Source organism: Camelus bactrianus, chromosome 29, assembly GCF_048773025.1.
Source record: "Camelus bactrianus isolate YW-2024 breed Bactrian camel chromosome 29, ASM4877302v1, whole genome shotgun sequence".
NCBI classification, from domain to species: Eukaryota; Metazoa; Chordata; class Mammalia; order Artiodactyla; family Camelidae; genus Camelus; species Camelus bactrianus.
Window position 1 is genome coordinate 23,397,764 of NC_133567.1, and position 288,358 is coordinate 23,686,121.

Here is a 288,358-nt window from a genome sequence, read left to right on the forward strand (position 1 = left end):
GATTGACAGATACCACTCTGCCATCATCTTGAAGGTGTGATGACCCTCCTCAGAATGTTCACAATCAGCAAATGTCTGTCTTTCTCTTCAGATGTCCATCTTTCCCCTTATTCAATTCATTTGGATTAAATTTGCACAAGGACTCTGATGATATTCTTTATTATGGACATCATACACTGTCTTCATTCATGTCTTTTTCCTGTCTTCTTTCTATGATGTGGGAGTTTTTGTCCAGCCAAAATCATTTACAATTTTATCAGTCGTATTTAAACAGGTGTGTAACAAATGACAAATGCTAGAGAGGCTGTGGAGAAAAGGGAACCCTCCTATAATGCTGGTGGGAATGCAGTTTGGTGCAGCCACTGTGGAAAACTGTCAAAAGACTAGGAATAGACTTACCATATGACCCAGGAATCCCGCTCCTGGGCATTTATCTAGAAGGAACCCTACTTCAAAAAGACACCTGCACCCCAATGTTCATAGCTGCACTATTTACAATAGCCAAGACATGGAAACAGCCTAAATGTCCATTGACAGATGACTAGATAAGGAAGATGTGGTGTATTTATACAATGGAATACTATTCAGCCATAAATGACAACATAATGCCATTTGCAGCAACATGGATGTCCCTGGAGAATGTCATTCTAAGTGAAGTAAGCCAGAAAGAGAAAGAAAAATACCATGAGTTCACTCATATGTGGAATCTAAAAAAAGGAAAGAAAGAAAGAAAGAAAGAAAGAAAGAAAGAAAGAAAGAAAGAAAGAAAGAAAGGAAGGAAGAAAGAAAGAAAGAGAGAAAGGAAGAAAGAAAGAGAAAGGAAGAAAGAAAGAAAGAAAGAAATGAACATAAATACAAAACAGAAACAGACTCATAGACATAGAATACAAACTTGTGGTTGCCAAGGGGGAGGGGGATGGGAAAGTACAAACTGGGAGTTCGAAATCTGTAGATACTGACAGACATATGCAGAATAAATAAACAAGATTATACTGTATAGCACAGGGAACTATATACAAGATCTTGTGGTAGCTCACAGTGAAAAAGAATGTGACAATGAATATCTGTATGTTCATGTATAACTGAAAAATTGTGCTCCACACTGGAAATTGACACAACATTGTAAAATGACTGTAACTCAATAAAAAAAATAATAAATAAACAGGAGTATAAAATGTATACAAATCACAGTTGACCCTTGAACAACACAGGCTGGAACTTGACACATATACACAGATTTCTTTCGGTAGATACATACTACAGTTCTACATGATCAGTGGTTGGTTGAGTGGAAGCTCATCTTTGACTCTAACGTTTTACAGGGATTTCTGACTACAGGGAGGGTTGGTGCCCATAATCTCTGCTTGTTCAAGGGTCAACTGTATATGAAAAAGACTGTAAGACTAATGTCAGTAAGAGTTGAAAACTTTAGTTACTAAGAGTATAGTTGAATATGGCCACTCACCTTAGGAAATAAGAAATTAAATGGGGCAGTCATTAAAGGGACAGCTATGCCAGAATTTCTCTGATTATTTGTATTTGCACTCTAAGAGTACAGGACATCTATTCTTTTAATGACGAGTACCATTGGATTGGAATAAACCCTCTGACTCGAGAGCTATGGGTATTGCTGGGGTGACTGGTTGTTTCCCCTACTCTTAAGAGTGTGTTGTGGCTCCTGCCTAGGATATGGTCATTGAGCCACGAATGTCCAGCCACAGAGAACAGATGGGGTAATCTATAGCAAGAGTTGGGGGTTGAAGCAGAAAAAAAAAATACAACACCGAATGCCACCCTGAAATGTATTAGTTGCTGGAGAAGGGTCAGTAGTTTGGCCAGATACATCGGCTTTATCTGGTTGGGTTTAACACTGTGGAATTAAGCTGTCACTCTAACCAAATGATACAGAATTATTAATGGCCCTAGCAAAAGAGGGGTTTCCTACTGGGGACGGGAGCAATAAGAAAAGAACTTTTGTGAGAAGTCATAGCGTGGTCCTTTGGGGACAAACCACCTGGGGGAGTAGCTCTCAACATCCACATTTGTCTCCAGTTTCATGTGTGCAACGTTACCCAGCATAGGTGTTTGGTGGGAATGCCCTAGTGAAGAGGCAGCTGGAAAGCCAGTTGCCCAGAGAACTAACTCTTAGAAAGACAATCTGGATCTTTGTTTAGATAGATGTTGTTACCCCAGGCGATAACAAAGATAGAGGAGATGTCAAAAGGAATGTGCTCTGGGGTTGACTGTTATGTTTAGGGGATGAGAGAGATACCAGAATTCCCCCATTTTGAAGTACAGGTACCTCTTCATTTGCCCCTGGAGCAGTGGAGCACATTTATACCAAACATCTTACAGGGTTAGGTAGAGAAAAACAACTCTGAAAATATTGCTCACTTTTTAATGAAAGGTTTCAATTTGTTCTGAAACTTAGACAACTTGTCCCAATTTGTTCTGAAATTTAGACAACCATCTTCATACAGTATTTTGCTAGAATCTTCTTTTTAAACTCAAAATCAAGAGGGAAGAATCTAATATAAAAAGTTTATTTTTTAAATTTCTGGTTAAAATAAACTTTAAAATTTTATTTACAACTCAGTTCTTTAAAAAATTAATTTTTGATACTCTTTGGCTTTTGTTATGTTGCAAAGAAGGGTATAATAGCAGGAAACTGAATGGTGTTTGATAAACAGGATTTCTGTACCTTGTGGTAGCAAATAGTCCCTTGTTTTCTTCACTCTCATTTTTCTGGAAAACATGTTGTACACTTACATCTTATGTTTTATCTGAGACTAGATTCATGTCTTGTAATTTCTTTGACTTTTTAACAAATGCCTATGTTCATTTAATGCTCTGCCTCCTTGTTTTAAATTGAAATATGTTGACATATAATATTATGATGTTAGTTTCAGGCATACCGCATAGTGATGGCATTGACATGCATTATGAAATGATCACCTTGACAAGACTAGTAACCATCTGTCTCCATACAAATTTATTACAATATGATTGGCCATATTCCTTATGGTCCTTCTATATATCACATCCCTGTGACTTATGTATTATAAACTGAAGGTCTGTAACCTCTTAATCTCCTTCACCTGTTTTGCCCACCCTCCACCCTCTTCCCCTCTGGCAACTATCCATTTGTTCTCTATATCCATAGTCTGTTTTTGTTTTGTATTGTTTTTTTGTTTTCTGAGAGTCTACATATAAATGAGATCATGTGGTATTTGTCTTTCTTTGTTTGACTTATTTCACTTACCTCTAGATATATCCATATTGCCACAAATGGCAAGATTTCATTTTTATGGGTGAGTAATATTCCATTGAAAAATGTGTATATAATATACCACATTTTCTTTATATTCATTCATCTACTGATGGACACTTAGGTTGCTTCCATATCTTGGCATTGTAAATAATGTTGCAGTGAACATAGAGGTGCATATATCTTTTCCAATTTTTGTTTTCTTTGGGAAAATACACAGAAATGAAATTGCTGGATTAAATCAAAGTTATGTTTTTAGTTTTTTAGGAAACTTCATACTGTTTTCTGCAGTGGCTGCACCAATTTACATTTTCACCAACAGCGTGTGAGGGTTTCCTTTTTCCCACATCCTCACCAACACTGATTATTTGCTGTCTTCTTGATAATAGCCACTCTGACAGGTATAAAGTGGTGTCCCACTGTGGTTTTGACTTGGAGTTCCCTGATGGCTAATGATGCTGAGCATCTTTTCACATGCCTGTTGGCTATATGTACGTCTTCTTTGGAATTCAGCTCCTCTGCCAACTTTTAAATCAGGTGTATCCTCATCGGATATACTGTTTGTAAATATCTTCTACTGCTTATTAAGCTATCTTTTTGTTTTGTTGATAGTTTTCTTCACTATGCAAAAGCTTTTTAGTTTGATGTAGTTCCATTTGTTTATTTTTTGTCTTTCTTTCTCTTGCCTGGGAAAACATCCAAAAAATACTGCTAAGACCAACGTCAGAGAGTGTACTGTCTATGTTTTCCTATAGGTATTTTATGGTTTCAGGTCTTATATTTAAGTACTTAATCCATTTTGAATTTACTTTTGTATATGATGTGAAAAAGCAGTCCAGTTTGATTCTTTTGCATGTAGCTGTCCAGTTTTCCCAGAACCACTTATTGAAGCGATTGTCTTTTTGTCATCGTGTATTCTTGCCTGCTGTGTTGTAGATTAATTGACTGTATAAGGGTAGGTTTATTTCTGGGTTCTGTATTCTGTCCCACTGTTCTGTGTGTCTGTTTTTGTGCCAGTGCCATACTATTTTGATTGCCGTAGCTTTTTAGGTAGTTTGAAATCAGGGAGTGTGATACCTCCAGGTTTATTTTTCTTCCTCAAGGCTGCTTTCATTATTTGGGGGTCTTTTGTGTTTTCATACAAATTTTAGAATTATATGTTCTTATTTCTGTAAAAATATGTCTCTGGTATTTTGATCGGAGTTGCATTGAGTGTGTCAATTGTCTTGGGTATTATGATCATTTTAACATTAACTCTTCGAATCCATGAGAACAGTGTGTCTTTTCATTTGTTTGTGTCATCTTCAATTTCTTTCATCAATGTCTTATAGTTTTCAAAGTACAAGTCTTTCCCCTATTTGTTTAATGTGTTATGGTTTTCTCTACATAGTATAGTATTATATCATCTGCAAATAGTGACAGTTTTACTTTTCTTTCTGATTTAGGCTCCTTTTATTTCTTTTTCTTGTCTGATTTCTATGGCCAGGACTGCCAATATTATGTTGAATAAATTGGCAAGAGTGGACATTCTTGTCTTGTTCCTAATCTTAGAGGAAATGCTTTCAACAGTCTGCCTCCTTTTGTTAAGTATCTTATTTGTGCTCTGCATTGTATTTGATGTTGGGCTGAAGATGTGATCTGTATTTGAGAAGAATTTGCAGGAAGTTAGATATATGCCTTTCTTTCTCAGCCAGCAGAAGAGAAAAAAGTCAACTGGATTTTTTCTAACACTGAACACCAGAGTTCTACCACAAGAGAAAAGGACTTAGATCCAAGAAATATAATTTCTAATTCTACTTCCTCTAATTACTGTAAGTCTGTTTGAAAAGTCACTCAGTCTCTCTGAGCTTCAGTTTTTCACATCAATGGAATGATAATTACAGGTACTACTTACTTTAGAATGGTTTTGAGGGTCAAATGGGATAATATTGGTGGGAGTCCTTCATGAACTATGAAGTGTTATAATCAGGTGAAACAGGATTGCTGTATTATTTAACAAAGGCCCACTGACAATTTTGAACCCATGAGAACACAGATACGTCTAATGAGCTCTTGTGTATTAAGTAACAATATTCATTGTCTACTATGTACCAGGCACCTTTCTATGGACTGGGGACATAATAAGAATTAAAATATGCTCCCCAAGAGTTGGGCTTGATGTGGCCTTAACTGCCTTTAAAGCTTTGGAAATGCTTCTCTTGCCCCATAGGGATTCTTCAGAGAAATGGATTAGTCCACTTGGATCTAGTCCTCTGAATGTACAGGTCATAGCCTGTCCTCATCATTTCAGACTGGCTATTCTCCCAGAAAACAAGTCAACATTCCACGTTTTCCTGTGACCCTTTTTGTACCTGACTTGGTTTTTTGGGGTAGTAGTGAACTTGGTTCTCTTGAATTCAGTACTAACTTTTCCCCCATGTTTTATCTGCTTTTGACTTTTTCTGATGTCACGTGGGTGCTTTTATCTACTAATTGTCTGACTTAAGTAACAGTTAGGTCAGTCATTTGTTCTAACTCATGCCACAACTCAATTTCACAGCCATGCTGCCATGCCCTTCCCCAATAATCCCAAGGACCTAGCCTGTTTCTAATTTTGAAGTAATGAGAGGATTGTACATTCACTAACTTCTTCCTTAGGGGTGTTTATTTCAGCAGTTCAATTTTTGACATAAAACATCAGATCACCTAAAGAACAACTGTAATTGTGGGGCTAACATACACTCATGCATTTAGGAAGAGGTAGTTAACGATTTCTTGAATACTCATAGTTTGATTTTCCCCATTTTTTTTTGTACAAAAGTTTATCATTATAATTTTAAAAGGCACAAATTTTAACAGGAGCCAGACTGGATTATTTTTGGGAAAGAGTGGTGTTATATCTTCTATTATATTACATTATTCTGAAAACTCAGATACTTATATTTCTCTAAGTTTATATTCACCCATGAAAACAATCATAAAGTAACTGACTTAAGAAATATTTCCCATATCAGATTCACCTAATTGTGTATGAATAATAGAATCCTTATCTTAACAAATTTATTCCCCACATTTTCTCCTATGAGAATATTGCATGGAATTGGAGGAAGTGCTCTCTGTCTTCCAAGATTAGAATTATAAGTTGCCAACACTGTCAAAGGCACAAAAGAAGAAAGAGGGTCTACGTAGTTGAAGTGATGGATGTCACTGATACTCAGAAGTGATCAGAACTATCACTCTCTTGGTGTTTCCCTTCATTCCAACAGCAGCCATAGATGGTATCATGGAGTCAAATATTTTTCAGTACTGCATTTATACAAAGGATCAGGAGTCATGTCAGTGCATAAGCCTTCCCTAGTTGGGCTGGTATTAAGTACACAGAGACGGGTGCAGACTTGGTTGTAAAAAGTTCCTCCAGAAGTCTTGAGTTCAGTTTTTGCTGCTGGTGCCTTGCACTGGTTAACAATTCTCTTTGACTTGCTTGAATCCTTGTCATGCAGTCTCTTACCTGGGCCCCCATTCCCTTGTGACTTGCCTGTCTTGCAAGCTCCAGGGTTCGTCTGCACCACCCAACAGGTAGGACTTCTAATGACGATTATTCTTACTCTGGGACTCTCATGCTGCAATGCCCCCTGGATTGAACTGAGGAGAAGAAAATGCTTTTACAGGGTTAGTGTTTTCCTGCTCCCTCATATAGTTTCTGTTCTAAGTTAAGTATATCTTAGCTACGTCTTTATTCTCAAGATACTCTAGTGCTGAAAAGCACTGTGACGGCTCTTAAATCAATTGGTCCATAAACAGTAATTCTAAAATTTTAAGTCTTACGATTTTTTTAAACTTAAAATTGTATATTAGTTGAATTCTTAGTTGTTTCAGATATCTGTTCTAACAGTTTGGACTTATTCTGAAATTTGCTTCCCTTGTAGAGAGTAATTCAGGCAGTTAGCTAAGAGGGTAAATGCTGTTAGGAAAGAAAACATACACAATGACTTCTCTTTGATGAGAACTCAAATTCAAAGGCCAAAGTTTATTGGTAGTTTTTGTTTTTTTAACTTTTCATGAATAGATGGATATGGATGGAACCTATCAGCAATTCCAGACAGATCTGACAGTTTACCAGGAGACTGCAAAGTGACTTTGATGCTCTGAAAAATACAGCTAAGAACAGACATCTTAACTGGGGTCACCATCAGTCAACTGTTCAGCTTGACAGTCTTTTTCAGTGTTTGGTCAAGACTGCACTGGAGTATTTTTTTCCCCCTTTGAAGAATCTTCATGATATTTTCCCCAGAGCACCTGCTTTTAAAACTTAAGAAGAGATATGGCATTCTAAATTTGGGGTTTAAAACAGGTCTTAAATTGGATGTCAGTATAATAGGTATAATTTAATATGAAATAAGTGAGTAAAACATTGAGAATCTTCTTAAAAGCATTTTTATTGGAGTATAGCCAGTTTATTTTTAAGGTTTTTAAATAACTCATGTACAGCTAATACAGTCTTAGCAATGATCGATGCTACTGTAATCCTACATATTTCTCCTCGCCATGAAGCTCTACCGCAATACTTTTGACCATCATTATCATCATCATCATGATCAAGAAACTTTAAGACCAAATTATATTCAATGGTATGTAGACCTTTTAAAAGCAAGTGATCTCTTTTTTTCTGAGCAGTTGACAATCTAAGAAAAATATTGCTCTAGGTTATTTCAAAATATCTTCATTGCAACATGATGAGAATGATGGATGCCAAGTTTCTTCCTCCGTTCTGTTGTGGAGCCACAGCATGGCTAAGTAGAGGCAGCAAGTTTTCAGTACATAATTCACCTTAATTGCCCAAAAAAGACACATGCTCAAATTTAAATTCCATAACCCCAATTACCAACTGAAAAGACATAATAGAAAATTATGTCTAAATAATTTTAGACACCTAAATCAGCTGAATTTGCTAAGAAACACCTGACATAAATTTAAATTGTGATGAAAGTTCTTTTAATTAAATTGCCAGTTAAGTCAAAAGTAAAATTAATTCTTATTTAATCAAGAAATGACACATTTACATAAAATCAGTAAGAACTAAAAACTTCAAAAATAAAATCTGTTCATGTGTAAGAATTTTAGAATACCAGTGTAGTATGTTCAGGACACAAAATAGTAATGCTTTGGAAAAACAGGTTTTGTCAAATGTAATGAAATACAGGAAGAGTTGCGGTGAGATTTTAGGATATTTAGGCAAATTCTTCTCAAACAACCAATCAGCTGTCTGAAATGGTCTATCAAATATCATCTCTCTCTCTCTCTCACACACACACATATGTACATACATATATCTACCAGTTATTGCACGTGAGTTCCCCTGGGAAGGGGGTACCCTTATATGAGGCAGCTTTCACTGGAGCTGAGACTAAACCTGTTGCTGGGCAACAAGTCCTCCATTGAAGAAAATTCAGGCAGTTCTCTGTGTTCATAAACATAACTCTAATAAGCTATTGGATATCCTTGGACTATGCTGGTTAAAAGGAACAAATTAGAAGTAGAGAAGTTACCACACTAACTGATGCCAGAAATAAATAATAGAAAATTTTAAACATGTTAAAATTGGGAAGAATTCTCTGAAATTAAAAAAAAAATGAGTGCATTTAATAGGCTCTGACTGCATTACACACCTAATTAGGATAATAATTGATGTTCTTAATATGATCCTGAATCAGCAAGTCAAAAAACTATTCACCAGTTTGGTTATTTTATTTATGTATTTATTAGAAAGATTTCTATCTAAAATGGTAAAAATTTTTTTTTAATGTTTTGGTGCTTTAAAGTTCAAGTTCAGTTATCTAGAAAAAATTTTATTGGTCTTCCTATCAGTTTATGATGCTGTTTTCAAATCTGGCTGTGGGCAGGGTGAGGGCGGCAAGAATGGGGCGTGTCCCAGGTGCCGGGGTGCTCCGAATCCGGGGACCACGCGGTGTGGTCTGGTCTCAAGAAAGGGAAAAAGGACAGAGTTGGGAGGGGAGAGAGTCCAGAACTGAGCTGCCTGTGAAAGGGGCCAAACTGAAGGTGGGAGCCAACTTAGGAATGGGAGAAAGAGCGAGAAAGGACGGGACCGATGAACAAGGGTTGTTAGCGAGTGCGCACGGGAGGCAAGTCTGAAAGAATCCGCAAGGCAGAGGATGGGTACCCGTGGGAGCTTTTCGTGCAGCGCACACACCAGCCTGAAGCGGGTGACCTAGGATGAAGAATACGTGAAAAAGAGCTGGCGGGGGACCAGGTTATGAAGTTTGCTCTGTGAGGAGCCATTGTTAGTGCTCCCAGGGGCTGCTCTAATGAAGTACCAAAAACTAGCTGGCTGAAAACAACAGAAATGTGTTGCCTCAGTGTTCTAGAGGCTAAAGTCTGAGACCAAGGTGCCAGCAGGGCCAGCCTCTCCCCGAAGCCTTCGGAGGAGCACCCGTCTTTGCCTCCTCTAGCTTCTGGTGCTTGCCGGCAATCCCGGCAATTCCTTGGCTTGGAGACACATCACTCCAGCCAAATGGCCATCTTCTCTCTCTGTTTCACACTGTCTTCCCTCTGCGAATGTCCAAGTTACAGCTTTTCATAAGGGCGCTTTGTTCTACTGGATTAGGGCCACCCTAATGACCTCATTTTTAACTTGATTATCTCTGTAAAGACTCTGTATACAAATAAGGCCACATTGGGAGGTACTGGAGGTTAAGACTTGTTGAAATAAGTTACTAAACTCAAGATGGAGCCATTCCTGCTGGGATGCCATATCAGCAAACCCAAACTTAGATAACTTTTAGGTCCATGAAAATACTTCCCTTGACCAGAAATGCCGTTATGTCTGGCCAACCAGTCCTCAACTGCCAAGGACAGTAATGATTTCCTTGTAACAAATAAAGGTAGATATGCAACCCCAGCCAACCGATGTATGCCAAGTTCTCTTTCCTTATTCCCTGGTTGCCTTCTTTTACAAAAGCTCACAGCCCTGTTGCTTTGTGCTTCTCTGCTTCCTGAAGTGTGAAATAAAGTTTGCTTAGATGAATGAAATTTGAGTATTTTACCAGGCTTAAACATATCATTTTTGGGGGACGCATTTCAACCTGTAACAGGGAGATTCTCATCCATCTTACTCCACATGCTTTAAAATTTCATAGAGTTCTTCCAAGTTGTCGTATCGTATTGTCTGCCACTTTTAATTTTTGCTTTTATACATTTTGTTTTCTATGGAATTTTTATGACTATTTTACCGAAAGGTTGGAGGAACTCTCCTGGAGTTGGTATCCAGATACCATTCTGAATCACGTTGTTGCTCTGTTCTCTTGAATGTATATTGCATGGAGATTTGGTAGTTTCCCTTAGTATTCTTAGGGAAGTATTCAGAGGGGGGAAAAATGGAAATCAGATAAGTTACAAGTTGAGCAATGAGCTGATGAGGTGGATTTGTATTGTGTCACTGTGTAAGCTCAAATGCCTTTAATAAATCCCTCTTCCATGTATTTCCTAGTGGTTCTGGCTTCTCTGATCAAACCCCGACTGATGCAGTTGATAGAGGAAGCAGCAGTTCAAGCTCTGAAAATCAGCTAGAGGTTTTTCTTTTTTTTTAGATCGAACCCATCAAAAAGTTGAATCATGTACAATTTTGAAGGACAATTTGATACATCACAGAAAATGGATAAAGCGTCAAAATTGATGTGATCCAAAGCTGTGTTTTGGCTGGCTTTTGCTGAGCAGTTGCTTCTCTCTTGCATTTGACCTAATAAAGTCAGGGATTTGCTTCAACTAAGCTGTTTGCCGTTGCCTGTAAATCCTATCTATGTTGTTGCGGACACCATTTCACAAAGTGACGATTAATAAAAACATTCAATTGGACATCAGTGATTTCTTAGTGACCTACGGTTTACGAATGTCTGAGCACATGCGCATGTTTTCTATTCAAAGATGTTTTCTATTCAAAGACATTGTATCTAATAAGTACTAAAGTGTAGCTTTAAATAATAGACACCAAACAACAACAACAAAAAAACCCAGAAAAATATGACTGGTACCAGGCTTTCTTTCTGAACAATAAAATGTGACTCATAGCTCTCTAGAGGGAAAATGTACAACGATGGATATTTACCTGAGTAACATTTTGTGCCAGAATAGCACAGTGATTTATAGCATTACAGGCCATTTCAGAAGTTGCTACAGGACACCTCGTGCAGATAGTGTGCTGTATTGTGCAAATTATAATGATTTGTGGAAGTGTAGAGTGGAAGACTGGAGCAATAAAGAAAGAAGAAGAATGTTCTTCCTTGAGTCACTGGGGAAAAGTGCAGCTCAGCACATGTCCCCAGGCAGCTTTAATAGTACAGTGCATTGAAGTTCAAGTCTCTGAAATGTCAAACCCTAAATGACAATGAGATTACACGAGGATGCTGTGAATGGTACCTTCATAAAAGTCCCTTATGGTGTGGTAAACTGGGAAGCGCAGTGAGTTATTAGGTGAAGAGGGAAATGATACTTATTTTTAAATAACTGAGGCAAAGGGAAGCCAACCGGGAAGCCGGCTTTCAGCTGGGCAAAGGATTTTTCATCTAGGCTTCAATCGTGACCCTTTTCCTCATTCGTTACGTGCCCTTCAGAAGGTTGAAGGTGGATGGGATGAAGTCGTGAGCCCAATTCTGTCTGCGGCACAAGGGAAAAGGAGAATCGTGTTCAGGAAGTAGGAGGTACTCAGTGGGCTCACCCCGAGAAGAAGGAAATGCCTCGTGTCCTTCCTGGGCTCTGTGAATGCTGCCCAGTTTGTGTTTTCTCCTATGGCCACATAATCCTGCAAACTAGAAAGTCAGGATGTGCAAGGGACGGGCAGAATTGGACAAGAAATCATGTGTCATGCTCACTGTGTGACCCTTCTCAACGCTTCTCTAGGCAGTTATGAATATAACCAAGTGAATCTTCAGAATATCTAAATCATACACAAGGAAATGCAAGAGAGGAAGAAAGAGAAAGGAACTTTTTTTTTCTTTTAGGTTAGAGAGACAAGGCTCACATCCTCCTGGGTTGGAAGGAGATATTGCACTTTTAAATTTAAATGAAGTTGGAGCACCCGCAGAGCAAACTGTTGTGAATTCAGAGTAATACATCTGGGGGTAAAGTCAAGAGAAAAAGTGGGTTGTGCACCTAAGGATCTCATGCCAGGCCAGTATTCACAGCACGCAGGAAAAATTGGTTAACGCGTGTCTTTGTTGAGAACACTCACTTGTTTAACTAGGGGCTCCCTTCTAAGAAGAGGCATTGACATTTAAGATAGGTTTGGAAAAATGACTGTTGAATGTGTTTTCCTTTGCTTGAATGCTGAACCAACTGGCTGTGGAGTCAGGTGGAATTTGAATCCTGGAGCCGCATTTCAGCGGCTGGAAGACCTGAGAAATTATTTACCATCATCAAGACTTTGTTTTCAAATTGTCAAAAGGGAATAGTGCCAGTTTCTGCCTCATAGATTTTGGCAAAGATTGAAGTAACTAGGAGACAATGCTTGGAAATCTCTTAGCCTGGCAGTTGGGATATACAGTCTGCCGATGTTACCTGTAATTCAATTATTACTCTCGTAAGAAGAGAAATTCAGATGGAAATGCCATGAATTAGCCCTCTCTCACCATATGACTGAGGAAAACTCTGATCAAACAAACTCAAAGAGCTTGCTAGTAAGTGGGGCACAAATGCGTTTGTGACTTTCAGAGTGAATTTTGAACAGACATTAAAATACTGATGCACTTCATCATCTAGCAGAATAAACGGCTTAACAAGCCACCCTGGTTAAAATTCTTGATAATGTAAACGTTTTGCACTCTTTCCCTGTTTTATTTAGGAGAAATCTATTTTCAATAAGGAGACTCCTTCTGTCCGTGAGTGCCTATAAAGGGAAATAATTTTAAAGTCAGCAGGAGAAGATATTTTTAAAGTTTTGTAATGTGTTGAATGAGCTTTAAATAATTTGATCTAAAAGCCATCATGGGAATTGCTAATGTCACCAAGCCTGACAAGGAATTCTGATCCCAGGAGTTTTCCACACTACATAGTTGTTATAATGTTTAATTATTTCCTTGGATAGTTGATTTCATTTAAGATGTTTTTCATTTACAATCAACAGTTGATAACATCTTGATCATCTTAAAGTCATCCTCCAGTAAAATATCCTGCAAAACATTTCTTTTTTCCTTTTCCATTATAGTTTATTTATTTCTCATAAAAAAAGGATTGGCATGAAATCTTACTTTGACCCTTTTGGTTAATACTATTAAGAGCTATTTAAGAAAGATAGTTTATTTGTGAGTTTTAAGAAAGCATTTGTCTGATATCATCATATCTTTCGAGAAATATCTTCAGTTTTAGAAATCAAATTTTATCGGATTCATGTTCACAGTGATTTCTATATTAAAATAACATCCTTACAAATGAGGTCCCAAAATTTTGTAGATATTTTCTGAAGGATATAGACAGAGGAAACAATTGTGATTTGGAGAAAATTATTTAATTTTTAATTATTGTGAAGAAGGAGAGAGGAGCACACATCCCATGTCTTATCTTTTCCTAATCCATCCATTCTTTCACGAACCCCCAAGAATCTCTTCTCGGGTTCAGATTTTCTGGTCCTTTTGCTGTAGGTTAAAAATAAGACCTGCTCTGTCTGCCCTTTATGGTCTCAAGTTAATTACCTCTACATATCTCAGTTTTCTTATCTATAAAATGGGGCTAAGGTACCTCCTAGGGTTGTGAGAGATAAGTAAGTGCGAGTGTCTAAATTGATGCTTTGCAAAAAAAGTGCTCATGACATATTGTCTATGTTGTCATCATCATCACAATCATTTTGGTCTCTGCTTTAGTCAGTGTAGCTGCATAAATCTTAGGGATGCTCATTCTTCATCCTTCTCCCTAGTCTTCATTTGTTATTAACCACTTCCTGCCCCTGTTACCCTGTTACCCTGCCCTCATCCAAACCTTCACCACCACCACCTTGGACAACTCCAGGAGCCCTTTACCTGACCCCTTTTACTTCACCTTGCCTTACAATTTATGCTCCATTAGCTCCAGAGTCCCTGCTCTGAGACAGACTTCATTAAAATTCTGAGCCTCTGTGCCACTGAGTAGTTTGGACAAATCATGTATCCTCAGTATTCCTCTGTTTCTTTATTTGAAAACAACTGTTTGCTTTTCTTATGTGGAAATGTCAGTGGTGCTAAAGTGCATTCGGAACTCTCTGATTCCATAAAGCACCATGTAACATGAGTTGTTATTAAGATGCAGACTAACAAGAAACCTAGTTTAAAAGAGTTGTAAGTAAATATTAGATACGATTGGGTTTATCTTTACATTTTCAAAATAATTTACATCATTCATTGAATAAAATTGCATATATGTAGTCTGGAATAAGATTGGGCCACACATAAAAGAGGAATGTGTCAGGATTTTGTAAATGACTCATTACATGGTTATTTTTGTATTTGCCAGAACTGGGGACACAAAGACAGGAGTTCTAAGTGTCTGTTCTGTTTTAAAATGGCACTCTCAAATTGGCACCCAAATTAGGTGGTGGATTCTACCTAAAATGACAGCAAGTTTATTAGTTGAAGAAACTGAAACTCAGCATGTGGAACACTGTTACTACTACTGTGGTCACTGCTGATATTGGAAATACCTAACCACACCCACTTATTTTGAGTACTTACATGTGCAAGTCCCCATGCTAAGTACTTAAAAACATTATCTCCTTTAATTCTGGTAACAACCCTGTAAGATTGTGTTGTTATGGTCACTAAACAGCAACATAAATATATAAACACACAGAGAAGACTAAAAAAAATGAGCTAACATTAGCTCATGAGATGGACAGCTGTGTTAAACAAACTGTATTCAGTGATCTTTATTTTTTTCTGTCCTTCAAAAAACTCTATGGGAGATAGCTTTCCATTTTACAGACATGGAAACTGAGGCCTGAAACTAACTTGCCGTATAGGGCAGAGCTAGTTAATGGCTGAGCTGGCATCTGAACCTGGGTCTACCCGAATCTTCAGATGGCAGTGATAGACATGTAAGAGTTGCCAGGCTTACTGTAATTGATTCATTCCATTCCACTGGCTATTGGTGAAGCCCTGATCTAGCAGTGGCTTGAGTATTTTCTCTGCTCTGCTTATCAGTTTTTGTTCTTGTGTTCAAGTTTCTGAGTCAAATGTTGATTCACTTTTCCAGGACATGGGAGCTATTTTCAATATGATTGTTCAGACTTTTGCTCATTGCTTCTCTAAGCTTTGCTATTTAAGAGTTACATGCCTGATCTAAGGGTTACAGAAGCACTGGGAATGTGACTAGTTAACTTTGTTCAATAAAGCTACTTGGGTGTAACGTATGTTAGTTACATTTGTGAATATCTAGACAGACAGGGAAATTGTTTGGATAAACATTTTGAGATCCTCTGTTAAATTATGCAAGTTTATCTTAAGTTGACGTATCTATCCTAATAAATAAAGTTTCATTATCAGGATGAAACTCTCAAACAGATCCTAGTTCACAGGTGCAGTTTTGGAGAAACCTTCTTAACTGCAGAGCAACAAATTATACAAATATGTGTAGCTACATCTGTTGAGAAGCTTGGTCTCCTTTTTCAGATAAATACATACATCGTTCAAATAGAAGACCGCATTTTTGTGATTTAAAATTTAATATACACTTAAGGAATATGTGTATCTGTGGAAAGTGCTGTGAATATTTGCACATGAATATACTATTGCTTAGGTCCATTTGGCAAAAGACTGACATGAATCAAAAATAAGATTTTTGATTATAGGTTGTATATTATTTATACATCATAGATCAATAGATATTCAAATGTGTTTACACCAATATATCATTGCCAATTGAGTCTATAAAATAGATTTATTTCTTTAATAACATATTTATAAATTGGAATTTAAATTGCTTATAAATTAACCTCACAATAAAAATTACCATTTTGGAGGACATAAGAATTACACCCCAGAGCAATTTAGGATAAATGAATCAACAGAATTTTTTAAATTTAGAAGCTAATGGCAATATTTTTGTATTGTGTGTTCATTTTCTGTTAGCAAATTTGACATAAATTGAAGTAGGCACACAAATTACCATATAAGTTGCATTTCCATCCATTTCCCATATATGTATAGACAGTATACTTTATTACTCAAGGTACGATTATATACAGATTATATGCATTCTAGTTAACTTGGATATTACTTTTAACTATTCACATAAAAACATGTATATATACAAATACATTTATGTATTAATAATTTACTTTGTTTTGCATTTATTATAGGCATGTGCACATGAAATTTATAGATTGTCCTTTGAAAGGACAGATTGACCAATGACATAGTATGTAACAACATTTTGTATAAATGAGTTTTGCATTTAATCGGTTTTAATTTATATAACTATTTTGATAATCCTACATTTAAATATAAATACATGTACTGGTGGAGTTCACCTGTGAAGCCGTCTGGTTCTGGACTTCTGTTTGTTGGGAATTTTTTAAATTGCTAATTCAATTTCAGTACAGGTAACTGGTCTGTTTGTATTTTCTATTTCTTCCCAGTTCAGTCTTGGGAGACTGGGCCTTTCTAAGGATTTGTCCATTTCTTCCAGGTTGTCCATTTTATTAGTGTATAGTCATTCATAGTAGTCTCTTATGGGCCTTTGTATTTCTGTGGTGTTGACTGTAACTTCTCCTGTTTCATTTCTGATCTGGTTGATCTGGGCCCTCTCCCTTCTTTTTCTTGATGAGTCTGGCTAAAGGTTTATCAATTTTGTTTACCTTTTCAAAAAACCAGCTTTTAGTTCCCTTGATCTTTTCTTTTTTTTTTTTTTTTACTATTTTATTTATTCTGCTCTGATCTTCATAATTTCTTTCTACTAACATTGGGTTTTGTTTATTCTTATTTCATGGAGAACAGTAGGAAGGCTCTTTAAAAAATTAAAAACAGAATTAACATACGATCCTGCAATCCCACTCCTGGGAATGTATCCAAAGAAAACTCTAATTTGAAAAGATATATGCACCTCAATGTTCATAGGAGCACTACTTACAATAGCCAAGATAGATGCAACCTAAATGTCTATCAACAGATGACTGGATAAAGAAGATGTGGTGTATATATATATATATCTAAACAATGGAATATTACTCAGCCATAAAAAGTAATTAATAATGCCATTTACAGCAACATGGATGGACCTAGAAATTATCATATTAAGTGCAGTAAGTCAGAGGAAGACAAATATCATATATAACTTATATGTGGAATCTAAAAAATGATACAAATGAACTTATTTACAAAACAGAAAAAGACATTAAAAAAAAATTATGGTTACCAATGGGGAAAGTCGGAGTGGGGGAGGGACAAATTAGGCGTTTGGGATTAACACAGACACAGTACTATATATAAAATAAACAACAAGGACCTACTGTATAGCACAGGGAATTATAGTCAATATCTTGTAATAACCTATAATGGAAAAGAATCTGAAAAACAATATATATACACATATGTATGTAAACTGAATCACTTTGCTGTACACCTGAAACTAACACAACATTGTAAATTAACTACACTTCAATGAAAAGAATTTAATTAAAAAAAAGAAATATATATATTGAATTGTTTGAATTGAAGCATTCTACTCTCTGGAATTAATTTATTTGAAAGGTTAATAATGTATAAAAATTATCACAGCAAATTTGGTTGTTATTATTATTATTATTACTGGTTTTTGTGATACGGAATGGATACCTGAGTTATATCTAGAAAAATAAGCCTGTGATACACTACTACTAACTATGGGGCGGGAAGAAATGAGCCTGTATGAAATGTATATTTGAGGAAATCTAAAGCATTTAAAATGTTTTTAATTTATGTGAATGTCTCAAGGGTTACCTCAGCAAAGTAACATTAGTAGTAAAGATGATCGTTGAGTGGTTACTATATCCAGAAACTGTGCTAGAGTCTCTTTACGTTCATTTTTAAATTTTATCGTCTAACATTTGTATGAGGCATTATCATTAGCTTACGTTGTAGATTGAGATATTGAAACTAAGGCAGATTAAGTGACTTGCACAAGATGATTTAACAAATATGTGTTTGAGAAGTGAGCAAACTTATGAAGGATGTCCTGGAATTGAAAATTTCATACATCTGTCTATCAAAGACATGCCAGTGATTATGTTCTTGTCCTTGGAATGAATTTTAAGGGTATCCAGAATATGTTGGGAGGATACATTTTGGGGGAGCTGAATGTGTGATTTGTTGGCATCTCTCCGGACAAACACCAGAAGATACTAGCAGAGATGCTCACACAAAACCATGGAGATCACATAGACTTGGATAAAATGAAATAAGCCTTATGAATTGCTTAATTTGCTGTTTCTTCCTTAATAGTCTTGTTTACTTGCATTGTCACTTTACACATATGTATATATTAATTGTTTTCAAGCAAGGCCCAGTTTGATGTGAAATCATTATAATGTTAATCAGCTTTTTTATGCATGAGATATAGAAAAGAAAAAAGAAAGAGGTGAAAATTTAGAAAAGAAGGGAAAAGAACTAGAAAAATAAATAAAAATAAGAGCTTATGCAACATTGTAAAATGACTATAACTCAATTAAACAAATGTTAAAAAAAGAGCTTATGAAATTGGAATCAGAGAGGAAGTTGATTAGTATAAACTTAGAACCTTAGAAAACTTCATTTCTTATATTTATATATTTCTTATATTTCTTGATCAAAACTACTTGTCAAAGGGTAAAAAAAATCTAATATAGCCCCATCTGTTTAAAATCCATGAAAACTGTAGGAGTGCTTTATAACTAACTTTTATAAAGATGTCCTTGGTTCTTTGAGTTTTAAATGTGACAATGGATCTGGGATAGTTTGTCAAGGAAGGCATAGAGAGTCCCAAGGGGCCACAGTTGGGACGGCAAAGTGCCATACTGAGATGGCAACCATGTGGGCAAAGGTGAGCTGGCTAGTGCAGAAAAAGATACAGGGTGAAAAACAATGAGACTTAACCAATTTGAGTCTACAGTGAGTCTTGAGTTTATAAAACTTGGTACAGAAAAATATACTCAACTGAAAAATTCTGGTGAAGTAAGTGTCCTGTGCAGAGGCAATATAATAGGAATTACTACCAGATAAATGTGTTCCTTTTGTAATACAGCCAAAGTTTTCAATTCTGGTTATTAATGTTTTCTCAATGAAGTTGCTCTATAAATAGTTATCACTATATCCGGCTCAGGAGTCAGTCACAGCCCTTTTGTGCATAACCCTTTTCAGTTATGGCACCAGAACAAAAATTTTTAAAAGCCTTCAAAGGTGAAACACAGAATTAAAAGATATATTGATAAGGATTCTAAACCTTGGCCATTGGAATGAGCCTTAATTGTTGTGGAGCAGCAAAAAAATAACAAACCCTATAGCATGCCCTAGCAGAATATGGTTAAGTATAAGCAGGGGTGAGTTTATTGGTGTCTGATAATTAGAAGGTATGTTTTCACCCTATGTGCGTAGCCTTGGAGAGCAGTACAAACATCCTGTTGCCACTGCTACAGAAAGGGTCTTGGATACCCAACGAAAACACTTAGTAACCAGAAGGCTCTGGCCAGTGGGAGCCCAATGGGATGGAGTCTTCCTTTATCTAACATAGACTCACATGTGCAATTATTCTGCTCTGTCTGTGGATTACAGTTTCCCTCTTCAGTCCTACTGCTCACTGCCGCTCACAAAGCCTCCTTCATAAAGTCCACTGGACAAGGATACAGTTCTTCTTGGTCTAGGTTTCGCCCTCAGAATGCTGTATCCGTGGAAGAAATGTGAACACAAAGATTCCGCAGCACTCCACCTATCAGGGAGCACCCTGAGGGTTCTGCTTTGTGACGCCTCACGGAAAAGAGCGGTCATTTGCCTCGCAAGTAGCCTCTGGGCAGCTGCCTTGGAGCCATCAAGATGCCTAAGTCTCCTCTTCCAGAAGCCATTTTATCTCGCATGGTAGCTATAAGCAATCTGCCTCCCCCTCCACCTCGCAGCATCCCAAGTGAGTGGGCAGCACACGGAGGGTCTGCATTGTTTCCAATGGTACTGACTCCAGATACAAGAAACGGGGCATTTAAGGGTTGGTAGGGACCCCAGGAATTCTTTTTTTTTTTTTTTTAGTACAGTCAATTTACAATGTTGTGTCAGTTTCTAGTGTAGGGCACAATGTTTCAGTCATACATATACATATATATATTCCTTTTCATATTCTTTTTCATTATAAGTTACTATAAGATACTGAATATAGTTCCCTGTGCTACACAGCATAAACATGCTGTTTATGTATCTTATATATAGTAGTTAGTGTCTGCAGATCTCAGACTAGGATCCTGGGAGTCTTACTGATGGTAGAGTGGAAGGGGAAAAACAGAGATGCTCTAGTACTGCTTTGTCCTCCTGAAGCCATTTCCCTTCTCTGGGTCTCCAGGATTTTACTTAGTAAAATGAGGATCTTTATAAACTCTCAGAGCTTCAGATAACAAATACTTTTAGAGAGGAGAGAAGTCAAGGGCTTAGAGAGGTCACCCAGTTCACCAGTGATCAGGCCCCTTGTTTGTGGTGGGACTTCTGGTGCCTACCGAGAGTTACTTTTACTGCCCTTTGTGAGATATTTAATACATTTTCACCAGGAGGATTTGTATGTAAAATTTTCAAGGAAACAAAAAAGATGATTCCTATTATTTTTGCTCTGAAATTCATTCCCTTTTAATTTTGCCATCTCTGATTTATAATATTTTAGGAATTATAAATATAGAGTTAAATATTTAGAAGTTTATACAATTTACATTTTCTTATTTTATATCATCAAGCTAAAGCCAGAACACTTTTCTAAAGACTTCTTGTCACAGCCATCAGATTCATAGATTATTTGATCACCAATATACCGACTAATAGTATGCAATAGTCCTAGAGATAATTGAGATTGTAAAAGTCGTTAAGGTAACAGTGGTAATAATTATGATCCAGTCAACTTCAACGAAGCATTTATTATTTTAGCATTTATTGGGTAGATCTGTGGATTTTGAAAAGCTAACCCATCTATTCTTTTACCTTCCTGTGAGAGTTGACTCTTTTAAATATGTATATTTTAAAATTAATCATAGTCTCCAGGGAAAAATTTGCCACAGCTGACAACTGATACCCTTTGAAGGGGTATACTTATGTCCTGAACAGTGTTAGACAAAGTCATTATGTTAAATTAAATGAATCCCTACCTATGTTACTTTTATATGCTTTCATTATTATTGTAAAAAACCTCTTGTGTGTAGTCAATATTATATTTCAATGCAAGTTGAAATAAGTATTAAATCTAATTTTGCCCAAAACCACAGTTTCTACTGTATAGAAAAAAAAGTCCCCTTAAGACAGTTTCTGTTTTTAGCAGCCTAGGAAGTGCAGTAGTTGGGAGTTAAAAGATCAAATTAATTTAGAATCAGTGGGATGACATGTGTGCTGCCCTCTGTAGTGCCTCCCAAGGACACTTCACTTGTGCGAAGTGATTAAAAGATGAAAAATCAGCGGCAATTTAGATCTCAGAACTGAATAGAGCATAATGGAAAGCAGGGCAGCTCTCTCGGTTTTCCCTTCAGAGGTTCCTGCTTGATGTTCTGTGTGTGACTTCTCTTTGGAGACGTGTCCTGCTTGCTCAGTAGCTGTGTCTCTGTGCTAAGTCTAGCAAGTGGACCATTTCCTTTCGCAAACTCTGATTGTCACTGCTGAAACATGATCTCATGGAAGCCTACGTGAGGGTACTTTCAATCCATCAGATGACTGAGCCTGAATTATAAAGGAGATAGAAATGAGAGTCATTCAAAATGCAATGGGAATAAATAGGAAGATTCCGTTAAGGACCTTAAAGATAATCTAGCCATTTTTATACATTCTTGTTTATTTTGGATGAGGTTAGCTAGGCTACATTTAGTGAGTCATGTCTACCTTCTCCATAAATTTTGTATGTGAATAACGTTTACTGAGGGCTTTCTATAAGTAGTTATGTTGTTATATATTTGGCATGTTATAGTTTTATTCCATTTATTTCTCACAAGAACCTGTGAGCTCTGTGGTGGGCGGAATGATGGTCCCCAACGATGTCCACGTCCCCTGAACCTGGGAATATGCTATGCTACTGGTCAAGTGTAATTAAGGTTGAAGGTGGAATTTTTTAGAAATTATTTTTATTTTTTTCTCCTTAATGGAGGCACTGGGGTTTGAACCCAGGACGTCGTGCACACCAAGCATGTGCTCTACCACTGAGCTATACCTTCCACCCCCGGAAGTTGGAATGAAGGCTGCTAATCAGCTGATCTTGAGTTGGGAGAGTGTTCTGGATTATCTAGTGGACCCTCCATAATCGTAAGCATCCTTAGAAGTGGAGGAGGGAGGCATGGGGGTTGGATGCAGGGTGAGAAAGGCTTGACTGGTCATCTCTGGCTTTGAAGATGGAAGGGAGACCTAAGCCAAGGAATTTGGGCAGTCCCGAGAAGCTGGAAAAGGTAATGAAATGTATTCTCCCCTAGAGCGTCCAGAAAGAATGCAGCCCTGGTGATGACTTAATTTTAGCCTGAGACCTGTTTCAGACTTCTGACTTCCAGATCTGTCACATACTAAATTTGTGTAGTTTTTGTGTGTGTGTGTGTGTTTTCTTTCTTTTTTTTTTTTTTTTTTAACATTTTTATTGATTTATAATCATTTTACAATGTTGTGTCAAATTCCAGTTTAGAGCACAATTTTTCAGTTATACATGAACATATATATATTCATTGTCACATTTTTTTCTCTGTGAGCTACCATAAAATCTTGTGTATATTTCCCTGTGCTATACAGTATAATCTTGTTTATCTATTCTACAATTTTGAAATCCCGTCTATCCCTCCCCACCCTCTGCCCCCTTGGCAACTGCAAGTTTGTATTCTATGTCTATGAGTCTGTTTCTGTTTTGTATTTATGCTTTGTTTGTTTTTGTTTTTGTTTTTTTTTTAGATTCCACATATGAGCAGCCTCATATGGTATTTTTCTTTCTCTTTCTGGCTTACTTCACTTAGAATGACATTCTCCAGGAGCATCCATGTTGCTGCAAATGGCGTTATGTTGTCGGTTTTTATGGCTGAGTAGTATTCCATTGTATAAATATAGCACTTCTTCTTTATCCAGTCATCCGTTGATGGACATTTAGGCTGTTTCCATGTCTTGGCTATTGTAAATAATGCTGCTATGAACATTGGGGTGCAGCTGTCATCCTGAAGTAGGGTTCCTTCTGGATATGTGCCCAGCACCGGGATTCCTGGGTCATACGCTAAGTCTATTCCTAGTCTTTTGAGGAATCTCCATACTGTTTTCCACAGTGGCTGCACCAAACTGCATCCCCACCAGCAGTGTAGGAGGGTTCCCTTTTCTCCACAGCCTCTCCAGCATTTGTCATTTGTGGATTTTTGTATGATGGCCATTCTGACTGGTGTGAGGTGATACCTCATTGTAGTTCTGATTTGTGTTTCTCTGATAATTAGTGATATTGAACATTTTTTCATGTGCCTATTGATCATTTGTATGTCTTCCTTGGAGAATTGCTTGTTTAAGTCTTTTGTCCATTTTTGGATTGGGTTGTTTGGTTGTTTCTTATTAAGTCGTATGAGCTGCTTATAAATTCTGGAGATCAAGCCTTTGTTGCTTTCATTTGCAAAAATTTTCTCCCATTCCGTAGGTTGTCTTTTTGTTTTACTTATGTTTTCCTTTGCTGTGCAGAAGCTTGTAATTTTCGTTAGGTCCTATTGGTTTATTTCTCGCTTTTATTTCTATTGCTTGAGTAGACTGTTCTAGGAGAACAGTTTTGAGATGTATGTCAGATAATGTTTTGCCTATATTTTCTTCAAGGAGGTTTATTGTATCTTGTCTTATGTTTAAGTCTTTGATCCATTTTGAGTTGATTTTTGTGTATGGTGTAAGGGAGTGTTCTAGCTTCATTGCTTTACATGCTGCTGTCCAGTTTTCCTAACACCATTTGCTGAAGAGACTGTCTTTATTCCATTGTATATTCTTGCCTCCTTTGTCGAAGATTAGTTGACCAAAAGTTTGTGGGTTCATTTCTGGGCTCTCTATTCTGTTCCATTGGCCCATATGTCTGTTTTTGTACCAATACCATGCTGTCTTGATGACTGTAGCTCTATAGTATTGTCTAAAGTCTGGGAGAGTTATTCCTCCAGCCTCTTTCTTTCTCTTCAGTAATGCTTTGGCAATTCTAGGTCTTTGATGGTTCCATATAAATTTTATTATGATTTGTTCTAGTTGTGTGAAATATGTCCTGGGTAATTTGATAGGGATTGCATTCAATCTGTAGATTGCGTTGGGCAATGTGACCATTTTAACAATGTTGATTCTTCCAATCCAGGAGCATGGGATATCTTTCCATTTTTTAAAGTCTTCTTTGATTTCCTTCATCGATGGTTTATAGTTTTTTGTGTATAATTCACTCACCTCCTTGGTTAGATTTATTCCTAGGTATTCTATTACTTTAGGTGCTATTTTAAAGGGGATTTTTTTCTTTACTTTCTTTTTCTGTTGATTCATCATTAGTGTAAATAAATGCAACTGATTTTTGAACGTTAATCTTGTAACCTGCTACCTTGCTGAATTCTTCAATCAGCTCTAGTAGTTTTTGTGTGGACCTTTTAGGGTTTTCTATATATAGTAACATGTCATTGGCATATAGTGACACTATTACTTCTTCTTTTCCAATGTGGATCCCTTTTATTTTTCTCTCTTGCCTGATTGCTGTGGCTAGGACTTCCCAGGCTATGTTGAATAGGAGTGGTGATAGTGGGCATCCTTGTCTTGTCCCAGATTTTAGTGGGAAGCTTTTGAGTTTTTCACCATTGAATACTATGCTGGCTGTAGGTTTGTAATATGTAGCTTTTATGATGTTGAGATATGTTCCCTCTATACCCACTTTGGTGAGAGTTTTTATCATAAATGGGTGTTGAATTTTATCAAATGCTTTTTCTGCATCTATTGAGATGATCATGTGGTTTTTGTCCTTTCTCTTGTTGATGTGATGTATTACATTGATTGATTTGTGTATGATGAACCACCCTTGTGTCCCTGGGATGAATCCCACTTGGTCATGATGTATAATCTTTTTTATGTGTTGTTGGATTCTATTTGCTAATATTTTGGTGAGGATTTTGGCATCTATTTTCATCAGTGATATTGGCCTATAATTCTCTTTTTTTGGTAGTGTCTTTGTCTGGTTTTGGTATCAGGGTGATGGTGGCTTCATAGAATGAGTTTGGGAGTATTCCTTCCTTTTCAATCATCTGGAAGAGTTTGAGAAGGACTGGTATGAGTTCTTCTTTGTATGTTTAGTAGAATTCCCCAGTGAAGCCGTGTGGTCCTGGACTTTTATTTGTAGGGAGGTTTTTTATTGCTATTTCAATTTCATTCCTAGTGGTCGGTTTGTTCAAGTGATCAGTTTCTTCTTGATTCAGTCTTGGTGGACAGTATGCTTTCAGAAACTTGTCCATCTCCTCTAGGTTATCCAGTTTGGTTCCATATAGTTTTTCATAATATTCTCGTATGATATTCTGTATTTCTATTTTATTTGTTGTAATTTCTCCATTTTCCTTTCTTATTTAGCTAATTTGTGCTCTTTCTTTTTTCTTTGTGAGTTTGGCCAGAGGTTTGTCGATTTTATTTTTCAAAAAAACCAGATTTTGGTTTGATTGATTTTTTTCTATGGTTTTCTTTTTTTTTTTTAAATCTCTATTTTATTTATTTCCTCCCTGATCTTTATAATTTCCTTCCTTCTGCTACCTTTTGGGGTTTTTTGTTCTTCTTTTTCTAGTTTTTTTATTTGGTGGGTTAAATTGTTTATTTGAGTTTGTTCTTCTTTTTTGAGGAAGGCCTGTATCACTATAAACTTCCCTCTTAGCACTGCCTTTCCTGTGTCCCATAAATTTTGTGTGGTTGTGCTTTCATTTTCATTTGTCTCAGGTATTTTTTAATTTCAGCTTTGATTTCCTCATTGACCCACTGGTTTTTTAAGAACATATTGTTTAATCTCCATGCTTTCCTTTTTTTCTCCTTTGTTTCTCTGTTGTTGATTTCTTGTTTCATGGCATTGTGGTCAGTAAAGATGGTTGAGATAATTTCTATCTTCTTTAAAGTGTTGAGGTTTCTTTTGTGCCCAAGTAAATGATCAATTCTAGAAAATGTTCCATGTGCACTTGAAAGAATGTATATCCTATTTTTGGGGGTGTAATGCTCTGAAAATATCCACCAAATCTAATTTTTCTATTGTATTATTTAGTTTCTCTGTTGCCTTATTTATTTTCTGTCTGGAAGATCTGTCTAGTGATGTTAATGCAGTATTAAAATCTCCAATTATGAATGTATTCCCATCAATATCCCCCTTTATCTCTGTTAGTAATTGTTCTATGTACTTAGGTGCTCCTATATTGGGTGCATATATATTAACGAGTGTAATATCCTCATCTTGTATCACTCCTTTAATCATAAATTTGTGTAGTTTTAAGCCAGTCAGTTGGTGGTAATTTGTTATAGCAGCAACCGGAAACTCACACACGGTCTGACTTACAGTTAGGGATAGTGAGGCTTAGGTTCCATACGAAAGTTCACATAGTTGCCAAGTGGTAGAGACTCTTAATAGTATCGTCTATGCGATGAATTTACTCATAAAAATAACAGCAAAGTCAGCGGCACTCTGGTTTCCTCCTGACCCATGACCCTGAAATTCCCTGCACGTTTTACCAGTTAAATGATGGTTGTGCATTTCTTGCATTTTGCTATTTTAGCTACTTAGACACTCTTGATTTAAGGCAGAGAACATATCACACATCTTCAAACACCCTTCCAGTGCTGTCTCTTTAACTCTGAAATTCAGACTCACAAATTCTCCAAGTGGTTAAACTTCTTGGAGTCACGTACATATTTTTCCCTTTGAAACTTTCAAGTTTTCTCCTTCTCCAGTCTCTTTGACTTGTGTCTCAGGATTCTTCATAGCACGCTAACGCTAGGAGAGAGATGATTGTTCTCAAAAGCAAAAAAAAAAAAAAAAAAAAAAAGTCGTGCCACATTTTTATTCTGGATGAGAATTGTTTTAAAACCTGACAGTTAGCAATGCTTGCAGGAGTTTCACCACCTACGTGAAACTGCATCTGGCTTCGGTACACACATGACCTGTTTGTTATTAGAAGCTGATTTCCTGAAGAGATAAAAGGAAGAAAAATGTCTTAATTTTTTTTTTTTTTGAGACTGGAAGCTGTCCTTTAGCATTTGTCTGGAGGAAGCCCCTTTTACATTTATGATTAGGAGTGTTAACTAGCTAGCTACCTTTGTTTGGGTCAATAAGCTATACCTTTACTTTATTCATGCTTATTAAGTTTAGCCTTCTGAGAAAGGACAATTTCAAAAATGTGCTTTTCGCCTTGACCACTGGTTTATCTAGCAGAAAGAATTTTTGTGCTTGACAAAAGGTTTTTGTGTTTTTGTTTTCCCAATAACAAAAGGCTTTCGGGGTCACAAGATATTTGTAGTTATATTTTGTTTGTTCCAACATATAAGAATGTAGAACAACAGCAAAAAAAAAACGTTGAAGAGAAAACTAGAGACACTTCAAGGCATTTAGAAACATGATGGTACTCCTAAGTGCATGTTTTCCTTTGCTCTCTCTCTCTCTCTCTTTTTTTTTTCTTCCATTTTATGGCATATATTTACAGAAAACCTTAAAAAAAAAATGGTGTCATCATTCCTAACACTTCAAGGGCATTTCCTGTAATTGGAGTGTTCTCAGTTCTTCGGCAGCTAAAGATGAAAGGAATTTCAAGATACATATTTGTCTGGAAAGGTAAATATTGCTCCATTTAAAAATTTTACACCATTCAAACCCTAGGAGTGCAAGTAAGAAGAAGGGGAGGTTGGCAGTGGAGAAGCGGACTATGTAATGTGTAAAGAAAGCAAGGTTGAGAAACAGAGCTGAAAGAGATGAGGATGAATATTCCAAGAAAGAACAGAAGATGGAAAATGTGGTTGAATGCTTGTGTATGTCTCAGTGTTTGTATAATGAATAATGGTCCCAATGGAAAATACCATCAGATAATTTAGGAAAAGAAATATTGAAAAATTATTTTCTCAACTTTATTCTTCAGTGTAAAGTCACTTTTTTTCTTTTCTGTTTTTAATCCCAAAGGAGAAAAGGTGGATATTTTATTGAAAAAGTAGTGTTTCTATTTTTTTCTTACTACTGTTACAACCATCTCAGTGGACCTTCAGTCAGAAAATCTTGAAGGGCCTTTAGAAGTTAAATTATGGCAACTTAAACTTGAGCTTGCTTAATCATGACTGGGGTGTTCAGGCCGGAAACCCTAAATTGCAATGCATTGCAAATCAGGTCTCCTGACTAGAGGTCACACGAGGTCACCCCTTGGTCTCAGTCTGTCTCAGAAGTACTTCCTGCATCAGTCCCCCGTTATCAGTACTTCAGCCATCAGGAGCGTCCATCACCTCGGACTGGGCTGATCTCTGGTCTTCCTTCCAACATATATTATGAAGCAGATTTCCTTTCTGATGCAATGATTAAAAAGGGAATTTGATCATATTAACTCTGCTTAAAAGTCGTCGGGGTCTTACTCTCCTCCAAACATTAGATTACAATCTGTTTCCCTCAATCTAGCATTTAAACTTTTCACAGTTTGGCTAAAATCTGTTTCACATCCCAGTCTTTACACTTCTATTAATAGAACGCTCCCCTACAGCTAAAATGCGTGGATGGATGTTTTTAAAACCCATCTGCAATACTGCTCAGGGGGACAAAAGGAATTCCTAGGTCCACCTAAGTAAATAATCCGACTGCCATATTTGGCACCTGTGCTCAGAAGGACATAGGACAGAATTCCCGTCTTCCAGAAGGACAGCATCAGGAATTTCCCTTTTGTGGAAGCAGTTCTCACGACAGCCTAGCCAGCAGCCCACAGAGTCCTCTTTGGCCCCTCAGGTGGAGTTCAGGTTCAAGGCAAACAGAGTCACAAAGAGCAGGTGGAAAAATAGCCCTGGCTTAAAAGCATCATTCCTGGCAGGAGCCAACATCTCCTGTGAAAATTCCATAGGCACCGTTTCCTGCATGGAACCTCTCACTGACAAGGGTCGTGTGCTGAGGGAAGCCCAATTCAGTGGCTCTCCATCAGATCATCCCTAGTTTCTCCTGGTCCTGATGCAACTCACCAATCAGGGATCATTGTTCTCTAAGCAGTGTTGCCTAGCAACTAGCTGACAAGCTCTCTCTGGTCTCCAGGGAATGGAGCTGGAGAGTTCTCATGCTGACAGATAGTTACTCCTTGAGGGACACCATCACACTCCTCACCATACTCTCTCGCCTTAGCTCGTGTTTCCTCTTGGGGTTCCCTCCTTTCTTGCTCTGTTTATTTCTACCTTCCCAGTTCTTCAAAGACTCAATGACTTTATGCTCCGCAAAGACTCTCCTGTCCTCTGCAGTTTAAAGTAATTTTTCCATTATCTCTGAAGTCCTTCAGCACTTTTCCTACACCCTTTCTATTCTTATCACCTTTAACTCACATTAGATATTCCATTTACTTGTGCCTTAGGGTTATGGTTCTGATTAGATGAGTATCTGGAGACAAGTGATCATCATTCACATGTCTTTGTTTCTCCAGAGCCTAACATTCAGGTGGTTAGTAAATGGACAGAAGAATGAGAACAAATCTCACAGTTTTTTTTTTTTGCATTTTGGTGACTGGTTCTGTTATAAAAATTATTACATAAATAACGTATGCCTTAGGCACAAGAGAATATTGAAGATTTGATTTTTTCCTCCCAACCCACACTCCTAATCCTCAGAAGAGACGATCATATTTTTTTCATGAAATTTTCTATGTATATTCTTGTATGTACAGATACTCATTTTAGTGGCTATATTATATTTCACTGTTTGAATACACCAGAATGCTACCAATGGATGTTTAAGTTACGGTGTCTCTTCTTCAAGTCCATACTTCTGTATTCTGCTTTATGAGTTTGGGGCAAACGAGTTTTTCCCAGGCAGCCAGCTGGCTTCCTACTAGGATTTTCTAATAGCAGGTTTTAGAGAAGGCTGGAAGGCAAGGAAAAGTTAAGGAAAGTGTTTATTGTTTTGAATTCAATTCTGGTTTGAGTCTCCTTGTGAGTGTCTCTCCAGCAGCAGCAGCAATTAATTCCATTTGCAGTTTCCCCAACATTCCCAGAAATAGCCCCGTTGCACCCCCCAAAAAAATCCTATGCTAGCTGCCTGTGCCTTGTCCTTAGCGGTGTGAGTTTCAGCTTTTATAAGCCATTGCTCCAAGCTTCTAAGTTTTACCAATTAAACCTCTTTCCTTTGTTTCAACAGCAAAAATAGTGGTGGTAAATGCTCCCTGCATGATGTTAGGTGTTCCCCTTTTGTCTCTTCAGTCCTCTAATTCCTAACAGTTCTTTGTGTCAGTTTTGTTTCCATTAAAATTACTGGTGTGGTTTCTGTTTCCTGGCTACTAGATCCTAACTAACATGCTGGAAATTTTTTTCTACTTTGTTTTGCTGTTAAAAATCAAATAAATATCCTGTACATACCTTTTTCCAGTTGGTAAGTAAGTGTATCAATAAAACTACTGGGCTGAATGATGCGTGCTTTTAAAATTTTGACAATTACTGACAAGTTGTCTTCCAAAGAGGTTGTACTAATTTCTAGTCCTACTATAAGTATATATAAACTTTTTTTCACAAAGTTTATACTAATATCATGTATTGTAAAACAAATGTTATGCCAGTAAATTAGTTGAAAACAGTTTTGATCAATCTTTAAGTTTGCTTTTCTTAGAGTGAGATTTAGAATCTTTTCATATGTTTGTGACCATTTGTATTTATAGCCCTTGTCCATTCACTGAGGTTTATTTTTCCTTTTATTTGAAAGAACTCTTTGTTTATAAAAGAAATTAGCCCTTTGGCATGAACTTTACATTTTTCTCAGTTTGCATTTTTCTTTTGTCTTTGTGACTTTTGTGTCCTACAAAGGTTTTCGAATGGTTGTGTAGTTTTTGTCCTTTGTCACCAGTTCTTGCTTAGAATGTCATTCTCCATACCAAGAATTAAACATAATTCCTCCATGCTTTCTTTTAGTATCGTTTTATTTTTCAATATTAAGCTTGTTAAATAGTTGGTGCATCTGGAATTTATTTTGAATACATTTACTTTGAATAGTGATGTAAGATTACAACTTAATATTTTTCCAAGTGACCAACCAACTGTTCTAATGCCATTTGTTAAGTAATTCTCATTTTCCTACTAATTTAAAATGACAGTTTTTGTGATTTTTTTGACTATGTAAATGTGTATCCTAAATTTTTGTATGTATTCTAAATCTATTTCTGGAATATATCATTTACTTTTTACACTTATCTCTTGTTTTCTATGCATTTGTGTTGAACTGTTGTAATTTTTGAAGCATTGTATTTCAATATCTGGTGAGAGTCACCTTTACTGATTACTCTTTTTAAAAAGACATCTGCTGGCTATTCTCTCATTTTTATTTTTCCATGTGAAATTTTGAACTATTTGGGCTTTTTCAACAAATAAATATTTTGATGTTTTAATTGGAAAAATGTGCTAAATTTAAAATTAATTTGTGGAGAATTGACATCTTTATGACATGGAATCTTCCTACTCAGGAACTGGTCTCTTTTTTCAAACTTTCTACTTCCAAGTTACACAAGTGTCCTTTTATGACACTCAGTAAAATGTATTCCTGAGCATTTTGTCTTTTTCCCTTGCTATTATGAATACCTTTTTTTTTCTCATATTTTCTAATGATAAAAGTCATCATATGAGAAATATATGGAATTTTAAAAAGTAAAGTTAAAAATTTTGAAACCATCGTATTACAGAATGTAAAATGTAAAGACTTTTTTTTTAAAGAATTTTGAAATTTTTTTGACACTCCATCATTCTTAAATATTTTAGTATGTGTTTCTTAAAAACAAGGACATTCGCTTACGACATAATCACAATACACTCATCAAAATCAGGATCTTAACAGAGATAAATTACTGTCATCTAATCCTGAGACCCCTTTCAAACTTAGCCACTTGTTCTGATAATGTTAAGTAGAAGGATTCGATTTAAAATCTCATGTTGTATTTCACTGTCTTGTCTCTTTGGTCTCCTTTAGTCTGGAACAGTTTCTAAGCCTTCCGTGCCTTTCATGACCTTGATGCTGGGAGATTACAAACCAGTTATTTAGTGAAATATGCTTCAGTTTGGTTTGTCTGATGTTTCTTTACGATTAGATGCAAGCTAGAGATCTTTGGCAGAAATGTCATAGAAGTGATTCTGTGTTCTTCCATTTTATCAAGTGGCACATAATTTCACTTTAATCATTTGATTAAGGTGGTGCACGGAGAGCTTCTCTGCTGCAAATTTGCTCTTACGGTTCTTAAGGGGAACTTTTGTATTTAATAAGTATTTTGTAAAAAAGCATTTTGAAGGTATGTAAATATTCCATTTCTCATTAAATATGTAATCAATCCATCAATATAAATTTATGATTTCCTACTTTATTCAAAGAGTTTTAATGACTTACTATCATTATATATTTTCATGCCCCAATTGTTTAATTGTTCACAGTCTGGCCACTGGGAGCAGCTTCAAGATGGTTTAAGCATTTCCTTGCTTTCTGGAGCAATAAGATTTTTCAGGCTTATCTTGCACTTTTCCCGATCTGAACCCTGGGACCAGCCATTTTCCCAAAGAGCCCTAGTTCATTTTAAGGAATTGTATTTTAAAATCAGGATCTGGGCGCAGTGTGTGTTCATTGATGTTAGAATGTCAGAGCTCTCAGTGGACAGATCTATGGAATAACATTTTACATTTATGTTTGTTCGCTCATCAGTTTATATCTATTGAAAACCTCAGGTTTACAACAGTTTGTCCGAGTCCAGTGCAACTACAGGGCTCATTCTGGACTTCTCTCTTTCTTTATTGTAACTCTCTTTTTTTTCACGTGAGAAATCTTGCTCCTACCTGCTGTAATACCTTTGATCGGTTCCCCTGTATGTAGCCGATCTCTCATGCTACTGGCCCTTTAATCCCACTACGGTCCCTCGCTGGGCACTGGCATGTCCCCTCCTCCTCCTCCCTCACACCATTGCTCCCCTCACCCGTCTTGGGCTCTGATTCTCTGCACGGGCCCACCCCGCACAGGGATGCCCACCACACCTGGGGCTTGTCCATGGCCACACCCCACCTCTCACCCAATACCTATGGCTGACATGGATGTCTGCCTTCCTCCCCGATCCGGGTGCTTTTAGGACTCATTTATTCAGAGAAGGGGACAAGCAATTGAATAGTAAGTTACTTTCATAATCAACTGCTTCAGTCAATACCCTAATGGATTTCCAGTCTATGAAATTCTGTTTTCTACTTACATAATTATAATATTATCTTTTATTCTCTCTTTTCCCTCATTTTTATAAAGTGTGTATTTTTTTTTATTATTATTTTTTGAGTAGGGGAGGTCAATAGGTTTCTTTCTTTCTTTCTTTCTTTCTTTCTTTCTTTCTTTCTTTCTTTCTTTCTTTCTTTCTTTCTTTCTTTCTTTCTTTCTTTCTTTCTTTCTTTCTATGGAGGAACCGGGGATCAAACCCAGGACCTCACACATGCTCAGCAGGCTCTCTATCACTGAGCTACACCCTCCCCACATAACTTATGTATTTCTTTTACAAATTGTGTTGTTAGTTACTTCCAGAAGTGTGTAACCCTAGGGGTACTTGTATCATGTTCCTGAATTTATGCCATTGCTTCTAGGGTTTTAACATTACACCTGAGGTCTTTTGGTTTGGTATAGTCATCAAGTTAAGAAAATAAGCTTTTTTTTCTACTTAAATTATTTAAAACAATATTGAATACTTTTTGTATAATATTTGTCCTCTATCTTCCCACCACAATAACCTGACTCAAAAAAATGTGATATGTGCGGGGTCCTTGTTCAGCTTTACATTACAGGTATATGATGGGTTTGGGGTTCCTCTTAATCTGTCCTAGTTTCAAGAACACCCCTTTCCAGGTAAGATTTCATTGGCTGTGTCCTTCAGGGCTATACCACCTTCCGCTGGAGAAGTCTGCTTATTTCCTCAAACAAGAGAAGTAAGTGCATCCAGGCCTCTTTTAAGTTTATTGAAATCACACCATTTGGCTGATATTCTTCAGAATGAGTGGTAAAGAAATATGCTAAATCCTCAGTTTTAACAAAGATTAAAAACATTTCTTCTTTTTATACTTTGTTACTTAGTGGGCTCTTTGCCCTGGTAAACAGGTTTTTACTGCCAAAAATGACAACCAGATCTTCAGTCTCACATAGAAGGGAGGTAAAGTCATTAAAGTGTAATACCTTCCATGGATCAGAGAGTGTCTGGCTTGTTTGCTGTCTGTCCGTTTGTTTTTATAAGTTTTTGGTGAATATTCTTTACCATCATCTTTAAACACAACTTTATATTGTTTATATTCACTTTATATTCACTTTCCTGCCTTCATTATTTTTTCCTTGATTTATTTTCCTGGCATACAACTGACCCTTGCCTGACATATTAGAGCCATGTTCTTATTTATTCATTATAATTTAACAGACAATATTTATTTAAATTCAAGCACTGTGATGAGTTCTAGTGTTTCACGTATGAATAGGAAATGGCTCCTACCCTCAGGGGATAATGATAAAGTGAAAGAAACATTAGGTATAAATGAAAAATTCATAAAGAAGGATAATGCTTGCTTCAGTGCAACTATTTTTAGGTTTTAATGCGACAACTTTTTTAAGGGAAGAGAAGTTAAATGTCACAGATAGGTTAACTTCTGAGGCGGATCTAAATGGATAGATCCTTTTTTTTTTCCTTTAAGTTGAGAAAGAACCAAAGAGAATAATATCTTGAAAGGACAAGATACATTCACAGAGGAGTCAGAAACTTCATCATTGAAAGATGGGGGGCAAGGAATTAAATAAACAAACAAATATGCCAGACCAGATCTGACATCAATTAAAACCATTACATTCTTCTCTGGTTTCAATCACCCTACTCAATTCTGCTTGTGTATCGAACAAAAACTGTTAATAGCTTACTTCCATAGTCACTGAATTCTTTTACTATGATGAATGTTTGCAATTAAACTCTATTTACAAACTTTGCCAATAAGATTAGAGAAAATTATTCACATTTTTAATTGATTTTTTTTTTTTTAATTTCGCAGGCTTGAAAATGTCTAAGCTTATTGACTACGGGCAGTTGAATGCATTATGTCACAGGAGAGGACTGCAGTTCAGGTACGTTATTGTGCACTTCTTTTCCTGTCATTCAAATGTCTACGAATATGTTTGTTTCATGGGTAAAGTACAGGAATAAACCATTGTTGACTCTCAGAGGTGCCGGATTCACCTCACAGGGAAAAACATTTGAAAACCTGGAGGTTATTTCTCCACACTGAAGGGGCAGAGGTATATGTCATATTTTAAGGAAACAATTTAGTGGGAAGCAAACTTAACTCATCCTTAGTACTGTCTAGTACTCAAAAAGCAGTCACAAGGGGGAAAAGCTTTAAATGGTTGAAAACACAAATCTTGAGTGAAATAGTACTTGAGCAGTCCATAGGAGATGCCTAGTTGAAATATACTGGAGCCAAAGAACGGAGGAACATCATGGTTCAAGGCTCAGGATTCCTAAGATATGTGACACTTGAAGGTATAATTTTAAAAAATCTGTTTTCTTGCCAAAGTCTTTTCCCAAGTTGGGTTTTTGAAATTCTGAAACTGGTTTCTTCTCCAGCCATCAGTGTCCATCTGTCCTCGGGACCTTGCCTCATCTTCAGACACATCCTCTTAAACACTTCAAATGATTTCTATATTTTCGTTGATTTTTCCCTCCATTCCTTCTTCCTCAGAGGAAGGGAGGGAGATATGCTTAAAAAACATTCCTTAGATTTCTCCAAAGAATACTTTTTTCCTTTGCACTCCTGCCTCCTCACTCCCAGCACCCTCTGGCACAGGACAAAGCATGAGGTGTATGCACTCTGGAGTTGGGTCACCTGCTTTGAATCCTGACTCAGCCATTTCCAAGCTATGAGGTCTTGGACTGGTTACTTAATTTCTTTTTGGCTCAGTTTTCTCATTTGTACATCCATTTCAAAGACTTATAAGGACAATTAAATGAACTAATATATGTAAACAGTGTCTGACACATAGGAAGAACTTCCTTAAACAGTTTATTATTATTCAGAAAAGCTCACCCAAGTTTTTAGCTATTGAACTTATTCGCTGGTCCCTTTTCCAACGCATAAGAAGCTAGTTAAGTCTTTTGCAGCAGAACACCTTCTTTCTAGCTGGGACATTTTTTTTTTAAATGTATTTCTAGATCCCCCACCCTACCCCCTGCTTTGGGGAAATCATAAGAGAGATGAAGTCACCTAGATCTGGGTATGGCAAAGAATCCATTCTGCATAGATTTTCTCAGCCTTCATCTTCCTGGTTTGAAAAATTCTTCCCAGGCAGTGTTTCCTCATCAGACAATCATTTGGTCCAGGCTCAGTCTGGCTGTCCTGCTTGAATTCCCTCTATTAAGTCTCACATTTGCTCTGCCTTCTCTGAGACACTAACTCCCCTGAATTTTTTGGCTGCTTTCTTCTGAGGCAGTGGCACACACCAGGGAGCTGGAAGGGGCCACATTTCAGGGGAAATGTGCATAGGTTTTGGGTCATTATTTTAGACAAAAAATAATAAGATTGCAAATACAAAATTAGATGTAAAAATGAGTACTTATTTAGAATGAGAAAATAAAATTATGGCAAATTAATGAGGGCTTGGTAATTCAGGCTCTTTTCCTGCCCTGAGATTTCTTTAGGCAATCAATCAGAAATGCACACACAGACATTGTTTAAGTCTTTCACCATTACAAAGCTTTCAGTTGATTTCAACAAATCAGGAAGAGATTTAAGGAAAATATGCTCCTCCATATTTATTCTTTATGTATTCCATGTTAAAAGTGGCCAATAAAATATACTGTTCATCTATAATAAATATAGAAATGCTGAGAATTAAATGACTCAAGGGTTGACATTTTTTTGGTACATGAAGCCTACCAAGAGTCTTAGCTTTGAAGCTAAAACACACACACACACACACACACACACACACACACACACATACACTAATGACCTGGAAGGAGGAAGAACTATTCAAAGAAGATGTACATGTTACCAAGGGTCTTAGTTTGCATACTAATACATGTATATGTATATATACGTATATATGTATATGCACATATACATATATGCACATCTTCTTTGGAGTGTTGTTCCTTGTCCCAGGTCTTTCCTTTGGCCAAGGGTAGGAAGATGGAGGGGAGGCTGCTACTCTCTAGCGTTTCCCATATGCCTCTACCACAGGCTCAAACCCAGCTGTTAAATCTGCTCCTGTCCCTTCTCTGGGCACATGTGAGCCCTTCTCACTAAGTCAAGCCCCACTGTTGTGCTGGCTGCTGCCCGTATGAATGTGGTCTCAGTCAGCTGGCATCTGTCTGATGTTTCTTCTATCAGAGTAAGTACAGTAGATTGACATATTATTCTGTTTTTTTTTTTTTTTTGTAATCACAAATCAAAGACAAACTGAATAACACAGGATAAATGATGTCACTTTGGATTCCTAAATTCTTGGATCTATGACTTTTCATCTCTAGCAGGCTACACATTCCATGAGGGCAGGGGATTTGTTCTGTCTTACTACTTTCGATCCCTAGATATTCAGTGTAGAGTTCAATGTTTTGAGCTGAATTATATTCTGATGTTCAATAGAAATAAATATCTACTTACTGCTTTAACAAGCATTATGGGTTTTCTACTTGTGTTGGCTGTGGGGATAGATATATATGTATAATGCAATTTAAAAGATTTTATTTTCTAGATAGCTAATAATTTTTAAACATACTTTTTAAAACAAAGAGTAGCTTCTGTTGGTTTGACATTTCAATTTTCTTCCTGGGCTGTATGCTTTAGAGATAAACTTAAATACGCTTTGAAGACTTTTTGTTTGTTTGTCAAAGTACTCTGTGACTTGATCAGCCAGCTCTTATGTTCTAAAATTCAATTTACTTAGTAAAAAACCGTAATATGGTTTAAAAGGAAATTTATGTTCTCCTAAGTTTTAGATAGAAAAAAAAATGAGTCTACGTCTTTACAACTGCTTTTTTCCTATCTGGCCAAGTACTTTTTTGTAACTTCATAGAAAACCTTTAAACATGTCTAAATGTGGAAATATAAAAGGCAAATACAGTTATGATGCAAATGCATTTGTCTGTTTGTATGAAAATTCTGCTTGTTAAGCAATTAGATCTGTGACTGGGATATAGCAAAAGCTCAACATTTATTAGTGATTAATATTACAAATATGTCACCACTTATACTCAAGTGCAGATGTAGTTATGTAGATTCTGTATTTTTATATTTTCGGAGACTAAAACTCACAAACAGGTTTTGGCCCAAAGTTTATTTCTAAGCTGACTATCTAGCATCCAGCATTTTCCCATAGACACAACACTGCAGAATTAGAGGACTGAGGAAGAGAAAGTTGACCTAGAAATCACCTAATGGGAACTCCTTAACTGACAGATGATTAAATGTGCCCAATTTTGCCAAAATGTATCTTCAAATTATATACTTTTATGATAAAAAATTTAAATAGCATTGTTTAAATGATAGTAATGAATTAAAAAAAATTGAGTAATTTTTTTTCCTCATTGTTTCAGGTTAAGGTAAAGTACATCAAATTATGAGTATTAGAGGTTGATACAGACAGTTATGATGGCTTTCAGGAGGCTTCTGGACAAAGTTAAGATTTTTCAAGTCTATTGATAATGGCTAGCTCTTTGTTGTAATTATTTTTATTTCAAAATATATTATCTTTTTTTTTTCTTAATGAGGGTGTTTGGCTAGTTCTGCTGTCTTATCAGACATGGATTTCTTTTACAAAAAATTGAAGATATGAAGAAATAGGTGATTTTTATTTTAAGGAAAATAAAGTTTAGAAGATGAAGGGGGGACAAGAAGAGCTTTAAAAAGATGGTTTATGTACACATAAAAGAAATTAACCGAACTGTGATCCCACCAGCATCACTTGGTCTGGAATAAAGTCAATTTTTATTTTGAACAGTCTCCATCGGTGGCTACCAGTTGGCACTGTCAATCCAGAACTGCTTTGTCTTCTGTGGTGCCAGAAAATGTGGGCAGAGACTGACGGAATCTTGCTTTTATTTGATAGTTGTGAACAAGTTGGATGCTTGTGATTCAAGGTGTGCACATTAATGTTATTTTACCTGAAGTTCATGCTTCTGTATCGAGTTGTCTAGACCAGCATTCTCTGCCTGAGGCAGTGCCTCCCCTTGGGAAGGGGGCATTGGGAAGCACACATTTGTGGGCTCACAGTGACTGGGAAGTAACACTTACACTAAGTGGGTGGGGGTGGGCATTGTAAACAGTTAACACTGTGCAGTAAAGTCCTGTACGCTGCTCCATCCAGAAAACCAATAGCCCTCTCTGCTATTGTGATTCATAGTAAGAAATAAATATTTGGTCTTGGTCCCCATTTCTGGCAGTGTTCCTAGAACCCTTGGAATTTTCTAAGTGATGAGAGTGATAAAGATGCCTTTGTTACGTTAATGAGGTGCCTTTGGACCCCACCCAAGCATCCAAGTTTCCAGGAGGACCTACTGTGTGACCCTCTTGAACTCTGGGTCAAAAATTTAACCAATCATGCTTATGTAATGAAGCCTCTGTCAAAACTCAGAAGGACAGGGTTCGAGGAGCTTCTGGGCTGGTGAACATGTGAGGATGCTGAGACAGAGATGCTTGGAGAGGGGATGGAAGCTCTGTGCCCATTCGCACACACCTTATCCTACGAATCTCTTCTATCTAGATGGTCATCTGTATCCTTTGTAATCCTTTTACATAATCCTTTGTGTCTTTTTATAATAAACTGGTAAACATAAGTAAGTAAACTATTTTCCTGAATTCTCTGAGCCCCTCTAGCAAATCACACCTGAGGAGGGGGTGATGGGAATCTATGTACACTTTGATAGTTTTTTGATGCTATTTCTTCGATCCATTTAAGTTACCAGATTTTAATATCATTTCGTTGCTCAAGACTATCCAATGACTTTTCACTGTATAGGAGATAAAGTCAAATACACTTAGATATCAAGCAGTCACCTCAGACTTTACAAATCTAGAACAGAACTGTTGATTTTTTTGTTCTTTTTACTTATTAACATCCTGCACCCACATATTAATGAATATGTGCAACTGTACAAATTCCAGTTGGCCAAGCCCCAAACCGTGGAGTCATCAAAGCCTGCTGCCTTCCTCTTTTGTACCTCATATCTTACCTGAGAGAGATCCTGATAGCTCTACCTTCAAAATATATCCAGAATATAGTGATTGCTCACCACCACTGCTAATAGCATCCTGGTCCAGAGCACCAGTGTTCTCTCTCACCTAGATTATTGCAGTAGCTTCGTGACTGGTCTTCTTACTCCATTCCTGACCCCTTTACCCCTTACCCCCTTACCTCTCTGGTTGGCTTAGCAGTCAGAGGAATCTGGTTAAAATACATGCCAGAACATGTCAGAACATCATTTGCTCAGAATCTTCTAATGGCTTTCATATCACTCAAGGTGAAAGCTAAGTTCTTCACCGTGGTCTGCAAGGTCACACACGATCTCATCCCAGTGCATCTCTGACCACTGCCTCTATACAAGACCCTCTTGCTTATTTTGCTCCAGCCACGGTGGTCTCCACGTTCTGTCCCTGACACACCCAGTGTGCTCCTGCCTCACACTTGTACTTTCTGTCTGGAATGCTCTTTTTTCTCCTCTCCTTTCTCCTCCACTTCCCTTGGATCTCTGCGTTTTGAGATCAGCCTATATGAAGTAGATACTCTTAGCACTTCTTTCCCCCTGGTGGTAGCTTGCATTTCTTAATAGTATATCTGACATGTAGTTACAAATTTAATCTGATTGTTTCCCCTCTCTAGATTGGAAACTTCTTGAGGACAAGACTTGTTTTATCTGCAGATGTATCCCCAGTGATTAGAACGGTACCTGACACATTGTTGATGCAAATTAAATATTTGTTGAATAAATCTCCTCTGCCTGGCATTTAAAGTCCGCTACAATATGGAAATATCCATATATTCATGTTACTACTTGCTGACATCAATATTACTCCTGGGCAAATATGCCCTAAAATCCCAACCTTTATTTATGCTTCTTTATCCTGATATGCTTGTTAATCTCTTCTATACCTACCTTAATTTTATTTATCCTTCAAGGTCCGGCTTGTCTCCCATCAAACTTCATAGGATTTTATTCTCCTATACATCTGTTCCAAAGTCTGTAGGTGGGGAGTCTGAAGGAGTGCGTCCCAGCCCTTGTACGATCATGAAGTGCAATCGAGCTTCTTGGAAGATCAGTTAAACTCAGGGCTCAATCTGCTCATTTGCAAAAGGAAGGACATAAATTTGATTTGACACAAAAAAAACCTTTTAGTCTTATTACTATATAAAGCTGAAGCTATATTTTTAAACACACTTTTATCTTAGTGAATGGCAAAATTATCTACCCAGCTGTCCAAGCCAGAAACTGGAAAATCATAGAATCTCCTCTTTCCTCTGTCTTAAATACACATTTGATAAGTCAATTGTAATCACATTACTTACAAGAGCTTCTATAATGGGATGGTTTCTACATCTCCAGTCTTGTCTCCCACTGACTCTTCCCCTCCTCCTATGACAGGACGTACAGTTTCTTGATTACACCTGCTCCGTGTTACTGAGCATACTTCTGCTCATACTGTTTTTTTTCCTATCTGAAGTACCATTCTTCCACTTATCCCATCCCCTACCAGTAAATAGATGAACTAATTTTCATATTCAATCTGAAATCTCCTTCTCCAAGAAGAGCTTTCTGATACTTCTTCCCCTGATACAATTCACTTCTCCGTTTCTACCCTACTCTGCATTTTCTATCCGAGCACTTGATAATTTCCTATGTATTTGTTTAGTCTCTTTCTCTCCATTTTGATATAGGTAAGTCCTTGAAGGCTGAATTCATTAGATTAGAGTAACTGCCTATGTGATGTAACAATAAGATTAAAAAATACATGCTTTCAATGAAAGGTTTTTCATCCTTACTCTGTAGTCTGAAGGTGGCACTCTGGCTGTGTGTAGAATCCTACCCCATGAAATCATTCAGGGACATGTGTCAGCCTCATCTTGGTGTTTTGATGTGGTGTTTGTCATTTCCTTCTCAGTGCAGGTGAAGAGGGCCATTGCTACACGTGGGTTTCACTCCACAGAAAGGAAACACATGAAGCCAAGGAAAGCAATTTACTAAATGACAAAGGAGGAAGAATTTCTACAATCACTTCTTATATTCCGTTGGCAAGAACTTTCTCTTAGGCTGAATCCAGTTGAAAGTGGGGATGGGAAATACAGTCGTTAGCTGGGCAACCATGTATTTGGGAAGAAGTGGACAGTGAATTTTGGTGGGGTCAGCTACTAGGCTGCCAGCCTAAACAGAAATCCAATCTTGTTCATCCTTCTATTACTGGAGCCTAGGATACCCTGGAGTTCAATAAATGTTTTCAATTAACAAGGGAATAAATATTTTGTGATTCTTTTTTCTATTTTTTACCTCCTTATTTCTCTATGAAGCATTTGGGAATTTCTACTAATGTATTTTCAAGTTTATTAATTCCTTATTCAGCTATCTCTGATCTTTAACCCATTCATTAAGGGTTTTTTTTTTTATTGTTTTATTATTGAAGTATAGTCAATTTACAATGTTGTGTCAATTTCTGGTGTACAGTATAATGTTTCAGTCATATATATACATATATATTCCTTTTTGTATTCTTTTTATTATAGGTTACTACAAGATATTGAATACAGTTCCCTATGCTGTACAGTAGAAACCTGTTGTTTAGTTAGTATAGTAGTTTAATAGTAGTTAGTATCTGAAAATCTCGAACTCCCAATTTATCCCTTCCCACTTGCCTTTCCCCCCGGTAACCATAAGTTTGTTCTCTGTGTCTGTGAGTCTGTTTCTGTTTTGTAAATAAATTAATTAGTGTCTTTTTTTTTATTTCACATGTAAGTAATATCACATGCTATTTTTCTTTCTGGCTTACTTCACTTAGAGTGATGATCTCCAGATCTATTTATGCTCCAGCAAATGACATTATTTTATTCTTTTTTTTATGGATGAGGAGTTTTTAATTTTAGAAATTATAATTTTTATTTTGAAGAGTTCTACTGAGTTCTTTTTTTTTCAAATCTACCTGGTCATTCCCAATAGTCCTTCGCTGTTGATCATTATTGTGATTCCATCTTTTATTTCTATAAATATTTTGTGCATATGTTAGTTAGACAAGTGGGTAGTTAGGTAGTTAGACAATTTATTTATTAATAGATATGCCTGCTGCCACCCTGAGATGTTCTCTATAATAAAGCACATGGTTTTTAAAAATTGTTGGTAAGTATGTTTGCTAATCTGCAAAATCCTAATGCATAAGACATTTCATAATTGCTTAGTTTCCACTGAAAATTATGGCTTTCAAGGGTTAAAATTACATGCAATTAAAAAAGGATAAAAGTTTTCTTAAAATATTAATCTGCTTATGATAACAAATTGTGTGTGTCTGCCTTTAAGTGATTTTTATCTGATTTTGAAACCATTGTCACTTTGATTGAATGCTTATTGTTTCTCAGTGATTTGTGATTTTATTTGACCAAGTGTTTTAAAACTTTTTGAGAAACTTCCCAAATATCAAATTGTAGAAAAGTTATTTTGACCCATCCTAACTTTGGGATGCTTCAGAGGGCCCCTGAAACATTCTAAAAAATCATATTAAACTAATTAGGTTCATTTGACATGTTAAATTACATGGGAAGTATTGTCAACTAAACAATAAATCTTCTTAGGTTATATTGTATGGGAAAGTGTTATTGATACAGATAATTAAAAATTATATAAAATTTGTAAAAATTTGGTATGTAAAAAATGTTACCAGTCATAATTCTGGTTATTGTAACCAGGCTTTTTTTTTTTTTAATCAATCACAGTGTAACCAGGTATTTAACCATTCTTTAGTCTTTTATCATTCATAAACAGTTATAGTTTTACTCTCATGCCTTTGAAAAATGCTTTCACTTTAGAAAGGTTTATAAAAAGGGACTTTTGACAAGTACAGGTTTCTGGTAACTTTTAAGTAATACTGATGAACTGGTAAAAAAAAAATGTTTAAATTCTGATAAAAACTCTGACTACATAAAACTATTAGCAAAAATGATTATTTACATGGGACCGAGGAAACTGATAAGTGGTTATAATTTTGGTTTTGTCTAAAATATTACTGGCTTTTAATCTGTGTTTTTCCAGATGTAAAGAAACCCTTTTCAAGCTAATTATGACTTATAGCAATTTGGTAAACTATACTTTTGTAAGCAAAATTAAAGGATTTATCTTTTTTCTCTAACTGATCCCTCCAGAGACCTGAAAAATCTTAGGTTCCCAATAGCTTTATAATTCACCTAAATCTGTAAAACGTGGCCCTTCTGGCCTTGAGAGACCTCTTTGGAGATTCAGTCTGTCTCCTTCTGAGAAATTCCAATACAGTGAATTAAAAACAAAAATAAAACCTATATGATCAATTAGTCTTGGTTTTGGCTACATTTGATAACCAATGTGCTGCTTTTGTAGGCAGCAGCCACTGTTTCCCTCACTATGCTCAGACACTTGAGTGCAAGCCCCCTTTGTCCCTCACAGCTGGTCACTGTCCCCAGCCTCTGCTCCCACCTGGTCCTGGAGCCATACCACATGTCAGGCAGGACCCGTGTGGACCCTCAGTGTGTGCTGGGAGGTGAGGGGCGGTGGAGCAGATCCCGGCTGCTGCCCACGTGATCCTGAGTCAATGGCTGCCTCTGCCTCCCGTGATGGGCAGGTTTTCCCCACTTGTGGCCTCCTCGGATCCAGTGCTGCACTGTGACATGGAGTGAGCAGGGCTGGCGTGCTCACTTGACTGGGGCCGGGGTGAATGCCAAGGCAGTCACAGGAAACAGCCACTAAAGCATAAAGTGTTTGTTTCATATTTTTGTCATTTGCTTCTTAAGCTAAGTAGTATGGAATTAGGTTGTATGTATTAAGTTGAAAATCTTTCCCTTGGAAACTATTTTCTTATGATGCTTATAATTTAATTTCTCTCCCCCTCCCCCCACTTTTTTTAAAGCCAGAGGAACATCTTATCAGCTCACAACATGTTTATAAAGGAATATCCTAAAATATTTCTAAAGAAAAAAACCAAACTACCTAAACTTTTCGAAGAGGAGGGGAAAAGGTAATGATACCTTCTTTTAAAGGCAAGGTTGACACGTGCATGTCTGTGTGTGTGCGTGGAAGAACAGTGCTTCTCAAATGTTGGAAGTGTCAGATAGGTCCCCAGTGCTCCATGCTAGGGACCGTCCAAGGAAATGGAGATTGGCAGGGAAGGTTGAATTCATACGCTGATTTTGGAAGAATTTTAATTATGTGGTATGATAGTTGGGAAAAATAAATATGTGTAGCTCCCTGAGTTTTACTGATAAAATAAACAACTAACATTTTATAATAAACAAGGCATTTGATATAATTTAGTATTCATGTCTCACAGTAAAAGTAAAATCATGCAGGTTAAAACCTGTACTGTGCGCAGTACTGTGACTGATAAGAAATCCTGAAGGTTGGGAGATTTAACACCTCAAAGTTTAAAACTGTGTGTGTTTAAAAAACCATACAATTAAAAGACAGATCAGAGATGGGGAAAAATATTTGTAGCACATACAGTACAGAAAGTGTTAACTATCCATGACATATAAAGTGAATAAGAAAAACCCTTGAGCAAGGAATGTAAGTGACCAGTCAGCAGAAGAAGAGAAACAGATGGGGAAAAATCATGAAAAGGTAGGTTATCAAAGCCTTGAGACGCCTCTTCTCCATCCATCAGATGGGCAGTAATTAAAAATAATATTCAGTCTTGACAAAGGTTCAAGGTGGACACTGTATACTGTCAGTAGGAGTATAATTGATAAATTGGACAAATGAGCAAGACCACTTCAAAATTTTAGCTATGTACCTCCTTTGACCCAGCATTTCCACTTCCAGGAATGCATCCTACAAATTGATTTGCTCTGTGCACAAGGTTCATATAGAAAGCTTTCCAAGGCAGCATTTTTTCTAATGGTAAAAACTGGAACAAACTCAAATTTCTATCCATAAAGGAATGATTAAGTGGATGACTGTACATCTGTACTATGTAGAAAAATTGTGTGTGTTCCTGTAGATTTATATGTATTGGCATAAGAAAAGGTCCAAGAAATAAGTGAAAAACAAACTTTAAAGCAACATGTATAGAATGATCTCAGTTAAGACCAAAAACAAAAAGCAGCTTTGTGTATTTGTGTATTATTTATAAAGGCATACAAAAGGACAGAAAGGATACACTCTAAACACTGATTTTTGCAGAGAGCAGGAGGAATTTTCACTTTTCCTCTAGGTACATCTGTTTTTAAAAATTTTTTTAAATGAGCTTGAAATTGTGGGGTTTTTTAAAAAAAAATTAAAGTTAAAATTTGTATATACTTTTCAACCTTGTAATTTCACTTCCAAAAATATTTACTAAGGAAATAATCAGAGAGGCAGTCAAAGGTTATGTATAGCATCACAATGTAGTATAGGATTATTTGTAATAGCAGAAAATTCAAGTACTGTCCTGTGTTGAAATGGTTACATTATGGAATATTCATTTTCTATAGCTACTTAAAGTCATGTGTTAAAGAATCTTTATTGACTTGAGGAAATTCTTCCAAGAGCCGTTAACATTTAGGAAATGTTTGCTCTGTACCAGGGACTGTGCTTTACATAAATTGTTTTATTTAATCTTCTGAATGGCCTTTTGCCATTCCCATTTTACAGATGGAGACATGGAGGTTGGCTTGGTGAGAGTAAATAATTTGCTTGAGGGTCAGACTCCCACCAAGTTGGTGGAACTGAAGCAAAAGGCTTTGCTGATACTCAGATGCTAGATTACTTCACTGTGTTATCTTGAGTATAAAATCAGATCACATACATACGAATGTGTGGTATGACTCATCAAAATGAATTTTCTGTGTCTTAGTTTCTCATAGCTAAGGTTTGGGGAGTGGGTAGTGCAACTGATATTCTGAAGATGATGATTTTATTTTAAAAACTGGCATGTAATTTTTTTCCCCAGATATAAAAGTATTTGGGAATACCTAAAAGTAGAGAGGAAAAATTACTGATAAATACATTATATGGAGAAAACTAGAATTCCACCCCCTGCCCCGGCCCTTTTTGCCTGGTGTGTGGGTGGGTCTGAACATCCTTGAGATACTTAATAGTTACTGCAAAATTGGTTTCAGACGAGTTTTTGCCTCTTTTACTCCAACCATTAGTGCAATAGAAAGTTTGTCTCAAACTGCCCTTGACAGGATCACACGTTATTTTTAATGATGGAATTTGATGACCAAAATTATTTCATTGGTTTGCTTTCCTGTTCTTTGTTGTTTTTAGTAAGTTGCACTGTTTTGTTTGTTTATTGGCCATTTGAACTCTTGGGTGAATTGCCTGTTCATGTACTTAGGAAATACCTATTGATAATATCTCCCCAAAGTTGACTGATAAATACATTAAGCAAGAGTGTTAGAAAGCCCTTATAAGAGGATTTCACTCTGCCAGTTGGAATGCGTTTTTCTTAGAGTGAATTAGTGGTTGGTGGTTCAAATCTGACTTCTTAACCACTTGGAATTTGACTTCAGAGTTTTACTTTGAAATTTAAGGAATGAAGGGAAATGTATACAGGACCTCTCTTACACAACTTTCTTAGAATCTACAATTGTTTCAAAATAGTTTTAAAAAATCAAGGAATAGTAAAACAAGATTTCAAATGATTTATATTTTTTCTGCCAGCAAAAAGTCTGCTCTAAAGTAACAATAAAAATATCTTAAACAGAATTAAAACAGAAGTCCATAAATATATTAAGAAATTATAAATCTCCTCTAGGCTCAGCTCAAACTGGTCCCTCATGTAAAAGTCGTGATAAAGTTGTATGTGCCCGGATGGTGGGCACAGAGCTCTGGTACCTCAGAGAAGCTTTTGGCAGAATGAAATCGATGAGGAAACATGAAGCTTAGCAGACACTAAATGCCTGCACTATTAAAATTATTCTTCAACAGCCATTACGTCTTATCATTGTCATATTCAACACTCTATAATTCATTTAACTCAAGGGTCATGTGACAGATACAATAGCAGGGCTTTGAAGTATGGCAGCTGCCTGGCTGTGGGCAGCTGGAGAGAACACCTGATGCCAGAGCATTTGCTAAACACAGAAGAAAGACAGTCATGTGCAGGGAGGATGGACGAAATGCTTCAGGCAACCATGAAATCTACTTGGCACGATGCCACACTAACGAGCATAAATGGAAGACCTGGCTGGGACGTAGGCAAACAATTCCACTTGAGCAGAAACTGAGTACATGACAAGAATGAGATCAAGGGCTGCTTGGAACTCTGATTATTATTTAAAATTTATTTTTTTGTGTGTGGATCATCCAGAGAGAAAGTAAATTTTTGGTATTTTCACAGATACAGGAAATCAAATAGACATATTGTTTTAAAAAGAGCACTGAATTTCGATCCGGAAGACCTGGGGGAGAGTCTCTGTTTCACCCAATCCAGCACCGTGGCCTTGGAACAGTCTCTGAGCATTGACTGCCCTCAGTTTTCACTCAGAAAAAGAGGATAATATCATCCTGCTTCAGAGTTACGCATTGAAGGAGATTTTAATTGTACTAACTCTTACTGTCATTATGGACTATAGACGGCAATGATGTTTTATGTAGATTTATACCATCTCTCAAGAAATTCGGCCTTATTTTAAAGCAGGTTAAACAACAACCACCCCCACACAAATTAATTAAAAAAAAAACACTGCATTACTTGCTTCAAAAAATTTTTAAAACCATACAATGTAGATTTTCAATCAGTGCATTGTTGCATCAGTTTATTTCCAGAAGAGAATTTTAAAGAAATTATAATAACTGTGGGCATACATAACATACATCTACAGAATTGTAGAAACCTATGTTAAAGATACATCTATTAAAAATGTGATTTTGAGGGGGACAAGAATTCAAGTATTCAGAAGGAAGCCTGTATTCTTGTTAATATCGTACTTTGCTTTTATAAAAATTCCTATTTGGTGTTACGGGTATTTCAGGGAGACATGTACTGAAGATAATATTTTGTATTATCTCATGATATCTTCCTTTAATAGTATGACCGTTTCCCTTCCTGCACCCCATGAACCATCATGGTGTCAGAGAAAAAGGAAGGGTAATACTGCTTTGAGAAGCAGGAGGATATAAAATGGGGGCATATGGGGAAAAGGAGTGATGGAGAGGAAGTTAGCTAAGCTCGAGGACTGTTGCTCTTCATCCACTCCCGCCCTTGGTATGAATCTCACCTTGAGGATATGAGGTCTGCAGAAACGTCCAGAGAGCTGCTGAAGAAGGTGCGTCCCTGAGGCACGTTAGAGTCACCTGGAGAGCTTTTATGGAATACAGATGCCAGGTCTCTGTCCAACCCAGACTATGTAAATAGGAATCTATGACTTGGGGCCAATGCCTAAGTATTTAAAAAATATCCCTAGGTGATTCTCGAGAATTATTGTTACAGTAGGACCTAAATTTGGCTTCGTTCAACATGAAGTGAGAATAATAGCACAGTGCTGGTGGAGGAAGGTGCTTACGGATAACCTGGAGCGAATGCCGTTTGGTTCCACTTGGCCTGTGTCTAGCATGTAAGGGATCCAGAGGTTCCCATGAACACTGGTGAGGAGATAATGAGATCCTGACAGGACTGAAGAGATGGAGGATCTGGGAGGGGGAGGAACAGGCTACTAAGGTAGAAATCTGGATGAACCAAGTGAAAAGTCGTCAGCAGGAGCAGAGGTGGTAGCCAAAAAAACCCAGTCTTCCCTCGAAAGATACTAGTCTAGGGGCCTGAGTAGACCAGCAGCCACTATGTAGCAGGAACAGGATGATGATCAGCTGGCAGCTCACAGGCAAGAGGAGCTTCTCCCTCCAACCAAGGTCATATTAGCAACCTGAACCTCCCCCAACACTCACCCAAACGAAGCTCTGAAAGGAAATGGAATGGGCAGAAAATTGGCATGGTCGAGTCTTTATTTACCTCACAAGAACAAAGTTATTTTAATCAAACTCTTTCAAATTAATGGGACAGACACCATGCAGTGATATTGGGAGAAGAGAATCTATGTGTTCATGAGAAAGTCTGAAATGCTTTATAAAAAGGAAGCAAGCTGTCATCTTTGTAAATCTTTGGGTTTAAATAAAATTTCAATCCCACTAATCCATTTAGGTATTAAAATATCAAAACTGTATTCATATAAAGAGGAGTCAGAGGAAAATATCCTTTAATAATGAGAAGCTGCAGGGGTTCCTATCTCTATAAAATATGTTATTCTAAACGATCACATCTCAGGATGGCTGGGTTATGGCTCAGCTAACACGGTATTTTTCATAAATTTTTTTAGGAGAAAAGCATTTGGAAATCTAATTAGGACATTGTAAAAAGGAAATTTCATGGAGTAATGATAGCAAAAAATAAACAACCTCATATGAATAGATGCTCTATTCATGTGTCATCAGGAAAATGCAAATTGAAACAACACTGAGACACTTACTACATACTTATTAGAATGGCCAAAATCCAGAACACTGAAAACACCAAATGCTGGCAAGGAAGTGGAGCAACAGGAACTCTCATTTATTGCTCATTAAAATGCAAAATGATACAACCACTTTGGAAGCCAGTTTGGTGGTTTCTTACAAACTCAACATACTCTTACCACATAATCATATTTCTTGGCATTTACCCCAAGTTGAAAACACGTCCACACAAAAACTTGCACATAAATATTTACAGCATCTTTATTTATGATGGTCAAAACCTGGAAGCAATCAAGATGTCCTTCAGTAGGAGAATGACTAAACCAACTGTGTTAGGTCAGATAATGAAACGTTATTCAGCGCTTAAAAAAAAATAGCCATCAAGCCATGAAAAGACATGAAACAACCTTAATGCATATTACTAAATGAAAGAAGCCGATCTAAAAGGGGCATACTGTCTAATTGCAACTGTATGACATTCTGGAAAATGCAAAACTATGGAGATGGTAAAAAGGCGAGCAGTTGTCAGGGTTTAGGGGAAAGAGAGGGACGGCTAAATGGAGCAGAGAGGAATTTTAGTGAAAGTACTCTGTATAATACTACAATGGTGGATATATATCACTGTGTATTTCTTCAATCCATAGAGCGTCCAACACCAAGAGTGAGCCTTAATGTAAACTATGGGCTTTGTTTGATGATGTTTCAATGTAGGTTCATCAATTGTAACACATGTATTAGTCTGGTGGAGGATGTTGATAATGGAAAGTTGTGCATGTGTGTGGGGCAGCAGATGTATGGGAAATCTCTGTACTTCCACTTATTTTGTATAAACAAATACAAATACATGTAGGATTCATTTGTTTTACCCAAAGAGACATACTGTAGAAGATAGTAGAATAAACTCTCCTTCATGGGCATTTTTTGTTAATAGGTAATTACTAAGCATTTACAGAGATGACATTCCTTGAGGGTCAATAACAGAAAGTTGCTGTTGCTTTCAAAATGGCTTTCAATAAACTTCAGATCAGTGCTTCTCAAATTTTAATTTGCAAACAAATCCCCAGAGGTTAAGGAGTGGGAGCTTATTAAGATGCAGATTCTTCTTCTGAAGGTCTGGGGTGGGGCTGAGACTCAGGCTACCAACTGCTGCTGCTCCTGGTCCGTGGACCACAATTTGAGTAGCAAACTTAGAGACTATTTGATTTTTGTTTTCCTTTAAGAAAATGAAAAAAAACTATTAAACTGCAACTTTTTTGGGGGGTGGGGAATTTAGCCTATACTTTAAAAAATTAATTCATTCATCTATGGATTTATTTCAGTTAGTTAAACTACAGAGCTGGGCATGGGTCTTCGCTCATAATATGCTTGTTTCATTAAATTTAGCAGCAAATCTCACGCTGCACTTAATATGCAGAGTGTGGTATTTTGGAATTTCTTTGGTAGATTTTTACTCAGGACATTTTAATGAGGTCCAATCAGTATCTATTATCTTAAAAAGTTCAATTCTGATTAAGCATAGGATCACATAAGGAAAAGAGTGAGTAGCTTGCTATTTTCAAAGAAGATTTCAGATTTAGAACTTGTAATAGGTTATGACAGGTTTATAATCAGGTAATAGTGTTCCTGTAGAGTAGATTCTTGTCTTGCATAGGAAAGAATTCAAGAGTGAGCCATAGTAGAGTGAAAGCAAGTTTATTTAGACAGAGACACACTCCACAGACAGAGTGTGGGCCATCTCAGAAGGCGAGAGAGGCAGGCCCCAAGGTTTGAAGATGGTTAGTTTTTATGGGCCGGGTAATTTCACATGCTAACAAGTGGGAAGATTATTCTAGCTATTTGGGGGAAGCAGAGAATTCCAGGAATTGGGACCCGCCCACATTTTGGTCTTTTATAGTCAGCCTGGGAGATGTCAGGCTAGTGTCTTACAGTGAGCATGTAATGAGGTTCAAGGTCTACTGGAAGTTGAATCTTCCACCATCTTGGGCTTAGTTGGTTCAAACAAGTTTATGTCATAGCCTCAACTGTAGTGCCATTGTTTTAATGGTTGTGCCCTGCTCCCTTCTCTCCTGTCTCCATGGTAATATTTTGCAAAATCATTTTCTCTCACTTTGCGTTACATTATTTGCAACGGAATAATTTGACTTGGGAAGAGCAAAAAGATTTTGGCACTGTGCGGCCATTCTCCTAGCCCCCCAGCCCCAGGGCTCCACCAGGTGTTCTCCGATGTGCCAAAGTCAGCCTGGCCAGAGGAGTCTTCTGGGGGTGTTCCTCATGGGTCCAGGAGTCTCACGCTCAGCTGGCTAAATTATCAATCTCTCTGAAAGCTCTCAAAGTATCTTTTGTGCAAAGAATTGATGCTTCATTTTAGACTTTAGATTCTAAAGACAACTAGGATATCTCAGCTGCTTGAATTGGAGCTCAGAATTTCACTTCTAGATCTAAAAGCAGTGGTAACATGCAGCTTTGATCTGGATTAAAATGATGTGGAACTTCTTTGTAACGTGTATAGTTTCCCAAACATTTTAAAACAATCATTTGGAACAGTACATATATGACCTGGATGGATTATAAGTTCTCTCTAAAAATGTGAGTGCAGAAAATGTTGGAAAATTAAGATAAACATTTGGAGAGAAAGCAACTGAAAAACCTACACAAATGGATTCTTATAGACTGACTTAAAAAAAAAATCTCTCTGCAAAATTGCTTTTTTAGCTTGTGATTTTCTTTTGAGATTTTGGACTCAATTTCATTTTCTAACATTGTCAAAATTACCCATGTGCTACAGCTACGTCTAAGTAGAGCTTATTTCATGCTAGCTTGGATCTGGCCTCAGGGTAATTAGCCATGGGCTTTTTGAAAAATATGTATTTAACATTAAAACAAATGAAACTATTCTTGTTATAATTATAAAACCCATATTTTCACTGAAGTTCTGAGATCCATTGAATGAGATATTCCTTGTATTTTCTTAACAGTCAAAACCAGAATAATTCTGTTTCACTATTTTATTCTAAAAAAGAAAAGCCAAAAAACACTATCTGGAAAGAAACTTCATGAGAAAGTCTTATTTATTTATTCTTTTAATTAATGTGTATTGAGCACTGACCATGTGCCGAGTGTAAGTTAGACGGTGTCTCTGTGTTCAGAAGGTACAGGTTGGTGGCACTGACAGGCCCTGAGTAAGAGGTGATAAATGAAGCACAGTGGGTGTCAGAGGTGATTACAGGTTCGGGGGCTGGTTGCACTGAGAGTGCTTATGTTAACCACTGATGATGCACTGGAAGATCAGGGCAAGCGTCCCTGAGGAGGGGATGTTCAAGTTCAAGGACAAGTAAGAGTTGGCCAGAATAAGAAGAGTCCCTGAGGCAAAGAGGACCACATGTGACAGTCTTCACACTGTTGATTCTCCAGATGCTGGTGAAGCTATCTTAACTGATGCTCTAATTGCCCAGTTTTGTAGTTGTGACCAGAAACCTGAAAATAATTTTTTCTAAACATTGTAGATGATCTCCCCCATGGGTATCAAGATAGAGAAAGAAAGGAGGAAAAAAAGGAAGAAAGGAAGAAAGAAAAGAGAAGGAAGGAAGGAAGGAAGGAAGAAAAGAAAGAAAGAAAGAGGAAGAAAGAGGGAGGAAGGGAGGAAAGAAAGAAGGGAGGAATGAAGAGGAGGGGGGAGAGGGGAAAGAGAAAAAGAAGAAAGAAAGGAAAGAGAAATACAAGGGAGAAATGAAGGACTGTCATGCCATTTCAGGAGCAATAATTTGACCTTCTGGAGAATTCTATGAAGGGAAAGGGAGAGAAGTTTATAGAAAATCTAACTAATTGCCTCAGCCATGCTGTGCTGTCATCCTTTGTGGCCCAAATTAAAGGCTTTACTGTGGCATAAAAATGACACTCTGGGTGGCCTAAGGCATTATTGTAGCAAAGTGACGGCCATTTGTAGAAACTGCCTACGTGCAAAGGATTTCGCTTCATTAAAGTGGACTGCTACAAGAAAGCTTCAAGTCTGAGTCTAAAAAAATGCCATTTATGCTTACAACTACCACTGAGGAATGGTAGATTATGATAGAGGGAAGGACCTTTTGCGATGCTTCTTTCCTGATGGTTTTGGTTAGAAGTGTCTGGGAGTAGGGGCTGAGGAAGGCTGAATTGCTCTGCCTGGTAGAGACATTCTAATCTGGAGTTGTGGAACCATCCAGGAGGGAGAAAAAGCAGAGAAAAACAGGGGAGAAAAGAAGTGAGAACAGCCAGGAAATAATTGAAGGAAGATGTGCACTGAGTGAGAAGAATCCGCTGGTCCTGGGCATGGTGGTGAGGACACTTAAGAAAAGAAAGATCTGTTAATGGGTTTCAAGTACATTGTGTCATATGTGATGCAAAGCTCTTTAAATACCCCCAGTATTTGATGAACTCCATCTACTATACTTACAAATGCTCTGAGCACTTGGTTTAAGTTTATTTTTGCTGAGGAAATATAGGGAAGGTTAGCCTTACTTCTGGATAAACAAGACATGGAGTAAAGTGAGCGTTTAAGGAAGAAGCATGGTGGCAGAGGTGACATCAGAATGTAATCCCCTAGGAAATAACTGAAATTTTAGGAAGAGCTTTTCACTTTTCATGAATTTTCATGGGATCTTATCTAGGTTTTAAGAGGTCAGTAGATCCCAGCTGACATCATCTGTAGTGCATGGAATTCCTGACTGATATCCCAATAATGGAAAAATGTGGTATCGTCATTTAAGAGTTAGATAGTGGACATGGTGGAATCGTTAAGTTCAGCTGAAGCAGTAATGCAAATGGTGATGTCTGCTCTTATAAATCTGATTCATCAAGGACCATACGCAGCTAAGGGAGAAAAGCCATCTTTGATTCAAAGAGAGTCACTTCTCTGGTTCGAAAGGATATACTTGAAAGTTTGGAGCATCTTTCAGGTTGTGTACTATTGGTGCCAGGAAATTGGCCTCCCTGCCTCCAAGTTGGCCCTTCTGTTCCCCCAAATGAATTCCATTCATTACTTAGATTAGCCGTATGGGGTTAGGATCTACCTGAGGAGACTAGTATAAAATCAAAAGAGAAATTCTGAAAATTCTGCATTTAATTCTTCTCTTTGATAAATTAAAATTAAATCCAGCTTGAGTGGCACTAGAGCTGAATGGTTGGAATGGTGTTTATATTCCTTTTCAAGTCGTTTAATAATCATTAATTCTTATACAGCGGTCAGTCAGGGAGCATTCGTGCTGAAGCAAGGCTGTCTGTAGAATGTGGAAATGGGGTGGAAAAGGAACTAGATGAGAGCCATTCGGGTGGCTGTGGAAGAGCTTGACAAATAGCTAATTTAAGGATGCTGAGCAGAATCAAAGATCAGTTAAAATTAGACAGTGTAGACTTGTAATCACCCAAGTGTGTGACAAATTCAGCAATGTTCTGTGGGTGGAAAAAGTGGGGTGATTAAAGTGGAAAAATGGAAATGATTCATACCTGGGAGCTGAGATAATGAACACAATGAACGCTTCTTTGCTTGGGCTGGATGTTCGGTAAATGTTTGCTGAATTGAACTGCGCCCGGAGGGAGTTTAGGTGATAAGCAGAGGCAGCACATGCTATTTGATTATCATTTAAATATATATTAATATACTGTTCTATTAAAAGTTGTCTTTCGATAGCCCAACTTTTTGATTTGAACTTTAATTTCAATTAATCCATAGGAGGTAAATCTGTGTTAATAATCGTCTCTAAACAACTTGATTTTTGTGCTTGTTTGCGCAGCTTGCCATGTATTCTGGAAAATGTACCGATGCTTTACTCTATAGAACACCAGTAAGTCCAACTGTTTGCTTTTAACCGTGGAACTTCTATTGCTTTTTGGAAGTGAAAGAGAAGACTTTGAGCTTGTCAAGGACATTAAATTTAGTAAAAACCAGGGAAATATTGCTTACCTCTGTCTAACCTTAAAATATTCTTTCTTATGTTGTAAGAGAGGACAGGATTCCAACGTTGGCTGTCAAGCGCTTATAACGGAGCTTGCCTTCAGCTGTCCTCAATTTTAACTTCGGCTGTATTGGCAATGTGTGGGGCAGAGTCAGCACTCCTGCTCAGCAAAACACAAAGCCTGCAATTTACTCACTTTCCTCGTGGGGATGGGGATTTACCTGTCCCCATTTATTTCCGTGGCTTGGCATTAGTGATAATTAGACTAACTCAACAGATAGAGTTAACTTAGTGCCCTTAAAGTGACTGGATTTAATTTGTATTTTTGAGTCAGGATGACTTCAGTTTCTAAAAAAAAAAAAAAAAGACTGAAGAATCCTACAGCAAACATCTTAAGGAAGAATCTTAGTTAGAACCATGTATTACTCTGGCTCTAACTACTACCTAGTAAAATGTATATGTATTTACAAAAAAGTGATGAAGGAGGTTAAAGAAAGGTTTTGAGGACCGATAAAAAAGTTTGTAAGAACTCGAATGCCAGGATGTATGGAGGGTAAAGTGCTGTGATGGTCTCTGGACGAATCAGATCTAGGTTTGAATTTCAGGTCTGCAATTTAGCAATTATGTTGCCTTAAAAAATTACCTCAAACTTGAATCTTAGTCTCTTCATCCAAAAGTAGGAACTATAGCACATACTTGAGAGTGATATTAGAGGACTGAATGAGATAACATATGCTGAATTTCATTTTATTTTGTTTAGCAGTAGTGCTAATCCATATCACGTGAGTTTACTGAGGCATTTGAAAAAAAATCTAGAATATAGCCAATTTAAAAGCATTACTATCTGTAAAAAGTACATTTTGAACTATGAATGGCTCTCTTCCCAATGTATGATTTTGTAATACTTACATTGGCCATTTGGAAAACATTGGTTCATTGAGCTGTGCAGATCTTGCAAACGTTGACGTTTCTTTATGCAATATTTTTTAAAAAATCACAATCGTCACAAATAATCTCATCAGAAGAGCCTTTAAGTACTGAGAAGCTGTCAAGCTCACAGAAGGACATAGATGCAAGTTTTCTAAATTCTAATTTTCACTTGGAAGTTTGCACTTTATCATTGGAAACATACACTGCATCTTCCTTGCAGTCACAATCTCACTTCACTCATGTTTGAGAAAATATATACCAAACATCCAGGTCATATCCAAGCATCTAAGTCAATTATTATAGTTTGTCTGTTGGTGGTTCTTTCAAGTAAATATGAAGCTCAGTAAAGAAAGTGGATACTTTAGCTTGCCACTCAGATAATAGTAGAAGCAATTTTACTGGAGACCAAAATTTCTTTGGAAAGCTACAAAAACGTTTATCTGCACTTCTCATTTTGTCATGCAGAATATCACAAAGAGGTGTGTACTCAAGGGTCACAGGAATAAGATTTAATAAAATTAATACTTCTCTGGCTTTTAAAAACTGCACATGCATGGCGACAAGGAATTCAGTGACTGCTAGGATAGCTTGATTCCAAGTCTTGATTCAATGCTAACGTGCAAAACAATGCCAAAAACTTTAAAAAGTCAATAGCAGAGAAAGGGATAGAATTACAAAATCACCAGTGCTCTATGGTATCTATCCAATTCTATAAATAATTTCTTGCATTAGTATCATTGACTTGGAGTAAAAATTAATTAACAAGTCAGTGGACATGCTGATGCTAAAAAAATATGAATAGATTAATAGAGGATATTTATCTGTTGGACAGTGGCTACACCTATTTGACAGGGCAAAAATATTTTTGGGTAAAATTTAGCATTTTTAGAAGTTTCTCCTCTAGAAAAATTTCCTTTAGCTTCTTAGCAGATACTCTTTGTCTCTCGTCATCTTACATGTCTCAGCTTAAATCTCTCTGAGAGACACTGCCTTTTCCTGACAAGCGCAGTATGTCCCCTGCTTTCGCACCTGTATGAGCATCTTATAATTGTTTACACAACGTGTATAAATTCTTCATGCCACTTTTAACAGCTCTCAATAACACATTTATGAGACTGATTAGTCTGTTGTTGCCTTCCTGCATTACATATTAAGGAACCTAGAGGCAGAAATAAAATTGCTGTTTTGTATGTTGAACTTTAACTCAGCAGATTTACTGAATTCTCTCACTGATTCTAGTATCTGTAGATTATTTTGCATTTTCCATGTATATAAACTATTATAAAATAAGAGCTCTACCAGTCTTTTCCAATTCTTATACTTTGTGGCTATTTTAATTTTAATGGCTAGGACCTCCACCACAGTATTAAATAGGTTAGAACAGCATACATAATTCTGATTCCAGAGGCAAAGTTTTAATGTTTCACTTTAAGTAAAACACTTGTTGTATTTTTTTTTTGCAAGTACTTTTGTCATGTTAAGAAAGTTTACTTTTGTTTTCAGTTCACTAAGATTTTGTATTAAAATGAATATTGTATCATAAGAAGTGTTTAGATACATAAATATTATTACATATATACAAATAACATGATAGCACAAATATTATGTAATAGGTAGGATTTGTATTAAAAAAACTTTATAAGCCTGAGAATAACACAATTCAATTATCAGATTAAACTCACAAGAATCAGAGATTTTACGGTATCAAACTTTACTAAAAATTAAAGGTAATTGTGAAACAGAAACAAAGAGAAGTCTGAGATTACCAGCATAGCTCCTTAGAGAAGATGTGCCCTCCTGTACTCCTGCTGGCCCTGCCAGCTTGCACAGTTGTTTATTAATCTCTCATAAAATAATTTTGACTTTTATGTGACTGAACATTTTGAACTTATATATTGAATTATTGCTAGTAAATATAGTGAGAATTACTTTCTACCATTTTCCAAAGAGCGTAAGACACAACTTAATCAATTAATCAATTAATGTATACGAACATCTATTTGTTCCTGCTGGATTTGGTGGTTTGGTATGTCCTGGTTGGCTTCAAAGGGCTTAAATATCTTTGGGGACTATTGTGAACCCTCTGGCTGGCTTGAGATTTCCAATATAAAGGTAGGAACTCCAGGAGTCTCTTGCTTTGGGCAAATATGATGAACTTGGGCCAGAAGAATCCTGGGTGTATGGGAACTCACTTTCCACATTTCCACCACAAAATCTGCCTTATCTACCTCCACCTTGTCCCCCAGTCCACAAACCTCTCTTCTCTAGAAGATCAAAACTTTATTTCATTTGCATTTGAGAATCAGGGCTGGGTGGAGGAGAGCAGCCAACTGCTTTCTATCTGAACCCTCATCATTGCTGAGTTTTATTGCACTTACTATTTAGAGAAGTAACTAGGGATAGAGTTTTAAATAGGGTTCTGGGCCTCTGTGGATAGAATGGCTGAGGGCCTGTGAAAGTGGCAGAAGGGAAAATGGATTTTGGCTTTTGATTTTATCTTTGTAACTTACGCTAGGCTTTTTTCTGTGTATGTCAGATAAGTTTTGCTATTAAGCTTTAATATTCTGTAGATTTTAGATTACCAAAAAAATCCGACTCTACTGGATGTGAATGGTTAGACAACTTATTTAAACTCTTAACAGCAACTTCTTTATCTTATAAATTAGGGATAATATATTTTTATTTCACATGGTTAGTGTTAACGTGATGTATGTGTATAATGTTTGACAGAGTAGCTCGCACATTTAAAAGGACTCAAATATATGTTAGATGTTAATGTGATGACTGCTATTATTATTCCACGTGATGTTCATCTTATATTAATTTTGGCTTTTAATCTTTTCATGTATATAATTAGAGGTACTAATCTATGATTATTTGGGTTTTTATCATCTTCTCCACTATTTTTTTTTCTTAAGGATGGACAGTGTTTGTTAGATTTCTTTTCCATAGTTTATTAGTGACCTCTTAATGGGAAAGCTTTGAGCTGGAAAAATAAATGGAAAATGGTCCTTCTCTTCGGGACTTGAGTGTATAACATACCATAGCACAAGAATAAAGTATGGCGGCTACTTCCAAGGTTTTCATAATTTACCAGTTAGAAGCAAAAGCTTAAAAAATGTGCTTTGATCTTTGGTGCAAAAAACCCAAAAAACACTGAAAAACAGCTGTTAAGAGTGTAAAAGAAGCATATTAATCATTGAAATATTTTCCTAAATACATGCACCTAATTTATTATGAAAGATGCTACAATCATTTGGGACAGTTATAATGCCTATAATCAAATTCTGTACATAGAAAATATTTTATATACACTAATTTTTATAATTAAAGTAATGTGTTTAATTGCCTTACTGATGACCAAAAAAAAAAAAAAAAGGCATTGAAAAGGAATAAATTATTAAAATGCCAAATTATCTCAGTGCATTTCTACTCTTGATAATAGAGTTCATGTCAGTAATTTCTGTACAAAATGCAACAGTATAAAATATTATGTTTCTTTGTTCAGAAAACCTGCTGAAGGCACAGAAGAAAGTCAACCCCAACAACCTGATGATTCTCACAATGTAGCTATCCATGTTAAAAAAGAACATGGTGGTCTTACTTTATATGGACCAAAAAAATCTGAAGAGCAGTTAACAGAATTCCTGGCTATCTTAAAGAAATTGTAAGTATTTTTTAATACATTACTTCTTGTAGTTGAATAATTCTTTTGAATAGCTTTTTTTTTTTAAAGTTAGTTCTATGAAATTAAGTACTTTATTTATATTTGATTCAGGAGAGCTGTTTTTAGATGAGTGTTATTTACTGATGATGTTAAATTATGTTTAAGATTTTGTTAACTTAAGATTAGTCAGTCCTTCACAGAATTTAAGCTGTCTTCCCCATCACAGAGCCTTTAAATAAGCTTACTTCAAATTCTCTTTAATTTTCTGGAGTACTTTGTGCTGTCACTGGGGTACAGCTTCTCCTGAAAGAGAAGATGGAGAAAGAGGGTAGGAATTAAATCTGGGTGGAGGCTGGTTACCAGAGATGCTATTGGATTTGTGAATGAAACTAAAGTTGAACTGAGACCATGGAACAATTTTGTGTATTGGAATTGAGATTAATGATAGAAACAAAACCAAAAATGAAAGTATCAATACTAGAATTGTGCCTAAAAGAGACCAGTAGCATGGATGAGAAATGAAAAATCTGGCATTTATGTTTGGAGGAACTAAGAGTCCTATGCTGTAAGCACTTTTCTTCAAAATTATAATTGCAAATTTGAGAAAATACAATCAGTGCTTCTCAGAAATTTGAGAATGGTCAGATTTCTGATGCTTTTACTTATAAATGATGACAAAAAAAGAAAGAGAGAAATGTCAAAAACTAGTTGCTGTATAGGAAAGTATGTGTGAGGGAATTGTAGAGAAGGAAATAACCACTGGACATACAAGGGTACAATTAAACTTGTAAGCTGTTAAAAATAGAAAATTAATTAGAATGTGTTCAGTGAGTGTGTTAAAAAATATACTTCAGTAGAAAATTACTAAAGCCCTGAAAGTTATTGGAGCTGTAGGATGCCACAGCCACTTGCATTCCATTAAGCCATAATGTTGACTAAAATTGCACTGGATTAAAAATTTTGTGTCTAGAAACCCATGAATGACTCATTGCTGATTTCAGATTGTACCGGGCTGCAGAACTTGCAGTAGGTTATCAGTCCTCATCTTTCTGAATGTAACAAGGTGGCAGTTTCTGGATAGCAAGGGTTCTTATCTTAGATGCAGGGGAGCTCACGTGGGTATGGTTCTCTGGCAAGTTGTCGAAGTACTAGAAAGTAAATCTAGGTTCAAGTCAGAATGCAAATAACCAGCCGACAAGAGCCAAGCACCGTGTCACCAACAGACTGCTGTGAAAAGCAAGAGCCACGGAAGAAGGTTGTGTAAATGCAAGGGAGTATGAGAAAAGAAGCTCCTGCTGCTTCCTTCCGTGGACCTCTGTGCCGGCTGTGTAACAACCAGTCTCCAAGCGCTGGGGATGACACATGTTGGGACAGTGACGATTTCTAGAGCCCACTCCTCACTCCCACGTGAGAGAACGGGTGGGGGAGAAGGAGGTCCTGAAGTACTACAAGCCCTCCCTTTCGGTGGCTCAGACTTGGCCGCGGGTGACTCTTCAGAATGAAGGTCTTGACTGCTGGCGATGGGCGGGGCTGTGACACCCGCTGAGTTGCAACAGAGTAAATGAGAAGGAAGCTCACTGTTGTGAGATGTTTAGTAGTCGCACAAAGCCTTCATTTCTTTACAAAAAAAAATTGTTTTTTATTTTCTCTTTTTTTAAAACATTTTTTATTGAGTTATAGTCAGTTTACAATGTTGTGTCAATTTCCAGTGTAGAGCACAATTTTTCAGTGATACATGAACATACATACATTCATTGTCACATTCTTTTTCGCTGTGAGCTACCACAAGATCTTGTATACATTTCCCTGTGCTATACAGTATAATCTTGTTTATCTATTCTGCATATGCCTGTCAGTATCTACAAATTTCAAACTCCCAGTTTGTCCGTTCCCATCCCCCTCCTCCCTGGCAACCACACGTTTGTATTCTATGTCTGTGAGTCTGTTTCTGTTTTGTATTTATGTTCTTTTTTTTTTTTTTAAGATTCCACATATGGGCGATCTCATATGGTATTTTTCTTTCTCTTTCTGGCTTACTTCACTTAGAATGACATTCTCCAGGGACATCCATGTTGCTGCAAATGGTGTTATGTTGTCATTTTTATGGCTGAATAGTATTCCATTGTATAAATATACCACATCTTCTTTATCTAGTTATCTGTTGATGGACATTTAGGCTGTTTCCATGTCTTGGCTATTGTAAATAGTGCTGCTATGAACACTGGGGGGCAGGTGTCTTTTTGAAATAGGGTTCCTTCTGGATATATGCCCAGGAGTGGGATTACTGGTTCCTATGGTAAGTCTTTTCCTAGTCTTTTGAGGAATTTCTGTACTGTTTTCCACAGTGGCTGCACCAAACTGCATTCCCACTAGCAGCGTAGGAGGGTTCTTTTTTCTCCACAGCCTCTCCAGCATTTGTCATTTGTGGATTCATTTCTGTACAAAAAATTCCTGATTTAATCCTTACATCAGTGCTTTGAAATGGCCATGAAACACCAGTAAGTATAAGAGCAATGCATATACTAAGTCCACGATCTATGTTAGTTCTTCTATAGGCATGCTTTTTATCTTCTTGTCTCCTTGCTATACTAGTGTATTTGTTTTCTATTGCTGTGTAATATATTATCATAAGTATCATAAGTGTAGTGTCTTAAAACAAAGTGCACTTATTATCTCTCTAGGCAAGGTCTAGCTGCTCATGTTTCAGAAGGCTTCAATCAAGGTGTCTGCCAGGCTGCACTCTTTTCCAGAGCATGAGCTCCTCTTCCAAGCTCACATGTGTTGTTGGCAGAATTTAGCTCCTTGTGGTTGTAGGACTGAAGTCTCTACTTTCTTCCTGGCTCTCGTTGCCTGTCCCCCCAAACCCCCAGCTCCTAGAGGCCCCATAGGTCCTTGCTGCATCATTCTCTCTCAGACCTTCTCACAAAGTGGAAGCTTAAATCTTCAAAGCCAGCAAGGGAGTCTCTCTCTCTCTGTCTCTCATTCTGATAAGATGGAGTCTTATATGACCTAATTAAGAGCATTCATATTCCATTTCCTTTGCCATATCTTCTGGTTGGAAACAAATCATTGGTTTTGCCCCCATCCCCCAAAACCCAGGTGACTGAGGGGCCCCTTGGAGTGCATTAGCCGTAGTTGGTCTGTGAATCACATTTGCAGTGGGTCTGTATGCTTTATGTACTCACTCAAGAGTAGTTCAACTAAAATCTGTTTAATTGATGGATAAGTTGTCCTGTCTTGGTCCTCTGTTTATCGCTAACTGAACTGTGATGAGATCAGGGGGTTACTCGAGTGAGGCAACTTAATTATTTATTTATTTATTTATTTATTTATTTATTTATTTATAACTTTTTTTGTTGAGATATAGTCGTTTTACAACGTTGTGTCAAATTCCAGTGTAGAGTACAATTTTTCAGTTATATGTGAACATACATACATTGTCACATTCCCTTTTGCTGTGAGCCACCACAAGATCCTGTGTATATTTCCCTGTGCTACACAGTACAATCTTGTTTATCTGCCTTAGACTATCTAAAATTCTTCACTTTGTCATCCTGAAATTTTAACAAACACATTCACTTTAAGTAACAGTAGTCTGTTTTTAAAGAAATGCAAGTACACCTGACAAGATTTAAGAAGCTATTGTTTATCGGTAACTGGGTGTATTTTGGCTTGATCATTGATTACTTCTTAATTTATACTTCAGTTCAGCAGCTCTGAGTACACAGTGCTAGAAGGGAGGAAGGAAAAATGATGTTTAAACATTAAAAGCACTGGAAAGGGCGCTTATGGGGCATGTCACCAGAAAGGGAGGGTTTGAATAGCTGGGGGACAACTACTGGATACTGGAAAGCGTGTCTGGAGCACACACAGTGGGCGGGAGAGATGAGAAGGAGACAGAAGGGCGTTAGGAGACTTTCTGTTCATTGAATATGAGCTTATCATGTGTGTTAGATTTTAGATTGTAAGGAACAGAAACTGACTCTGGTTAATCACAGCAAACCCACATGAAAAAGGTGGGCAAGAAAGGGAAAACCTATAGAAGAACATTGCATAGCTCCCAAAACGGAAGAAGACATATACTGGAATTTGACACAACATTGTAAAATGACTATAACTCAATAAAAAATGTTAAAAGAAAAAAGGAAGAAGAAATAATAAATGCTGGATATGGTATCTGCCTCTGCATATCTCTTCAAAAGACAATAATGGACTGGATCAGCTACAATTGTTTTTGATTGAGGGTTACTAGGGTCACATTCAGTCTCAGGGATAGGGAGTCAGATTGTTGCAGTTTGTTTTTGTATCCAAGTCTTGGATGAATGCTGGAGGCATTTATTTTATATTTTATAATTTATAATTTTACCAAGTTTACACTCAATTGATAAGAGCAGTTCAAAAGAGAAACTATTTCAGAAGGGGGGGATGGATCGTGGGTAAACAACATTAAAAGCTATGAACTAAACCATAAATTGGAATTTCAATTTATAAATAATTTTTGACTAATTTTATTTTTCACCTGTTCACGAATTCAACATATACTATATGTTTCTGGAGATATTCTTGGTCTTGGGACTGCAGTGATGAAGCTCTCATGGGGAGCTTATAGTCTAATGTAAGAGAGATAATCAACACATAGATGTTACGTCACTCAGTGATAAGTGCTAGAAATAAAAACGAATGCAGAAAAGGTGCATGGAACATGATGGAAATGATTAGAGAAGTCATGTCTGAAAGATGACGTTGATCAGATAATTTAATGAAATAGAGAGCTAGCTAATTAAATATTTTGGACAAGTGCATTCCAGGCAGAGGAAACACAAATGCAAGAGCCCAAGATGGTAACATGTCTTGCAAGTTGAAAAAAAAAATTAGCAAGGAGACCAGTGTTTTGAAAGTGCATGAGTGAGAGGGGGAGTTGGTGGAAGTGAGGCGTCAGAGGCAGCTGGGAACCAGGTCATTACTTAGGGTCTTGTAGGCAGGGGCAGATTTTTTGATCTTGGTGTGGCAGGCAAAATGAGAATGATGTGTTTCAATTCACATAATAATGGAGAGTCATCTGTGGGTGCCAGGAGGAGATTTGGGATGACCTGTCAGAAGACTTTACAGAACTGACCTGGGTGAGGGATGACTATGGTCTGAATTCAGTTTTAGGGAGTTCAATTTGACGTCTGAAATTTGATCTAATTTTTTTAAAAAAGACACGAGCAAAACAGTTTTCAATTGATATTCCTGGAAGCACATTAAGTTCTTGGCTCAACCTGGCCACCAGCAAGGAGAATGCTGGGCACACCACCTAATGCCCTCACGTGTTTCTGGTTGACTGCATTGCCTGTGACACTGCCAGCTTGTAAAATGCAGTTGTGGATCGCTTTGGTAACAATAATTGATTTCTTTATAAATGACTAATCTTGGAAAGAAAATTATGTGCATATGCATTTGTGAGGGTTCTGGAAAGAGCAGGCGAAGAGACAAACTTATAAATCAGCTGTGAAAAGCAGTTTAAGATCCTCTGAGAAAACTTGGCCCAAATGTTTTTTTCTCCTCCTTTCTCCAATTAAAGATGTTTCCTTTGAGGCAACTAGGCATCTGAAGATCATTATATTGCAGTGGAGCAGTGATGCAAAGCCACTGCTCAGGAATGACTCAGAGGAATTGCTCCCTGAAAGGACATGAGAGTTTCTGCTTTTTAAACTCAGGCTGCTTAAAATCCAAATGCAATATGGTTCTTACACTGTTGTTTTCCAGTGAAATGGCTTATGAACCGAGGAATCGTAATCTCAAACTGTATTTTGGGGCTATGTGCTGATGAGAGAAAAACACTTTGTGGGCTATTAATTCTATTAAAAATACAGTGTTTGGTTGAAAACTAGCTGAAGTTGGGGAGGCCCTCTCCTCTGGAAAAGAACATCTTTATTTGGTGCTAAAAGGGAGCATAGCTCAAAAAAGAGTGATGTGAATGCTAAAAGTAGTTTAGATTTCAGACAGAAACAGTGATCATTTATGACGTAAGACTGGAAACCAAAAAAAAGAGAGTTGTTTGTGTTAAGGAGATGAATTAGCAAAGGACAGAAATCAAAAACTCATCGCCAATAGATGAATAGTATAAAAGAGTAAGGCAGTGGATCTTGGCTTACCCATGACAGTGAGAATTAAAGTTACATTTGGGATACACGTATTGTAAAATGCCTGGGCTTTGGGGTCAGAAAGAAATGGGTTCTGAACTGCACTCCTCTAATTATTAGTTGTATGATCTTGGGTGAATTTCTACCTTTTGATACACAATTCACTAATCTATGAAATGGGCACAGTTAATAAACTCATAGGATCCTTGTTGTTAAGCCTAAATGACGTTGAACGTGTAAAGCCCCATGCATGTTACTTGGTCCATCATAGGCCCTCTGAGCAAGTCAGTCTTCTCTTTCCCAAAGCATCTTCCATATCTTGACAGGGTTTTTTATAAAAGCCTTCCCTATGTACTTGCCACATAAAGGGGTTCCTAGTATCATAGAGCAACAGTGTGTCTCATTTTTTAAATTCCCTTAAGAAAGAATATACACATTTCTCTTACAGTTTGAGAATAAATAATAGCTATTAATTATTTATCATATGTTTACATTAGTTTACAAAGTTGCCAGTGATATTTTTGTAGTGGAATTTCAGAAATTACTATTTGGTCACAAATTAACTAGTATTTAAGAAAATTACATCTTTATATCTTTGCTCTATTGTTTGGAAGTAAGCAAATACCCCTGATTACAGTATTTCTTGTAAAATGTTTTTTTTTCACTGTGTAGCCATGTCTTGGTCCGTTTGGGTTGCTATAACAAAAATATGATAAGACGCGGTGACTTACACAACAGAAATTTCCTTCTCACAGTTCCAGAGGCTGGGAAGTGTCAGATCAGGGCACCTGCAGGTGTCAGGTCATGTGAGGGCCCACGGCCTGGTCCAGAGATGGCCCTCTTCTTACTGGGTCCTCGTGGCAGAAGTGGTGAGCGCTCTCTGGGTCTCTCCTACAAGAACACTACACGAGGGATAGCTCATTGGTAGAGGCATTCTTAGCCTGGTTCAATCCCCAGTACCTCCATTTAAAAATTTAAACATAAATAAATAAACTAGGTATTCTGAGACTCAGTATCTGGTGTGTGGAGTGGAGGTTCCCCACACCAATGAGGAATTCAACTCAATTCTGACACTACATGCTCAGAGATAGCCTCACATTTCACAGGTTATGGGTACAGTCAACCTCCCCTTTCAGAAACCAGTTGAAAGTCTGTGCTTCTTACTGACCAGCCATGGCCTGGAGTTTCCCACAAGCCCCTCCTTGGACTTCTGATGCCAGTCACAAGTCAAAATCGCTACCTCTACTCCTGGTCAACAGGCTGTAAATCGCAGGTTCCCATGGCCCCACTGATACTGACCTTCATTTCTTTATGTGTCAATGTGTGTGGATGAGCTTTCTCTTGAGGAAATAGCAATAACATTAACAGCAATAAGAAATAAGAATATATTCCTAATAGGTAAGTTTGTTTCTTTGTTTGCATTTCACAGTACAGACATAATCCTGGTAACCTACCCTAATTTCTGTGTTTGTAAATGACACACTCTTTGTTTTAGTAATATATATTCTGATCTTAGCTCTCTATGTAACAAATAAATATCTTTTTTCAGAAAAAAGTGCCATATACCACAGCCTAGGTATATTTTGAATTTGAGTATATACACTGAACATTCCAAGTAACAAATCACTCAAACAGTATAGCTTTCTATCGACTTTTTGTTTTTTTCCACTGTGGAAATGTTGAGATTACGTCCTTGAGTCAATTCAAGTTTTGACTCAATTCAATGAGTTATTAATTCACAAAACAAAATTACAAATCAGGTCACGTTTTCCCTTTGTAGCCAACATTGTCCTTATCATTAATCACTAAAGAACAAGAGTATTTGTTTTCTTGTGTATTTGTAATGTGGACAATATATTTTTCCTTAGTTTAAATAAGAAAATGTCACAATGAAAAGTGTAATAAATAACACTGAATAGTTAATTCCAAATGATTACTCTCCTAGAAATATTTCTTAATACATAGATATTTCAGATAAATTAGCTCTTCAGTATAGAAATAGATTTTTATTTAGAAGTAACCCTCTCCTACAGGAGGTCCTATAGGGTTATGCTTCTAAGGCTGTTGTCTGAGCCAGAGGCTGTGTATCCTCTAAAACCCTCAGCTTGGACCACCTACCATTCACTTCTTAGTTTAACTGCCATTGTTTGCAGAGTAACAAGGTGACGTAAGAGCAATGTGGTGACATGTTAGACCTCCAAGGTTGCTGAAAAATATAACAATGTAAGACACTTGACAGAAAAATCCTTTTGACCGAATTACTTTACTTATAATAAATAATTGTGTTTCTACAAACATATTACTCAATTTTTGCTATTTTCAGTGATTTTGATGCTTATAATTTCTAAAAGGCAGATTTATTAATAGTTTTCAAGTATTTGCCCTAATTTTTTCTTTTAACTGCCATTTTCTGGACTAGAACTTATGACAGTTGGAAATTTATTACTTTAAAGAATGAGGCAAATCAAACAATACACCGAGCAGAATTACTTCAGTTACAGTATAGTGAGCGTCCCCTGGCCCTGAAAACGATTATTCCCCTGGCTGTGAGCAGGGTGGCTGGCTGCTGGCTCTCAGCTGCCAGCTCTGAGTGAGTGAGCCGTTCACCCCAAGCTTATGCTCCCGTTCTGGCGTTCAACGACAGGGACAAGGTTGGCGATTGCTTTATGCTATATTCACTTTGCAGATTTCTTCACTTCTTTGGTGAATGTCTAGCTCACTGTCCAACGTTTCCATCTCAGTGTGGATTTATTTTCCTATTTTAAACACATTTTGAGAAAGTATAAAAATTTCACCAATTTAGATACAACACCAAAGATATGATCCATGAAAGAAATATTTGATAAAGTAGAGTTTATTAAAATTAAAAACTTCTGAGAAAGATAACATCAAGAGAATGAGAAGGAGTTGAGATACATCAAGATACTGGGAGAAAATATTTGCATAAGACACATCTGATAAAGGACTGTTATCCGAAATATATAAAGAACTCTTAAAACTCAGCAATAAGAAGGCAAACTGATTAAAAAAAATACACCAAAGATCTTAACAGACACTTCACCAAAGAAGATATACCGATGGCAAATTAGCATCTGAAAAGATAGTCTGTGTTATGTCACCAGGGAAATGCAAATTAAAACAAAAAAGAGATGCCACTACACACCTGTCAGGATGACCAAAGTCCAGAATACTGACAACACCAAATATGTTGAGGATGTGGCAAACAGGAACTCTCATTCATTGACAGTGGGAATGCAAAATGGTAAAGACATTGTGGAATATAGTTTGGTGGTTTCTTTCAGGAGTCAACATACTCTTAAATCATATCATCCAGCAATTGTGCTCGTTGGCATTTACCCAAAGAAGTTGAAACATTTATGCCTCCACAAAATCTTCCACATGGATATTTATAGCAGCTTTATTTATAATTGCTAAAACTTGGAAGCAACCAAGATGTCTCTCTCTAGATGAAGGAATAAATAAACTGTAATACATCAAGACAATGGAATGTTATTCAGGTTAAAAAGAAACAAACCATCAGGCCATGAAAAGACATGGAAGAAACTTAATTGCATATGATGAGTAAAAAGAAGCCAATCTGAAAAGGCAACATACTGTGTGATTCCAACTACACGACATTCTAGAAAATGCAAAACTTTGGAAGCAGAAAAGAGATCATTCACTGTCAAGCTGGGGCAGTGGGGAGGGAGGAATAACAGAGCTCAGAGGAAGTTTAGGGCAGTGAAGTTTCTCTGTATGATACTGTAATGATGAATACATTTTACATTTGTCCAAACTCATGGACTGTGTACCAAGAGTGAACCCTAATGTAAATCATGGACTTTGAATGGTATAATGTGTCAATGTAGATTCATTAATTTTAATAAATGTACAATTGTGGTGGGGGATGTTGTTCATGGGGGAGGCTGTGCATGTGTAGGGGAAGGGGTTACGTGAAAAATCTCTGTACTTTCCTGTCAATGTTGCTCTGAATCTAAAACTACTATAAAATAATAAGGTCTACATAAAAAAAGTTCACTGACTCAGGCAAATACACATTTAACATGCTACAGTAATTTAAAATTAATATATGATACAGTTTATTTTAGAGATAAAATTTATTTTAATAGCTTTGAAATTTTTATTATTTATTAAGTGTTTGGTAGAATTCACTGGTGAAGACATCTGTGCATGGAATTTTCTTTTAGCATAATATTTAATTATAATTTCAGTTTCTTTAATTGATAAAAGCTTATTCAACATTTCTATTTCTTCTTTGTCAGGTTTGCTAATTTGTGATTTTCAAATACTTTGTCTCTGAAATCTATGTTATCACATTTAGGTGTAAGTGTAATATTCGCTTACTATTCTTTTAATGTCTGTGAGATTTGAAGTTGCATCCTCTCTTTCATTTCTGAATTGTTAATTTGTGTCTTTTTGTTTCTTGCTTAGCCTACTTAGAGGTTTATCTGTGTCAGAACCAGAAACTATGCTAGTGTCTGAGGTGGAATTATTAGGTCACTTGAGGATACAGGGGTGAAAAAGCCAATATATTGCTCAGTCCCGTGGAAATTACAGTGTCACAAAGTACTGAGACAAGAAGCAAGGAAAAATGTAAACAGATAGTATCACTTCTGTTAAGTGGTAAGAATTAGGTGAATCAGGTATTCTGATAGAGAATAATGATGACAGGAGTGGAGGAGGGGGTGAGGGCCCACATACGATGGTCAGGGAGGAGGCCTTTTAAAGGCTATAATAATTAAGATGAAACCGGAAGGGTGACAAGGAGCCTGTCTTGTGAATGGCAGAATGAACATCCTTCTGGACAGAGGGGACTTGTGTAAGGGTGTTCAGTTAAAAATGCTTTCAGAGTCTAAAAGTAACTGAATACAGGGCAGTAGAGATTGGAGGGGATGCAGGTAAATCAGTAAGTTTAAAGAACGAGGCAGGATTTAGCTTAAACAGGGATTTGTGGAACAGTTGCTGACTTAATTTATGTGTGATAAGCATACATAAATAAATATTTGTGAAACAGCATGGTGAGTTTTACAACACAGACATAAACCACAAACCAGGGCGGGCATTCTTTTACTTTAAATACCCATATAGTAAATATTTTAGGTTTTTTTGGACCATGCAATCCCTGTGACACCTACTCAGCTCTATATTATGGAACAGAAACAGCCATAGTAAATAAACAAGTGAGCAAGGCTGTGTTCCAAAAAGAACCTTTTTTTTTTTTTAAACAGACAATGCGCTAGATTAGCCCGTAGGCCCTAGTTTTCTGAACTTTGACATGAACAAAAAGTTTTTGCTTTTAATTCTGATTTAGAATAAAAATCACACATTTGGGAATTTAAGTGGAGTTTTCAAGAACTGAGAACTACTTGTTAAAGTAAAAACCTAGTGGGATTACAGTGCCAGATCAGGAAAAGCACAGAGATGTAAAAGGGAACGTATTACTGCTGGAGTGGCGTGAAATGGGGCGTATTAGGGCAGCAGCCTGCGTATGGCTGCTGTGTGTGTGTGTGTGTGTGTGTGTGTGTGTGTGTGATGTAGATACAGTGGAATGACCAGAAATGAGACTGGTGAGGTGCGAGGTCTGGAAAACATGCTAGAAGTAGATTCTTAAATTATTTTATAACCATACTTACGTTTGGATAACATTCATGTCAAAGATGAACTGGAGATGGACAAACACATCGATGGCTTCCTCTTTCTTGCCAAATAAGTCTAAGCCCTGTATCTGTCGAGAACCTCCATCAGCTCCCCCCATAATCTCAGTTTAATTTGATTTTTCCTTATTCCGTCAAATGGGAAGCCCATCTCTCAAGGCTGATTCCTACCTGGTAACTTGGCCTCCATTATCCAAAGGATCAACTGCCCCTGTGTTTCTTTCATTAGTATTCCTTTAAATTATTTTTTATTATTAAGAAAGTATTTCTAGAGGTTTCTGAAGCCTATTTTCACCCCACTTCACCTCTCTGTTGATTGCTGCTCATAGTTATTATGCAAGGTCATCTACGTGCTTCTGTTTCTTGTTTATTCGTTATGTCTCACCAGGATTGTAAACTTCCTGAGCAGAGAAATCATGGCTTCCTACCAAGTGCTTGTCTTAATGCTGAGAATGCTCAAAAGTAGAATAAACACATTGATTAGTTGATACAAATATCAATAACATTGCCAGCTCCACCTGAGCACAAGCTGATGCAAAAACTATAAACCACAAAAATGTTTCCATTAGGATTTCTGAAACACTCTTCTTACTGGTATTTAATATTTATGCATGAAGTATTTGTACTTTAACATACTGTAGTAGTAGACTGAATATTTATCAAGTTTTACACCTTCTGTGTTCAATTTAAAAAACTAACATTTTCTACCTTTGGGCAGAAAGACATGTTCTATATGAACTAATTGGTTATGAAATTAGACTGGGAGTGGAGAGTAAGCAGAATAGTTGAGTATCACAAAGTTGACACAATGAAAGTGTAATGTAGCGCTTAGGCAGTTATGTATTCTCTGCCTTCAAAAACCCAGTGTTTCATAAGAAAACAAAGGCACAGCTGAAATTTTGGTCCCAGGACCGTAAGTTCCTTGCTGCCTTTAATATGGATGCACAATGTAATTCAGGGCCATAAACTTTTTTTTTTTTTCCTTTTTAAGGATTACAGTGACATATTTAGAAGGAACTGATTGCTTTAACCATAAAATTATGAGAAACTCTTTTCAGAAACCATTTCAGGTGCACCTTAGAAAAATGCAGGTGACATGAAGCACGCACCCCGGGCATTGTTAATGGTGCGTTTTGTTCTTCAGTCTCCGGGAGGACGAAGCTATCTTCTGTCACCGCCTCGGCCACGTGATTAGGCTGCATTCAGTTTGTCAGTATCCACAGCTCTTTGGTTGGCCATTCCAGACTTTTAGTCCTCCTTGAAAAGAGTCCAGCCGTTGGTCATCACTGGGGCTTCATGATTCTGCAAAACGGTGGTTAGAGCAACGTTAGCTCTGAAGCTCTTGTCTGACTTGAAGTGAAGTGAGCCTGTAAAGGGCGGGGACAGTTGCTGACTCTTGGTTGTCTCTCCTCAGGCCCAGTGTGACGGGCTTGTGTGTTGTAATATGGCCCTTATTGCAACACCTCAAGGTCTCTGAGGAGTCATTGCTAGGAGGGTTTGTAGTTATTCTCTCAGCTTATTAATAACCTCCTGAGTCATGAGTTCCCCTTCAGGCCAGGGCAGCTATGCTCTTAGCAGGTCCTAGTTTTTCTTGGTGGGAAGGTTGCACATGTCTTACAACGTGGCTTCTCCACCACAAGTAGCTCCTACCTCAGCTCAGGAGCAAAACAGAGAGTAGGGTGGTTCAGTGTTCCTTGCCAAGCACCTTCCTTTTCCTCTAATGCTGAGAGTAAGCCCAGAGTGTAGTCAAGACACCTTCCCTACACACCCACAGTTCGACACAAAGGCAAGTATATTCCATAAATACTAAACAGATGTCAATTTTTGTTACCTGTGGTAATTACGGTCTATAAAACTGCTGCCAATGCCGACCGTGGCTTCCAGGGAAAATAAAGTTTAAGCCCCTGGTGAGCCCATAGGCTCACATGTCCTGATCAATACCTGTCCTTGTTTTATGTGTGGTTCTGTTCAGAGACATTTTATTTAATATATATTGCTGATCCATTAACATTGAACTCACAGCCAGCAGCCCTGTAACTCATGCCCGAAAGAAGCTTATCTAACACAGAAATTTTCTCCAGAAGGCGCACGCCAGCCCTCCCATTCCCACGGACACTAGGCAGCAAGCACTTCAGCGAGAAACTCGGTGACCATTTTACATGGTGACATCACATGTAAAAGCACAACAGTGTGAAAAAAATGGCACTAAATAGACCCTGAAAAGGACACTTGCTTACAGAACAAAAGCTGAGGGAGAAGGCAGAAGGCTGCCTCCATCCAGCCTCAGCTGGAGTCCTGTGCGTTGCAAGACTCACATTTTTCGATGCCACACCCCATGTACTCATGAATCACTGTGAAGACATCACAAGTATTGATTTTGGGGTTACAAATCAATTTTAATGAACAGACTAATTAAAAAACACAGAATCCTTGAATGATGAGAATCAACTTTATGTATCAGCAGCGCCATGCTTCATTTTATATTTTCTGTACCCTAAATGAATTGGAAGCGAACATTTCCTACTCCCATGGATGCGTATACCAAGGTCCCCCACCCAGCCCAGGTTTCACTTGAATATTATTAAAACCTTCAATTTTTTTAAGATGTCAGCCCCCTTTTTATTTTCTGTTTCTATTATTATTCTCAGTAGTCACCTACAAATGCTCTTTGTAAGAAGAAGGAAAAGAAGACATCTTTTCAGTTTGTTTACCTCACTATTTTGGGGGTAATAGAATTCTCAATATTTTGTCATTTGCTGATCTGGCTTTTGGAGGGTGGAGACAGAGGTAGGAAACTCCAATATGTGCCACTGCATTGTAATCTGCTGTAGAAAGTTTATTAATCTGATGGAGATTCACATATAAATTGTTTAGTACTCTTTTCATCTTTCATATCTTATATTTAATTCAAAATGAATCCTTCTGAGAGAACCTTAAAAATAGAGTATGTCCAGAATTCAGTCCAATCAATTTTCTCTATCTCCACTGGCACACATCTGGTCAGAGCCACCATCATCTCTCTCCTGGTTCATTTTCTCAGCCTCCTAACTTGTCTTGGCCTCTATCTTTTATCTCCCACAGTGTATTCTTAACATAGTAGCCAGAGTGGTCCTTTTAAAAAGGAAATGGTATTGTGTCTGTCCTCTGCTCCAAATCCTCAATGGTAAAAGCCAGAGTTTCTTCAATATTCCACAAGGTGGCATTTTTCCTCCTCCCTCCAATTCTTCAAACTTCATCTCTTAGTAATAATTCCAGCGTTCGTTCTATTCCAGCCACATGGTCTCCCTGCTGTCCTTCAGAAGTGCCAAATATATTCTCTCCTTTGCATTGATTCTTACTTTTCCTGAAACCCCTTCTCTCGGAGGTCCTCATGCTAACGCCTCATTCAAGTCTTTGTTCAGATGTCACCCTTTCAGTAAAGCCTGCCCTAGTCACCCAGCTGAAACTGGCAGCCCGTTCTCTCCTTCTGCTTCCCTCGTCCTCCTAACCCGAACCTATTTTTCCCTGTATCACTTATTACCATCTAACATGCTACGTAATTTATTTAATTGTGCCTACTGTTTATCTGCTCTCTCTAAAATGTAAGTTCCACAAATACAAGCATCTGTGTTCTTATCAAAAAAAAAAAAAAAAAAAGAGGAAGGGAACTTTTAGAGGTGGTGCTAAATTTATTGCATTGTATATGGTGATGGTTTCATGGACCCATAGTTATCTTCAAACTCATCAAGGGGCAGACAGAGGACATGGGGCATGCTTCCACCTCATTGGGTCCTACTTAGTTATAGGATTTACACACTAAATATTTACAGCTTTTTGTACGTCAATCATATCTCAATAAAAATAAAATTATGACTTTTAAATAGGAAGGAAAGCCTGGGGTGACTAAAGCTATATATACTTGTGACAATAAGAAGGAAGATTTGAAACATAGTAGGACCCTGGGTGATAGTATATTGACTGTTGTTACTCATGTCAGAAATGAAATGTTTCATAATTTCTACCCACATTTTTGGGACTTTAACGTGCTTATGTGTTGAGCAATAGATATGCATTTCTCTTGCCCTTGTGATTGAGTGGGACCGTGGTGTCAAAGAAAAATGCACCAGACATATTAAATAGGTAAAAGAAGACTTTATTCAAGACTACTGCAATAGGGGAGAGAGAATGGAACTTAAGCCAGTTGAGAAAAAAAGGTGGGAGAGATTTTGAGTCCTGCCGTGAGCTAGTGGGAAAGTACCAGACAACAGACAGGGGGAGGTTGGTCAATGTGATTAGGCTGTCTGTGTTTGCTAATTGCTGCTTATCAAAGTTGGACTCCTGCCCTCCTGCAGAGGCTGATAGATAGGGCCTTATATTTTTGGATAATTACATTTCAAAGGGATGGCTTCCAGGTGCTTGAGAAAGACCTCCACGGGTTGTAGAATCTTTGTGTCTCAAAGGGGTAGGGAAAGAATTTATAGTTGCAAGTGTTCTGAAGTAAATGCTCTGTGAAAGGGGGGCTTAGAGGCCTATAGTCAGGAAAAATCCTGTGTAAATTTAGTCAAGCTGAGGGGAAAGTTAAGGCCGTCTTGGTCAAGGGATCTTATAGGCACATTTGGGAACTGAGATTTCAGTTAAAGGCAAGACTGAGCAACCTGCTCCAGGCAATTCTTTTCCCTAAATTCTGTCTGGATGCTAACTGACCATTTTCACTCCATCACTCTGAATCAGGGAAAAAGAGTGACCTTCCTCATTAAATCTCCCTGTTCTCCATCTCTTCAGCTCTTACCATAGTTCTGGGTGAAGTTTCTGGAAGGAAATAGTATTTCCAGGCAGAAGGCACCACTAGTCTCATTTTCCTATAATTACAGCAAGTGTGAAATGAAGGAGCCAAGAAGAAGACAATTTTAACCTCCTTCTCTTCTTGTCTTAAATGTTTCACTCCCTGTTATAAGCTAATGTTTAGCTAGTGAAAACTAAAGATACGTAACCATTATGATTTTCTTATCTTAGCATTTAATTGAACATTGTGCAATAATAATTCATAGTATTACTGATTTTCCTAGATATATTCCCCCATTTATTTCCATCTTTTTATACTATAGAGAATGCAGAAGTATTAACTCATGGGAGACTTGATTCTCAGCAAACTGGAAAATATTTACCTAAAAATCTTTAAGCTCTTACTTTTATATTTTCAACTAACATACGCTTTTGTGTTTTGTGACTTAATTTTCCCTTGGTTTACATCTCGTATCTTTTGGATATAAAAGTATCTTTTGAGCACCAGTGCTAGGTTTCAACAACTGATGTAAGAACTTTGCTCTATCTGAAATTGTAACTTTCCATTTTTGTCCATTGAACTAGGTTATCTTTGTCTCTTTTCTCATGTTACTGACATTTAATCACATGAAGAAATGGTTCCTTCTTGATGTTAATATTCTTCTAGCCTGTGAAATTTTGTTGCCCCTGTACTTCAGTGAAATGAAAAACCTTTTATTACTGAAAAATACATTTTAGATAACATTCTTAATGTTTTCTTTAAAAATTTGCAAAATAATGGTTAAATATTCTTACCTATATATTTATGGTAAATTAATATAATTTTTACTAATTTTAAAGTTTACTTATTAAATTTTCAAGTGTCTAGATATTAAGGAAATCAATTTACTAATCTTTTTCTTTAATAAGACAGTGCTCATATAATCACTTAATGACTCTAAAATCATAATTTGTCCATGAATATTCTTAAATGATATATAAGGTGAAGGCTAAGAGAAGAACTTATCTTTATACATTAGGATTTTGGTGTGCATACTTATTGTCACATAGATTTAAAAAGCATCCATGTTTGACATATTACCTTAAGCTTTTGGAGTTTTCTCAGCATAGACTACTTTTATGAACTGGAGAAACTTGTCTCACTGCTTACAGATTTGAAATGCACATGATTCATTTCTTTGTTTTGTAAAATGTCAACTCAGGGCTAATGTAATGGGTTGCTGTAAAGTCCTATTTCAGCTCTCAGGTTCTCTCAGTTCTTTTTTATTTTTAAATGCCATCTTCATTTGAATCTATTTACGTTTATGTCTAAGCGTGTTGCTTGATGTCCTCTTAGTTTTATATATATATATTTTAAATTATATTATATATATATATATAAAATATATATATATATGTTTAAATTATGCTTACTGTAGCTTTTGAAACTGACTATAGAAACCTGGAGGTGAATTTCACTGTACTGGTGTTTCTCAGATGTTTTATATAGTAATTGCTTTCCTTACTATAAACGTTGTATTTTTTTTTTTTTCATCTTAAAAAGTGCTTCCTGAAGCATTTGTCCAGTAAGAGTTAGTCTTCAGAAATGCTGGGGTTTATTTTTAAAGTATACTTGAATGCGCAGTGTTGACAAGTCAAACGTATCCCTGCAACTAAGACCCTGCTGAGTGGCCCTGCAGCTGAAAGTCTGGAAAGAAAAGCAGAAACCATCAGGCAGTTAGCTTGGTGTATGAAAGACGCACAGGAGGCAAAACTGAGTTGACGTTAGCCAACAGTAGCAATTGAGAAAGAATGGGCTTGTGCCAAAATGTTCCTGAAAGCTTATTTGGGGAATCTGTATTTCTTTACTAAACAACCTTTATTCATCTTTTTACGAACACAACGTCCCATTCACAATTGCTAAAACTTGCTTCAAAGCAAAAAGTCTTCTGTTCACATTTTCAATAAACTTATATAGATAAAACTTTTTACTGTCTGATAATCTTTGTTTTAATTATGGCATCTGTTCTGTTTATTATTTAATGTAATTTTGATATATTTGGGTTGAAATCTGCCATTTAACTCTCAGTTTTCTATTTGAACTATCCATTATTGTGTTTTGTTTGTTTGTTTGTTTGTTTCCCTATTTCATGCTTTCTTTTCTGTACATTTACTTGGTGAGCAATGCACTCCATCATTTACTTCCCTTGTAATTATTACAGATAACCTTGACTTACTAGAGTCTGTGATAAATTAGTGCTTCTCCACTTTCAGAAAATTGAAATAATCTTAGAACAGTTTAATGCCATTTAATTTTCTTTGCCTTTTGTTCTTTTTTCCATCACTTAATTTAATCCTACTTATATTTTTTCTCACCCATCAAACATTTATTTACTATTTAGGTCAATATTCATTTCAGTTTACCCATATATTTAATTTTCCTCATAATCTTCATTCCTACCCCATTCCCACACCTTAATCTGAGATCACTTTTCTATTTTAGGAAGAATTCCTTTTAGTATTTCTTTCCAGCTTAGTTCTTCTGGTGACAAATTCTCTTGGCTTTTCTTTATTTGAAACACCTTTATTTTATCTTTATTTTTAGAAGATATTTTAACTTGTTAGATAACTTTAAGTTGCAAGTGCTTTCTTTAAGTACATTAAAGGTGTCACTCCAGTGTTTTCTGCCTTGCCCCTCCCCTCTTCTTCTCTTTGTTCTTTTTCTTTGAAATAAAGTCGACTGAGAGTCTTATTTCACTGTTTGAAGAAGATATTCTCTCATCACTCTAGCTGCTTTTAAATTTTCTTGTTTATCTTTGATTTTTGGAATTTTTTCCTGTAATGTACTTAATTTGCTGTTTATTAGTACAAATTTGTCAGGCTAAAAAAATACAGTGAATCTGTGGTCTTCCACTAGTTTTGGAAAAATTTCACAGTGAGTGTCCCAGATATTGATTCTGCCCCCATCCTTTCTTTTTCACTCTCTGGTACTTTAAATGCATGTGTTAGACCTATCATCAATGGCATATAAATTCTGAAACTATTCTGTTTTTTGTCTTTTCATTTCTACAAGCTTTAGTCTGTATTTTCTATTGATCTATTTTCCATTTCTCTAGTGCTGTTATGTATCTAATCTATTATTAAATCTCCCTACTAGGTTATTTTTTGTTGTTGTTGTATTTTCCTTTCTAGAATTACATTTTTTTCTTTTTTCTTTTTTTAATAAATTCCAGTTCTTTAGTGAAATTCTGCATATTGTCATCTATTTTCTTGAATATACTGAAAACATTTATTTGAAACCCATGTCTGAAAACTACACTATCTGGATTGCTTGTAGGTACATTTCTTTCTTTTTTCCCTCCTTTTTCTCTCTCTTGATTTTTAATCATTTGGTTTAGTCTCCTGGCAAGTCTAGTAATGTTTGTTTGTAAACCAGACGTTGAGTGTGAAACATTGTAAAGATTCTGGATAATGACATCTTTTGAGGAGAAGATTAAATTCTTTTCTGGCAGAGAGAGTAGGGACAGATCACCATTTTGCAGTCATAGTTGGAGAATTTAGGACTGAATTCAGTCTTGCCTAGGACTGATCTTCTTTGTCTTTTTTTTCCTTAAGTGTAGTTCTTCAAGGTTTTCAATTGAAAACATGAAATGTTTACTTGGGTTTTTTTCTTTTTTGGCAGTCTCCAAATTACGATATTTAATCTCCCAAGCACTGTGAGACTGTAGAAAACTCTTTAGACTTTATCTTGTTGAATTTTATATTTTGTTTGGCTTCTTAGCCTCTTGCCTTATGTAGCTTATGAATCACATTTCTTGAGGGAAAAAAACAGCAGAAACTATTGGGCTCATCTCTATGAGTTTTCCTTCCCTGCAGCATTTTTGACTCCTTGTCTACTTTGGTTTTCTTTGATACTTTCAAAATTATGTTTTTGTTTATTTGCTTTTCTTAAATTTACCCAACTTGTATTATTTTTCTCCTTTTCTTGTTGGTGGGTAGTTATCTGAGAAGAGCTACTTTTAACATAGGTAGAGCAGAGTACTTGCTTCAGTTTTCATCTAATCTTCCAGATAAATTTTAAAAATACTGTATCAAATGAGTTGTCTTTATTCTCTTTCATGCTAGTAGTAACAAAGTAATCATTTTGATTTTAAGAAAAACATTTTATTGAAAGGACATGTTTTCTTATTTTTTGTTTTCAGAGTTCATACTAGGTATTGTCAGTTTGTTCCAGGACAATAATTTCAAGAATGAGCATGAAGATCATATTGTTTTCACAGAAGACTAATTGAAACTCTGGAGAAGATAATATTAGAACACTAGCTCAGAAAATTGACATTAGGAATAACTGTACAAGAAATAATTTGTGCTTGAAGGAGGAGAACCAGTTAATTGGAATATAAAAGTTAGGAACCAATTAATTGGAAAAAAAAAGGAACTTTGTTTTTGTATTTTTCCCCCTTTCTATGAAGGAAAAGAAGTTCTAGTATAAATAAAAACATGTAGATGGACATGTCCTCTAGAGGACATCTAGATCTGTTGTAGGACAAGTTCACTGCGGTTTTTAAATTTATAAGCTATAAAGAATTAGAAAGTCACTTACTGAGCACTGAAAAATGCCACCTCTAACAGATGTGTGAGCAGGAAACTTGTCCAATTTTATAGCAGAAATCCTTGGTTGCAGAACTGTTAGTGATTTTTGTTTATTCTTCTTGTTGCTGGTTTTTGTGGGGACAAAGTTGTACACAGTAGGTGTAGCTTTTCAAACGTCTTTTATTCTTTCAAAGTACTTTTCGAAATGTTAGTTTGAGAAGTTTTCCTACAGTTGGGAAATGCTTTTGAAGTAAGTGTATTATTATTCCTATTATATTTCAGTGCATTATTGATATTGTATAGACACAAGAAGTGCATATGGATAATTAAATGTGATTGGGTAGCTGTATTTCTTACATACTTGAGGTACTCTGAATTACAGACACTCTAGTTTTTAGGATTCTGATGACTACCTTTTCTTATCAGAGGTTAAAATTTAGAGTCATTGATTGAAACCAGTGGATTTCAACTGAGGATAACTTTACCTCCCAGGTGACATTTGGCAATGTCTAGAGATATTTATTGTTGTCACAACATGGGTGGAATTCTCACTGTTATCTGGAGGGTAGAGGCCAGGAAAGGCCAACCAGGTAGAGGCCAACAAAGCAGAACCAAAATGTAAATAGTGTCAAGGCTGAGAAATCTTGATCTAAAGATAAAGTTAATATGAGTAAAATTGTAGAAAAAATACACATAAACATACTGTTATTCAACAATGAGCATGATACGTGTCTAATATTTATGTACGTTTTCAAAGGTGAATAGATGTAGCTCGTAAGTGAGAGAAAAATTAATACACAAATATACATTTCAATAAATGAAAATAAATATTTTTCCATGAAAAAGAATTTTTTGGATTAGAAATGACAGTAACAGCAAGAATATGTGCATGTCAAGGCATGTCCATGTTTTGACTTATAGATTAATTACAGCAGCACTATTTGCAAGAGCTAAGACATGGAAACAGCCCAAGTGCCTGTCAATAGACAGTTGGTTTAAGAAGATGTGGTATGTATATACAATGGAATGTTACTCAGTCATAAAAAAGAATGAAATTTTGCCATTTGCAGCAACATGGATAGACTTAGAGATTATCATACTAAGTGAAGTGAGTCAGGCAGAGAAAGACAAATATATGACATCACTTGTGTGAAATCTAAAAACTATTATAAATGAATCTGTGTACAAACCAGAAATAGACCCACAGACATAGAAAACAAATTTATGGCTATGAAAGGGGAAAGGCAGGGGGATAAATTAGGAATATGGGATTAATAGATATAAACTACTATACATGCAACAGATAAGCAACAAGGATTTACTACATAGCACAGGGAATTATATTCAATATCTTGTAATAACATGTAATGAAAATAACTGAAAAAATGTATGACTGAAGCACTTTGCTGACTGCCTGAAACTAACATAATATTGTAAATAAATTATACTTTAATTTAAAAAATATTGTGGAAAGTTTTATCTTTCTCTTGGTGAGAAGGGGTGTCACATGTTCAAATACAATTTTTACACTTTGACACTTTGCACTATTTCCTCATCTGTAAAAGCCATTAATACAACTTATTTACACAAAATAGTAGTCAGGTTATGTATTTCCTTAGTAAAATTTTAATTCAAGTATTCATTTACCATCTTAACCATCTCTTCCTTATAGTCCTAAATACCATAAGTCAGGCTTAATCATACTGAATTAGAATTCCTCACCACAATCTTAATGAATGAACATGCTTTGTCACTGTGGCTGGATGTCTTTGCTTGCCAGAAAACCTAGGCTTTATCATTTTAAATGACACTTAAAAATTTTTTGGAGTTACTTATTTTGGTCAATTGAAACAAATATAATCAGATATTTTAGCTTCAAATTACACATTTTCTTTAAGTTAAAAGATAGATTATCCCTAAATAATATTTCACAGAAAAAAAAGAGCTGTCTAGGAATTATTATAATATATAAAATAGGAAAATATCTTTTTAGAATCAAGTATTTCATTATTTACAATTTTTATAGTGTTGATAAGGCATAACATTTTAATAATTGCAAAGTCATTTTGGCTGTTTTGTTTTATAGACTTCCTCAACTAGATAACAGTGAGATAATTTTGTAACATAGATGATTCTGTAACAATTTCTATGATCTCTGAATGGCAGCTGGTTAGCCGTACCTAAGACTGTACAAGTAAGAATAGCCATGAGAAATTGTTTTATGAAGGTGAAGGAAAGGTTTATAAAAACAAAAGGTAAATCATTTGAAATATGCCAGGTTTACTTGAATGCATAGAAAATGCCCAAGAAATAGAAGTCAACATTCTTTTGAGTATATTGTGGTAAATTATTGGGTAGGATGAACGAAGTGCAGGGTAGAGAGAATGAATCGATGAGAAAGGAGGAAGGAGAGACAGTTAAAGTCTGTGATCCCAAATTATGATTAATATCTTACCTCTTGTCTTTCTAAGTCTTCCAAGAGGAACACTATTATGTTTTTAAGTAGGTTTCCGAGGTGTTAAATTTTTCCCACAAATGATCTTTTAAGACCAATTTTGCTTATGTTTTACAAGACCAGTGCTCTAACCACTGAGCTATGGAGCCCACCTCAATTTTGGTTATGTTTTAAACTAGAATGAATTGATGTTACAAAAGCATTCCTTTTGAGGAGGACCAAATTGTATCTTAAAGTGATGATCTTGCATTTAATTAATGACTCGAGATTTTCTTTTTTTCTCTTCTCTTCTCCTTTCCTTTCCTTTTTTCCTTTCCTTCCTTCCTTTCTTCCTTCCTTCTTCCTTCCTTCTTCCTTCCTTCCTTCTTCCTTCCTTCTTCCTTCCTTCCTTCATTTCTTTCTTTCTTTCTTTCTTTCTTTCTTTCTTTCTTTCTTTCTTTCTTTCTTTCTTTCTTTCTTTCTTTCTTTATCTTTTTCTTTCTTTCTTTCACTAAGACTATAGAGTACCTCTACTTGAGAAGAAAATGTAATATTTCTAATGTTTAAAATTTGTGTACATAAAAATTTTGTTTTAAAATCTGCCTAATCTTCAGATTATGGACTTACGTTTCAAAATGAAATATGGGGTCTATGGGACTATTTTATGATTTAAGAGGTTTTTGGGCCCATGCAGTCACTTTTGACTTAGAAAAAGTATCAAGAAGCAGAAGAATGATACTAAACTATTGATCTCATCAAAATGACTATTCTATGTACAAATGAGAAGACACTTATAGTTTATTTTAAATATCTATTCTAATTTAAACCTAAGTAAAATATTAGGTTTTAAGTAGAAGGTGATTTGGGGTGGGGGGAGCATTTATTTGTCCTACAAAATTTTTCTTGAAGAAGAGAAGTGTCCTTACTCTATTTCGCAGTCTCCCTCTTTTTTTCCTTCTCCATTTTGAAACCAGATTATGTTCCATTTAAAAAGAGTCTTTCAGATTTACTTATATGAAGAGTGAAACATAGGGCAGTATCATGCAGGAGAGACCAAACAAACCAATGAGCAAACAACAAAAGAGCCATAGCCATGGTACTCCTCAAAGGCACGTTAATTTAAAAGTAAACACAGACTCAAACAAAATAATTACAATTTTTGTGCAGTCATGTAATTATTGTGGGGAAGGTAAATCAATGTGAGTAAGGAAGATTAAAATAGTCAAAAGTGGTTGCCCTATGTGGGAGAGACCAGGGGAGGGGTGGCAAAGGGTCTCAAGTATTTTGTCAGAAGTTTATAAATACTATTTGGAAAAGAAAATTATACCATTGGGAAAAAAGATTTACAGAAAGTAATTTATGTATCATTACTTTGCATCTTAATTTATTTGTTAATTAGTTTATTGGCATAACTATTGTACTTAAATTGTAAGGTTACAAGATGTTGTTTTTAAGATGTATTTTTATTTTGAGGGATTTAGTTCCTGAAATACAAAGTCTGAACCTACTTATAAAATAAAATAATTATAATCTGCCATCACAGTGAAGACCTTGAGTAATTTATGTCGATCTGAGTTTTTAAAAAAATACTCTGACAGGCACCTAGATGTGTATTTAGTATTCTATATAGAAACTGGAGTCCCAAATATAAAAGTGAAATAAATTCAGACATACATTTTCTTATTGAATCTGTACATTGTTCACTGAATTTAACACATCTGCTGAGTTTTCAGAATTATTGCCATCATACAACAGAGATGATTAGTATAGTCAAGATAAACATTTCTAAAAAAAATTTTTTAAATGGTTGATGGCACTGATTGTTTTAAGCAGCTTGCTAAATATTTTATGACTGCTGGAGTTAATAGAGGTAACCATGGAAACTGTCTGACAATGCTTTGTGTTTGAATGGGGTGTAAAATATCCATTTCAAAACATAAACACTTTGACAGCTGTGAGGATATTTACATTTCCTCAAGTTTTGATTTGATGGCATTGCCTGGAAAATGGGTGAGATAAGCATTAAAACAGAAGCAGTTTTAGATATTCTTGGGATTCGTATGAAGTACTCCAGTACTTTGGTTTACCTTTATAGGTTGGCCTACTTTTGGGGAGGTAGTGAAGGACTAGGAAAAGTATGAAATTCCAGACATCCTGTCTTAGGTACACAGAAATCATCTGTTCCTTTTTATTCTCTCACCTCCATCTACTCCATTCCTTCTGCTCTTTCTTCCCGTGTCCTCTGTTCCTACCACCTGACTAAACACATTTAAAATATTTAAAAATTGTTTAAAGCGAAATTGTCAGTGTACTTTGATGATCCAGATTTATTCAGGGATCCAGTATATCATTAGCATTCTTAGTAAAAATGCACGTGTTTTCCATGCTATTTGAAGTGGGATGTGCAATGATTTGGCTGGAACTCAATATAATGGGAGGGAAACACAGCTCCAGCCATAACATCTGTGTTCAAGGCAAAAAGCAGGAAAGGTGATGATGATTTTATCTTCAGGAAAATGTAACTTTCTCAGAAGCCCTCTTGACCAAGCGTATTTTTGGTTACATTTCATAGTTGGGTCTGATGGATGCTCCCAACTTTAAAAAGTTTGAAAAAAATACAAATATACCTTTCCACCATCAACGTGTAATGAGATATGGCAAGGGAATGGGGGTTGAAAATGGCATTTTTATGATCAATCAACAGTGTCTCTCCCAGAGAATTAGAGATGGCAAAAATGGAGAAGGAAGATGTCTTAAGCACACTGAAGTTTTAGTAGAATATTACCGAATTATTGCCTTGGAGTATTCCGTGTCATGGAAATGTGTCCAAAGGTCCCTGGCTAATAAGATGTATGAGGCTTAAGTAGTCCAGTATCAGGAAGCAACAGTTAGAGGTCTAAAATCCATGGTTGCTTCAATATGACAGGTAAGGAAATTTCTTTTATAATCAAGAGGTACTGAGATCATCTGTGTTTTAAGGAAGACACTGGAAAACTAACACTTGATATATCTATTGGCCAGAACTCAGTTTTGTGACTGTACCTTGGAGCAAGAGAAGTGGGCAAATATAGTCTTTATTTTGGGCAGCTGTGTACCTCATAGCTTTCTGTTACTGCTGTGGAGAAGCATGTGTGTGGGATGGAAATTCGGAGGAAGGGACTGGTAGTCTCTGGCGTACTCTTATTTCCTGATTTTTCAAGTGTAGGCATTCTCTTTTGACTTCTTATTATGGAAATTTAGGACTGAGATCTTTTCTAACCTCAAATGCCACGTCTGGCTCTCTCTCCCTACCATTCATGCTTCTTTCCCATACATTTTGATTAAATCTCCACTTAATGTTTTCCATTAATTTTACAGAGTGAATATGAGTTGCAGCTGTTCCGTACTCTACATTGCCTTTCTCATACAACCTGTTGTTTTTCCTGGAGATAATGAAGTCTTTGATTTTTTTTTTTTTAATTTACTCACTTGTTTTTACATCTATCATTAATTTACATCCAAACTGTTTAAAAAAGAGTAAACCTCTCTCACTAAGGTCAAATATATCAAGTTATCTATCTACCTGTCTATAATTTTTTTTTCTATTGGCAAGCAGCTTGGGGACCTCTCTCCTCCTGCTTTATTCTAGAATAAATGACGCACGGCTGGCATCCTGGCGCTTTCTCCCCTTCATCCTGTGAAGTCCCTTCAACTTTCACTTATGATAGATCAACCTGGTGAACGCTGTGTCTTCTCTCTTCATTCCTCCCCTATTTGAGGGCGGCAGTTCCTCTAAGAACTTCTAAGAACGTGCACATGTTTTGAGACCTGGAATATAAAAATATGCCTTTTACTCTCCTCTCACATTTAATTACTAGCTTGGCTGGACCTATTCTGTACAGCTTGGAATAATTTAACCTCAGAATTCTGTTGCCTTGTCTTTCAGCTTCCAGGTTATTTAATGCTACTGTGATCTTCAGTTCTTTGAAAGTGCTCCCTCCCCTGCAATTTTCTCTCTGGAAGCCTTTAGTGTCTTTATTTCTAGAGTTCTGAAACTTCACAATGATGTAACTCTTGTGTGTGGGCATTTTTCACTCATTTTATTGACCATTTGATTGGCATTGTCAGTCTCTAGGTCATATACTTCTGTAGTATGAGAATTTCTCATATCATTTCTATGATAATTGGCTAACTTTTTCCATTTTATCTTTTTTTGGAAGATGAAAATCTTTCAACTTTATCTTCCAATCTTATTAAATTTGCATATCTACTTTTTTCAGTTTTTTCCCAAATACTTCTTTTTCATAGCGTCTGTTTATTATTTTAAAGATTTAGTATTCTCTTGTCTTTCTTGCGTTAGTTAAGTTTTTAAAAATATATTTCCAAATCCTTCACAGAACACCTTTTGATTCTTCTACAGGTTTATTTTTGTGTTTTTGTTCTTGCCACTGTCTTTCATGATGGAAACTTTTCCAAATTATCTGGTTATCAAGGGTTGCCCATTAATATTTAAGAGTGAGGCACGAAAATACTGAATCACAGTTGCATTTGTAGGCCTCACAGAGGATGAAACAAACTTGTTACTGAGGAATTTCAGTCTCTCTATGTCATTTTCTAGGACTGTGTTGGTTCATTAACTGGCCCCCTGCACAGAGGGAAAGGAGAGACTGAAGAAAGCGTCAGACCACTTCAGACTAATAGCAGGTCTAAGAAGCCAGAACGTACTTACAAGGCTTGTCTTCAGAAGCCTCAAGGTGAATAGATCTCTGCTTCAGCTGCTAAAGACTTAAATGTTTTTATAGGGGCCTTAACGGGGCTCAGTCTCTTGTACTGCCCAGATGGTCTCAACAACACATTGTTTTCTCAAGGCTGTGTCCTTTGAAAAAAGCTCCCACAGGGGGGCATTCCAAGGGCAAGGGAGGGAGTAAGGAGCCTCCCATTGCCCTGGTCCAGCTTGGGGGTCAGTTGATGGTCACATCCTCTTAATGACCTCCTCTGGTGGGCTGGCTAGTTTCTCCCAAGTATAATCTTTCCATCTCTGGGGGGCTGGTACTGTGAGTCATTCTCGTAACCAGTGTTCCTGGGACCTGATGATGGGGAGGTGAACGGAGAGGGTCTCACAGTTTGATATATAGACTTGTACTTAAATCTCCGTGTTTTCAGTAACCTGCCTCACTTTGTCTTCTGTAGTCCAGAGCCTACACAAATTGTAAACATTCTTGTATCACCTTCATGGTGTGAGGGAGGGAGCCTAGGGATCTTAACATCTCTATGCTCATGTTCAGTCAGTGTCTCTGTTTTTCAGCAGTCCCCATCTCCACTTTCCATAATGCCTTTAGTGAGATCAGTTACCTCTGATTCCTGAGACTTTCCTGGAGTTTGCTTGTAGTAAATCTTTTGCTTTTGTGGGCTTCCTCTCAACTATAAACCTTTAGCAGAGCCAAGAAAGTTGACAGTTAACTCAGTTACTATTGTCTTTTCATTTTCTAAAGTTTTGTGGGCTTCTCTTGTCTGCTGTTAACTTTTCTTTCATTATTTGTGTATGTTTTGATTTATATATGTTTTTAAATTCTTTTGTTACCAACCTGGGTTTTTGGACACTTTAATCAATAGAAATTGATAAGGGACCAAATGCGAAATTCAGGCATGGCTGTATTGGGACTTGTGCTGAGGGAACAAAAACAAGAAACAGGTTCCCTTACTTACTCTGGGGTGAAATGATCCCTTAAATGGGATGAGGGTAGGGGTGGACCCAAGGGTCGAGCCTGGCGGGTGGTTTAGGTGGTCTGCGCCCTCTCTTTTTGATGGTGCCGTGTGCAGGGATTATGTGCAGTGTCCTGATTTTGTTCCTGATACCTCGGAAGTGGCAGTTGGGTTTTGGTCTTTTTGTATCTTTTTGCTCATAATTTGCCCCAGCTGCACATGAATGCAGGTTATTTTCAGTCCGTTATAGTTACTTTGTATTCTGTTGCTCAAGGAGATGGTTGTCCAGGTACAAGCATAGCAGCAAATGGTCCCAGGTTCCAGACCCCAGCCTGTCTCATTTTCATTTGTATTTTAGTGATACTTCAAGAGGAGTGACGCTGTCTTCAATCTGCTATGTTCACCTGGACTTTGACTGTCTATTGCATATGCATGCTTTAATAATCTCCGGTGATTTTTATGGGTGAAGGTCTTTGAAACTGAAAAAAAATTATTTTTCTATTCAAGCTTCCTACCTCTTCCAGATTTTGCCTTTTAGTAATTTAGTTAGTGAATCACAAATTTCTTAAATATGTTTGTACTTTCAGGTTCCAATCTTTCCCTTAGTCCTTTTCTCCGTATTATTGCTGAATATTCATGAGTCCTCCCATTTTTCTTTGGGGGGGCAGATTTATCAGAGATTAATCTATTTTATTATCCTTTTCTAAGAAACTATGCTTTGTTTTATTTCTCACTTCAACTGTTTCTTTTTTTTAAAAAAGTATTATAATGGATTAACTTTTTCTTTGTCTTAATTAGTTCTTAATATGTAATTCTCTTACTACTGTTTTGTGGTTCTAATTCTTGATAATTGAGTTGAATGTTTAATTAATTAACTTATTTTTAACGTTTTTCACTTAATAATGAAACAGCAAAGCTTTTAAATCTTCTACTAAGATACGATAAAGTGTTATATGTTTTGTTTGGAAGCATTCCTCCTCTTATTAATTTCTATGTGGTACATTATTGTGGTTTCTAATTAAAACAATTTATTGTTTCAGATTACAGAGGTAATGCAAATGTTTCTGAATGCTCAAATACAGAAAAGAGATTGTATTTTTTAGGGAGGTTTCAGGCAATAAAAGGTACAAATAAAAAAAATAGCGTAGTTTGAAGTTGTGATAAACGCTGTGAAGAAAAATAAAATAAAGAAGGACAAGAGACTAGTTAGAGGGGGAGTTAGGGAAGGCCAGTGTGGGCATGGTGTTAGGGGAAGACCTCTCTAAGAAGAAGAGGTTTGAAAAGGTTACTAAATCATGCATAGAATGAGCAATGGGAGTGTTTTTTGAGGGGGAATACCTGAGAGGAAACAGCACATATAAAAGTCTGAGTCAGGAACTGGGTTATCTGCAGAAAAGCAAGAATATCAGTGTGAGGGAAATGGGGTTAGGGAGAAGGAGACTGTCATTATATGAAAGAGAAAGAGTATATTAGTCAGGGTTCTGGAGTCTATCTATCTATCTATCTATCATCTATCTATCTCTATCAATCATCAAAGGACATTTATTACGAGGAACTTGTCATGGGCTTTGGTGGGCTGATACGCGGTGGTAAAGGAATTTAACAGAGACAAAGGAGGAAGTTAGAAAGGCATTTATTGAGTCTGCCATTATAAGCAACAGCAGACCACAGACGAGAGGCGTCTCTGTGCCTGAGGGTTGGTTGCTGTGGTCTTTTATAAGGGAGGGTGACCTTTTACTGCTTGTGCCGACATGACATGGGGCACAAAGGGGTCACAGGGTGCATGATCAGCTTGTGCACCATTCTCTGATTGGTTGATGTTGAGGGAACAGGGAAGAGAGGGGGTCGTGAAAGGGTAGGGGTTTGTGACTCTGGTAGGGGGGGTCGTGACCTGTCCTGGTGGCTAGGCGTCCAGTCACTGTGAAGTTGATCAGCACCTAGAGTAGTTCGCTCAGCTAAGGCAGGCAGACATTGAGAAAGGAATGTTCTTTGTTATCATTAAAGGGCTGTGACTGGATGCTTGAGGGGCCTTGGTGTGGAAGTCTGTCAGATATCTGTGGACTCCACAGAACTGGCTCACAGGGTTAGGAGACTGAGCAGTCCCATGGCATGCCAGCTGCAAGCTGGAGATCCGGAAAGCCAGTGATGTAATTCTGTCAGAGTCTGAAGGCTCAGTCTGGGAGCCAGAGATATGCATCCCAGTCTGAGAAAGAAGAAATTAGATGAGATGTCTCACTTTACACAGTGAGACAAGAGGGAATAAAGGGGGCAAATTACTCCTTCCAGCCTTTTGATCTATTGGTTGTGTGATGGCCCCCTACAGGAGGGGACAATCTCCTTGACCAAATCCATGGATTCAAATGCTAGTCTCATCTAGAAACAGCCTCACGAACAACCCTAGAAATAATGTTTACTGTGGTCACTCTGGGCCCAGTCAAGTTGACACATAGGAGGAGCCTTCACAAAGGATGAGAAAGGCTCAGACAGTGCAAGGGGAAATGGATTTGAAAGCCCAAGGGTGTTGACCAAGCAAGGGACGTAACATAACATAACATGCCTCAGGTGTTGCAACCATTTCTGTGTGGGGAAGAGACCACACTGGAGGAATGAAGGGAGAAGGGGGTCCAGGACAAGGGTATTGCTGGAGTCTAAGAGCACAGTGATGGCAGTGACTTTATCAAGGTTGAACTAGCAAAAGAGATGGGAAGAAATGGTCAGATTTACCATATAATTTGTAACTTGATTTTTTTTTTTAGCAAAGCATTGTTTTAATTAATTAATTTCAAGTAGAGCTGATTTACACTATTATATTAGTTTTAGGTTTACAGCATTCAGTATTTTTATAGATTAAACTGCATTAAAAGTTATTACAAAGTGATGGCTGTAATTCCCTGTGTGCACAATATATCCCTGTTGCTTATCTTTTTACACATAGTAGTTTAAATTTCTTAATCTCTTACCCGTATCTTGCCTCTCCCCCATCCCTTCTCCCCACTGGTAACCACTAGCTTGTTTTCTGCATTTGTGAGTCTGTTTCTGCTTTGCTGTATGCATTTGTTCATTTTTTCAGATTCCACCTGTTAGTGATATCATACAGTATTTGTCTTTATCTGTCTGACTTGTGGGGCCTGAGGGAAAGAGAGGAATTATAGTTATTTCTTGGCGTTTGGCTTGAGATGTGGTGGTTTCTTTCACTGAGAATGTGAAGGCTTGGGAAGAGCAGAGTTTTGGGGAATAAATGAATCAAGGGATCAGTCTTCAATACATTAATTTTGATTTGCCTATCAAATATGTCTCAGTAGAGAAATTGATGTGACAATGGAATAATAAATACTTGGAGGTCAGGTGAGGGCCTAGGGCAAGAGATAAAAATGAGCGGCTAGCTCATAAATAGTATTTAAAACCATGGACCGGAATAGAATCACTGGGAATGACTTTTTTTCTTTTAGAGATGGTTATGAGAGAAAAGAAAGGAGCTAAGTAATAAACTATATCCAGTGATGCAACAAAAGTTAAATGATGGAGAAGAAATCTTGTCTGAAGTGGATTAAAGAGATATTGACAATGAGGAGCCAGGAAAACTCCTTTGGGAGATTTTTATGTGAAACAATGCTTATAAATATTCTGTTGGCAACAGAGGGTGTTATGTTAATCTGTTTTCGGAGAAAAATTTGGAACTACATAGATAGGTGGATCTATAATATGGCTAACAATTAAGTGTTGTAAATATTAATTATATGTTATATTAATATATTAATTATAATTAATGTGTACATAATATATACAATACAAAATATCACAGAACAGAATTATAAATATACGTTATATTTTTATATCTTTATAACCTTAGACATTATGTATATATAATCTGAGATTTGTTAAAATCATTTACAATAATTTTGGTTTTGCCAATTTCTCCTTATGTTTTTCTACATATAGAACTCTTGGTTCAACATATTTTGCTTATAAAAAACTTTATACATGCTACTCTGATGTTCTCTAATTTTTGACATTTGAGTTTTGTTATCCAAGTCAGCTCACGTCCTACACACATTGGCCTTTGGGCCTGGTATTAGGACCCAGGTTGGTCCCCTGGAATTGTAAGCCTTTTGGTTTTCTCAGCAGGGTGGGAAAGAACCTCTGAGTCATATGTTCACCACATGTAGGCTGTAGCTAACCTGAAATGTTGCCTCAGAGATGTCACCACCCCCTCGGTCCAGGTCTGCTGGAGACTCCTGGCCTGCAGCCTCCCCTACGCCCCTGCTTACTGTGAAATGAGTCACAATCTCCAAGGTCCTCAGACTACCTGCTGACTCTCCTGATGTTTCTAAAAAACCCTTCTGTCTTCTTGTGGGGTAACAGTGAGAAACTTGGTCGTGACTTCATTGGTATGTCCCCATCATCCTGTGGTCAGAAAGGATCTCCTCTTCCTCTTGAGCAGCAAACTCCTAGTTCTGAAGTCCTCTAGAAAGAGCCACACAGTAGGGCAGATCCCATGATCCGAGTCATGCTTGTTCTTTATTTGTTAATGCAAGGTAAACGCTTTTAAAAGGATTTTCGTTTTTCTTTCAAGATGGTTATCTTTCGTCAAAATCCAATTTTGGTTGTCTTTGGATGCATACCTTCCTTGAAGCTAATGAAAATTGAGTTCCAGGGTCATTCACTTGAAGGCCCTGGGAGGAACCCAAGAAATGTGTTCACATGGTATATGTTTTTGTAATTTTGCAAAATATATAATTCTTGAATTACTTTTATCCAACAAGGACCCAGTATCGTATAAGATATAGGCTCCAAAAAATCTGCATATGCCCTTGGGCATGGTTTTCCTTCCCGTTTTATTGACATATAATTGACATATAGCACTGCATACGTGTAAGGTGTCTGTCCAACATAATGACTCCATCCACATACCTCATGAAGTGATTACCACAATAAGTTTAGTGAACATCCATCAGCTTATATAGATACAAAAGAAAACCAAAAAAAAAAATTCCTTCTGATGAGATCTCTTAGGATTTGCTCTTAATAACTTTCATAAATAATGTACAACAGTGGTAATTATATTAATCATGCTGCACATTACATGCCTAGTACTCATTCATCTTATAACTGAAAGTTTGTACCTTTTGACTACTTTCATCCAATTCCCCTTCCCTGCCCTTGGATATTTTAAGTCAAATATTTTTTCTTCCTTCTTTTTTTTCCTCCCACCTTCCCTCCCTCCTGTTCTCCCTTTGTCCCTTTGTCCCTTCCTCCTTTTTCTCACTGCTTTGTTCCTTCTGCTTCTTCTTTTCCTCTTCTTATTAAACTCCTGCTCCTACAATCCTAAATGTCCCTGAGAAAAATGGAAGACTCTATGGAGAATCAAACAATAATAACAATGAAAACAACCGGAGCTAAAATTTACTGAGCATTTACTAAGAACCAGAAACTGTTGGTTTACACAATTAATTATCTCTGTTGTGGGTACCATTAATATCCCCACTTTACAGACCAAGAAATCAAGGCACAGAGAAGTTAAACAACTTGCCCAATATTACACAGAGTAAGTAGAGAGAACAGAAGAGGCATTATCTTATGTAGAGACCTGGGACAGTTTATAGAAAAGCACCTCCATCTCTGAGTGCAGAGATTACAAAATCACCTCCCTGAGGGGATGGAACACTTTATTTTAACAAAAGGCTCCTCTTTCCACAGCTGTGTCTCTCTACAACAGGGACACTGCTAGGCTGGCAGGGCAGGAATGGATGTGGGGCTCCTGCTGCACCTTTGCCTTATTCCTTTGGGCAGTACACAAACTGAACAACCATCCACAGTGGCCTGAGCTTTCGGTACAAGGAAATGCAGAGGAAAATGAGTGTTAACACTCTTCTATTAAAAATACTTTCCTAGAGAATCCCGCTCCTGGGCATATATCCAGAAGGAACCCTACTTCAAAATGACACCTGCACCCCAATGTTCATAGCAGCATTATTTACAATAGCCAAGACATGGAAACAGCCTAAATGTCCATCAACAGATGACTGGATAAAGAAGCTGTGGTATATTTATACAATGGAATACTATTCAGCCATAAAAACAGACAACATAATGCCATTTACAGCAACATGGATGCTCCTGGAGAATGTCATTCTAAGTGAAGTAAACCAGAAAGAGAAAGAAAAATACCATATGAGATTGCTCATATATGGAATCTCAAAAAAAAAAGAAACAAACAAAACAAAACAGAAACAGACTCATAGACATAGAATACAAAATTGTGGTTGCCAAGGGGGTGGGGGGTGGGAAGCAACAGACTGGGATTTCAAAATGTAGAATAGATCAACAAGATTATACTGTATAGCACAGGGAAATATATACAAGATCTTATGGTAGCTCACAGAGAAAAAAATGTGATAATGAATATATATATGTTCATGTATAACTGAAAAATTGTGCTCTACACTGGAATTTGACACAAAATTGTAAAATCATAAATCAACAAAAAATGTTAAAAAAATACTTTCCTAGAAATCCACAATGAGTTTATTAAAAATAAATTAGACAGGACAAAAATATTTCAGAAAGGTGTTTATATCCAATATAGATACAGTTTCTAGATGTATTTCAATACAGGAGCAATAAATAACCACAAAATTTCATGAATAAAAATCTTACTCTCACTGACCATTAACATCCAGAAATATTGTTGAACAAAAAAGTCCCTCAACCAGAATATTTATACACTATGTGAAGATAATTGTAATACTTCAAAGAGATAACATGATCATTTAAATATATGTCTATATATATACACACACACTATTTAATTTTCTGATTGAGAGCATTATATATTTTAGAAGTAGCATTTTCTTCCAAGTTAAAATATATAATGCGTTCAGGTATATATCATAACTAGAAGACTAAGTTCATAAAAAAAGCAGACACATATTTGAAAAAAATCTTAAAACTTATTTTAAAGCAACTCTGTGGCTGGAAGAATTCTGCAGTGGCCCCCATGACCTCTGCCCCTCGTGTGATGCTTGTGTCTCCGTCTGTGTGTGAATGGGACCTGCCACTTACTCCTGATCAATAGAATATGGCACAGGTGATGGGGTGTCGCTTTAATGATTTTCCTGCCTTTTATAAGACAAGTTAGCAGATTGGAGAGAAAGGCTCTCCACTTTGAAGAAGCCACCTGCTCTGTTGACTGCCTATGGAGAGAGCCACCTGCCAGGGAACTGTAGGTACCACTAGGACCTGAAGACAGGCTCCACCAGATGCCCAGTAAGACTTGGGGCCCTCCATCCCACAAATGCAAGAAAATAAATTCTGAAAACCTTGAATGAGTCTAGAAATGTGTTCTTCCCCAGTCAAGCCTCCAGATGGAAGTGCAGCCCAGCTGACACCTTGACTGCAGCCTTGTGAGACTTCGGGCAGGGGATCCAGTGAATCTGCGCACAGACTCCTGACCCACAGAAATGGTGACATAATAAATGTTTATTTTTTTTAAGCTGCTGAGTCTGTGGCATTACATTATCTAGCAACAGAAAAATTAATACAGAATACATAGGAAAATATTAAACATACTACAACAACCCTTACTGAAAGTATTGATGCATAAACAGAACAAATGAATGGAAAAGAATAGAAAATACTGACTTTAGTCTTATTATATATAAGGAGCTAATATATTATAAAGAGACATCACAAATTACATTTAAGTACGTACTCATGCCCAAATGTACTGATAGCTACCCCTTGTCTCAATTTGAGAATCACTGTCACATCTTTGAAATAAATAACAGATAGATTAAGTATATTATATTGAGATAAATCAAATCACAGTAAAACTAAAATAAAGTATTTTTCAAATCTTAGTATATTGTAAGCTTGGACTGCTAAAAATATGTCACAGGAAAAAGGATAGTCTACATGGACATTTTAAAACTTCTGATCATAACAATATTATAACTCAAATAAAATATTTTTTAATTAAAAACTCTCCATCAAATATTAAAAAGGCTAGTATGTTATATGATGAGCTAATAGAATCTAAGAGAAAATGAGTAAAGAATATCATTCACAAAAGATAAACACAACTTGTCAACTTTATGTAAAAAAACTTTACCCAGAGGAAGCTGGTCAGCTGTAGATATTTCTTCCTTTGGTTAAAGACTGGAGATGTGAGCAGTAGGTATATAGTGTGGAGTCTGAGAAAGCTTTACTCTCTTCATCCTTTGCCCTTGGATCATCACAAGAGTTAACTGGGGAGACCAGATTTCAGTGGTAGTTAAACTCAGATTCCTCTATCAATGCAAGATTTCTTTCCAAAAAGCCAAGTTTGTGACTGTCAAACTGGCAGTAAGGTCAGTGGCTGTTTGCAGTAAGTGGTGTACATGCTTCTCTGGTGCTAGTGGAAGAGGTGACCAAGTAAGATCAGTGTCCCTAATCAGGGTTAGTCAGTCACTTTAAGCGGGAAGCTCGTGTGGATTTGGCTGACCAGGACCGCACTGACAGCAGAGTGCACAATAATACTGCAAACAGCCTTGTTTTTAAGATGCTCTATGAGCCCCACAAATGGCTAATTCATTTTACCCTTCTGAACTTTTCCAATCACAAAGCTTTAATCCTCTTAACCTCCATCCTCACTGACCTCCTGGAATAGCCTCATAATTGTTTATACTCATGTTGAATTTACTGATTTTTTTTTTAAATGGAGCTTCCTGCACAATCTGAAATAACTATTTAATGTGATTTCCCCAGACCTGAATGTGTTATGTGTGTCCCATTCTGAGATTTGTTTAGGGATGTGGGAGTAGGTTGATGACATTTCTAACAGCTTAATTTGTCTTTGTTTTTTTGTGTTCCAAGCAAGTGAATTTCAGATAATCTGAAAACTGTGTAAGAAAATATGTTTTCAAAGTAAAATGTGGAAGCATGTTTCCCCCAGTAGTTATCTACATGAAGGAAGCAGCAGCTCTGACAGAGGACACACAATTCTCCTAATGGCTTCTCTGTAGGCATCTCCATAATTATTCCACCCTGTGGTATGTCCTGTCAGCACAGCTAAGTTTGACAGAGAAAATGGAACGATCAGTGTTATTCAGGATCTATTTTCGGGCTGAGCAATGATTGCTGAGCACAGAGAGTCAATTATCTGTTGGTGAGAGGAGGCCATTAGTGATACTAAGGAACGACACCAGCCAGATGAGAAGTGAGCCAAGATTGCTGCTAGCCAGCAACTCAACTCCCGGGCAAGGGGTAACAGTCATTCAAAGAATTAGCCCTTACAGAGAGCTTCAGTGGCAACAAGGGTTACTTCTAATTTCCATGTAGGTTTATGCTTTAGTAGTTATGCAAGGTGAAGTTAATTTCAATGAATAACTCTTGACAATGGCAGCTTCTTTCAACACTGTAATTTTAGGCTTGAGCAAAATGGACATGGCAATGCCTGTTTGTGTGTTTGTGTTGTGTGTTTGCATGTAAGTGAGCTTTGTCATCTTCCTCGAAGGTGCCTAAATTATTAAGGAAAGTTGACCTTTTTTTAACAGCCAGCGTTTTGATTGCTCACTGCAAACCAGGTACCGCATTAAATGCTTTATGCATTATACTTCATTTTCCCCATAAGTTTAATAGGATTTAATGTAAACCTTGGGGCTTAGGTGAAAAGTATTGTGCAGCTCTGCAATTCAAAAATGGAGAAGATGGTTCTTAATACGATATGTGAGGGGAAAAAAAGGACTTTAGGTGATTGCAATTTTAATACAAGACATCTACTGATGTGGTTGCCAAGAAAATTAATATAAAGATGTATTAATAGTATAACAACTGAAACACAGTAAGTTACAGTGCAGCTCAGACCCACTCAAAGCATGTGGCCATCACCCACTTTTTGATGTTTTATGGGCAGCCTTGAAACTGTCCTGGCACCTGTGGGAGGGCGTTTTGGCAGCTATTGTATTACAATGAGCGTACATTGAAGGTCAAGGTCTACGGGGAGTTGAATCTTCTGCCATCTTGGTGCTAACTGTTGTGTCATTCCTTTAATGGCTGTGTTCTGTCCCCTTCCCTCCTGTCTACTTCCAACCACTTTCTAAGGCTGTCAAGTATTCATAGCATTTTTGCTTTCACCCCCCCACTACTGCATATTCTTTTTCTGTATGTGACAGTGTAGCTCAACTGTGTTCACTGCTGGGATTAAGTCATTTCTGAGTGCTTAACACAGTCTTAGAATAGATCCATCTGCTACCATGCTTTGTGTGATATTCTGAAAATTTTTCTTGTAAAAAAACAAACAAACACTAATTCTAAAAGTAGAGAGGGTTACGGAAAGGCAGTCTTATGGGTATGATTAGTAAGATTTCTGAGAATGGCATGGTGAATTTTGTTTAATTTTCTTTTCTTTATAGGGTCCTTGTCTGGCTTTATATTTAAGTTTAAGCTGGCCTCATAAAGTTAACCATGAAATGTTACCCCATTTTCCATTTCCTGGAAGCATCTGTGGAAGTTTGGTTACTTTCCTTTCGGCTCTAGGGATTGAATGGCAGTATAAGTTAGTGGTTAGGAGCGTGCATCTTGGCTCTCTCAATTATTTTATCTTTTTAGGAAAAGTACATAACTTCTGTATGTCTCATTTTGCTCATCTGTGTGGGAATAATAGTTGTAACTACCTCAAGGATTTTATGAGGACTAAACTAGTTAATATGTGTTAAAACTCTTAGAACACTCTCTGACAATACAAAACATAAAAGTGCATAATACAAATTTACCTATATTTGTACTTCTAAATTATTAGTCAGGAAAAATCATATAGTATGCCCATATGTCATTTGTATTTCTTCCTTTTTGAGTTGCATATACCTGAGGGCTTTGGAATATTTTTCTGTTTATCTTGATGTTTTCGGCTTTAATAGCTCTCTGAGAGAGAGACTTGTTTAGCCCACGAGTCCACCCTCTGTCTTTCAAATTTCCACTGATCTACTAAAGAAAAATACACACATCAGTGGTGTAAATCAGTACACATTACACATGCAGCAACATTTCTGCAAGACAGTGCAGATGGGTTGAGAGAGAGGAACGCAGAGGTTTATCTCTTATGTAGGAAAAGCTGAAGTACTCCTAGCATGAAGTGAGTGGGACTTACAGAGAAGGCTGAGTGGCAGGACAGGGAGAAGCTCGTACTAAAACTCTGAGAAGTGCCCTGGTTTCTAGAGTCCACACAGAGTGGTGTCTCCATTATGGTAATTACAGCCCACATCTGGATGGTATGTTAATAGGGCCCAATACAATTTGTCCCTAAGACAGAATCACTCTCCAAATAGGACTTTTGATTGATATTATTGGTGCTTTGTATTTTTATAACTTAAATTATCAGGTATTCCTAACTGTAATAAAATATTAGATAGTGTAAGGAAATGCTAATTAGAATTGCAATCATAATTACAGCTACTCACCTAGATAAGTATGATAAAGCTCTGAGTGGATTATGTCAGGAAAATAACAGATGTATTTGAGAAATTTAGGGACAAACATTCATGGTGAAAAATACAGAGACAATACAAGTTGATTTCTTTGAGACCATGGTGAATCACTGCCCATAATCTGAGTGAGGAATTGAGCATCCTGAAGCTTCATGGTTTTGTTGCTGTCAAAAGCTGTTAAATGCTTGCTCCTTGAAAATGCCACCAAAATAGCTTATTGAAGCAGTGGCTTACCATAGAAAGGGAGGTGTCTAACTTAGTAGTGTTTAGGAGAGTCTCAGAAGTGGATGTGGCAAAGGCAAGATACTCGTGAGGCTTTGAGTAACATGGCTTAAGAAGACTCTTTTCAATGATTGAGCTTGGTTAGGACTGGTCAAGTTTCAAGATACAATATTTTATGAGTAATAGATCCAGAAAGACAAGAATATTGAGGCAAGAGTTTGTACATAAGTCTTGGAGAGTCCACAAGACTAGTGGAACTATCTGTTGTTTTTAGATGAGAACTTTCAGAAGGTTCCTGAAGGTTGAATAGATGCCCAATTTTACTTTCTTGGGAAAAAGTTTGCTGGAATAGTGTTGTTGACGTGAACAGCAAGCCGTATGAGTGTAGCTGGTTTCATTTCCCAGAGCAGTGCATTTGTAGGTGAAACACGCAACATTCAAGCAATGAGACAAAGAACAAATGCCACAGGGATGACTTTGCAGACCTAGGAGCCAATCCAGAGACCAGACCCTGGGTTTAATGTCTCCTTCGGAAAAATAAACACGGTTCGTTTGAGGAGAATCATGGCACTGGATCCACGACTTCTTCAACCAAGATACTCATATGCTTGAGTTTCTCCATTTATGGGAAGTTGGTTATAGCTGGAACCAGAAGGCTAAAAGTGACTAAGATAGGCTTGATGGCTTTAACTCTTTTGTTTGTGTTTAGGAACATCCTTATACAGAAAAAAAAAAAGAAAGAAAAATAGAAATCCTAGTATGTGAAAGAGCTGTGAATTTTCAAAAGTTATTGAGGCATGATTTGGGGTTATTCCAGAAAACTGTAAGTAGATTGGTGTCCAATTCCGTAGTCTAGAGATCTGCATAATATCTGCTCTTAGAAATTTATGAAGAATTAATTTAATATCAACTTGATATAGGCATGATTTATTTATAATACACTGCATGCATTTAAAGTATAATTTGATGAGTTGTGGCAAATATTATAGATCTGTGAAACCATCAACACAGGATAAAAAAGAATCATTTCCAAAGTTTCATTGTTCCCGTGGGCACAGAGAAGGTCCAACCCTCTTTTCTCTTTAGACCCAGGAAACCACCAATAGCTTTTTTTGTCATTATGATTTATTACCATTTCTAAGATTTTTTTTTATATAAATGGGATAATACAAGATGCACTCTGTAGTGTCTAATTTCTTTCACTCAGCATACTGATTTTGAGATCATCCATGTTTTAAAGCAATCTATTTCTTTTTAGTACTGAATTATTTTCTGTTGTCAGAATATATCACATTTTGTTTACTCATTCATTGTGTAGTTGTGTTCATTCCAATTTTGGGGCTGTGAATAAAGGTGCTGTGAAGATTTGTGTGCAAGTTTTTATAAGTAGGACAAGAATGGCTAGATTGTATGGGAGGGGCATTTTTTAATGTTTTCGGAAATGACCAACGTGACTGTACCACTTCACATGCCCAGTATCAATATGTGAGTCTCAACTGCCTTCACATCCGTGCCTACACTTGGTATTGTCACACTTTTATTTTAGCTATTCTAATGGATGTGTAGTGGCATCTGATTAAGGATTTAATTTACATTTCCCTGATGACTTTTGATGTTGAGCATCTTTTTCATGGGTTTATTGACCATTATATATCTCCTTTGGTATATTGCTCCAAAGCTTTAACCTACTTTTAAAAGAGTTTAAAATATTTTTATTGAGTTTAGAAGGAACTCCTTAAATGGATACAAATCTTTTGCCTAATAAATATATTGCAAATAGTTTCACTGGTCTGTGGCTTGCAATCTCACCTTAAAATATATTTCAAAGAACAGAATATTTTGATTTCAATATAGTCCTATTTATTATTAGGTTTATTAGGTTTTTGGTTGTGCTTTGTGATATTTGTGTCTTCTGTAAGAAATATTCAGCTAACTCAAGGATGCAAGGATTTCCTTCAATTTTTTTTCCAGTTTTAACATTTACATTTAGATTTTTGATCCATTTGGAGTTAATTTTTGTGTATGATGTGAGGTAAAAGTCAGTGTTCACTTTGTCCATATGGATATCCAATTGTTCCAATGCTGACAGAGTTGTCGAAGTTTCTAACAATAATTGTAGATTTGTTGATTCTTCCTTTCAGTTCTATCAGTTTTTGTTTCATGCATTTTAAAACTTTGCTAGTAGGAGAATACACATTTGGCATATTAATGTCTTCTTGATCCCTTTATAATCCTGTAATGTCCCTCTTAATCCTGGTAATATTCCTCCTTTCGTTGTCAGCTTTGCTTCCACAAAGCCTCTGTAGCTTGCTTTTGATTAATGTTTGAATGATGTACTTCCTCCTTCATTCTACTTTTAAATTATTTACGTCTTTATATTTAAAGTGAATGTCTTGTGTACTGCATATACTTGAATTGTGTGTGTGTGTGTATTTAATTTAATCTCTATATTTTAATTCAGGTGTCTACACCATTTACATTTCATTTAGGTATCACTGTGATTGGAATTAAATCTACCACTTTTCTGGGTTTTTTTTATATGTTCCATCTCTTTTTTTTTTTTTTTTTTCAGATTTTGCAGTTTCTTTTGGACTGAGCTTTTTTTTTTTTTAACAATTCATTTTATTTTCCCTATTGGTTTATTACTTGCAGCTCTTTTTTCCCCTCCTTTTTGAGTTTTACTAGGTAGAATTACTACAGTGTGACGGCACATACACATTATATTACTTGCAGCTCTTTTAAAAACTTCTTACTAGTTACCCAGGATTGACAATGAACAATCTTAATTTATCATATCTACCATCAAATATTACTTATACCACTTTACATGTAGCATTAAAGTATTATGGCAATATATTTCAATTTTCTATAATTCTTTATGCTCTATTTTCATATATTATATTTTATATATGTTGTAAAATCCACAGTACATTGATTCTATTTTTGCTTTAACTAATAAAAGTATCTTTTAAAGCAATTAACAATTTTAAAAAATCTTTATTTTTGCTATTTCTGGAGCTCTTCACTTGTTTATGTGAATCCAAATTTCCATCTGGTATTGTAATCCTTCTACTGGAAGAAATTGAGTTAATACGTCTGGTAGCACAGGCCTGCTGACAATAAGTTCTTTCAGCCTTTGCTTATCCCAAATATGTTTACTTTATCTTTGTTTCTTCTTTGTTTTGAGAGATGTTCTCACTGATATAGAATTCTGAGTTAACAGGTTTTTTTTTTTAATTTCATATTTTAAATATGTTACTGTACTGTCTGGTTTGCATCATTTCAGATGAAAAGATTACAATTCTTGTATGGAATGTGCCATTTTTTTTTCTGACCAATTTTAAGATTTTTGCTTTTCAAAAATTTTTCTTTACTTTGACTATAGTGTGTTAGGTATCTTTAAAAAAAAATCATTCTGCCTGTTGTTTTCTGAGCTTCTTAAATCTGTAGTTTGATGTCTTTCATTATTTTAGAAGACTTGCTAGTCATTATCTCTTTTTTAATTTTAATTTTAATTTATTTAGTTATTGAAGCATAGTCAGTTACAATGTGTCAGTCTCTGGTGTACAGCATCATGCCAGTCATTACCTCTTCTGCCTCTTTCTTCCTCTTTTAGAATTCTAATTGCATTCATATTTAGTAGTTTGACATTGTTCCACATTCTCCTGGATGCTCTGTTCTGAGTGTTTTTTAAATCCTATTTTTCTCTTTGGGTTTTAGTTTGAGTAATTTCATTGACCTGTCATATCAAGTACATCAATGCTTTCCTCAGCTAGTTTGAGTCTCTGGTGACTCAGCTGAATGCATTCTTATTGATACCATGTTTTTCTATTTCTAATCATTATTAACCACATGGGATCATTTATGACTCTGGTTCATTTGATTGCTTTATCTCCTACCAGTGTTTTGCTTTTCCTTGCTGCTTTGTTGTGTCCTTGGTAAGCTGACGTGCACTTAGGATAGCAGAGTAAACAATATTGGTGCTGGGAATAATGCTCACATTTTTCTTTGCTCAGCTTTTGCAATGGAAGACTGAGCTGAGTTTGTGTTTTCTTATCGCTGTGGTTACACTCAGTCTACGTGGTACCTCAGTTACTTCACTCTGTGCTGCGCCTGGAACCTCCTAAGGTCCTGGTGAGATCAGTGAAGAGTCTGTGAATGGACATGAACTGTCCTTGAGTCTGAGGCTCTGAAGGGCTTTACAACCGCACCATAGTCCCCACTCACACCCTTTTAGAAATTTTAAAATGATTTTTAGTTGGATTCTTCTTATCACTATGGCACCCAGCCCTCTTCTTCCTCTTGTGCTCGGCCTCAGCTTTTGCCCCTCTTTCCTTGGACACATCTGGCTTTCCTCAGATTTCAGGTGTGCTTTTTTGCCCTGCAACCTCAGTTCTCTAATTTATTTTAAAAGAGTTATATTTTTCTAGATTATTTGGCTTTTTCTGATTGCTAGAGCATGAGAGAGACATTCTTTCCAGCTTTCTACTTGCTAAGCAGAATGCAAATAGGATTTTATAAAGTAAAAAAAAAAAAAAAAAAAGAAAAGAAAAAGAAAAAAAAAGGTATGGGGCAGAGAAGAGAATATTTTTTTAACAAGTGTATGGAGATATATCCAAAGCAATGTTTATTATATTCAGATTTTCAGATGTTACTGTGTTTTGAAATATTGTCCCTGGAGCAATGAAAATATTACAAGCCTTCTTTTAAGGGCTAACCATTATTTACTTTTAGAATGATGGTTTTACAAGAAATGAAAGAACTTTTTTAAATTATAGAATTATATTTACTGATATACAAATTATAGAGTTGATGTTAAACCATAAAACGAAGGAAAATCTTGGAATAATGTATTTTGTACTGTCAGTGTTCAGCTTTGAGAGACCCCTGAGGTGTTGCTGATCAGTGCCTTTGCAAGTTCATTAATTGCCTGCATTTGAATACTTCAGTTGCAAGTGAAAGAAAATCCAATTTAAACTGCCTTAAACTGAAAAGTAAAAGCACTTTCTCATTAAACAAACAAAAAAATCCAAAGGCAGTAAGAAATTTATGCACAGGCTGAACAAGAGATTCATAACTTTTAACTGCGGTCCAGTGATGTTACTCTGCAGTTGCTCCCCTTGGTCTTCCTTTGAGTGTTATCTTAATCCTTTATCCAGACAAGCTCTTCCAGCCTCACATTTAGACCCCATGCTATCAAAGGAAGGAGGAGCGCCCAGTATTCAAGGCAAAAACTCAAAAATCATTCTGCTTAAATCAGGGTTGGTCACACGCCTACTCCTGACCCAATCATTGTCCCTAAGGGGATGTGATATGCTTCCTGGTTGGGTCTAAATTACAGGATTCTTTCCTGGAACTGACAGTGAATTCAGCTCCTTTAGAATAAAATTAAATGCAAATGAGTATCAGGAGTACTTGGGAGTTAAAAAAGTGGTTTCTAGTGGAACACTTCTTAGCATCCATTCTACATGGTTTTTGAGTGCCCAGTGGGGATAAAGTACCAAAGTAGACACTTTGGAGATTTAGAGTGCATGGAGAAAATCCACTCTCTACATTCAAAAATAGAGCAAAATATGAAAATACATAGCAAAATATCAGAAAGCACGTTGTTGAAGGATGTTATAAGAGAGAACTCTTGTAGATTCTTCTACTGAAATATATTCCTGACAGACTTAGGGTTTTAGAGCTTGGAATTACCTGAGGTATCACTGAGTTAACCTTTCTCATTTTACAGATGAGGTAGCAGAGACCAGAGATGCTAAATGATTTGACAAAGGTCATGTGGGCAGCAGGGCAGCAGGTGGTGAGACCTGGGAGGGGACACAATTGCTTTGGCTTTGAATCTGTAGCTCTTTCCATTACCCTGTGTTTATTCTGAAACAGAAAAAAAAAAAATTGTGATTGCTTTATGTGCACATAAAGTGATTTGTCACTATGTAATAGCCTTTTTTCCAAATGATAAATTGATTGCGAAAGTTCTATCCTCCTTTCCAGAAGCCAGGTTGCATGCATGCCTGCTTGTGAATGTAACTTTCAGACTGAAAGGCTTTTTTTTTCCCCCTCAGTTTCAAAGACATTTTTCAAATGTTTCATCTTTGACATTGCCCCCTACTGACACTTATGAATATTAAGTAAGGTTAGAGGTTAATGCACTACTAATGATAGGTTGTTGTAACTCAGTTGGCCCTTTTGGCATGAAGTGCCCAATAAAATGTTGTTTTTATAGCAAAACTAAGTAGTCTTAGTTATATTGTGCCTGACTGAGGACAATGGGATGTTTCGTATATCCATACGGCATAGCTGTCTTTCAGGATAATAAGAAAAGAGCACTCATGACTTTTATAAACCATTTTGTAAATTACTGATGAATTTATCACTTTTTCTGTACTGTGCCATTCATAGTTCTGACTCTTTTCAGTAGCATTTTGTTTTTAAAACATCACGCCAATTTAACTTTTAATAATATTAGTTGAGAAGATTTTAAATCACACTCGAAGGAAATGACTTATATATTAACAGCAGCAGTAGTAGCAGGCTGATTACGTTTATTAAGAGAGAGTAAATTTGACATTGGTTTTACTAGCATTTTGTTATCAAAAGCCTTCATTAACCCCATGTCTCTTTATGTTAATGATAAAGAGGATTTTTTTAAATGAGTCTATAAGCCAAGTATTCTTAAAAACAAGTTGAAATGTGTAATGTAATATAACAAAAAATAATTAAAAAATGATTAAGTAGTTATACTCTTGTAGGTATTTTGATGGACAGAAGTATGACCCAAAGAGAACTTCTGTCTTAACAAAAAGGACAATCTTGTAGAAGAAATATGGCGTGAACATAATAAATAAATGTATACAGCCAAATGTGGTATGGGCAGCATGAGTAATACATAGTAATTTGAGAACACAGGGGAGGGGATGACTTTGATGGAGAACACTTGGGGAAGACTCCATAGAGGAAAAAGAAGTTGAACTCAGCTTTAAAAAGGCTTAGTAGAATAGCTCAGTGGTAGAGTGCGTGCTTAGCACGCATGAGGTCCTGGGTTCAATCCCTAGTACCTCTGTTAAAATAAGTAAATAAATAAGCCTAATTATTCCACCCTCCCACCCCCCCCCCAAAAAAAACAAAAAAGAAAGAATACTTAAAAAGGCTTAGTAGAAATTAGACAACAGAAACACAAAGGCATGGAAGCAGGAAGGATTATAGGATTTTCAGGGAAGAGCAGGGAGTCTTGTTTGATGGGAAAGATGGGTCCATGAAGTGGAGTAGATGGAATCACAAATGAAAAAGCAGGTTGAGCATGGTGGAACCAGACCTAACAGTGCTGTAAGGAGACAGACAACAGATGTGATTCTGTAGTCTGCAGTAGTTGTTAAAAGTACGATATTGGGAGTCACATGGTCAAAGTTATCTAAGTATAAATTAAAAGTGTTATTTTGCAACTGTATTGGATCTACTCAAATGTGTGTGTGTGTGCATGTGTGCGTGCGTGTATGTGTGTGTGTGTGTGTGTGTGTGTGTGTGTGTGTGTGTGTGTGTGTGTGAAGAGATGGGGCCATGGAAAAAAGTCAAGTGATATTATTGCATATTCCTAACCAGAGGTATTAAGTTCCATTCTGGCAGTGGGAAGTGGAAAGAGGTCAAATATAATTAGCATTCTAGAAACTGACTTGACAGGGCACAGTGACTAAGTAAAGGTATGTCTGGATTTGTCAGGGATTAAGAAATATATTTGAGAAGAATAAAGAGTGTCAAATAATTTATGGAAAGTTGGAAGAATGAAGTCTGAAAGCAGCTATTAAATTTGATAATTGAAGACACCTCTTTCTTTAAAGATTAGTTTTATAGAACCATAGGAGTAAGACCATATTGCAAAATTTAAGACTAAGTGAGAGGTGAGAAAGTGCGTTTGGAGTTATAATTTATTCGTGCTTTTTCCCAAAGAAATTTTTCTTCCCTTCTATTTAAAAATATTTGTATAGTATTAGACTTTGATAGTGTTGAAAATGTCACTTGATCATATAGAATGTCTTTCATTAGTAACATGTAGATACTTGATAGTACAGCTAATCAATTCCTCAGATTGGATATTCAGATAAAATTTAATTCACAGATATCATTAGGAAAGTCAAGTTGGACAAATTTCTTTTTCTTTTCATTTTATTTGTCCCATTCTGCTATTTTATTGTTTTTCTAAAAATACAAAAATAAAATGAATATACCTGTGTAATATTTTCATTTTTAATCCCATGGTTCTTCTGGTACATGCTTTCAAAGAGTGTCAAATGTCTGTTTCGTTTAATTACTGTTTAATTAGTGTACAGTTTGCCAGTGAGAGGAATAAATAATTCATAGAAGATAAGCAAGCAATGATTTGAGAATCTGCAAGACAGGGCATGTTTTATAAGGAGAGCTTCAGATAAGATGATTTCCCTTCTGTGAGTCTCTAACATGTACCCTGGAGAATGCTAATTTGTCGTGAGCGACTGCCTTGTGTGGAAGTTAATAACCTTCTAAGATAGTTGACTGATGGCAATGCAGTGTTCACCAATATCTGCCCAAGATGGGGAAGCGATTGGAAATGTATTAATTCATCAGAATATATCAGTTTCCATTCTTCTACTGAATTAATAGCTGAAGTACTTTTTAAAGTAACGTATTTATAGTTAAGTGCAATTGATTTAAAATGTCTACAACAGAATTCTTAATTTCTTTATCTTCAAAGTTAATTTTTTTTAATTTAAAATATTTTTCAACCTGATTGAGGAATCATTGACAAATATTACTGTATATATTTAAAACATACAATGTAGTGATTTGATTGATACATACACACAATGGAATGATTACCACTTTTCAATATACTATATTGTTATTATATATTAATTTAATTCTTACATCTAACATTGCAGGTAGATATATTAATTTAATTTTCCTGAAGGCAAAACTGAGACACAGAGAAATTAAAATATGCAGAAGCAAAGACATAGCAAGATAAATGGTCAGGGCAGGGATTTAGATCTGCTGATTCCACCTCTAACTCCAGTCAGTCTTCTATCCTAGAGGAATAATTTGGCTTTATCTATTCTCAGTAATAGGAAAGTTCTTGCCTGTCCCACATTTTCACCAGTTATAGAGGAATTTCACCAGTTATAGAATTAGTATTTCTGGACTATATATGCAGTTATAATTTATAACTGCAAATTAGATTCTACAATGTATCATATATATATATATGGACATATAATTTCCGTCCCTCCCACCTATTTTGCTGTTCATTTTTATCTCCTGTACTGTCTCCTCTTCCTGTAACTGACTACTATTGTTTTTTTTTCTGACTCTGCTTATTTTTTTTGGGGGGGGTCACTATGACTTAGATAAGAGTCGATAATTCATCACCTCTTAGATTTGTATCCCCAGACATCACCTCCCTGCAGATCTCCAGACCCATCTATCAGTTCTGCAATCGGTTGTCTCATGGCCACCCGTATTCAGCATTCTCAACAGTCAACATATCATCTCTCCAAAGCCCTGTGACTTTAAATCTGTTCCTCCCCTAGGAAAATGAAGGGCCTTTTTTTCAGTAATACAATTTTGTAAGACAGAAACCTGGGAGTCACCTCTGTTTCTCCTCTCTCCCTCATTCCTGTCTGCCACTTTGAGTTTGTCATTTTCCCTCCTAAGTGTCTGCAATAGGGACTAAGGATTATTACCGGATGAATGAGAAAGATACTTTTACCTTCTGACTTCTAGGATAAATGTATGCCATTCTCTTTGTGAACTCTTGGCAATGCCTTTCCTGTACAGAATTTGGTAAAAGGGCCCATTCTTGTGGGACATGCATTAAATGGGGCTTCCCATTGGTGGGGAACTTGAGGTTTTGTTGGGGATGATAACAGCTGCTAATTTTCCAGCCACCTGTCCAGCAGCAAAAGGCAGATGGGCTTAGAAAGCCTGATGGCCCTTTGCGGCTGGGAGACTAAGTCAGTAGCCTGGCACTGTGCAGTAGTTCGGGAGTTGGCAGAAGGAGATGGATGGAGATGCTCTGTGGCTGGGAGAAAGCAGCATTTTGGCAGGAAAAGCTAATTGCCATGAGTAGAAAAGACAGTGTATTAGTCATGGTTCTCCAGAGAAACAGAGCCAGTTAGATATATACATATATATATATATATATATATATGTATATATGGGGGGGGTATTTTAAAAAAGTGGCTCATATGATTGTGGGGGCTGGCAAGGCCAAAATCGGAAGGGAAGATAGAGACCAGGGGAGACTTGATGTTCCAGGTTTGGGTCCCAAGGCAGAATTCCATCTTATACGAGGTACCTCAGTCTTTTTTCTTCGGATTGTCAGTCAGTTGGATGAGGTCTAATCACATTATGTAGGATAATGTGTTTTATTCAAAGCCTACTGATTTAAATGTTAATCACACCTAAGGCATATCTTCGCAGCAACATCAAAACTGCTGCTTGACCAAACGGTACCATCGCTTAGCCAGTGGCCACATGAAATTAGCCATCACAGAGAGGGAGCGGGTCCGGAGGGAGCTCTGAAGGAGTGTTCTGTGAGAAGCAGTGTGCAGAACTCTCAAGCTGCTCCTTTATAAAATGCAGTGAAATGCAGTGCGGAACGCCATGATTTTCAAAGCCTCGATGAAGGTTCAGTGCAGTACTAGGCCACGTGGGGCATCAATTTCATTTAAACCACGTGTTTAATACACCCACCTCTTTCCACCCCATGGCTGCCTCACTTCTATTTGGGGGGTTGCTTCTTGCCTGAAGGATTGTAACGGCCACCCCCTCAGTCTCTGTGTCATCACTCTTGTCATCTCCCCCATCTTTTCTCCGTGTAGCAGTTTATGAAGTTTATGTGACGTCCAAAGTCACAGATTTCAGCATTTCGCTCTCAGCATGAAGAGCCTAATGAGCACTAAACGCAAGCTTCTTGACTGCATTTCCAGCTTCATCTTACACCGTTTTCTCCTCCTGTCCGTCTGTGCGTTAACTGTTCTGGGTCTATTCCATGGTGGCCCTGTTCACTTTAGTAATTCACTTAAAAATTATTATGTCCAGGGACCTCTCACTGTTTCTCCTTTCAACCCCCAATTTTCTTCTTCTGCCTCATCTGTGAGAAGAAACCGCTTCCATTTCCTTCGTTTGCAATTTGAATATTGCTTTATCAGAGGAGCCCAGACTAATTCCAAGGACTAGGCCAGTTCCTCTTTAAATGCCTTCTGAAAGCCCCATAATCATTTGTGTAAGAATCTCTATCTCTTTCTGGGCATATTAGCACACACCAGGCGGGCAGTGACTATTGAATTCCGGGCTGGATCCACTCCAGAACACACTTCCAGGCAGCGTCTGCCGCAACTTTCTGCTTTTCTGAGAGCGGCGTCTGTGACAAGCCCTCTCCACCTGTCGAGAGGAGAGGGAGACCATCAGGTACAAGGGGAAGGATGCTTTGTGGATTGGGCAGGTTCGCTGATGACTGTGCTAGGAGTTTGGATAAGCAAATATATTAAAGGCTCAGGCCTCCCAGAAGAAGGTGCCTGTGGATTCACTTTTTAGTTTTTCTTTTCTCTTCACGAGGTGCTGTGACAGTTAGATGGGCTGGAGGTTACTTACAGGTAGGGAGGGTCCGAACTTCGGAAATACTAACCATAAGCTCTTAGGTAAAGCTCTGCTCAGATCTTAAAGCAAATATTTCCTTTTCCTGTTACTTGCCTTGATGTTTGATCCTTCTCCAGTGCTTTTTAAAATTTAAATTCATTTTCAAAATTTAAATTAATTAAAAAATTGACTAGTCAGGTTCAGTCGCAGAGTAGTTAAAAAAATTTAAAAAGAAGGAGGAAACATCATGTTTATGGATTTATTTATTTCATAACGAGAATGCTAATTTTTAAAATTTTAAAATTATGCCCGGACCTCTGAGATGCTGGATGACCTGGCCCCATGGTGATGCTGATGAAATGTTTGGGTCTGTTCACCTTGTGGGCACAGAGGCTGCAGGACCCTAAGATTTTAATCCAGAAGTCAAATTATCAGGGAATTTTTGCTAAGTGCAGTCCTGTTAAACGCACAAAAATAATTCATGCATCGTGAGAGTATATATCTGTAACCTACTAAAACAGCATACTCACAGCAGTGCACCTTCTTCACCTAAACTGTGAAGCTTCAGATGAAATGAAAGTTAATTACTGTTCCTACTGTGTTTTGTTTTTACAAAGTGAAATAAGCGGGGCAAAATACCCTAGAAGCTACGAGTTAGAATTACCTTTTACTCTCTTTTGGGGGCTGAGAGACTGTTCAGTTTGGATCTGGGTTCCTGGAAAGCTTAGTTCTTGCTCCAGATAACACACTTGATGGTCTGTGTGGAAAACACTGAACTGGCTCAGAGGCAAGTCTGTGCTTTTTTGGATAGATTCCTATTTGAATATTGTCTTTTTTTTCTTATTTTCCTTTATTCTGACTAGATTAGCTGTCTCTCCCCTCTCTGCTATTACAACAACCAATAAATAGCTTTCATTTTTAATTTGTGGTTTTTCCATCGTAATTACTAGATTTTGTGCCTGTGGCTTCTACTAAATTGCCTGTTGGCAGGTAGTCATCTGCCAACTATTTGTAACTAGGCTTGGGCAACCCCTCGGTTACTACCTTCTGGGTGAAAGAATGAATGAATGAATGAATTTGTACTTGCTTTTGTGTTTGAAGCATCCCTTGCTTTTTTGTCTTACTGAAAGCAGCCCCAGAGGATGTCAGGGGACCGTTGTTAAGCTGTTGGTCATTTTCTGCTCCCAGACTCATCCTTATGCTCTGAGGCAGTTGGTCCTTTCAGGTGCTTTTAAATACCACAGAAAGGAACTGTTTTGTGGGAAGTCAAACAGGGGCTGTTGTGGTCACTTGGACTGCCACGACAAATACTGTATAGACTTGCGGGGCTTAAAGCAGAAATTTATATTCTGACAGTTATGGAGGCTGGGAAGTCCAAGATCAAAGTCCTGGCTAATTCAGTTGCTAGTAAGAGCTCTCCTCTTGACTTATGGATGGTCGCCTTCTTGCTGTGTCCTTATATGGCAGAGAGAGAGAGAGAGAGAGAGAGGGAGAGAGGGAGAGGGAGAGAGAGAGGTTGAGAAATACACTGTATTGTCTCTTCTTATAAGGACACTAATACCATCAAATTAAAGCCCTCACCCTATGACCTCATTTAACCTTAATTACTAACTCCAAAGACAGTCACATAGGGGTTAGGGTTTAACATACGAATTTTGGGAGCACATACAGCAGTTTGTAGCAGGGACACTGAACAATTTTTAATGTAAAAGTCTGTTTCTGATGCTGAAAGACATGATTAAATATGAAGAATTTGAGAGAGAATTCAGCAAAACTACAAATGTGCATGAGGGCACTTTCCTTCCACAAATTTCCTGCCCTTCAGATGGGAAAAGAATAGGAAAATCATGCATCTTACTTCCAGTACACGAAATTAGATTCTGAGTTCCAGACTGCAGGCCAGAAAACTAAGTCACTGTGGTAGAAAAGTTCACAGAGCAGAGCACGATGCCGGAGCTTGGTCTCTTCTGACTCTGCCCCTACTTTTAAAAAAAATTTTAACTCTACTTTCTCTAAGCCTTTGGTTGACAAAGCTGTGCATGGTAATAATAAAAGATTAAAAGGAAACTTGAGAGAAGGCAAATTTAAGTGCCAAAAAGTAGTGCATGAAGCCCTGGATGAAGTGGAAGTCAATGGAAGAAGAAGAGAAAGATCGAGGTGTACCAGGAAGCGGACATGCTCCTCGACTCGCATCGCTTTCTCCTCATCGCACTCTGTCCTTGCCAGCGCACGTCCTGAGCATCAGCAGTTAACTGTTAGTGAGGGGATGCATTTATAGGCTGTGCTAAACTTTGGGGAATAAAGGAAGGTGTTGGATTTTCTGAGCGTTTCCTTATGCAATGAACTTTTCCTATATAAAACACTTTGCTTTTCCATTCTTATTCTGATTTTGATATCACGTGATCTGTTTTCCCTTTAATTCTGTACTTGCACTGTTTAAAGCTAATTTTTAATGTATTTGTTGGACCTAAAAATGAGTGTCAGAAGTAAATTTTTTTTTAACCTGTAATTTGCAAAAGAAGAAACTGAGGCTCACAGTTTATGCAAGAGGAATGAACTCACTTAGCTCCCACTGGGTAAAGCTGATTCCTACCCCAGAGTGACTGACACAACTCCAAAGACTGCTGTCTTTTCCTATAAAATTCTTCAGTGTGTACCAAGAAAAACATTAATGTGTCTTCACTTGACAAGCACAAGCCCTGCCTTTATAAACCATTAGATGTAATTACAGTCCTCACAGTGGGGCAGGAAGCAGTGTTCTGCTTTGACGTATGTCTGGTAGGGAAGAATGACATGTTAACTCTGATTGTTTTTTTCACTTTGTCCTTCATCAGCTTACACCATGTTGAGCTTTTTGTCTTCCTGTTTTCCCGTGAAGAATCTTAGTGCCGTGTGTGGCACCACAGATTTGATTAGATTAACTGGCGTTTGATTGTGTTTTGCCTCAAACCTTCCTCCGTGTTGCCTCAGGTGCTTTTTCGTTTCCCTGCAATGATCAGCAAATAAGGAGGTTTGCACTGTTGACACCTTAACAGGTAAATTAATCTCATGACCTGCCAAATTCCGCTGGAGTCGCCATCATTCTGACTGTGCTCTGACATGCCGTCCTTGTCATGTGTTTTAAGTGGTTTGAAGACTGATGATACATGAATATATCTGTTTAAGACAGATGTAACATCCTTTACGCCATCCTTTGCGTATTGCTGTAGGAAAAAACTCTCATTTTGTCAATGAGAAATTCCCAGGGATGACTAATAATTTTCACTGGGGGAAAAAAAAAGCATAATATGTTATGACAAATTGTTATTTCAGCACTCTTATCAGAAGACTATATAACTCATGAGTATTTTGTGTGGAATGAGTGTCTTGTTAGAAAGACTTGGGATCAAACACTGATTTATTCACATCATGGTTTTAGAACCATTGGCAAGCCAGAGTTCACTCACTTCTAAAAACTTCAGGTTAACAACGAAAATACCTTTCAAGTTTTATTTTTGACAAATATTATGTTTCACCAACTATTTGGAATAAAACAGTGCGCTAAAGAGAGGTGGTCTTGCTATGAATAACTTACAGTTTTAAGTTTCAGTTGAATAAACAAATATTACAATGAGTAATAGGTATTCTGGGAACAGGATCAAAGTAATTCAGGCTGGGGTAAGATGGTTCTGAAAAATTGAGAAGACTTTCTGAAAGATGAAACTTAAACCATGACTATCGGGGGAGAAAGACTATTTGAGAGACGTGAAGCTCTTTGGTGGTAGATTGAGGCAATATTGTGCAGAAGGTCTTAAAATATATTGGGATTTTGGATTGCTTCCAAAGATCAAAGAGAAGTCATGTAGGGTTTGGCTCATTCATTTAGTTATTCATTCAACTACTATTCATTACCAAACTTGTGTTAGGCACTATTCTGGGTTCTAGGAACATAGCAGTAAACAAACAAACAACAAAAGTAAATATTATTGCCTTCATGCTTACATTCCAGTGAGGGAAGACAACTTAAATATTATAAACAAATGGATCGTGTTTGAACCAAGGATATCAGTGCTATTGGGGAAAGCCAGATTTAAAATATGAGGTGAAGCTCAGGGTCTACATTCTTAGAAATAAGAATCCTGAATGGCAGTCGCATACTGAGTGGGTAGGAGAGAAGGAGAAGTGGTCAGAGAGGGGCCAGACCGTATGGGACCCTCTGGGTCATTGTCAAGATGCCAGCTTTCACTATAAATGAATTGGAAAGTCGTTGAACAGAGAAGTAATATTTCTGTTTTATATTTAAAAAACTTTTTTTGGCAGAGAAATAATATTATGTTTTATATTTTGAAGGAATGACTTACCTACAGATTTGGGAAGAATAGTCGGGGGGCAATGGTAGAAGTTGAAAAATCAATCAGGAGGCAGTTGCAATGTCAAAACAAAGGATAATCCAGGATGGATTTGACCAGCCTCAAAGGCAAGTTGTAGACATATTCTTGGATACATTTGGGGGTTTGAGCATTTAATATTTTCTGACATTTTGAATGCGAATATGAGAAAATAAAACATTCAAGGGAGACGTTAACATTTCTGTTTGAGCAACTGGAAATTGGAAATAACCAATAATGATATATCGCAGAATGAAGCTTAAACATGTAAATCATGTAATATTAAGAGTTCAGGTTTTACAAATATATGTGTGTGCTTGACTGGGACATTATGCTTTACACTAGAAACTGACACATTGCAACTGACTACTTCAATAAAAAAATTTTAATAAGAGTTCAAGTATTAACATAACCATATTTGAGATATCTAAGAGACTTTCGAGTGGAGATGGTAAGCAGTGAGTTAGATGTTGTGTATCTGGAATTCAGAGAGACTAGTTATATTTGGTCATTTTTAAAGCCACTGGGTTAGATGACATCACCAAGCAAATGCTTTTAGATACAAAATAGAAGCTGCAAAATTGATTCATGACATACTTCTAGAGTTGAGGTCTGGAAGAAGATGAAGAACCAGGAAAGCAACCTAAGAAGAGGCCAGTTAGGTAGAAGGAAAACAGGACAACATGTTTGCTTGGAAAGCAAGTGACGAAAGTAACCCTAAGAGGAGGGTATGTCAAATTCTGGTGAACGTTTGCGTTAAGCTGAAGGCTGAGAGTTAACCATTAGACCTCGTAATGTGGGGCTGTTGGTGATGCCAGCAAAAGTAGTTTCCATGGAGTTGGGGCCATGGCTTTTGGTACTAGGGGCTCTTTGTCATTCTAACCAACCTGCAGATAACAACAATAATATCCAGATAAGCTATTTTAAGATGTCTTAAAAGAAAACGTCTTTTTGAAGGAGCTGGAGAACAAACAAAACCAGGCAGAAACGAGAGGGAATTTTTTGACCTATGAAAAATGGAAACAATATCAGATGAGATTTGTGTATTTGCAACTTTTTTTTTTTTTTGTCCTGATGGAATTCTCAATCCAAGGTTAGGTAACAGAAATCCAAGTCTTAATGGAGTAAGTTGCAAAGGAGAGCCAGCAAAGAAGCTGGAAAATGTCAGTGGAAAACTACAGTGGATGATCAGCCTCAAAATATTCACAGTAACTGTACCAAAATCTTGTTTTTCCCACTGAACTACGCATGTAGGAAGTTTCCAGTTCAGCTAAGATCATCAGCTGGAAGAAAGAAACAAACAGAAATTTTAGTATCTGCCTATTTCAGGAAATAGATTTTTCTGCTTGAATCTGACTGCCTATTAGAGCAAAACCTCCACACCTTTCAGAGAAAAGTAAATCCAAAGTATCTACAATATATAAAATACAACGCCAAGCACACAATAAAATATTACTAGGCCTAAGTAGCAGGAAAATGTTACTCAATAAAAGCATCAACTCTCTAAGATGATCCAGATGTTGGAAATAAGAGACGAGGTCTTTCAAGCAATTATTATTAATGTGTTCAGGAATTAAAAGAAAAACAGAATCCTATTGAATAAACAGATGGGGAATATAAACAGAATGTACAAAAAAGAACCAAATGAAAATTCTAGAATTAAAAACAATAATATTGTGACGTCAGCATCACGGAAGCATGAGAAACTCCCTTCATCTCTCCCTTTTTGTCTGCAACTGGTTAAAATACCCATAACTCAATAAACATTCCTCTGCACTAAAGACCGGGAAGTTGGGTAGATCTACACATACGCACAGCTGAAGGTCGGTGGAGGGGAACTCAGAGCGAAGGTGGAATTGGGGGCAGTAGTGGCGGTTCCCACGATCTCAGCCCCGGGCGATGGGGGCTCAGACCGCAGTCCCAGAGAACCCGGCAGCAGCAGAAAAGGCGGCGCAGGTGACTCCAACCTCCTGGCTGCTGCGGTGCCTGCAGCCACAGGGAACTGGGAGGTAATGGCGGTAGGGCTGTGATCCAGGTCCTTCCAGCATTGCGGGCCCAGGACTCTAACCCTCTGCCCTGGCAGCAGTGCCTGTAAACCTGACGACCCCCGAAGGGCAGAGGTGCCCACAACCCTGGCTCCCTCCTTCAACCTCCTTCTCTCCAAAATACAATGGCAACGCTCAATGCAGCCAACGTGCTTACCATCCTGGTGCCTCTGGTAGCAGTGCCAGTGACAACAGTGACCAGTGTTATAGCAAAGTAGCGGTGACCCCCGAGGCACACCTGCTTCCAGCAAAATCACCAGCGACATCTTTGGCTGAAGTGGTGGAAGGTTAAAAGCACAGACTCTCAAGTACAGCCAGAGGCAGCGCAGGTAAGGGAAACCAAAAACTTGTGCTACAGCGCCACCTACTGAGGAAGAAGAGAAAGGCCTCTAATTACAAATGTTGAAATGCTAGAATTGGGACTGACTCAGGTTTAATCTCCAGAATATATAAACAGCTCATGCAACTTAATAACAACAACAAAAAACAAACAAACAGTCCAATCCAAAGATAAGCAGAAGACCTAAACAAGCAATTCTCCAGTGAAGACATACAAATGGGCAATAAGATATGAAAAAATACTCAATATCGCTAATTATCAAAGAAATGCAAATCAAAACTACAGTGAGGTGTCACCTCACACGAGTCAGAATGACCATCATTAAAAAGTCCATGAATGATAAATGCTGAAAAGAGTGTGGAGAAAAGGGAATCCTCCTACACTGCTGGTGGGAATGCAGTTTAGTGCAGCCATTATGGGAAAACAGGATGGAGATTCCTCAAAAAACTCAGAATAGACCTACCATTTGATCCAGCAATCCCACTCCTGGGCATATATCCAGAGGGAACTCTAATTCAAAAAGGTACATGCACCCCAATGTTCATAGCAGCACTATATACAATAGCCAAGACATGGAAGCAACCTAAATGTCCATCAACAGATGACTGGATAAAGAAATTGTGATATATTTACATAATGGAATGCTACTCAGCCATAAAAAAGAAGAAAATAATGCCATTTGCAGCAACATGGATGGACCTGGAGATCATTATTCTAAGTCAAGTAAGCCAGAAAGAGAAAGAAAAATACCATATGATATCACTTGTATGTGGAATCTTAAAAAAAAAAAAAAAAAGAGGACACTAATGAACTCATCTACAAGACAGACACAGACTCACAGACATAGTAAACAATGTCATGGTTACCAAGGGAAAGAGGCGAGGGAAGGGGTAAATTTGGGAGTTTTAGACTTGCAGTTTTAACCACTATATATAAAAATAGAAAAAAAAGTTTCTTCTGTAGAGCACAGGGAACTATATTCAATGTCTTATACTGGCCTTTAATGAAAAATAATATGAAAACGAGTATATGTATGTATATTCATGAATGGAACGTTTTGCTGTATACCTGAAATTAACAGGTACAGGTAACTGTACTTCAATTAAAAAAAATCTATATCTACATCTATATCTATCTGTCTGTCTGTCTGTCTATCTATCTATACTATTGGGTGACTTTCTTCCATGGATTAGAAATACCAAGAATGCTGGCAGAACTTGGAGTCAAATATCCAGAGACTGAGATGGAGTCACAGTGAATTGGTTGATGAGACCAACAAGATGGAATAAGATCTGTGCCCAGTTTCCAAGGAAAAGGTCCTTTTGCAGGAGAGTGGAAAAGTGAAGGGGCAAGTGTGTTAGTGTGGGCTGAGGAGGACACCAGCCCCGCTCCTAACTTGGATATCCATCTGGTCTATAGCCAGGACTCAAGACAAGAGCATTCGTGTTCTGGTTAATTTTTTTTGTATATATTTGTGTGCCTTTCCATTTATGTTTTTATTAATGTAAATGCTGTCATTGGCCATGAAATGAAGCATAATTTTCCCCCAAGGGAAACGTAAAAAATGAATACTATGTCCTTGGTTTATGAAATATAAATTATTGTAGACTTTATGCTTTACTAACTAGTTCTGTAATTTCATGTCATAAAACAATTTAAAAAGCCTTATGCAGGGAAAGAATTGTAATTCAGTAGATTTAGTTTAATAATTTTTATTCCATTGTATGAAATTATTTTATACTTGATACTACTTTTGTTTGTCCTTTTTAGGTACTGCAAAAATTATGATTTTAATTGATTTTAAAAAGCAAAACAATTTTCTTATGCAATAAAATGTTTCAGACACAATCATTTTCAAATGCTTTTTGTACAAGTCACACCAGATACTGATTATTTCAGTTTTGTATAGGTTAGCAATTTAGCTTTGTTTTAGTCCTCCTCACAAAAATTGATTAATAAATATTAGTGAGTTTGAGTATTTAAGACTTAACAGTTCATTTAAATTATGACAAAATGGTTGTTTTTAAATGTAAAGGCAAGTGCACAGGTTTTTGGCCAAATCAAAATTGTGAAATATCAGTTTATTAACTCAGGATTACATCGTTTTTGACAATGATGAAAGGAATTGAAAAACCGTTCTTTTAAAAGGACACATTTTTGATAATAGATAAATATCCAAAATCTTTATGTTAAATTTAGTCTAAAATTAATATGGACATTAGTAAAAGGATCACAAATTCAAGTGTGCAGCTATTGGGTACAAGATACAGAACAGATGAAGACTGATTCGCGTATAATGTATGTGATGTAGCCAGGATGCCATAGACGTGGAATTACCCCATATTTTTGTCAGGAACTTGGTGTTCTTCCTTCGATATCCTGGATGCTAAACTCTTTCACTGGGACCTTCCTTCACATCTTGTTCAGCCCTTTAAAGGACATGTTCCGTTTCAATCTGGTGAGAAAGCATGACTGTTTAACCCAACAACGAGTGTGACTGCTACGCCTTCATCCTGCACAGTCTGCGTTTAGGCTGAGCCCTTTATGAGATTCGATCTTGGACACTGAAGATGAAATTTCTGGTCACATACTTCGGGTGCTCGCTCAGCTCTAACCCTAATGAGTCTTCCTGACTCAGATGAAACCCCGGGATCTTCACAGCAGCAGCGTCACTGTCAGTGCACACGTTATTTTGTCATTTGGGAAATTGCTTTGCTTTGTCTTATAGTCACATTACGTGATCTACCAGTTGGGACTAGAGGCAAAGTGTAGCTTTAACAGAACTAGCACTTGACAGCTCCTCGCCCTATAAAATCAGTGATGTTCCCTCATTACACCCTGCATTCGAGTGAAATGTGAGTGGTCTCTACTGTTAGCATCGAGACAAACAGTAGATGCTTCTGTGGGAAATATATTTAGGTTATAATCAAGTAACAGCTGTTATTTGATAACAACTGTTAATTTTTTAAGGGTCATCTCGAACTCTGCAACATTTTCATTAAGGTTCCACATGTTTGTTTCTCTACCCTCTTTCCGTTCCCTCCTTCCTAACTTCCACCTTCTGTGACAAGAACTCAGACCACACTCAGCTGTGTTTTTTTCCAACTTCCCTGGATGTTTTGCTGGTTTTCATTATCCTATACCCATACTCTGAAGATAGATGTTCTTCTATCCTGAGATGCTCTTGTTTTTATGTATTTATTGAACGTCTCACTGATATCTTAAATGAAGTATGTGCAAAACTAAACCCTTGGCTTTATCCCCCAAATCTGAATTCTGATTGTACTTAGAGTAGATCTCCTAACCACAGTGTACAAGGTGTGTTACCTCTCTACTTCCACCCCTCCCATCATTTCCTTCCAAGCATCCCCTTGCCCCGTTGGTTCTAGCAACATTAATTTTTGTTCTTGCATGTAGGAAGCACATGCACACTGCAGGATGCTGTCCATCCCGGCCTCTCAGCCTGGCATGCTCTTCTTTTACATCTCAGCTTAAATACTTCATCTCCAGGGAGCCCATTTCCAACTGCTTATCATCTCCCACATCCAACTGCTTATCATCTCCCATGTCTATTATTCTCTATCTTGGAATCCTGGGTTTTTTTTTAAATTGTTTTTAATAGTGCTGTTGACTCTAGTTTGAAGGTGTTTTATTTGTTTTATCTGTAAGAATATAAGTTTCAGGAAGGCAGAAATCACATCGATATGTATATCCTTGTATCCCTATTACCTAATTTAGTACCTGGTGAATATGCTGTAGATATTCGATGAATGGCTGTGTCTTAAGAATTTATTTTGTTGGGGCACTTCCTTCTAGTTGTCTTTCAACACTATCGTGTTGGTGTCACTGGAACGTGCTCCCAGTGGAACTGGTCTGGACTTGGAGCTGACCTCCTGGGAAGCACAAACTTCGCTTGCGTAGGGATGGCTCCCTCTGCCCCGTACTGTGCACCTGCCCACAGGACCTGCTCAACCTTGATATCTCTGCTGTCAACTCACTTTTTGGCTGTTTGTGTATCTCTTTAAATAACCTGCTTATTTAACCCTGTATTTATTTGTTTCATTTAGAAATGAAAGCGTGTCGTAAAATTTATATAACTATGTAAGAATAATAAATAATTTTAAATTGGCAGAAAAGCTCTCTTCTTTCCATTAATGACATAACAGTCTGGAGTATAGGCAGCTCCCCCTAGCTGCATTCCGAGAGTTTGTGGGTAAACTGACATTACAGTCATACTTTCCCACAAAGTTCTATCATATATGTGGTTATATCATACATTAAGCTCCCTGCCTAGTCTTCAAGCTAGTATGTAAAGCACATTGAAAATGCCTTATGTAAAATCCTAATGCCATGACGTCAAACAAGCTATTCCTGGAAGTGTTTTGTGTGATATGAAAAGTAGGTCAGATTTGGGTGGACAAGTTCACATTAGTTCAATTAGTCAGTAATCCTCAGGTAAGGGGGTCACAGAGTCAATCACGGGGCTTTTTTGTTTTGTGGTTATTGAGGTATAATTGACAAACATTATAATATATTTAAAGTGTACAACCCGATGGCTTCATAGAGGTATGCATTGTGAAAGGATTCTTGTGGGGCTTTTAAATTACAGAAACGCCTAGGTGCAATCTGGAACATTATAAATTAGTGGGTTTGGATCATGGTTGTTGGTGTTTGTGCATTTTTTAAAAAGCTTCACAGATGATTCTGATACATTATGTCTCAAGAACCAGCGCTCCAGGCAACTTACTATCCCAGTTTCCCCAATCCACGAACTAAAGGAGCTCTTTGGGAGAGCGCGGGGGAGGAAAAAAGGTTAAGAGTTGTCACTGTGTGAATATTAAAGCAGTCCTAATTCGGGGTCTCAGATCATTTTTATTTTCTTAATCTCCTTCCTATATTTGGAATTTCGGCACTCTCTCCATCAATATGAGACTACCTGGCTCTTCTTTACCGTAATCTATTCCTATATTATGATAATAATGGACGTTCCTGCTTGTATGAGGATGCCTTAGAGCTTACCTGGGTTTACAGTAAGATTCTCTTCTTGGATTTCCTTGCCTTCAATCCCTTGGACTATATTACAGCCAAACAACTCTTAGTGACTCTCCTAGGAACAAAATGCAGGCCTTCACATGTAGCAAGAAAGCATCTGATAAAAGTTTTCTATGCTGCTGGCAAAATGTTATTTTAATTTGCACTCCACTCTATCTGCTTGTGTATTATTAACTGACTGAGAGCTAATGTAGTCAGCTTATCTAAGTGCATAATCAAAACTAGATTGAACTGGAGCAAAATCTGGAATATATGAAGACGGCAAAAAAAAGATTCAGGATGAAATTTATGACCTGACTTCCTGTACATTATTTGCTATTGTTTGCTGTTGAGTGGGAAATAAATAAAGGCTGAGATAAGATCCTAAGTGTATCCAGCTGTAGAAGGTGGTACTTCCAGTCTCTGGGATTACTTCTCGAGACCCTGAAGGGCAATCAGACTGTCATGCAGCAGTGACAAGACAGTCCCTTTGGTTGACCTTTAACTTCAATATATTTATGCACGGAGATTGGAGTATATTTTTGTGTGAGGCAGATTTGGTACACGATGATAAAGAACTAGGAGCATTGTATGGCTTCTGATTAATACCTGATGTAATAAAGATACCATAATTCAACTCCCATAAATCTCATTAGAATATAGAGCTGGGTTGGTGCACCTGAGCTGGGAAGGAAATATAAAAGTCAGAGTTTGTTCTATACAGAATCCTGAGCGAGATTGGCTTGAAGATAACGGGTAATGGAAAAGAACAAAAGATAATACTGTCTTGTTCTTTGTTGACAATATGCCTCTTCCTCCAGCCTCATTGTCCATAATATTCCAGTTTTACATCCTCCAGCCATCCGACCAAACAGCAGGTCATTTGTCACTGCTAATAAATCTGTTTATATTCTCAGCAACATCTTCACACAAAAAGAGCGGATGATCTGACACTGAAGTGCTGCCCATTGGGAGGGTCTCTCCTCACCGCTTGTCTTCAGGGCCACCCCTGAGTGGGGCTATGCTACTGCTTTCCAAAGATGTGTGTTGCAGGCATGTGCTTCCTGTGTGATGTCAGGTACTGCCCTGTGGGTGTCCTGTTGGGGCTTGCCAGGGAAGCCACACAGACCTTTTCTCTATCACTGATACCTCTGTACATAGAATCTGCTGGAATATGACCCAAGCAAATGGGCAGCCTGAACCATACCCCTTCTTGCCTTGGGCCCCACACAGACGTGACCTTCCGCAACACCTGAAAAACAGATCAGAAGACGCTTGCCAAATATTTCTCTGTGATGGGCGATACGAGGTGTAATAACTTGTGTTTTTTACATTGGAAGAACTGTCTCAGCACGCCCCAGATGAAGGAACTCCTGAAACTTTTACTCATAGAGCAGACATCTGTCCTCTGGGTCATGTCTCTGACCAGGGCGTCCGGAGTGTATGTGACGTCCTGCTCATCAGCACCGTTTTCGTGGTTCCATTAATACAATCAGTGGCGTATCTGATACTTTGCAGAGTATCCAGATGGTTCAGGTCCTTTTATACCAACTTGTGACGGAAGGTTAAACTTAGCCCTTGGGCAAAGCAACACATGCGAGTGTTACTTTTTCTGATCGTCCTAATGGATATAAAAAAAGGACTCGTTTGCTGGATCAGAAGTTTCACACCTCCTACCAGGGCAAGATGAGTCCATCCTCATTCCCATCATCTAGCTCTTTTATTTTTCATTGTTATACTTGCATGGGACAGACTGATTGATGAATTACATGATATGCGATGAGGACCACCACCTAAGGGGTAAACTGAGCTAACCCCCCAATTTGATACATCCATCTATCTCTCCTGATTTACTAGCTTGGTCTGTTTCAGGGGCTTCCACTGTCTTCTCTTAACAATGATAATCCTTATACCACTGGCCAAGGAATCAGTATGAAGGTTCTGACAGCTTTTAAGTATGTTCATTTCCAACATACATTCAGGGACTTGGGAAACGACCACCGCGTGGGTCTATGGAAAACTGTGAGATAGACCTTGGCCAGGACTCTCTTATCCTATGCCCAACTGCCCTTTAAAAACAAAGGTAATCTCCTTAACCCAGGGTACACGTCCCTGGTTGCATGGCCTCTCAGGCGATGGACCGGGGGAGATCACTTCTGCGTACATTTGCCAAGGTTTTGCTGAGTATCCTTCAGAAACATCTGGCCTGTCTTGCAGCCAGTGCAGTCTTAGTCTGAGAACTGGTTCAGATTTGAGAACTGGGCAAGGGACTGACTTTCTATTGGGAAGCTGGTCACCTTCTGTTCATCCATTCTTCTGTTTTGTTTTTTTTTTTAAATATACTTTTATTGAATTATAGTCAGTTTACAATGTCGTGTCAATTTCTGGTGAACAGCACAATGCCTCAGTCATACATGAATATACATATATTCGTTTTCATATTCTTTTTCAAGTAAGCAACTACAAGATATTGAATGTATTTCCCTGTGCTATACAGTATAAACTTGTTCATTTAGTTTATATATAACGGTTACTATCTGCAAATCTCGAACTTTCAGTTTATCCCTTCCCACCTTCTTCCCCGCTGGTAACCACCATAAGTTTGTTTTCTATGTCTGTGAGTCTGTTTCTGTTTTGTAAATAAATTCATTTGTCTTTTTTTTGGATTCCACATATGAATGATATCATATGGTATTTTTCTTTCTCATTATGGCTTACTTCACTTAGAATGACGATCTCCAGGTCCATTCCTTTTTGCTGTAAATGGCATGTTCATCCGTTCATGGTCTCTGTTGATTATATATTAAGCAGTGTTCTTGGTGGCTGCTCATCTGTCCTTCCTCCAGGAACATCATATTCTACAAACCATCTCCACAGACCTGTGAGTCAGGTCCGGCCCTAGCTGTCATTAAGACCGTTTTGCCTATAACAGTGATTCCTCTCACCTTGTCTAGGACAATTAAGTGATGCCACGTGGCTGCTGATATCCTGGGAAGCCGTTGTCCCTGTTAATAGCAGGGAGACCAGTTCTACATCTTTGTCTCTACACTACAGAATTCTCAAAAATGTCGGCGCTTCCCTCCCCAAGGCATTCCTTACTGCCTTGATAAACAATGTGTCTTCTAGACACTCCTGAGTACAGGGTCAGGGGAGGGGTCTTTCTGTCTTATATCATGGATCTGCTCTAACATGTCCACTTCTCTGTGCCTTTTAAGTCTTTCTTCCACAGTTCCGAACTCTCTTCTGCATTTAATGTAGGCCTTGCCTTCTCTGATCTTCTATGGGGCTTGGGTATTAAAATGCCTCTAAGGGCCATTGCCAGGGAATTAAGTTCTCAGTCATGGGAGAATGACCTATTTTCGACAGGATTTATTCTATACGGTTTAAGACTATTCAGCACTCTCAGGATCCACTTCCTGGCTAAGCTCCTGCTTCCTACAGCAAAGCTGGCTAGATCTTACAACTCCTTCATTATAAAGTCGCTCTCTCCTTGAGTGGGCTCCACACTTCGTCTACGGTCAGGCTATTAGACCCTCAGGGGATTTGACCCTCGTGGTCGGTCTGATAGACAGAAGGAAATGTGGGCAGCACTCAAGAGGGCAAGCTCTGTGTTATGGCACCTGCTCTGAGGACTGTTCAGAGTCTTTAGGCAAGAGAAGCTGCTCTTAACTGCTGGCTCAGAAGACTCAGGAGAACATGAAGGTCTGCGTTTCTTCCCTGCACCTCCACAAACACCCACATTTCAGATTTCAAGCCTCAGCCTGACTTTGGCATGTGAGCCTTGCCTGGGTGAAAATTCAGCTTTCTCTGATGTTCTGTTACTTTTAAAATTAAGCCGTATAATTTATTAGCTCTCCAACTGTGGTAGATGGCAGTGCCTTTACACCCTGCCAAGGAGGCTCCCAACTCCCAGACTTTGCTTTAAACTGTGGTGAATGGGTTGGAGCCTGTCATCTCTCTTAATGCGTTAGTGCCTCTCAGCAATACCCACTCCATTGCACACTAATTTTAGAGTGACTTCTCCCCCTGTACCTATCAAATGCCAAAGACGGTGAATAAGCTAGTGCATCCGCAAGCTATATCCTGCCCTAGATCACCCCCGTGAAAGTCTCAGCAGTCGTTTTCTGCTTCATCACTCTGGGGACTGTCATATGCCACCTGGGATCATAATGGAGTCCTCCTTGCTACGTGGCCAACGAGAAATCAGATTTTAAAATCCTACCCTTAGCATCTACTCCCTAGACACTCCTGGCATCAACTGTCTTAGGGCAGGTTTCCTACCAGCAAAGCTTGAAAAAGAGACTCCTGGGTGAGGCAGGGTTCTCAGAAAAAGCCTGTGAGGGAAGGAGGGAAGGAGGGAAGGAGGGAAGGGCGGAGGAAGAAGGTGGGCAATGATACGATTTCAAGTCCAGTTCAGCCTGACTTCACAGGGCATTCTGAAGCATGATTTGCACTAAGGAGACTGTTCTCTCCAGGAACAGAGGGAGATGGGCACCGGCTGAGGGTGGTCCCAGGCAGAGAGTAGACATAGGGCCACCTGGGCGTCCTTGGGCAAGCTGCATGCCTGGCAAGGACAGTGCTTCAGGGAAGAGTTCCAGCGTGAGCCACTGGCAGTAGCTAGGGATGGGTGCAGCAGCCTGGCCGGGGGAGTCTAGTGGGGCACCTACTATGTCTGCAATGTTGACGACACCCCATGATAGAATATTGAGAGGCGATGTAATGTTCATAGCTTGACTTTTTGAGTTTTATGGATCTGCATTCATTTGGGCAAGATGATTAACCTTTCTGATTGTGTTTCCTCTACTGTAAAACAGGAACAATAACTCACCTTAAACTACAAAGGATTAAGTGAAGGTGAGTTTGTAAAGTAGCCGGTGGAGCATTTGGCTTATAAGTGCTAAATTAACGTTGTGATGACTATGCAAGTAGAGCTTGGCTATTCTACAAGGAAAAAAATATGTAGATTTATCTAATTCTACTTAACACAGAACGTTCATCTTTAACTCTTAATTGCCTCAAAAACAAAATGTGGCACTGTGCCTCTTAATTTAGTGGAAAGTAAAGTAAAAAAAAATCAGAAAAGCGCAACAGTGACATCACATATAGGAATAAGAGTGTAATATTTCACCAAGATAAAGAAGCAGATATTACATATGCATTAATCACCATGATTTATGTTTAGAGAAAGTGAGCTACTATTAGAATTTCTTTTCAGCATACCCCTCAGTACATTTATTGGTGGAAACGGTTATTGGTGGAAAGGTTTGTCTGCGGTAACACTCTTCATGCACGCATGAGTCTCTCTGCAAAGCTCAGGATGCCACTTTGCTTCACTGACTGCTCTCTGGGCACCTTAGTTTGAGTGCCTTCATTCAGGATCAGGTTTCCAGTCAAGAGATGTGATCTTTTTTATCGAGCAACTAAGTTTTGTCTCCTATGGCTGTTGGCGCAGCCTTCACTGTACGTAAGTGATGCATTGAATTGCAAGGCAGTGGTTGTGCACAATGACTGTATCTTGACATTTTTCTCTCACCTCTTCTGCTTAATTCAATTTCATTTCATCTCTCAAAGACTGCTTTTCATCAGCTAATTCTCATTTTCTAGTTCCCTTTGGTAGGAAGACCTTTGCAAGCACTCTCTGTACTTGAATTTCTTCGTCTGATTGTGAGTTTTTGTATATAATGAATGACACCAATTCACCCAAGAGTTTTTGGGCATTCTTTGTAACTGCCACTTACGCCCCTCTGACACAATAACACACATGCACACATTCACTGTGAATACAATGCGTACTGCTAACCACTCCTCTTTGGGTGGCTGTCCTCTAGGTGAGCATATTTATTTCATATTTGACCAACATTTAATATAAAGTTATAGCATAATATCGTATAATCAAACAGAGCATTCATAAAATTAAGCTTCAGCATGAAATTATTTTTGAAAGGCATTTGTCCTTAATTATAATTTAATCCAGTTAACCTGTACCACTGGAGGTGACATGGAATGACTAATATATTGAATCCATCAGCAAATGTGGATAAGAACTGTATTTATAGACATTGGCTTTACAAAAACACATCTCTCTCAGGCATACAATTCTTTCCTTCACGTTACACAATGCTTTAGACAATAGCAATAATTAAAACTACGAGATATATGTGTGCTGTATACAGCATAATTAATTCACCATTATTTATATCAGTTTCTAAAAGCATTTAGAATTATAATGTGTATTATATATAAATGCATATATATACATATACATATATGCATATATCTAACCTTGTCTCTGGTACCCAATGCATTTAATGTTAATATCAACCACTTTGAAATTATTTGCATTATGTTTGGTAGTAATTAATAAATATGAAAGGAAATGAGCAGATTTTTAAATTGTTCCCAGTTCCTAAGGCTTTCTTTTGAAAAGAGTAGTGGAATGATGAGTCGTTACTATAAATGTAAGAAAATTAGCTGCACGTGTTTACAGAACAGTATTAAGTGGAAAGGCAGAAATAATACACGGTATTTAAGCATGTGAAATAGTTCTTAAGGTAGGGGTTCCCGCTAGAGAGCTTAGGATGTTAAGTACCCAGGATTTGGGGTCCAGTAAATATGAAATAAGAGTAGGTTTTACTTACTAACGATTATCTTTTCTCATTTTGCTCAAGGCTAAAGACATTGCTGAAGTCCTAGGGAGGCTGCCTCTCTGTAATTGTCCATGTCTCACATTACCCTCGATGAACTGATTTCTTTTCTTTCTCACTGTCCACCAGCCCCTCCTGCCATTGTCTCTCTCCATACCCAGCTCATCGTTACAAACTCTTTTCTTGTCCAGTCCCACAAAACTTAGGTCCTCTTTGCCTGTCAAAAGTCCAGCTCTGGGTGAATCTAAAACCTCCCTTCTTGGAACACTATCCCTGCTTCTCTTCTGCGACATTTTCCTAAAACGCAGCCCATTTTTATTACCTTTTTTGCTTCCTTTCTCAGCTGAAGGATACATTTTTGTCCTGGGTCTCTGTCTCTTCTCTGTCTATATTGCTTTGCTGCTTCACTCCCATAATCTCATACAACCTTTTAAAAATTTTAGGCACCAAAATGATGTATTTCATTGCCTTTTGGACATGACGTCATATGTTTAGACGTAAATGTCTCACCGACCTCAGAATTAACAGGCTCAGTTTTACTTCCTGCCACCCAAATCTGTGCTCCCTGCCTCCTGTCACGTACACTATCTCTCCTTCCCATTTAGTCCTCCAATTTCAGTAAACGACATTCATCTGGGGCCTGAAATAGAAAACCGTCATATTTGATATTTACTTCATGCCCATATCAATCTGTCAAGCAAGCCGTATTCTTTCCATACCTGAATATACCTCTGATCATGTTCTTCCCATGTCAGACTATCTCAGATCTGTTCCTGTCTACCTGCCCTGCCTCCTCTCCAGGCCAGAAGTCTTAGCGGGACCAATGCACTAGCTCTTACCTTTACTCTTTACAGCCCCTCTTGTTCCCTTCACTCTGCACATGGTGCCAAGAATGTTCACTCCTGCTGTTATCTCTTTTCCAACTTCCCAACAAATGGAAAAAAAAAAAAGAAATGTCCCACCATGACCTTATAAGCCTTTGCAACTTCGGTCCTTGCTCACCTCTCCAGCCTTTACTGACTTTTCGCTTTTACTCAGTGCACCCCATCAAACAGTCTGTTTTTCAACTTCTCAAACATTCAAAGCTTTTGTATACTTAATAATATAATAATTAGTCATATGGTTAGATTTTTGCCAACCATTTTATTACCTGTTTTCTATTTTCCCCATTTTTTTCGTTTCTCTTATCTTCCTTGTTTCCTGACTTCTTTTGGGTTAATTGATTTTTGAAAATAAATTTAACTTGTATAGGAGATTTACAATTCTATTTCTTTGCAATATTTTAAATGGTTTCTCCAATGGATACAATACACATAAAATTTTTTTTTAACTGAAGTACAGTCAGTTATAATGTGTCAATTTTTGGTGTACAGCACAATGTCCCAGTCATGCATATACATACATATATTTGTTTTCATATTCTTTTTCATTAAAAGTTATTACAAGATATTGAACATAGTTCCCTGTGCTATACAGAAGAAACTTTTGTTAAAATCTATTTTTATATATAGTGGCTAATATTTGTAAATCTCAAATGCCCAAATTTATTCCTTCCCATCCCCTTTCCCTAGTAACTATAAAATTGTTTACTAAGTCTGCAAAGTATCTGTTTCTGTTTTGTAGATGAGTTCATAGTGTCCTTTTTTTCTTTTTTCTTTTTCTTCTTAGATTCCACATGTGAGTGATACCATAAGATATTTTTCTTTCTCTTTTGGGCTTACTTCACTTTGAATGACAATCTCTAGGACCATCCATGTTGCTGCAAATGGCGTTATTTTATTCTTTTTTATGGCCGAGTAGTATTCCATTGCATAAATATACAACAACTTTATCCAGTCATCTGTTGATGGACATTTAGATTGCTTCCATGTCTTGGCTATTTATATTGCTGCTATGAACATTGGGGTGCATGTATCTTTTTGAATTAGAGTTCCCTATGGACGAACACTCAGAAGTGGGATTGCTGGGTCATTTGGTAAGTCTATGTTTAGTCTTTTGAGGAATTTCCATAATGTTTTCCATAATGGCACCAAATTACATTCCCATCAGCATTGTAGGAGGGTTCCCTTTTCTCCACACCCTTCCAGCACTTATTATTCAAAGACTTTTGAATGATGGCCATTCTGAGCTGTTTATATATTCTGGAAATTAAGCCTTTGTCAGTCACATCATTTGCGAATATTTTCTCCTGTTCTTCTTAGAGTTAAATATTATACCATTCCATGCAAAATGTAAAACTTTGCAGTCAATATTAGCCCATTTTTCTCACTCAAATTTGTCTATAGTTGTCAGATATACCACATTTAAATGTGTTTTAAGTATGTATACTGGGCTTACACTCTTTAACTTTTCTCATTTAGCATTTAAAGTTATTTATCTCTAAGCATTGTTTTAGTAATTCCTCATAATTTGTTATTTTTATGTCAATTTAAAATATTTTAAAATTCCTCGAGTTTTTCTTTGATCTGTAGATTATTTTTTATTTTTATTTTAAAATATTAGAACACACAAGTATACACATGTACATATTATAAAGCCCACTGTACAGTGCTATGTTTTGCCTTAGTCATAAGTGTTATTATTAAGTTAAGAGAAAAAATATTTGTGTTTAGTAACTTAAATTCCATTTCTGATGCTCTTGATTCCCTCTCTAGGGTGAGATTTTGTTTGGTATCATCTTCCTTCATCATTTCTCGTAGTGACATTTTGCTAAGGATGAATGCTCTTATTTTTTTATTCATTTTCTTTTCTTTCATTCTTGCAGAATATTTTCATTGTATTTGTAAAACTGGGGTTGTCAGTTTTTCTTTTAGTACCTTAAATATTTGGTCCAGTGTCTTCTGGCCTCAAATTTTATGATGTGAAGGGAAGGTTTGTATTGTTTTTATCTGTAGGTAATGTGTCTATTTGGGGAATTGCTTTTAAGATTTTCTTGTCATTTTGGAATTTCAGCTGTTTGGCCTTGATATGTTTGGCAATAATTTTCTTTATATTTATCCAGCTTTGGGTTTGCTGAACTTATTGAAACTGTAAATTTATATATTTTACAATATTTTGGAAGCTTCTTGCCAATTTTCCTTCAAATATTTTTTTTCTGCCTCATTTTCTCCTGTCTATTTAAGATTCATTACATGAACATAGTCTACAAATCACTGAGGTTCTGTTCAGTGTTCTCAGTCTTTTTTCTTTGCTTTCTTCAAATTGGATAACATTGATCTATCTTCAAGTCTACTGACTGAATTTTTACAGATCCAACTGAGTTTTTTCCTCTAGGACTTTTAGAGTTTTCCATTTAGGTCTTCAATCCATTTTGAGTTTATTTTTGTATATGGTGTTAGAGAATTTTCTAATTTCATTCTTTTTCACATAGCTGTCCAGTTTTCCCAGCACCACTTAATGAAGAGACTGTCTTTTCTCCATTGTATATTCTTGCCTCCTCTGTCATAGGTTAACTGACCATATGTCTGTAGGTTTGTTTCTGGGCTCTCTATTCTGTTCCATTGATCTTTGTGTCTGGTTTTTCTCCCAGAACTATATTGTTTTGATTACTGTCACTTTGTAATATGGTCTTAAGTCAAGAACATGATTCCTCAAGCTCCATTCTTCTTCCTCAAGATTGTTTTGGTTATTCAGAGTCCTTTGTGTTTCTGCACAAATTCTGAAATTATTTATCTGTTTTGTGAAAAATACCATTGGTATTTTCATAGAGATTGCATTGAATCTGCAGATTGCCTTGGGTAGTATGGTCATTTAAACAATATTGGTTCTTCCAATACAAGAACACAGTATACCTTTCCATCTGTTTGCATTGTCTTCAGTTTCTTTCTTCAGTGTGTTATCATTTGCTGAGTACAGGCATTTAACCTCCTTAGGTAGGTTTATTCTTTGGTATTTCGTTCTTTTTGATGCAATGATAAATAGGATTGTTTCCTTAATATGTTTTTCTGATAGTTTATTGTTAGTGTGTAGAAATGCAATAGATTTCTGTATATTAATTTTGTATCCTGCAACTTTACCAAATTCATGATGAGCTTTGGTAATTTTCTGGTGGCGTCTTTAAGATACATGCGATATGTAATCTTTTGTATTTCTGTGGTGTTAGTTGTAACTTCTCCTTTTTATTTCTGATTTTATTGACTTTGGCCCTCTCTTTTTTTCTTCAAGAGTCTGGCTAAAGGTTTATCAATTTTGTTTGTCTTTTCAAAGAACCAGCTTTTAGTTTCATTGCTCTTTTCTGATTTTTTAGTCTCTATTTCACTTATTTCTACTATGATCTTGTGATTTCTTTCCTTGTGCTAACTTTGAATTTGTTTGTTTCTCTTTATCAAGTTGCTTTAGGTGTAAGGTCAGGTTGCTTATTTGAGATTTTCCCTGTTCCCTGAGGTAAACTTGTATTGCTATAAACTTCCCTCTTAGAACTGCTTTTGCTGCATTGTGTAGGTTTTAGATAATTGTGTTTTGTCTTCATTTACCTCTAGGTATGTTTTGATTTTCCCTTTGATTTCTTCAGTGATCCTTTTGTTGTTTAGTGGCATATTGTTTAACCTGCACAAGTTTGTGGGTTTTTTTTTTTTTTTTTTTTTTTTTTTTTGTATTTTTTCTTGTGGTTGATCTCTAGTCTCACAGTGTTGTGGTCAGAAATTATGTTTGATATGATTTCAGTTTTCTTAAATTTGCTGAGGCTTATTTTGTGGCCTAGCATATGATCTATCCTGGAGAATGTTCCATGTGCACTTTAAAAGAATGTGTATTCTGCTGCTTTCAAATGGAATATTCTAACTACACCAATTAAGTCCATTGGTCTAATGTGTTATATAAAGCCTGTGTTTCCTTATTGATTTTATATCTGGATGATCTATTCATTGATATAAGTGAGGTGTTAAAGTCCTTTATTTTTATTGTGTTTCATCAATTTCTCCTTTAATGTCTATTTAATGCCTTGTATATTTATGTGTGCCTATGTGGGGTGTATATATATTTATAATTGTTATGTTTTCTTCTGGATTTACCCCTTGATTTTTGTATGGTGTCTTTCCTTGTCTCTTTTAAGCCTCTATTTTAAAGTCTATTTTGTCTGGTGCAAGTACTGCTACTCCAGTGGCTTTCTTCTGATTTCCGTTTGGGTGGAATAACTTCTTTTTTAATTAGACTTTTATTTTGAAATAATTGTAGATTCACATGCAGTTGTAAGAAATAAAAGAGATAGCTTATATCTGTACCCTTTACTAGCTTCCTCTAGTTACGACATCTTCGAAAATATAGTACAGTGTCACGGCCAGGATAACACTGATTCAGTCAAGTAGAATATTTCCATCACTACAAGGGTCCTTCATGTTGCCCTTCTATAGCCATTTCTACTTGCCTGTCCTTCCAACCTTCTCCTTAATCACAGGCGAACGCTAATCTGTTCTCCATTTCTGTTATTTCATCATTTCAAGGATGTTATGTAAATGGAGTCATAGAATATAGAACTTTTGGAGTTGGTTCTTGTCACTCAGCATGGCTCTCTGGAGCTTCATCCAGGTTCTTGCGTGTACCAATTGGTTGTTCTTTTTTTTTTTTTTTTTTTCTCAGTAGTGTTTCATGTATGGTTATTTTACAATTTAAGTATTCACGTGTTAAAAGACATCTGGGTTATTTTCAGTTTTGGGCTTTTGTAAGTAGAGTTGCTATAAACATTGGTGTACGGGTTTCGGTGTGGACATCATTTTCATTTCTCTGGGATAAATGACGAGGAGTGCAGTTGCAGGTCATATGGTAGTTGCATGTTTACTTTTTTTGTGAGAAACTGCCAAACTGTTTTCCAGAGCAGCGGTGCCACTTTACATTCTCACTACCATCGCTTGAGTGAACCAGTCTGTGTATTCTAAGCAGAACTTGGTATTTCACTAGTATATTTTACCCCGTACATAAAATCAACTTGGAATGGATTAAATAATGAAACATAAGACCTTAACTGTAAAACTTCTGTAATAAGAGATAGTAGAAATGCTGCTTTTGCATGGTCTTAGGAATGATTTTTTGGCTATGACACGAAGGAACAAAAGGAAAAGTAGAGAAATGGGACTACATGAAACTAAAAACTTCTGTACAGCAAAAGAAGCAATCAACAAAATGAAAAGATGACCTATGGCATGGGAGAAAATATTTTCAAACCATACATTCAACATGGGGTTGCAATCCAATTTATATAGCCTATATGTATATATGATACAGTATACCATACAACTCAATATAGGAAAAAAACCCAAATAAGAAATGTGCAAAGAACCAGAACTGACATTTTTTCCACAGAAGACGTACAAATGGCCAACAAGTATATGAAATATGCTTAACATCATTTTTCCTACTAAGATGGCTTTGTTAAATAGCAAACAAACAAACAAAAAACAAACCAAAAGTGTTGATGAAGACACTGAGAAAAGGGAACTCTTGGACACTGTTGGTAGGAATGTAAACTGGCACAGTGTTTATGGAAAACAGTATGGAAGTTCCTCAAAAATTAAAATAGAACTGCAGTATGATCCAGCAATCCCATACTGGGTATATATTCATAGGAAATAAAACCAGTATCTTGAAGAGATATCTGCAATTCCCACATTCTTTGCAGCAGTATTCATAGTATTCAGTAGCAGTATTCATAGTAGCCAAGATATAGAAACAACCTAAGTGTTCATTCATCAACAGGTAAATGGATAAAAAGAATGTAGTCTGTATATCCAATGAAATATTATTCAGCCTTCAAAAAGAGAATGAACCTAGAGAATATTATGCTAAGTGAAATAGCCAAACACAGAAATATAAATACTGCATGATCTCCTTTATGTGTGGAACCTAAAATAGTTGAACTCAAAACAAAGAGTAGAATGATGTTTAACAGGAGTGGTCAGGGATAGTGGAAATGGGGTTATGTTGGTCAGAGGGTACAAATTTTAGTTATGAGATAAACATATTCTGGAGATCCAAAGTACAACATAGTGACTATAGTCAGTAATTTATCACATACTTAAAATTTACTGAAGGTTAGGTCTCAAGTTTTCTCACAACCTACACTAAGTATGGAAACTAAGTATGCCTCAATATGGGGCAAATCTGGAGTGAAGTAATGGGTACATTAATTAGCTTGATTGTGGAAATCATTTCACACTTTATACATATATCCAAATGTCCCACGTATGCCTTAAATATGTACAATTTTCATTTTTAATCATACTTCAATAAAGCTGCAAAAAAAGTGTAGTATGTCTCCACCCTCATGACTTAAGCACCTCCTAAAGGCCTCATCTTCTAACACCATCATATTGAGAGTAAGAATTCCAATATGTGAATTTTGGGGGGACACAAACACTGAGACCATAGCAATGATGTTGAGTGCCATAAAAAATTAGAACAAAGGAAAGGGAATATACTATCTCTGCTATCACACATGCCCAGTACATGGTCCCCTAGTCATATCAGGGTCCCTTATACATTCTCTGGGCAATTACCAAGTATGAGGAATCCATTATGAGATGGAAGGATACCCAAATTAGTGTTTATCATGCCCTTTTCATATATATTTCTGCGCCATGCACTCTCATTATTTAAACTATCATAAGTGTGTTTCTGCCCCTTTTAATTTAAATATCTTTGTTAATTTAGACTATGCAAGTACATATATATATATAAAAGATTGTGAAAGGCTGTACTGCAACATATAGTGGTTAACTGTGGTTGGGAGATTATGGATCATATTTTCATCTTGATCCTTTTTTGTATTTTATACATTTTCATCAAAGGCCATACTACTTTCAATTTAATAATTAGAAAATGAAAAAAATTAGTTCCTATATAACATCATTATGATAATAATATTTATTATTATAATAATTATTTCTAGTACTAAGTGAGTTCATTTTCTTTGTCTTTTTTAAACCCTGAAAAATGAGGTCAGAGAAGTCAAGGTTAGAATATGAAAGACCTAATAATATGTACACTTTAAATAGAGGATTTAAATGTGTTTAATATTAAGACTGACACCATCATATTTATTTTGAAAAAAAGAAATCTGTGAATTATATGCTGAGTGGACCAATATGGGGCAAATCTGGAGTTGGCCACAGCATGGATGGGCAGAGATATGAGTGCAATTATAGAAGGAAGGAACCAAGAGGGCTTAGCTAAAGAAGAAGGCTAAGGAAACATTTTGGAAATTGGGGTAACCACAATTTCACTTAATTCACAATTTTGTATAGGACTAACCCTATATTCCTTGCCCAGAAGGCTGTAGGTTGATAACTCTGAATCACTTTGCCATACTAAACTGCCTGTTCTCTATATATTGTGAATGGCTATGTACGGTTCTAGCATTTATATATATATATTAATACTGTATATATTATAATATATATTTAACATACAAAGTATGTAATAGCTATATGTTATATATATACTTATATAATTCATATTTATATATATCTTCAGCCTCACATGGTTCTTGCGTTTCCATAGTGTGTTTTCAGATTATTTTTATTTTCCAAATTTTCAATACCAAACATACATTAGTTTTTAAAACAGAGGAAAATAATTTTTTAAAAAAGATCTCAAGACTAAATACAGAAGTCTATTTTTGTTTTGTGGGAACCATTATGGTTTCTGGAAATTGTATCCTATTAGTTTCACCTCTTTTAAGGTTTTTAACCAAACTATGTTTCTCATTTAAAATAATATCAGAACAATTTCCAATAAACACCAGATGCAAGGAAAATGAACACATTAATATGATGTCCTTCACATTTGTTGAGAAAGATATTCCACAGCATTCCTGTATGTGGTCGGGTTTGAAAATCCGTGGTTTAGGATTACATGCTCACATATTTTTAACCTGACTGGTTAGCTCTTTGCTTTTCAGCTTCTTGAAGTCCTCTCTAATTGGATAGAAAAGGTGGACTGACTCCTCACAGCATCAAGTATTGGACGGTGACAATAAAACATTTGACTAGTCTCTTGGGAAAGAACATTGCATATCTGCAATTGTTTTGCTCTCTGAAGAAATATGTCAGACTGCTATTTCCACATGGATTTTCTGGATATAGTGTCACCTACTATTTTAATGTCAGTGGAGACAAGCCCCTGCAGACTTTCTCAGCCTTTTGTATGCTCCAGTTAACCAGAGAGATCTTTAAGCTATAATTTGTAGAGAAAGACCGCGGCATGACATCACGGAGGTAGGGGTTGACTTGTAAGTCATGTCCCAGGATGCAGGTGACAAATTTTGGACAGAAGCATTGGGAATAGGAAGGAAAAAAAAAAAAAAAAGAAAAGTAAAAGTAAAGTATGCACCTGTCACCTTACCTAAAAGCAGACAGTGTAGTGGGACATTGAATGAATGTCACACAATTCCAAACAGTACCTGGAGCAGGGGTGAGAAGCATAACTCACTGTTCATTAAGTTAATGACTGCTTGTTGCTCACCTATAGCATATCAGGCACTGTGCCAGGCAATGCAGACATAGTAGTGAGCAAGGTAGACGTGGTCCTTGCATTTACATAGAACATACAATTAAATAAGCAATTGCAATAACATGTTGGAGAGAGAGAAGCTGTAAGTAGAGACCTGTACTAGGTCTCTTACTTCATTACAAGAGCTCCTAGAAGGACTCAAATGCATGAAAAACAAGTAAGGGGTTCAGTAGACAGCAGTTTTAGGGGGCTCTAGAAAGAGGGAACAGTATGCGGGAAGGCCAGAGAGACAAGAACCAGGGCTGAACTGGATGAAGTTCAGGATGACTAGAATTTGGCACAGGGTGGGGTGAGTTAAGACAAAAGTCAGAAGCCAAGAAGGTCTCAGGCACAGCACATCATGTTAAAAAAAAAAAGATATTTTCTGAACTCTAGTGTCTTCAATTTGGTAAGATGGACAATCAAATAAAACCAACAGTAGTACAGAGTGGAAAGTGATGTGATCGTAAGAGTCTGAAGCTCTGAAGAAACTCAGAAGTAGGAAAATGGGGAGGAAAGTCTAAGAACTGAGAGAGCTTTAAGAGATGATTCTTGGATAGAGGCTGAAAGGGCGTGGGGAGTTGGTTAAGGAGAGGAGGGAAATACATATATGTAGTGAGGCGAGCATGTCCAGTGGTTCACAGACAAGAGGACAAGATGGATTCAGAATGGTGAGTGGAATGTGTTTATCACAGTAGCATTTTCCAAGCTGTGCCTCAGGAAACACCCTGTAAGATGATTTAGAAATACATGCATGGTCTGTCCCCTTCTTGGAAAGTCACAGTGCCCATTAGCATATTAAAGGATCTGAAAACACCTCCAGTGAGGACAACTGTTTATTTGATCCAGCATTTTTCAAAATTGCTTGATCATATTTCCTCTATTACCATCTTTTTTTTTTTTTTTTGTAAGTTTAAAGCCTATTAACAGTCTATGAAACACACTTTGAAATTGATAGCAGGACCTAGCCTGGGTGAGGGAGTGTCAGGGGATGAGGCTACAGGAGTAGCTTCTGGAGGTCAGATCACAAAGGCCTTGGCCAGCCAGGCTGGCCATTAGGGAATAACATGCGTGGTGTCTCCTTCCTGGTAAAAGGAGGTGTATCATTACTGTGATCCACCCAGCCTCACTCACTCACTCCGCTCTAAGGGTGGAAACACCTTGTTGAGAGGAAATTTAGGTACATTTAAATGGATGTATTGGCATAGCTTCCCCATTCCTCCTCTTTTTAAACTTAATTTTGGTTTTTTTTTTTCCCCTGTGGTAAGAACACTTAACATGAGATCTATTCTCTTTATAAATTTTTAAATGCACAATATAGAATTGTCAACTATAGGAATAATGCTACACAACAGACACCTGGAAGCTAATTATCTTGCATAACCAGAACTTTATTGAAAAGCAACTCCCCTTTCCCCCTCCCCCAGCCCTACGAAATCACCATTTTACTCTGTTTCTATGTGTTTGACTATTGTAGACACCTCATATAAGTGACATCATGCAATATTTGTACTTAGTGAGTGGTTTGGCAGAGTTTTCTTCCTTTATTTTAGGGCTAAATGGTATTTCGTTGAATATGTACATAGCATTTTCTTTGTCCATCCCTCTGTTGACGGATAACAGGTTATTTCCACATCTTGGCTATTGTGAATAGTGCTGCGACGATCATGGGGCTGCAGATACCTCTCTGAGACAGTGATTTCATTTATTTTGGGGAAACACCCGGAAGCGAGAATGCTGGATCATATGATATTACTGTTTGTAGTCTTCAAGGGAAACTCCACACTGTTTTCCATAGTGGCTGCACCATTTTACATAATTGTGAACAATTTCTCTACATCCTCATCAGCACTTGTCATTTCTTCTTCTTGTTGTTTTGATAACAGCCGTTCTAACAAATGTAAGGTGATATCTCACTGCAGTTTTGATTTGCATTTCTCTGATGATTAGTGATGTTGTATATCTTTTCACGTGTCTTCTGGCCATTTGTATATTTTCTTTGAGAAGTGTCTATTCAAGTCCTCTGCACATTAAAAAAAAAAAGTGGGCCATTTGGTTTTTTGCTGTTGGATGAAGGAGTTCCTCATGTATCTTAGATTTTAACCCTTTATCAGATATACAGTTTGCAAATATTTTCTCCCATTTGATAGGTTGCCTTTTCACTGTGTTCATCATTCTTTGCTGTGCAGAAGCTTTTTAGTTTGATGTAGCCCCACTTACCTATTTTTACTTTCATTGTCTATGCTTTTGGTGTCATATTCAAGAAATAATTGCAAAGACTGATGTCTGGCATAAAGACAGACGTATAGACCAATGCAACAGAGAATAAAGCCCCAAAATAACCTCAGGTGTACACAGTCAACTGTTCTTCAGCAAGGGAACCAAGAGTATACAAGTGACAGTTTCTCCAACATGTGATGTTGGGGAAACTGGACATCTACATCCAAAAGAACGAAATTGTATGCTTGTCTTAAACCATACACAAAAGTAAACTCAAAATGGATTAAAGTCTCTAACATAAGACCGGAAACTGTAAAACTCCCAGAAAAAGCCAGTCTTCTTCTTGAAGTGTGCAGCCAGCTGTGAGCACCTTCTCCGGTCGGGAAGATTTATTCCAGCTCAGGTCCACCTGGGGCTGGGCAGGTAATTTTTCTGATTATGGAATTCAAGATCGAGGCACACTTGACTGCAAGTATAAATTACATCTTCATCATAGCTTCATCAGTAATGAAGGAGATGTTTTAGTTGCCTATTTCTCATTCTTTTGTTTTTTTTTCTTATTAACGTTCAACGTTTGGCAGGTAAGAAGGTGATATTTATTGTCCTCAAGAGATTCATACATTAAAAAAGAATTTGGTCTTTTTCCTATAGGTAACTGGGAGTCACTGAAGTATTTTACTGATGAGTAACATGGTCAGATTTGCATTTGGTGGCTTTAGCGACAGTACAGAAGACGCACTGGAGGGGGAGCAAATGGGAGCTGAGAAACCAACTAAAAAGGACAGCAGGAATGCAGGCAAGAAATGATCAGATCTTGAACTGCACCAATGGCAGTGGTGATATAGATAAGGAGATGTGGACATGGAATATATTTAGAAAGTTGAATCAACAGAACTAGGAGACATTAGATGTATGATGTAAAAGAGAGAAAATCTAGGGCAGCTCACAGATTTTTGAATGGAGGTGAATTATATTTGGTTGGATGAAAATGTAAAACTCTATTTCCAGCACATTGACTTGGGCATGCTTTAGAAGCATCCAAATAAGAATGAACCGTTGTTCATTATATATATTTTTTCTGAAGTTCAGAGACACTGATAGCCTGGAAATGCACACATGGCACCTGTTCATGTTTAGTGGTGCTTGAAGTCACAGTGTCAGTCACCCTTAAGGGGAGCGTGGAGGTAATGGTCATACTCAGTTTCAGTACTTCACACGTCCTACGTGCCCAGTGTGCACTGGCAATGTGTTAAATACTGTGTACACATAGTCTCATTTAATCCTTATAACCCTTTAAGTTGAACACTATTACTATCATTTTACAAAGGAAACTGAAGAGGTTCCACTTGATTTGGCAACTAATAATGAATTTGTTTGTTTCATAATTATTCTCGTGATAATTGGAATGGATCTGATACAATACACTTGCAATCAGACACATACACAGGTGTGTCTTTGTGCTTTGCTTTCTGAGTTATTTTTTGCAGGGGATGTATAGTCAAGAACGTCGCTGTGTAATGCCTTTTGACAAACTTAATTTTAATCAGGGCTGTGGTTTCAGTCTCTTATGGCACTGAAAAACAGAAAGTCATGGTGCTGTCTTTCTCTTTTTGTTTCTCTCATCAAAGGTCTAATTTAGAAGCACACTGTCTATAGCAAAGTCAGAAACTCAGTTCCCAGCTAGAATTCCAGGTAGGAAGTAAGTTAAAAAAGGAAGGGCACACTTATTTTCTGCATGCATTTAGGGTACAGAAGTGGTCCAAGATCTAGAATTTGATGAAAACCACTCACTTTGAAGTCTAAGGCACAGAGCTAAATGAGCTTGTGGCTCCTTGCATGGGGAGGCTAGTAGGATAGTAAAGTTTAGGGCAAGCTTCTGCATCTACAAGCTTTAATGGCAGATGCACTGGCAGATGAATATGATCTTAAACAGCAGTCCTCTCCAAAAAGCAAGTTAATGTTGCAGATTTATCAGCAATTGTTTCAATACTTTATGGACCATTTGATTTCTGAGATTTAAAGTTGATTAACAATACCATTGCTTTTCTAATCAGCTTTTTTTTATCATTGGTCTGTCTGGCTGACTTTGATAATTTATGCAGTAAGAGTTGTGTGTATGTGTGCATGTATATTCCAATAAATCTGAAAATAGAAAAATTAATACGGAGCTTACCTAGTGGGAAACAACAAGGGAGAAAAGTTCTTAACCCCAATGGGTAGCTTGGTATCAGTGGGGATTACAGAGTGGAGGCCAAAAGTAACAGCAATTAGATGATGATCTTGGCACAAGTTTAGTGATGTGTTGGCACCCCACATTGTGACGGCCCTGTGACTTGGAGTCATTGGCAGCTGACTATCTAAGGAGACATATTTGGTTTTTTTTCATTCTGGAGAATGCAGCAGACTGTGCTTCAGCGGACATAAAAGGTTATTGATGTTTTTCTCTTCCCCTTCCCCATCTCCTTTTGAAGGGCCTATACATGGGGGCCTTTGATGGGAGGCTTGAATGGACTCCCAGGGCTGCTTTTTCTGCACAACAAGCTCAGGCAGGTCAAAGGGATCGCAAAATCCTGAGGGCTTGGTTATAATTTTGGAGTCTGTATAACTGACATATTTTCATTGCTAGCACAATTGTGTATTTTTCCTTTTACTGTGCAAAGCGGTCTATTTGATTTTTGGAATGCAAAGAAAAAAATGTTTGGCATGGGTAATAGCTGTGATTTCTCTATTTGACATGTCTCAAAAAGTTGGAGTAAACCGAGGAGAGCCATACATTCTCCTTGTCAATAGCACGGGCTTTTGAACTAGGCAGATGACGTCAGAATTATTTAATTATTATAATTATTGCATTATTTGACCATGAGCACATTACTAAACATCTGAGATTTTTTTGTTTTTTAAATTTTAAAACTGGGTTAATGATCTGTAATAGGTTTTTATACAAAATGTAATGAGTTATTGTGTACAGAGTGCTTAGAACAGTGTCTGATCCATAGAAAAGAGTCAATAAACAGAGTGTGCCTGAAGTATTATTCATTTGGCCTTAAGCTCGACATCTCCTGAGTCAAACTGCCTGGCATCAGATCTGGACTCCGTCCTTTTAGCACGTGATCATGTCTTGCAGCCAGTCATTCATGGGCCTCCCTGCATATCAGCGTATCTGCAGCAGTTGTGGCCGGGGAGGGGGGACAAGACCCCGCTGCTAACATTTTCACAGGTTTTGAGGCTGGGTCTTGTAGTCAGCTGGCCTGGGGGCCAAACCCACCCATCAGCATGCCTGAAGCGACCACAGCCCAACTACAGCATCCTCAGATCCAGGAAAGCCACCACCAATGTCAAGCAAATACCCGTTGAAACAAACCTCAGCTCCCATGTCACAGACACAGCAGGCATCAGAGATGGGCTGCAGGAAGGTCTCAGGATCAGCACAGATGAAGAAGCTGACACCAGTGACATCAGTATTTAGCCCTGCTGCCTATTCCAAAAGAAGCCTGCTAGTTTTGAGTGTGGCATCAAATTGAACTCCGAGGTGACGGACTGCTTTGAAATCGTCAGTGGGGGATCCACAAAACCAGCTTTGTCTCTGGATGTGCCCTGGGAACTTTCATCAACTCGACTTCACTGTTGGGAGTCATCATCATGCACTGTGACTCTGATGTCTGCACTCCGTGAATGACCAAATCCAGTTTCTGGAAAAACTGATAATGATCAACGCTTGCCATAGGAATCTGGATGATCAAATCAAGTAAATTGTTATTCTGTTCATTCCTCCTTGAATGATTAGGTCATTCAAATGAGAAGTCAGGCAGGAGGAGATGTGCATATTAATGATTAATGATTCAAGAAAAATTCAGGTGCACTCTAGATTCCAGGAAAGTCATTTTATAGCAGACTACTTGAAAATGTTAGGGGAAAACGGACAAATAAATGACATGTTGGGGGGAAAAAGTCACATTTTAAGCTGCTTTAAATAATTTTGTAACTTTCATAAATGCTGCTTTTAAAACTATTAAGGAGACCCAGGGTTATGCGTGTACGAGTCCCTTAATTAAAGTGAAATTTTAGCTGAAGTTTTCGGTCCACTAACCGGTGGTTCACAAATCATTTGATCACATGTTATATTCTTGCTAAAACCCAGGGATTTTAGCTGTGCAGTTTCTGAAAATGTTTTTGTATCCCCCAACATTAACGCCATCAAATTACAGCAAGTTTTGGGGTTCCTTGAGGAACCGTGTGGCTTGGCGCCCATGGCTAGTGCTCTAGGGACAGACAAAACCAAATGCAGCAAACTCCCTGGTATTCTGCTCCCAACTGATAATCCATAGTGTCATTTCCACCATTTTTTTTTTTTTACCTTTTTCTAAATTGTAAAGCTGAGCCAATTCCTCCACGGTCTTTGATTCAGGCTCGTAATTTTACTTTGCTCTCTGTTTCTCATTCTCATGCTTTGTAAAATTTCTACCTCTTTTCACTACAGATTCAAAGCCTTCAGTTTTTGATCTAGTTTGATTATTGCTCCTATTTTCCTATTATTTCTTTTGCTTAATGACTAGACCTTGACTCAAAGGTAGATTTACCTTGAAGGTGATAAAGCTTTTAGGCCTGTCATTCAATTTGCATAGGCTCCTTCCAAGGCCCTGGGAGAGGCCTTACGTGTGTATTCACATGCTCATAAATTTTTGTAATGTTTGCAAAAGTAAGCTATTTTAGCTTTAATCATTTGTTTCTTCTTACCCTGCTAGCTTTCTCTTCTGATACTTCCCGTTCGTGGTGTTGTTGTGGCTTCAGTCATTTTGTGGATCCAGTTTAGGGAGAGTTGAGTTAAAGATGCGTCTCATTTTGGTCTAATGGGATACAAGTTTTGGTTCTTAGTTGTTGCCATACATGTAAGTTATTATTACTTGCCGTGCTAGTGTATGAGTGGCTGTCAGGAACAGCCCCACCACTCACTGAGTGGACCCAATGGCATCTTGACATGGACCAGAGTTATCATCTCGTATACAATTATCCTATGGGAACATGGTACCAGAAATATGTGGGCAGTGGAGTGGCATATACTTTGAAATGAATGAAGAGAGAATTAAAGCCATGGAAAAGCTTTCCAAATCTTAAGGCCGATACATGAAAGAAATGTGGATTTAGATTTTCCCAACCTTGACAGGAATTCTGACATTTAAAAAAGAAACATTTCTAAATTATTAAGAATAATTTAAAAAAATTACCAACCAAACTCGAGAGAAGACTTTATTCTTTCCGTAAAACTGATACAAAAGTTGTTGTCATGCAAACAGGTAAAAATATACAAGAAAAGCTGTAAAAGTTTTAGAAAAGTAAATATAATAGAAGTACTCACGTAACTAATTAATAAAAATACAACGATATTTTTCTGGATTTTGCGATGTTTTGAAATTATCTAGCATTTAAAAGTTTATAATTTGTTGTGCTTTCTTCTCTTCTAAAGAAATGTTCACAATTGTTCCAATTTTGTACTTTATATGTTTAATTTCTTTTTATTTATCTGTCAGACTTAACAAAACCTGGAACAGCCCCTGCCCTAACTCACTTAGCCCAAATAACGCAAAAATATGGAAATCATCCTAATGAAAATTTGACTTAGTGGGATGGCTGAGTGGGCGGGAACCAAGGCTCCAGAGCGAGCCTACCTGGGGTAAAATCTTGGCTCGGTAGTCTACCCGTGTGACCACGGACAGGTTACCTAGCATGTTTAAGCCTCAACTTTCTCATTTTAAAGAGAGGAGATTGGATTAGGAAATGTAATTCCTTGCAATTGCATGATAATGCAAAGAATTAAAATATAGTGGACAATCAAATAAATAAAATAATAGAGCATCCATGCTGAAAGGAACCTTGAATATCCTGTAATTTTACTCCAGTCCTGCTCCTTCAGATGTATGTGTAGGGGGAGAAATGGGTCTAGTATGGAAACTGACCTAGCCTCCCACTCCTTCAACTAGTCTGGTTCTGCTTTTATTTATGTAAAGTCCAGGTAAGCTTTAGTTTGAACAAAGTGCTGTGTGACTGTGAGTGCGTGTGTGTGTGTGTGTGTGTGTGTGTTTGAACACCACTGCTCTTGTCCAGTCCTTGTATGAAGAATCACATGATCGCATTGGTAAAAATATTAAAAATTGAAAACAAGTAGTAATCTCTTCTCTGTCTGATCTGAATCTCATACGTTGGGAACGACACGTTGTTATTTAAAAGCAAACAGATGAAACTGACCACAGCAAATTCTACCATCCAGATGAGAGATAAAGCATTCAGTGAAAGAAAATCGGAGAACAAGAAACAACTGGGAGGAACATAAGCTTCCTCCCAATTCTCAGGTATGTTAGAGGATTATCAAGTTTCCTGCAACACGAGACTGAGCCTCCTGTTGCTTTCTGTTTGGCAGATTATTTTCAACCATTATTGAAAGAAAATACGAACTCAAACAGCAGGAGGACTTTAATAGGGAACTAACACTTGAGTGTCATATATACGTCCCCAAGGATCTGTCTTTTGTTTTTAATATTTTTGACTGTGCTTTTTAATTAGAAAAAAAAGTAATCTCTTTATAACTTCTTCTCAAATTGCTAGACAGAATAATCTTAATCCCTCTTTAATTTGACAGTTCTTCAAATATATGAATCAGCTCTATCCCCAAGTATATTCACTTCTGATTAAACATTGATTATTTTATGATAGGACCTAAAGATATTTTCTTTGATGTTTATAAGTCACTAAGAAGTAAAAATTAATCAGCATCTCTGAAGATTTCTTTCAGTTTTAGAGATCTTCATGGGCCTTCTGACAACTTTTCTTTTTTTTTAATTAATTAATTAATTAATTTTTCTGTTGGATGTGCTTAAAGCTTTTTTTTTTTAACATTTTTTATTGATTTATAATCATTTTACAATGTTGTGTCAAATTCCAGTGTTCAGCACCATTTTTCAGTCATACATGGACATATACACACTCATTGTCACATTTTTTTCTCTGTGAGCTACCATAACATTTTGTGTATATTTCCCTGTGCTACACAATATAATCTTGTTTATCTATTCTACAATTTTGAAATCCCAGTCTATCCCTTCCCACCCTCCGCCCCCCTGGCAACCACAAGTCTGTATTCTCTGTCTATGAGTCTATTTCTGTCCTGTATTTATGCTTTGTTTTTGTTTGTTTGTTTTTGTTTTTGTTTTTTAGATTCCACATATGAGCAATCTCATGTGGTATTTTTCTTTCTCTTTCTGGCTTACTTCACTTAGAATGACATTCTTCAGGAGCATCCATGTTGCTGCAAATGGTGTTATGTTGTCGGTTTTTATGGCTGAGTAGTGTTCCATTGTATAAATATACCACCTCTTCTTTATCCAGTCACCTGTGGATGGACATTTAGGCTGTCTCCATGTCTTGGCTATTGTAAATATTGCTGCTATGAACACTGGGGTGCAGGTGTCATCCTGAAGTAGGGTTCCTTCTGGATATATGCCCAGGAGTGGGATTCCTGGGTCATATGGTAAGTCTATTCCTAGTCTTTTGAGGAATCTCCACACTGTTTTCCATAGTGGCTGCACCAAACTGCATCCCCACCAGCAGTGTAGGAGGGTCCCCCTTTCTCCACAGCCTCTCCAGCATTTGTCATTTGTGGATTTTTGAATGACGGCCATTCTGACTGATGTGAGGTGATATGTCATTGTAGTTTGAGGATATTACACGCGTTAATATATATGCACCCAATATATAGGAGCACCTAAGTACATAGAACAATTACTAACAGAGATAAAGGGGGATATTGATGGGAATACAATCATAGTTGGAGATTTTAACACTGCATTAACATCACTAGATATATCTTCCAGACAGAAAATAAACAAAGCAACAGAGAAATTAAATAATACAATAGAAAAACTAGATTTGGTGGATATTTTCAGAGCATTACACCCCCCAAAAATAGGATATGCATTCTTTTCAAGTGCACATGGAACATTTTCCAGGACTGATCATGTACTTGGGCACAAAAGAAACCTCAACAATTTTAAGAAGATAGAAATTATCTTTACTGACCACAATGCCATGAAACTGGAAATCAACAACAGAGAAACAAAGGATAAAAAAAGGAAAGCATGGAGATTAAACAATATGTTATTGAAAAAACAATGGGTCAATAAGGAAATCAAAGCTGAAATTAAAAAATACCTTGAGACAAATGACAATGAAAGCACAACCACTCAAAATCTATGGGACACAGCAAACGCAGTGCTAAGAGGGAAGTTTATAGTGATACAGGCCTTCCTCAAAAAAGAAGAAAAATCTCAAATAAACAATTTAACCCACCACCTGAATGAATTAGAAAAAGAAGAACAAAAAGCCCCAAAAGGCAGCAGAAGGAAGGAAATAATAAAGATCAGGGAGGAAATAAATACAATGGAGATTAAGAAGACCATAGAGAAAATCAACCAAACCAAAAGCTGGTTTTTTGAAAAAGTAAAAAAAATCGACAAACCTCTGGCAAAACTGACAACTCTTCTTGAATTAAGTCTTTTCTTGCAATCAGAATTCCTCCTCCTGCTTTTGTGTGTGTGTGCGTGTGTGTGTGTGTGTGTGTGTGTGTGTTTGACTACAAAAAAACCCTGGAATTTCTAATACCTAGATAGTCAGATACTCCTTCAAATTAAATAGCTTAGGTATTTCAAATTGTCAATAAATAAATAATTAACATAGAGAACAGTTCACTTTTTTGCAAATATATGTTGAACAATTTAGAAGCAGAGTTTAATGGGTGAAATGAAATGAATTTGATGATTATGATTTCATGCATTGCCCAGTGTAGTTATCTTGTTCTAAAGGAAGAAGAAACTAGGAGATATGGATAAGTGAAGGGATACATTTTTTTTGTTTATATATTTTTATTGAAATGTAGTCAGTTCACAATGTTATGTCAATTTCTGGTGCACAGCACAACGCTTCAGTCATACATGAATATACATATGTTCGTTTTCATATACTTTTTCACTGTAAGTTACTACAAGATATTGACTATAGTTCCCTGAGTTAAACAGTATAAACTTGTTGTTTATCTATTTTATATATATTAGTGTCTGCAAATCTCAAACTCCCATTTGGTCCCCTCCCAACCCCTTCTCCTTCTGGTAACCAAAAGTCTGCTTTCTATGTCTGTGAGTCTGTCTTTGTTTTATGAATGAGTTTGTTTGTCTTTTTTTTTTTTTAGATTCCAGATATGAGTGATATCATATGGTATTTTTCTTTCTCTTTCTGGCTTACTTTACTTAGAATGACATTCACCAGATCCATCCATGTTGCAGCAAATGGCATTTATTATTTTATTATTTTTATGGCTGAGTAGTATTCCATTGTATAAATATACCAATGCCAGCTTCTTTATCCAATCATCAGTCAATGGATCATCGATTGATTTAGTTGTCTCCATGTTTTGACTATTGTAAATAGTGCTGCTATGAACATTGGGGTGCATCTATCTTTTTGAAATAAGGTTCCTTCTGGATATATGCCTAAGAGTAGGATTGCTGGATCATATGGTAGGTCTATTTTTAGTCTTTTGAGGAATCTCCATACTGTTTTCCATAATGCCTGCACCAGATTACCTTCCCACCAACAGTGTAGGAGGGTTCTGAAGGAATAAATTTTAAACTTTAAAAGCAGCTACTTAAAGAAAGCCATCTTTAAGAAGGTGGCAATTTCTGAATCATCAAATCATGATTCTTAAAACTGAATATTCTCCAGTGAATATTTTAATTATGGATTTTATAATTGTAAGAAAAGATCTTTAAGATTCACTTAACAATCTTGTCTCTAGAATAAGTATTTCTGATATATTTATACTTATGCAATATATACCTAATAACATCACCAATATTGTAGGTTTATGTTTTTACATAGGGTTCTGTAATAAACTAAATAATATTCTCCTGAGAAAATGTAGTCAAATACTTTAACTGTTCTTAATTACTTTCAATTTTTAGTGTTTTGACCAAACACTATCATTTGTATCTTTCTATATCTAATATTTGTCTCTGTTTTTAAATGAGAAGCTTATATGCTTTTTTCCTATTGCATTGTGTATTTATTATTTTATCCTGAAGATCTGGAATTGTTCTATTTAAATTTGGGCCCTGTGTGTGTATGTGAGTGTGTGTTTGTGTATTAACATTATTTGTTCTTCACTCAGTAGCTTTTAGTATTTCAGTTTCTTTTTAATCACTGTTAGCTGTGTCCTTGAGGAAATTAACCTCTTTGATAGTGCTTAAATATTGCTTCTTATTACATATTCCACCCCTACTCTCTCCCTTTACTTGTGCCTGTTCTGATTTACTACTGTTTTATTGGTCAAACATCCTACCCAAGCTTGATGGCTGTATTTTTGTTTTCTGTAATATAAGTTGATTATATTCCTTCAACAAAATTTTCAGCACATGAAGTCCACTGTTCCTCTAGCACTGCCACAAGGACCCAGTAAATCCCCTCATATACTTGAATTCCTTCTTGGGGAGAAGACTTGTGAGCGGAGTCACTCTGGAAGGCTAAGGACTTCAACCGAAGAGTCTAAGTCCTCTAAATAAGGCCTTGTGAATCAGCCAGTATTGGAAGCTGAACTTTGCATAATTTCAATATTTAAATTGAATAGAAACTATATCAGAAGGCGTGTAATGCTATTAAAAGAGAAGTACAAGGCTTTTTGTTTACTCTTCAATCTAGCACATTGGGGATTGTTAATTAATCTAAGAAGTCTAGATTACTTGCAGAAAAATGCAGAAGTTCCATTTCATTGGCATGTCCAAGTAGATGTGATTACATTGGCATTAGGGGTATAGAGACCTTAAGAGAGTCCTAACCAGTTTCCCATGGCTGCAACGATGTTTCCAGAAGCAATTAAGCCTGTGATTGTTAATTTTATTTTCCATTTTGGTGAGACTATTGGGCCCAGTCGTTTGGTGAAATGTTACTGTAGATGTTGCTTTGAACGTATTTTGTAGATGTGATTAACATTTGCTATCAGCTGAATTTAAATAAAGCAGATTACCTTCCATAATGTGGGTGGGCCTTGTGCAATCAGTTGACGACCTTAAAAGCAACAACCGAGGTTTCTCAGAGAAGAAGGAATTCTACCTCAAGACTGTAATACAGAAGTACTTCCTGAGTTCCCAGCCGGCCAGCCTGTCCTACAGATTTCATGCTTGCCAGTCTCCCAGTGGTTCTGTGGTTCTATTTTCTCTGGAAAGGCCTGAAGTGCCCCTCACCCCCACGAATAGGTACCAAGTTTCCTTGGCTGTTCAAACACTGGGCTCTGATCTATCCTCTTAACATTCCTCAAATCAGTTTCTCCATGTCCTGCTCCCTCTTCTTCCCAGGAGATACTCTCCAAAATGTTGAATCAGTTCTCAATAAAGAGTTAGTAACTGGTGAGCAACTTTATAGGGAGGAATTTAACAAGCATCTACTGAAATCTAATACATTGATATTTGTCTTGTCAAAACCATAAAACTTTATGTTAAGAAAAATAAATTAATAAATACTCTCATTTCTAGCAAGGAGTATGATGAATTAGCACAGAGTGAAACAGTCAACAGGTTTACAAGAAGTTTTACAAAATGTAGATCATGTGTACCTTTAACTTGAAACATTTAGAAATTCATGGATGCCAATGGCTATACATAACAGTGAGAACTAAGCAGATGCCAAAGGACAGAGGTGCTGGTGATCAGAAGCCAGATACCCACTTGTCACGACTCTATACACTCCTAGGTTTGAAATGATCACCAGGAAAGAAAGGAGTAAAAAGAAATCCTATAGCTATTTTGTTTCCAACTGTAATGCCTGAAAAATACATGGAATATATTAAGATTTTGTTTTTTGTAATCAGATTGAATTAAGGCTAGAAAATAGATATAAAGGTGAGTCAATGAAAATACAACAGGAATAACAATTTTTTCATGCAACTGTATGTGGTTTGATAATTCATAAAGATGATAATGATAAGAATGATGGTATTAAACAACTCCTTATTTACTAGTATTAGTTTGGACATTATACATTTGAGACATCTGTCACTTTATGAATTCTTTCCTTTTTGTTAATCTAGCTTCTTTCAGTGTAGCTTTTCTATATTAAGTAAGAGTAGGTCTGGAAGATGTGGTAAGAAAGCAGTGTGTATGATGTATGTAAAAGTTCCTGTCAAATATAAAACATAGAGATTGAAAGAGAAGTGAAGTCTGTTTTAAAAAGATGAAGTGAAGGACAAGCCTTCAGACATGAATGTCTTGATCTACCATTTTGAGGATGCACAGAGGTGTATGTTAGAATCCGTTGAAAGGTTCTGGGGAATTTCAAAACTGCGGATCATCTGTCAGGGTGTAGCCTGAGAAACTCTTAAGACCAGTCCCCAGATGGGGCAGCACAAACAAAGTGAAAATGGTGGTAATAGATTAGAGGGGTAAGTTACCACTTCTCTCTTCTTTAGAGCCCAAACATGGTATTCCAAATATTTGAAAATTCTTGAGTGCCCATGTAGGAAAAGCAGAAGGATACAGAAAAAATAAGAATTTATCAGGAATTAGATTTCTAGAGCAAGATTAGGCCAGTTGTAGGAAATAATGTTTTGCAGGTTTGGTCAGAATATGTAAGTTACAGTTCCAATCTTTTATCAAAATAATGAAGAGTTATAATTTTGAGTGATTTCTGGACTCTTAAACATTATTTCTTCTAATGTCTTCAGTTAGTAGTATTATTTCCCAAATATTTTTGACTGTCCCACTCAAAATGGTCATGTACACTTCCCTACGGCTTGTCATCAGTTGATTGCAGTTTATGTTGACTTTGAGCTGTGGGAGGAAATTAGGGGTGTTGCTATAGATTGGAGGATTTAAGATTCAATGTGGAGTGCAAGACTCCCACAATGGCAGAGTGAGAAACTCTGTATATCTGCTCCTTCAGCAGTGAAATGCTGGCAAAATGTGTCAAAATGATTTTTTTTTCCAGAACTCTGAAAATTAATCAGATGCATGCAACAAAATGAGCATTTATTCAAGAAAAATAGCAGAACCTTATAAGAATAGCAGGGTTTGTAGTTTTTAAACCTTGCTCTATTTTAATACTCCTTTCTCCAATTCTGTGATAGGCTTGGAAGCTAGCAGCCTTATAGCCACTGAGGGGGCAGACTGGTTAGGAGCCAAAAAGCCCTACTCCCAATACATTGCCACACTGTGATTTGTCTGGCAGTTTCCTAGAAAAGCCACATTCACAGGGTATTGATGTTATTTGACCCTCGGAAGGAGGGGAAAACTTATTTCTAGATTTGCTACATTATTTTGTCAAAAAATGTCCAATTTTAAACAAAAATGATGAAACATGCCAAGAAACAACGAAGTATGTCCCCTACAGGGAAAAAAGGAATCAAGAGAAAACAATGTCCTGAGAGGATTCAAATGTTGGATTTCATAGACAAAGATTTTTAAATCAACTATTATGAATAGATTCAAAGAAACAAAGGAAACCATATCTAAAGAATTAAAATAGAGCATGACAACTTGGCATTCCCATCAGCAAAAGTTGGAGGACCTAATGGTTCAAGCATTTAAGAAAATCTCCAAACAATTATTAGATGACTATTAAGTGAAGTGAACAGAGACAGGTTCTGCACACCATAAGGGATACAGACTTTATAAAGTCAAAGGAAAGTATGACAGTAATGTTTCACCATACTGATAATATCAATCCAAAGTAATTGAAATAAAAAAAGAGCCAAATAGAGATTCTAGAGTTAAAAAGTACAATAACTGAAATAGAAACTTCCCTAGTGGGGTTCGACAACAGATGAGGTCTGGCAGAAGGAACTTATGTCAACTTGAAGATACATCGATTAAGATTATCCAATCAGAGGAGCAGAAAGAATAAAAACGAAAACCATGAACAGAGTCTCAGGGATCTGTGGGAACACCACAAGAAAACCAGAATCAACCTAATGGGAATCTTGGAAGGAGAGGAGAAAAGGGGCAGAGAATATTGAAGAGAGAATGGCCAAACCTTCCCAATATGATGACAAACATTAATCTACTCATCCATCCTGGTAAACGTGACATTAAATTAATCTAATGACATGGCTGGTAAAAAATCATGCCCCACATTTCTGGATCCCCTCCATCTCTATTTGTTTTCATTTATGCTTGAGAACTGGTCAATTTTAGCCAGCTAATAATACGTTGCTACAAACAAGTAACAATTTAGCAAGCAAAACATAATAATTTTCTGGCTTTTTCCAATTATTTTCTGTGAAGCAGCAGGTTTCCTAGGCACTTGGTCTGTGTTCCAGATTACTGCAGGCAAATAATATAGCAAATGTTTTGCCACTAAACATGTATGCCTATTATTTAAAATCCATGATATTATTTCTTGTCACCCCGATTTGGTTGCTAAATCAGTGACATATTTTAGGGCTTTAGTTATGATACCATGACATTTCTGAATATAAATTCTTTTTTATGGCATCTGAAGTACACACTTTTAAATGATTTTAAGTAGGGAGCCAATTTTCTAAAAACTATTTCTTAAGACTACTAAGCGAGTGTTTTCCCAACTTTTTTGGGGTTTTTTTTTGCTACAACACAACAACACTAAAAAAACAATTTATATTGTCATCATGTAAACATGCACACACAAACACATGCATAACAGATGGGCCAACAGGATATCGTGTCTAAACTGAGTCTGTTTCTGGCAAACCTACATATATGTGAGTACCCTGAATTTCCTTTCTGCTGCTAAACTGATTTTTTTACAATAGATTTTTAAAAAATACTGCATATTTAGCAATGGCATGAGAACTAGGTTAGTCCCTTGAGAATTTAGAACCAACATGAATTTTGTATCTTGATTGTGGCACACTATTTATTAAATAGTAAACTTAGTGATTAAAGTAAATAAATAGCTATCATATGATAACTATGTTTTATTTAAAATTACAAATGTATATTTAACTTAAAATTTATATCCTCAAATGTTAAATTACAGCTTCATTTGATCTAATTTTAATAGTACTTAAAAGGATCGAGAATAAACAGTAGATAAAACATCAATCATTTGTCTAAAAGATGTCTTTATTATTATAATGGCTAATAACGAAGGATATAATCTTAAAACTGAAGCACTGAGTTTTCTATAAAAAGAAGGGAAAGGCACTATATAATTTCCTAAAGTTTAAAATTTCATGGAAGTACATCTTTATGATGGGAGGAGAACAAATTTTAAAGATTACTAAGACAAAAGACAACATTATCACAAGTATCCTTAAACAACCCTTAAAAAAAGGAAATACAAATCTGGAAGCTGAAAAATCAAGGATTTTTGTTTGTTTCTTTGTATTTATGCTGTGGTCTCTCAATTTGCAATTTTTTTTTTTTTTAAGGCCCATTCACAGGACACCATCTGAACACAACGCTGTGTGGAAGATGCTGAAAAAGATTCCAGATTTAACCTCTCAGCTAATCGATGAGCATCTGAAAATACTTAGTAAGAGTGTCATTTCTGAAACCTGGATAAAGGGAAGCACAGGTAACAGACGAATTTGGAGGGAAATTTGGCAAGATAAAAATGTGTGTCACTATTTTGAGATGTCTACCAGTATAGTATTCATAATTTCACTTGACATGTTAAAATAAACTGTTTGGATGTTTTTCATTTGTAGGGTTATAAATAGTGAAACAAATACCATTTCACATTTTAGTACTTATGTTTTAAAGATACACAAGGAACTATATTCAGTATCTTATGGTAACCTTTAATGGAAAAAAAATATGAAAACAAATATATGTATGTATATGCATGACTGGGACATGGTGCTGTACACCAGAAATTGACACATTGTAACTGACTATACTTCAATTAAAAAAAAGAAAGGAAAAATTAAAAAAAAAGACACATCGTGGTTTTTCTCTACTTTGAACATGCATCAGAGTCACCCAGAGGACCCAGTGAAATGTATTGTTCTGTTTAACCCGTTTGGTTTCTGATTCAGTGGGTTTGGGATGGACTTAATTTGCATTTCCAATAACATTCCAGTGGGTGCTGCTAGTCTGCGGACGACACTCTGAAAACTGCTTATTGATACACACATTTAATAACAATCTAGCATTGGTTTTCATAGTTAAGACAGCAAGTGGTCAAGGCAATTATATGACTGATCCAGATACTGAGAAGAAAACTTCTTGACGGATTTTAGTTTAGTTTCCCAATTTTAATTTTGAGTCCCTTTACCAGGGATATGTTGGATACATTAATAGAAGTATTTCATATTTTAAATTTTTTTTGGGGGGGTGGCAAACAAATAAACACACAGAGTCACACACACACACATAAACCAACAAAGTGTAACATCATTTTGTTGCATTTATTGAGTACTTATTAAAAAAGAGGAACTAAATTTATTTAATGCATTATTTATGTGAGGGGCATCCCTTATTTATTCCTCATGGTATCAAATAAAAGTAGGCATTTATTATTATTATTATTATTATTATTATTATTATTATTACACTCTACAGATGAGAACCTAAGGCATAAAATATCATGCAGAATATTCCTAATTAGAACTGAATTTCATACACACTTTAGCCTTAATGCTAAACTCATTCTCTGTCCACTATGGCAATGTTTTTATAAAGCGGTTCATCAGAAGCATGAATTTAAACTCAAACTGGAATTTTGGACAACATGTGTCTATTGGAAAGATTTTCATATTTTGAGAGTCTCCCCTCCTTATTATTGGTTTCATTTAATCTGACATTAAGCAGTGGAAAGTAATCCACAGGAGTTTTCGCAGAAGATAAATGATTTTGAAAAGGAAGAAAGAACAAACACCCAGCATTGCTTTGCTGTTAGCTTGAGGATGCTAATTAAAAATTAATTTGCTCTATCATAAATCTCTGAAATTGTATTTATTTTGGTAAAAATATGAAAGCAATCTAAATGTCCTTTAATAGAAGATCGACTACATTGTGATACATTTATTCTATGGAATTCTAGGCGGGGGTTAAAAAAACTGAGGTAGATTTATATACATTGACATAGAAACTTATGAAGGACAACCAATAAAAAAATAGCTGCAGAATTATATAAATAATATGATCATGTTTGTCCTATAAAACCTGAAATTATAAGTGCATATATACATACAAAAATACACAATAAAATCTGCATAGGAGTAGATCCAGAAGGACACTCCAAAAATACATATTTTAAAAATGATTACGTTCATGGAGGGAAGAGGCATTAAGGGACAGTGGAGAGGAACAGCTGTGTGAAATAAGGTTTTGCAACTCACATTTCGATAGGGTGTATTTTCAAACATATTAAAAAACTTTGGATTTTTCTGTGTTTACGTCTCTCTGTGCCACAACACTTCTCTTGAGTTTTTAAGACATCTAATTCTGACAGCTCAGATCTGTTTCACTATCAAAGCAGTCAACTCATTAAACATCCTACCTTTGTCAACCTCTTTGTTTATTCAACTTAAAAACAAGCTCCATCAGGAGTGTTTCTTTTTCCCTTTTCTTTACTGGTGTGTGCATTTCCCTCCCTCTGCGGTTATTTACAGTATCCCCCTAGTAACCCCTCATCACCAGGCTGCGGGTTTTCAAGCTACTGCTGTTTTTTTTTTTTTTTTTCCCCTGTAATTCCACACAGCTATTTGCACCTTCTGGCCTCTTTTCTGGCCACGGGTTCTTTAGAGCTTCATTATTTAAGGCAGCTTCCTAAATTTCCCATCACCCACTTAGCCTCTCATGTATCTGGTTTTCTTAACAAAATATTAACAAGGATAACAATGTTATGATTTCAAGTACTGAATAACACATGTATCTCTAGTTTAGGTGCCAGTGGTACTAAAACATGATTACTATATTAAGATTACTATATACAAAGATTACTTCCATGACTATAATACAAATACCATATATATTTTATATATAGTAATCTCTTTCTATATGCTACACACATATATAGATTTAGTTTACTTGTAAATTCAAATTATCTCAAGAGTTTTCCACTGAATCTCACTTTAATGGCCTGGGCAGAGGGCATTTTTATGATTAGCAACTTAAAGCTCATGAAAGCTAAAAGAATTAGCTTACTTGAGAATCCAATTTAATGGCTAACCAGTAATTGGATCCCAGATAAAAATTGTATTGATATCTACCTTTATATTAACATTAAAATATTCCTATGAAATGATTGATAAAGGTTTTTCTTTCTTTTACATCTGTATCATCTTTGCTATTTCTTGAAGTCCACTAAGTCTTATAGTGTCATTTCTCTTCTATTTCTTTCATTTTACTCTCACTTTTATGAGGTTATATCTCAAAAACACCATAGCTCCTCATTTAAATAAATCTTATATTTATTTTTTAATGCTGAAAAAATTCTAAAAATACTAAATCTTTAATATTTCTTTAGCCTGCATAGATTTATTTTCTGTCATAGTTTAAATTTTATATAACATGTAAAAACACAGTAAATAAATCTCATGAAACATTTAGTGGGCACTTTCCTCATATATAAAGAAACCATAATCCAAATATGCTCTCAGTAAAGGTAATAAAATATTTAGTCCTACCACGAAGACCATGGCTGCCTTCAAGGCAACCATGGCCTTCAAGAACATGCACTGATTCTGAAGTGGACGTATGTTTTCACTACAGCAGAGGGATTGCCTATGGTTCATGAAGATTCATCCTTGAAAGCCACCCATAAATATTTTTTGGCGTTTCCCTGCATTTTGGGGACCCTGTTCCATTTCTGCCTTCCCCTGTCCAAGAGATGATTGTGATGTTTTGAGAAAATTAATGCAACAAAACTGCTCTTCAATCTCAAGACAATTCTAGAGACCCCTGCCATGATACGTATTTCTTTAATATTGTCATTGAATCTTATTTTCTAAACAGTGAAACTTATAAGCAGAGGTGATGTTTGAACTACTTAACACCTGCTCAGGACAGACCCTACTCAATCACAACAAGCGCCTGCCCTGAGCAGGTGGAATAGATGTATTAGTAGGTGACAACAGTAATAGAAGCCCCATATGCATAATTTCCTCCATTTCTGTTACTGAAATATTTTTAATTAATAAAGACCTATTTTTCAGGTTGCTTTATATAATTGTGCTGCTCAGTGCCTAGAATTTAATAGTTTTTTTAAAAACCTAATTGATTTTATTGGAAAAATGATCAGAAAAGAACTAATATTTGTTCATCCTGTCTAGGCTACTTCTTGGGTTTCCATATTTTTAGAAAAGTTGGCAGTTTTGCCCAATCACAAGGAGTTTTTTTAAAATAATGTTTTTATTGAGTTATAGTCAGTTTACAATGTTGTGTCAATTTCTGGTGTACAGCACAATGCTTCAGTCATACAGGAATATGCATATATTCATTTTCAAATTCTTTTTCACTAAATGCTACTGTAAGATATTGAATATACTTCCCTGTGCTATACAGTATAAACTTGTTTACCTATTTTATATATACCAGTCAGTATCTGCAAATCTGAACTCCCAGTTTATCCCTTCCCACCCCCTCCCCCCTGGCAACCACACCTATATTCTATGTCTGTGAGTCTGTTTCTGTTTTATAAATTCATTTTTTTTAGATTCCACATATGAGTGATATTATATGGTATTTTTCTTTCTCTTTCTGGCTTACTTCACTTAGAATGACATTCTCCAGAACTATCCATGTTGCTGTAAATGGCATTATTTTATCATTTTTAATGGCTGAGTAGTATTCCATTGTATAAATATACCACATCTTCTTTATCCAGTCATCTGTTAATTAGACATTTAGATTGTTTCCATGTCTTGACTATTGTAAATAGTGCTGCTATGAACACTGGGATGCATGTATCTTTTTGAAGTTTTCATCTTTTCCAGATATATGCACAGGAATGGGTTTGCTAGATCATATGGTAATTCTATTTTTAGTTTTTTAAGGAACCTCCATACTGTTCTCTATAGTGGCTGCATCAATTTACATTCCCACCAACAGTGTAGGAAGGTCCCCTTTTCTCCACACCCTCTCCAGTATTTATTATTTGTAGACTTTTTGGTGATGGCCATTCTGACCAGCATGAGGTGATACTTCACTGTAGTTTTGATTTACATTTCTCTAATAATTAGCAACATTGAACATTTTTTCATATACCTTTGGCCATTTGTATGTCTTCTTTGGAGAAATGTCTAGGTCTTCTGTCCATTATTTGATTGGGTTATTCATTTTCTTTTTTGATATTAAGCTGTATGAGCTGTTTGTATGCTTTTGGAAATTAATTGCTTGTTAGTGACATCATTTGCAAATATTTTCTCCCATTTCATAGGTTGTCTTTTTGTTTTATCTATGGTTTCCTTTGCTGTGCACATGCTTTTAAGTTTAATTAGTCCCATTTGTTTATTTTTTGCTTTTATTTCCATTACTCTAGGAGCCAGTTCACAAAATATTGTTGCAATTTATGTCAAAGATTGTTCTGCCTAGGAGGATTAGAGTATCAGTCTTACATTTAGGATTTTAATCCATTTTGCGTTTATTTTTGGACATGGTGTTACAGAATGTTCTAATTTAATTCTATTACATGTAGCTGTCCAGTTTTCTCAGCATCACTTATTGAGGAGACTGTCTTTTCTCCATTGAATATTCTTGCCTCCTTTGTCATAACATTTGATGGAAAGATATACCATGTTCTTGAATTGGAAAAATCAATATTGTTAAAATAACCATACTACCCAAGGCAATCTACAGATTTATTGGAATCTCTATGAAATTACCAATGGCATTTTTCACAGAACTAGAATTAAAAACACTAAATTTGCCTGGAAACACCAAAGGCCCTGAACAGCCAAAATAATCTTGAGAATGAAGAAAGAAGCTGGAGCAATCATACTCCCTGACTTCAGACTATACTACAAAGCTCCAGCAATCAAAACAGTATGGTACTGGCACAAAAATATACACATAGATCAATTCAAACAGAAAGCCCAGAAATAATCCCACAGATATATGGTCAATTAATCTACAATGGATGCAAGAATATTTTATTTTTAAAATTTGAATGTGAATTTCTTTCCTCAAGTATTTGTATAAAGAAGTTGTCACAAAGTTCATCTCACTCTGCTGAGTTCTGAAATTTCTTAATTCTTTTATTGTCAAATCTCTACCAAGGTAGTTTTGATTTATAAATAAAACAGCTACATGAATTTTAGGAAATAATTGAGTATCAATTTCTGAACTGAACTTTATAAAAAAGTAGCAAGAATTCTTTCAATCCTTACTGATATCCTTTATGATTTATAAAACTCATATGTATATGTGCATGTATATATAAATATCTATATACATATTTATATATTTTATTTTTGATATATCAATATATATACATATACATATAACACTGCATAAATATATGTATAATATACCATACAAACACGTGCATACACATACACAGAGCACTCCTATGTGTGTATTTGTAGGTGTTTTTGTGGGTCTGTGTGTATGTGTGTAATCTTCAGATGTTGGAATATATTTGAAGGCCTCCAGAAGTTAATGTATTTTGTGACTATTGACAAGTTACTTAATCATTCTGACCCTTAATCACTTTATGTGAAAAATGGACTAATGATATATAATACTTGGGATTATTAAAGGAATTAGTTTTCCAACACCTTAACATAGTAACATGACAATTATATGATCCTTAGGATGTGATACGTACTCTCATGGCAAGTTTAGCAGATTTGGAAAACAGGAACAACTATGCTTCTCGATTTTGGAAAGCTAGGATAGAAAGGTTGTTTCCTAATTAGCTATTTTTTCCAGGAATAGCGAATCAACCCACTTATTAAGATCTAACAACATTAGACTTATGGAGAAAACCCAGGGAAAGGTACAGACGCCATTCTAATCGAGCACTATTATTTTACTCAGTAATTAGCAATGCCCTTTTTGATAAGCTCTATTTAAATTACACTACATTTTCATATGAGCAACTATACTATCAAAATCCTTTCTAGACATATTTTTGTTATATAGTTAAATATGTATTTATAGGCACACATATATTGAGTGTTTTATTAAACATTTTAAGTTAACGTATGTTACTTTGAAATGTTCAACTGTGCTTTTGTTTCCCACTTAAGATGAAACATGAAATCTGGCTAGGTCATAACATATACCTTACTTTAACATAATTGAAAACACATTCCTAGAAAATATATATGAAGAGAAAGGGAAAAAGAGAGGCAGGAGGAGAGAGGGGGAGAGAGATGGAAAGAGAGGAAGAGAGAAGAAGAGAGGGAGAAAGCTGGTACTATACTGATGCCCAAAGACTAGACTAGTCCTGGACCTGGACTTGTTAAGTGGTTGTGTTTAAATGCCGACTGTGTCATGTCGGGCTCTCCGAGGGCAAGTCAGGGCAAGATGTTTCATCTCTCAGTGCCTTCCGTTTCCACAGTTGTAATATTGGAGCCGTTGTAGTACCTGACTCTTAGGGTTGCTAAGAGGAAAAAAAGGGTTGATACATGTAATATGTTTAGAACGACGTCTGGCTCAAGATAAAGAGATTTTAAAAAGTTGTTAAAACCTTGTAGTTGCACATTTTTTTCCCTACAGCTTTCCCGTACCACATTTGCATCATATTCCATTCTATTTTACATCCCATTGTATGAGGACATTTCACCCCTAAACATTTTAGTGTTCACCTAGAATTCAACATTTAGTTCTGGTCCTTCATTTTGTTAAGGTAAAATTTACATACAGTGGTGTGCATATATACCCCTTAAATGTGTCACTTGATGAGATTTGGCAAATACTGTAACCCAAACCCCTATCAAGATACAGAACTTCACTATGACCTTGGAAAGTTCTTTCCATGTGTCTTCCCAATCTCTGGCCCACCCACCAGAGGCAACTGCTCTTCTTTCTTTTCTTTTGCCAGTATAAATCAGTTTTACATGATGTGTTTAGAACTTTATATTGAAAACAAACAATGTCTACTCTTTTAGGAAAGCCCTCTTTTAATCAGCATAATATTTTTAAGATTAATTTTTGTCACATGAATCAATAGTTTGTTCATTTTTATGGCTGAGTAGTATTCCATTGTATGTATATACCGGAGATTGTTTGTACATTTTCTTCTGAATGGACACCTAAGCCATTTACAGCTTTTAGCTACTCAGGTACAGATGCTGGTAACATTCTTGTATGAGTTCTTTTTTGGACTTTTGCTTTCATTGCTTCTGAGTAAATACCTTGGAGCTGAATTACTGAGGCATAGGTTAGATATGTGTGCCACTTTATAAGAAACTTCCAAACAGTTTTACAAAGCAATTGTATAATTTTACACTTCCATCAAAAATGTATGAAAATTCCACTTGTTTCACATTCTTGCCAGTATTTTTTCCTGTCTTTTTAATTTTGACAATTCTAGTTTCTCTCTTTCTCTCTCTCTCTGTTTCAAGATAAATGCACTTATTAAAAATTCTGGTTTGTAAAATATGGACTGTTCTTATTTTTTTCCTTGCATTCTTTCTGTACTCTTACATTTTGGATAAATTATTTTTAGTAATAAGGTTTATTATGTTTAAAATAAACTTAGCTAAAAAACACTTGTCAATGTTATGCAAGTAATTATAGTCCTTGAAGCTTGTGATAAAATTTCCAGGAATTTCATTACATAAAGATGTTAATGATGATAATATACTATATCCCAAAGCAATTAAAGTAAAGATAATGTTTTCTGAAAATTGTGTTAAATACCTGAAGAAACGATCCAAGGGATGATGAAGAAACTAAAAACAAAGAGTTATGTGAGATTTTTTTTAACATTTTTTATTGATTTATAATCATTTTACAATGTTGTGTCAAATTCCAGTGTAGAGCACAATTTTTCAGTTATATATGAACATATATATTCATTGTCACATTTTTTTCTCTGTGAGCTACCATAAGATCTTGTATATATTTCCCTGTGCTATACAGTACAATCTTGTTTACCTATTCTATAATTTTGAAATCCCAGAGATGTTTAAATAAAATATTTTGCACATTTTATATTAGAAGTATTTCCATTTTAATATAATTTAATATGATTTAAGTATTACTAACTGATTTAAATATTGTATCTGTATTTCTAAAAGTTTATGAATTCAAGTTAGCCAAAATGTTTAAAAATAATCTTTCATTGGTAAAATTTGGTTATATATTAGCTTTGAAATTTATAATTTATTTAAACTCGTTAGTAGTAATTCCAACAAAAAAATTATATTCACTGAATAGTTGATAAGATAAAAAAATACATGTAGATAATTTGATTTAGCATGATAAGTTTTGAATTGAAAGTTGAGCCTAGAAATATGTGACTCTTCCAAGATAATGAATGCAACACTGAGACCAAATCCAGGCCTTACTTCTCCTCTTAAACCTACATTTGGCCCATTTATAGTACCTTATTTTGAAAAGAAAGAATAATCAATATGTAGTAAACTATTTAAAATGATACCTACCTAAAAACCTAAATGTACGCCCAGAAACCATAAAACTCCTACAAAAGAACAAGGGCAGAACCCTCTTTGACAAAAATTGTAGCAATATTTTTCTGGATCTGTTTCCTAAAACAAAGGAAACAAAAGCAAAAAACAAATAGGATCTAATTAAACTTAAAAGCCTTTGCAGTAAATGAAACCATCAACAAAACAAAAAGACAACCTACTGAATGGGAGAAAATATTTGCAAATGATATAACTTTTATATAAATGAATTCAATATCCAAAATACATAAGTAGCTCATACAACTCAACACCAAGAAAACAAACAACCCAGTTAAAAAGTTGGGTAGAAGAACTGAATAGACATTTCTCCAAAGAAGACATACAGGCAGCCAACAGGTACAGGAAACAATGCTCGACATTGCTAATCTTCAAAAAAATGCCAATTAAAACCACAGCGAGCTACTACTTCACATTGGTTAGAATGGCTATCATCAAAAAGATCAGAAGTAACAAATGCTGGCAAAGATGTGGAGAAAAGGGAACCTTTGTACACTGTTGGTAAGAATGTAAAACAGAGCAGCCAGTATGGAAAACAGTATGGCAGTTTCTCAAAAAACTAAAAATATAAAAACTAGTATATGACCCAGCAATTCCACTTCTGGGTATTTATCTGAAAAAAACAAAACACTAATTTGAAAAGATACATGCACCCCAGTGTTTATAACACCATTATTTACAATAACCAAGATATGAGAGCAAGCTAAATGTCTAACTAAAAATGAATTGATAAAGATGTCATTCAAACACACACACACACATGCGTGCATGTGCGTGTGCGTGCGCACACACACGCTAGAATACTATTCAGGCATTAAAAAGGAATATTTTTCCCATTTGCAGCAACATGGATAGACTTGGAGGGTATTATGTTAAGTCAGAGAAAGTCAAATATTATATGATTATCACTTGTATGTGGAATCTAAAAAATAAAACAAACTAATGAATATAACAAAAAAGAAACAGACTCACATATAGAGAACAAACAAGTGGTTACCAGTGGGGAAAGGGAAAGGGGGGCAAAATATGGGTAGGGGATTAAGAATTACAAACTACTATGTGTAAAATAAATAAACTACAGGGATATATAGTGTGACACAGGGAATGTAGCCAAAATTTTATAGTAACTAGAAATGGAATATAACCTTTAATGACTATGTTGTATACCTGAAACATATAATATTGTACAGCAGCTATACCTCAATAAAATGATGTATCTACCTAATAGTAATAAAAACATTTTCTTTTAAAATATAGCCTCCCCCCTTTGCCTTTCAAAGAGTTATCTTTTTGTGTGTGTGTTTGTGTGTGTGTATATATATATATATATACACACATATATATATAAAATTCAAGTATAGTCAGTTTACAATGTTGTGGCCATCTCTGGTGTACAGCACAATGCTTCAGTCATACATGAACATACATATATTCATTTCCATATTCGTTTTCACCATGTTACTACAAGATGCTGAATATAGTTCCGTGTACTATATAGCATAAACTTATTGTTTATTTATTTTATATATATTAGCTAGTATCTGCCAATCTCAAACTCCCAATTTATCCCTTCCCAGCCCCTTTCCCCTTGCTAACCATACATTTTTTTTCCTATGTCTGTGTCTGTCTCTCCTTTGTAAATTTATATTTTTTAAGATTCCACATATAAGTGATATCATATGGTATTTTTCTTTCTCTTTCTGGCTTACCAGCTATCATCTTTTATATAAATGGAGTTAGCAGCTCCCAGTATAGCTTAATTTGACTGTTTTTTTTTTTTGTAAGTGTAATTTGAAGATTGATAAAATATTATGACCCAAAATATTTTCCATGGATCTCAAATTCCCTTTATTATTTAAATTCCTTAGTGCCTCCTTAATAGAGTAGATATTTTCATATGTAAATGTGAAAATTAATGCATTGTAAGAAGAGATTATTTAGTCAAATTCACTGTTACTGGGCAAAGCCTGAAGGAAAAGGAAGATGTTCCCCAGAGGAACAGAGGAGTTATATTCATCAGTAAGGCGAACATATTTTCTGGGTAAAGTTAAGTGAAATTCCAACAATATTCACACAGAAATGTGTTCAGCTGTTAGTAAGACTGAAATAGAGGACCCTAGTGTACAAAATAATTCAGGTTTATTTGTGTTATGTAATGAGAAGTCACAAGACAACAAGACAGGCGGTTTAAAGGTGTGGGGTGAGGTCTCTGAGATTCTACGTGTCTCTTCCTTTTAGTTATAAGATGCTTGCCCGAGCTCCAGTATCATTTCTCTGTTCTAGGTAGCAAGGAAAAGGGGTGGTGTGCACATGCATAAAGCACAAACCCTCCCAATGATTTATTAATCAAAATGATGTCACGTGGCCATACGAGAGAGTGTCTGGGAAATGCAATTTTTAAACCGGCACATGCAACATCCAGTAAAATTGTGGGGAAGGAAAAAGAGAGGGTTTATATGGAGTAGGCAGATAAGAGCCCTGACAATAAAGTTATTTCACACAGTGGATTTCTTTTCATAGCTTTTATTCTATACTAAGAAGTGGCAGTTGCTCTATTAAAAAACAGAATATAAATGTATATTTTGGAACATGCCTTTCCCCCAAATGCATTCTTCCTCTGTGTAATTGGTCAAAACCATTACTAGTTTTACAAAATGTTAATTCCCTTCTAACTTTACAGTGTACACACTACAATATAGTTCTCATACAGCTCATATGATAGCCATTAAAAAGCAATGTTTCTGCTATGCCCTTGCTGCACAGATTAGATGTTCAATAAGAAATGATATTGCACTACCCAGGAAGAATCTATTTTAAGCTCAGTCTAAGCTGAGAAAATATTTTTATAAAAATCACTCTCCTGTAGTCACCATGTACAGATGGTGACCAAAAGTGCCCCACTAATAAGGACTCATTTTAGGAAAAAAAGCAGGGAAAGCAAGCAATCAGTATGTCGTAGGGCATAAAAAGAAACACAACTGTCCATTAAAATCAGTTCACAAAGTTTCTATTCACAGCGAGTTAATAAGCAAAGTGTAAGAAAAGATCTTCTCATAGCATCTGAATAATTAGCTCCAATCCTATGAAATGATGTAGAAGATTGAGAAATGGAGAGACTCTATCCAGTTCTCATGCCCTGCGTCTTCAAAACGCCAGGCTTCAGAACTAAAACGGACGCATTCAAACTAAAACGTTGTATTCAAAATGCTCACAAGTGTGTAAACCTGCCAGACCTACAGGCACAGAGGTGAACTTTAGGAATTGGGATTAGATGACCAATTGTGGAGAGTTATAATATGCAGGAGGAGAAATACTGAAAAAAAAAAAACAAAACCCTTTTTCCTAGTAATGATCAATTTCCCTTTCCATACTATATTCTTTACTCAGTTCTATGAGTGATCGTCATCCTGTCCAGAGTAAAGCTAAGTGACAATTAATAGTAGGGTATATATTGCTACTTATATAAAACAGGCAGAATGGCATTTTTGAGGGGGAGGTAAACATTTTGAAAAGCTCGAGGACTATTCTGGTCCTGTTTTTCTAATGATGTCTTAAATCTATTAATCATGATATGCCACCATGGTTCTTTTCTAGAATTTATTGGAGGATTGATTACTGTAAATAATTGTCAGAAAACGTAGTTGAAATGTGCAGATATGTCTTTATCGTTTTTGTTATTTGAGTAAATTATCTATAAATTATTTGTGATGCCTAAATGTTGCATTAAAGTCCCTGTCATTGTATCAACTAAAAGAAATTTGGTAAAAGCGAGGCAATTGTATACGCATTGTAGTCATATTTATATCAAAGGGTCTGGGAAATAAATATACAGTGTACCCACTACAGTTTATCTCGTTTGGCTTCATTTTGTCTCAGTGGTTGGAAATGATGGATTTTATGTAATCCTGAAAGGCGTAGCTCGACCTCGAACACAGATGTATAAAAATCTGATTGAAGAAAATGAGCCAACAGCTTCTTTCATACCTCAAAATTTCCACAGCTTCGCTTTCAGTGAAGAGCTCAGAGACTCTGTAGTGTCTGCGATGCACATACCTTCTTGTGACCCCGTGGTAAGAAATGAATATTTGCTTTTTCCATAAGCAACAAGGTATTGTTATTATAACAAAGAATTATATCTCTTCCAGGTATTTAAATCTAAATATCTTAGGTGACTTCTGAAATATTCAAGATAATACATCTTTTAAAAATAAAAGTTATACTGTTAACATTGAACTTGAAGTGTGTTTAAACAGATATAATGAGGGATGTCTTCCACAACATACTGCCTACTGGCTGGTGTTGTGTCGTATATTTAATTCCTGAGACTAAGCCAGTGTGATTGGATCACTTAATGAGGAAGGAGGGTAATTTTCAGATAATGGAAAGGGAGCACAGAGGATAGATCATGAAGGGCTTTTAAGATCAAGTGAAGAATGTGTGCTTATGCTGTTTATCTCATGGGTAATGCTAAGGTCATCAAGGGGTTAATTCCATTACAATCAGCAAGTCTCACTTAAAGTCTTTTGCTTATGTGTAATATTTCAACTATCAGATGGTGAAAATTAAAGTTCAATATCTTTCTGGATCTCTGGATACTCCCCATGAGAATCAGATCTGGTTGATTAGAATTGTGGCTAAAAAGTCAGTTTTAGATTTAGGATGGTCAAGATGTTTAAAGGAGAAAAATTCCAAAGGAACCAGCTAAAACCGAATTATGTAGCACTGTGGATTGAAGTCAGGAAAACCTAGAATATTCTCAGATTCTGGAAAAATGAGTATGGATAAAACCAATGAAGACAGACAAGGATAAAAAATGAGATAAGAACACAAAAAGTATATATGTATATATATATATATAGAGAGAGAGAGAGAGAGAGAGTTGTTGATTACACATGAATGGGTCATGTTTCTAATCTGTCTTGATAGGAATGGAAAATGCATTCACCACTCAGTGGCCACATACCATGTACATAATACCTTTTTGATCTGCTTTAGGAAAAAAAAATACTACATTTGGAACAGCAGCTATAATTAAGGCTACTTCTTGGTTGACTTTGTAGTAGTCAACTCCAATCCTCCAGGATCTATTTGTTTTTGTTTGTTTGTTTTGTTTTTTTAAACAATTTTTATTGAGTTATAGTCATTTTACAATGTTGTGTCAAATTCCAGTGTAGAGCACAATTCTTCAGTTATACATAACATACATATATTCATTGTTACATTTTTTTTCGCTGTGAGCTACCACAAGATCTTGTATATGTTTCCCCATGCTATAAGGATCTATTTGTTTTTTTGAAGACAAAACTCAAGAATTAAATAAGGATAAAATGGGGCTACCATCTCTGAATCCTGTATTAGGTCTATGAGGGCAATATAATTTCTGTTATCCCACATGGACTGTTGTATTAGGGGTTTTTTTTAGCTTTATTGAGGTGTAATTGACAAGTGAAATCTGTGTATGTTGAAAGTGTACATCTTGATGTTTTGATGTATGTATATATTGTGAAATGATCACAGTGAAGCTAATAAGCATATCCATTATCTCACTAGCTTTGTGTGTTTGTTGTGAGAACACTTAGTATCTATTTTCCTAGCAAAGTTCAAGTGTGCAATACATTACGATTGACTACAGTCACCATGCTGTACATTACATCTCCAAGACTTACTCATCTGTTTTCATTTCTTTAGATGTCTACAAAGAATGGGATTGCAGGATTGCATGGTTTCTGTTTTTAATTTTTTTGTAGGGGGAACTCCATACTGTTTTTATAATGGCTATACCAATTTACGTGACGACCAGCAGTGTACAAGGATTTGCTTACCACCACATCTTCTCCAACATTAACCTTTTTGTCTTTTTGATAATAGCCATTCTAACAGGTGTGAGGTGATGTCTCATTGTGCTTTTGATTTTAATTTCCTTGATGATTAGTGATGCTGAGCATCTTTTCAAGCACTTGTTTGCTATTTTTATGTCTTCTTTTCAGAAATGTCTTTTTAGGTCCTTTTCCCATTTTTTAGATTGAGTTGTTTCTTTGCTATTGAATTGTGTGGGTTCCTTGTATATTTTGGATATTAACCCCTTATCTGATATATAGTTTGAAAATATTTTCTCTCATTATATGGGTTGCCTTTTCATTTTGTTTGTTGTTTCCTTTTCTGTGAAGTAGCGTCTGAGTTTAATATAGTTCCACTTGGTGTTTATTACTTTTGTTGCTTGTACTTTGGGCATTGTGTCTAAAATTATGGACTTTGGGTAAATATCATGTATCAATTTGGATTCACTTTTGCTTAAAACAAAACATTTTGGTGAGTGATGTTGATCATGAGGGATATGCATGTGTGAGGGTAGCGGGTATTTGGTAAATCTTTGTACCTTTCTCTCAATGGCATCTAAAATTGCTCTAAATATACAGTCTCAAGAAACAGTACTGGGGCATAGCAGTTGAGACTCAAGGAGCCAAGGGACAGTCTGAAGTCAGTGAAGGGGTCAGGGAGGGAAAGGGATGAGGCATGGAAGGTGAAGAAAAGGCCACAGGAAATAAGTCTTAGAAGGTATAGGAAATAAATGCTGTACATGTCAACAATCGATTGAGTAGTTATAATTTTATTTTCTGTTAATGACCAGATCTAATTATGCCATGCATGAAATTAGAGCTATCCTGTAAAGAGAGAAGACGTGATTACAGTTATTGAGGGAAAAGGGTCAGAGAAATAAAGATAAAGTCATTTGGAATAACTTGTTTCTGTCATTTGATACGTAGATTTGAGACTTAAATTTTTCAAGAATCTGTAAGTGCAATCAGTTTTTTAAAAAAATAATGAGTGTCAAAGTGAATGCCCGAGATGATCATTTTTCAACATCCATGAACTGTGTTTTGCTCACCTATCCTGTGCCTGGCTCTGAGCATACACGGGTAGCATGAAGGAGGATTAGGCTCGAAACCAAACTGCCCGAATCCCAGTACTGACTCCTGCCACTTACGAGCTGTGTGGCCTTGGGCAACTTACATAGCCCTCTGAATCTCACTTTTGTCCTTTTGAAAATGAGGATCCTAACAAACTCATATTGTAGGGATGTTCTGAGGACTCAGTGAGCTCATATTTGTGAAGTCCTGAGTCTGCCTAATATCAGGAAACAGTTCATGCCTTTATTAAATAGGAAAAAACACAACAGACTGATGCTGCAAGATTAATGTATAGAAACAGTGTCTATTTTTCTCATAATACAATACAAAAATACAAAGTACTTAGTCCGCAGTTAACTATAAAAGCATCATGTAGCATTTTGAACCCAAGCCTTCAGGGTGGCTCTCCCCTTGGCCAGCTCTGGGAAACTGTAATTGACTAATCTCGCCAGTCCCAGACTGTTGTGCAGGTGAAGTGTCTCACCGCTGCCAATGTCCCACATCTCCTGATAGCGTATTTCCTTTTCAACAAATCCATCACTTCTTGCCCTCTTGGAGCCAAGAATTTGAGTACTAACGTTCTTCCTTCCCATGTCTAAAAATCAGTCATTTTGAAAAAAAAAAAAGAAACCCAAAACAACACAAATGATTTTTATTTGGTTGGATATAGCAAATTTCTCTCCACTAGCACCATACATATTTAAAGTGTTCTTTTGAGATTCTTGACAGCTTGGGAAAACACATAGTAATAAATTCTTTGAAGTTCGCTGTATGTTTGGCTTAGAAGTTCCTCCAGCAGGTTGCCTTCCGTAGCATGCTGTTTTCCCCCAGAGTTGTTTGATTCCCCCCGTTTGTTCAAGCAAGAAACAATCTTAATGTTTTATTCAAGTGTACATTGAGATTTCAATTTTCCCTGCGTTCTTTGTAATATTGCTTTCTTACTATACTATTTCTTACTATACCATTTGAAATTAAACCACCAATTGTTTTGAGATGTATGTGAGTATAGACATACTATGAAAATTAAGCACCATTTTTTGGGGGGGGATGGTTTGTTTATTTATGGGACTAGGTTTGACCATGAAAATATTTCCTTGGTGATTGGTGTATTCCTCATAGATTCATTACTGCCACAGGTTTGAGGATTCCAGTGGAAGTATCACAGGCCTGAAGTGTGTGCTTCAGTCTAACTCACTGATGGCAAAAATCCAAGTACATTTAGGTATAGTTCAAGAACCATGCTTAGTCCCTAATAAATTCTTTATTAGGTGCAGGAGGGAGAATGGCCCTTCCCCTTTAATAACATTGTTTTTCAATTATAGATTTTATTCTTCTACTTTTTATCTCTGCTTTTAAGAATCTCATTAATATATGCTCTAGTCAAAGGCAGAAATATAAACTTTCAGTTTGGTCCAGCCAGTTGAGGTAGATCATCATGAAATTTACCACTTTTTACCAATTTACCACTAGATGAAATAAATAAATATACAGCTAACTGATTATACTATTCAAAATCTTTAAATGCTTTAAAAGTTCCTTAACTGTTCTGATAAATGACTATATTTTGGCATTTTCCTATGGTCAGTTCAGTTCCACAGACATTTTTGGGTACCTCCTATGTATTTGGTAGTGAGATAAATAAAAAGTGGTCTTGATCCTGGAGGAGACGATGATGTGGTAGGGATGGCGGGAAATGCAGCTGATCACTTGAGTTTAATCCTATGGTCAGGATAACTATTTTAGTAAGTAGTAAGCACAGCTCACCGTGGGAGCAAAATGTTGGAGCACCAGACCCTGACTTGAGAATAAGGAATGAACTTCCTTGGTTTAAGTGGAACTACTTTGATCCATTGTATGATATCACTTGAAAAGAATGATCAAAATCATAGTGGCATATAGTGGTCTCAACCCTGACTGTCTCTCTTCAGTTAAAAATAATGTTTGTATTTACTTTAGTGTCTTTGTTAGCTGTGATCACCATAATTCACTTCTCTTTTGTAAGGTTATCATTTGTGTGGAGACTTTGTGTGTGTATGTGTAATAATACTGAAAATTAAGTTTGGAAATTGGTTTTTTTTTTCCCAAATAACTTTTTAAGAAAATGCTCTAACCCATCTTTGAAAATCTGTTTGATTAAGTCAAACTGAATGAAATAAATACATAACTAATTGATGATACTAACCAAAATCAGCAAGAAAATATTTAATAAAGGTTTTAGTAAACCTTCCTTGTAATAGATTCTAGTTGGTGACAGTTCCTTAAAAATGTAACTAAAACTTCATAAGTGTTATGTTTAAATATGTTTATAAACATATAAATAAATACACAATCATTTTCAGATAAACTCTGTAATAATTTTCCTAAAGAATTCGCTTTGTATCCACATAGAGTAATCTCTCATCTAGAGAATAGGTTTGTCAGTTTCTTCTATTATTAACAGAGTGATAGACCCAAAGGCCTTTATAGCAGGCCCAATAAATTTTACTAAGGCAAGCTATTCTCAAGCTTTATCTTTTACTCCTAAATAAGTATTTACTCCTAAATAAGATGTTTACATAACATAGTTTATTTATAGTTAACATATAAATAAAGTAAGTCTGGAAATTAGATTTCCAAGACCATAGAAAACTAGATGTAAAACATTGACAGGGAATAGAGGAAGCTACTATAGAAGAAAACATATCAATTAAAAAAAACTGATACTGCAATTTTTAAAATTTAACTTATATGAATATCATATCTTTGTAATACTCTTATATCCTGTAACATATCATATAAAATAATACTATTATTATATGTTAAATATTAAAAATCACCTTCACATATATTGTAGCATATAATTATGCTACATATTCTTAAAATTAAAAATAGATAATAATAAAGACTATGGGGATTTAATAATATGAGTGAAGCTCTATATTTGAGGTGGCAAAGCCAGGACCTTAGGCCAAATCTGGACTACAGTAGATGTTTTTTGTGAATAAGGTTTTATTAGGACACAATCACACCCATTTGTTTTATATATATTTATGTGTATATATATATATATATATATACATACACATATATGGCACACAAATCACATTTTCTATGTATGTATCTTAGAGAAATAGCTATATATGAAATGAGGATGTGTGTACAATAATGCTTATATCATCACTGTGTCATAGCCAAACACTGGTAACGATACAAATGTTCATCTGCAAAACAGTGAATAAATAATTTGAGAATAGTCATACAGCAGTGAGAAAGAAATGGGCTACAGGAACATAATTACATTTCAAAAGGTTTATATTTGGCAAAATACAAAAAACTGTTTATTCTAACAATATTTTAAATAATGTGAAGAAATAGATAAAACCATAGTTAATTTTTTAGGGCTGTATACAATTGTACTAAGAAAAAGTTTAAAATTTAATATCCTAAAAGTTAGTATAATGGCTACCTCTCTATCTAAATAGGAAAGTTTGGTTTTCATAGCTAGATAGTAGGCACACAGAGGTTCATTTAGTCATTAATTTAAATTAATTTGATTTTTATTGAAGTAGAGTTGTTTTACAATATTATATTAGTTTCAAGTGTACAACATAGTGATTCAGTATTTTTATAGATCATACTCCATTTAAGTTATTATAAAACAATGGCTATATTTTCCTGTACTGTACAATATATCCTTGTTACTTAATGATTTTATTCATAGCAGTTTGTATCTCTTCACTCTATACCCCTATCTTGCCCCTTCCCATTTCCCTCTCCCCACTGAACCATTAGTTTGTTCTCTGTGTATCTGAGTCTGTTTCTATTTTGTTATATACATTAATTTATTTTTTAGATTCCACACGTAAATGATAACCTAGAGTATTTGTCTTTGTCTGACTTATTTAACTAAATGTAATAATCTTTAGGTCCGTCCACATTGTTGCAAATTGCAGAATATCATTATTTTATGTGGCTAAGTAATATTCCACTGTATATATGTACCATATATTCCTTATTTATTTATATGTTGATGGTACGTAGGTTGCTTCCATATCTTGGCTATTGTAAACAACATTGCTGTGATCATTGGGGTTTATGTATCTTTTCAAACTTGTGTTTTGATTTTCTTCAGATATACACCCAGGGTGGAAATGCTGGATCATACGGTAGTTCTATTTTTAGTTTTTTGAGGAACTTTCATACTGTTTTCCACAGTGGCTGCACCAATTTACATTCCCTCCGATAGTGTACAAGGGTTCCTTTTTCTCTACATCCTTGTTAACATTTGTTATTTGTAGACTTTTTGATGATAGCCATTCTAACAGGTATGAGGTGCTAGCTCATAGTGACTGTGATTTGCACTTTTCTGTTGATAAGCAATGTTGAGCATCTTTTCATGTGGCTGTTGTCCATCTGTATGTCTTCCTTGGAAAAACGTCTATTCAGATCTTCTGCCCATTTTTAAATAAGGTTGTTTGGGGGCTTTCTGATATTGGGTTGAATGAGCTGTTTATTTATTTTAGATATGAACTCCTAATTGGTTATGGTATTCGCAAATATTTTCTCCCATTCAGTAGGCTGTCTTTTTGGTTTGTTGATGGTTTCCTTTACTGTGCAAAAGCTTGTAAGTCTAATTAGGTCCCACTTGTTTAATTTTGCTTTTGTTTTCATTACTGTGGGAGACAGGTACAAAAAAATATTGCTGCAAGTTATGTCAAAGAGTGTAGTGTTCTGCCTATGTTTTTCTCTAGGAGTTTTACATTTAGCATCAGTTTTTACATTTAGGTCTTCAATCTATTTTGAGTTTATTTTTGTATTTGGTATGAGGAAATGTTCTGATCTTATTTTTTACGTGTATGTGTCTGGCTTTACCAACAACTACTTATTAAAAAGATTATCTTCTTTTCAATGTATACCCTTGCCTCCTTTGTTATAGATTAATTGACTTTAGATAGATGCATGACTCTATTTCTGAGTACTCTTTTTTGTTCATTGATCTATGTGTCTATTTTGGTGCTAGTACCATGCTGTTTTGGTTACTGTAGCTTTGTAGTATAGCCTGAAGTCTTCAGAGGGTGATACTTCCTGCTTTGTTCTTTTTCCTCAAAATTGCTTTGGTAATTTGAGTCTTCTGTGAGTCCATATACATTTTATGATTATTCTAGTTCTGTGAAAAATATCATGGGTATTTTGATAGGGATTGCATTAAATCTGTAGATTGCTTTAGGTAATGTGGTCTTTTTAATATTAATAAATAAGTTCAGTAAAGTTGCAGGAGACAAGACTAATTTTTTCTTAATTTTTTGATACTTCTAGGCTACACAGTTTGTGAGTTTTTCAAGTTGTTACAAATCTCTAAAATTTTTTCCAATATATTTATTTTTAAAATTCTGTACATATATGGACCCATGCAGTACAAACCCATGTTGTTCCAGGGTCAACTGTACATTGCAAAGCTTAAAAAAAATAGGCTATATGGTTATAAAAGTAGAGAGTATATTTTTAAAAAAAAATATTGTTTGGTGAATATGGAAAAGCCCCAAATGCAATTTAAAGTACTTATTTTTACTACGAGCAAAAATGTAAATACTAAATCATTTTCACATTCAGATTAGGATGACACAGTTATTTTACTTCACACCTAAGCTTATTCAACTGAATCTTCTTTGTAAGAACACATTAAATTCAGAATAAATGGATACATGAACCATTGTATTCAGTGTTATGTGGAGGAAATGCTCTATTTTGAATATAAAATCAGGAAACACTGTTTCTGGTCTATCAGAAAAGGAGAAAGTCTGCTCTATAAAGCTACCAAAATAACTCATCTTTTATATAAGGTTCAAATCACATCAAAGCAATTAATTTAAAAATTAATAAACCATACAACACATGAATGATGCTAACTCGTTAAGGCAGTCTGTATTTTATAACCGCAATAGCTTCTGGCCATGTGATGAGCATTTATGTATGAATACACATAAAGTATGCATTTCAACATATGCTCTATTAATTTTTTACTGAATGTTATATGCTAATTTTTTTAAAGTTTATGACTATTTAAATTAGAAGCTAACATTTTCTTTAGCTGACATTGAATTTCATTGTATAATTCAGAGATATTTTTAGTTCTTAGTGCTTCTCTTAAATTCTTGTGACTATAACACTCATATTTTTTGCAATATAACATCTCCGTATGGAAGAGCAGTTTTACTAAACAGGATGTTAAAATGATTATTTCTTGTGATTAAATGGTGCACTGCTACATATCAGATAGGTTAACTTCTCCCTTATAAAATCTCAAATAATAGAGGTATAAAGATTATTTTTCTCATCTATAACTAGTCAGCATTACAAATTAAGCATCAAAAATGTTTAGAAAATTATGAAATGTATTTTGTCTAAATGTTATTTTTCAATTAGTTGGTCAAATTTTTGAAAAATTATTCTGATTTCATTGAACATTCAATATTTCCAAATTAGATTTATGAAACTGCAGAATCATGCTGGGAAAATCCTTTGGAATTCAGTTCAGTCAGTTACGACTTTCTAACTACATAGAAAAAAAGTTATATCTCCTAAGTATTAAGTTAAAACTCCAAATCTAACAAGACAGAAAAAAGGAGACTGTTTTTCCTTTTGGTGCTGATGGTAATGTATGAAGTTGGTCTCTCTGAAACATAAAAAATTAATGCTGAAGGAAATACCTGGAATCCACTGGAGATTCTGTTTATGGTTATCAGTTGAGCTGTGCTTATGTGCTAATAAGATGCAGTCTGGGCTGTTCAGAAGAATTTACATTGTAAATGATGTGACATTTATATCAGGAACACATTTCCCAAGAGTTCTTCAGGTACTTTTTTTCTTCACTTTTCCACCCCTTTTCTGAACTCCTAGATATATCTGTTATATGAACTAAAAAAGTATATAGTTCTTTAAAAGCCTTTGAAAATAAATTTAATTCACAAATAAACAACACATACACATATATGACATATAAAACCTGCAAAATAGCAATCAGTACTAAGTACTCACAGACTCTCATTACTATCTGATGTGTACAAATAGATGGAGAGTTCTGAAGGCATTTGAGAGCAACCAAAGGAACCAGGATTTAAAGGGCCATGATTCAAGAAAGAAGAGAAATGCATTGCTTTGAACCAGACATTTCCTCTTTCTTTTCTTTTGGGGAATCTGCCAATTTGTAAGCATCATAGGAATGAGCAACTAAGGAAAGAGCAATGAATCAGAACTTTCAGGAGTCTTAGAGTACCAGAGTGACAAAATTTGAATTTAGTTTACCTAGGCAGTCAAGGCTTGAGAGGCCAAGATACCGGACAAAGAAAATCAGAGGAAAGGGAGCTTGGTACCCTGTCATCCTTTAGGCATTTGCCTAATCCTGTTTCACAAAATAAGAAGCCAAACACTGTAAATCTCTGTATATCAGAGCCAATAGGAGGTAGATAGATGATAGATAGATGATAAATAGATAGATGATAGGTAGGTAGATGATAGGTAGATAGATGATAGATAGATAGATACATGATAGATAGACAGATGATAGATACATGATAGATAGATGATAGAAAGATAATAGATATATAGATGATAGAGAGATAGACAGATGATAGGTAGATAGATGATAGATAGATAGAAGATAGATATAAGAAATTGGCTCAAGCAGTTATGGAGGCTGGCAAGTTCAAAATCTATGACCAATATCCACTTTGAGTCTGAAGGCTGGCTACTGCTGTAGAACCAGGAATTGCTGATGTTTATTTAGGATAATCAGTTTAAGGGTCAATGGGCAGGAAAATTCTCCCTGATTTGGAAGTGGGTCAGCCTTTTGTAGTTTTTCTGAAATAATATTTTTTTTCTACCTGAAGTCTTTCACCTTGGGACTCCTTTTAGTGCAGGTCTCCTGGCAATGAGAGCTCTCTCTACTATTTGTCTGAACACATCTTTATTTTGCCTTTATTTAAAAATTATTTTTCCACTGGTTTTAGAAGTCTAGGTTGCCAGTTATTTTTATCTCGATACTTTAAGAAATGTCATTCCATGTTTTCTGACACAATCATCTGTTGAGAAAGCATTAAAATTTCCCCTTTAGCATATTGCGTCTTTTCTATCTACTTCAACTTTAAGATTTTCGCTGACTTTGGTTTTCATTAGTTTTTAACGTGTCCAGGTGTGATTACCTAGCTTGTAATTCATACAGAAACTAGAACCTGTTGTTTGATGTCTTTCCACTCTCAGGAAAAAAAATTTAAACGAATGCTACTTCAGGAAATACCAAATATTGTTTCTGGCCAATTCTTATTCCTCTTTCTTAAACTTTTTATTACAAACTTGTCAGCCTTTTATTCTATTCAGGCCTTCAACTGAATAGTTGAGGCCACTGCATTATGGACAGCAATCTGCTTTACTCGGTCTACTAATTTAAAGGTTCATCTCCTCCAAAACCACCCTTCTAGAAATAGCCAGAATAATGTTTTGCTCAAAGATCTGGGAACTCCATGGTCCAGTCAAATTAATGATTACATAAAATTAATGATCACAGAACCCAAGTAAAAATATGCAGCTACAAATCTAGCAAGAAGAATTGTCATCAGTTTCACAGCATGACAGATTGAGTTGTGTGTCTGCCAAGAATAAGAGGTTCTGATAAACATGTTAGTCTATCAATAGAAACCCAGGACAAAAATCAGCCTCAAAACATCTCAATTCTTCATTGTATTATATTAATCTGCTATATACTAATTGACTGTCAGTACAAAAACAAAACATCTCAGAGAATGATATCATCTAGAGTCCTAACAGTTTTTTGTACTCATTGAATAAAAAATTACCAAGAAGGGCAGTATGTAAGACAAAATAACAAAAACTCAGGAGAAAAAAGCAATACAGCTAACTCATGGGTAATATAGTTATGGGAGTTATAGGTTTAAAATAATTGTGATTGTATTTTGAAGAAAACAGATGAAAGGAGAATTTTACTATAAAACTGAAATTGTTAAAAAAAAATTGAGACTTCGTAATTTAACAATATAATAACAAATTAATAACTCAATAAATGTCTTTATCAGCAGATTAGATACAACAGAAGAGATTTACTGAATTGGAAAACAGATTCATAGAAAATATTACAAGTAACTTTGAAGAGAAAAAAGATAAATGATACAGAAAAGAGTATAAAATAGATAATGAGGTGATAAAAAATTCTGACAAGTTTATAATAAAAATTTTAAGAAAGAGAGGAATAAGAATCTGCTGGAAACAATATTTGGTATTTCCTGAAGTAGCATTCGTTTAAATTTTTTTTTTCTTGAGAGTGGAAAGACATCAAACAACAGGTTCCAGTTTCTGTATGAATTACAAGCTAGGTAATTACACCTGGACACGTTAAAAACTAATGAAAACCAAAGTCAGCGAAAATCTTAAAGTTGAAGTAGATAGAAAAGACGCAATATGCTAAAGGGGAAATTTTAATGCTTTCTCAACAGATGATTGTGTCAGAAAACATGGAATGACATTTCTTAAAGTATCGAGATAAAAATAACTGGCAACCTAGACTTCTAAAACCAGTGGAAAAATAATTTTTAAATAAAGGCAAAATAAAGATGTGTTCAGACAAATAGTAGAGAGAGCTCTCATTGCCAGGAGACCTGCACTAAAAGGAGTCCCAAGGTGAAGGACTTCAGTAGAAAAAAAATATTATTTCAGATAAACTACAAAAATGTAGAAAGGACAGAAGAACAAAGAAACCGGGTGAATATGTGGCTAATCTAAATATTCCTTGACTGTACAAAACAGTGTTACCTGTAGAGTTTTACATGCATATAGAAATCAAATATATCAACAGTGGTAAAACCAACAAGAGGATAAGGTGAATGAATTTGAAGATTTGTTGAGTCTATGCCTTTCTGGAAAGTGAAAAAAGTAATACTTTAGAGTACATTCTACATTCTAGTAAGAAAAAATGTATTTTGTTATTGCTAGAGTAATCACCAAAAGAAAAATTAAAGAACATATACTAAGTTAAAAAGCTAATAAAATAATAGAACAATATTTGATTAATTAAAGATGAAGCAACGGAAAAAAAATGACACAAAAACAGATCATAAAATAGAAAGCTAATATTAAGATGTCAGATTTAAACCCAAACATGTCAATAATTACATTAAATGTAAACAGACTAAATATTTCAATTAATAAAAAAAATTGTCAGACTAGATAAAATAGCACCTATATGCTACCACACCTTATTACAAAGAAACAGAAATTTGCAAAGTAAAATAATGGAAGATAATAAATTAGATTCCACTAACTAAAAGAAGGCTACTATAATAGTAGGCAAAATAGTCTTTATTACAAGAGCATCATTAAAGATAAAAAGGAATATTTATGATGATTGTGAAATTTAAATGCACTAAAATTATTACCTCAAAATATATAAAGTGAAAATTGATGGAGAAAAGAAAGAAATAAATTTATAACTATAGTGGGGGATTTTAATAGATATTGCTGAGTAACTGATAAAGAACTAGACCAAAAAAAAAGACATCAGTTAAGATATAGAAATTCTGAACAACATAATTAACAAACTTGATCTAATAGACCTGTATTCAACATGGCAAACAATAATTGCAGAATGTACATTTTTTTAAGTGCATATGAAACATTAAAAAAATTGATTTTGTGCTAAGGCCTAAGTTGAGTCTCAACAAATTTCAAAAGATCGATTCAAATGATTCAAACGATTCAAATTTAAACCACTGTGGAATTAAGCAAGGCATCAGATAAACCTGACACCAAGTTTCAAGATTTACCTAAAGAGCAATGCATATTTTACAAACGGACTTTCTAAACTTAAAGACACTTGATTAGAACACTGGTCTTAAAATGACACCACGTGATGATCATACAACCCAGGTTCCTTTGCTCCCGAGTATCTTCTGTGTTACAGGGAAAGAAACACATTTTTTTATCCTCAAAGTTTAAAGATAGTGATTTAATGTTCTATTACTTTTCTTTAGAGTGTCCTTACTTACAAAAGCATTGCATGCTATATAACAAAACAATAGCAGACATACTTTATTATAAATCAGAAGCGTGACTGGGATGAACCAGGTGACTTTGTGGAACAGATGAAATTTAAACTGGATCTTGAAGCTGGGTAGAATTCAGACAAGCAGTCACAGTGCTAGATTATTTCAGACAAGTGTTTCATGTGAACAGTTGAAGAGGTAGAAAACCCCTGAGGGTGTTTGAAAGAATGACTCTGTTTTAGAAAAAATATAAAGAACTTCTACTTGTCTTATTCATTATGACATCTAGACAATTCTTGCTAAAATGTGTGAGGGACATAAAAGGATGTCTTGTTTAGCCAACTTTTAAAAAGGAATTTATTGACTATATCTAAAAATCGACTTGATTTGTAGGTTTAATTTACATAGTTAATTATATAATCTTAAAAGATCAGTTCTTTTCCTATAATGAAAAACACCTTCTTTGACTCAGCATACCGGTTTGGAATGCATGTACCCAGGGACTTCCTATAGAGTCACATAATCCAATCTCTCAGCCAATGGAGTGATTAGGTCCCAAGCAGCTTGTCCTCACATTAAGTTTGTTCCTACTTCTTCTACCTTCTAGATATCAAAATACAGCCCCAATATGGCCCAAATCCTCCGTAAATACATGAAAGATTATAAAATGCAATACCTTAGTATCCCTCTCTTACTGTACAACGTTGTTTGGATGTGAGAATGTACTTTCTATATAAGCCATTTAAATCACAGCAGAAAGTAATATTTTTCTATCTGGAGCAATGCTTCTTAACATTCTTTGGGGACAGAGACAACTTTGCAAATGTAATGAAAGCTATAGGCACTCAACAAAAATGGAAGTTTACAAATAATTGCATACTGTGGCATTATATATTAAGATTTTAAGAATCTTTAAGTCCATCCTTAGACCTCAGTCACAAACCCCTGATCTGTAGAGGTTTTGTATTTTCTCTGTCTGCTGCTTTAGCCCCTTAGGAAAAAAAAAAAGAAACTATGTTTCGTAGTGTTAAGAACAAGACCTTCCTTGGTTTAAAAATAGCAGCTGTAATTTTAGTTATTGATCTTGTTTAATGTGCCTGGAAGCTAGAAGCAATGGAAAAATAATACAAGAACAAAGGTTACACCTATAAAAAGTCTTCTGTTTTTTAGAAAAGTTTATGTTTTGCAAAATGCAGTTTAAAACAAATCCCAACATGGTGCTTTTATTCAAAAGAAATATTAATGGATTTACCAGTTCATTATTCAGATGCAAATTGAGTTATGCATTATTAGAGAAGTTAATTTTCATATCATGGGAATATATTATTTCCCAATAAAGTCATCTATCAATTTATTTTTTTAGTAAAATAACTTGAGAATTTAGAAGTAAAACTTCTTTTTATGCATCTCCACTAACTATCCCCACCAAAATAGGACTGTCTACATAAACTTAAGAAACATTTACCAAAAAACTGAGAAAGGTTGAGTTGTAAGTCATTTAAATAGCTTTATAATGTTGTCTACTTTTTAATTATATTTACTGAAAAATTCAGAAAATGCAGAGGCACAAAATAATAAAGATAATTATCACAATTCTATCATCTAGAGATAACAATTGTAAACATTTGATATATATCAGTTAAGGTATTTAATGTATCAATATAAAGATATTAAGAGAGATAACACAAGTATGGAAAATAATGCAGAATGTTGTTTTGAACCTGAATTTTAAAGTTCTTTAAAAATGTCCAAAATTTAATACACACTCACTTTTATCATTGAAAATCTACAGGGAAGTTTGAAAAAAAGTTAATACATCTTTTATCATTTTTATTCCACCTCTTCTCTGAACAGCCTTGTGTTCACACTTGTACGTCTTTCTCTGAACTGACGCCAGCAGTAAAACAATTGAACACACTTAAAAAATTGTTTTCACTTTATAAAAATTGATTTTAACATACATTTTTCACCTCCTACTTTTCTTTTCATCTTAAGAATTCTTACAGGTTAAGATATGTAGATATTACTAATTTTTTAACAATATGTTAAAACTTAGAGTTGGTTGAATATATATATATAATATATGCACAAGCATATGTACACATACATAGACACATACACTACATACATATACACACACACACACATATATTGATCTAAAGTTGGTGACCATGAAAGGAGATTCCAGTTAGGAGTTACTAAAAAGCGCTGCATTAAACTTCTTTAAATATATCCTTAAGAAAATATTTATTTAAAGTAGATTTCTAGGAAATGGGTTTCTGGATAAAGTATTTCATGCATTCTTTGTTTATTTTACCAAATAAATATTGCCAGATTACTTATTTCCCATTTTTAAAGGTTTTACATTTCCTCGAGTTATGAATTAAAGTATCTCCCAGTCCCACAGGTTAGAGTACTTTAATATTTGCAATCTGATGGATGAATAAACATGTGTGCCATGTACACCTCTGTGTCTTCTAGAGTGGGTGAGCATTTTTCTTCTGTGTGTGGTTCATTTAGTTCATCTCTTCTGGAAATTTTCAAAAATATGTTTGTCATTTTTTAATAATCATTTACTTTTGTTGTTTTTATTTTTTAGGTCAAATTATTGGTGTTTATGAGATATTTTAGATACAGAGAAAATTTTATCACTTATTTTTATATCATTGTGTTTATTTTCTTTTTTCCATTTATCAAGTTCTCATTTCTATAATATTACATTTATAATTTGAACTAAGAAAAGCTACATAAATCTTTTTTCTTTCCTAGTTTTAGAGCATAAACATTTCCAAATATTTTAATTCTATCTTCCTGCTTCTCTCTTTGTAGTTACTGTTGTAAAATTATTTTAAATTTGGTGAGGAGGCTGCCTCTCTTGCTCCCTCATCTTTGGAGATGGCCAGCACTCTATCTACTTTTACTTTAATTTGAGCACCCAGTGCCCACACTTTGTGGCCTTTCTCTTGCCTTTTGAAACAGCCTACACTCTATGCACTATGTATCTGTAAATAAATCTACCTTTACTCAAAAAAAAAAAATTGGTGGAGAGGGTATAGCTCAGTGGTAGAGCACATGCTTTGCATGCGAGAGGTCCTGGGTTCAATCCCCTGTACCTCCATTAAAAGTAAATTAAAAAATAAGCCTAATTACCTGCCCTGCAAAATATTTTGAATTTATCTTGTCTTAAAGGCATTCTATATTAGCCATGAAAAATTACTATATATCAATAAATGTTATTTATATTTACTAATCTTCTTTATCAACTTCTATGCATATCTTCCCTTTGGATTCAATATTATTCTAGCTTAAATTCATCTTTTAGTAATTTGTTTCACATGATGCCTAAAATTATCATGTGTTCCATCCTCACTCTATATTGTTATTTTAAGTAAATATACAATTCTAGTTTGAAAGTTATTTTCCTGAGCATTTTGAAGACAACCATAGTTACAGAACAGAATGGAAATGTTATAAACATTAATAATTTTTAAATTAATTCAACTAAAATAAGTGGGTGTATAAAGAGTATTGGAAATTGAATAGTTTCTTAAAAATATTAAGGAATCTCATGAGATCAATTAATGAAAGAAAGCCTTAAGAATATTAAAGTCATGGAGGATTTGTGCTTTCATAATTTATTAGGTAACTCAGATTAAGTCTTATACTTAAAAAACAATTAGAAAATCTGGAAAAAATACATAGGAAACATCTGCTTGGAATCACCAATAGCTAATAAGATGATGAAGAAGGATTTGGAGGAGAAAGTTTAAGGAAGTACACCAAATTTTGAGAAGTGATATAAAATATAAATATGTATCTAGACGTGTGTGCTCCTTCAGTTTTAAGACTCATCTCTTCTCTCAATTCTGAAAATTTGCAGCCATTGTCACTTATGTGTCACCTCACTCCCATTCTCTTTGGTTTCTTCTAAAAATCCTAGTACATATATGATGAATGATCTCCATTCATCTTCAATATCTTTTAAAATCTCCCACTTATTTCCATTCCTTCTATATTTTATGTATTTCACTCTGAATGATTTTCTCATATTTTGTCCATGTCATGAATTCTTTCTTTAGTTTTAATCTGCTAATTAGTGTGTTCATTGTGTTTTTCTATCAATAACTTTATTTTTTACTTACAGAAGTTTAATTAATTTTTTCTTCTACAGACTGTCTCTTTTTGCTTCCATAATGTTATGCTCTGGTTTTATGGTCTAAATATATTAAATTTGTACTTCTTTTAGGGTGTTCAGCTTTTTTCTAGTTGACTTTCCTTCATAGGGGTTTGCTCACTTGTGTGGTTTGCAACTTCTTATTGTGATTGTTATCAGCCGGGATTGTCTTCTGTGGAAGTTCCTTTTCTCCTAAATTCATACATAAAGTTTTAAATTTGAACTTTCCTGGATCCTAGTTTTTTGTTTTGTTTTGTTTTGTTTTCAGTTGTGTACCAGGCTTTCCATTAGCTTTAGGTCCTGCACTATGTGTGAATGTACACTCTGCACCCACACAAGTTGTAGACCTAGAATCCTGACTTTATGACAAGTCTACCCAGTTCCACAGTTAGATTAGTGGGTGGGGCTTTTGTTGTCTCCATTTCACGTGTGGGGCGACCCTCCAAGGTCCTAGGCTTTTGGCAAAAGGGCTCAATTCCAGTTCTTCAACTTGTATGGACCTGAGTCGCATCTTCTTTTCCCATATGCATGAGAAGACCCTGAACTCAACCTCCTCAGGCCTTCATCCTCGTTTGATATCCCTGTGGACCACTTTGACTTCAGCAATAACTGTTTAAATTCTCTATTTATTTCTGAACTTCCAGATTCAATCTCAGCTATATAGTTAACCAAAAAGAAAACTATTCAGTCTTTCTATGGATTTGAAGTAGAAGATGGAGGTCCTCCCATATTATCATTAGATGGCCGTAGTAACCTGATGTTTTCTCTAAGCTTCTCAATCCTATATATATTTCTAAACTTTTGTTGTTGTTGTTGTTACATTTCCTCTAGTTTTTTCCAGGCAAACATGAATATAGATCTTCTATGTCAGTATACACATTCTCACTACATCCTAATAAACTTACAATATGTAGTCTAGTGGTACTATTTTTGCCATGCTTAATATTTACTTGTAATATAATAAACTAGGAGATCCTATGTGAATACATACATATGCCAGTGATTTTTACATTAACACTATACTGACTTTCATTATTACTAATATCATATGAGTATCATAAAATACAAAGAAGACAGACCATGGATATAAGTGCACCATTATCCTCATTCCTTCAACAAATCTTTATTGAATGGCTACTCTGTACCAAGCATTATTTCATGTCTTAGAATGAATCAGTCAATAAAACAGAAGATCTACTCTTATAACTTATTTTCTTCATGCTAGTGAAAGAAATTTTTTTTCTTGCTTTGGAAAAGTGACATTTGGGAGAAGTATGACATCCATGCAAGACTGCTCAGGGATCAAAGACCTGGAGTAGGACCTACAATTCTGCCTTTTGCAGACTCTCCTAGATTGACTATCACTGGTATTTTTATGTTAATGATATGAATGACAATGACATGTAAGCTGCCTTTGGTGCTTTTACAGCTTGGACAATGGAGTACCTTTGGAACCCTGGAAGTTACAGCTAAGATTGAATCAGAAACAAAGGCTTACTCAGTGGTGACAGAAGAAGATTGTGAAATTCTTAAAATCCCTGCAAAGAATTGTGCAAAGTTAAAATCGGTATGACCATATTTAATTTATATACTAACACAGTATGGATGTAAATTAACACAGTTTTGCCTCTGTAGAAAGATGTCCATATCACTTTTATGCTTTAATTTGGCTTGAACTGGAGACCATTAATATATGGTTTATTTGATGAACATCACTTAAGCCTCTCATGAGTAGTTGAAGTGGAGAGAAAAGTCTCTGTGAATATAATTTATTAAATGTTTGAGTGCTTTGGTTTTTCATGAATTAAAGATTCACTCAATCATTTATTTGTTCATTCAACAAATACATGTTTTGGTTGTCAGCAGTATATCATGTGTTAGGGATACTGAACAATCAGAGAGGCAGATCTCTAGCCTCTACAGTCTACCTTTGGGAAAAAATACTTGGTAGTTATTGGCATACTGTTAAATTGTTATAATACACATCAAAACCCTGAATAGGTGAGCACAGCTTAATTCCCATCCCCTAATTCTGCTGCATTAGGATAACTTATTTTCTTCAAGCCTAACAATTTATTCTCTTTCAATCAAATCCCAAAATTCCCCTCTCTCCTGTTTCTCCTCCTCCGGATGGCAGAGGAAGTTTTGGGCGGCCCCATAGTCATGCTGTATGCAAGCTCCTCGTCACAGGGTTTAACCCTGGTTCAGGTACCACAGGGCACTAGTGTCAGTCACAGGGAGGTGCTCACGTTGGAGGGAAATGAGACATTGGTCTTCCTTATTGAGATCTCTGATAGTTCGAGTTTTGTTCAATACAGTGGTCTCAGGGTCAGTGATACAGAAGACTTTTCCAGCATTCAGCTTCCTTCCAAATTCCTGGTTTCAGAGTGGCTGGCTAAAAAATGATGTTTTTTATGTTTGTTTTTACTTTCAAAATATCCATATCACTTATTTGATATTATTAAACACAACTTTGAATGTAGGCTTGAATATGATAGGGTGTTTACAAAATGCTAAAACATTTATAGAAGTCTAAAAATATTTTGAAAGGGGAGAAAATATTTTGGTAGCAGATCTGAAGATTAAACTTTCAGTATGATTATATGGTCATGCTCCTATAAAATTCAAGTGCATTTTATAGTAACCTACATTCATATAACCTTTATTTTACTTTTACTGCCATTTATCTGTTAACTTTCTCTCTCCTCTTTTTAAAAATTATCTTACATAAAAATTTTGACAATGAGTTTTTTTCAGGAAAAGACAAAACTGGAAAATAAACGTAAGGTGAAATTAATTCTTAAGTGTCCATATTATAAGGAGTGGCCAACTTTATCCATCTATGAGCTAGTTGCACTCATTAAATGGAAAACATTTCCTCCAGGTCATGGTGAGTTTAATGCAATTTTGGATAATTTTCTTTACATTACATTGTTGGAATTTATAATTTTTCATAGTTTTAATATTTTATATACTATTTCTTTATGAGTGCTTCTCTAAAACATTTAACCTTACCTTTGAGTTGGACATTTAGATTATTCCTATATATCTACTGTAGGAACCTGGTAGAGATCCAGGAGGTAAAACTCATAAAAGTATGGGGATTCCCTGATGTCTGGGTCCCTTTGGAATTTTTAATCCTCAGATTTGTCCACAGTGAACCTTCAGCAATTTGTCAGTTACAGTTTTTTTTTTTCTACTTCAATCCTGGTTTCTATGGAAGTTTCTGCTTTAGTAAGTTGTGATTCTGTGTATTTACCTGTCAGTTCCTCCAATTTTGCGGGCAGCAATTTGACCTGTAACCTCATTTCTAGTATGAAAAAATTCTTGGTTTTTCAGCTTTCTACTTGTTATAATGTAGTGGTGACCTCCAAGCTCCTTACATATTGGAGCAGAAAAACGAATTTTTTACTATATTTGTTATTTTTCTAATACGTGCTCTCAGGCTAACCATATACACCTAAATTTATGAGAATCTACTTCAAATTTTTATTAACTTATTTCCAGTTAGATATAGACATGCTGCAATGCATACCTCTATTTCCTTTTGCCCTTTGTGTGTTATTAATTGTTATACATATTGAATTTATATGTTACAAACCCAACAATAAGTTATCATTATTATTTTAATAGTTTTATGTCTTTTAAAAAACATGAGAAAAAGAGTGAATAAGTGTATATTTATAGTATTTGCTACATTAAGCACCTTATTTACCATTTCAAGTTATCTTCATTTATTCCTATAAATTCGAGTGACCATCTGATATCCTTTCCTTAGTCCAGTATAAGTTTGCTCCCATCTGCCTCCTTGTGCTGTTATCGGCAAGTATATTACATTTTTATATCATAGACTCAAATCAGAATTATGAGCTTATTATTTCACACAATCATTCTCTAAGACAAGTAAGAGAAGGATAAGAAATATACATTTATGTCACCTTCTATAATTACATATTTACCTTTAGGGTTACTTTCTGATTTTTTAAGCAGATCTGAATTATTGTTTGGTGTTATTTCCTTTCAGCCTGAAAACTTCCTGTAGTATTTCTTTTAATGAGTAAGTGCTAGCGATGATAATCTCAGGTTTTGTTTAACTGGGAGTGCTTTTATTTGTTTTTGAAAAAATATTTTTGGATTCTTTGTTGACAATGTTTATTTTTTTATTTTATTTTTTGGGCACACTTTGAATATATTATCCCATTGTCTTCTGGCTTCAAATAGTTTCCGATGAGAAGTTAGCTGTTAACCTTATGGCTCACGTATAAGTGATGAGCCACTTTTCTTCTGCTGCCTTCAAGTTATTTTCTTTTTCTTTGTCTTTTAGCATTTGTACTGTGATGTGTCTGTGTGCTTCTTCCATCTTACCCAGCACCAGAATTCTCTGTCAGCACTTTAACTTTTATTTTTCCCTCTCCTCTGCTCCCACTCTCTTTTCCCTCAGTTATGCTATACCCTAGACCTTCAGCTGTACTAACTGGTAATAAAGTGAACTTTATTTTATCATTCACCTCCTTCCCAATATTTTTTCTCTTATTGTCATTCGGTTAAAATTCAAAATCCTTAATATTGTTTAAAAGCCTGGTTGCATCTGGGCCATGCCTATGTCTCCAAGTTCTACATCGACTCATTCTTCTCCCTTCTGCTCATGTTTCAGACATTCCGGACTTCCGTTAGTTCTAGTGGTACCCTTCCACATCTAGGAGTTTGCATGTGCTGTTCCCACTTTCTGGAGAAGTCCCTTAACTTTCACCTCACTAAATTTATTTATTGTTTAGATAATTTTTCCAAGATCAATTTAGGTTCTAATTCTGTCTCTTTGCTTCCAGAAATCTCTGTATATCCCATACCTGAGGGTTCAGCAGACTTTTTCTGTAAAAGACGATGTAGTAAATATAGGTTTTGCAGGTCATGTACAGTGTCTGTTGCTTCTGCTTCTGCTTCTTCTTCTTTACCATCTCCCTCTTCTTCTCCTTTATTTTTATTCCTCCTTCTCCTTTTCTTTCCTTGTTTCTCCTCCTCCTTCCCTTAAAAATGTAAAATATATTCCTAGCTGGAGATCTGTAAAAAAATAGGCCTCAGGCCAGAGTTAGCTCATGGGCCAGCATTTACTAACCCCCTGTCTTATCTCAACACTCATCACGCTATGTTACAGTTAATAACTTAAGAATCAGTTTTCCCAGTAGACTTAAAATTCCTCTGGAACATGTTCACCTTATTTTTCAGTACCCAAAAGAGTGCTTAAAATTTGTAAGTCCTTGAAATATATGTTGAATAAAAAAAAATGAATGAATGTTTTGGTGTTGGTGTGTCTTTAGACCAAAGTTATGGTATATTTCTCCCAGAAGTAAATAATGTAACTGTGCTGCTCAGTACAGATGGGTTGTGTTAATACGTAGCATATATTTTCTTTATTTGACAGAAATGGTATTCACTGATTTCATCTTAATATACTTAAACACACTTTTGTTGTTAAATTTTGATTGAAACATAATTAGTTGCTTTACTATCTTTGAGTAGAAACTTGAGGAAATTGTATCATTGTGGTCAGTCAACCATTAAGAATGCTGTGAGGCACAGTGTTTTTAACTCATAATCCAGGGAAAATGAAGGCTGGTTGGTACTTGATATACTGTTAAAGATGAAGATTAGGATGATATTAAAAATAACACTAGTTAAAAGGCAGTTTGAAAGTCTGTTCTCTTCAAAAATCACCAGGAGGAAAAAATTTTGAATCTATCAACTAATCATTTTTATTTTTAGCCATTTTGTTCAACTTAAACTATACACGTAATTGTACAGCTCTTGAGAGAAATTTATCCTGGATTATCCAGGTGGGCCCTATGTGCCAGCAGATGCATCCTTATAAGAAGGATGCAGAGGGAGATTTGATAGAGACAACAACAGAGGAGAAGGTGATGTGAATAGATTGGAGTGATGCTTTCAGAAGGCGGGGATGCCAAGCCATGCCAGCAACGACCAGAAGCTGAGAAAGGGAAGGAATGGGTTCTCCCCAGAGGGGACCTCCAGAGGGAGCACAGCCCTGTTGACACCTTGATTTCAGACATCTGGCCTCCAGAACTGCCAGTGAATATGTTGCTATAGTTTTAAGTCACCTAGTTTATGACAGTTTGTTACAGCAGCCACAGGAAACGAATACAGCGATACACTATAAAATCATTGATTTTGTTCTCAAGTGATTTTGCAATTTGTTAAAGGTATATTAATATCCAAAGAATGCATCCAAACAAGCTTTGTAGGAAGGATGCAGTTTAATTTTTTTTCCTCAAAATTAATTTAATTATAGTAAGATAAAGATGAACAACATCTTAAACAATTAGGTAAAGTAAAAGACAATTACTGCTGATGGAAATAATTATCTGGCTGCTAGATAGTAATCAAAATAAATTAAGCATTTATTTAATTAATTCAAATCCTTGGAAATAGATAGGATACCATTAAATATCTTTTAATAGTAGAACATTCATTAATTCAGATTCCCCAAAGGACTCCTCATGAGCAAGCCAGGCAATGCTGAAGCCCTCTGTGGAGCACTCTTTTTCCTACCTCTTTCTACTTCCTCCATATGACCATCGCTTCTTTCATTTTGTCATTGCAAAAATTATACTCTTTCTTATGAATGCAATTAACTTTTGGCATTCTATCTTCTGACATTTAGAGGTAAATTTGCATTTTCTTCCATTTAAAAAATAAAACAACCCAACTGCATTTTCTCACATTTTAAGCAAACCAAACAGATGAATATAATTTTTATTTTCTCTTAGCAACAAATATGTGGGCAGTTAAATCTATAGACATGCTGAGTTATAAATGCCATTCACTTTCATCAAAATTATCTCTAAAAATTTCAGAGCAGAACTTCTTTAAACACTAACTCTTGTACTGCAATACAAATACTATCTATAACCAGACTGTTAACAAGGATTATTGTTTCTTGATAGTACTGATTGCTTTCTTCTAAGTTTCTGTATGTCAAAGATATTATATAATAACTATTTTTTATAAATAAGTAAATATAATTATAATTGGTTTTCTAAAAACCCAAAGCAACCTATTGAATGAAAAGCAAACTCTATTGAAAGTTGTGATGCCACATCCAATTTTGCAACTTTAGAAGTTCATTAACATAAGTCCTTACCAGTTTTCATCATATTTGAAGATACATGCTTTTTGGAATGTCTTCTGCTTGGAAATTTCTTTCACATTTGGAGAGATAAGATGAACAAAGACAGAAACCAGAATAATGGAAGTAGTTCAATATATACTGTGTTACAGATTTTAAGTAGGGAAGAGAAGTGAAAATAGAAAAGAGATTATTTTATTTACTTCCAAATTCTATGGCCCAGCTCACTACTGTATGAAAGCTAACCAGAATTCTACTGCAAGTCTGTCCAGCAGAAGAACATGCATTAGACCAAAGGGTTCCTGTTGGGTATGGTGAGATCCTGAATATGTTTAAAAAGATGAAATAAAGAAGTAGAAATTGGAAGCAGTGTCTGTGTACTTTGATAAGACTGTACTGGCCAGTGATGACTGAATTCTTTTCCACTGTATTCCTGATGGCTATATAAAGAGCAATAAGATTTAAGAACCACAAAACTGAGCATATAATTCATAAAGGATTATAATGTAACTATATATGATTTTGAAGAAGTGTAAAAATTTTAGAACAATGCTTTCCAATAGAAATACAACAGAAGGCACATAAAAATTTAAATTTTCTTATAGCTACATTTAAAAAAGTAAAAAGAAACAAATGAAATTTATATACAGTGGTCCCTTCTTATCCATGGGGGATACATTCCAAGGTCTACAGACCAAACCTTATCTATACTGTGCTTTTTCTTATACATACATACCTATTATAAAGTTTAACATCAATTACTTACAGTAAGAAATTAATAATAACCAATAATAACATAATTACAATAATATACTGTAATAAAAGTTACATGAGTGTGACCTTTCTCCCTCAAAATATCTTACTGTACAAATTTAACTTGTTTTCTATCTTTACTAAGCACTTATCAAGCACTGTGGCTGTAACTTTTGCAGTTTGAGATGTGACAGCAAAACTAGCACAAATTTCTTTTTCCTTCTCCACGGTTTCATAGGTGAAGATTCATTCTTACCATAGATCTTAGCAACCTCAGCATATTATTTTGTTTTATTCCTTATTAATTCAAGAAATTTCACCCATTCACTTAAAGGAAGCACTTACAGCTTCTCTTTGGCGTATCTGAATTGTTAACATCACCACTCTTGCACTTTGGGGCCATTATTAAGTAAAACAAGGGTTACTTGAACACAAGCACTCTGATGGCACAACAGTGGATCTGATAACCAAGGTGGCTACTAAGTGACTAATGGGCAGGTTATGTGAAACAAAGGAGTGATTCATATCCTGGGCTGGACAGAGCAGGGCAGTGTGAGATTTCATCACTACTGTTCTGGGTGTTCACAACACTCAGAACAAAATGCAATTTAAAACTTATGAATTGATTATTTCTGTAATTTTCCATTTAATATTTTTAGACCATAGTTGACCACAAGTCACTGAAACCATGGAGAGCAAAACCATGAATACTGCATTTTAAACTCAATATATCTAATTTCAGTAGGCAACCAACATAAAATTATTAGATATGTTGCATCATTTTATTTGTAATAAATGTTCATCTTAAATCTTCAACATCCATCATGCATTTTATACTTCCAGCATATCTCTGTTTGACGTAGCTGCATTCCAGTTCTCAGCAGGTGCACATGACTAGTGGCTCCCTATTGGACAGCACAGATTTAGAACATGCAACACTTTTCCTGATATTGCAAAACATAAAAAAAGAGGCAAAAATATTGATGTCACAGCTTTACAGAACTGCATTTTTAAAACTACTGACAGTAAAGATGAACTATATGACTTATTTTTTGAAGATCTTATAAATCATTATAATGACTATCTCCTAAAAAGTGACTATAGCTAAGAACATAAACCATGTTTAAGTTTGTTTTCCTTACTCTGACATTTGGAAGTCCTAAATTCTTTCTCTGGAATCACACCTTACAGATGAATGAGAGAGAGAGAGAGAGAGAAAGAGAGAGAGAGAGAGAGTGTGTGTGTGTGTGTGTGTGCACGCATGTGTGTGGAGGAGCTAAGAATATCTCAGGAAAATGAAAACAGATTTACATGTAATACTTGTATTTCATTTTAAAATGGACTATATTATACTAATAAACAGATCTATTGAGATTCCACAAAACTTTATCTCTGTAGATGTTAATGGACCTGATAAAATGATATTTATAATAATTCTAAAATTATTAATGCAAAATTTGTACAAGTGAAATTGTATTCTTTATGCATCAGGGAACTTATTACTGAAAGGCATCCTATAACAATTTATTTGAGAAAAGAATATTCAAATAACTTTATAAATCTGAATTTTACTATTGAGATTATAACTGCATTGCTATACTTTTTGTGATAAAATTAATATGATATTCCACAAAGCTAGTATATAGACATATATATTTGCAATTAAGACCTAGCTTTCCCTTCCACACCACCAAGAAAGCAGTATTAGCTACTTAGGTTCCTAGGACAATACACAAAACGTTATTAAATCATGTTACTCCATAGTATGATGGAGGACTTGAAAAATATTCGTTTCTTCTGAAAATGAGGATAGCCCGCACTCCACCACCACTTCCATCCTGACCCATTGAACAACATAAACGATTATTCCGTTAGTTTCAAATTTAATTTGGTTACTTCACTCTGCTGAGACAGGGAATCCAACTGACTAAGGAAAAATGAACATTTATTGGACTTGATGTCAGCAACTTTGTAGTTACTTTTACACATATTGTCTCATTTACTTCTCAAAACCCTTTATCAGTCAGGTATATTCATTTTATATTAATAAAGGGATACTATACTAAGGGAAACTAATATTAAGGAAAACTAAAGTTCAAAAATTTATTTTTCCACGGCCAGACTTTTAGTAAACATCATATTTGAAATCCAAATGGACAAATGAGAAAATTAATCCTTTTTCTATTGTATTATGTTATTTCTCCAAAAGGTGTTCTGGTATTTGAAGAAGTCAAAGCAACTGTCTATGCATTAAGCAGAGGTAGGCATGTCAAGACTCCAGGCAATGCAAAATCTGGAGTTTAATTTTTTTTTGTCATAAAGTCTCTATCAATCCACTTATTTGCCATTGTGCACTTTGGGGATTAACCTTCCTTCATCAATTTCCATATTTACAACTCTGCATCTGCTCCCGGCCAGACTTTCCTAGTCCCTGTGCTCTTCATAGATCACACACAATTCATAGAATGTACCCTGTTTTCTCTTTCAGAAGGAAACACCAAACTGTTTGATGTTCTAAGAAATTTTATTGCTATAATAAACAGTGGGAAATAGACATATGGTTAAAAAGGTCCTCATAGCATTCTATCCCCTTCGTTTTTTCACTTAGATGTTACAGAGTAGTGTAAAGACAACTATTAAGTCTTTGAGTGCACATGATCCTGAATTAGACTCAAATATTTTACCCAGAAAACCATGAACTGAGTTTAGAGTGTACATTTGGTAAAGATTATTGGGTGCCTGGCTTGTTTGAGAACAGAATGAGGACACAAGACTCAGTCTAAATATAAGACAGAGTGAGGAGTAGTTACGGAAATTGCACCAGACCATATGTCACCTCTGTGTAAACTAGAAACAGGCACATCTTTCTCTTGGCAGATGCAGCCCTGTGCCAGGGCATGCAGCATGGTGATGGGGATAGTGAGCTGGATTTCAGCCACACCAACCCCTGTAGCCAAGTGCCAGTAGCCTTCCAGCCCTCCCACCTTTTCTCCTTGTACATGTGACATCCCAGCACCATAGTCCTGGTCTTGGGTTGGCATTGCAACGAGGGCTGGAAATATGGAGAAAAAAGTGAGAAAAAAAATAGTTGAAGAAATAGGTGAGGGAGATTAAAAGTTACAAAATTCTTGTTGCAAAATAAATATCTTGTGTGTGAAATGTACAGTGTAGAGGATATAGTGAATAACTATGTCATATCTTTATGTGGTGACATATCGTAACTAGACATCATGGTGATCGTTTTGAAATGTATGGAAATATCGAATCACTATGTTGTGTAACAGGAACTAATAGTGTTGTAGGCCAATTATAACTCTACAACAAACAGAGAAATAAGCTAATTGAAAAAGACGTAAGATCTGTGGTTACCAGAGGTGGGGGTTGGGGGAGGGAGACCTGGATGAAGGCAATCAAAATGTACAAACTTCCAGGTGTAAGAAATAAGTACTAGGGATGTGATGTACTATCTGACACATAAATATAATTAACACTAAAAGTTGTTAAGTGTGAATCCTAAAAATCTCATTACAAGAAAATTTTTTTTTTGTTTCTATTTCTTTAATATTGTATCCACATGAGATGAAGGAGGTTCACTAAACTTACTGTGATAATCACTTCATGATGTAGGCAAGTCAAATCATTATGCTGTAACCTGAAACTTACACAGTGCTGTGTGTCAATTATACATCTCGATAAAACTAGAAGAAAACAAATGGAAGTGAAACAAGTTTTCTTAGCCCCTTGGACACCTAATTTAACTAGATGAATGTTGCTACGTGGAGAGCGAATGTAAATCAGTCATCCACACATCAGCATAATTTGCAGTTAAAAAACTACAGGCGTGCATCAAAAGATCAGTATAATTATACTTTTTATGTTATAAAATATTTTAAGATATTTATGGATTAATTTTATTAATACTACTCTCAAGAATGGAAACATTTTTATAAAACATTTATTTCTGTGTGCATGAATATATACATGACTAGACATAAAGAATATTGTAATGAAAATGAATCATATCTCAATCAGTAAGTATGTCTAAAACCCAGAACTCTGTAGAGTCATCAGAAGTAGTACCTGTCTTCACTGAGTTTAGAATCCACATTAAAGAACTAAAGAAATATCTACAGTTACATATTCTTCAACTGAAAGCTAGGCACATTAACTTCTAAGAGGCTAAAAATTTACAGATGTCCTGGTATGTCAGGATCAGTGAGTGATAATTTGACTGAAACAAAATCAGAGAATCATATAAAATAACTTATTGGTAGCTTAAGCCTTTTATTTTATTTAAAATATTTAACACATATTGTGTATTTCTCATGTTTTGATGGAGGGAGAAGTCCCTTTTGAGTATGGATCCACATTAGAGATCTGTATTTTTTGTACTCCCTTTGCTAAAACATATGCTCTGTACCCCACTTACTGAATTAGACTCAAGGACAGTTTTGGATGAAGCAGAAGAGGCAGCTTTATTTCTTTTCCAGGCAAAGGAGGTCATGGTGGGCTAATGCCTCTAAGACTGCAAGCCTTCCAGGGAGAGAAGGCATGGGGTTGTGTAGTAAAAATTCAAGAGTTCAAGGGGTGGGGCGAGTTTACATAGAGATCACATAGAGGGTAACGAATTGCTGCAATGATGTCCTTGTTTCTGCAGATGCAATGGTTCCCTTCCCTCTACTGGGTACGAAGTTCACCTCCAGCTTTAGGACTCTCTTAATATTCTTGTACCTAGAACAAAGGATGCATAAGAAGGGTCTCTGTGGAAAGAGCTCCATAGGAAAACTTGTGCAGTTTAAAGTCGGGTTGATAAATGCTTTTAGCCTTTTAAGCAGGCTGAGGCCTGGGATCTCCTGCTGCAGGCTTAGAACAACAGGATACAAGGAAACCATTAAGAGGTCAAAAACAACTGCAGATATGCTCAACTGGGGCAAGCTATGCACAAAACACCCAACTGCTGTTTCTTAGTGTCAAGTTCAAGAGGAGGGCACTGGGGGCTAAAGCAGGGCAAAGAGCAAGATCCCTGCATGCAGCACCATGGGAGAGGGGGTTGGGTGGACCACCCAAGCTACCCTCCTCTCCAGCCTAATCCTGGTCAGCAAAAACATGAGAAAAACACTTTAAACCATTAGACAATTAGACAGATACAAACACCATTGCAGATATCAGATGGCCACTGATGACAGTAGGGTCCTGCTCAGTTACACACCCATAAATTCTACTATTAATTCATTTAAGGAGAAGAAGAAATAAAATCATTTGCAGAGATTAAATTTTGTTTTGCTTTACCCAGGCTCTTACCTATATCCAGTTGGGATATTTTCTTTTGCAGCTGACAACTGTTAGGTCTTTCCGATGGAGCCATTGTTAGCTTTCACAGAAACACGCACTCTCTCACATGCATAATATTTGTTGGTTCAGTATTTGATTAATTACTTTTAATTACACTTTTAATTACAGTGAAAAATGCAAAGGACATGAGCAGGATTTGGAACAAACACAATCGACTATTGTCAAGAATAAAACTTATTGAAAATAGCACATTAGGCTATTAAAGTGCAATTTGCAGGTAGTCAATGAGACAAGGGCATGTGCCATGTTTTATGGAGTCATTTAGCTTGGCACACATGTTAAATGGAGTCTGGTTAAGAAAACTTCTGCTGAAAATTTACGTGATAAGAGCCTAGCAAGGATATTCCAGGAAGACTTCATGGATTCTAACTTTAATACGTTTCATTAGAAATCTTTGCATTTTAATTCCAGAAGTCAAACTTAATGAACCAAGAGTGAAAAAAAATATATAATAAACAAAAAATAGTTTATTGGTATATAAAACTGGGAAGTTCAAAAATGGCTGGATCTAAGATCTGAGCTAATTTTACTAGGATTATTTGTTTTAGTCCTTCATTCTGTTTTGTTTTATGTTCTTTTCTTCTCTAGCAAGTTCCCCAAATTATGGCAAAAATAGCTACAGTATACATTTTTGTCACAGCCAATGATCCCTGTGAAAACGTTTCTTTTCCTGATTGTTCCAGGAAAAATCTGGTATGACTCATTGGCTGGGCTTGAGTCTCATGTACACTCTGAACAATTCACTCTGGCCAGGGGATGGAATTTGTTGTTCAGCTGGAGCTGGATCACAGCCCAGCCCCTGGAAAATGGTGAAGTCTGCCTCGAACCACTTGGACTGCCAAAGGGGATGAGTGTGTTTCTACAGAGATGCTGAGACAACAAAAATACATGCTTCAACCATATGGGACTGTGGTATTACATAACCTTCTTTAAAGTGTTTGGGCAGAATTAGTGAGAAGGCTGCCTCCTTTTGAGCTCAGCTGTGCTTTGTCTTCTTTGTGATTCTATCTCTTCACGACCCCAAATATTTCTGCTTTTGCGTCCCACTGTAACTCCAACAAGAACTGTCATTTCCTGGTACCTACAGAGAGTTATCTGCTCTTAGGTTTGGTCTTTGAATTACAAATTTTCCTCCAAATTTCTCGAGGCAGTGTTTCTAGTGATATTGCTTCATATATTTGCAGCTGCCTTCATATGACTTCACAAAATGTAATCCCCTGCAGGAATTTTCTGGAATCTCTAGAATGACTCTTGCACTGTAAGCTCCCATAGTTTCAACAAAGCAAAAATCTCTATCTCTGTCTCTCTCATCTATATCATCTCTTGGACTAAGCAGTACCTGGAAGACATTCCTTGTTTTTGAAATGCAAGTTACTCTCATACTTTGTCTCCTCAAGGCACTATATTAATACTATGAGATAATAATAAATTTTTTAACAAATTGGTACCTTGCTCCAATGCCGCAGTCCTTTTGTTTTAACTGTTTCTCACTACTCCATGTGAGTTACATATGCACAACGTTCTGTATTCTCTTACGACAGTAACCACATGATTAGTTTTAGCTCTTTAAATATTGGCACTACTGAATTTATATCAGTGGTATTGTTGTACATTTTAGATGGTCAAAAAATGTCTTTTCAAGGTTTCCCAAACTATTAGTTAATGACAGAATGAGCAGATCTTCATGTCCTATGAACTATAGTTGACATTTACATGGCTTGTAAAAAGAGAGAAAAATGAGACTCTGCTAGGGGCAGTCTGCCTATGACTATTGTGTTATTATTTCCTATTTCATTTTTTTTTTTGCATTTCTACATGCAGTGACAGCTACATGGATAGTTAATTACCTCTAAGCCCATATGTTGATTTTCTGACTTTAATAAAAAGAGTGTTATTTGCTTGTGTTTATTACATCTAACATTTTAGAAGACTTAGACGTTTTAAATAATAAAACTCCACAGAAGTCCTTTGTTGAAACAATGCAAATCTTAGATCAGTAGGGGGCAGCCATGTCAAAGGCCTGTATTTCTCTCCTGGTCTCTTTAGGCTTGCAAATTTTACAGGAGATTTTAGGAGACAGTTACAGCTATGAAATTAATATTTGCTTAAGAAAATTGTGGGCACTCAAATGAATTTAGGCTTAAATGTGATACTAGTTCTGCTTAAACTTCTCAAATGACATTTTATGTTTTTTGAATTATTTTTATTATTTAAAATTTCACCATGTTTACAAAGAAAGTGCCATTTTTATTTTGACATAAAGTCAATTCTTCACTCAGAAAGGTTGGAAAGGCTTTATATTAAAATACCATGTAACTGGACTCTATTTTAGACACAACAAAGTGTTCTTGAACTGCAGAGGCTTGCTTCTTTTTTGCACATTGTATGTTAGTATTTATCCACTTACATTTGCTTGACAAATGTTATTTCAGAAACTATTGCTGGAACTTATCTGGAGATATCACTTGCCATAGAATGTAAAATATAAATCTAATTTGGGTTGTTATTCAAAAACAAATGACATGTGTTGGGAAAATGTGACAAAAATTATTCAGGCATTTTACAGAGAACAATTTTATGTGCTTAAGTAATCATTCTTGAGAAGTACTTTGGCCCTTTATATATGCATGTTATTTGTCAAATATGTAAGACAGTTTTAAAGAGAGGAAATATAACATACATTACTTGAACAAAACCTTTCAATCATGAAGCTGCTATAAATAGTTTTTCACACATGGGTACCACAAGAGCATCACTTAACAAACTACCTCAGCCACTCATTCAGTGTCATGCATAACCTGGATATCTTTGAGAAGAAAACGATATTTTGGTTTATCACAGGGAGCTCTGATACCTCCTATTTTGTCCTGCTGTTCTCTACTAGATTAAAAAAGTTTTAAAAATTATTTATTGTTAAATAAATGGAAAGGTATGAAAAAAGATTAGTTACATACATTTAACATTTTAGCAGTTTAGTCACTTTTCTTATACAATGACATTTGAGAAAATACGTCAGCAATAGAAATAATTTGAGTAATATACGTGAGGAGAAAAACGAAGTGTTAACTTCCATTTTGTGTCTTGTATTTTCTAGTATAAACCCTTGTTTTTGCTTTGTCTGTTTTTCTTTGGAGACTGACCATAGCAACCTCTTCTAGAATATTGGAGAGATCCTTGCTGAGTACCAGAAACACACTGTAATAATAGCATGAATATTTTAATATGCCTAAAATTAGTTAATTTGATTAAATTTTCAAGGAGCTGGTGATGAATGCTTTCTTTGAAATTCAGTATTAAGTGGCAACTAAGACTGACAAAGATAATATAAAAAAACATTTAGGGATATCAAACATGAATATAAATGTAAAAACTGAAAATTATATTGGAAAACATAATCTAGCAGTTCTTTAAAGAATAATACGCCAAAACAAAGTTGGTTCATTCTGAGAATTCAGTGAGAACTAACTCAACATTTTTTTAAAATGATATTAGCATATTTCACTAAAATATAAAGGGAGAAAAACCATAATCTCATCTTCATGGCAGCTAAAAACCACTTGAGAAAATTTTGACACACATTACTAATAAAATAAGACTAGATGAATACTTCCATAACATTATAAAAAGTTTTGACTCAAAAAAGAAGTTTGCTACATTCTTGACAGTAAATATTAAAAGCATTCTCATTAAACTGATGAGCTTACTAACGTCTTAAGTAAAGTAAATAAGTATGAATTTGAAAAATAAGTTGAAATCATTAATTACTCATTGTATTATTATATGTATAGTTGAATATTTGTGGAGAGTCAATGAGAAAATCATTAGAAAACATGGAGTTAAGTGAGGTGGTTAGTTGCAAGATTAATATTTAAAATATATTTTATGTTACTTACAAAATTTAAATGAAGAAGAGGTTACATACATAATAGCAACCAAAAATATCAACTATATAGAAATAGACTTAAGAAATAGGAAGGTATTTTTATAAAACAATAAAATGCAACTAAGATACATAAAATAAAACAATAATTGAGTCATAACTTATTCTTGGATAGGAAAACATATCACTGCAAAAATGTCTTTTTCACTAAATTTATTATCATAATGTGAGCTTAATAAAAAAAGGCAGTAAGATTTTTTTTTGTAAGTTGATTATGTGGATACTAATGGCTACAAAAAATAAATAAGCAAAAATCTTAGATACTTTTAAAATACTCAGAAGGTAATATAAATCAAATATTTTATTTGGTAAGCAGATTAGTTGAAAAACTAAGAAAGTAGAAAAATATGGCAGTTTAGTACAGTGTAGAGGTATTATTTCAAAAGAGTAGGGAAAAGATAGTTTATTAAATATGTGATCGTTGGACAAGTGGTGAACAGAGACAAATAGTGGATTAAAAGCCTCTGTGTAAACTATGATATAACATTGCTATAAGAAAAGATTGATGAATTCATTTTCTAACCATTGGTGGGGGAAATCCTTTTTTTTTTTTTTAACATTTTTTAATTGAGTTATAGTCATTTTACAATGTTGTGTCAAATTGGGGGAAGGCCTTTTAAACATGACAAAAGAAAAATGTATAATACTTTTTTGAAATTTTTAAATTGAAACATTAGTCTCAGAGTAATAAAAACTGAGGATTCTTCAGGGCAAAATATTCTGTATAGTATTGATATATAGACCGCTGGCTGATAAAATGTTGAGAAATAATTTTAAAAATAAAATGGCTCTTACCAATCAATTCTAAAATCTCAAGAGAGCATAGAGATGGAGAGAGAGAGAAAGAAGAAAAGAGAGTGGAAAGACTGTTCTCAATAAAGGAACAAATCCCCTGTATAATTCAGCTTCACTCATCATTTTGAATATTCAATTTTATTTAATTAACATTTTCCACCTAATCACATTGACAAACATTTGAAATTTCATTAATAAAAAGGAATCTCTAGGAAGTTAGAAAACAATCATGCACTTTAAGTAGGCATATCAGTGGATAAAACATATTTCAAGACTAATTTGGAAAAATCTATTAAAAATCAATCTCTATACAATCAAACTTTTATTTCTAAAAATATACACTACCAGTAAACAAGCACTTGTTTATTCAAAGACATATGTACAATAATTTTTATTGCACTTTTTCTGCAACTGGCAACAAATATCCATCAAGAAATGGTTGGTTAATAAATTATGGGACGTTTATAGAGTGGGAGCCTTCCACCCATATAAATAATGAGGCGTATCATATATGCAAATGTATAAAGATATCCAAGATAGTTAGCCAAAAACTTATAAAGTGCCAGAGTCTGGGTACAGGTTTATTTTAGTTGTGTGTAATTCTTTACTGTATCATATCCATACCTAAGTATACAATATATATTTCACAGCATGGCTGGAGGAGAGAGATCGTTTGAGTTTGAAGTCTGATGGTACAACTTTCTATTTGTAAAGCCTTGAGCAAATCACGTGACTTCTCTGTGCCTTATTTTTTTCCTTCGTAAAATAGGGATAATAATTACACTTATATCACAGGGCTGTTTTGAGAATTTTTGTGTGTGTGATCTGTCTAGCTAGATAGAGCTGTCTCAGTTTTATTGATCTCAAAGAACTAGCTTAGGTTTTCACTGATTTTTCTCTGTTGCTTTTCTGTTTTCTCTTTCAATGATTTTTACTCCCATCTTTATTAGTTCCTTTCTTGTGGGCATTTTGGGTTTAATTCACTGTTTTAGTATCTTCATGCCAGAAGCTGAGGTTGTTGATTTGAAATATTTCTTCTTTTTTAATGTCATCATTTAATGCTATCCCCTCTAGGTACTGCTTTAGACGTAGATGCAAATTTTGGTGACTTGCTTTCTTTGTTTTCATCCCATTCACAATACTTTCTAATTTTCCTTTTGATTTCTCCATTACCTGTTGTCTATCTGGAAATGTATTATTAAGTTTCAAGGTTTTTTGTTGGGATTTTGCCACTTAATGATTTTAAATTTAATTCTGTTTTTGTTCCAAGAACACATTTGGTATGACTTGAATCCCTTTAAGTTTATTGAGACTTTTTTATGGCCAAGAATATTGTCTATATGGTAAGTGTTCCATGTGCACTTGTGAAAAATGTGTATTTTCCTATTATTGGGTGGAATATCAGTTTTAATTAAATATGAAATATTTTTGGATATTGTTTTTTCAAATGCTCACTCCCTCCCTTTTGGATATGCAAATCACATGTGTTTTAGACCAATTAAACTTACCCCATGTCTCCGTATGTTCTGTTCTTGTGTATGTGTCTGTTTTATTTTTGTTTTTTCTGTGTTTCATTTTGGATAATTTTCTATTGTCATGTCTTCAAAGTCACTAATCATTTTGTTAGCAATGTCTAACCTATAAATTATATCTACTATATTTTTTTATATCAGACATCTTAGTTCTCACCTCTAGAAATTTGATCCTTTTTATATTGTCCATATTTCTACTTAAAATGCTCATTCTTTTCATTAGCTTATAGGATGTATATATAATAAGAGTTTTAATGTCATTGTCTTCTTATTCTGTCATGCACATCATTTCTGATATGCTTTCAATTAATTTTTTTCTTTTTATTATGAGTTATATACTCATTTTTTACACACATGCTTTGTAATTTTACATTGAATTCCAAGCATTCTAAATTTTACTTTGTTGGGTGAAGGATATCTTTTTATTTCTCTTAATTTCCTTGAGCTTTTGTTCAGGGACCCTCTTCAGTACTTGACAACAATTTGACATTTTCATATCTTGCTTTTAATCTTCTTAAGTTTTAGCTTAGGTCTAATTTCCCCCTCACTACTGAGGAAAAACCCTTCTGCATATTCTACTTGATGCCCCATCAAGGGTTTATACTTTAGTCGATAGGAAGAGAAAATATTCGCATCCCTTCATCCATATCAGAGATTGCTCCCTCTAATTATTTTCCCAGGCTTGGGTGGTTTTCTCACATTTGAGGATCCTCATTATTCTTTCCCTCAGAGACTGGAGATACTCTCTGAGGAGTGTGGAAGAAGAGGGCAGAGCAAGAAAGAGAGAGAGAGAGGCTTAGAAACCTGAAATCAATCATCTAAAATTGAGACAATCCCAGAAATATGTGTTTTGCCAGCTTGATGTCAGAGACTTAGTCAACTTTCAGGGAAACAAAGGCAGATGGTCATGCTAAGTGGCTCAACCACACCTTAGCATACCCCTGCTCTTTTGAAAGTAGCATCGTTGCCCTTCATTTCATAAAAGACTGACAACCAAACTTGTGAGTGTTCTGAGAGGGCCAAGGTTTATAGTTTAGGAAGAGAAGAACACAGGTAATGAAAGAATCTTGGAGCAAAGCATTTTTAAAAAATTAAAAGAGTAAACCAAATTCTAAGGCCATAAAGGTAAGACAAATATGTGTACAATAGTATGTATATGATTCAGGGCTAGTATATATCAAGGGAGGAGAGGCTATCAGGAAAGAGTTGACCCCCCCCACCCCGCAATACATGAGGAACATGAAGGATATTGATGGATAAAAGTAGCATTTATATCCCATTTACAACATCACTAATTACCTCCAAGAGAGTAGTGTCAGGGCTGTGGGGGCAGAGGAGGATGGACAATAGCAGTAATAAATGAATGTCTGATGTGGAAGTAGAGATGGCCATTGTTGTTGGAGGAGGCAAGCAAGAGGGTGTGACCATCAGTTTACCCTGGAGCTGCACCTGGGCAGTTGGAGGTTCCTCACCCTCTCACTTGTCCTTGCAACGTACACTCTGCCTACCATTCCCTCAGTGGGTGCTGTTTCAAGGATATAGCTTTGAGAGAATAAGATGCTGTTAAGATTACCTGGACGTAGGACATGAGTAAAGCCAGTTAAAGCATCTAAACTTTGAAGATTCTGGTGGATGGGTGAAGAGATTTGCCTATCTTGTGGCCACCCAAGACAAGCCTTGTAAGTAAGACCCCTTGCTTGTTTAAACTGTAGCCTGTCAATCTGGAGTGGCCTGACTCTCTTCTTTGGTCACTTCCTGCCCTCCATGTAAGGGAGCCAGTTTGAAAATCAACAAGTGTGAACCACAAAACCAGGGCTCAATAAAAAGTGATGGATCTCATGTTCCTATGAGGTGTCTTTCACATTGTTCTAAATGTCTTGCTTATTGTAGTAATGAAATCAAAAGGCAATGAATGCAGAACTCTTCTCCATTGACAATATGTGTAGAATTTTATCTCAAGTATGTAGAGATCAGCAGGGTGTACTTATAAATAAAATAATCTCTATATACTTCATATGTGGAATAATACATGAACAAACATGAAATAATTTTATATCATTGGAAAACCCCTACCGAACAAAAAGATAAGAACAAAACCATTACTAGAATTTGTAATTCAGGATTTTTGTAACTCAGAAAGGGAAAGTGTATTTTCTCTTAATAGATAAATAATATATTGAGCTATAGAGAATTTACATAATTATATCTTAATTTAATTCTTTCTACTTTAATTAACAAGTATTAATTACAAAATAACATTGCTCTGTGGGAAAGAAATTAACAGTGAAAACTGAAAATAATAGACTCTGAATCAGCCAAACAGGAAAAAGAGATTCTGTGTAGATTATACATGTTTGCATTATATACTGAAATAGGTGAAAAAGGTAATTTGTATGACTCTGTGTAATTTATTTTGATATCCTTTCAGTTTTTTTAAAATTTCCTTTCTGTTTTTGAGTACCTGCAAAATTTAAAAATGATCTGAATAAAATTAAAAAAATTATGTCCTCCAGCTTGAAATTTTCTTAGAATAATGACACATTCCAAATCAAGTCCAGATTCACATGAGGTGAACAAAAATATTGAATGCTGCTTGCATTTTGCATATGTGACACCATATAGATGTTCTTTTAACTCCAAAAGAGAAAAACAAAAGTAAAATTGATTTGGAATCCAGTAACATTTAACTCTCTTATATTTGCTTTACTTTTCATGTTTTGCCTTATAAAGTTAACTATATTTCAAACTTTTTAAAGAGCTTGATTAATAATGTCTGTTTATGTTAGGAGTGGAAGCTAATCATTTAATTAAATTGAATAATTTAACTGGTTACTTTTGCTTCTACAGTTGCATTTTTAGATAGAAAGACAATGAGATCAACTTTTCAATCTTAGGGGAAAAAACATGTTTTCTATACCTCTATAAATTTGACTAAAATATTTCTGAGACTATTTTTCAGTTGTCTCTGTAAACCCATCTTATGTCATCATAATTTTGGAGTTTCAGCAGATAAAAATTATTTTGTCAAAACTTAACATTACATGCCATCTCCCTTAGGTAATGACTGATTAACAAGATCTCAAACAATTGGGACATTTGTGTTCATAGGAAATTATGTGTGCTTGTGTCTGTTACTCAGGGTATATTTTGATAGGGAAAAAAATAAAAAAAAAACTGTTAGTAACCCAGACATTAAATATTAAAATTTCATTTATATTTTTAATTGCATAAGAAACACAGAATGTGAGACCTACACAGCATTTTTAGTATACTGTATTTGTAACTGTAAGCATAATGTTGCTCAGCCGATCTCTAAGGCTGTTGAGTATGTGATTAGTTGCTTTTCTTTGCTGTTTTCAAAACTCTGTGACTTTTAACAGTTTCATTCTGTCTTTGTGTAGGTGTTCTTAGATTTATCCTAGTTGGAGTGAATTGAGCTTCTTGAATTTGGATGCCCATTGTTTTTCTCAATTTTGAGAAATGTTTTAGCCCTTTTCTTCTTCAAATAAGTTCTCTGCCTGCTAAGCCCTTCTTCCTTCTCCTTCTGTGACTTCTGTAATGTGGATGTGGTTGTATGTGATGCTGTCCCACAAGTCCCTTAGGCTTTCTTCATTTTCTTCGTTTTTCTTCTTCTTCCTCCCTGTCCTCCTTTTTTTTTTTTTTCTTCCTCCTGTGCCTCAGTAATTTTAAAAGTCCTATCTTCAAGATTGCTGATTCTTTCTTTTTTTGGTCTGTTCAAGGGCTGCATAGTCCCTCTAGAGGACTTTTCAATTGAATTCTCTTATTCTTCAATTCCAGAATTTCCAGAATGTCTGTTTGGTTCTTTTCCATAGTTTCTATCTCTGTTGATATTCTCATTTTATTCATGCATCATGTTCCTGATTTCACTGTGCTGTTTTTCAATTTGTTCAACGTCTCTGTGATGGTTATCTTAAATTCTTCGTCGAGTAATTCATATATCTCCATTTCTTTAGGGTCATTTTCTTGTGATTTAACTTATTCTTTCGATTGGCCTACATTTTCCTAACTTTAATATGTCTTATTATCCTCTGTTGGGACTTTGGAATTTGAAAAATCAACTACCTCTCCCAGTCTTCATGGCACGGTTCTACACAGAGAGGACCTTCTCCAATCAGCCCAGCTGGATATTCTAGACATCTTGCATCTAGAGATCTGGGGATGCGTTCTCAGTGGTCTCAGGTGTCTAATCTTGTTGAAGAGGTTGCCAAGTTCTAATCAGGATTGCCATCTAGTGTCTATCTGTGGTACTGTAGGTTCTGGTATGCATTAAGAATCTGTTCTCAGGGGGCCGCAACCAGGTACCAGATTCCTGTCAGAGCTTAGATTCAGACAAGACAGAACTCAGTTCCCTGGGAAGTCCTTTAAAAAAAAAAATCAAAACATTGTTTGTATGTTGCACTCCTTTCCCTACTCAGAGCAAAGCTGAAAGTTGGGGATTTCCTCTCCATCATGCCACGCCGTGACTCGTGGAGGGAGGGCCTCGCGCAAGAATCTGCCATGAATTTCCCTACCAGGTTTTATGTGATTGGCTTGTGCTTCACTGGGGTACAGGAACTTCTTAACTGGTTTCTGGATTTCTCACAAAGGAAATTAATTAGTCCATGAAATGCTAATTCTGTGTCTCTCAGGGCAAGGAGGGCTTGAGGCTTCCTCCTTGTTGAACATATTTATGAAGGTTATTTTGAATTCTCTGTCAAGTGATTCATATACTTTCATTTTCTTAGGCTTTTTTATGGAGAGATATTTTGTTCCTTTGATTGAGTCACTTTTTCATGTGTCTTCATGTTCTTTGTAACTTTGTGTTCATTGCATTTTTGAAAAAGCATCCACCTCTCGCAGCCTTTATGGTTTGTGTTTGTACCTTCAGCAGTCAGCCCAGCTAGAGAATCTGGGCGCCTCTCAAACCTTTTCTGTGGGTATGTCATCTCTGGATTTGTGTGTGTAGATTCCTAATTAGAAGAATTTGCCTTTATTTTTTCCCACAAATTTATAATCTCTTGTCCTCTCTGCTGTCTGTGTGCTATACCACGGGTCTTCTGAAGCATCTACATGCCACCGAATTCTTTTTTGTTCTCAAAAGATCCCTCACAGCTAGAGTATGCCAGGTACCATCATGATTTGAGAAAGTTGAGGCAGAAGCCAATCCATCAGGGAGCCCACTGAAAAGCCAGAACTTTGGATATATGCATCGCTCTGCTTTTTCCCCCGAGGGAGAGGCCACCGAGCTGTTCTGGACTTTGTCTTCCATACCATGGATGTTCTGGAGAAGCATAATGCTACTCAGAGCTTATTTGTTCTCAGTGGCCCCCACGCATCTAGATAGAGTATGCTGGGTCCTATCAGCTCTCCCAGAGACAAGGCAGAATCCAATCCCTCAGAGCATGGAAGAGACAGCCCAGCCGTCTCTTTCCCATCCCTAGGGAGAAATCGAAGGCTGGGAGTTTTCTCCTGATCATACGGAGATGTGCTGGGGGGAGAGACTATGACAAGAGGGTGCCAGAAAGTTTTCACCAGCTTTGATGCAGCTGTTTTTTTGCTCACCTGGAGTATGAGTCTCTTAATTGGTTTCTGGATTTCTCACAAATGGAATTGGTCCATGGATTGTTGTTGAATCACTGTCTCTGTGAGGGGAAGGAGGGTCTTGGGCTTATTATCTGGCTCAAAACTAATTAATTTTTATTCTGTAATTATTGTATACCTCTCTCAGAGATCATATTAAAAGTCAGTTCTAAAATTATTTTAGAAAATATTTTCTTAAACATGATTATAAAAATAATATATAAGTTATATATACATTTTTGGAAAAAAGAAGATAATAAAGCACAGGTAACTTATAATTATACACTTATAGACATCAACAGTTAACCTTTTCTTATATCTTCCCATGTTTTAATTCAGAAGCAAACACCTTTTGTATATTTTTAACCAGGGTCGAATACTAAAGAGTTAATGGAACTCATTTCTACTGGCCATTATAAAATTAGTATATTCCATGTCAATGGCAGTTTGAAAAGTTATGAATATTAGAAGAAACATAATATATTCTATGAATTATCGTAATGTATTTAAATATTTCCCTACTTATCGTCATTTAAGTTGAATAAAATATCTTACATGCACAGTTTTGAGTACTTATGCATAAATACTAAACTGTTTACCAGATTATTTCCTTATGAAAAATTCTTAGAATTAGAGCAATTTCATCAACATGTCTAAAATATTACATCATTCTTGAAACACGCTGTAAGTTTACTTCTTATAAAAGCTCTAACAACTTCTTCGTACTCTTGGCTTAGGTTTTTACTAGAGTGTTAGTTTATAAAAGACCCTACTGTGTACTAGAATGATGTATAATATATAAAAGAGGGAGAATCTTGCATCAGTGGGAAAAGGCTAGTATTATCTTAAAAATAAAAAAGTGTTAGAAAATAATCTGTACACCTGCGAGAAAGTTTCAAGTTAGCTATTTAGCCAGACATCATGTGGCAAACATTATTTAAAATGGATTGGTTATTAAGTTAAAAATAGCAAGAACAATAAGAAGAAACTATAGGTATACAATTTATATTGAGTTGTTCAACATGTGAAAGTCATGATATTAACAGGAAGGCAACAGTTTTAGAATAATCAACAACAAATAATATAAAAAAGGATTAATGTAGAAAGTTAAAAAAATCTAATGGCAAAAGCATGAATATTTCTGTGTGTAACATGTACACACTACTACTTATAAAATAGATAAACAACAAGGACCTACTGGATGGCACAGGGAACTATATTCAGTATCTTGTAATAATCTATAATGGGAAAGAATCTGAAAAAAGAAAACTCAATCACTTTGCTGTTCACCTGAAACTAACATAACAGTGTAAATCAACTATTCTTCAATAAGAAAGAAAAATCAAAACCAAAAAAGCATCAATAATTTACTTTTAAAAATAGAAATAGGATATATCATGTCTTTTTAAAGTTATTATGAAAAAATATTAAAATATTAAAAACAATTTCACACTTTATTCCTGTCAGAGTACTGTGTACAAAAGCAAAGCGAGGTCATCAGTAGATGTGCTGAAATGTGCTTTTGCCTAAATATTATATAGAGTGATTGAACTAATTTGAGTGTAAACAACCAGTTTTCTGAAGACATGTAATAAAATAAATATTTTCACTCAGACAGTTTATCTACACTGCTTCAGATTATATTGAAATATACCAAGTGGAATATATATTGAATCAAAATTAATTATTATGAAATTAATGAGGTAAATCGTTATTTCAAATAATGAATAAATGTGATTGCAATGTGTGCGAGGTGCAGATGATAAATGCATCATACTATTTATATACTTTCTTGGGCAAGTCCATTTATTATGTGATTATTCATCTCTGAAATAATGCTACTTAAGTAATTGAACTGAAATCAATGTAGATGGTTAGGTAGTGTCAGAATGAAGTAGCTAATCAGCATATCCTTGTTAAATGGACAATTATCATGATTAACTATAATTTATGATAAAAATACATTATTATCAGGTGAAAACTCAGAAATTTTTCTTTTTCTACATAAATATGAAAATAATTTTCTTCTATTAACTTAATACTATTTGCAAAGTAGTATCTCTTGAAGATTAATGTGCATTATCTCTTTGGTCTTTTAAAGAAATCTGCAAGGTAAGTCATTTTGCCATTTCAACTAAAAATGAAATTTGATTCCAAATGTCAGGCTAAACACAATTGCTTACTTGTCCTAACACCCAGCATCCCACTGAAATGAAATATATACACCTGTCTATGTATTTCACAAGCCATCCATACATATGTGTGCTCAGGACTTATCACTGTGCTAAGAACAAGAAAAGGTGAGATCAGCGAGTCAGAGAGATGTTTGGAAGATGATACTCATGGATTTCTTATGTTATTTGAAATGTTTCCTTTTAAAGGTTTCTTTTTGCTTACCACATGGTTAGTCATGGGTAATGTCACCTAAATTCTCCTTTGGTGATCAACTCCTCCTGCACAGAAGGAAAGCCTCTGTGGAGCTGGCATCTGACCCAAATGTACTTGCTACTACTTTTCTCCATGGAATAAAAATCCTAATTATGGCAATTATGAAGCTTGATCTGTTCTGACTGTGGCACCATAAATATAATTGACTTTGGGCTAAATGTCACTCATTTCCACAAAACTATCTCTTTTACTACATCAACAAGAGTCAGTTTCATTTTTAAAGTCAGCAAATCAGAATTCATACAAGAAAAAATAACTATAAAATAATGGGAAACATCACTTAAAATATAAAAATTTTAAATATCCAGAGATGAACTAAGCAAGAAAAATGCAAACCCCTTATGAGGCAAACTATATAACTTTGGAAAAAGGTATTAAAAAGACTTGGAAAATAGAAATTGATTGGAATATGATACACGTGTAATTCCACCTACATTAAAATGAATTGAATAGAACGGAAATGAAAACCTTGACAGGATACTCTATGGGACTTGAGTCAGCTGGGATTCTGGCAGTAAATCGCATATTACGTGGGAATGATGGAAGACAGTTTAAGGAATGGATTACTTACAAGAGTGAGGGTAAGTTTAAGGGAAAGTAATAGAAGATGGTGAAGCACCCAGGGGCATGCAATAATAGGAAACCATTACAAAGTCTAAGTCTAATGGGGAAAGGGAAGGGGAAATTACCAGAATCTGACTACACATTGTAGCCATAGGCTTTCCTGTAGCAGCTGGGGTCTTTGGTACAGGTGTTCAGCCTCTGCGACACAGTGATCTGTCAAAATGGCATGGGGGAAATTAGTACGTCAAAATTTCTCTTTTATAATCTTCTTACTTTGGCTGCCATTGGTTAAATTCAACAACAAGCCAACGGAGTAGGGAAAGTTAGAAAGTGTATCTGAAGGGAACAAACATGAAATATTCAGCATCATAATTTTATCTGGAAGAGCAAACACTTAATACAGTCCAAGAAAATGTTGGTAAAATTTCAATGGGGAAAGTTATTTCACAGTTAATAAAATATATTCTAATGTTAAAATAATTGAGTGTTGGAACACAGGATCACAATAAAGTAAGTGCAGAAAAGCCTTCCTAACTTTATATTAATTTATACATGATGGCAGGGACACTTCAAATCAATGGAGATAAAATGAAATTTTCAACAATTGTTTTGGGACTTTTATCCATTTGAGATGAAAATTCTTACCTAACACATTCAAATTATAAATTATAGGATCATTTAAATGTAAAAACCCCATATACTTATTGAGACAAAATATAAAATTATTTTATTAGCAATAATATTCTCAATCCTTATAAAGAAATTTTTAACAGGTTTGACCACACACAAAATAATAAAAATTATGTGGTAAAATTATAAATAAGTAAAGTTATTCCTAGGAAAGTAGAAGTATTTGTAATATATATAATGATGGAGAAAAAATAACCGTGATTTATAAAGAGCTACTACAGATAAATAAGAAAAGATAAAATTTTAAGAATTAAAAATGGACAGTATATATAAATAAAAATCATAAAAATATACAAAGAGTAAATACAAAAATAAATGAATTATAACACTCAGTAGATATCAAGGACATGCCAATTAAAACAATAATTAGATTCCATTTTTTGATTTAGCAAAATCTATCAGAATTTATTATTATGTGTTATATGAGCAATTTAATTTATAGAAAATTTTACACATATCTGCAGATGTCCATGAAGGAAATTTATTGTAGCATATTTTTTAAATAGCAAATTTTGGAACCATTTAAAAGCTCAACTTTAGAAAAATGTTTACCTAAATTGTGGTACCTCCATACTATGGAGTCTTTTAAAAATGATGACATTACTTATACATATCAAAGTGGAAAGTTGACTAAGAAATACTGACAAGTGTCAAAGAGGAAATAGCTTAAATAGAAGATCATACCACAGAAAAATGTTAATGGCATAGTGCATTTATTTTAAACTGTATGTGTTAAACTGATGAAGTAATCGTAATATACAGCAAGATAGAAATCAACGCAAAAATATTGTGATAAACAAAGAAGGCATTATATATTGATAAAAGGAACAAGAGAGTAAGAAATGTGACCATTGGAAATACAAACCTCAAAGTATATAAAGAAAGAACTAATGGGCTTATAAGGAGAAATAAGAGTCATAATCAATGTGGTCAGGTTATACAACCTTCTCAGGAACTTAGAGATCTGAGATTAAATATTAAAAAAAAAGGACAGCTAGAAACTGAACATTACAATAAAAAATTCAAGCTTTTAGATATATGTAGAACTCCATATCCAACAGACCTTTTCCTCTAGCATGTAAAAAATAAGGAATAATTATAAAAATACGTGTAATGGTCACATGGAGTCAATTGTAAAGCAACAGAAAGCAAAATAAGAAACCTTAAAATTAATTTTAAAAAGATACCAGAAGTATAGTTCCAAATATTCGGAAATAAAACAATGTATTGCTGTATCCCCCTGATTAAAAGGAAATTTAAAAAAAAACTTTCAATAAAATCATAATAAGATCACTGCATTTCAGAATACATGAGATGTAGTTAGACCAGTAGGTAGAAGAAATATGTAGTGTTAAATGCATTCATCAGAAAATAAGAAAAAATAAATTAAAAAAAAATAAAGACGGAAATCAATGACCTAGGAAACATATCTACACAGAAACAATAGTTATTTGTGAAATAAAATGCTATTTAGAAAAAATTATTTACTAAAATTACAAGCAAATAAAATATAATAAAAGCACAATAAAGATTTCAGAATTATAAAAATGTTATAAAAAGTCTAATGTATTGAAAAACTAGTTGGAAAAGATACATTTCTAAAAAATATAAAATGTCAAATGAAAGAGAACCATGAGTTAGAAAACTAGAAAAGACCAAGTCATTTTAAAAAGGAATGTTTTTAGTAATCAAAAAAACAAACAAACAAAAAAAAAACAACTCAGTTGTTCTATTGAATTCTCCCAAACTTGTAAGAAAAGTGTTTCTCTTACACAAGTCCTCCCAGAAATTATCCTTGTATTATTTAATATTTCATATGTAAGCATTTACATTCTGGTAATTCCAGCGTGTGTGGTATTTGGAGGTCTGTATCTAGAGTGCTGAGCTTCTGCTGACTCTTGCTCGTGGTGTTTTCGTTCCTTTTGTGTTTTTTAATTAAGAGCTCAGACATGACTGAAACATCTGAAACACCTGAGGATCAAAATTTAGTATAAAAGCAGATTTGAATATAGTATTTACTTTGTTGTAGACACAGGTAAATGCATTTCATATATTTACTAAAACAGTCCTCAAGCATGGGGGAAATTAAATCCAGCATTACAAAGTAGTGCTCCAAATTCAAATAAAAAGAGAAAACCAAATGTGTAATTCTGAAAACAGCAGGCTCACTACAAGTTTATGTAACAAGAGCAGCAGTGTTAACCAAAGCAATGTATAACAGATCTTTGAGCATCAGTCCTCTTAAAATATGATGAATAAACAGCGTATATGTAAAGAAGAAATATATAAATGTGGAATCAGTAAAATATATATACACACCCCTACACCTAACATATATATCCAAATATATATATTCAGACCTCTAGTTTTGAGAATATATGTTCATAATGATGCCTATATAAAATCTATCTATCTACCTACCTACCTATCTATCTACCTGTTAATCTATATATATCTATCATCTGCTGAGAATGGAAAAATAAAGAGAATTCAAAGTTGGAGACTAATGCCAGTTTAATTATCTAAGTCTAAGATTTAATCCAATTTTTTAAAGGAGGGGAATTGATGGTTAGTACAAGAATTTGTCCATTTGTTTGGAATATAGTAGAGAAATTTTTAGGGAGGAAAAATCTGACCCTTTCAGTACAGGGCACAGAGGATAGTCTGAGTGTATCCTCAGCACTAAGAAGTGGAGGCTCATAAGATAAAAGCAGAAAAGTGTGTCAAGAACAGGAAAGATTCATTAGCTCTGTTGACTACTAAAGAGAAAGAGCAATTCAGGGCTCTTGGAAAATTCCTGACTAGGTGACTGTTCAATTTTTAAATTTTGATTCAAATAAACTAATATTTAAATGCATGGGCCTTAATTAAAATGCAAAACAAATCATGTAATGCTTAACTTAACTTTACTGGTAAAATTTGGGGATATAGCATTAGTTTTTTAGTTGAACATATATTACACTTGATAATATTTTTGTTTGGATTGACTATAGTTTTTCTGATATTCTATTTGGTTAATTTGGCTAATCAAGTTGATTAATTCTAAGAATCTCTTGTATTTTACAAGTGTAATTTTACTTTATATTTTCTATTTCATAATTTCACGGTCTGGTATGTGTCATGTGTACATGTATACTCAAAATATCTATAGTAATGTGGGTATATATATATGTTTATGTTTATAATAAAGTGGTGACTATAATTAATGGTTTGCTAATACATTTGGTAATATATAAAATATGTACCATATTTATGCATAATTTAATTTTTGTATATATTTATATGTGTGTGTGTGTGTGTGTGTGTGTATGGTAATGTGTATTTTATTAAGGGCTCACTTTCCCTAAATAGTATCTTCATATATGTGGGAAATCTTTGAAGCCTGGATAAACATTAACATATCCAGAAAGCATTTTTTTCCAGGCATTTAGATTTGTAAAAACAACACTATGATTAAAAATATTTAGTGTCTCTAGATGGTGTAGATTCTAGCCCCAATAACATGATCATGGTTAAGAATTTTCAGAGAGAATTTCTTTTATCTTTTTCCGTTCCTTTTAGCACCACAGCTAAGAGGAAAACATTTTCATGAACTCTCTTTGTGAGGTGGGTGGGATTTTTCTTTTCTTTTCTTCTTTAATCAAAGTACAGTCAGTTTACAATGTTGTGTCAATTTCTGGTGTACAGCATGACAGTTCAGACATACATACATATATATATATTCATTTACATATTCTTTTTCATTATAGGTTACTATAAGATATTAAATACAGTTCTCTGTGCTGTACAGTAGAAACTTGTTGTTTACCTATTTTATATATGGTAGTTAGTATCTGCAATTCTAGAACTCCCGATGTATCTCTTCCCACCCCCTACCCTCCCCCACCCACAGTAACCATAAGATTGTTTTCTATGTCTTTGAGTCTTTTTCTGTTTTGTAAATAAGTTAATTTGTCTTTTTTTTTAGATTCCACATGTAAGTGATATCATATGGCATTTTTCTTTCTCTTTCTGGCTTACTTCACTTAGAATGATGATGTCCAGGTCCATCCATGTTGATGCAAATGGCATTATTTTATTCTTTTTTATGGCCAAGTAGTATTCCATTATATAAATATATCACAACTTCTTTATCCAGTCATCTGTTTATGGACATTTAGTTTGTTTCCATGTCTTGACTACTGAATATAGTGCTGCTATGAACATTGTGGTGCATGTATCTTTTCAAATTAGAGTTTCCTCTGGATATATGCCCAGGAGTGGGACTGCTGACCCATAGGATACATTTATTTTTAGTTTTTTGAGGAATCTCCATCTTATTTTCCATAATGGCTGCATTGAACTACATTCCCACCAGCAGTGTAGGAGGGCTCCCTTTTCTCCACACCCTCTTCAGCATTTATTATTTGTAGAGTTTTTGGTGATGGCCATTCTGACTCATGTGAGGTGATACCTCATTATAGTTTTGATTTGCATTTCTCTGATAATTAGTGATGTTGAGCATTTTTTCATATGCCTATTGGCCATTTGTATGTCTTCATTGGAGAATTGCTTGTTTAGGTCTTCTGCCCATTTTTGGATTGAGTTGTTTGTTTTTTTCTTATTAAGTTGTATGAGCTGTTCTGGAAATCAAGCCCTTGTCAGTCTCATCTTTTGAAAATATTTTCTATTCTGTAAGTTGTCTTTTTGTTTAGCTTATGTTTCTTTTGCTGTGCAAAAGCTTATAAATTTAATTAGATCCCATTTATTTATTTTTGGTTTTATTTCTATTGCCTTAGGAGAATGTTGCTAAGATTTATGTCAGAGAATGTTTCTCCTTTGTTTTCTTCTAGGAGGTTTATAGTGCTTTGTCTTATGCTTAAGCCTTTAAGCCATTTTAAGTTTATTTTTGTGTATGGTGTGAGGGAATGTTCTAACTTCATTGATTTACATTTAGCTGTCCAGTTTTCCCAACAGCATTTGTTAAAGAGACTGTCTTTACTCCATTGTATATTCTTGCTTCCTTTATCACAGATTAATTGACCAAAAGTCTGTGAGTTTATTTCTGAGCTCTCTGTTCTGATCCACTGATCCATATGCCTGTTTTTGTAACATTACCATGTTGTTTTGATTACTGTATCTCTGTAGTATTGTCTAAAGCCTAAGAGGATTATTCCTCCAACTTTATTCTTTTCCTTCAGTATTTCTTTGGCAGTTCTGAGTCTTTTGTGATTCTGAGGTGGGCTTTTTCCAGTTCACCCCCCAAGAATATTACTCTCTGAGCTTTTATGAAGGAGGATGTCCACATCTGATCCCTCAGATAGACTTTGCCACTGGCTCTAGGGCTTTCTAACCCCTGTAACTGCACTTTCTTTTTATTCATTTTTTTTGTGATTTTTTTTTCCTTTTACCACCTCATATATTTAAAAATGTTTTATCCAAAATTTTCAGTTAAGCTGCTTTGGTTCATAAAAGCCTAAGCTATCATATTCTGAGCTTGCTTTTGTGCTCAGTTAATCTTTTGAGGGAAATTGCCATTTAATATTGAGATCTTTCATTTTCAACAAATATTTATTGAGTGGCTACTATGCAGATACATGAGTGAAGAAAAGATAAAGATTCTTGTCTTGATGGAGCTTGCATTCTAGTCCCTAGAAGATCTAATACACAGTAAGCACAAGAAATAAATCAGTAAATTAGTATGTTAGTTGGTAACAAAACTATGGGGCAAAAAGCAGAGTGGGATAAGGGAACTGGGAAAAGCAGATTAAACTGTAGGATAAAATAGACTGGAAATGGTAGATTTCATTGAGAGGGCAAAATTTGACCTAATATTTGAATCTGGTGACAGAGTTGAGGTAAGGGTATGGCTTTCTTGGCTCTCAGGCTGGGCATCAAATCTCCATAATCCCATCTGCCTTGACCTATAAATGGCTCCAAGCCCTAGCATTTGTCCTGTCTTGGAGAGTGGAGGGGAAGATGGGGGAAAGTGGGGGAGGAGAGAAAAGGTGGGGGAACCCTGACAACAACCTCCTTCATCTGTCCTATTTTGCAGTGAGTAATCAGTCATACTCTCTGTTTTCTGTGAAATGATTCCATAAATGTGTTATTTTGGTAAATTATTTTCTTAAAATAGTTTCTGAGTCATGTTGAAAATTTAAATTTCTCCCACCCATATTTTTCAGTCTTCCTCTATCAATAATTAATATAACTGTTTTTCCAAATTTCATATTTGTGAGCTTAGAGAAGTGTCCACTTATTTTTTAATTTCTCATGTGAAGTGGCAAGTACTTAATATGCAGGAGGGTATTTTACATATAGTACTTATTTGTTAGAAAAATGACCTATTTTAATATGCCATGAATTCAGAAGGAAATTAGATAATTAATCAATGATAATTTTCTCTGACATGCATTTCTATTCAGGATTTGCTTCTGCTTAGTCATACATGCTGTTTATCTGCATATAAATATATATTTTTAAATAATAAAGAAGTAGCATTTAATATGGGTTAAAGTTTCTTTAGTATGAACCTTTCCAGAAATATTCAGCAAATGTAAAGTCTTTTCTAACCAGTATCTTTCTTAACATTAAAAAAGCAAACTGAGTATATTTATAAGGTAAACATGTCCAAAAATACTTCCCCAAATATTTAAGGTAAAGTTCAAAATAGCATTCATTAGCATTATTCTTTTATGTTGTTCTTTTATGAGTAGTCTAGTTTTACAGGGAGAACTGGTATCCATTTAGGTAATACATGTCCTGCTTGAAGCTGCATCAGTCTTCCCAATACTCAGATACACTTCTACTCCAGAACTGCGTTTCGCTCTGCTAGACTAATGGGCTTGACTTTATCTCAATTAAGAAGATGTCCTTTAACAATCTTTCTAATCACTAGTTTCCATTTAAACTGAGAACTTAACCGTCCCAGTGCTGATGCTAATGGCCAATTGGGAATTATCCTTCTTTATCATGACTTCTTCTAACTGATCCGAGAATTGATATAAAATAGTTTTATTAGATTTGTGACTATTTTCTGGCATATGATAAACAGCAGAAAGAAAGAAACAATAACAATACCTGCTATTCACTGTGCATCAATCTTTCTGGTGTTCTTCTCCTTATTTACCTTGAAGATAAAATCAAGTTAGTCCTTTTCGTAATGGTCCAATGCTTTCAGGTTTTAGAGTAGGAATCTGAGTTTTGACGAGGCTCTTTAAAACCTAATTTTTAAATACAAATCAACCATTTATTTCCTAAATATTAATGAAGATGATTTTTAAATATTAATGAATAAAATTTCGTCTACATAGTCCGTGACTAAATTTTTTCATTTAAGATTGTATTATAAACCTTTGACTCTTTCTGTGGTGTTTGTCGTTTTTTATGTAACCCACAAGGAAAGGGTATAGAGATGACGATATTTATCTCAGCATTACTGATATACGTTCTTTGTAATGGGAAGCAGGATCAGAGGCTGCATGAGTGAAATTTAAAAAAAAATAACACGAGAGAGGTGTGAAGTTTTTTTTTTTTTTTAAGGCAATGGGAGTGATTAATTTTCTAGTCAAAAATAATATTTAAAATTTCTTATTGAACTATGATGAGACACATTTTTTTGTAATGTCATTAAATTCACCCTGCTTACCTGGATGAAAAGGGTTTTGCTGTATTGTCTTCATTAAAATAAACATTTTCTATGATTAGTATAAAGGCCATAGACAATTACTCTGGCAGCAAATGTCCCTCCTAAGGGGTGAGATTGCCTCATAGGTTTTGCTGTAGTGGTTCCACTTTTCCATTCTTGCCTTGCCTTTATTTTTTTTCATACTTAGTTTGTTTTTTTGGGGGGGCTAATTAGGTTTATTTATTTATTTATTTATTTATTTATTTATTTAATGGATGTACTGGGGATTGAACTCAAGACCTTGTGCATGTTAGGCATACACTCTACCACTGAGCTATACCCTCCCCCCTTATCTTGCCTTTAATACAAATTGCCATGATCCTTATTCTCTTTAATGTTATATACGCTTCTCTATGAGCTATCTAAGGTTTGACTTTCAAGAGGAGATTTCCAACAGTGCATCTCTGCAGGCTAAGAATAATGGGTTTCTTTGCTATCTAAGTGCATCCTTTTCTTTAGCTGTAACAATTGCCAGAAGCCCCTATGTCTTCCTTTATGTCCTATTGATTGACTGAAAGAAGTAAAATCAGTCTCTAATATCATAGAACCTTTTAAAAGAGTGCTCTTTGCTTTGAAGAGTAGAATCTATGAAATGCATTTTCCATGCCTATATACAATTTACAGATAATTCTACATATATTATAACAATATTTGAAGATAACTTTATAGTATCACTGTTTGACTGTGAGAAACATGACGTTAGGACAGTAGAAGAGTCACCGTAAATTTTTATTTTAGCAAAATAAATGATTAATGACAAATAACCTTTTAATGTTTTTATTATAACTTTGAGTTCTGAAGATCTGAAGGTTAGGTATTCAGGGATTTTTTTTTGAACCAGTTGTTAAAACCATTAGCAGTCTGAAACTAACCATGGTAGAAATATCTTTACTGTAAAAATCAGCAAATTCTGATTTGGGGCTTGCCCCACACTCCTCTTTCTCTCTCTAGAACCAGACAGATTACTAGCTCACCATTGATTTTACTGCCAAAGTCTTTATCAATGTTTACTTCTGTATTAGTTGTAGATATAAATACCAGATGTAAATTTTTGTCGTATATCGAGTATTGCCTATAAAGTGGCACCCAATGGGAAATTTATTATTAATAGTTGTTGAATTAAATATGTCAACTTTTATTGCCATAACACCTAAAATAATTTCTTATAGAAAAATGTGTGAAATAATGAATTATCTCTCTTGTTTTCAGTGATAGTGGAAAGTGGAAATATAATCTCCTTTGTGGCTTATATTAATTCTGGATACTGTAAGATTTATAGAAATATTGTAGGACTTTCCAAACCACAATCAAAAAAAGTGGTAAGTTTTAAACTCATGTATTCTTTTTAATCAATTAATCTTCCCTAATGAATAGGAATTATTGAACATATTGTCATGTGCTTATTAGACAATTGTTATTTGTCTTTTTTTTGTAAAATTTCTCATCAACTTTTTTGGATTTTTTTTGCTGTGTTTCTTTTCTTCTTTTTATGGGTTGTAAGATATAGGAATGTAAAATAAGTTGTTAGACATGCTAAGTTGTAAGACTTAGGAATGAGCAATAAGCATGTTAAACAGATTCTGGACATCCTTATTTAACAACGAAATGCAAATTAAAACCACAACAAGCTACTGCTATATGCATATCAAATTGGCTAAAATACCCTTAACACATGACCCAGAAATTCCACTCTAGATATTTACTCAAGAGAAATGAAAATATGTGTTTACAGAAAGACTTACATGAATCTTCATAAGCCAAAAACTGTACATAATCCAAATGCCCATTGACAGTTGAATGGATAGAAAATTTTTGGAATTGTTTATTCAATGAAATGTCATGCCTCAATAAAAAGAGACTATGATACATATGAGAATATGGATGAATCTCAAAGCATGAGACTGGGTAAAAAGTCAAACCAGGAGAGTGCATTCTGTGTGATTCCAGTTTTATGAAATTCAAGAATAAGCAAAACATTAATGCATAGTGACAGAAAAGTTAGAACTAATTCATCTCGGTTGGTCAGGAGTCTTCAGTGAAATTCAATTTAATATGCCGATGTCATTGAATTCTCCTGTTCTAGTCATATTCAGTGTAAAGATTCACCATTCATATCAGTGACATATCTTAGATATTGGCTTTTGACTCCAGGATACTTGGTAAAGACTTTCCCTTCTTGTGAGTTCCTGTCACCCTCTTACCCTGAGGGCTACATTCAATTTTTTTTTTCCAATCTTACTGCTCACCAGCTCATCCATGTTTCAATACTGTTGAGCTCTCCCTCAGAAGATAATTATGAGTTTCAACTTGTTCTCCAGAACCATGCATACTGAAAATACTGTAGGCTATTGTCCACAAAGTTCCTAATTTGGACCTAAATTGCTGGTTTCCTGAATCAAACACACTTTCCACTTCTTTTTTTTAATTTTATTTAAACAGAAAAGTCAGGGTAGAATTTCACCTTTTTGCAGTTAATCTCATCAGTTCCATTCCTGGCACACTCTGTTTATTTTCCTTCTTCTCTGTTCGTCCAACAAGTGTGCCTTGCAACAGGGGCTGAGATAACAAACAGTCATTCACAAAACATAGTAAGCTAAGTTATGCTTATAAAACAGCAGCCTAGGACCTTGCAAAATGGAATGAGCTCAGTATTTCCTAAGCATCTTGGTGGATTAAAACATTAAACTTGTAGATCACTAAATGACAGTGCTTTCAATTATCTTAGACAAGCTGAAGTTGTCTTATCAACTTATTCTTGCCCGAATATATTTTAAATACACATATAAGTAAATGTTTTCTCGGATTTGCATGAAACTGCTAAATTATTTTAACTACCATATACCAAAATCATTTGTGAACAGTGACTTTCTGATAGTAAACATATTTATCCATCATATGCAAGGGGTTTCATTAAACAGCAATGATCTGTATCTCTTACAGAAAAAAGTTCAAAAACTTGTTTATATGGGTACACTTCAGGAAAAGGAGTCCTTTGGTGAGATTAGCGTTCTTCTTCAAGTTCCTTTTACATGCACAGTGGTCACTGGGAACGGCGTTGAGATGGCCATAATTGAAGATAAGGACCTCTTTGGTAAATACATAAATATCTTGTATTTAACTGTTATGTTACCGGGAGAAGGGGAATCAAAATTACCTCCGTTCTTAGTCACCCAAAAAAAAAAAATGAATTTTTAATGAAAGACAAAAAGCATGATACAAACAGAAGATTTTATTAGAGAAGTAAAAAGGTAGTAACATATAGTACACCCCCGAGAACTTGGAGGGGGCCAACCCAAGAGAGGAAAAATGGCCTTGCTTCTTTGTTTTTCCTTGTATCCTGGCTTAGGGGGCATTTTCTTGATTAACTGATTGACAGCTCACATTCCTTGTACTCAGGCATGGCCATTTCTTTTCCTCTTTGGGAAGTCTCCCCAGGCAATAGAAATAAACTTTCAATTGAAAAGATAGCAATTTCCAGTTTTGTTTACTGAGCATCAATGGATGCTCAGTAAATGCCAGGATATAATAGATCTTTCCATCTTTGTAAAGTTGTGTTTGTGACTTTAGATCGCGTTGAGTGCTTGACATGCTGACTCATTTAAAGTAACAAAGAATGCTGCACTGAATATCACTCTTCTACTGTTTTTACATGTTGCTTTTATAGAATGGCTATTCTACAGTTTTCAGTTCAATCATTGTTTATGTCTTATCTTGGTAATTCAATTATAAATTTCTTTAGGGCAAGGAATATGCCATTGTTCATTTTTATATCCCATAGCACCTACATCCTTCCTGGATAAGCAGTAAATACTTTTTAATATTTGTTAATAAACCCACTGATTTTCAAACACTTTCATAAATCTGGGTTAGTTTTCTGGTTTAGGATTCCTCTTGATGGTGCCCCCAAGTGGATTTTTTTTTCTTAATATTATGATAGGTGGGAAAGAACCTATGATTTTATAAACACTGATGACACTGAATATCAGTCAATCTAACAATAGCTCTTGGTTACATGATACCTTTTTTGTCCACCAATATATGGTCTCCTTCATTCTCTTATGCACTTACATATAAATAATATATCCCATTATTAAAATTCTTAAACTATTTCATAGAAATTTTTTTTAATGATTTAAGGTCAATCAATTCACATATGTTAATTTTTCATTAGGTTTCCAGAACAAATTTCTCTCTTTGTGTGAAATGGCATGCTTCCTTTTAACAGGCAGTAAAATTCATTATAATTTCCACTTTTCCTAGATTGCTAGAAAGCATAATGTTACCTTTGCCTTTAATTGTGATAGCTTCCTTTACCTAGATAAACTCATTATTATTTCTTCCTTACCCTCCTTATTTTTTCATTTCTGCTACTTTAACCAATTTTTAGTTATGGTCATATATTTATCTTGGATTCTTTCTATAGATTTTAAGTTTTAAAAATACATAAATGCCATCAAGTATCTGATATAGGAGTAGATAGATGAATTATTTCAACAGTAAAGAAAGGCAGGGTTTGCATATGTTCTTAATTAATGGGCTTAAACATTGGCTGGTATTTTTCTCTCAAGAAAATTGTTAGCATTGTTGGAAACGAGACTTTTCTGAAGACGATGATTGATGGCCAGTACTACTTCTACTGACACAGAATTATAGAAGCATTAGTTCAATATATTTAGGTGAAGCCACCAACAACATAGGTGATACTAAAATAGATATGTGACCCTGAATACAAATAATACAATTTGAAATGCCGCCGGGTAGAATCTTGGCTTTCACACGTTATCACAAATGGAGTTCATGCTGCAGCTCTTGCTTACCTGGACATGAAGCATTCTGATAATAATTAGTTCAGTTTTAGTCCTTAACTTTCATAGTTTTGATTAATTATATGATGCCTTAATCATGAATTTATTTTCAGCAAATTTTGACAAGTCATATAAAATTTTAGGTAATGCAGTATCTTCACTTAGAATATATTTTGCATGCTTCATAATTGTAATTTTCTATAAATGGAAGGAAATTATTATAGTTTTTTGGCTAATAGAAAATTACCGAGCCATGCCAGTGTGTCTCGCTGATTTAGCAGAAGTTACAATACTAATCAGTTATCAAGTTCAAACCAACTTAAAGATTGATGAAAATCTTATATTTCTTAGACATGGTTTTAGAATTAGCTCACATAAAACTTCAGGCCAAGTTTCTCTGTAAAACTTACGTTTCAATATTTTTAGAAAGACTCCAAATCTATATGTACACAAATTTATTTTATAAACTTATAACTGCATTGTATTCCTGATAAGTTTGAATATTTATATTACAAAAATGTTGGTTAATTATTGGAAACTAAAATAGTTTGTATCTGATTAATTCAGTGGTACAGCTTCTGATAATTCCAAACATGCTTTCGTAGTTAAGTATTTTTACCTTCTGGCTATTTACCCGCAAGACTAATCCCCTGCACAATACTGATCCCTTACAGATAATTCATGAAAAAGAAAATCAAAATGTAGGCCGTACTGCGCCCCATCAATATGTACATGATAGTTACAGACAACATGCATTATAGCCACTGAAACACAGTAAAATGAATATTTACTCTGCACTTCATCTGTCTTGTAATGTGCCACACTGTTTCTGAAGAATATTTCTGATATAATTCTTGCCTGATTGCTAAATGTTGACTATCATTCCATTTTTTACAAAAGCATTTAACTGAGCAAAATGTGTCTTGTGAGTAATTAGATAAAATCATTTCTATTTACAGAGTTATGCACAAATAATAAGAATACTACATTTTAAAATCTGATTCCTTAACCCGAGACCCTAATAGGACAATTTAAGTAAAAGAAACTATCACTGAGGACTTTTGCTCCCATTGTCAATATTGACTACCTCTACCACCTTCTAGACCAGTGTGCCTGCGTGTCAGAGACGGACTAGAGGCTCGTCTTCTCTCTTCTCTCTTTCTAAGCACAGAGGAAAATTAAATTCCTCAGTCTCTTTTGCTGTTAGGTCGGAGCCATGTAACTGGCTCCAGTTAATAAAGTACAGGGAAACTGTTATAGCCTGGCCATGAAAGATGTCATATTTCATGATCTCACTCACTGTCTGGAAGTGCAGTGCTTCAAGACAGCAGAACCACATGACGGTGGGAACTTGGGCCCTGGGATGGGACTGCCCATACGAATAACTCAGCCAGGAGCATCTGTATTAGACTCTGTGCAAGTGACGAACATATGTTGAATTAAGCAGCCAAGATTTTGGTTTGTTTGTTATAGCAACTAGAAAGCTTCTACCCTGAGTCAAACAACTGGCAAAAAGGCAAGATTTTCTGGGAATTTCTTAGAAAAGTAAAAGTTTCCAAACTAGGACATGAAATGAATGTGCTTTTCATGATCATTCTTTTATTCTTAATGTTTAGAAATCTACTCAAGATGAAGTGCAAGGCACATTTAGGAATAAGAAAATATATGTGTATAAAGAAGGCATATGTTAAGTTTTAGCATAAGATTTATAAGTATTTTTGGATATTTTTTGTTATAAGAACTTCATATATATAAGAGATGGCAGAAACATAAATTCACCTCTTTAAAAAAAAACACTGCACTTAAAAATCCCCTAGCAAAATAATTTTAAAATCAGCTTAAAATTTAGTTACATATTTCTAGAACATAGCAAATGCCCTATACTGTCTGGTGTCTATTAACACACAGAAAACTAAGTAGAACTTAGTACCTTACAAAGAGAAAGCAAAAAGTTAGAAAAATCAATAATCAACATTAGCCTCAATAGATTATGTCAGATAAACATCCACCAAAATTTGACGAAAACTCATCAGGAAATATTTGCAGTTATCGGTAAATCTACTTGAAGATGATCACAATGGTCTTCTTTTCCAAAGGCATGAGATTCATAATAAGCAATTCTTTATATTCAGTGCAAGCATTACACAGCTCCTCTTTTCTTAGGATGCTATAGCATAGATACTGAATTAGGGCTATTAGATTGAAATGTCAGGTTAGAAACCATCCAAGGTCTCAAAGGAAAAAAAATGAAATGCATTATAACATGTAAGACAAAACTTTCATTCTTTAATTTGTAATGTCTTAGCATGTATAAAATTCCACAAAATTGCTTGTGGCTACCATTTATTAGGAGTTCAATGTGAACTGAAATTAGTTCTAATTCCTAAATGCTTCCCTGACTTGCTTGTAGGAAATGCATTCATAACTCTACGTCCATCTATTTTCAGCCTTGGATCTATTGGAAAGATGTTGGTAAAAGATACATAGATTTCTTGGAGGAGGAATTTGCTCTGTCTCTGTAAAATTTAATAGTTTACTATTTATTTTTATGTTGGCTAAAAATTCAGGATATTATGTAGGGAAAGGACTCCTAACATAAAATATTAACATGTAATATTTCTGTACCTCCCGGGGCTCCTATGTTGTATGTTGTTCTATGCAGTTGTGCTAGACTTTTCTGATAGGCTCATTCATTCTTTACAATAATGTTTATGTGTTGGTAGTTTATTGGACTTGGTAAAATAAGACAGATTTGAAAAAAATTACAGAATATTTAAAGATAAGTTAACAAATATCCAAACAAATGGCCTCTATAGAGATGTAGAATTAAGGTGCTCTGGGAATGTAGGCTTTGCTGGGACTTGAGAGCAGATTGGGTTAGAAAGTGAATAGGGAGGTGGCAGGTACTCGGCTGGTGAATCAAAGAGGTCAGATGCAAGAATCAGGAGTGCCTAACTGGAGAACAGGAATTAGGACTCCAGAGAAGATTATCTGGGAAACACAACATCAGGAAATGGGATTAAAATTGATGTGGAAAAATGGGTGAATATCTTGCAAGGGGGTTGAAAAATCAGAATAAAGCAAGAACAATAAAATAAAACTAGATAGTTTGCCAAAGCCTTTGGTGACTGAGATGTTGCCTACATCCTTTTACAGCATCCAGTTCAGAAGATAAATGCATGTAGCTTGATCAGAATGGATAGTTCAAGGGAAGATGAGGAAGGCATTTTTTTGCCACCTTCTATATTTGCAAATAAGCATTCAGTAAAGGATGTCCAGATTCATCCACTCATCATCCCTTTATCCACCTATCATTAGGTCTGTTAAGAAATAATTTTGAGCACCTGCATTATTGAGGCATTCTTCCAGGTGCTAGGGGAATGACACCTGAAAAAAAAAAAAAACCTCATCACATCAGTTCATATTCTGATGAGATAAGAGGGAGACAATACACAATTAAGTACAAAAACAGGAAACTTGATGACTATTTCAGATGAGTGAGGAAATAACAAATAACTGGAAGTGATAGACTAGAGAAATCCTAGAGGTACTTCTTTGGCTGTGGGGCAAGTGGACAGTGGTAAGAAGATGTAAGAGTCAGCAGGTCGTGGTAAGGTATAGGATCACATTCTAGTTGTGAGGGAAAGGTTTAAAGACAGCTTAAGGAAGGTTTCTACGGGAACTGTGGTCAATAATTTTAGGAATCTTCACATGCTGTTTCAACTTAGTATATTACAGGCTGTAAAAATTGCAGTTAAGAAACTACTTAACTTTGAACCCAGTAGTTTTCAAATTGAGAACCCATTTGTTTCTAATAAAGTCTAGGCTTCCCAGTTGAGAATGGTGAGGATGGTACAACTTATTACTCATCTAAATTATGTATTCTGTCCATCTCAAAGTATATGATGTGATCCAACCAAGTTGAACCCTTAAGATCTCTTCCCCCATAGCAGACACTCACATTCATTACTATAATTCTTTGTTCAATGCTAAAAGGCCTTTTTCTCTCCTAACTTTATATCAAAATCATATCGATCATCTATGACCTTATAAAAATTTCCTTTTCTATGAAGCTTTTACATCACATCATTAATATTTTCCTTTGATGAAGACAGAAGGAGGTGGTAAGAAGATCATGAGTGTTTCAGTTAAAAATTCAGTAGTTTAACTTACGCTGTATCATTTCCTATGAATTATGGTTGTAAGAAGTTACTCTAATCCTTAGATCCTAATGTTTTAACAGGAAAACTTGGTATAAAACTAATTACTTTCTGGAACTATGTGGACACAAGTGAAAGCACTTAGAAAAGTCTCAGACACACGTTTAGACATGGATAGTCATAGAATTTTAGAATTGGGTAATTTAATAGAAATCTGCATATTAGTAATTAAAATAGCTAACTGATATATTTTACTGAATTAACTTGCTTTATTTGCATTATTTCATTTAATCCTAATGACAATTCTTTGAGTTAAGCTTATTAAACCAATTTTACATAAGAGGAAACTAAGGCTTATAGAACATAAGCCACTTGCACAAATACACAGGGGTTTGTAAGTTGTGGAGGCAGAATTGATTTGTGGTTACCGTGTTTTTCAAGCATGTTAACCCATTACTATATCTACTTGCTTTAGACTAGTAATCATATTGACTCAAACACATCCTAAAAAGAATTGAAAAATCTGCACTTACTTGCTCCCCTCTCCCACATTTATGATTTTGAGTCCTCTTTTATATTTTCATGTTTATTCTTTTGCTGTTCATTGTAGTTATCCTATTTCCAGTTGAGGTTTTCTCTTTTCTATAGCCTCCTGCTTATGAATGAATCTTTCTTTAGAGAGTGTTGGTTTATATATACAGGTATAAAATAAGAAGCGAAAGATGCATTCAGGTTTTAGCCTAATGATGTAGATGACAATGTATTAAGGCTTGAGAAATGCAAACTTTGAATCATTGTTCATGAGTGATAAGAAATCAGATAAAAGCATAACAGTATCTCCTTAGGCTGGGGGATGCGACAATATTTTGAAAGGAGGAGCTATTCAGTTATTGTGTGCAATGTAGGAAAATCATTGTGGCATACAAACTTGAGGTCTTTTAGTACACTTTCGTGCCTTTAACAGCTGAGAGTTGTATAAATGTATTTTGAATGGGTTTGCATAAGGGTCAGATACAAGGAGATGGTAATGTTAGAATAAAAGAATAAAAATGCCATTCTTCAGTTCACCTGAATCAGAACTGCCAGGAATTACTTTTGTCTTGTTAGAGGTAATTGTAAACAAGTTTATGTCACAAAGAGCAACTTGAATGAAGATTTCTATTTCTCTACCTGAAATGCCATTGTGTTTATCCAGCTATGACTACATTGTATCGAAAGAGTGACATTTCTGAAAAACAAAACCCACTTAAGAGTTTCTTGAAGCTGTGAGGAGGAAGGAGGTGAAACAATTGTCCTATCATACATTTCTTTTTATTGAGGTGATGATCTCAGGGAAAGAAAGCAGGCATTTGACCCAGTCTAGTCTCTTTGGAGCTGTTAGGAAATAAACTCTCAGTACTGGGAAGGAAGAGAGTTCCTCTCATTGGAATGCTCTTAGAAGAATGTCTTTGCTTAGGATTGCTTATGGTAAACAAACTCAGGATATGTGAGGTTGAATTTCGTGGGAAATGTCAAAAAAGATAACCTATTTGGGAATAAACTAAAAATACATCATAACTGTAATGCTTCCTGCTCTGTGGGATAGCTGACATATCTTATATTGGACACCTCCTCTGGTGCTCTGGGCTCAAGACTGCATGTCTAATGCATGAAGTAATGACCTGAAGGGCTATCTTAGATATCCCAGATCGCTCCCTGTTGTTCTGGTACTTGCTACTCGCTTGTATCATTGAATCCTTAGTAAATATGAAAGTCTGCCCCCACAAATATGATTATTTGGTTAGCTCAGGGGAAAGAAGAAAAAAAAGAAAAGAAAATGTAAGAAGTTGAAGATAGAGTAACTAGAGAAAGAAAGAACCTTGAAGTTGCTAGAACCACTGACCTAATTTGGAAGCAAATAAAAATATACCATCTCTATCTTTTTGCAAGCACAGAAATTAATTCTAGATGATACGTAGAGTTAGCTGTAAAAACAATCTTTTAAAATCTTCTCTACTAGTTCCTCTTCTCTATTTTCATATTTTAGGCATTTAATGTGGTGACATCCCACTTCTAGTTACTAAAATCCTATTGCTTTTGTACCAAATTACTGCAAACTTAGTGGTTTCACAAAAAAGTTTGTTATCTTAACAGTTCTGGATGTTGGAATTCTGAAATACATGACACTAATCTAAAACGGAATTATAGAAACAAAAGTAAACAGGTACTTTCTAGAATCTGGAGGCAGTGCCTAATAAAAATTCTGAGTAAAAGGAAAATACAAGAAAAATAGTTATATGTAATAAAGTTGAATTACTAGAGACCGATTGGAAAAGTTTCTTAAGTGATGGGATACTGAGGCTACTGCAGACTAAATCTAGATCAAGACAAAAATGTCTGGCATCATTCATAATACTCTTTGGGGAATTTTACGTAATGCAGTAAGACAATAACATGAAACAGTAGGAAAAGGAAATAAATTTATTTGCTTGCTATGATTACACACAAAAATAAGACAGCTTATTTAATTACTAGCTAGAAGATCAATGTATCTTAATAATTAATGCTAATATTTTAATAGTAAGGTCAAATGTCAATAATATAAGCTCAAAACTTAATGATTTTTCTAATCAAAAATTATCAATTTAGAAATGAAAATGACAAGAAAAAAAATAAAATAAAAATGAATGATTCAAAAACAGATTGTGGGTTTCTGTGAAGTAATCTATACAAATAGAATGTAAAGCAAATAAAGACATCATTTATGATTTGATATCAAAGTTTAATTTCAAAAAATGTCACCTTTTCTAAAATATTCATGTAATTTAAATACAATCCGTTCGGCATTTTAACATTTCTGTAAGAATATCTGACTACCTTGCTATTTAGTAAATGAGATTAAATGATTTTACATTCATATGAAAAAATAAATATCCCAAATTTAGAAGAGTAGTTAATAACTTAAAATATATTTTCAGCAAAAGAATGTGATGTTACCACAAGCAAATACAAACTAATCAGTAAAGGGATTAAGACATCAATCTATGGAAATACGGATTTTCTTTGTGGAGAAATGTGTGCTCTCATATGTCATTGGAAGGAACATGAGATACTTTTTAGAATGCACTTTGACGTGTTTAGTGTTTTTCTATTAAAGTGTAAACCTCCTGACTCAGCCATGCAATTTTAGGATTCTCTCCTACAGGAAAATAATTACCAGAAAATGAATATTTATCAGAGTGCTTTTTTATGTTTGTTTATTTTTTGAAGTGGCCTAAAACCAGAAGAAACCTCAATGAACGTCAGTTAATAACAATGACTAAATTATGGAATAACTGCGTTATAGAGCACCATGAAACTACCCACTATGAGTCCGGTCTGATATGACCACACACACGCGTTCTCCCAGGACAGTCTCAGTAGAACTGTTGTCCAAATGTTAATTTTAAAAGCATAGCCTTTCTTGGTTTGGATGATTAATTATAGTCATTCTATGTTCTGAGATTAAGAAATTTTCAAAATAAATTTCAGGAGATAAGTGTGTGTGTATATATATATATATACTATATATAATTTACATTATATATATGTGTAAACAAAAAGTTTAAATCACATGTAAATATTTATATGAGTCCACACAAAAGTGTGGAGACACTCACTAGGCTGACAAGGATGTGAGTGATGACAGGATGTGGAGTGAGAAACTTATCTGACTTTTCGAATTTAAAAAAAAAAAACCTATAAAGAATATTTAAAAGGCAAAAAGATAAATATTGAATAGCTGATTTGATCCCAAATTTATGAGCGCTTCAAAAGCTTCCTAATTTTTCATTTTAATATTCAATTTTGTAAAAAAAAAAAAGTATTCATTTTTGATGAAATTCTATTATGAAGATACTAGCTAATTAAAAAGTGATCATGGAAATCTCAACAGCTCGTTTCAGAAGCTAGCACACATGCCTTCTACAGAGAGGCTGGTTTCACTTTACGTTTAGATCAGACCCATGATCTCATACCTGGAGCCAGGCCCACTTGAGAATCCTTCTTTATCAAAGGGGTTGAAGCTTACATTTATTTAGCACCTACAATTTGCCTGGCACTATGTTAGGTACTCTAAAAGTGTTTGCTTTTATCCTTTTAGAGAAAAAAAGTGAAGTTCCATTAAGTTTAACTTTTTCATTATTACTTAGGAAACACAAAACCAACATTCAAACTAAGGTCTTCCTGACTCCTGATTTTTTTCTTCTTTCCCATACTGTCTCCCATGCATTTATAATTCTGTATTTTTCATACTGGAATATTAATATATCCTTCTTTCCTCACATTGAAACCTTTATAGTGCAAGAGTTCTTTCCGTGTGTGTGTGTGGCAATTCCCAAGCGCAAAATTGACCTGTATTTAGTATTATGTCACTTTTATCAACATTGCCAAATGCATAAGAAAGTATAAATAGCAGCAAGTTTTATTTGCTTTGTTTTAAAGAAACATAACCTAATGTTAGAAAAGACAAATGACTTGTCCAGTGGTACGGTCCAAGTCATGCAAAGTTAAAAATAGACTTGGGGAGGTGTTAAATGCTCTTAGGCTCTCTTGTCTAGAAAACTGGCTATGAGATGCCAGTGGTTCTTTGATTTTAGAATGTGGTGATAAAAATTTCATTGCTGGCCAGGACTGGTGGTGATTATGAGATCTTAGTAATTCCGACTTGCTGGAAATCATATTCAAAGAAGACTCATCCACTTAAGACTATGTTAGCCTTCAAAATCATTTGACATGTCCTTTAAAGTAGACACACTGTTTGAATAATACAATAATGCTGAATGTAAGAAAGAGAAGTCTCAGCTGTGTATTATCTGCAGATAACATTGTCTAACAGAACCGTGCTGATCCTGGGTATTTCATCTTAGCCATTAGAAAAGTTTTAAGATATTTTGTTTATTTTTCAACAGGCATTTAGTAAGTGCCTACTTTGTGGTAGATGCCCTTCCAAGCACTGAGGATAAAATAGTGAACAAAACAAAATCCTTGTTTACATGAAACTTATTTGTTGGGGGAGATAAACACTAAAAAATACGTGTGTATATAATAAATGTCAGGCAGTAGTAAGTGCTCTGAAGAAACACAAAGTAGATCAGAAGGTAGAGACAGATAAAGAAATGCTATTTTAGATAAAATGATCAAGAAGGACCCCCCATAATTACATGATATTATAACCTAGACCTTAGGAAAGTGCAGAATGCCTGGAGGAGGAAGGATATGGGCAGAGTTAATGGGAAATATAAAGAATCTGAGATGAGGGCCTGCTTGGAATGATTAATGATAAGTTCAGTGCAGTTGAAATGAGTGATAGCGGAGGAAAATTGTAACAGATGAATTCAGAATAGCAGCAGGAGAATTGTTGATATGAGACCATTAAATTATGGTAAAGATCTTAGATTTTTATTCTCAGTGAGGCATAAATGCTTTGGAGGTTTATAAACAGAGAAGAAATATAATCTGATGAGTTTTTAAAGAATTGCTTTGTTTCCATATGCAGAACAGATTTGAGGGACAAGGACTGATGTGAAAAGACCAGTTGGGAAGATATTAGAAAGTCCACGTAAAAGGCGATGATGGCACACTCTCTAAATTAACCTCTAAGTTTAGTGAAATCCCTGTAAAAATACCAGCTTGCTTTTCTGAAAAAATGGCAATCTGACCCTAAAATTTGTATGGAAACACAAGAGATGCAGAATAGACAAAACAATCTTGATAAGAACAAATTGAAAGACTTAACCCTTCCAAGTTTTGAAACTTACTACAAAGCCGTGTAGTAGTGGCATAAAGATAGACATATATGTCAGTGGAATAGGATTGAGAGTCTAGAAATAAACCTTTATAATTGTGGTCAATTAATTTTTGACAGGATGCCAAAATAATTCAATAGGAAAGAATAGTATTTTTGAAAATGATGTGGGAATATCTGGATATCTACACACAAAAATGAAGTTTGACCCCTTCTTTACACTATAGACAAAAATTAAAATAGGTCATAGAGAATTATAGAACTAAATGTAATAGCTGAAGTTACAGAACCCTTAGAAGAAAATTTGGGAGTAAATCTTTGTAACCTTGGATTAGGCAAACTCCTCTTAGTCCATGATACCAAAATCATAAGCAAGAAAAAAAAAATTGACTTCATAAAAGTTAAAAGCATTTGTGCTGAAAATTATACTATTCAACAAATGATAATCCAATTCACAGAGTGGGAGAAAATACTGCAAATAATTTTTATGATAAGGTATTTTTGCCCAGAATATTGAAAAAGTGCCAACAACACCATTAAAAATCAGTGAATAGTCTGAAAGATATTTCTCCAAAGATATACAAATGGCCAATAAGTATGTAAAGTGATGCTGCACATAATTAATGATTAGGAAAATGAAAATCAAAACTGCAGTGAGAAAACACTTCTGTCCTGCTAGGGTAGCAAAATTTTAAAAACACAGACAGTACATGTTGTCAAGGAGATAAAGAAATGAGAACTCTCATATGCAACTGATGGGAATATAAAATGGTGCAACCACTTTGGAAAGCAGCTTAGCAGTTCCTCACAAAATTAAACATATATCTACTATATGACCAAGCAATTTCACTCCAGAGTGTTTGTAATGGCATTATTCATAATAGCCAAAGCATGAAAACAACCCAAATGTCCATCAACTGATGAATGGATAAACAAAGTGTGGTATATCCATCCAATGGAATATTCATCAATAGAAAGGCGGGAAGTACCGATACATGCTACAACATGGATGAACCTCGAAAACACTGTGCTTAGTAAAAGAAGCTAGGTGCAAAAGCCCACATATTATATAATCCTGTTTATATGAGATGTTCAGAATACACAAATCTATAGAAATAGAAAGTAGCTGAGCAGTTGTTAGGACTGGGAGAGAAAATGGGGAGGGATGAAGAGTGAGTACCAAAAGATGTAAATTTTTTTTAGGGGTGATAAAAAACAAAAGGTTCTAAATTAGATTATGGTATGGTTGCAGAACTCTGTGCATATAGTAAAAGTCATTGAACTGTTTTCTTTCAAGTGGATTAGTTGTGTGGTATGTAAGTTATATCTCAATAAAGGTCTTAGGTTTTTGTTGTTGTTTTCCTTTCTTTCTTTCTTTTTTAAAGAGATGATGATGGCCTGGACTAGAATGGTAACAGTGAAGGTGATGAGAAGTGGTTTGATTCTGAACAGATTATGGGTAAACCATATGATATTATTCGCTTTTAACTGTTTTTTAAAAATCAACAATGTGATCATTTCAAATGGCTCAACTTCATATTTTGAAGGTCTATCTACAGGGGTTTTCTGATGCCAAAGCTGTAAAATGACTAAGTTCTTGGGCAGAGGAATTGAAAAGATAGGGATGACATTAACTGGATTCTAGAAGATTGGGAGTAGAGTGATATTGGGGATGGAATTAAAAGCTTATGTATGTCTTGTCAACTCTGCAGACACTAGATGGTTACCAAGAGAAGATTCCAGTAGTGGACTGGCAGCCGTTAATTGTTTAGGAGAAAGTGGGATAACTATTTTTACTGACAAGACTAAAGCATAGTTCACACTGTGATTTAGCCAAGTTTTCTTGCTCTTCTGGTAATCTTCTATTTCCTGAAACAGTTCATCTCTGCTGTTAATTAGGTAAGGTATGATCAAGTAGTCTTGATTCTTTCCTAAAATAACAAAGACGGGGGTTTGCAAGTAGACATATGCACTAAATTGCTATTCATAATTATATTTTATCTACTGTGAATTCAAATTTTTAGAAAGCATCTAGCGTGTAATCAGAACTAGGCTTTGAGAATTTCAAAGACATATAAATCATTGTTTTATTCCCCGGAGATTCTGAGATTCATTGGAAGGTGAATCTGAATTACAGGAAAAGTCAGTTTCACCTAAGTAACAGGAAGTTTAGAACTAATAAGGGATCGATATACAAGATGTAATCGACTAAATGGTAAGTGCCAAGATGAGTGTGGAAATCATAAGTCCCACACTTTGGAAGGAGGAGAGAAAAGCCACCATGTAGGCTGGCATGGTCATACAAGTGCCATACAGTAAGTGTGACTTTTTCCAGGCCCCAGAGACAACAGGTGTGGGCATACTGATGGAAGGAGAAAGATAACCAAAATGCAGTGAAGCAATTGTAAATGCAAGTGAGAAGGTGGTATGGGACATTGACTACTCAGGGGATAGTGAATGAAATACATTATCTTCTAGTTTTCTTATAGCCCATTATGTAATATAGTTAAATAAATGACCAGCTGGATGGAGAAGATCTAATCAACAACTCCTAGATTAAAAATATAATAAAAAAATAATTAAAATAATAACAGCAGCAATAATAATCATATAAAATTATAAACTATATGTTTAATCTTGCGAGCATGATCAAATTTTGTCATCTCTCTATTGGACATAATGATCATACATACTAAGTTTGTTATGAATATGCTACTATATTAGGGACTATTGACTAAAAATCAGAACTGCCTTATATAGTTACATTTTAGTTTAGTGATATAAAATAAGAAGATGCCTAACAATGTAACGCAAAACACTGATAAATGCCAAGATAATTGTTCCCAACTCTAAACCTAGTGGCTGTTAAGATGAAGAGATAGATCTATGAGCTGGGGAGTAAAAAGTGGTAGGATGGTGCAACTCTGTATATGTATATTAAGAAATTCATCATGAAATTTGAATTCAGAAATTTGAAACCCATAAAAAAAACATCTTGTCCTGACATTTACTATTTTTAAAAAATTTGTTGCATTTACCATTAGCATTCTTTCTTTTATTTTCTCCTGCTTCTCTGTGGTTGAGAAGAAAGTCTAGAGCAATTATTTCTATTCATCTGCTTTTGTCTGTATATCCAAGGCTGTGATGATAGAAACCTACCCTTCTTCATAGATGATATGTTTTAAGATTTAAGTGTTTTGCTTTTCTGGTTACAAGATGGCTACCAATATATCAAAATGGGACATAAATTCTTAGATATTTACCTTTTTAAATGAAAACATTTAGTTTTGATTTTAGATAATTAAACTGTTTATTCATTTGATTAAGCTGTCTTGACTTAAAAATTTGTTTTGCTCTTTCTCTGCTGACTTAATAAAAAAAACCATCAATTTTTAGTAGGGCTAAAGAAATACTTCTATTATTTTCATTACTGCCATGATGAAGCAAATCAAGGTGAGATATAATTTATTTCCTTTTAAGTAAAGACACTAAATCACCAAATCAATTAAATGAACTAAAGTAAAATGATTTTGTTTTAATACTTTGTTCCCACTTTGCTTGCTAAACATACATTGACAGCTCAGAGTACTTTGCTTAATAATTTCTCACTGAGAATATGATGGTATAAAATTAAATATATTATTTACACCTGGCATGTATGACTATAGACTCTTTCTAGATAATGATTGAACATGATAATAAATAGTTATAAATGAGCTGAAATTAACATTGTGCAGATACAGTACCTAGTGGTTTGTATGCTTGTCGTGTTGGCAAGGAATTCTTTGTCAATTATATATATATACATAGTGGCAATTCTATGGCTTTTGGAATAGTTCTAGAGAAAAGGGAGAGGCATAATGTTTTAAAGTGTGTTATATGTAAATACAATATACTGAATTTTTCATTCATTTAAAAGCATTTATTGATGTCCTAATATGTGCCAAAGAACATGTAAAAAATGCTATAATCAAGATTTACAAAGTAATGAACATAGCAGGAGGAATGAATTGCTTTGTATAAAGTAATGGTGCAAGACTTTTGTGTGTGTGTGTGTCAATTTAACCCCTTGAGCATCTTATGCCCGCTAGTGATCATTCCCTCCAGAGGCAAGGGAGAGAGGTTATACAGACCTGCAAACAGAGTATTTTCCATACATTTTAGGAGTTCATAGAGGTTAATGAAAGGCAGATAAAACCCCACAGTCTAGTAAAGAAAGGTTATGAGTGAGGACACATTGAGGTGAGCTTAGGCGTGTTTTCCCGTCTCATTCCTTCGTTAGGGCCTTGAAGTTACGAGATAGAACAACTTTCTTCAATCTTTTGTGAGTTTTTATTGATAGTATGACATGATATTCTGTGCAATCATATCAATTAACTTTCCTCAAACACCATATCATTAATTTTCTATGACTATAGAGTTTTCCTTAAATCATTTAGCAAACTTCTGTTAGACCTGGGATGTTGCCTTCTCTCACTGAAATGTCCATGCTCAGCTTAGAATCAGCTGCTCTGTCTCATGACAGCTTACATATTTGTTTTTTACAGTGCTTTGTAATTTAGAATTTTATAGCACAAGATAAGGTTGTTTTTTTTTTTTTACTAATTGTTAAGTCTTCAAGGGCAAAATAATTTTTTGCCCTTTAAATCTTCCTTTCTTGTATTTTTCAATAGCAAAAATTACTTTTAATGTTGTTATTGTGGGAAAAATCAACAATATACTACCTAAATAGTAAAAATAAATAGCATATCTAGAAGTAGTAAAAATTTATCTTTAAATCTTAATTTCCACTTTGGAAGTAAGCAAACAATTATTTTTCTCTATTTTCTTCAAGACTTTAAACATATATTTATATGAGTTTATATAGAGAGCTGACCTTTGAACAGCATGGGTTTGAATTGTGTGGGTCCACTTATATGTGAATATTTTTCCATAAATATATTGGAAAATATTTTGGAGATTTGCAAGCAATTTACAAAAACTTGCAGATGGTATTTATAGCCTAGAAATACTGAAAAAAAAATAAGAAAAAGTCATTTTAGCAATGTATAAAAATATGTAGACTCTATTTTATCATTTACTGACATAAAATAAACACAGATCTATATAAAAATTAGAATTTATTAAAAGTTAACACACACAAACCCTTACTTGGTGCTATTCACAGTGGAGGGAAATATAAAGATGCAGTATTCAATCAAAATTGCATAAAATTAACTGTAGTACTTACTGTACTTCTGTAATAATTTTATAGCCACCTCCTGTTACTATGATGGTGAACTGCAGTCTGCAAATGTCTGCTTAAACTGTCATGTGATACTAATCACCTCCACTTGAACATTTGGTCTTTCCAGTAAATTTCTTATCACAGTCAAAAGTGCTTTCTCCTGGTTCCCGTGTGTTCTTCATCATGTTTAGCACATTTCCGTAAACCTTGAGTAACACATGGTACTCATAAGAAGTGCCACTTGATGCTGGAAGTGCTCCTAAGAAGCAGAGAAAAGCCATGACATGACAAGAAAACGCTGAATTGCTTGATGTGCACCATAGATGGAGAACTGCAGTTGAGGTTAACCACTGCTTCAAGATAAATGAGTCCAGCATGGGGACCACTGTAAAAATAAATATATAAAAAGTGAAGAAAAAAAAGTGAAGCTGTTGCTGCAGCTATGCCAGCAGGTTTAAAAATCTTGCACTCTTTGCAAACTACCTTTGATCTCGTTTTGAAACTGCAGCTTTGATGTGGGTGCTGGATTGCCGTAAGAAGGTCATGCCTAGGGACTGTAATAGCATTCGAGAAAAAGTGAAGTCAGTGTATGACAACTGAAAGCAAAAGGATGGTGAAGAACCTAAAGGTGGAGAATTTAATGCCAGCAAAAGATGGTTTGATAATTTTAGAAAGAGGTTTGGTTTAAAAATGTTAATAAGACAGTAGAGGCAACTTCTGCTGACCAAGAGGCAGAAGACGAGTTCCCAGATGCTATGAAGAAAATTATTAAGGAGAAAGATTATCTGCCTGACCAGATTTTTAATACAGATGAAAGTACCCTATTCTGGAAAAAAAATGCTGCAAAGGACATTTATTTGTAAGGAAGTGAAGTGAGCCCTAGGATTTAAGGCAGGAAGGGATAGGCCAACTTTACTGTTTTGTGCAAATGCAATTGAGTTTATGTTCAGGACTGCTCTTATCTAAAAAGCTGCTAACTTCTGAGCCTTAGAGGGAAAAGAAAACTAACTGCCAGTTTTTTGGTTGTACAGCAAGAAAGCCTGGACAATGAAACACTTTTTCTGGCTTGGTTCCATCCATGCTTTGTCCCTGAAGTCAGGAAGTACTTTGCCAACAAGGGACTGCCTTTTAAAGTTCTTTTGAGGGGGAGGATATAGCTCAGTGGTAGAGCACATGCTTAACTAGCACAACGTCCTGGGTTTAATCCCCAGGACCTTCATTCAAAATAAATAAATAAACCTAATTATCTCCCCCCCAAAAAATGGGCTAAAATTAATTTAAAAAATAAACTGCAATAAGGTTCTTTTGATACTGGACAATGCCCCTGGCCACACAGAACCCCAAGAGTTTAACACCAAAGTCATCAAATTGATCTAATGGCTCCCAAACACAATGTCCCTAGTTCAGCCCTTAGATCAGCACGTCAAAAGGAACTTTAAGGCTTATTACAAAGGACTGTCAACCCTATTGGAGAGAACCTTGATAAAACTTCGTAAAGTTCTGGAAGGCTTACACTACTGAAGATACCATCATTGTTACAGAAAAAACTGAAAGCCATCAAGCCCAAAACAATAAATTCCTGCTGAGAAAACTGTGTCCAGATGTTGTGTGTGACTTCATAGGATTTATAATAGACCCAATGAAGGAAATCCTGACAGAGATTGTAGATAGGGCAAAAAAAAAAAAAAAAAAAAAAAAAAAAAAGCCGGGAGGGTGAAGTGTTTCAAGACACAGATCTTGGAGAAATTCAAGAGCTAATAGACACCACAGCAGAGGAATAAACAGAAGATAACTTGATGGAGGTAAGTGCTTCTGACCCAGTGCAGAAGAAGACGTAGAAGAAGCAGTGCCAGAAATAAAAATGTGACATTAGATAGTCTGAAAGAAAAGTTTAGATTATTCAAGACTTCTTTTGCCTTTTTTTTAATGACATGGGCCCTTCTATGATACAGACACTGAAAACTAAAGCAGACAGTTAAAAAAAAAAGATTGGTACCATATAGAAACTTTTTTTTTAATGAAAAAGCAAAGAACTCAGGAATTATGATATATTCCTATACATTTATATCGGGTGTGCCTGCCTCTCCTCCCTCCACTTCCAGCTCCTCCACCTCTTCTGCCTCTGCCGCATCTGAGACAGCAAGACCAACCCTTCCTCACGCTCCTCCTCCTCAGCCTACTCAACATGAAGACGACAACGATGAAGACCTTTATGATGATCTGCCTCCACTTAACGAATAGTAAATAATCATCCTGCCATGCAGTTACTGCAAGTATCTGTTGCATACATGTGTGAGTGTCTTCATGTGGAAATATAACTGTATGGCAAGAACTGTATAGGAATTTTTTGTGTCATTATCATTATCATCACCCAAGTACTGAGTCTGAAACCTCATGTGTAAGACTTGAAGTGGATAGCCTATGCTTACAGAGGCATAAGGCGAGTGATATTTCATATAATATGAATAACATGTTAGTTTTATTAATGTTTTATAATTTTACTTTCAAAGAATTACATTCCCTACTGTATGCCTCTCTCTCTCATGATTGGATTGAATGCGTATCAGCCAATCATCACAGATAAGAGCTTTTTTTTTTAAGTAACAATGTTTCCAATACTGTTTTATAAATATGGTTATAATATACTGCATGCCAGTAAAATTTTATAATAATTCATCCATTAGCGTTAGGCTAGGCTACCATGAAACAGTCACACCGGGCGGCACTAGATCGCGCCAGCGACCAGGAAGCAATCATATCGCTGCTGCTTCGTTATCAACACATGAATCATTATACCTGTAAATAAATATGAATTTCTTTGTCACATCATCTTTTTATATTTGATGTCCAGGGCTAGTAATACCTACAACATTTACAATATTTTGTATCATATAAGACAATATTGATGGAAGTGCTGACGGGCAATTCATCTTGTAAACAGATGCTATAAACTTAACAGTGTTAATTAGTATATCACTGTAAACGTTTTTTCCCTTATGATGTTCTTAATAACATTCTCTTCTCTCTAGCTTATCTTCCTATAAGAATAAAGTGTATAGTACATATACCATATAGAATATTTGTTAATCAACTCAATGTTAGCAGGAAGGTTTCCCATCAATAAATAGAAGGCTATAAGTATTCAAGGTTTTTGGCGGGGTTCAAAAGTTATATGCAGAATTTTTGACTGCATGGGGGTCAGCACCACTAAATCCTGAATTGTTCAAAGGTCAACTGTATATTCAAAATTTTAAATAGCAACAGAAATTGGTTTTATTAACATGAATTATACATATTGTTCTTCCATTTTCCTTTCTTAGTGATACATGTAGAATGTCTTACCTTCTTTGTATATATGGATCTAATATATTCCTTAGAAATTTCTAATGTATGTATCATTGTACGGATGAACTGTAATTCATTTTGATACTCTTTTATGTCTGAAAATTGATTATTCATGAAATTCTGCTTTGAAAAATGATCCTGATATAAGCACTCTTATAATTATATTCTATATACATTTATATTTCCACAGGCGCAACCTAGAAGTGGTTACTTAACTATACCACACACACATCACTTAGCTATACTGCATGCACATTATAAATTTTGTATATCCTGCCAAATTTTACACAAAGGGGCACCGCCAAATTATACTCCACCAGCAGAATATTCAAATCCCTGTTCCCCCACAACAGCATGGAATACATAATTTTTTCAGACTACGCTCATCGGATACCTTAAAATGACTCTCATTATCCCTGGATTCCCAATCTGTGAACTTGCCTGCTCACTAAAAATTAATTTTTAACCCCAGATCAGTACCCTTGTGCTTCCTGAAGACATGCTCAGAATAGCGAAAAATTTGAACCACGTAACCTGCGCTTTTCCAGCTGAGGAAAAATGAAAGAATTCTCAATTCTCATACTGCAAATAAGTATGATGTTTGGCATCTGTTTAGTGCCGCATTTTCCATATTTTGTGTTTGTTGGTGATTTTGCTGTTTATAATGGCGTGGTGCTGACGGGCTGTCTGGTGTTCCCAAGTGCAAGGAGGCGGCGATGTGCCTCAGAGAGATAATATCTGAGTTAGATCAGCTTCCGTCAGGCATGAGGTCTAGTCCTGTTGGCTGTGAGTTCAATGTTAATGAATCAGTCAATAGTATTTATTGAATAAGATGTCTTTAAACAGAAACACCCTTAAAACAATCTTATGTATTGATCAATTGATGAAAATGTTGTGACTAGAGGTTTACAGAAATCTAACCTTGCGATCCTTTGAGGAATAATAGTTCAGTTTTTGTGGCAACTTTATAGAACATAAATACTGCGAATAACAAGAATCCACTGTATATCATTTTGATTCGCGTTTCCGTATTTATTAATGTCGTAAAACTTCTTCTATATATTTATTTGATATTTGCATTTCTCTATTACCGATTTATAGCTCTTGTTTATTTTCATTACATTGCCCCTTTTCACCAATTCATATGTTTTCCTTATATTAGTAGTAACGGCAGTTTTTCTGTTTTATATATTGGAAATATTCTCCCCGGTTCATCCATTGTTGCTTTTCATATATTTCAAACACCGCTTTTTATTAATGGGATGAAAGGTATCCCCTCCATTTACTTTATGGCTGGGCTTTTTGGCTTTGTGTCTAATGTGCCATATAGGTTTTGTTTTTTATTGTTTTTACCAGTTCTTTGAATTATTCAGAACTTCTTTTCATGCAATGAAGGGATCATTTCTATCTCCAACAATCATATATGGCTAATTGTCCTAACATGGTGTATTTAATAGCCCATTATTTTATCATTGGTTTTAGATGCAAATTTTTTTTAAAATCTGTTTTTTTTTTAATCTGTTTCTGGACTCAGTTACTTGGTTTGCTGCTTTCTGATTGGAAATGGAAAAGTTATCATGCTGTTTTAATTACTCTTATTTGATAGTACAATTTTATATTTGTCAGGGCCACTCCTGCCCAACTTTTTTCATTTTCTACGTATTTTTATTTATTCTTGTGCATTACTTCTGCCAGAGCTGCAAATTTCATTTACCCTACAATTGAGCAGGCAATGTTAACAATATCTGGATAAATCAGGGGAGTAAACTGCATAGAAGTGTGGGCATAATTCCTTCAGTGTACCCACTTTCCTAGTTGTGTGTATCACTTCATCTATCACCTTGATCCAATGCCATTATAAAGCCAATCATTATTTGTTTTGTTAAGAGTGAAATCTGTGTGAAAAAAATCATATTCAAACACTATTTTTCCTGTGCTGGGAAATACAGATGAAACATAACTTTGCCACAAAACAGAGTTTACCTCTACGGTTTATGTAGTTTACCAGACAGTTCATGACAACAAACAACGTATCTCTGTCTTGAGTCTTCAGAATTCCATGTAGATTTCCTTCCTTGTTTTGAAATATAGAATAACCTCATGGATGCACATGTGGTCATGGCTTCAGTTATGCTATCATCATAAATTGATGACTGAGCTATAATCTTCAATATCCTTTAAGCGTTTAGATGCCAGTATCTTTATATTATGGTCTGCGTTATACCTGTGCTATAGGCAGACTCCTTTCTGCAAATATTCCCTTGTTATATCCATGAATTTGGAATATTTTTGTATCTTCTTAAATATCTATTTCCTGGAGACATCTAAATATTATTATGTATGGACTTTGTTAGTTAAGCTTTTTAAGAATTAAACTTTTTTTTTTTTTTTAATTTCTGGAACTACCTTGTTTTATCCCTATGTGTTGACATATCCTGGGCACTCTTTTTTTCAGAGAAAACAGACCTCCAGAGAAAGTAGAAATCCCCTAGCTCTGTGTGAGTTTATTTGTGGGCCAGCTTTCTGATCTGTATCGAAAATGTAATACACACTTTCTATACCTGCTTGAGTTGAATGTTGTTAAAATGCATTAGGTGTACATTCTGATGATCCCTCTCAATTTTAAAAAAATGTTATTCAACATATTTTTACTCTCAGTTGCATACATTTCCATAAAACTGCAGATTTCTGTACATAATCCATCTTTCTTTAAACCTGATTCCACCTCCCTCTATTGTATTTCAAGCATGCCTTTCATCACTCCAGGTCTCAGGGAGACATATTCAGTTGTACATAATTCCTCTGTCTTGGAAATTTAAATTTACCATGTCACCCATGTCGGAACACGAAGTGGTAAACAAATTTTGCCCGAAGGCTCCCACTTGCCGTTCTTAAAGTTTTTTCCCTATAAGTTATTGGCCTTTAGCTCTATTGTTAATATTCCTTTAGACCAAGAATGGCAGTAAATCTAAAACAAGCTTTCAGATTTTACTGCTGGAACTTTCAAACCCACCTAATCTGCGGGGAGAAAATTGTTCCCTTAGTGGGATATTTTTTCTGCTTGTCAGATTGTTATTCTTCAATGATTAACTCTTTAATTAAATCGAGGAGATTCTTCCTCACCTAGAGGTTAAAGATACTAAAATCAAATTATTTATTTCCATTTATGGGTTTATTATAATGGAACAAATATATCTGTTCATTTTCTTTTCATGCCTCAGTTTAATTACTTCACTAGTGTAACCTGTGATGATTCAATAAACAAGTGTTATTTTTGTTATTATTGGTGTTTCTTCTATGTATAAACATAATTCATGGAAATTAAACAAACCAGGATTTTAAAGTAGCTGCCAGATATGCCCTGGTCCTAAGGATGCTAGGAGTAAGGAAGTCTGTGTCCTAAGGCAACATCAGCCTTAGGCACTTATGTGGGTGCGTGAAATGAGTTCAGAGTCACTTATACACTCTTCCTGATACCCTTCCCAGCTGTCCTCAGTGCCTCCCATCTCTTCAATCAGTGAATTTTGTGAGGGACATTCACTTACTGAGATATAAACTTATCTAGAGGAAAGTAGTATGATTCTGTGTTTTAGAGCTTTGACTTTGGAATGAGCCTGCTAGATTCCAAACCGTAGACCCACACTTACATTCTGGGCTCTCTTGGATAATTTATGAAGCCACTTTATAGCTCCTGTGCCAAAGATTCAGTCATGGAAGGAAGAGTGTTATTTAAATATTTAACAATTTGAGGAGCCCAACCCTGATCAGTTGAGAAGAAAGCGCTCAGGGCAGGGTCTGGAAGGATCTCTGATGTTCCAGTCACCACGGATTCTGTAGTGGGAGACTGTAGAATGTGGGGCAGCTCAGGTGCTTGTGGACTGCCTCACAGGGTGCTTTAACAGTGGTTATTCAAATCGGTTGGTGAGGAAATATTTCAATGTTGTCATTAGTTCAGCTGAACTGGAGAAACCATCACTGACATTCATTATTTACATCAGATCTTTTCCAGATACATTTTTTTCCAAAGGAGAAGAGCAATGATGTCAGAAAAGGCTAGAATGAAAGACATAACCAGATCCATTGGAAGGTAGAAGAGAATTGGAGCCCCTAACACATGAATGGTCTACTTCCAGACTAGTAATTGGTGGTCGTGGCACCAGCGACATCACCTTCTGTAGATGGTCCCTGTGGCAAGATCCTGGTTTACCCTAACTTCTTTGTCTCTGCCTGATGTGATTCTCTGGGATGCTGAGGGGTTTTTATGAGCTACCAATTTCCCTTCCACTACAATGCTTTCCTGTTTAAGCTAAGATTTAATTTCTCTGGTTTACAGCTGAGAATGCTGTTAGAGAATCTGGTACCAGGACTGGATTACTGGCAGTGATACACCCTAACATGTACCATTGATTTGCTCAAGGATTCTATCATTCCTGGGTAGAAAATTAATGCTTTTGCTATATTTGGTTAAATTATGGGTTGTTGTACATATGCAATAAGAGCAGTGTCTTCAGAGATTGTTAGGAAAGCATCAGGATGTTGCAATGTGCTGATGGATTAATTCTTAAGGCCATCATATATTTTTCAAGAAAAGACAAGCTGAAGCCTCTCTGGACACAAGGAATAAAGAAAAGACAGTTTTACAATAAACATTTTCCCCCATTGAGTTGTCATCCAAATTGACTGAAATACTTATAATTTGATTATTTTTATTGTTGGCAAGTACACTGTAATCCAACTCAAAGGTCTGAAATATGAGGCAGCAAGATAGACTCCTTAGAGGTTAAGATTAGATAAAAGATAAATCTGAACTCTGAAGCTTCTTTCAAGTACCTCTAGTTAATCCAGTGGTTTCAACTTTGGCTGCACATTGTTTTTTAAAAAATTAATGATGCTTTGTTTCCAGCCCCTGAAATTCTTATTTAATTAAATTTTCTTAGAATATGATTTAAGCATCATTTTTTTGAAAAAGTTCCCTAGGTAATTCTTGAAGAATAATCCTTTATCATTGAAGAAGTCTCTGGAATGTAGCCTGGAAGACAGAATCATATTCCAAGTTTTGATTTATCTCAGTTTGAATCTATTAATTTGTGATCTATAGGGTGCTTAGTGCATAAAGGCTTGCTGTGAGGAAATATATTCCCCCATCCAAAAACTGCCCATAAATATAATTTTTGGGTGTGGTTTCCAGCCAACTCAATAAACCTAAAACAAATACATTGGAAGCTTACTGAGGTTTTAAAGGTAATTATATTGAAATAAAATAAGGCTTTAATGTTCTATATTCTTATTCCTCTGACAATTAAATGAAATTTTGGATATAAATTATCAAGCACAATGCCTCACACAATGAAGGCCCTTGCTGAAGGGAAGTATTTTTTTTAATTATTATTATTATCACTATTATTATTATTTATTTTTTTTCCTCCTCCTCCTCCAACTATGATTGAGGGGGGAAGGCCATGTGTTTACCAAGTAAATCCAGTGAATAACTCGGCCACAATTTTCAGGTGTATTTTTTATATGCTCTGGCTCATGTGATTTGTGTTTTCACAGCTCTTTTGGATCCCTGGATGCATTTCACCTAAGGGAAAATTTGTTGTCAATAGTGATTAGGGCAAATGACCCGGTCTCTGAAAGCCACCTGCTCAAACCCCCACGATATGATTCACTCACAGTACAAATAGCACTATTTTCAACCGTAAACGGTCATGATTTATTGACTAGGTTTTTTTGTTTTGTTTTGGGTTTTGTTTGCTTGTTTGTTTTGTTTGTAGTACATAACTCAAATGTCCAGCTCAACTAAGGGCCTCATTAGGGAGTGGACTGCTGCCAGCTTTCTGGTGGTGGATCCAGTACAAAACCTTCTGGTACAAGGCCAGCATCAGGGAGGGTATTTGATCAAGAGGGAGACAGGACAAGGCTCTGGTGGAAAGTTTTTATGTCAAGATGTAGAGGAGATGAGTCTGGGAGAGGGTGGGGGCAGGGTAGTAGGCCTGAGAGAAACATTGTCAGAGTATGGAATGCATGCATCCATCTCCTTTGATTCTGTTATAATATCGCACATGTATCTGGCATGTATTTAGCAATCATTTACTAATGGTTTACTATTGCCTAAGACAAGGTTACAGGTTTTCTTACGTTTTGATTTTTGTGAGGTACCTAAATGAGTAAACAACTACATGATTGCTGTTCTGAAACACTAACACATGGGAGAAATAAAGCAAGGGAGACATCACATGAGTTACTCATACTGTGTGTCTCTTGGAAATGCCATCCTTGAGATATGAGGATATATTTGGCATGAAATGTGACTAACAGTATCAATGGCAGAAGGAAAAACTACAGTCACTATTCTGACCAATGTGCAAATCACTATTTCAGATACTCTGAAACAATTTCAGGTTCTACTATGATTTACATTAGAAATACTGGAATTGTTTACATCTATTTCACCAGTGAAAATTTTAGCTCTGGTAAACACCAAGCATCTATTATCTTATAATAGTTGACGAGTATTTAGAGAGATTAATCCATTAGTGACAACATAAAATCCCTGCACATTTGCACCTTACTTTTAATATGTTTCTCTGTGGACGTTCTTTTAACATTCACCAAACTGCAAAAATTTTGAGGGCTGGTATCATTTGAAATATACCTTCTTTTAATTAAACAATCATAAAATCAAGAGAATTTTAGAAGACCATTTTTTTTAATGACTTCTATCCAAATATGTCATCTAAACAGTTGATTCCAACTTTTGTTCAAGAATGGGAAACTTTTTTAATGTAAAATATTTTATAAACATCTATAATATAATATTGTTATTAGTAACTATCGATTGACCAAATACCTAATAGCAAAAAGCTGCTATGAATTCAATAACAATTTAAGTAATTTTGTATCAGAATAAATTCTCAAAGCTTTTAAAAAATTATCTAAAAATGTACTCACTCACTAAGATAGTATTTAGTTTATATATGGATTTCCATGACACCAATAACATCATCTTGGCTACTCATGGTCCACAGACCCAGATTGAGAAAGGGTATAAATTAGATGTTTAAAACACCACTGAAGCCCTTTGTTGACCTCTCCCAGTTATTTGCAATACCTATCTAATTCTTCAGAGGTTATCAATATTCTCACTGGTGATTCTGTGGTGAAATTTTGCTCATTTTTAAGCTTTATATAAGAAAATACAGTGCATAGTTTACTATATGGCTTATTTTGCTCAATATTGTGTTTACAAGATTCATCCATGTTGTTCCTTAGATCAGTATTTTGTTTATTTTTATTGCTGAATAATATCCTCTTATATAATTTACTCTACTTTTTAAAATAAATTATATTGTTGATAGATATTGTTGAGGATATTGGTATTGTTTGTAATTTGGGTCTATTATGAAAAAATACTCCTGTGAACATTCCTACATTCTAGTAAATGCCTTTTATTGCACATATTTTAAGTAGCCCTATTTCTTGGAATTAAAGTTTTAATCATAGTTTGTGCATATGTTCAATTTTAGTAAATACTGAGAAATAATTTTTTAAATTGCTATGCACAAATTTTCACCTCATCTATCAGTCTATAAGAGTTCTCATTACTTCCAATCCTTGCCAACTCTTGGTATTTTCTGTCTTTTTCTTTTCAGCAATTTGGATAGGAAATAAAGTTATTTCTTTGTAGTTTCAGTTTGCATGATCTCGAATAATAATAAGGTTAAGCAATGTTCAAAAATATTCATTTGTGATTTGGATATTGTCTTTGGTATTCATTTCCTCATTTGAATATTGGCTGTTCCGTATTTTTTATTGAATTATAGATTTTTCAGTAAATTATATATGTGAGAGATGTATGTATTGTGTATGTTCTTTCCCACTTCTTGGCTTGAATTTTCTATTAATGAATGTCTTTTAATGTTTTCATTAGATGTGAAGTTTTTAATTTTTAATGCAGTTCAACTTATCATTTTCCCCATGTAAAGTGTTTTTTATGTTCTTTCAAGAAAAATCATGTCTCCCTCATATTCTTGAAGATGGTTTCCCGCATTGTCTTGTGGGTATTTTTCTTTATTTTATCAACTCCCCCTTTCAGTTCTATAATAGTCTTTAAATTTTTTGTTTGTTTTTAGTTTGCATTCTTGGTAATTATCTCTTCAAGTATTGCTTCTACTTCATTGTCTCTTTTCTTTGTGATATTATAATTCTTTGTATGTTAGACGTTTTAATAATTTTTTCTGTGTATTTTATTTCCATGCTTCAAGCTGAGCATTTTCTTCTGAGCTGTCTCCAATTCATTAAATCCCCTGTGTCTTATCTTATTCATCCCACCTATCAAGTCTTTAACTTGTTTTATTGTTAGTTTTATAATTACCTTTTGATTTTTATTAGCAGATACTAGCTAACCACTAAAATTCTCTACACTAAGATGTATTTTCATAAACCAATGAATCAAAGTTACTATAAAGTCCTTCTAAATTTTAACATCTAGATCACCTTTGTGAATCTCTATTTTTCTCTTTTTCTGTTTTATTTATATTGATCTTGTGTTCTGATAGCCTGGTAATACATGATTAAATCCTAATTACTGTGTAAAAATAACGCAGGGATAATTTTCATGTCTGATGATCTTATCTTTCTCATAGACACTTACTTTTGCATATTTCTGGCTCATTTTCTGAAATGCAATATGGATACTGATCTAATTTAAAGATGAGTTTGAATTTTTTAAGGGCTGGTCTATTTCAGATATACCCTTACACCTTGAGCATAGCCTTCCAGGATCTGGTGTAATCAGGCTTCTTAATTGGCCCTGAGTTTCGCTTTTGCCCTTCCCTTCACCGTAAGACTGCCAAAACTCAACATAGCCTCTCAGACTCAAACACCAGTCTTACCTGATTCTCAGCCTCTAGGCTTTCCCTTGCTTAGCAAACAGTAGATATCAGGAAAGAAAAAATGGCACCAAGAGACCATCTTATTTTAGCAATTTCCCTTCTCCTTGAGGTTTTTCTCCCCTCAAATTTTGGTTGTCTTGGTAATTTTCTGATGCCTCCAAAGAGATTTAATGTATTTTACTCAGCTCTTCTAGTTGTTTCTGTTGGTCTGACACAAGCTAATCCATCATTAAACAAAAGCAAAGTTCCAAATATAACGTATTTTTGATAGGTTTGTCATGACTTGTTCTATAAGAATCTGAAGAAACAATAACTTTCCATTTACATGAGGTTACAACTGTCTTCTCTAACTAAATCACATCAATTAATTTTACTTTTTCTCATAAGGGATTGTTTCTAGTTAGCACAGTCTTTGCCAGATCTCTTCTTGATTTACTCCCATTGTGAAATATAGGGCCCACTATTGACCATGCACTTTTAGTGAATCCCTGACTAATACAAAAATAACAGAATTCTAACTCCTACTACTTATGCTTGAGATTCTATTTAATTGAAATGCCTTTCTGAATCCTTTCCAAGTGCTTTGGGCTAGTCTTCTCTTTGTATTCTGCTTCCAGCATATTTATTATAGGATTTTTCATATTTTATTTTATTTATTTTAATTACTTATCTCTCTCTACCACTAGAGTTTATGGCTATCCAAGGTCAACGCTATGTTTTATTCTTATTTCTGGCACATAGCTGAAGCTAAACATGTTTACTGAATGAATAAATACCAGAATTTCTTACAGCTCCATGTTTAACTTGTGATTCACTAAAAGACCAATACTTTTTCCTTCTATAGCTAAGTTCAGGCATATCACAGGCAGGTTACTCTAGATTAAATATATTTTTATTTAATTCACACATACAGTTAAAAATTCATTCAACAAAATTTTCATAAACGTTGTACCATTACCAAAAGATGTTGGTCAATACCAACCAAATAAGTTGTTTTTAAAAATATATTAATAAACACAGAGTGAACAATTAGCCACTCACCAGAAGCTGATTTATTCAAGTTTTACTGATGGGAATTTACCAATAATTTTTTAGACTTCTCCTGACATGTCTCATATTTCTTTTTTTCATTATGTATTTTTACATACATTTCTATAACAATTGTAATAAATCATCACTGTTTTCTGAATTCCCACCAAGTTATGTGTACTGAAATATTCCCTGTAAATCAGTTGAATTTTTCCATTAATATAACCATAGCAGTAATGTGGTAAATGCTATCTTAATGAGATTAAAATGCAATTTTCCCATAAATACTAAGATGGGTGGCCACAAAGTGAGTAGAACTCTAAATAATAGTGTTCAAATATTATGCAGTTTTCAGAAACAGATGGTTTTGATTGTGTAGGAAAAGATTTGACATAAGTTTTTTTTCTCTCGTTATTTCAACTGAATGAAATTTTGTGAGAATTTCTTCAACGTTCACTAATGCTTTTTGGACACAAATCCACTGAATTACCCTATCCTGTTAATTAGAGGTAACTTCAATGTCTTAAATTTACAATACAAAAATGTTCAGAAGGTTTAAATAACTTGAGATACTTTTTTAGTTTAAATTGAGATACCTATAGCCTTCATTTTGTCCACTTTGGCAAATTGGGAAAATGGCATTTATGTTCACTTTTTTCTTAAAAGTATAATGACTATTATCTTATAACATCCCAGTTCCTCTGATATACCATATTATTTTGCATGTGCTCCTTTTAAATTTTAAAAGTAGGATGAAGTGACATCTGTTTTCAAAGAAAAATATAAAATTAACAAAAGCAAAGCAGTTCATACTGTATCAACATCACTTCTGGTCAACGAATATGACTAAGATTCTGCTCTCAAATGTTAGACAAAAGGGAAAGATGTGCCTAAAATGTACAAGTAATTTTGTTACCAAGTTCAAACTTGTTCTGCTCACTGCAGGACAGACCAATAAATCAGGAGACGGGGTGTTGGGGCAAGGAATGATGACTTCATTCAGAAATCTGGCAGGCTGAGAAGATGGGGGACTCATGTCTTAGAGAGTCATTTACCCAAGTCAGAATGTTGATGATTAGTTGTTGCAGTTCTTGAAACTTCTCCTAGAGTCTAGCTATATATTGATAAAGGTTTCTTCTATTTCTCCCCACTTCTCTTTAGTACAATTAATGGACATTCTATATTCCTGTCTAAATAACAAGAAATGAGAGGTCAGTTTCTTGTCATGAGGATCACCATTTAGGTAAACCTCCTGCTAAAAGAACTGTAAAAAGCTACATGAAGCATGTTTATTAAATGGATAACTGGGCATAAAAGAGTTTCAATATTTTACATTATCTAGGACGTGGTTAACTGTAGTAATTTTTGTTAAATTAGTAAGTCAAGGATAATATATATTTTCATCTCTAGGGCACAATTATCTTTTAAAAGAAAGAAATGTATTAGTATGAAACTAATAAAATAAATACAGTAGAAATGGAATAATACAAAAATAATTCAAATAAGACAAATGGAGAAGATTTAAAAATATAACCTGAGGGAAATGAATAGAAAGCAAATAGTAAAAAAAAAAAAAAAAGAAAATCCAACTATATACTGGTTGCAAGAGACAGAAATAACATAGACACAATGAAAGAAAAAGTGTTAGAAAAATGTCAGTCAGGTGAACTGTAACAACAAAGTGCATACACAAAAATAAAGACAAAAATAACTTCCAGGAGAAAAATTTTACTAAAGTTAAATTAAAACATTTTCTAATTATATGTGTTCTCAGTAATGTGTAACAATTAAAATTTGTGTATTGGTAACAATATAGTTTTAAATCAAATTTTAAAATTTGACAAAATAACTAAAAGAAACCCACAAATCTATAATTCTAGGATATAATATACCTCTTGAAATATAAATAAAGTAAGGGGATAAAAATCAACAAAAATGATAGAGTAAGGACCTTTAAAATTCTCTTTCATAAAAGTAATAAGAACAATACTGCAGATTTGTGAAAATCAACTTTTTTTCAGTTTGCTGAAAATTAACCAAATGCACATAAGCAACTTGGGGAGCATTTAAGTAATACAGCTGACTTTCACTAAGACCAGTGAGCTTTGTGACATTTGCCTTCTATTCAGCTCTGCCATAGCCTTGAAAACCAACAGTCCACCAGCGTGGTGAAAACTGGAAGTCTGGCAGCTGCTGAGAGGCTAGAACAGGGTTGGGACCCTTTCAAAGCTTCTTTCCCAGAGAAGTGTCATTCTTTGACCTGTCCTGTGATTCTTGGGAAGACTCAACGTGAGTGAAAGATTGTCTTTATGTGACATGGCTCAGCTCACCAGTGCAAAACTTTTTCCCAGATGTGTCTTTTAAAAACACAGTTTAACCTAGTGACTGCTGAAGGCAGTGGATAACATTTGTGGCAAACAATAGAAGCGTTCCCATTTCATTTGGTGAGGCAAGTATTACCCTGATACCAAAACAGAGAAAGATATCACAAGATAAGAAAACTACAGGCCAACATCTTTAGAAGTATAGACGCAAAACTCCTCAACAAAATATTGTCAAACTGAATCCTGCACCATATAAAAAGGATTATATACAATGACCAAGTGAAATTTTCCTGGGAATGCAGGTTTATTCAACATATAAATTTAAGTCAATGTGATATATGTTTGATTAATATAGACTTTGAAAGAACAGAGAATAAAAAGTGCATTATCTCTTTGATTAAAAATAATTTTAACAAAATAGAAATAGAAAGGAATTTTCAGATCCTGATAAAGACCTGATGGGAAATGAGATAAGAAAATAAAGACGGTATCCTTATTGGAATGGAAGAATTAACGCTATTTCTCTTGGCTGACAACATAATTGTGTATTTAGAAAATTCTTAGAAATTCACAAAAAAACTATCAGAATCAATAAATGAATTCAGCGGGATACAAGATTAATACACAAAGCTCAATTGTCTTTCTATGCACTGGCAATAAACAGTCAGAAATAAAATTAAGAAAAGAAGTTCATGTATAATGGCATCAAAATGAATGAAATACTGAAGAATAAATTTAATAAAAGAAGCGTTTGGCTTGTACACGGAAAACCACAAAGCATCATTGGAATAAATGAAAGAAAATTTAAATAAATGGAAAGATACCATCTGTTCATGGATTGAAAGACCTAATATTGTTAAGATGGCAATACTCACCAGACTGATCTACAGGTTTGACAAAATTCCTATCAAATCTATCAAATCTCAAATCTCTCTCCTCTCTCTCTCTTTTGCAGAAATCAACAAACTGATCCTACCATTAATGTAAGAATAAAAGGAACCTAGAATAGTCAAAAGCATCTTGAAAAAGAACAGCTAAATAGGAGGACTCACATTTCCAGATTTCAGAACTTACTACAAAAACTACAGTAGTCATGATTGTGCAGTACTAGCATAAGGATAAATATTATACCAATGGAATATAATTAAAAATCAAGAAATAAACCCACATGTTTACAGTAAATTTATTTTTAACAAGCGTACCAAGACAATTTCAATAAATAGTGCTGGAATAACTGGATATCTACAGGCAGAAGAATACATTTGGATCTCTACCTCACATCTTATGCAAAAAACAAGTTAACATGTATCGTATATTGAATTTAACAGTTAAACCTATATAACTCTTAAAAGAAAGCCTAGATGCAAATCTTCATGACCTTGCATGAGGCAACTGGTCCTACATATGATACTTAACAAACAAGAAACCGAAGAGAGGACAGATAAATTTGATCTCATAAAAATTTTTTAAAAACCCAAAAAACAAACAAACAAAACCTTTTGTGTGCTTCAAAGGACACTGTTCAGAAAGTGAAAAGACCACCCACCAAACAGGAGATATATGATTCACAAATCATAAATCTGATTGGGGTCTGGTATCCAGAATATATACAGAACTTTTACAGTTCTACCAAAATAACCAAAATAAACCAGTTAAAACTGAGCAAATAATTTTGAGCACATATTTCTCCAAATCAGAAGAAATGCTAATCAGAAAAATATGTCACTTGACATCCTCTGGGATGACAAAATGAAAAAATACAGACAATAATAATTATTGATGAAAGTGTGAAGAAATTGAAACCCTCATACATAGATGATGGGAAGGTACAGTTGTGTAGGCTCTCTGGAAAATAGTTTGTCAATTCTCAAAAAATGAACCATAGAGTTTTCATATGACTGGTAATTCTACTTCTAGGTATAGAAGAATTAAAAACATATGTCCACACAAAGACTTCTACATGAATATTCATAGCTCCAAAGTGGAAGCAACCTAAATGTACACCAACTGATGAATGACTAAACAAATATGGTATATCCATACAATGGACTATTACTCAGCCATAAAAAATAATGAAGCACCAATTTATGCTACAACATGGTAAACTCCCAAAACATTATGCTACCAAAAATAGCCAGACACCAAAAGCTACGTGATGTATGACTCCATTTGTAAGAAATATCCAGACAAGGCTAATCATAGGGGCAGAAAGTAAATTAGTGCTGCCAGGGTCCAGGTTGAGGTGGGAATGGAGTATGAATGCTAATAGGTATAGACAACATTTGTTTTCAAAGATGAAAAAATTGTTTTCACTAGACAGTAGTGATAGCTGCACAATTTCTGTGAATATACTAAAAAACCCCACCAAATTATATACTTTAAAAATGGTGAAAGCGGTTATTTTTATGGTGTGTAAATTTTATCTCAGTAAAAGATTAGTAGGAATGCATAATATTTGGATCAATTTTTAAGTTATAATATTTATAAAAATTGATCCTATACTGTACCATGAGACACAATTCACCAAATTTCAAAGAATGTAGTCATTTAGAGTGTGACTACATTTAATTAATTAATCTAAAATTAATCCACGATTAATCCAGAAATAAAACAAGTAGAAGCTTGAAAAGTTTAATATGTTTCAAAATTTTAAAAAATATATTTATAAAATCCAGTGGATTCAGAATAAATCACAGTGGAACTGGAAAAATATTTTACCTTAATTGAGGTGAAAATACTAATTACAAATAAAAATTTGCTGATTGTAACTTGCCATCATGCTTAGAGAAAAAAATTTAATAGCTACAAATAGAAGAATGGGGTGAAATTCAAAAGCTTATGTGTATTAAAGAAATCGCATATATAATTTAATATCTTCCCACAAAGTCCCATTTGGTCTGGTAATTTATGAATTCTACCAAATATTTAAGGAAAATAAATGTCAATCTACACCAACCTCTGTAAAGAATAAGGGAGAACTGTCCTACACTTCTTTAATTACCCTTTGTATTAAAACCTGACAAGGATGTTACATGAAAAAATTGTTGGCCTATCTCATAAATAAACATAAACATAAAATCATGACACTATGTTAGTATAGTGAATCCAGAATATATAGAACAAATTATTTATCACAACCATGTTTGATTTATTCCAGAAATGTGAAGTTTAACATCAAAAAGTATCAATGTATATTTTACCATATTTTCAGAATTAATGAGAAACATCTTATAATCATTTTTTCATAGCCCCTTAGTTTTCAATTTTTGTTCAATGAACCCAGATATACCACCATTCCTGTAACTATTACTGAAGTTTCAGGGCTTTGCGTATGCACTATAATAAAAATATGTCAACTCTTGAGGGCACCTTTCAGGAAAATCTGCTAACAGCAGGACCCTTTGAATCACATCTTGCAGATCAAACTGGCATTACTTTTTCAGCTATTCCTCTTGAACTCCCTCTGAAGCTACAAAGAAAAGGAAACAATAATCATAATTACTGAAATGGAATAACATGGTATTCTGTATCCACCTTTGCCAAAATATGCCTCTTTGCTTGTTAAAACTTTAGAAAAGGAGTGAAAAGTTTTATGTGTGCCAGAGTTGACTTTGAAGTCCTGTCTGTAGCAGTTACTTGAAGTAGAAAGAGGTAACTTCATCTCAAATAAAATCTGCTTATAGAATGAACATCACTCCCAGATTTTTTTTGTTATTCAAGTACAATTTAAATGTTAAGATAATGCTATAGGCACACTACAAACTACTTTCTTATTTCAAGTTAGTTACTTATTCTTTGATATAAATTGCTTGATATTATAAATTATTAAATAACAACATTACAATCTGAGTAACCTAAGGTTGATGTAAAAATATGAATAATAATGCTAACATCTATTATGAAAAAATGATGTTCCTATACTTTTACACTGATAAAATAGAGAGAGAAGCCATACAATTCTGGAGTGTCCCTTATGTTAACCAAAAAACAATAGCAGAAACCATATCTGTAACTCAGGTATCCATTTTCTACCTTTTTATTGAGATAGACAGAATTTGGCTTAAAATTCTGGCAATGCCACATGCTTAATTTTCTTGAGGCATCAATTTCTCATTTGTAAAAATTGTTGCAAGAGTATCTGTCCTGTAGAAGTTTCATGAAGATTGCATGAGACAGTGTGAACCTTGTCTGGAGGGTGCCTAGCATCCAACATGCACTATCAGATTTGAGTTTGCTTGACTGCCTTCTTGTACCAGACCTTGCATTTCCGTGTCCGTTCACAGCCTCAGAAGAGAGAGCTTCTTAAGCCATCTCTTCAAACCGAACCAGAGATAGACCCTTAATCTAATGGAAACAAATGTAGAGGTTTGGACAAACCAATTATCTTTCTTCAATAAGTAAATTCTGTCATACACACTGGGGCCAACTTGTAGTTTCTTGAATTGCAGGATTATATAAACTTGGTTTGGGGGCTTCTGCATTAAGAGCCTGAAGGATGTGAGCAGATACTGTTAAAGGGAAGCAGACGTAGCAGCAGGAGAGAAATCTTGTAGCTCCTAAGATACAAAGCTAGCACCCTTGTTCCCTCATATTTCTGACTACAGGTTCAATTCTAATTTTGCTATGTTGTTAGAACTTGCTATATATATTATTTTGTGTCCTTTTTAGGCATACATCTTGGTTACTTTAGCTGGCTTAAATGTGTTCTAATCATTACAATCAAATGAGTGTGAGTTATAAACTACTCCAGTGCTTTTTAAATTCTGGTTTTTAGCGCAACTTTCATTAGTTTTCAAGATATTAAGTTACATCGTGATTTTTAAGCTAGTATTGATTTTTAAGTAGACTCTAAGATTGGTTATGGATAGCACGTAGTGTGAAACTAAAATTTGTAGCCTAAAAATGGTAGATTTATTATATTATATTCTAATATTGAAGAAAAAAGGGAATATGAAGACTACATAAGCCTCAGGAGGAAAAATGATCAGAACAGTTTGTCCAATAGTTGAATGGGTTGTGCGTGAAATACCATGGTCCCACATTATATTATGTATTAGTATTTATAAATATATTATGTAGAATGCTTTTGATGGGAGTAAATAAAAAGAGCTAATTAAAAGGAGATCTTGTAAACAAAGCAAATGCCTGATATTTTTAGCCTCCATCATAGAAAGCGATTCTGGCAAGGATAAGGTAATGGCTTTGGGGTAGATGACCAGTAATGCCTGTCACATGCTAAGTACTAAACAATTTCTAGTTTCTGATTATGAAGTTAGTCAGCATACAAACTAGATTAAATAATTTATGCTAAAATTCTCTGTGTTGATCTAGTTGTCTGTGAATGGGAATTTAGGAAGAAGCTCCAATGAGTCAATTTTATTATTAAGGAAAATCAAATTTTGTCTTCTATATCAAATTATTGATAAAGATAAAATTAGCAACTTCTTTATTTTTTGCTTATTTCTAAAATTTTTTGATAATATTTTAATTACTTTCTTTGGTTTCCCTCTAGGATTAGACCCAGTAACCCAGCAACTTATGCTTCAAACAGCTAAACCAACTTTCGGTCACTTGACAGATGTAAGTAAAATGTTCACATTATGACAAATATCACTTTTCATGGTAATTAAATGTAAACATCTATAATATTTTAAGGTTTAGTTGTCTTGCTACTAAAAATGACTTCATAATATCCACTGTCTAGAAAACAATGGAATAGAATATTTGTAAAAGTTCTTACATATACCTACTTACACATTTTAATGTAATATTTGGTAATATTCGTGTAACATGGAGATATACAACACATTACAAAAACTTTGACTGTCTATCTCAGTAAAAGTGTACCATATAATCAGTCCTACATTAAAAAATTTTCACTAATGCTTTCTTATACGAGTTTTACAGTTTCAGATCTTATGTTTAAGTCTTTAATCCATTTTGAGTTAATTTTTGTATATGGTGTATGATAAATGTCCAATTTTATTCTTTTACATGAGTGCAATATAGACACATAGATGAACGTTGGGGATCTTATGGTAGATGAAAAAAGCCAGTCACAGGAAGAGAAATATTGCATAATATCACTTAAATGAGGTATCTAAATTAGACTCTTGGAAGCCAAAAATAGAATCGTGGTTGCCAGGGGTTGGAGGAAGAGGGAGATAGAGAGTTGCTAATCAACTGGTATAAAATTTCAGTCATACAGGGTGAGTATTCTAGAGATCACCTGTATAACATTCTGCCTAGAATTAATGACACAGTATTGCACATTTAAAATCTGTTAAAAGGGTAGCTCTCATGTTAAGTGTTTTTAACCACAGTAAAATAATAAAAAAAAGTTTCACATTTTTCAACAGCTATACAAACAGTTAAACATATAGTTCAAAACCTGTGGTTCATTTTAATTTCAGTTTTAGCATGCCCTTTTTATGTGAACAGAATATACTTACAGTTGCAATAAATACCCTTTATGCCAATCTTTTGAAAACTTATGTTTATAATGTGCTATAGAATGCTTACAGGACCATTATGAATTGAACTGTATTAGAATATTCAGTTAGCGCATGCTAGAATATTTAATAACTTATACAAGAAATGAGAACCTTGAACAAATTCATGATATAATGAAGAATATGGAGAACATTTAAATCAATAACATTCCAGAGAGGTCTGGAGAAAGCCAGATGGCCTGATGGGATTACTCTACATGAAAGGAAGGGAGAACCCATGTCCACATGTCTGGAGTGGGTGTTTGTAGAAGGTGGCAGACTATGATGTGTGATATGAGAAAATAGTAGAGAAGTCAAAGGGGAAAGGAAACAGATTGGCAGTTTAACCAAACAGGGTCTTTGAGGAACCAGAAATCCCTAAAGGGAATTTTTCAAAACTAACTTGTTTCTGCATTTGTAGGTATAACTAAATCGCTTTGCTGTACACCTGAAACTAACATGGTAAACTGACTACACTTCAATAAAAAAATAAGAATTAAAGAAAAGAAAAATAACTTGTATATAGTGTGGTACTCAGGGCTAGCCCTCCCCTCCATCTCCCCACAAAACCCTTCGTGAAATTCATGTAACTCACTCTGATGATTTCAGTGTTTTCTTATGGCTGAGTTTGATGTGCCGAGTACTCCTTTAAGGCTAAAGTGAGGTGAGAATAGAAGTTCCCCAAAGGGGACAATATCTGCGTTATATTTTGAGAACACATCAGGGACTTAAGAATTAAGGTGCAGCTCTCAGTTTTGAATCAGAGCGTCATAATGAACGTGAGAAAAGAGCATTTCCTCACTGTGGTTGCCTAATGGCACGAACCATGATGGTAGTTGGCATATGACTGAACAGAAGAAGGACATTAGGAGATGGGTACTGTGCACAGTTTAATATTAGAATATTCAAATCAACTGCTAAATACATGGACCATTTCATGTATTTGAGTGAAAGAACTAAGAAATGTTATTCTGAAGTTTTAGGCTAGTAATGAGTAGATAATTGAGCCACAATAGTTAATCAGATCTTAACATATTCAGTTATTCCAGGTTTGTTATAAGATGTCCCTGGCAGATGTCACCTGTAGAGATGACAGGTGAGAAAGTACTCTGCTGGGTGACTGGATCACCAATCAAGTATTGAATGATTTGTTAAGGCCAAAAGCTGCCAGAAAATAAAGAAATATATTGCGAATGTAATGCCAGTAGCATGTGAAAAATATTTTGATTTGTGGTTAGAATATGCCACTGAAATGCTCAGGAGTAGCAGGTACAGACTTGAGACATGAAAAAGATTAGAAAAATCATTTGTAAGACCCAGTGCTAGGATTTGCATAAGGTAGACACGTCTCTGTTTTGGTGGCATTATGTGATAAAGTGGAACGTAGCTGGGATTTAGATGACAAGATTCTGATCATAAGTCAAAAAGACAGATAATGAAAGACTTTTACACATATTTTAACACTCAAGAGACTGTAATAAGGCTTCTGAAATATGATGTGAAGAAAATGTTGGAACTACTGAGAAATAGTCACTTCAAGAGCAATTTATAATTAGGCTTCCTGGAAATACTTTGAATTCATTAAAAACCGAACTTTTCCCTTTGTATTTTTCTCTTAGTCAAGCTGATTCAGGAGGAGGAAGGCTGCAGGTAATAATGCCAGCTCTCAGTAGAGAGAAAGGAATGGTAGAATTGAGACTTCAGTTGGCAGTTCTAAGTGGCTCATCTGCAGATTACTAATGTGTAATGCAGCCTGAGGTCACATGTGCTGGAGAACAGGAAAAAATTGGCCTCCAGACCTTGTCCCGGCACTGGGATTGCCCACTAACTTAGTTCTGGTTTGGTGTTTGTCTTCTGTAAAGCTGGAAGGACCCCCTGGGACATGAAGGAGCAGATTTGGGGAATAAAAACATAGGACTTTTCAAGACTGTAGGGAATACAAACACTTAGTCATTCATTTCCGTTATTTTAAGGGTAGAAATCATATCCCTTTCCTAGAGAAATTAAGCTCTTGATTACAAGTGCATTATCCTTTTCATTTTTCAAATAAGAATATAAAACTATATCATATATATATAATGAGCAAGATATATATATATATATATATATAATATATATATATATATAAATGAGCACGATTATTACCAGATAATTTTAAGGAGAGCTTTTATTATATTTATTAGCCTGAATTAATGTATGATAAAGGAGAATGGGCAAAGGGAATAATTATGACCTTAATATAATTAAGAAAAATTTTTAATTAAATGAATAAAACCTGATCTTTCCCTTTAAATACCTTCTTAATAGACTCAATAGGCTAACATTTAATTTGAATAATCATTTGATATGGTCAATTTATTCTAGTACATTTCCTCCTAAACATTCTGACTGCTGTGGACCATCCATACTGTATGATACATGATTTTAAAATTTCGGTTTAAACTGAAATGTTTCTAAAAGATATATAGATAATAATTATAAACATAGACGGATTTTTAAAAGAGTTAGTATGACTATCTTATTTAATACTCCTACCAAATCAATTATGAAAATAAAGTTTAGGAAGTAGAAAGCAAATGTTATGTTGCAATATGAAAACTGCTCTGCTTCTCATTAGAATAAATGTTATACTCTCTTAAAATTACTCTTTATTTAATATGCTTTTCATTTTATGCATAATTATTGAAATCCTTCTGTTTTTAATCACAGTTTTCCAGAAGGAAAAAAAATATAAGACAAATTTCTAGAACTTGGCAATGTTTTCTGCTTTTGAAAACAGATTTTCAAGTTTTCTAGAAGGACTTTTCTTATTGGAACAATTATTTTTTCTTGCATAAATAATTTAAAAATAATAAAGAGCATTTGAGGTTCTCTATTATTTTAATGAGTTACAGTTTTGAAACAAGAATCATTCTATTGCATTTACAATGAAACTTTCATTGTTGCCATTTATTTCTGTGTATAGGATGCATATATATTTGCTCATGAAATACACAAAGTACAGATAGTGAATGCAAATTAGCCAATTTATGCCTGTCATTTGATGTATAATTAATGTTGCTAGGTTTTTCCTAGTGTGCCCCTAGGAAAACCATATACAAATGATTCAATATATATTTAACAGAATGACAGAGAAGTTTGCCAAAGCTGTATTACTTGCGTAGTTGACAACCCCCAGGGAGCTAATGAATTCCAAATTTCCACCACAATTGTCTTAACTCTATCTAGTAGGAAATTAGAGTCATCCCATATGACCTGTTTATTTATTTTTTAACTCATACATATAAATTGACAGCTTAATTTGTGGCACATTCTATTGTTAACCACACTGACTTAATTCAACACTTATCATTTTTGCAATGTGATGATCTTCTAATGGACATGCGTTTATTTTCAGGACCAAAAGTTGCAATTCTAAGGAAAGTTACGTCTCACTACTTATGAACAGAATTCTTTATCACAATGGCAGTTTTCTTTATATCTTTAAAGGTTAATATTGTTTATATTTAAAAGGCTTAACAAAACTCTGAAATCTTTAATTATTTAGGTTTTGTTTCAAATTAATGATAAAAATTTAACTATATTTAGATCTGGGGACTCATAATTCAGGATTAAATTGCATATTGATGCTAAGTACATGTATGTGACAGAGAGGAAGAGAGAGAACAGAGAAAGAGAGGAGAGTCTGAGAGAGTGGTGCAGAATTTGTGAAGTTGCCCTCATGAGGGAGACAGAACAATGATACAAATTAACTAAGTTACAATTACAGAATCTTGGAAATTTTTACACAGAAAAATTGAAATACAATGTTATGTGACCATTTTGCTGCACTTTATTATTTTTATCTTCCTATAGATATTTATACTGAAGCATAATATGCACATATATTATGCAGATGGGAAAAGCATACAGTTCTTAAGCGTACAGGTCGGTGAATTTACATGAAGTGACAACACCAAGTAATCACTACAAGGCTGACAAAGTTCACGTTACAGGACATGGCCAGTACCCCGGGAACCTCCCCCACATCCCTGCTGTCTCCCCAGAGGGAAGGATTCATCTAGCCTTCTCATCATAGGCTAGTTTTAGCTCCTCTAGAACTCTGTGTAAGGCGGAATTCTATAGTATGCATTGTTTTTTTTCATTGGCTTTCCCTCCTTTATGTGATGTGTGTCACATCTGTCAATGGTATCGTGTGTAGCAGTTTTTTTTTTTTTATTGGTGAAGGACAGTGCTTGGTGTAAATATGCTAGGACTCCATAGTAAACATAAATACAGTTGATTTTGCCTCTTATGGACATTTTGTTGTTTCAAGTTTTGGGTTATAAAGAACAATCCTATTGATCCTAGTTCTAGGCAAGATGGAGTAAACCAGCTCTTCCCTTTTTCTTTCACTGAAGGAAGCTATAAACCCTGGATGGAATGCATGGAGAAGTAAATGAGTGTTCTAAAAAGTACACAGTGGCAAGTTCATTGGGGAAGAAGCATCAAAGTATCAAAAACTGGCAGTGAATTGACCATGTATTTTCCCTTGTTGCCTGAGCTTGTGGGTGAGGGCAGCCTCGGAAGTCCAAGGCAAAATGAGTTAACTCATGCCCTCGTTTTCTGGCCAGGGAAATGAAAAGGAGGACCATAGAGAATTGAGAAGTATCAGGGAGGAAAAATGAGGTGAAGGCATTGACAAAAATGAATTTTTTAATTCATTTTAAAAAATCTTGAGCTCACACCTGAGCTACACGTGCATAGATCTGTTCCTAATCCACCTTAAAAAAAGACTGAGAACAAAGTCAGTAGATAGACCAGCACCCAGGCTGGTCACAGGTGGTACACACTGGGGACAGATAGGAAGAGCACTTCAAAATCTTTGGAAACTTAACTGATAGTTTCACAGCCCACGAAAGGTGTGCTGCAACTTGCAACCTGAACTTAACCAGGTCTATCGTCTGCTTACATAAACATAGGCTCATTCTCATCAATATTTAAATAAGACACATCCACACACATACATAATATAATATCTATTTGTCTGTCTTATTTTGAACATAATCATACTATCTGTGGATAATGACAGATTTATTTAACCTTTATATTTCTTACATTATATTTACATTTTCTTGACATTACACTGGCTAACACGTCTAGTATAATATTTAATAAAAGTTGGGATGAAACAATTTCAGTATTGCACCATTGAACTGCATATTTATATGCATATACTCTTTGTCAGATCAAGGAAATCCCCTACAATTCTGGTTTGTGAAAGGTTTTTATTACAACTGTTACTGAATTTTTCCAAGCGATTTTCTTCTGAATCTTTGAGAGAATAAAATTTGTCTTCCTTCTTTTAAAATATGATGAGGAATATATAAATGTATAATTGAATCATCATGCTGTACACCAGAAATTAACACATTATAAACTGATTTTACTTCAATAAAAAACAAGAATGATTTTCACATTTTAGAAGCTTGTAAGAAAGAAGAGAAACAGAAGGTGAAAAAAAATGACACCAATACTATTTACATATTCAATCAATGTTTTCCTTCTGTAATAAAACCAATTTGGTATTACTTTGTTATAATACTAAGTTGACTATCATAATTCCTTATGTAAAATTTTGTCAGATACTCACCAAAAGAAGAATTGTGTGACATGGTGGCTATGTTGTGTAAATTCACTTCATTGTAGTAATCATTTGACAATGTAAATGTATATCAAATCATCATGTTGTAAACTGTAAATATTTATAATTTTATTTGTCAATTATATGTCAATAAATCTGGGGAAAATAAATAAAATACAATGCCATCAAAACCATGAAATACTTAGGTATACTGAAAAATTTTTAAATATTGAGAAAAAAACAAAAAAAGACAAATAATTGTAGAAGTATACAGTGTTCATGATTGAAAGATTCAAAATTGTTAACTTGGCAGTCGTTACCAATTTGATCTATGGTTAAACACAATTACAATACAAATCCCACCATGTGTTTCTCTAGAAATTGATGAGTTGATTATAAAATTTATGTGGAAATTTTAAGTACACAGAATAGGCAAAATAATTTGGAAATACATAAAAACACTTCAAATAGATAAGCACAATTTAGAAACAGATGAACGACATTTAAAAACATACTAGAGAGCTACACTGACCAAGTGATATTGGTGTGTGATTCAATGGAACAGAACTTACAATACAGAGGTAGACCCATGCATCTGTGCATATATGGTCAACAAAGCTTTGCCAAGGCATTTTAAGAAGGAAACAAAAGTCTTTTCAGCTTTCTGTGATGGAAACATTGGATATAAATATGAAAAATACAAGCCTCATCCCATCTCATTTATACAGTTTAACTAAAGAATGTCAAAACCACAAATTTCAGGAGAAAACTTTTCAACTTTGGAGTAGACAAAGATTTATTAGACAGAAGACAGAAACCATGAACCAAATAAAGAAAAAAGTGGTAAAAGCTGAATTAAAAATTTAAAACTTCTGCTCTTCTAAGATTATGTAGTGTTGATCGTTGTACAGCTTTGATAATATATGAAAAAATCACTAAACTGTATACTTTAAAAGCATAAATTTTATGGTAAGCAGGTTATATCTCAGTAACTCTGTTATTAAAAGGCATGGTGAATTAAATGAAAAAAATAAACCATATATTAGAACATATTTGCAAAATACATATCTGATAAATAACTTTTATCCAGAATATAAAAACATCTCCTACAAAGAGGGAGAAAAGAAAGAAAAACTAATTAATATATTGTCAAAGTTTCAAATACACAAAACAAGATATACTAATAGCCCAAAGCACATAAAATTAGTCTTCAAAATAATAAATAATAAAACTATAATGAAATATTACTCTTCAGGTAATAAATTTGAAAGACCGACATTACTAAGATTTGGCTAGGATGTGAAACTACTGGAAATCTAATGTGTTGTCGGTGGAAATGAATTATGATACAAACCTCTTCAAAAAACACTTAGGCAAAATTACAGAGACTCTGAATGATGTCATTTTCCTCCAGAAAATTGACTTTGTTTTTCTAGATAGCAGAAAGCATATGGGGAGGTCACCTTGATTTAATTAAGACTGGTCTTATTTCAGTCCTTGGGATTCTAACAACAGCATCTTCTCCTTCCTGGACCTGCCCATTCTACAAATAGGCCTAAAATTGTTCCCAACATGAGGGATAAGATTATTAAAGTTACAGTCCTTTCTTTCAAGGGACTGAGAACTACAGACAGACTTGAACATAACTGATGTTAATAACTGTAACATAACAGCAAAATTGGTTAGTTTTATGGCAGTGGGGGAGGCTGGGAGCCACTTACATACTTATGCTTTAAGTCTTCTAGACTTTAGAAATTTAAAAAATATGTGTATATATGTATGTATATATATATACACATATTTTTAAAATATATATATATTTATCTTCTCAAACTCTTGCAGCTGGGGTGATCATGTAGCCCAGTTCCAGCCAATGAAATATTTATAGGAGTTTTCTGTAGACAGCTTGACTTCTAAAGATACAGGCAATATCTCCTAGCAGAATGTTTTTGACCTTTCCCCCCATTCTAGCCTAAAACACAGGTTTTGAGAAAACAAGTGGTCAGATTTTTAAGCTGCATGCAAACACATGTTGCAGCAAGAAGATGTTTCCTTGACTACATATGTAATTAACAGGCTGCCTACCCACAGGTTGCATGTATCATTAATCCGATCAACCTCTGACTTCTTTAAGCCATTGTACTAGGGTTATTAGCATGTACTCTTACCACCAACAATGGACAAGAGAAAAGAACAGCTACTTTTGTAGGTAGAAATTACAGAGAAATGTAGATGGCGTGGTTCTACAGGGAAAATATAGCATTTTATCTACACCCTGAAAAATGGATAGATTTTTCTTCAGATGTAGATATTAGGAAGTGGTGAGATGATCTGGAAGTTAAGCAACATGTGAATCATTTAGTAAGGAAAACACAAGAGTGAAATGGAGAGAATACGATGCTCATTCATGGTAGAGAAGTCTGAGAAGAAATTTGGAGCCATATTTTGCAAATGGCTTCATTTTTATATAGCCATATCTTCTCCTATGGTCACTATGATTCCATTGAAATTTTTAAGCAGGAAGGTCTCTTGGGGTTCCTGAACCCAGTTACAAAGTGTTTGTGTGTCTGTGTGTGTGTGTGTCTGTGTGTGTGTCTGTGTGTGTGTGTGTCTGTGTGTGTGTGTGTCTGTGTGTGTGTGTCTGTGTGTGTGTTGTGTCTGTGTGTGTGTGTCTGTGTGTGTGTGTCTGTGTGTGTGTCTGTGTCTGTGTGTGTCTGTGAGTGTGTCTCTGTGTGTGTTGTGTCTGTGTGTGTGTGTCTGTGTGTGTGTCTGTGTGTCTGTGTGTGTGTCTGTGTGTGTGTCTGTGTGTGTGTGTCTGTGTGTGTGTCTGTGTGTGTGTCTGTGTGTGTTTGTGTGTGTGTCTGTGTGTCTGTGTGTGTCTGTGTGTGTGTGTGTGTGTGTGTGTGTGTGTGTGTCTAGGCTTCTCCACTCCAACAGTGATTCTGAGAAGCCAGCAGGTGTCGAAAAAGTCAACTCGATTCTGACACAATCTACCCTGAGACAGCATTTGATTCTGCAGATAAAGGGTCCAGTTCCACAAGATCACCATCTACTTCAGGTCAATTGCAAGTCCCGTGCTTCTGATCAGCTGCTATAAATCACAAGTTCCCATGACCACACCCTTGGCTTAGGTTAATTTGCTAGAATGGCTCTCTCCAGGAAATCTATTACTCATTAGATTACTGATTTAGTACAAAGGATGCTAGAGGATAATAACAGTCAGACAAAAAGATAATAGGGTGAGGTCCTGAACAAAGGAGCTTCCGTCCTTGTGAAGCTTGTCCCAGCACCTAGAAGATCTGGTTCCCCAACCTGGAAGCTCTCCAGATCCCCTCCCTTTGGGTTTTTAGGAGAGTTGCATTACATAGGCATAATTGTGTAACTCATTGGACACTGGTGATTGAATCAACCTCTAAACCCTCTCCCCTCCCAGAAAATCAGGCGGTGGGACTGAAATTTCTAACCCTCTATTCGTGGTTCCCCTGGCAACCAGCCCCTCTCTGTGGGTGCTTTCCAAAAGTCCTGTTAATTAACATAAACCTGGTAGTGGTGGAAAGGCACTTCTTATGAATAAGACCAATTTCACCTTTGTGGCTCAGAAAAGTTTTCAGGAACTGAAGATAAGAGACCAAGTATTGTAACAGAAGATTCTCTCATTCTTCTTATTGCTTAGGAAATTCCAAGGGTTTTGTGAGTTGTGGCTGAAGAACCAATTATGAGCTGTGGATAAAAATCAAATATATATTAGAAACATATTTTGGTATCTGAATGACTATATATGTATATATATATATATATAAAATACATAATGATAATGCAGAATGTATACAGTGAATGCTTGATAAAAACTGCTTATGTGGAAAATAGCTTGGGGGAATGATTATAGGAAGGGTTTGATGCAGTTACCTACCCCAGGTATACTCAGTTCTGTGACTCCCATACAAATACATTGAAATGATGTAACATCACGTAATTTTTGGTCATGTAATTCAATCTCTAAATCTCCATATGACAGTGGCTTTTGATTTTTTGGAGGGATGCCTATATCTACATATCTACATACAGTTACAAAGGGTAAAATCAACAAGAGTGTGCTCCTGTTAAGAATCCCAAGGCATCTAGTTTGTTGAATATTTTTTTCTTGACCTGGCAAAGCTCCAGTTCATTGAACTTCTGGGCACAAAAGCAAGAGACATCTGTTCAGTTGAGCTTTCTGTTAACTGATATGTTAATTAAAAATGACTTTTAGCTTTTAGCATTTTGCTTATTTTTCATAATGCATGTGCCCTGTGGCATTTCACAATGGGTGTTGTCTTTTAAAAAAAATCTCCAATACAAATAAACAAAGCAAGCTATTCATTATTGCTTCTGGACTTAACATTGTATATGATGTAACTCTAAGTGCTTTCTTTCACCTTTCTCTGGCCAGAATATTCTGGGATTGCCTCCAGGATAAAGATCAGCTCAGTGGGATTCATGCATCTGTCACATCTGGACTATCTCAGTGTAGCCTAGTCAGCGTGCACAGAGAGGGGGTGAAGGCTGCAGTTTTCAGAAAGTACAGCAGTCTGTTTGTATTTTGCAGCCAAAAGCACAAGCTTATTATCAAACTGCCTACTTTCGAATGCAGGGTTCTGATACATTATTTTTATTATTCGCACTAACACCAGTCACAAAATAATCAAGACAAATTCGCACTAAGCTAGAAACCTTTCAGCATCTCTATGGAATGCAGGAGAAAAAAGACCTCCAGTCCTTCTTTTGGCATTCTAACTTTTAAATAGATATATAGCTTGTGAGAAGAGACAGTAAATCCATAAATTAAAATATAATTGTAGAGGAACAACAACAACAACAAAACAAAACCAATGAACCTGCCTGAATATGTGCATAACCTGCTGGATTTTCCTGTTTTCTTCCATCTAGCCTCTAGCAGAGATGGTTATCCATTTCTGCAAATGCTGAAGGTTAGTGGAAGGAGGAATTGAGCTTAAATAGTATATTAGACAATATAGTATTAAAATGAAGATTGATAATATTTTACAGACATACATACATAGATACAAATGTAGATGTAGAGATATACGGTAGTTTCTAACAGGGTTACACTTTTATATTTCAGGATTAAACATAGTACTTAATATTTCAACATGGACGCATATATACTAGGTCCACCTGCTGATAAATATTTGTAGGTAGTAATGTACACCAAGCTGAAAGATCATGAAATTTAACATTATCAGAAGATCCAAAATGATGTGTTTAACATATGATTGTTATAATTCTAACCATCAAAACAAAGCTAATCTGAACTTGCTGATCCATTTACATTCTTATGATAGCAAAAGTACCTTACTAATTTACAAAAATAACTTGTTATAAAAGTAAAACAAATGACTCTTATGAGATTTTAATGTTCTAAATTATTATTTTTAAAATATTTTAATATTTTTTGAAGTATAGTCAGTTTACAGTGTTGTGTCAATTTCTGGTGTACAGCGTCATGCTTCAGTCATACATGAACATATATATATTCATTTTCATATTCTTTTTCACCATAAGTTACTACAAGATATTGAATATAGTTCCCTGTGCTGTACAGTATGAACTTGTTGTTTATCTATTTTATATGTAGTAGTCAGTATCTGCAAATCTCAAACTCCCAATTTATCCCTTTGCCCCTACCTTGGTAACCATAAGTTTATTTTCTATGTCTGTGAGTCTGTTTCTGTTTTGTAAATAAGTTCTTTTTTTTTTTTTTTGTCCAGATTCCACATGTAAGTGATATCATATGGTATTTTTCTGGTTTGATAGTCGTCTTTTGAATTAGCTTGTTTTCTTTTTGGTTTTTGTGACTCTATTCTATGCTTTTGATTTGTGGCTACCCTGTTTTTCAAGTATGTTAACCCCTTACTACATCTGTTTGCTTTAGACTGGTAGTCGTGTAGGCTCAAACACATCCTAGAAAGAATGAAGAAAAAAAAAAGGAAAAGAAAAAAGAAAGGGAGAGAGAGACGAAAAAAAATCTTTATTTTCTTGCTCCCATCTCCCACCTTTAATGATTTTGGTGTCTTTTTTTTTTCACATATTCATGTTTATTCTCTTGCAACTCATTGTAGTTATTGCATTTCCAATTATGCTTTTCTTGCTTCTATAGCTTCCTGCTTCTTTTCTATTTAGAGTAGACTTTCAGTATTTCTTTTAGGATGGGTTTAGTATTGCTGAATTCTTTTAATTTTTGCGTGTCTGTGAGATTTTTTATCTCTCCTTCTACTTTAAAGCATAGTTGTGCCAGATAGAGTATCCTAGGCTGCATCTTCTTCTCATTCAGGACTTTGAATATATCCTGCCACTCCCTTCTGGGCAGCAGTGTTTGTGTAGAGAAATCAGCTGAAAGCCTTATGGGGGTTCCCTTGTAACTAACTCTTTGTTTTTCTCTTGCTCCCCTTAAAATCATTGCTTTATCTTTCACTTTGACCGTCTTAAGTATAATATGTCTTGGTGTAGGTCTGTTTGGGTTCTTCTTGTTTGGGGACCCTCTGTGCTTCTGGTACTTGGATATTTGTTTCCTTCTTTAGGTTTGGGAAGTTCAATCATGATTTCTTCGAATACCTTTTCAATCCCTCTTTCTCTTTCTTCTTTTTCTGGGACCCCCATTATGCACAGGTTGGCACCCTTTATATTATCCCATAGGTCCCTTATATTTCTGTCACTGGTTTTTACTTGCTTTTCTGTCTGCTGTTCTGATACAGTGATGTCTGTCATCCTGTTTTCCCAGCCACTTATCCGTTCCTCTGCATTGTCTGGTTTGCTTTTGACTGCCTTTAGCTCGGCTCTTATCTCAGCCACTGAATTTTCTGCTTTTAATTGCCTCCTTTGTATAGTTTCTATTTCTTTTTCATAGTATTCTCTCTCTCTATTCCTAGTTATTTCCTTCAGTGCTTTATTCACCCCTTTTTTGAAGTCATGATCTAGTAGACTGTCGAGGTCTGTCTCATTGATCATTTTTTCAGGGGACTTCTCTTGTTCTTTTAATTGGGTGTGGTTCCCTGCTTCTTCATTTTACTTATATTTCTCTGGCTCTGTGGATTTAGGAGTATCAGTTATCTACTGTGGCCTTGAAGGGCTGTTTTATTTTTTGTTTATTTGTTTTTATTTAAAATGGGAGCATTCCTGTGTAGACTGTGTGCATCTAATAGTTTTGTTGCAATGGCTCTTCTTAGGATGGATGGTCACCGCGTCTTTCTTCCATGAATGTTGGCTGTTATCCTTTGATTGGGGGTGTGGTTGGTGTTGTGATCAGAGCCTGCCCTGATTCTTGCTGTTGAGCAGGGCCTCCTTTTTAGTTCTGTGGTTGTCACAGCCTCAACAGGGGCCAGGTCTACTCCCCTGTTGCTGGAATAGAGGCTTTTAGACCCGTTTCTGAGCTGTGGTGTGCGGTAGGCAGGGTTGGAGCACTTCAGCTGGGAAGGTCACTGAGTGCACCTCCACAGGAGATGTGCCCTGGGAAGTGCCCTCTGTGGTGTCGACTGTACTTGTGATGATGCTGGCTTACAGAGTACTCTCTGTTGACACTGTCTTTGTCCCTGCCCTAGTTGCGGGAATGTCAGCCACCTGCTCTGGTGTCCCCCAGGTTCTGGGCCCCAGGAACCACCAGTGCAGATCCGCCAACGTCCAGCACTGGGGCCAGCCGTGGTGAGCGTGCAGTCATACACCTGAATCCATGGTGCACCGCAGGATCAGTGCAGATCCCAGCCCCACCTCTGCACACAGTGTGGTGTACAGTAAATACCCGCACTCTCCCCCACCGTGCGCCACCACTCTGCTCCCTGCCTTTTGGTCCTAGAGGCGTAGGTCCACAAAGGGTCCAGAGAGAGCAATCTATCCTCTGTGCCTGCGGCTGTAAACAAATCTCAGTTCTGCCTGTGAAGTTGCAGGACCACTGGGTGTGGATTCAGCTTTCGGCCTTGCTTCTATGCAACACTGATGGCTAAGACAGAGCCCCACCTCTCTTCTCATGAGAACACACTAACAATAGAACCAAGCAGAGAAAGTAGCTATGGCACAGCTGTGTTGCACCCCTCCCCACCAAGCACACCAGCTTTTTTATGGGGTCCCAGGCGGTTCTGTTCTGCACACACCCCCAGCCAGAGCTCACACTGCCCTGCAGGCCCCTGAAGCTGCCTCTGTGCAGTGGGCACCAGCCGTCTGCCTGGGCTCCTCATCCATCTCCACCAGCCAGTCCAGGCTTGTCCCTGCTGGATTATGTCTAGGGGTGGGGATCGCAGGAACCCTCTGTGCCAGTTTCTCTTAGTTCCGGCTGCCAAGTGGCTGCCATTTTCTCTTCTGAGCCTTGGAAGCTCCACTTCTGTCCCCACTGACCTTCTGGCTGGAGAGGGGGCGTCCCAGTGTGAGGGTGCCTTTCTTCCTTTGCCACTCCCTCCCCTCAGGACCGGTCCCACATTGATTTTTTCTTTTTTCTTTCTTTCTTTTTCTTACTAGATTTTGTAAGAATCCTGTATTTCAAAGTGAGAGACACTCTGCCAGAGTTCAGTAGGTGTTCTGTGTGATTCAGTGGGTAGGTAGATGTAATTCTTGGTGTATTTGTGGGGAGGATGAGCTGTGAGTCTCTCTATTCCTCCTATTCTAAATTATTTTAAATTGTTCCAAAACATGATAAAGGGATATTTCTAAAAAAAATTAAAATTTAGAAAAGATGAATATAAAGCAAAATCAACACCTTCCTTTCTCATAAATTTTGTGTTACAATGTCAAAAGCAACACTTTCCTAAAAATTTTAGCTGTGTCTTTACCAAATTTCTCTAGAACACCTACGTTAAGAAAATCTTAATCCTAGATTTTGGAGAATGAGAGATTTAAAAATACATAATAAAATTCCTTTCCTTTAGTGGATTTTGTAATTTATTTTGGAATAAAGTTACATAATAATGGAATGGAATGAGTGGGGGTAAATTTTCGGACACTGGTATGTGGTGATTTCCTTGTTCTCCTGCCTCTGGCAGTAGTATCTTGATCATCACCAAAACTTCTGATAACTATACTAAGTGTTTTGTATGTTATTTAAATTTCATGACAATGGTAAAGCATATGTAACGTTATTATTCTCACTTTACCGATTGGGTACGGAGGCCATGCTTGTCTTTGTGAGTTTAGAGGTGATGCTTTTAACCTCTTCAGATCCATTCTCTGTCCTGTTTTCATGGTGATCTATTTAAATAAATAATTTCCGATCATGATACCTTCCTTGCTTTTCATTTTGTCAGTGACTGCCCTTTGTGAACAAAACCAAATCTAAATTTCCTAATGTGGTATGAAAATAGATATGGTCCTGCCCATTTCTCCTGTCCCTTACCTCTCTTCACTTAGCACTTTAAAACCTTGTGTCCTACCATCCTGGATTCTTTGTAGGTTCCAGTGTGCCAGCTTGTGTTTCTTGCTCTGGCTGGAATTTCCTTTTTCCTTCAACTTGTGACATAGACTTTTTCTTTGTAATAAACTCCAGTGTCATCTGCATCAGCAGAACTTTGCTGACCCTTGAAGTCACTGACCACCTTCCCCATTTGCTTCTATATTATTCTGTGCACACATTTATTGGAATGTTTTAACTTGTGTATCGATCTCCACTCTTAATCCTGCTATCTTTGTGTATGGAACATAATAGACCAACACAGCAAATATTCATTAAATGAATAAATTAATGATTCCCTTTATTTTATAAATTAAAGAACTATTTAAGGAGGGGTGATTTATTCAGTAGAAAATAATGACTTAGATAACTAAGGTAATGTTATCTGATTCCCAATTTAATTCTCTGTTTATTACAACACTGTGTTACTATTAAAGTCTAATATGGGCTTTGTCTTTCTGGGTTACCCTTGTGTCTCTACCATCTAACATAGTTTCTAGTAAATAATGATTAAATGAATGCCTGAATTGAAATAACAAAATATAAGACAGAAGGAAGAATAAGAAGTGGGAGGAAGATTACTTATTGAAAACAGAGGTAATGTCTTCTCCAGTTCTACTAAAATAAATTGCCTGGAACATACCAGGTTTTCAATAATTATTTATTCATATAATTAAATACACTTACAAAGCATTTGGGACTTCAGATATCTGGTTATACATATATCCTGGAAAGAACTCTTACGTTATTTTTGAATACTTTTAATAATTAATGAAGATAAGAGACAATCTGTTGTCTTTAATAAGGATTTTATACCGATTTTTCCTCTTCTAAAATATGCACACTTTGATGCACCAAATAAGCCCAACCAAATATGGAGCATTCCTGCACACACACCTTTACCAGCTTCTATCCTTCCACAGGTAAATCTGATGTAAAACTGAAAGCTTTTCAGGCTACAAATACTTTTGGATAATTTTATGAATTGTTTATGAAACTTCAGTTTCCATACTAATAACTTAAAAAGAGACTAAACTATTTCTCTACTAACAAATACAATGATTATTTTGGAAAAATAAAGCATTTCATTGTTTTGTTAATAATGAGTGAGGCATTTTCCAGAAGCAGAGAACCAAACAGGAAAAGAGACTTCAAGGCGCACGGTACAAAGGGATGAAATGTGGATGTTAAAAGAAGGGGCATGTTTGGGTCAAAACGTTCTTTCATTCCTCCATCTGCCTAAATATTTAACTTCAACATTGTTTCATGTCTTCTGTCATCTTGACATCTTTGTCCACTAACTTTTAGACATTATATGTGTGTATTCCATGATAGATGTTTGAGATCCTAGACTGTTAAGCATAAATATTTTCCAACTTTAGAATCACTGTGCTTACAGATAGCTAGAATTATAAGGTCAAAGATTTAGGAGATGGAGAGTTCGGTTTGCAGGGTTCTTGGAAAAGTTTCTTGGAGACGATAAAATTTAAAGATAAGCCTTGAATGATAGTCCAGAATTGGAAATGAATCAGACAACATTGATAGCTGCAAAAAATAATAATAACAATGAAGTAAAGAAGAAATGCAATTTCATCCATTTATATAAGGATTCAGATTGCTGTAGGTTGTGCACATTTTGTTTTCTTTAATTATGTAGTGAGGCATAAGTAACACTTTCAAGCCCTCTTTTGTCATAATTAGACATTATAAAAAATGCAAAGTGAATTATAACAAATAATTTCCCTACAGGTCTAAGAATGATAATAAAACTAGAAAATCTGTGATTATCACAGATACTAACTTTTTTTTTCTAAACCACCCATGTGCTTGCTTCATTGTTAATGATAAACTAAATAATATCAAAATACTCATGCAAGATATTGCTGCATTCATTTTAAAAAGAAAAAAATAGCATTCAGCAGAGCTTCCGTTTTCAAAAGATACTAGAAATGTATTTTTGATGAACACAAAAGCCCACCTAGTCTACATGTCATATTTTATAAATGGAGATATTGCTATAAATGTTAAAATGGTATTTTTACATTTAAAAATTTAATTTATAGTTTATTTAGAATTATCGAAGTGTAACCAGAACATACCTGTTAGTGAAGTGACTGTTCTAGTCCAAGCAATACATTCATGTTCAATTCTGTACGGCAAAAAAATTAAAAGACCCATTATTCTAATCATGCATTTTCTCATGAGAATTAGCTTTCGGTTGGTTTGATTTCCTGTCTTGAAACAAGAAAATCACATTAATCTTTCTCAAAATCCTCTTGGTGCCCTTATGAGTAATTTATTTGACAGCATATCTTTATAGACCCATGTCCTTGTTATCAAAATTTCAAATTGCATATTCTCAGTGTCTGTCAATGATTACCTGTAAGGTAGGGAGTGTGATTGGAGGAAGGGAGAAGACAGTACTTTTTGTTTTTATTTCATATACTTTTGTGCTTTTTAAATGATTACAGTAGGTGCATTTATACTTTTATTTCAGTAAATACAGAAGATAAATACATATCTGACAACACTGTTTAACATCATTTAATCAAGTCCATTAAAAAACTTTATTATTAAAAAATTGGGTTTTAAAATAATTTGGTGTTGAAAAATGTCTCCCTTATACATTCTCTTTAATTCTTTTGACTAGAGATACCAGTTTCCTTTCTCAAAATCTTGACTCATATATTTCAAGAATGAAATATACAGAGGATAACGAAAGTAAAAACTAAGGTCTTTTTTTGTTCTCTAATATTTCCTCTTGTTAACAAAAAAATAAAACAAAATATTTCTACTGGAAATCTATACACAGAAATAACAATAAACATTACTCAATGATCCAGATACATGGTTTCATTTCCCGATACAAATAAATTTGTAAGTTCAGACAGATATAACCTGAATAAAACATGTGTATTGCTGTTTTATATTCCATATCATCTAATGTTCTTTTTAAAAAACAAATTATTGAAGTATAGTTGACTTACAATGTTGTGTTAGTTTCTTATGTACAGCATAGTGATTCATATACTTATGTATTTATGAGTTATACATATATATTCTTTTTCATTACAGGTAATTACTAGATGATAAATATGTAGTCCCCTATATTAAACAGTATGACTTGTTTGTTTATCTATTTTATATATAGAAGTTTGTATCTGCTAATCCCAAACTCCTAGTTTATCCCTCCCCTCCCCTCCCCCTTTGGTAAACATGTTTGTTTTCTATGTCTGTATGTCAGCTTATGTTTTGTAAATAAGTTCATTCATATCATTTTTCTTAGATTCCACATGCAAGTGATGTCACATAATATTTCTTTCTCTGATTTTCTTCACTTAGTATGATCATCTCTAGATCCATCCATGTTGCTGCAAATGGCATTATGTCATTCTTTTTTACTCCATTGTGTATACACACACACACACACACACATATATATAATGGAATAAATATATATGTATACAATGGAATATATATATAGACACAAAATGGAATAAAAAAATGAAATGATGCCATTTGCCGCAACATGTGTATATATATATATATATACATATACATATGTAGACCAATTTCTTTATCCAGTCATTTAATGATGAGCATTTACATTGCTTCCATGACTCATCTATTGAAAATTGTGCTGCTATAAACACTGGGGTGCATGTACCTTTTCA

At 35.3% G+C, this 288,358-nt stretch overlaps 1 protein-coding gene and 1 non-coding gene across 2 annotated transcripts; one reads left to right on the plus strand and one right to left on the minus strand.

The window, feature by feature from the left end:
* The first annotated feature begins 20,262 nt into the window (after positions 1-20,262).
* CNBD1 (cyclic nucleotide binding domain containing 1) lies at positions 20,263-231,188 on the plus strand. Its single transcript, XM_010952168.1, has 12 exons — positions 20,263-20,350; positions 35,620-35,686; positions 40,999-41,011; positions 45,701-45,804; positions 61,584-61,742; positions 159,852-159,997; positions 172,902-173,095; positions 192,564-192,701; positions 193,892-194,024; positions 228,805-228,914; positions 230,536-230,686; positions 231,163-231,188. The coding sequence occupies exons 1-12, from the start codon at positions 20,263-20,265 to the stop codon at positions 231,186-231,188; spliced, it is 1,329 nt and encodes a 442-aa protein (XP_010950470.1).
* Positions 22,542-22,614, minus strand: TRNAT-GGU (transfer RNA threonine (anticodon GGU)). The gene has a single exon. It is a non-coding gene; the product is annotated as a tRNA-Thr (tRNA).
* Positions 231,189-288,358: the final 57,170 nt, after the last annotated feature.

What these genes read in the sequence shown, in the direction of transcription:
- CNBD1 (XM_010952168.1), top strand. Translation starts at nt 20,263, where the DNA reads ATGCCTAAGTCTCCTCTTCCAGAAGCCATTTTATCTCGCATGGTAGCT. An exon ending in TACCTTCTTGTGACCCCGTG is followed by an intron (nt 173,096 to 192,563) that starts GTAAGAAATGAA and finishes GTGCTTTTACAG; the next exon opens with CTTGGACAATGGAGTACCTT. An exon ending in ATTGTGCAAAGTTAAAATCG is followed by an intron (nt 192,702 to 193,891) that starts GTATGACCATAT and finishes AGTTTTTTTCAG; the next exon opens with GAAAAGACAAAACTGGAAAA.